The 288,358-nt window shown below is 38.2% G+C and overlaps 1 protein-coding gene and 2 pseudogenes across 1 annotated transcript in view; 1 reads left to right on the plus strand and 2 right to left on the minus strand.

Moving 5' to 3' along the window:
* The window catches only part of RXFP2 (relaxin family peptide receptor 2), a 62,239-nt gene extending 22,639 nt beyond the window's left edge, over positions 1–39,600 (minus strand). Inside the window, 10 exon segments of the mRNA XM_055145953.1 lie at positions 956–1,027; positions 4,368–4,439; positions 5,619–5,690; positions 8,697–8,768; positions 9,353–9,424; positions 17,179–17,250; positions 18,065–18,170; positions 20,914–20,991; positions 23,920–24,066; positions 39,475–39,600. Of these exon segments, the coding sequence (XP_055001928.1) occupies positions 956–1,027; positions 4,368–4,439; positions 5,619–5,690; positions 8,697–8,768; positions 9,353–9,424; positions 17,179–17,250; positions 18,065–18,170; positions 20,914–20,991; positions 23,920–24,066; positions 39,475–39,589 (878 nt within the window). The 5' untranslated portion in view covers positions 39,590–39,600.
* Positions 39,601–45,889: 6,289 nt separating this feature from the next.
* LOC101542121 (COP9 signalosome complex subunit 2-like) lies at positions 45,890–162,497 on the minus strand (annotated as a pseudogene).
* On the plus strand, positions 140,774–140,906 carry LOC129401074 (U1 spliceosomal RNA; annotated as a pseudogene).
* Positions 162,498–288,358: the final 125,861 nt, after the last annotated feature.

Below are 288,358 nucleotides of genomic sequence, written 5' to 3' on the forward strand. Positions count from 1 at the left end.
TAATAATTTTTAGTGACAGCTTTGAGAGGAAACGTGAAAGTTACATTTATTAGGAAAAGACATCCAGAAAGAGCAGAACTTATATCAATTCCATAGTAGTCTTTGAGATCATAAACACATTTTAAATTTGGTGGAAGGCAGTAGTTTTATGTTTCTTTTGTGTAGAACAGGAGTTCTACAAGAAAAAATGGCAAAAAAACCCCACCAATGCCTCTTAGAACTTTTAAAAAATGAGACAATGTATATGCAAGTGATCACAAAACTACATGGAGGTTAAAAAAAAAGTTGATACATTCTGTTTATTTTTCCTATGTCTTCTCTCATGGTACATTGGGGCTTAGAAGGTGGGGGAATAAATACTTTGCAAATCTGAAATGTATTTATAAATATGAAAAAGTAGCTAGGTTACTGAAAATGAGCATTTTCAGTAACCTAGCTTTTTCTTTGGTTCTGAAAAAAGAACCAATTTTTCTTTTTCAACCACTTAAAACTACTAAGTGTTTACTTCACATAAAAACTACAATGAAAACAACAGCAAAATTCTTGTGTTTTTAAAATTTGCCAGTAGAATTATGCCAATTAACCAATCCATTTGCCTTCCCACTCTTATCACTGATAGTAGTAATTAACTGTTGCGTAGCTGACCATGTCCACATACATGATCTCATTTTCTTATTGATCATGGGATTAAATGCAAATGCAGTTGAATAGATGCACAGAAATCATGCCTGCCCTCCAAAACAGGAGCAGCAGGAGATCAAAAAGTGGGCAGCCAGATGTAAGGGTTGGTCTGCCAGCAAAAATTAGTCAATCTCCGTGTGTATTTTTCTAGGACTGCCGTTTCAGACCAAACCTGCAAACAAAATACTCCTTTAAAATTTCTTGTCAGTGTTTCCTCTTGTCTTCCACATCAGTTGGTTTCACCCTCATTTACTAATGTTCATGATATACTTACAGCACTGTGAGTGAATTACACGACAGAAAGGTAGAATTTGTAAGATATTTTATGCTGTTGCCTTCCAAATCCCTAAAAGACATGAGGAAAAACATTTAAAAAAATTGTTCTAGCACAAAGCCTTGGGGTACTTTTTACTGAAGAACAATTCTGGACTTTTTAAAATTTTGATTTATTTTTACTTTATTTCAAATTTTATACTTCTCTCCCTATTACTAAAGGGTTGATATTGTTAACTATGCTTTTCTCTTTTTCAAATTAATGTTAAAACAATTAAATTGAGGGAAAAGGCAGTCCAATAGTTAGTATCTATCTGTGCTGGGTATTGTACTATTAATTATAATATTGCTACTATTAGTAGTTATTGTCATTTATTGGCCTTTTATAATATCAGCTGCCGTCTTAAATGTATGCAAGGTGGCATTATCACCCTTTACTTAAACATAGAGGTTCTGAGACTCTTGAAAATTTGTTTATCTTTTGACTACATAAGTGGTAGATTGATCTTCTAAACCAGAGCTGCCTGAATCTGAAATGTAGACATTCACCATGGCATATTTTGACATACTTCTTAAAGTCAGGTAGTTTGATCTGCATTTAAGTGAATGAAGAAGTCAGATTGAAGTTATCTTGCATGTACTGAATGGCAGAGTCAGAATTTGTATCTGGATCTGAGTGTTCTTTCTACCAGGCCTCAGTCCTGCTATTGAGAGTAACTGGCACTGGACCTCAGCATCACCTGGACAAGTATTAGGATGAAGATTCTTAGACTCTACCGAGAAGGAATCAGAAACTTTTGGACTGAGATCTTGTTTGTTATGCACATGGACGCTTTTAAATTACTGTTGGAGATTACATTCTGGCAGGTAATTTCTCACAGCAGTGACATCCTTTATACGGAGGGATCACCCTCAAGAACACTCTGACATTAATATTTCCAGCTGTGTCAACAATTGAGAAAGAGTGGATTTATTGCCAAGTTTCCTAAGTTCTCTTTGTAGTCAACTTCCTGTTATCTTTTCCATACATGACGATATCTGTTTGACTGCCTCTGAACTATTCTTGCATTCACATCACAATATCCCCTATTCCTCTGTCATTCCCTTTCAAATCCTTGTCAAAATCAATCTTGGAGGTGTTGTCAAAACATGCTATATTTTTACACTTACATTATTATGATTAAAAGTAAATACTATTCTCTTGAAAGTCCACTCAGTGTTGAATAGAATGATAAAAGTGTTTTTACATTTTGCAGATATAATTATTTGAAGCCATGAATACCAGGACTACTTAAAAGCAAAACCATCGGTCAGGGCAGGTGTTCTGCTTTTAATCTGGAACAAATTGGGTCTGAGTTCTCAGCTCTCTGTCCTCTTAATGATGTTTTCTCATTAGTGTGCAAGAAATCTTGCTAACTTTATGTTTACATTCCACCCCCTCCTCGTGTGTGTGTGTGTGTGTGTGTGTGTGTGTGTGTGTGTGTGTGTGTGTGTGTGTGTGTGTGTGTGTAGAGTGAAAAGAAGTACTTAAGGAACCTGACTGATTCTGGATCTCTTTCTGGTTGCTGATGCACATTTGGGGAGTACAGGCCAGGCCAATTCTTCTGCCATCTTTTCTCTTTCCTGTCTATCTTCCATTGTGTAGATGTACTTATTTAATGATTTTTCTTAGCTTTCTAATGGACTTGGACTGTTATTTATATTGTTACAATAATTAATTTTCTCTCCCTTCCCTTTCCCTGGGTTGCTGCTGTTGCAACAAGAGGCATGTGTTAACAAAGGTGGGAAACCTAATTGTGGTTCTTGTACACATTTTTGGTTGCGATGTTCACTGGGGCTTGCTCACTTGGTTGCAGGGCTTGTACTCTTTACTTGCAGTGCTTGCTGGGTGGAGCTGCAGTGCTCTACACACCCAGTTGTGGTGCTGGGGATCCCAAACAGCAGTGCTGCATCATGGGATCACACTCGGCAGGAAAGACGGTGGTGGGGATCAAACTAATGACCTCACATCTGCAAAACAGGTTTTCCACCATTTGAGCCATCCCCAAGAGCCCCACATCTATTTTCATTAACAGTGGCAAACTTAGATGAGACGTTTATTGCCTTAAGCCTTTTTGATAGTTGATATATCACTAATTTTTTAAGTCAGTAATAAGCACAAGGCCATATATTATAGTGTTGTAACAAATAATTCTGAAATTAGATCCTAAAGGACAAAAAAAAAACCTAGTCACTAATATTTGGTCACCTTACAGGAATTGAGTCTTGTAACTTGACAATGAGAAGCATTCTAGAGTTCAAGAGGAAGGTATAATCAGCATTTTCCTAGGGAAGGAAATTGCTGCTTGTTAAGATATTGCCTCTGTATGACAATGAGAAGATGAAGATGATAATAGTAGATGGTGTGATATAACCACAGAGTAACTTAAATGAATGTTTAGGATGGGAATTGATTAAAGGTTAACAAGAGAAAGAAATTTGGCATGCTTATTTAGTAATAGTCTGCTAAGCGTTTATTACTTATGCTGTATTTTTGCTAATACTGGGGTCTTATCAAACCCAAATAGTTTTCTATTTCCATGGAAAATACAGAATGGTAGGATTGGGTCAAACAAGTAAACCAAAGATGCTCTGGTAATAGTGACATGAAGCAGGGTTACAGATGAGAAAATGGATGGCATGGTAGAGGTGTGCTCATGCTGTGCCTGGGGCAGAGAAGTAGCAATCGAAACTGGTTGCTGTATCATGAATGGTTTCTTGAAGGTGATACTTAAGCTGAATTTTGAAGGAAATGTTAGAGTTAGTTAAAAGAATAAAGGAGCAAGGCTTTTTAAAATAAAATGACAGCATATGCCCAGAGAACTAACAGTGGTGCCTCTAGAATAGTAGGTGATATCAGATCTTGTGGGGCCCTGGAAGATCCAGAGAAGAGATAATAATCTCAGATGCAACTGGGTGGGAAGTAAGTAGTCTCAGGTATAACTTGAGGGTAAGAAGTTTTGGATATAATTGTGGGGGAAGTTTTGTTTGTTTGTTTAAAGAAGATAGATTTTTGGGTGAGAATGCTGAGTTTTTTTTTTTTTTAAAGAACACAGTAGACTAAATAAATTAAGGAACCAAATAATGAAGGCACTTGTGAATAAATGAGAAAAAAGAGCATAAAATGAGCGAAAAAAGAGAGTACATAGAAGAAGAAACATAAAAAGCTATCTCAGGTGCTGAAGGGAGGAATTTGAGTTTTACCTTCACAGCTGTGGGAATTCTCATACGATGCTTAACTTGGAAAGGAACACAATCAGATTTTGGTTTTGTAAAGATCATAGATAAACTTTAAAAAATGTAATCTTAAATTAATTTCATATTAATTTTCTTAAGGTGGATAAATTAAAAATTGATATTAAATGCATACTCACATCCAATTGAGTTGAGGCATTTGGGCACACATCTGATTGGGAAGGGATTCTAAGTAGTTATTAACCATAGACCTAATAGAAAGAGGATATTAATTAGAATTACATGCTATTTGGAGAACAGTATTTTTATTATTTCTATAAATTGGATAGTTGCATGCTAAAATTGCATAATGAAGAATATGAACATAACTATCTTTTAAATATAGTCTCTAAATATGTGTATGGCATGGATATAAACAAATGCTACAGAAACAATGAATGAATATGATATATAATCTTGGAATAAATATACAGCTTAGTTTCATGAGAGGAAATAAAGCATATATTTGGTAATAATTTTGACATTAAAGGTAATTTTCTTTGTAAACTTCACATTTTCAATAGCTTCTAATACTAAGTACTCAAAGTTTTTTTAAGGGAAACATTAATCATTTACAGTATTAATGGGGCACATTGAATTGAGTTAAATCTAAGAAGTGACAGTATGAGATCTGGGTACTGAAAACAACTCATAAGCATGTTTAATGCATGATTAATTTATGATGTTATAGTCACTTTTGGCAAATAGAAAAATAATGATGTTATATCATCAACTACTAAGAAACATAATAATCCCCTGCTGATAAATCATTTCAGTATATTAATAAACAGAGTAATGTAATTATGAAAATAGCTGCTGGTAAGACAAAGTTTTTGAAATTTTCAGTGACTCTTGCTGGAAAAATTTTTCCTTGTTAAAATGTAATTGGAACTGAACTCTTGAAGACAGATAACAGGTTTAAAAGTAGTTAGAGATAAAAATGAATACCATCTTTGGTCAACCACAATAAATAAAAACATGACTTAGGGCTAACAAGAATTAAAGGAAACCTAAAATAAATTAGCTGATGTACCATGAACCATGATCAGGAAGCATCGTCATTAATTCCAGTTAAAAGTATAGGAAAACTTTTGGCTTAGTAGAAATTATAGTAGATTTTTTAATTAGTAGTTTTTAAAAGAAATTTTAGTAGTTTGTTAGTTGCTAAATTATTTTAATTTTCTTTTCTGGGTTTCTGTGCCATATCCTGTCATGCTCAGGGCTTACTCCTGGCTTGATGGTCAGGCATTATTACTCTTGGTGGTACTAGGAATCAATCCAGTGTTGGCCCTATGTAAGACTTCTGTGTTTTATAAATTCCTTTCTTAAGCTAGAGTAAGATATCATTACATTTTGGAGATAGTTGCATTGAAAGGTATGTGAATACTTACAGAAAAAACAAAGACTTTAATCCAGTAAATAACTGCTGTGAAATTATGGTGATTGGGTTGTCATCTAGAATTCTGAGAAAAAAAAAATCACAAGTATTTCCAATGTTAGAAGATACTTGTGAAATAAAACTTGAGAAAAATATAAGGCCCATAATAATTCCCACCACATTCATGTATATCCATGCTACTCTCCTAACTGATATTCTCTCATTTGGCTATGAACTCTCTTCCCTGAGAGACCTTCCTCCACCCTGGGACTGAAGTCTCTTACCTTCAACCACCGTCTCAGATCATGTCAAGTCCCTATCCTGATTGTCTTTTCTTGTTGCATCTATCTCCCACTGGGCTGAAAAGCACAGTGTATTCTTCATCTCTGGATCCCTGGGTCCAGTACAAGTGTCTCTTATCTAGTGGGCAAATGTAAGCTCCACAAATGCTTTAACCTAGATGTTGACTGAGTGAAAAATGAATGAAAAGATTTCTTAGAAATTCACAAAGTGTTTCTTTGATCTCCCCATGTTTAGATGCTATATTCAATAAGATCTCTATATATAATCTCTTGAGGAGCTTTGCGGGTGAAAGGGTAAAAATATATATTTAAATTACTATGCATTTTTTACCCATGTGTGTGATATTTTCCTAGGAAAAAAGGCTCTGGGGAAGTATGCCTGCTTTTATCTTGTTGCCTTTAAAGCAGGGTACCATTTTCTTTTATTCTTAGAGTTGTGTGAAAGTGGGAATAGAAGAGAGAATTTACACTGAGCACCTAGTGAATGTCAGAAACTCTGCATGTGGTACTTTACGTAGGTGATGTGATTTAATTCTCATAGCACTCCTCTTAAGATATAATTGTGGTTATATATACAGGCAAAAAGATGCAGAAAAAGATGCTTATGAAAGTTTCCTGGATCATTAAGCATGAGGCAGTGACCTGTGCACTCTCTGGATGAATTTGAATTCTTGGCTTTTTCCACTTGACCAGAGAAAACTAAAGGAAATGGGTTAACTGGAGAGTCTCCTGCCTTCTATTTGTCCATTAAAAAATGAAATATTAAGAGATCATGATTGACTAGTTAATCATGATTGAATTTTGGACTTATAATGTTTCAACACCAATCCCACCATCAGTATCTACTTCCGTCCACCAAATGTTGCCAGGTTCCCTCCCACCCCCCACCTGCCTTTTTGACAGGAGAATTTTAATGAATCAATTTATATTTATTTATTTTGGATATTTGGGCCACACCCAGCAGTGCTTGGGGCTTACTCCTAGCTAGCTCTGAGTTCAGGGATCATTCCTGGAGTGGCTCTGGGCACCATATGGAATGTCAGGGATAGAATCTGGGTTGCCATGCACGGCAAGCACCAGTATACACTGTACTACCACTCTGGCCCAACAGGCATATTTTATAATTTGATATTGTGTTTGGATTTCATGCTTCCAGTATTGTTGACTCCTAGTGAGCCTTAGGCTTATACCACACCTCCCTGACCTCTACCCCTGTTACCTCCCATACATCTCATCTCTTACTCCCCTTAGTCTAGTTTCTCCCATGTCTTTCACACTTATATGATCTAGGGTCAAGGGTAATATGGATATCTCTCTTTTGATATCATGCAAGAACCTCTGATAAGAGAATTTTGGGGGTGAAGCTGGTTGTTGATCTCGCAAAATGATCAAAAACCAACACCAAATTTTCAGACCTTTCTCTTAAAATCTAAAAGTTCCCTGACTTGCTTACTTTCTAGGTCAGTGGTTTTTAACAGTGGTGAATTTCATCCCTCTCCCTTCAACCCTACCGAGTCACACCTGGAGGCATCTTGGGTTATTACATATTTGGGGGCAATTGCCATTGGCATCTGTTGGAGATAGAGATCACAGATCTAGGCTAAGCATCCTAAAATTCACAGGGCATTTGTGTTCCCATCACAGAATTATCTGCGCTAAAATGCCAATTGTGCTGAGATAGAGAAAGTCTAGTGTCTGTGAACATGAATGGATGTTAAGCCTTAGCAAGCTAAACACTGGTTTCAAAAAGATATCTGATCCCCGTCCGCTTGGGGTCCTGGCTGTCAGACCCACATTCTGCCCTCAGGTGCCATCTCAGTGCATCAACAGACTTGATTCAGAGACACAGCAGTGAATCCCAGAAAACAGCAGCTTGCTGGAGATCTCTCCAGAACCCATATCAAGCCAATTCCACCAGGGTAACTCAGATGGAGTGGATATGCCTTCTCCACCCACTCCAGATGAAACCCTGATGCCCACAAGCTTCCAGAAGCAAAACCCGGGTATGTGGGTTCCAGGACTAAGAATCCAAGGCCACATGGTACAGTGGAGATGGACCATCCCTCCCCGTGTCCCCACCTGTTTGGGGTCCTGGCTGTCATGCCCACCATCTGCCTCTGGACATCATCTCAGCACATCAATGGCCTTGATCCAGAGTCTCCCAAATCTTGGGTTTGGGAGACCCAAACCCAATCTCAATATGGGTTAGCTCCCTACAGAAATGTGTCTGGACTCCAGCCATTTACAATTTAGAATTCCAGAAGTGCACAGCCACAAAATAATAAACAATAGAAAATAAATTATCTAGCATCTGCCCCTGACATGCAGGCATGAATGGTGATTGGAAAATTCGAGCAAACCATAATGCCCAAAAGTAGAGAGAGAATATGGGGGAAATTGTCTGCCATAGAGGTAGGAGGAGGGTTAGGATGGAGGAGGGGGATATTGGGGGATACTGGTGGTGGAAAATGTGCACTGATGGAGGGATATTCTATCATTGTATGACTGAAACTCAAACATGAAAGCTTTGTAACTGTATCTCGCGGTGATTCAATAATAATAATGATCATAAAAAAGACATCTGAAACATTTGGCACAAATCATTTTTTCACACAAATACCATTTGACATGTCATTATTAGAGTTCATCAGATACAGTGCACCTATCATGTGTTACCCAGAAAAAAATAAGTAAAATAAACATGATATGTGGGTAGCTAGAAAACATGAAAACTAATGATTATCATTGACTATGATTCTTTGGGGGCCAAGAAATGTTAAAGTACTTACAGCCAAATTAAATGATGCAAGTCTTGGAATACACCAGGTGTGAGAGTTGTGATGCAGTTGTGGTTGAGATATCTGTTGATAGCATTGGTAAACTTATTAGACAAATTTAGTATTCAGAATTTATCACATGGAATATGAACTGATGGTCATTATTGAGAAATATGAACATAAATATTTGAAAATATTTTACTCATGAGAAGAGGAGGAGAAAAACTAAAGCACACCCAGACCGCAACATCAGAGTGTGAAATATCAAGACCAGAGACCAGATCCAAAATATATTAGGATGTTACTTTATTTTAGAGTACAGACATAAACAAAAATATTGACTATTTTTACATGTATCCCTATTGGCTACATACATCTCTAAATAGACTAATTTTTATTGAAGTATACAAGTACTTTAGCAAAGGTTAGAAAAATTGAAAAAAAATATGTAAAAGATCCAAACTAGAGAAGATAAAAATCAAGAAGAACTTTTACATCTCTCTTCTTGTAATGCAATGAATTTTTAAAACAATTTTCAGTGCAATAACTAAGTTCTTTGGTAAACTATTTAGCTACAACACATACAAGTATTTAAAAAACTACTATTGTACTTTTCAAATAGTTACTTGAAATTGTACAAATAATAAAATTATAAAGAAGTTACTCACAATATTTGCAGGTTGTGTAATCCAAAAAATGCTTTCCTGGATATGTGTCTAATACAATTATGTTGAAGAAATCTGATAGGAATAAGATAGAAGAGTCATATAATAAGAGTTCATGGTTTTCATTAGGTTACTGAATATGAGCTCCAATTTCTTCATGAAAAGAAGCTTGATAAGCTAGCTTATATATTCTCAAGTCCCTTTTTCTTATTGAGAGATAAAATCTGCCAGTGAGAGATGATGGTGAACCTAGCAAATGGACTCTGATCCCACAGCACCTACGCAATGACATTCTAATTTATCAACTCAACTGTGTGATGTGTTTGAGGAGGGATCTACTTTTGTTTCTGCAGACTTGGCACTATGGCTGCCTTCCTGTGCTAAAGGACAGGAGTTGTTCACCAGGCAAGACTCTCATCTCTCTTGCTGCTAAGTGTTCTTACTTGTTCAGCAAAGTTCCACCGTTCACTTATCATTTCTCTTTCTCCTATTCCCATAAAGAGGGAGAGGTCAGGTCTTATTGTTTTCTATTTCAAGGCGTAGAATGACCAGCATAAAGCAAGTTAATGAGTTGTTCCAGGTCACAAATGGCATCAGTGGCTGAACAGGGACTGAACAGCACTTTCAGCTCACAGGTTCATAATTTACTTAACTTTAAAATCAACTTAGCGGTAAAGCATTGATGAAATAAGACCACTGTTGGGAATATTAAAGTAAATAATTTCCATTCCTATACTAATTATCCAAAGGTTGGCTAGCCCTGAATTTATATGACTGAAAAAGCTTTAAGCAGGAAATAGCCTTACTAATAATAGTGATAATGACTTAGTCTGTTGAATGTTTTCCAAATCTCTTGTTTTGACTTGCTTTGGTTTCTAAAATATTATACAGTACTTTAATAGTCCTTATACTTCACTGCAAAACTATTGGTAGGACATATGCTTGTTTGGCATCTGTCATTCTCTGAATTTTATTATACCATAATTATTCCTTTGAGAGCTTCCCAGTCTTGGGGCATAAATGTGTTCCAAGATATTGACACCCCCAATCCTCAAAATTGGCAGGTCAGCTTCTAGTTAGCATAAAAGCCACTGTTTATCCAAAATACTAAACAAATATCTTAATTTTCTCAGTATAACACTACCTTTAAGAAGTTGGATGTTATCGAGAACATCTATGAGATAGTGAGATATAAAGCATCAATTTTAGTTCTACAGATGAAACTTGAAATCCAGTGACCTCATGCCTCCCTGCCCCACCCCCCGTCTGTGAAGAGATACCTGACATTGCAGCAAAAATTATTTCAGATAAAAACTCTCCTATCAATAGAATGAACTCATAGCAATCAATATTTGTTTTTAGCCTTTTTGGAGCCCTTAAAGTGGTGTTGAAAAGTAATTTGACTATTCTGTTACAATAGAATATGAAAATAGAAAAGAACATAATGCTATACCATAGGTATGTAACAGTTTTTCTCAAATATAAAATTTAACACTTAACCAGTGCTGTTTATACTTTATTCCAGGTAATCCAAAATTGAAATACACATTAAGGACAGGGTGATAGTACAGCAGGTAGGGCACTTGCCTTGCACATAGCCAGCCTGGTTTTGAAACCAGGCACCCTTGTGATTTCCCTGAGCACTTCCAGGAGTGACCCCTGAGGGCAGAGCTGGTGTGTCCCTGAGCACTATCTGGTGTGTTCTCATAATCAAATCAAAACAAAACAAAAAAGTGCGATGCACGGCACAATTGCCAACATGTTGTTACTTCTTAAAGAGGATTGGTACAACCATGAACTGTGAGTTAAAGTTCTGCTTAGAACTGCATAAGTCCTATAAATGTGTGCAACCTATCTACCTTTATTGGTGTGAGTTAAGACTCAAGATCCATAAATGACAAAAAGCCTCTAGCTTTCCAATTAATCATCTTGCTAGCGTTCCGTAGAAAACCAGAGTCTCAAACTCCTCATTTCAGACCTCAGCTGCTAAATTTTAACTTGCTTCTCCAGTATCCATTTCCTTGTTTGCAGAATAGTGGCATGAGAGGGGAATTTTGAAGCATGACAATTTGGCAAGTGGTGTCCTCTCTTTACTCAGGTTTAGGATGTAAGTTCATTTAATAGACTTCACTTTGAATGGCTCTTCTAAGAATAACTTACTGGTTCATGAATTCCTGCTGTTTTAGCTGTCAGGATTTTTCAAGCAGAAACACCAGGAATTTATGTACCTGAAACTAAATCAAATGAATGCTTTAATGACATGCATTTTATAGGCTATTTTTTAATGCAACATTTTGTATTCATGAGCCAAACCGACTTTTGAATTGCATTTTGTTGCCAATGATTGCGTTGAACAAGAATCCAGTTTTAAAAGGAATTCCTAATTTATATACGGATTCTGTTACATTGTGGAGGAGAATTGCTGTTGGTTTCCATGGTAGCAGTGATAAAGTGTTATAGTGAATCTCATAAATTTTATTTTATTTCTCTGAAAGGTCATTTTAAATTGCTTCCACATCCAAACTGTTAAGAATGTCTTGATATTTTAAAAATTAATACAATGAAAACACTTATCATTAAAACTAAAATAAAAGTATTCAGATTAGTCAAGTATTTGTTCTATTTATCAAATCAATTTTATTTTGATTTAGAAATTTCTTTTTCTGGATATCTAGGTGACCTCAACTCCACAGTCAATATTTAGAGCATCTCTAACCAGAGTAACTTTACTCACATGCTGAAATTCAGTGATCTTTTGGAAATGTTCCTATACAACCTAAAACTGCACATCAACTTTGTTAGCTTAATATAATCTTGTAGGATGACATAGCCTCAGGTAGTTTAGGCTTATTGGGTTACTCCCATCACAGTGCTCCCATTCCTCTGTGTTTGTAACTTCTTTCTTTGTGTTCTGTTGACTTGTAATATTGTTTTTCTCTTCTCCTTGAGTCCTTTGCATAGTTTATTCAGAGCCATGTCCTTTTGTATGGGCACAAGAAGACTGTAGCAAATGCTATGCTTTTGTAACCTGGCCAAAGTGCCTAATGCTTAACTATAAGTTAAGAGCTTGGTCATGGACAAATGCTGTTATGATCCAAAACGTAATAACTAGATTCGGACCCTGCTAGGTTTAGGAATGATTAATCTGGCCTGAGTGCTGCAGTCAGAGTCTGTGGCAAGATGTTCCCAGGAGAGCTGCCCTATAAGCCTCAATGTATCTCTTACCGTGTCCATACAAGAATAACTAGTATTAAGATGTTGATGGAATTTTTGGACTGAGGAAAGGAGAAAAACACCTTAAGAGGTATTTTGCCTGCTGGCAGTCAGGAAGGGCTTTGGAATACCCCTAGGTGGGGTTTCCTTTGAACCTGGTGGCCCTCAGGAAGGGCTTTCTTATGTTGATTTTGCTACCAGACTATGTAGCCTAGAGGGCGAGGTGGAGAGAGAGAAGTAGGGGCAGAATCCAGAGAGAGGAGGAGAATTCAGAGAGTAGGATGGAGGAATGAGGGGCTAGGAGAGACAGAAGGAGACGGGATTGAAGAGGAGCAGTGGGAGACTAGAATGGGGGGCTCAGAGAGACTGGAACAGGCACGTGGAGAGAATGGAATAAATGGCAACTGATCAATCAACCAGGTTGGCCCTCGTTTCCTCTTTCGTCTGCCCCATGGCCCCAGGCCGCTCCAGCTGGGTGAGCTGCCCAGGACCGACCCCTCGAACCCAAGAGGTTTTTTACATAATCTAAAGTATATATTTGTGTCTTCCTCCACCACTTCTCAAATAGAAGAAAACCAAGATCTTTTGGGTTTTTTTGTATTAACATTTTTCTGGGTTTTTTTTGTATTAACATTTAAAGGCTGCATGGTCATAATTTGGGCTGGAACGACAGCACAGCAGGTAGGGCCTTTGCCTTGCATGCAACTGACATGGGTTCAATTCCTCCGTCTCTCTCAGAGAGTCTAGCAAGCTACCGAGAGTATCCCGCCCACACGGCAGAGTCTGGCAAGCTACCCATGGCATATTCGATATACCAAAAGCAATAACAACAAGTCTCACAATAGAAACATTACTGGTGCCCGCTCTTGAGCAAATCGATGAGCAAGGGGATGACAGTGATACAGTGATGGTCATCACATAATGACCTCTGTATCATGTGGTATATTATGTCATGGAGTAGAAATTTAGACAACTACTCTGATCACCAACTTCTCTGTATCCTTTGAACGTTTCTGCTTATGTTTCTTTATTTTTCCTCCTAAAAATGTACCTCATCTTCTCTTTACCCCTTCCTGAATGTTAGTTCTTTATATTATTACTTAACAAGTTCTTTCTGATTTTTATCTAATTCTTACCATACATGTTTTGTCATATGCTACAATCGGGGGAGTTTGTGGTGGTGGTAGTACTAGATATTGTGAGAAGACCTAATGACCTACACAACTCAAGAGAGAGAATATAGTGACCAATGAGTGGTTTCTTTCAAATTCAAGGATGAATTTGAGAGGTTCACAAAAATTGAACTGTAACTGAAAGAATGACCCAAGTCATGTTAAAAGATCAGACAGGGACAATACTATCAAGAACTGGGATGAATTTTTACTTGTATTTGGGGAAAAAAATGTTGAGAAAATCCCCAAGTCTGCTGCTGGTGTTCTTTTATATTACTATAAAATAATGAAAAGAAATAATCACTCATTTTTCAGTCCCTACTGGGTCTTATGAGCCATAGAAAACAATATAAGAACTGATACAAATAGAAATTATATAAGATAGTAGCAGATAAAATTCCAGATGATAGAATATGTCAGTCCAAGTTAGTTAAGGTCTTATTGAATTTCTCCTAGAAATTCAGAAACATTAAAAATTAGAATGAATCAAAATCAATTACTAAATAATTTGAAGAAAGCTGCTGAAAAACTTAAGATGGCAAATATAGTTCTGATTTTTGAAAAATAGAAGATATAGATTCCCAAACTATACTTGAGAAATTTTGATGTTGGCATTGGGTGAGATCAAAGAGCATCAAAGAGCAGTATCACAAAATACTGCTCTGTCAGTTACTCAGAGAGAAAATAAACACTGCAGATTATAAAAAATAGGGCATAGAAAACCTAATTTTCTTCTTTCATAGAAAAATTGGAAAAAGACATGTAGTTGACATTGTTTATATGTTTACTTAACATGAACATGTGTTCCTACAGTGTTTCTATGGAAAAATACTGAATGAAATATATTGTCTGAAAGATGATGATAAAGGATTCTGGAAAGATCGTTTGACAATATCTTCTTCAATAATTTCCTCCATGATTGGAGGAAAGAGATTTACCTTATTTTCAGATAGTATAATATTTCAAGGAATGATAAACATTGGGTCACCCAACAGAATCTAGTAAAAATATCTGAATCCAGGATGAATCTGAGCAAGAATAAATTTGAATACCCACAACTTCTCAAATACTAAACATAAAAGTACAGGATATAGAATTCGGTCACTTAGTAGTAATGTATTTGCCACAGGGTTAGAGTTAGAGGTACTATTAGTAGGAGTTAAGTTTTGGAAGAAGGCATCAAAAGAGCAGATCTAGCTTTAATGCAATCAGAAATCAGAAAGAAAAGGTTTCTAATTTCATCTTGTTCTGCTCTGACCATGTAACAGTGTTTAACCTTCTACACAAGGAAATGTAGGTGAACATATGCAGGTTAATGTGACCAGAATGATGAATAGATTTGAAAAATGGACGTTTTGGGGAAAAATTTAAAATCCAGGTGCTTCAGAAAGAGACTTATGTTGCAGGAAAGATAGTAACAGCAAATTTTAAATATTGGAAGAGTTATGAGGAGACCAAATTGAATGTAATAATAAAGATCAAGTTCCCAGAATAGATTATCTGAGTAGTCTAATTCTACTTGTTAGATCCTCTAGCAATTCCTCACCTCCACAAAAACTGAGCTTCTTCAAATTAAGGTATCAAAGAAAAAGAACAGAATTCTACATGGAGGGTGGGAAGAGAGTTGTATATGGACATAAAATTCACATAGATGCTAAAATTAATTCTTTTACCTAAGGTTTTTAATTGTCAAATTAAAACTACTTTGGGAATCATAATCTATTGAAACTAAATCTAGTCCTTCCAGTAACTGGAAGTCTTATTGGCAAGTCACTTAATTGTTGCAGACTATCATTTCCTTGTGAGGTCATAATGCAAGACCTAACTAGAAATCCGTAAAATGTCTATGACTGTAGGTGATAGGATTTAAATAACTGTTCTGAAACTCGAATCATTTTCTTTCTGCTACTGCCATCTCATCTGTCCTCCCTTGAGCATTATTCAGGAAGTATATGGACAATATTGATTTATAGGAAGAAAGTTATAGTTCTAAGAATTTCCAATAGAATTAGAAGCTGTTTAGTTAGAATTTCCTTTAGAAGGAAGCTGGAGACTGAAGCTTCAATGTGACAATGACACTACGACATGTTTTAGGGTAGAGCAGTGATCCCAACTGCAGATAAAATTTAGTGGTTATTATTAATGGGCATGATTCCCAACCTTATTTATCTACACAAAGATTCAGCTACATTAATGGACTTCCTTTTGTGACTTTCTCTGTTCCATGAGGACATCTATATCTAAGTTCATGAACAGTGCAGAATTGTTGATGGCAATTCAGACCAAATGTAGTTTTTCAGTATCAGCAAAAGATAACATTATTATTACAATAACTGAATTGAAGCATTTTTACATTTCTAGAATCATTCTCTTTTGTGATATTCTTTTGAAGTATTCAAACAAAGGCTGATTATACTGTGAATGGGGTCTTATATAATAACCTTGATCAATTTTAAATTGTGTCATTTTCACCTTGGCTAGTATGGAAACTGATATCTCTATTATCACAGGGACTGGACTTAGAGAACTAATACAAGTAGTCATATTTATAATATTTATAAGATACTGACAATTTTCAATGTCTTTAAATAGAAGATAAGTCATTTTACTAATAGAATTCTACCTGTACCCTATGTAAGGTAATATATCAAATACTTTAGTGTGAATAACCTGGGAAGTTAATGTAAGTATCATAAGGTTGCTTGTTGATCAGGGAATCAAAGCAAAGGTAACTCCATATTGATATTAACAACATCAGAAAATAGCCCATGTAAGTTGTGGTGGAGATAGGCAATTCATCCCCGGCTCTTAATTGAGACTATGTAGGGGCTATATTTCCCCAGCCTGGTTTTCTTTCCTGGAGGATGCTAAAAGCAGCTTGACACTTGGTTTTGCACTATTATTTCTTATGCATATCTTATGTGTTAATACTTTATTTCCTCTGATACTATATATATATATTTCCTCACTATTATCAATAATCTTGCTAAGATTACATCTTTGACCCTATTACCTTCTGGAGCAGTGTTATCCTGGAATTACATGCTTTAAATCATGTATCATTCTTAGCTATTTAAATTCTTGTTAATGCCTGTCTTATCGATTTATCTTCTTGTCCATATCTTCCAAGTGAAAATATACATCCAGTACATCTGGATTTACAATGTCATGTTTCAAATGATTTTGAGTAAAAACATGGAACTATGTATTTTCTTACTGAGGTATATGAACTCAATCCAATTTAATTCTATAAACTGGTTCACACTCAGTTTAATTAGATACATTATGAAATGAAAAAAAAATTTCTCAGTGCTTGATTTTAATTTTAATTACATTGAAAAAAAATAATAAAATTAATCAACTTGTACTCATTTTTATAAAAACAGAAAGCTCTTAAAACACCTTAAGAATTTTCTGATAAAAACTCTATAAATAGCTACTTACAGCTTTTTAAGTTCTGCATACTTGATGAAAACTTTATCTGGAAGACTGTGAATTTTATTTTTCTTAAGAGACCTAAAATAACATGTAAAACATACTTTACTATAGATTTTATGATCCACCAAACTCTTACCCAGAATGTACACACTTAAAAGAGAATATTTGATGATTATTTATATAAATATGCTATGAAAATAACTGTAGAACTGAGAGCTTTCTCATATGAAAATGAAAATTGATAGAATAAAATTAAAATAGTTTGTAAGTATATGACAAATGTAGCCAGTTTGTATAATAGATTCGAATGTTGATGATGTCCACTGATTTAATATTAAAAAGTATCTCTGGATATCTAACAAAATACAACAAAAAGATAAAGCAACAAAAACTTAAGTAACTCATGCACACCCCAATTATAACAAGACTATAAATTTTTGACACTCAAAATATTTATGAAAACTACAGCAAAACTTTCATAATCATGGCACAGGGAGTTTCACAGATCATTTATACTTCGGTAGTCTTGGACAAATCATAATTCTGAAAGTGAGGCAGGGTAACTGAGTGTTATTCCTTTTTTATTTTAATTTTTAAAGATACAGTCAGGCATATTTGTATGAAGACAAAATCAGAAAGTAAATGAAGATGATACTGTTAGAGAACAGTCATTTGTGAGCTAAAGGATAATGTGGCTAATATCAGGTTGGAAATAAGTTTTTCACTAAGAGTAAGCATGCAGAATTCTCTGATGGCTGCTGGTTTTAAAGAAAGTTTATATTATTTTTCTAATATATAGGTAGCATAAAACAAAATAGATTAGATTAGATTGCATGGTTTTCATATGTGACTTTGGTCCTCATAATATCCTCATAATTTGAATTCTACTCACAGTAATGTCACATTCCTGGAAATCTTTGGCACAGATATTAAGCCAGCATTGACACATTCCAGTTCAGTCTCTTTGCAGTCACAGCATTGTGGATACTGACTTAGAACTAGGAGGGAAAAAGAATAATGATTTACTAGAAAAAAATCATTTTTTAAAAATTATGACTTTATATATAATTGTTAGAGACTTTTTTCGTTTCATTGAAAGTACAAATTTATTTCTTATTAGATAGTCTAATACAGGTCTATAATAAAAGCAAAAGAATTCTCTTCCAGTTGAATTTAGACTAATGCGGTATTCTTTTCCGTTCTAGATTCCAGTGGTTTTTCAGAGACACTTTAAAATGATAGAAACCACAGAAATATTTAAACAGTGTAAATTCATACAATGAAGTAATGCTAAGTTCTCTTCAATGAAAAATATTAGTATGATTGAGTAAATCTCTTAGAGGTATAGTTGGGTAAATTCAATTTAATTGAATCACACAAAGAGATTGCTCAATAAGTAGTTGTTGGTTAAAATTAAATCCCTTTAGTTTACCTTTTTGAACTTCTCAGAACTATGGGAAAAGTTAAATATAAGTCCAGCCATACTGACCATTAAACCTTTTTAAAATTAGCCAATTTAATGTCATCTTATGTTGGTTTTTGTTTTTTATAATTATGATGTGGAAGATAAAGTATATGGAGAACTATGAAACCGAGAAAATCAAAGATCTATCTTTCTGAAGTGTTAGGAAGAATGGGCTCGAGAATTGGCTCTGAGAGAATTTACTTTAAAAAAAATAACTTTTTAAAAATAATGTAGGAGTACTTTAAAAAGAATAACTTTTAAGGTAATGGTATCGAAGTTTATGGTAAAACCAGGCCAAGTTGGTTCATAAGCCAATTACTATGTGTGTGTGTGTGCATATGCGTGTGGGTGCGCGTGTGCGTGTGTGTGTGTGTGTGTGTGTATTGGGTGAGTGGTCTTTATGAAACATTTATTTTGCCTTTGTTAATCTTCATATTTTTGGATGGCGCTAAAAAATCAGAATTAAATTTTATATGGCTCATTATATATTTAAATATAAATAGATGGCCTTCATAATCCCTAACCCTTTTTTAGAGAAAATTTATCCAGATTTTATTTTTCAAATCAATTTCACTAAATTTTAGTAAATTCAGTAAGGTTTTTATTGAGAACACACTCAGTCCAAAAAATGTACTCAAGTATATAAAGTTTTGAAAAGTATTTGTGTTGTGTTGTGTTGTTGATAGGTCTGTACTAATTAGATCAATTTCTAAAGCTAACTTCAGAAGGTTTGTTTCAATGTTCATTGGCATTGAGAATAGTAGTTATGTTGAAAACCTCATTTACCATTAAAGGAATTCAATAGAGCCCAAACTGGGTCTGTTGCCTAAACCAGAAATGTGAGTATAATCCTTCACCCATAAGTCAATTATACCCCTCAGCTCTATAGATTTTTTTCAGAAATATTTCTTGCCTCTCTACCTCACTCTTCCCAAAGGTATTTTCTGGGTTCAAAGGATCAATCTGAAAAACATGAAAATTAGTCTTCCACCATTGTTTTCCCTTAATCTTGGCAATGTTAACATTTGGGTGGCTCATTCTCTGTCATGAGGGAAATATCATGTGTTGCAGGATATTCAACAGCACTCTTGACCTCTCTCCACTAATTGCAGTAGTCACACACCCCCCCACATACACGAGTCAGAAATGTCTCTAGACACTGCCTTCTATCCTTGGGGACAAAGTTGTTTCAGATTTAAGACTAGTGTACTCTTTCATTTACTGTACTTTGGATAGAAGAATCATTTTCACATTTACTTTTACCAGATAATTCTTTCTGTTCACAACTTCAGTGACGGTCTGTAGTGCATAGCAGAAATGCAAGGGTATAGCTCAATGGCAGAGCATCTGCGTACACCAGAGATGGCATGTGTGGAAATCATTGTGGTTCAGGAAGAAAAATGTTTTAATCTTTAAAATTTATTCTTAGTACTTAGTTTATCTACATATATTAAAATTTATTCTTAGCATCTATGATCTACATATATACTTATGTATACTGTATATAATAAGTGATAATTATGAACTGGTTTAATAAAGTATATAATCAGTATTATCAATATCAATAGGATCAATATGTAATTGATCCTATTGATATTGTATCAATAGTGTGTGTGTGTGTACTATACCTCTATGTAACATTCTCAGCAGTTAGTATCATAAAATGTAGATATTCTCAGAACCATTGTTAAAGGCACCATGAGGTATGTTCTGCTTTCCCCCCCTTATTGTTTTGTGATTCTTGCTTTCCTGCTTCTTCTATCACTTCTTACCCCCAAAGACTTCAAAGTTTAATCTCAGACTCATCTGTTTGTGAAACTTGAACCACCCCTGGCATTTTTTTTTCCAGTGGATTTCCACTGTCCCTTGTGTGAACATCATTTTTCAAGTGGATTTGTCTCTCTCGTACAATGTAAGGTACTTATGGTTGGTGTCGCATTTTAGTTACCATTGTACTCCCAATGCCTAACATAGAGGATGGAAAGCAGTTGGTAATTACTAACTTTATTGAAAATAAAAGGGAACAATACATCTGTTTGTCACTTTTACTCAATGTTAATATATTCTTACAATCATAGGTTAATATGTAAAATTAGCATGAATGGAGCATGTCATTTTCTTTTACCAGACCTGAGAACAGAGAGTAAACCAGTGACCACATTGAACTGAAATAGAAATTCCAAAATAAATTTATCACACTACCCGTATACATCCATGCACCACAAATCATGCTGCTCATGAAGCTGATACTGAATTTTTGAACCAATACCACTTACAGCACTCCTGTGTCAATGCCACATTATTAGCATTTCCATGGACTGTGCCAAATATAGTCGCCCATCCACTAGTGTCTCCTGTGAAATGGTGATGAATATGTGTCAGTTAGTCTATAAATAAAATATCAAATTACAAAATAAAAATATAAAAAATGATAATGAAATTATCAAAGTCAAAAATTTGTCTTAAAAGAATGATAGCATTGATGAGTAAGTGAAAAAAGCTTAAGCAAACATTTGAAGTTTCCTTCTTTATTGTAATTATGAATATTTTAAATGTATGGGAATAGATATTGCACATACATATATATCCATATATTCCAGAATAATTACTTAATTTGCTTGTTCTTATTTTTTTTTTCATGCCAGGAATCAAAGCCAAGGTCTTATATATAAGACTCTACCATTGAGTCACAGTCCCTCTGTATTGTCTGTTTCTGAGGCCAATGTTTTAGATGTAATACACTGATAGCAATTTTGAGGTAATTAGAGAAAATACATTTAGAATTTCATTTCCCATGCATAATGTAGCATATATACATATGTACTTACACATATGTATAATACACATATATACAAGTACATACATACTTGATGGATATAATGAGTCCTGGTAAAAATTTATGTTGCCTGATCTTCTTGATAAGCACAATGAAGATTTTTTCAGTAAAAGTCATCTAGTTCTATTAAAATAGTACTTTTGCAGATTGTCAGAGAGTATGAACTAATTTGTCATTTCCTTGTCTGGTGAAAAAAACTATATTCTTCTTTATAAGGAGGACTGGTTTTGAAGGATCATTACCTTAATATAGCTACTAAAATGATGAGACAATGTGATAATATTGATGTTCATACAATAGTATACTTAAATAGTTGCCCACCAGTCCCTTTGATCCCTACAACCCTTAATTTATTTTTTTTACTAATACCCTCAACGGTTTTTTAAATGATTTTAACTGATGCCTTTGAATGAACTATTTAGTGTGCATTTGAGCAGTCCCATGAAGTTCATAAATTCCTGTAATCTCCATTTTCATGCAGCGAAGATGAAAAGTCAAGAAAGTGAGTGACTTGTATCCAGAGAACTGCCCTGATTGCTGAACACTGACTAAATGCTTACCATGTACACAACGATTCTAAACTCTAGTAACACCAAGATATGAAGATACAAATTAGAACTCTTCTTAGATTCATGTCCAGTGAGAGAAGTACATTGAACAGGCAGGCAGTCCTTAGAGCAATCATACAGGTAGAGCTAGTGTGCTATAGCAACAGATGGAAAGAGTGCTTCTCCTAGACTAGTAGTAGGGCTGGGAGGGATAAGCGGGACAAGCATCGAAATCGAGGAAAGGACACCTGGATTACACCCCAATGGATAGACCTTAATTGATCTGGATTTTGCTTACCTCGTTACTTTCTATATCCATGTTTACTTTGTTCAAGCCTACTGGCGTGTCTGTTCCATAAACACATTGTCTGATGTCATAAAATCTTAGGGTCCTAGAAATCACTCCTTTCTTAGTCTAGAGCTCTGTTTCTCCAGAATAGTTTATCTCTCTGTCCCTCCCACTTCCTTCCTTCCTTCCTTCCTTCCTTCCTTCCTTCCTTCCTTCCTTCCTTCCTTCCTTCCTTCCTTCCTTCCTTCCTTCCTTCCTTCCTTCCTTCCTTCCTTCCTTCCTTCCTTCCTTCCTTCCTTCCTCCCTCCCTTCCTTTCTTCCTTCCCTCCTTCCTTCCTCCCTCCCTTCCTTTCTTCCTTCCCTCCTTCCCTCCTCTCTCCCTCCCTTTCTTCCTTCATCCTTCCCTCCTCCCTCCCTTCCTTTCTTCCTTCCCTCTTCCCTCCTCCCTCCCTCCTTCTCTCCTCCCTCCCACCTTCTCTTCCTCTCTCCGTCCTTTCCTCCCTTCCTTCCTTCCTTCCTTCCTTCCTTCCTTCCTTCCTTCCTTCCTTCCTTCCTTCCTTCCTTCCTTCCTTCCTTCCTTCCTTCCTTCCTTCCTTCCTTCCTTCCTTCCTTCCTTCCTTCCTTCCTTCTTCCTCCTTCTCATTTAGTTCTCAATTCATACACTATAATCTGAGAGGTCTGCTTATGTCTTTAAAGTAGTTCTTCCTCCAAGACAATTTTTCTATTGCATTATTCTGTTTTATGTGCTTCCTGGAACTTACTCCCTGAAGTTATTTAACTTTTAAGTGGAAAATGTGTTGTTCTTCCATAAGGGCAAGAACCTCGTTTTCTTTAAGAACACTGGTCTCAATTCAAAGAGCACCTGCACTCAGCAGATGAATGAACCCTCCAGGAAGCACCATTTCTACAGCTGAACCAAATTACCTAACCATACGGTGGTAGTCAGAGAAAGCCACTTAATATTAAAATATGGGTAGCCAAGTCAATTTAAAAGTGTAATCTCAATCTATAAAATATAATATTTCATAATACTGCATCTATTAAAGGTTTTGTACAGCATTTATACTGCATTTATTAAAGGTTTTGGCAGAGCCTGGCAAGCTACCTGTGGCATATTCAATATGCATAAAACAGTAACAACAAGTCTCACAATGAAAGTTGCTGGTGCCTGCTCGAGCAAATCGATGAACAACAGGACTACAGTGCTACAGTGCTACAGTTACCAAAGTAATTTTGATTATAATTTCTGGTATGCTTTATGTTTTAGCATTTATTTGTAGTACATTATCTTCTCCACTAGAATCTTAATTCAGTTCTTCACTATAAAATTGATCTCTTATATGCAAATTAGGCAAATGTACCCTTTTCCTTCTGGGAACCACTAATTGATCTTAGACTATAGAACTTTATTTTTGAATAATATGGTATTTTTGACTGTAAGTAATCTTTATCTATCAAAATTCAGGTAGTATCCAAAATGAATTGAGGAACATTTATTTATGCAAAAGGATTTCAGACAGAGAATCAAATCTTCTCTTCTAATAATTATACTTGTTATTCAATCTTCTTACAGGAGCCCATGGCCACTCAGGGTGGGGGGAGGACTCACCACAGTTTTCTTCATCAGCTCCGTTCCCACAGTCGTTCACGCCATCACAGTGAAAAGCACGTGGTAAGCATTTGGTAAGATTCCCACAGGGAAAGTATCCTTTCTGGCACAAAGATGTCATTGTACTGTCATCACTCAGCACAAAATCTATGTGAAAGACGGGATAAAATTTTTAGTTAAAAGTGTTGCTATGGCCACACTTTCAATATAATCCCATTTAATTATCACAAGAGCCCTATGAGTTGAGTTTGTCTGGTGTTATTCTGAAAACATCATTTTTTGAGCAATATTTTTAATTATAACATTTTTAACAATCACAATCATGCCTAACAACGGCTATAGCAAGAGTGGAATCAGGCTCATTTTTAATTCATCTCAGTATGGCAATTAAAAAGCATCAAGAAACAATGGTCTTCCTTTCATGCAAAACCAGACTTATCCATTTCTAGAAATAGAGAGTACCATTAGCTTACAGGAGCAACTACATGGATTTATTTACTTATTAATCCTCTATGAGAAGGATTTGAGATAATAGTAAAAATCTATAGAATGATTTATTATTAATCCTCTATGAGAAGGATTTGAGATAATAGTAAAAATCTATAGAACGGTTTATGTGTGAATCAGAGAGACATTCAGAAGTACATTTGCACAAGGAGATATAAAACTAAGACTAACACTCACTGAACTTTCTGTGTGCCAAGGTGTTTGTAATCTAGGTTAATTCTCAGTTAACCTAGAGTATAGGTAATATTATCCTTCATATTTCAGAGTTAGGGAAGGTAATAGTAATAAACCTACTGCAAAGGTATGCTGGAGAAACTGAATAATCTCTCTGACTGGGAGGAGTGCTCTTCCTAGCCATTGTATGTCACTGTCACTGTCACTGTCATCCCATTGCTCATGGATTTGTTTGAGCAGGCACCAGTAACGTCTCTCATTGACAGACTTATTGTTACTGTTTTTGGCATATCCAATATGCATGGGTAGCTTGCCAGGCTCTGCCATGCGGGCAGGATACTCTTGGTAGCTTGCCGGGCTCTCCGAGAGAGGGGCGGAGGAATCAAACACCTCTCGGCTGTGTGAAAGGTGAACGCCCAAATCAGAAGCTTAAGCTGCATTTCAAGAAGCTTAAGTCCTCAGGGCTGGAGCTATAGCACAGCGGGTAGGGCGTTTGCCTTGTACACAGCTGATCCAGGTTCGATTCCCAGCATCCCATATGGCCCCCTGAGCACCGCCAGGGGTAATTACTGAGTGCATGAGCTAGGAGTAACCCCTGTGCATCGCCAGGTGTGACCCAAGAAGAAGAAAAAATACCTAAGTCCTCTATCAGGATGAATGAAAAATAGCATTTTTTTTGTAAATGGAATATTAACATAAGAAATGAGTTGAAAAACTGATGGATTGAATGACAGTGTAGAAAGGAAATAGTTAATATTTATAAAATTGTGTATATAATGCCTTCCCAAAATTAGACTTAAAAGACATTCTTTCAGTATCAGCAGGTCCACCTCCATATTTCAGAGCCTCTGTTCCTCCATCCTTCCAGGTAATATTAACCTCCCAGTTAACATCCCAGGGCCATTTTGGAGCTTGAAGTGAATTCCTCTCTCTTCCAGTTTTGTCCTCAAAATCTCCTTAATTCTCCTCACTCTCACTAGATTATATATTTGTATCATTTATTTTGTGTAAATTTTAAAACATAGTAGTGTATTCATGTGATTAACTTTTTAAATTTCTATACCTGTGATAAAAGACACATGATTCTTGAAAATAAAAATGTTATAAATTTATTATGGGTTTACAGTTTTGTGATGTTTCATGATTTAGTTTTATGTCTATGTGTGTGTAGATGTCACCATCTCCACAGTAAAAGAAAATTTAAAATCTCTTTCATATTTTGGATATGAAGAAACAACAAGAAATAGTCAAAGTCATCAGAACTGGAGATATTTTATAGGTTGGAGTGGTAGCACAGTAGGTAGGGCATTTGCTTTGCATGTGGCCGACCCGGGTTCGATTCCTCCACCCCTCTTGGAGAGCCTGGCAAGCTACCGAGAGTATCCCGCCTGCATGGCAGAGCCTGGCAAGCTACCCGTGGCGTATTCAATATGCCAAAAACAGTAACAGCAAGTCTCACAGTGGAGACGTTACTGGTGCCCGCTCAAGCAAATTGATGAGCAACGGGATGACAGTGACAGTGACAGTGAGCCTAACTGGTCGGGGGGAGTATGGAGCTGGGGCCTTTGGGACATTGAAGAAAGGAAGTGGGCTTTCTAGTGATGGGCCTGCTGTTGGGATGCTTGAAAAGTATAATTATCAGTATTATAAATACCTATACCTCAACAAAAATGATAAAAAGAATTAAAAATAATAAAAGACATTCTTTCAATTTTGAAAGAGCAATTTTCAGGAAATAAATAAACATGTACTTAGTAAATAGTCTAGCAAAATTGAAGAATATATGTGTGTACGTGTTAATGAGTTAATGTGTTAATGAGTTCAAAATAAAACTTTACAGAAACAGATTTCAGGAGAATGTAACCAGATGCATCACTGCATTTCATCATGACTAGCTGAAGGGAAAGTGACTGTTGGTGACCTCTTCCTAGTACACCGCTGAAGGTTAGCATCATGGTAATGAATATTCTTGATTAGGTGTTATGATAATCTTATTTTATCAGAAGAATAGAGGACCAACTTTTTTTTATTTTTTATTTTTTTAATTTTTTAAAAAATTTTTTATTGTGGAAAGTTTCAAAGTTACAAAGTTTTCAGGTTTAAATCTCAGTTATACAATGCTCGAATGCCCATCCCTTCACCAGTGCTCATATTCCACCACCAAGAATCCCAGTATAGCTCCACCCCGCCCCCTCACACCCCAACCCCCCCACGCCCCTAGCCCCCCCACCCTAAGCCCCCCCTCCGCCTGTGTAACTAATAAATTTCACTTTACTTTCACTTTGATTGCATACAATATTTCAACAAAACTCACTATTATTGTTTGGAGAGTCTCTCCCCTAAAGTCAGACCTGCTGAAAAGGAAGCATTAGATAATTTGTTTTCCATTGCTGAGGATGAAGAAGTATGAGGTCGAGTGACCACACTTAGCAGCCTCTCAGTTTTGGGTTTCTGTAATTTAGTATTTTAGTAACTAAGTCCAGAGAGATATCTGCCAGAAGTTGCATCGTTGCCAACTTGTACTTCTCAGTTACATTATATTCCACATATGAGTGCAATCTTTCTATGTCTGTCTCTTTCTTTCTGACTCATTTCACTCAACATGATACTTTCCATGTTGATCCACTTATATGCAAATTTCATGACTTCATGTTTCCTGACAGCTACATAGTATTCCATTGTGTAAATATACCAGAGTTTCTTTAGCCAATCATCTGTTTTCGGGCACTCTGGTTTTTTCCATATTGTGGCTATTGTGAACAGAGCGGCAATGAACATGGAAATGCAGATGTCATCTCTACTATACCTTTTTGCCTCTCTGGGGTATATTCCCAGGAGTGGTATTGCTGGGTCAAATGGGAGTTCAATTTCTAACTTTTTGAGAATCGTCCATATTGTTTTCCAAAAGGGCTGAACCAGTCGGCATTCCCACCAGCAGTGAAGGAGAGTCCCTTTCTCCCCACATCCACGCCAACACTGGTTGCTTTTGTTTTTGGGGATGTGGGCCAGTCTCTGTGGTGTGAGATGATATCTCATTGTTGTTTTGATCTGCATCTCCCTGATGATTAGTGATGTAGAACATTTTCTCATGTGCCTCTTAGCCATTCGGATTTCTTCTTTGGAAAAGTTTCTGTTCATTTCGTCAGCCCATTTTTTGAGTGACACCACCTACTGTGTGTCAGAGGTTTAATTTTAGTTTAGTTTACATTTGTAAATTCGTTTATTATACTAATGATTTTATTTAATTTACACAATAACTATGGATTAGTATTATCATTTCTGTGTATCACTTGTCACCCCATTGATCTTCGATTTGCTCGAGTGGGCACCAGTAATGTCTCCATTTGTCCCCGTTGCGTGCTAGTGCAGCCCAATGATATCTGCTTGCTCCAGGCACAGGAAGAGCCTCAAATCGTTCATTCAGGGATTTGACGAAGAAATCTGACCATCTAGTTGGTGGGCAGCCATGAGGTCTTCTGATGTCCCATGGAATCCAGTCGTTAACAGCTCTAGTCCAGCGGTCATCTCTGAATCGCATTACGTGTCCGGCCCATCTGATTTTTGATGCCTTGGAAAACCAGACAGCATCCCTGATTTTTGACCGTCCACGGAGGTCAGAACTCTGGATACCTTCTCTCAATCGAGTGAGACGTGATACTTCTAGCATAGCTCTTTTGATTCCTCTTTGGGATACCCTAATAGTGTTCTCATCCTGTTTGCATAGGGCCCAGGTCTCTGAGGCATATGTTAGTTCAGGAAGAATGGTGGAATAAAAAAGATGTGCCTGGAGTTGGAGGTTCTTCGTTCTCTTAACCAGTTCTTCGATGCTCTTGAAGAATTCCACTTGAAGGCATTTCTGTGTGAATATGAGGAAATAAAAGCTGTTCTATTCTGGTTCTTGGGAAAATATCTTGGTAAGGCCTAGGATCTTGAGTTAAATTCAGCTTTGTAGTGTGGTGTTGCACCACCAGATTGGTTACCAGGATCTCTTAAAATATCTTGCTAATCCTTCCTCGTTTATTGTTTTTGTTTTGAGACCACGTCTAGCAGTGCTTAAGTATGTGGTTGGCTTGGAAGCTGGCCTCATATGCTGGGGGAAAAGATAGCTCAATAGAGAAGGGAATACCAAGTAAATGGTGTTTGGAGGACCCTCTTAGAATGGAAGGTGCGTGCCAAAAGTAGACTATAGACTGAACATGATGGCGACTCAATACTTGCATTGCAGACCACAATGACTCAGAGAGAGAGTAAATTTACTCAGAGAGAGAATAAAAGGGAATGCACCTGCCACAGAGCCTGGGGATGGGGGGGGTTGGAGGGAGGGGTAATAGGGAGGGGATGGGAGGGATACTGGGAGCATTGGTGGTGGAGAATGGGCACTGGTGGAGGGATGGGTACTCTATCATTGTATGACTAAAACGTAAGCACGAAAGTTTTTAAGTCTGTAACTGTACCTCATGGTGATTCATTAAAAAATAAAAAATTTTAAAAAAGAAAATATAGAAAATATCAATATAGACATTACTTTCCACAGACAGACTTAATGCCTTAAAAGACATTATTTAAATAAAATTTTGTAGGGCTTTGCTTATGCAGTTTCCCTATACAATACTGGGTGATCTATGATAGCACCATATTTCTCTGCTTCAGTTCCCTTATTTGCAAGATGAGGACTATAGAGCTGTTGACAGGAGTTAATAAAGTGTGCTTGGAACAGTTTAAAAAAAAAAAGGACTGTATGTCATCAAGCGAATCAAACTGGAGTTGGCTATGTGCAAAGCAAGTACCTTAACTATTCTGTTTCATCTCTCTGGCCCAACCCCCTCTTGTTTAACAAATAATGCCACTTGTTCAGGGAGGGGGTTTGAGTTTCAGGCACAGAAGCTATTCCTGAATTACAGTACATATGAAACTTTTATTTATATCATTGAAGAGGATTAGTAGGGTTTTGAATTATTTGATGAATAGTTTTGTGAATTACTCCTTTGGTCACGGTGACCCTGAAGACCCAACAGAGAAATGAAAGTCTGGCACCCTCTTGGGGGCAGCAGATGTAACAGTCCATTCTCTCCCCAGGACTTTTGTTGATGCATCTGCTGACATTATCTGAGGCAGGAAAGGAACTTTTGATTCTTTTCTACCCACTGAATCTTTTGCTTTTTGCAAAAGCCAAACATATTTTCCCTGTTATTGCTGTAGTAATAGATGAATGATTTACTCTCAATAACCAGGTCTAAGACCTGTCAGACCTGACCTATTTTAAAAGAATTGCTGTGTGACTCTGGGCTTGGCTTGCTAAACCTATTCACACAGGAAGAGGCATACTGAGTTATAGATTTTTAAATCTCTTAATCTTTTTCTTGTGATGATTTCCACAGATGGCAGATTTATAAAAATGACTAGTCCTCCTGTGTTTGGAGCACTAATGACTGTGAGTCCATATATTTTTGTGTAGTGGCTTTGGAATTTTTAAAGAGAGTGGTTTACATAAATAAGTTTTGTATCACAATTCAAAACACACACACACACACACATATACACACATTTGTTGAGATATCCTGATCCTTTACTATGTGATATGAGCTCTAATCTCTCTTATTTACTTGAAAAAGGATCACAAGCCACTATGTTGATCTACTTATGAGCCACTTAATGGGATATGACCCACTATTTAAAAATATTTATTATAATAAAATATCCTGGAAACCATCAAACCTAGAATATAATTTTCTTTTCCACTCACTAGATGTTTGACTTCAACTTACATAACTAGTTCCTTAAAGCTTTAAGGGTTTATATAAAAATTACTTGGTAAATTCTTTCTTCTGGATATGTTTTGGGAATGAGACAAGCTAATGCTAGTAAAGCACTGCATAGTTCTTGGCCTATAAAAAAATTTCCAATAATGTTGACATGTGGGCAATTTCAACAGATGAAAAGAAAATAGAGAATTTTCTTAGTGACCACCGAGACTCAGCTCCTAAAAATCGCTGGGTGAGGCCTCCAAGCTAATAATGTATAGGAATTTCTAGTCACTGAAGTTAGGCAAGAAAAGGAAATTGAAAAGATTTGGATTGGAAAAGAAGTCAACTTATTACTATTTGTAGTGATAATGATACACAGAGAAACATGATGATATATAGAGAAAACCTTCAAAACTCCACTGAAGCACTGTGAGAAATAATCCAACGTAGTAAAGCAGCAGGCCGTAAAATCAACGCAAAATCTATTGTATTCCTACATGCATACAACAATCTAGAAGAGAAAAAAATGAAAAGAAACAATGTTCCTATTTACAAATGTGTCCCCAAACATCATCTATTTAGACATTAGTTTATCAAAGGAGGTGAAAGATTTACACATTAAAAACTACAAGTCACTATTTACAGAAAGAGAGAGAATATAGAGAAATGGAAAACTATTTCATGTTTATGACTCAGAATAATTCACACCGCCAGTATGACCATTAAACCCAAAGCATATTCCTGACTCAATGCAATTCTTACAAAAATACCAGTGGCATCTTCAGGGATGAAGAATATATACTACAAGCTTTGTATTGATCTTTAAAATCCAAGAGGGGCTGGAGTGATAGTATAGCAGGTAAAGTGTTTGCTGTGTACACAGCTGACCTGGGTTCAATCCCCAGCAACGGATACAGTCTCCCAAGCACTGCCAGGATTAATTTCTGAGTGCAAAGCCAGGAGTAACCCCTGAGCATCACTGGGAGTGACCCAAAAAGCCAAACAAACAAACGAAAGAACTCCCCAAGAATAGTCAAAGCAATTTTGAGAAAAAAAGGAATGTGTTGTATTTCTTGACCTTAAACTATACTATAAAGTCATAGTAATCAAAGCTAACAGTATAGTGAGCCACAATACCTAAAATAAATTTCTAAAAACTATCAAATATCAACCCTCAGATGTATAGGCAGTTAAGTTATGACAAAGGAACTCAAAGCATTAAGTGGAGCAAACAAAATCAACTCAAGAAATTGTGCTGGGAAAACTTGTTAATCACAGATAAAATATATTTATATACACATATACATATATTTCTGTGTGTCTTTTGCCTCATACTATCCATAAAACCGAATTCAAAATGGATTTAAGACCTTGATGTTAGAATTGAATATATAAAATACCTCACTGGAAAAAGGCAGAACTCTCCATGAAATTCACTTCAGAGACAGAGTCACTGATTCAACTCCATTGGATAAGGGAAAACAAAAGTAAAAACAAAGAAATGGGACTACATCAAACAGTAAAGGTTCTACACTAAAACAAACAAAAACATTGCACACCACACAGTGACAAAAGGTTAATCTCTAACGCACTCACAGAACTAACAACCATAAAATGAAGAGCCCTATCAGAATAGGGGAAAAGTAGCTGACAAGACATTCAAAACATACAGAGACCAGTGAGATAGTACAGTGGGAGGGGATCAATCTGCTTTGCAAACTACCACCCAGATTCAATCCCTGGCACCACGTCGTAGTCACCCAGACCCTCCCAGGACTGATCCCTGAGTAAAGAGCTAGGAATAAGCCCTGAACATTGTCAGGTGTAGCTCCCAAACAAAGGAAATAATGAAGACATACAGATGGCTAACAGCTAAATAAGACTACCTTTCATCGCTTATCAGAAGCTTGCAAATCAAAATGCTTCACAGACCCATAAATAAATCTCTAAAGAGAGGAAATCCCCAGGCTTTCTCAGAGTTAGGATGGGATATATCCCATCTACCCCTCCCCATCTCCTGTACTTCCAGAAGTCTCAGCAGTCACATCCAAACCCCATCTTGCCACCCAGTTAAAAAAGCTACTCCAGCTTTACCTTCCCGATAAAATTACTAAACACCCTGAACAAACATGATGACCTCTTAGTACCTGTATTGCAAACAATAATGCACAAAGAGAGAGAAAGAGAAAGAAGAAAAGTGCTTGCCATAGAGGCATGTTGGTGGTGGGTGGGTGTTGGGGGATAGTGGGAGAGAAACAGGAGACATTGGTGGTGGGAAATGTATACAGGTGGAGGGATGGGTGTTGGTTCATTGTATGACTGAAACCCAGTAATGCTTTGTAATCATGAAACCGAACAGCTTATAACAGTCAGTCTCACAAATATTCAACAAAATTTTTCTTTAAAAAGAAAAAGAAAATTGAGTCTGGCAACATTACCAAAAATCTTTAAGGGGATTGACACTATTCTGTAACTCACCAGTATTTTCTCCTGTTTGTCACTTTTTTTTTTCTTTTTTGGGTCACACCGGGCGATGCACAGGGACCACTCCTGGCTCTGCACTCAGGAACCACTCCTGGTGGTGCTCAGGGGACCATATGGGATGCTGGGATTCAAACCTGGGTTGGCCGCATGCAAGGCAAACGCCCTACCCGCCATGCTATTGCTCCAGCCCCTCGTCACTTATTTTTAACTTTGTTCATGACAAGAACTACAGAGACTGAATATCAGGTACTTTAAAATGACAATACAAATTTAAGATTACTTTATTAAATCTAGGATATATACAAAATCCCAAAGCTTATAATGGTAAGAAAGAGAAAAAATAAAACTGTCCTTATTTACCATTAGCAATGATATGATAAAGTAATAAAATCTAAAATAAAATATTAATTTAGTGAGTGTAGCAGCACTTTCTAAAATTTATCTAAAATTTAGAAAATAAAGTACTCAAAATATAGCATTATCAATTTTCTTAACTTTTGTCAAGAAGGAAACTTATTTGAGTTTTAATCCTGCAATGACTGGAAAGATTCTATTTAAGCATTTATCAGATACCTGAAAATTGGAATAATTGACTTATTCCATCTGAAAGGGCAAGCAATGCTGCTTTCCTAGTTGGACTACTTTCAGGGTGACTCTATATAGCTGGGGAAAGATGGTTGATTATTAGATCATCTCTATATATCCAGGGACCAACTAGTAGTCCAACTAATATCTGTGGGTTTTATCCTTAGTGAAACATTAAAAAAAAATCCTAACTATTTCCAGGTGGATAGAAAAGAAAAAGAGAAAGAATGAGACAGAGAGTGGGAAAGAGGAGAGGGAACAGTAGAGGACCCTCAATTAGCACTCTTGCTTTGATACAGGTAAATAAATGATGCAGTGTCAATTGAGAGATGAAAGTTAAACAAAAAAGTGAATAATGAAAATCAGATGATGAATGAGAAAGAAAATCTTTCTCCAAATCATAAGAGGTATCCTAACCACTTACCATGGACTTGCTAATTAATTCTTATTTCTTTAGCCAAGAAATGAGAATTAGCAAGAGCTAAACTCGATATTGATTACACTTTTTGAGTTGTGCTATAAGTTGAGAGTTTATCTTAAGTTCCAGTGTAGGTTCAGCTATTTTATTAATAAATACTTAATTTGTCTTTACAATCCCTCAAATTAATTAATTAATTTGGTTTTGGGTCACAATGGTGTTCTGACTTACTCTTGCTCCAAACTCAGGGTTTACTCTTGGATGGGACTTGGATGGGGACCCATGTGGGAAGCTTAGGACACCATATGGTGTAGGCCAATGCCTTACCCATTATTCTACTTTTCTGGCCCCATTTCCAAATTTAGAAAACAAAGGCATTTCAAGTAAAATTTAGATGCTGAGAAATTAGCATCTTACAGCAGGGAAAGTCTGATTGTATTTTGAGAATGTGCAATATTGTTTTTTCCATTTATGGAACAGGTCTAGCAGATCCTCAGGGGTGCTTCTGAGAGGCGCTGAGTGCCTCATTCATGCATACAGCTACCAAAACAGTGGGGGCTGTAATCCTGAACCCATATATATTTTTTGCAATGTTGTGACTGAAGCTGAGAGTTCTTTGGTATGCTGGGGGTTAAAGACCTGTAAGAATCAGGGTGATGACTTAAAATAAAGTTCTGCTAACTCCAAGTCCTTGGAAATAGCTACGATTTTCAAAAAAGGAGGAGGAGAATTCTTTTCTGGGAAATTCCGTGATTGCTCTTTAGAAAACAGTTTATAATCTGTGGAACTAATATTCTTAAAGCATTAATGGAAGGAAAGCACAATAAACTAAAAATTGAAATTAATAAAATCAGAACAAATACATTGAAATATTTAAATGCTTAGAATAATAAGAGAATCATTGTAATCTTTTTAAAATTTAATAGATTGAATAAAAAGTAAAGAGTGGGTAAGTAGCTTGCCTTGCATTCTCTGGACCTATCCACGCACTGGACTTCTTACCTGGCACTGCATGTGGTTCCCCAAGTACTGGCAAGAGTCATCCCTGAGCACAGAATCAGGAATAAGGCCTGAACACAGCCAGGTGTAGCCCCCAATCCAATAAGTAAATAAATGCATATATACATAAACTGGGATGAGAGGAAGAGTTGCTTAAAATGATCTCTTCTCATCAAATCTCTTTCCCATTTTATTACATAAAAAGAAATTCCTTGAACAGACTAAACACTCATGTGTCACAAAAGAATTATGTGGCAAAGGATAATTGTCAATCTGAACAGAATGACAACTGCAACAAGACCATGATGCACACATCTGAAGCCCTTCTAGGAGATATGTTTCAAATTTTATATTTTTCTTTAATTTTACAAGTTAATACAATGCAGGAACTTAGATATATAAGATATATAGATATATACAGATATATAAGATATATAAATGTTATATAAGTCATATAACATTTTCTTATCAATTCTGGGGCAAAAATTCTATAACAAAATGTATTGGTATTTCTCTATATTTTCAGCACAAAGTCTGAAATGTTGAGTAGTTATATAAATAGAGATTCTAAAATGCCCCTGGTCTATTCTGACCAGGTTTTGTAGGTAAGGGTCCAATATTTCAGTTTGCAGAGTTTTATCAATTTCAGATTTGTAGACAAACCACTATGTACCTTAAAACAGCAATAACAACAACAAAAACCAAAAGAAAGCCAATGCTGAAGTTGCAGTATTTTTAAGAACTCCCTTACTTTTGTTTGTGTTCCTGTTCTAACAATATGAACAACAAAAGTGTTGACTGACTCCAGGCCAAGAGACCCTAGACCTGGGGCTAGAACCAAATGACAAAAAGTTTTAAAAGCCCCAGAGGGGAGACATATATACATATGAACATCTCAGAGAGAGGGCTGGGTAAGGCCTGCTGTTGGAGGTGAGGGAGACTGAAAAAGAATATCAGGCTAGAAATACCAGGAGGTAAAAATGGAAGGACACATAGTCATCACCATGGAGCACATACGGGAATTGGAGAGAAAGGGAGGTGGAGACGCTTGTAGCGTGAGCTGGAGAAGATCAACACCAAAATGCAAGAGTTCCTAAAGCAGACAGGAGAAGAAAGTTTCAGTGGTGGCAAAGCCGGGAAACAAGAGACAGCACAGAGATGCAGGAAAGGAAGAAAGAGGTGTCGTCGGGCAGGTCGTATGCAAAGGTGAGGATGGGATGAATAAAAGTGCTGGGAAGTGAGCAGAGTCAGAGGTTGCGGGGGCGGAGGACAGGGAAAGAAATAAATGGAAGACAGTGGAAAGCAGGAACAATAGGATAAAGGAACTAGAATTTTATAATCTTCTTGATCACATTATATGTATGTCTACATATATATATATTTCTTTTCCTTTTCTTGTTTTTACTTAGTGTAAGGTTAATTTTTCAGTGGTAATTTCCTTCTAAATATTTTTAAAACATTAATTCCATGCAGAAATCCCTACCGTTTGAGCTCTAGATGAATCATTTTATTTTGGCTTTGTGACACCATGAGATACATAAGACCACTGAAATTTATTTGAGATGCTTTCTCTTCTTTACATGCTGAATAGTTGCAAAAAGAGGCATGAGAAAATGATACTTGTTTTAGATTATTGTGCCTCTAAATGCTACTATTTCGCGTGTAAGACAACACCTATTCTGTAAAGGTAATTTTATAGGTTAAACAGCTTTTATTTTGCCTGATATAAAGGTATGTGTTCAACAAATAAGTAAAACCAGTCATTTTGGGGACTCAAATTAAAATATATAAAGTCCTAAAATCTCTGTGCAATCAACTATCATTATATACCATGTACTTAGGACTATTCTTAGTTAAGTAAATTTTATTAAAATTCATTTATTAAAGTGGCACATAAAATATGCCATCTAAAAAATTAGTTTAAGGCAGCATCCCAATTTTGTCTTGAAAAATTAGGCGTCAGCCAATTTTGCAATTTCAGGAGTCATTAAAGATTTTCTTTTTTACTATTACTTCTAGTCATGCCTATTTGCAAGAAGATGAACAAATGAATAGATGCATGTTGCACAATTAATTTCATCAGAATAGTTAGAATTATATATCACAAATGGTTTTAACTTCTGGGTTTTTGGTATTTCCCTTCCTTCCCTGCAGTAAACTACATTCAGTCCTGAAGCAGGTAAATTTCCTTTTCATTAGTGGCGCCGCTTCAGCCTCACAGTACGACTTGCTTGCAATATAATTGATTTCAGAGCTATCAGCAGCATGGCTATAATTGTGTGAAATTAAAATTTAGTTGGATTTTTTTCTTTTCAAGTCATAGCGACCAAATCGAAGTGATTTTCTTGGAAAGGATAAAACTCCAAGCTGAGGTTTGAATGTGCCCATTAGAGGGCAGTCAAATACTGCTCACTTCAAAAATGGCTCAAACTGCTCCCGAACGCGTTTTATGAAGATAAAAGCAGGTTGTTTAGAAAGTGCAATTGATGATTACTAAGTAGCACTCTATGTGCTTCATTTTCTTAATTTCTCACATTAAACCATGATTTTTATCAGTAAAGTTTTCCAGAAAAGTATTATTATTTATTTTTATTTTTTTGCAGGGAAGGGCAGTGGTTTGATATTAAGTAACGAGAATATTCAGTGAATAAGCTGATAAAAAATGCACCTAGAAAATGATGATAATAAGATATATTATCTTTACTTGTAAATTGTTGCTAGCTTAAGTAAGTCACTACATTCATTTATTGGGCATTTAAGGGTGATAATGTTCAAAAGAGAAAAGACAATCATTTAATTCCTTTCTTTTGTTTAGATTGGGTCTAGGATTCTATCACAAATATTTATTTAAATTTAAAAACATTATTTTATTCTTACATAACTCTTAGTTACTTTTTTGGTTTAGCCTAATCGCTTTAACCATTAGTGATTTTATTGTGAAGAAGAAAATTCACTATGTAGAAATGCTTGATTTTATAAGTTATTAAGCACTGATCAATATGATTAACATTAGAAAATAGATGACAATAAATACAAAGGTTTAAATTAACAATTAAAAGTAATGTAATGTAAAAAAATTTTCCAGAGAATTTAAATTCATCAATATTTATCAGGTGATATCATAGATCGGAAACATGGCATTTACTTAGAAATAAAAAGTAAACAGAAATTATCTTTAAAGATTTTTCCCCCCCTTTTCTTATAAGTTAAAGAAAACTATTGCTATTTGGTAAATCTTAAAATGTTTTTTTAGTAATAGATGTTTCTCATAAATCTGTTAGATGTATCAAAAGAAAATAATACGAGAGTTCAATCTATACCTATATGTATATAACTATAGTTATATCCCTGTACTTAAAATAATTTTTAAGGGAACAGATGATCTCTATGTAAAGTCTAGTATTTAAGAATTTACCCTAAAACTCTTTAATCTGGGAAATAGTATAACACAAATCACAAATGTGTAAAGGATGTGAACTTCTGAGAACAGACTTTCAGTTAAAGATATACACTGCTTTCTACATCTGCATTTCATGCAAAATAAAATAATATGCTGGTTTCTTAATCCTTAAATTTGCATGTAAGAGAAATTAAAACACAAAATGAAAATCATGCTATGTATTTCAATATTTTGAAATAACTTGAAAATAAGAGTTTTATTTAATTTTAGCAAATTTCGTTAAAATATAAACATTTTTTAAAACATTTTTATTTTTTATTTAAAAATATTTTAAAGTGATTTTACTTTCTAAAAGTTTTAAATATTGCTGAAAATTTTGCATTTCATTTTATAATTAAAGTATGTCCTTTGATTTTTCTAATACTATTTAATATTTTAAAAACTTAGTGATTTTTTAAAGAAAATAATTTATAATTCTAGCTTTTATTCTCACATTTATCAAAAGCCTTTAAAAGAACTATAAAGTTAGATACATTTTTGAATAATAATTAATACATTTAGTTTCTTGGGGGGTACAATGAATAGAGAGTTTTCAAGTATACAAGCTCAGAACAGCAAAAGTGTATTTCTCTCCTTTAGAGACAAGAGGAGACTAAATATTTTTCAGTTTTGAAATTGAAGTACCAGTACTTAAAACTGAACCACTTGGTTGAAATAAAACTGCTTAAAGATTAAAAGCAGGGAAGTATCTAAAAAAGTATGATTTTGTTAATTTTAACTGTTTTCTTTTTTAAAAGTCTGCATTTTCAGATTTGTCTGTGACTTTGCAGTTCTCAGCTTAACTCTGTTCTCAGTGAAATGTAGCAGCTAGCAATTACGCACACTTTATGAACGTATATCAACAGGTTGAAATTCCACAAGATAAAATTGAATTTATTGATGCTACATATTTTTTTAACAAGAATAACAATATTTCCCATTGCAATTGGTGTTTAGATAATATTTTAAAAGGATTCTTCAGCTATAATTTTAATAACATATATAAGGCAAGTTTCCATAAAATAATTTGTTGCATGTAGAAATTGCTAGGACAGGACTATAAGCAATTAGTGAAAATGACAATGATAGCTCAAAGCTGATGCAATGAGTCAAATGCTATGCTATTATAAATATAATAAAATAAATTAGAAATATTATATATATTTTTCATTGCATCCATTCTAGTGAGAAAGCAGCAGCCTTACCTTTGATATCTATCAGAACAATAAGATGAAGTAGAAGGAACATTGCGATCAGTCTGAGGCTGAATAGATGTTCAACACCAGAAAAATAACAATAGGTTTGCAGCGATTGAGTCATTAGACCTAACCCTTTACCACAGAAGTTCTGATATAGTAATTTTGGTGCCTCCCATGTGTCTGAGCATGCTCAGAGCTGGGTCTTCACTGGCATGAAGAGAGTCTTTTATCACTATAAGCTATTTTTTTTTTTTGGTTCTTTCTCTTTTGCGTTGTTTCATTTAAATCCACAGTTGTATTCTGGTCATTTATTGATTATAGTATATGCAGTGAGACTTTGGGTTATTAAGCAAAAACCATTTTTAATCACTTAAAAATTTCCTTTCAAAGTATGTGGTGCCATTTGCTTTAATTTAAGTCCAAGCACGTACAGAAGTCCTTAAACATGAATGGATATAGATTTACACTTAATAGATAATTAAACTGCTACAAGCATATTGTTTATGCAAGAGCAAATGACAGAAGCTACTTTTTATCAAATACATTGCTACTTCACTCAAAAGTACTTAATGTTTCAAACAACATAGTAATTAAAATATATGCCCTTGTGTTTATTTAGTTTATAATTAATTTTTTTCTATAATCATATTCCTTTTTACAAATGAGTAAGTTTGTTCTTTTTTTCAGTTCTGTGTTGCACACCTTTAGGAAAACACTAGTTGAAATTATATCTTACATCCAGAAGGTAGTTTCTAAAATAACACAGCTGATGTATGTTAAAATTTGGAAAGGGACTTTTGATTGTAGATTCTGTTGATTCCAAGGTAATCGTAACATTTTCTCAAAAAAGACATTCTAAAATTTTAATGTTATTGCATACATTCAACTAGTTCAGAAATGTCCATGAACCATATAAAATGGTTTGTAGTCCTGATTTGGACAGAGGATTTTGTAATTGAGTGTCACAGATTTTCTTCTATGTTGTTATCATGTCTTAAACACAAGGTTTCTTGTCACCACAAATCATATGGTTAAGAAATACTTTATTTTTTCTATTTTTTTTCATTCCAGACTTTGACAGAATAAGCCCTTACATAAGGTGGCATAAGAATAGTCTATTTATCAGGCAATGAAGTTGGTTCATTTCTCTTTTAATAAGTGAGATACATTTACTGAGACTCTTCCCGATGTATTTTAGATGTATTATCTTGTGATTTTTCAAAAAAACAGAGAGAGAACAACAAAGAAATAAAAGGTGAAAATAAATATTCTGAGACTTTTTGTTACATCTGAAGCACCTTTTTATTTTTTAATGGCCTTATTTCACTTCTTAAAAGCAAGGTTTATCAGTTACCTTGATTTCTCATATTTTGTAGTCTGCCAAGATGATGGATTCTAGTTTCTTGTTTGAAAACTTTGAATATTTTTGGTGCAATTAAATGCCATGAGTTGCCCACTGTAAGTCTATTAGAAATTTAAATACATAGCCTGTGGAAATTAAATCTGTGAGAAGTAGAAATGTCAAGATTTCAGGAACTTAGTTTAGACTTCTTTATGAAGATCAAATCTTATGAATGCATTTTAATTGCTAAAAATTTAATCAAAACAATATTCTGTTAGGCATTTCAGGGTTTATTTTCAAAATACCACAAAGTCAGAATCCAATAATTACAAATCAAGGCTGATAACATATTTTGTTTATTGGTGGCTTTTAAAAGCAAGAAAGCACTAGTATTGTGAATGTGTTTGATTCAATATATTTTAACTTTCATTTATCTAGTTTTAATAAATAGTATTTTGAACCGAAACTGAAATAGTTGAAATGTACATATGGATATAATAAGTGCTTAAATTAAGAATGCTAAATCTACTCTTTTTTGAGACATAGTTCTTAAGAAAGCTACAGAAAGTGTTTCACATAGAGTTGAAAGGAACATATTAAAAAGAGATTCATCGGAGCTGTAGTGATAGCACAGCTGGTAGAGCGTTTGCCTTGCACACGGTCGACCCGGGTTTGATTCCTAGTATCCCATATGGTCCCCTGAGTACCTCCAGGAGTAGTTCCTGAGTGCAGAGCCAGGAGTAACCCCTGAGCATCACCGGGTGTGACCCAAAAATCAAACAAACAAACAAAAAGAGATTCATCTCTGAACATTAACTTCAAATTTGCACAAGTATATTTTATTGATTCTTATCTAAATCAATTAATTTCTTTATCCCGGTCTCTGGGGCTGGAGCGATAGCACATAGAAGGCGTTTGCCTTCTATGTGGTTGATGCGGGTTCGATTCTTCCACCCCTCTCGGAGAGCCCGGCAAGCTACCGAGAGTATCTCACCCACACAGCAGAGCCTGGCAAACTACCCGTGGCATATTCAATATGCCAAAAACAGTAACAACAAGTTTCAAAAATGAAGATGTTAGTGGTGCCCGCTCGAGCAAATCAATGAGCAATGGGATGACAGTGATACAGTGACAGTGATACAGTGATCCGAGTCTCCGGTGAGGAGCTCTTTTGACAATAGCAGTATAAGAGCTCATGAAATATAATTAATTACTATATAACACAACTTGATATAATTCTGACTCATTCAAAGAAATATTGAGGCAGTAATATGTTAATCATTTAATTCCTTATCTTTGGGCATGGATAGGGATATTTTCTTCACTTGTACTATAACTTGTATTCATATATTAGAAACAAGTGTTGCATATTAGTTTCTGATATCTAGAAAGCAATTAATTTTAATATGGTTAGAAAATCCTGCTTTTAATACACTATCAGAACTGTGCAATTTGGAGTATATATTATAACCCACTATCTTGCCAAAATACCTTGTATTCAGTCAAGGTACTTATAAACACTACCTCTATGTCGAATACCTGAATATCTTGTAAATAGAGCTTACTCCTATAGGCTGTCTAGTCTTTTATTCACAAAACCTCAGCCATTCACTGTTGAATATTACTTTCTGTTCAAGGACAGTGACATGATTTTCAATATTCTTTAACAATAGATAAGAGTTTTCTTCCAACAAATAAATTATAGAATAACATGCATGATAATGCAAGCTCATAATAGCACAGCACCAATCACACTGTTCATCAGAATCATCTCCTTCCCACAAATAAAGTTATAATAAAACCTTAGTATTATAGCCATCCCAAGAATTTGTGATTATAATCATATTAGCCTTCTATGTGAGATTTTATCATTCACTCATTGTTCAGTAAGACTGGGGATTTGAATAATACTTTAGCAGTGGAAACAGATTAATTTGAATTGTTTAGGTGGAGCCAATTTAACCTAATCACCTGTCTCTTTAGTATAGTGCCAATCAAGTTAAACAAATCTGTCTTGACAGAGGGTTCGTTTTGAGCAAGAGAGTCTATGTTAAATATTCTAACTCAGATGTTCTGTGTTTGAAAAAATTTAAATGGTGCTTAATTTGTTTGGGAATTTGAACTTTGACCAGTTCAGCTATTAGGAGCAGCATTATAAACCCAGAATATAAAATACCATCAAAACCTTCACCACTGGCAATACACCAGATACTCTGAAAGACATTTAAACTTTAAAATAATAGTTCCTGTATAAAACAATATTTGAATCATTCCTAAACTGATTATTTGAAAAGAGGAAAATTAAGTATAAAGAGAAATCATAAGATATTACAAAAATACTGAAACAGTAATGAGGAATGATAAACAAATGTAAAAAAACAAGCTGCTCCTCTGAACAAATGTGAATTTTAGCCCTGCAACTTTTAGATGGTGCTTTGGATCAATGTAAAGGTCTTAGTGATCAATATATGCCTCCCCAGAAGGCTAAGTCAAGTGCTGTTGAAGGAACACTCTCTAGCACCATGTGAAGAAACACAAATCCTACAGACAGAATCCTAGTGTAAGTCTGGAGGTTTTGCCCAGATCAACATTAACTAAATATTGTCAAAGATAAATCGAATACATTTGTATAAATACAAACAGCAATAAAAGCTATAGATTTAGTACCATAAAATTAAAAATATTAAAATAATCCATCATGAACTATAAAATGTAAAATGTTTAAAGAACATGTGGCAATTCAAAATGAGTATCAAATAAAGATATTAAAAAACAAAGAATTTTTTTTAGAAATAAAATGATTTGTGGAACTTAAAAACACAATAGCGATGGCTAAAATAACTGTTAGAAGACAATTGAGAATCAAAGGTTGTAATAGAAATTAAGTGCAATTTAGTGGGAATTAAGTGGTAATTTGTACTACCCAGCAGGTAGTACAAATAAAAAGAGAATGGAAAAAAAATGACAGAAGTTAGGAGTTTTGATGGGAAGCATAAAAAGCTTCAACATATAGCTAAAGTCCACAAAAGACAGAACAATGAGAAATAAAGAGAAAGTATCTAGGAGTTAATAGCATATATTTTTCTGTAAAATTTGCAGACCTAGGGGCTGGAGCAATAGTACAGTAGGTAGGGCATTTGCCTTGCACATGGCTGATGTGTTCAATTCCCAGCATCCCATATGGTACCCTGAGCACTGCCTGGAGTTATTCCTGAGTGCATGAGCCAGAAATAAGCCCTGTGCATCACCTGGTATGTCCCAAAAACCAAAAAAAAAGATTGCAGACCTTAGAAAGATAAATTTCTAGTAGGTTGTGCAAATACAAATAAATACATAGCGGAGACTCCTTAAAACAAGGTATGACTCCAGAAAAAGGTTATCTTAATGTTCTGAGAGAAAATAACTGGCAATTAGAAGTTGTGTACTAGGAAAACTTGTTTAAGGAGCATAAGATAAAGTCAAGATCATGAGATATTAAAGGTGAAGCAAGAGCTAAAACAAATTGTGTACACACAAAGTTCAATGGCATTTCAAGGGAAACGACAGTCCATTTCTGTTGTGGGGACAATTTACTGAAACCTGTGTTTGGTCCATTTGGAAGAAGGGACTGAGAGATAAATTGTTCCAAGTCTTTTTGCAGAGGTATTAAAACATGTTCAGTTAAAGCTGGAGGGGGAAGGAAACTCGTATTACTGTTGAAACAGAGAATCAGCCCAGATCTAAAACAGCACATGCACTTAAAAAGCATATTAGATTTTGTAGAACACTAGATTATTGTTCCAATAAATCCACTCTATATAAGGATTATGCCCTTTTGCCACCGACTTGGCAGCATCTTATACAAACTGTGTGTTTTGTTACTTTTTATGTTTTGTCTTTGCTATAAGACTGGTCTAGACCAATTTATGTCACCAGATGTGGCAATTTGCAAACTTCTCGCTTTTAGTGTGCTTTTGGAGTGTGTTTGGCCCTTTGTGCTCCTCTGCTCCTTAGCCAGAATGAGGATGACAGAGGAGAAGCTGGAGTCTCAGCTCTAACTAAGCTCAGAAAACTCACAGACCCACGAGCAATGCACACACTTATGGTGGCAAGGCTGAATCTTACTTGATGCCAGTTTTAGTTGTAAAGGCAAAACTTGACATATGCAGGGTAAGACACTGGGATGTCCTCACTCCAGTCCTTAGTTTTTCCTGCACAAAAACTGAGATAATATGCCTAGAGGCACTTGTTTTTATAATGCACTCAAGTTTATGTTCTCAGGCAGTCATGATTAAAGACAGCTAAACTGAGATAAGATGAGCAAATTCACTTGTGAGCTTATTTGAGGAAAGGGCAGGCCATGCATGGCGAGTCGGAGAAACTGAGGCATAGGTATCCTTTAGTAGAAAGTGTGTGAGAGGTCAAGAACCTTCTCCTGCTATTCTCTTAACCTGGGGGAATGGGTGAGCACTCTGCATCAGGTTTAAGGAGGCTAGTTGCTAAAATAGAGAGGAAGAGGTTGGAGTGATAGTACGCAGACAGGGCATTTGGCTTGCACACAACCGACCCAGGTTTGATCTTCAACTTGCCAGAAGTAATTCCTGAGCACAGAGCCAGGAATTTCTGAGCACAGAGCCTGAGCATCACCAGATGTGATGGAAAAACTTTAAAAAATAAAATAAAAAGAGGGTGGGTACAGCAGGATATTTGAGAGGATTATCTTAAGCATATTCTGGACCCATTCTCCTGGAATTTTTCTCTGGGTCATTCTTCTAATCTCATTCTACTCATCTTGCTGAATCACTATGTACACTGAATACATTAATTAAAACATTTCATTTTTCTTTGCAACTATTTCCCCCTTAGGAATGTCATCAGAGTAATATACAGTATCAACTTTTTTAGTGTAGGTTATACAAAGAGTTACTTAGAGACATTGATTTCCTTTTATTGTAGACAAAATGCTGAAGATTTACTAGGTTCCTTTCTTTCTGTATAATTTGAACTCCAGGGCACACTTAGTAAACAGGTGCTGTTTGCTAGTGTGTATGTATCCTCTAGTTGTCTTCTGTTTATTTTTCCTGTTTCAAATAAGAACACTTAATTTTTTTCTTTTTCAGCATCCTGGTAATCAGCTTCCTTGGTCCGTTTACCTGGAGGCCAAGGGCATTGGCACAGATCATGTAGACTAGCAAAGACCTTGGAAATATTCTCCTCCTCTGTGATAACCTTGACTTTCTTCTTGTAGACAGCCTGGATGGGCAAGACATTTCCTACAGCTATGTGTCAGTTTCAGTTCTTAAGCCCAGCTCAATGTTGCCCTTCTTGGAGGTTGGGCTTTGAGAAGGACTTGGACCAGTACTCAATGAGCACCTCAACTGCTACATATTTGTCAGCATGGACTTAGTGTGAGTCAATGGTACACGAAGATGCCAAGCATGAGAGTCACCTCCTTTTGGATACTGGCCACCCGCATGGGCATCCATTTAGTGCTTCAGGTAACATAAAATTAATTAGAACAATCTTTGTTGACATTTCAATGTTTGTCTCTGGAATTGAATTTATCCTGAACATACCTTAAATTTCTACTACAACCATATCTGTTGCTGGGCAATGATCTTTGTTTTAAAATGAAAATCATCTTCATCTAAAAATGATTTTTGAATTCATTATGCTAGTTTTTAAAAACACAAACCTGACAGTCATTCCCTCTCACTCCTTCCCCCACCTTCTGATTTTGGCTACAGAAATTTTCTCTCCTATCCCCATGAGACCTGCCACCACTCGAGACAGTGCACAGACACTTTACCCCTTCTGGCCCCTGCTAGCCACTGCCCATCTCAGCTCTGCCTAGGGAGCTGGAATACTTTCCCCCATTTCAGCTCAGCCAAAAGGAACTTCCTTCCCTGTCTTCACTGAACAGGCCACCTTCGGAACCAAGCTGCCAACTAATATGGCCACAACTTTATTTTACCCGTCTTACACATCTAAAAACTGTAGGGAATTATAGGGTCTTAATTAAGAGCCAAAGTACTCCTATAAAATCCCCCTCAATGATTGCATTTCCTGACTTGAAGCTATACATTAAATTGAGTAATCAAAACAGGCATGATACTGGAATGAGAGACAGATAGACAAGTGAATTAGAATTCAATACTAATCATAAACCCTCAGATATACTGTCAGTTAATTTATGATAAATAAAAGAGCCAGATCCATGGAGTATAGATATTCTCTGTAACAAATAGTGTTGGAAAAACTGGATAGCTATGTGGAAAAAACAAACTGGGTTTGTATCTTGCTCCTTAAAAAAGTCAATTCACTGTGGATCAAAGACCTTGAGATTATACCATCACTGTATCACTGTTTCACTGTCATCCATTGTTCGTTGATTTGCTTGAGTGGGCACCAGTAATGTCTCCATTCATTCCAGCCCTGAGATTTTAGCAGCCTCTCCTAACTCATCTTTCCCAATGATTGGAGGCTCTTTAAGTGCCAAGGGAATGAGACCTGTTATTGTTACTGTATTTGGCATATCAAATACACCACAGGGAGCTTTCCAGGCTCTTCTGTGTGGGTGGAATACTTTTGGTAGCTTTATGGGTTCTCTGAGAGGGACAGAGAATGTATATCAGAGAATACAAACAAGTATGTCAAAACCAAACACATGTGTGCTGCTTTAGGTATATCAGTGGGCTAGACTATAAGAGGTCGTGTGGCCGAGAAGTGGCTGTGTCTTCTGGGAGCTTTGTTTTATGCAGTCTCTGGATCTTGGCCATTGATAGGATTATGTGGCACCAGGGGTAATTTTTGGGTGTGACTGCCAAACTACTGGAAAATTGGGGATCTGGGTGGAGGGGGCCCAGTCCTGATCCGAGCAGGCTTGGAGATCTCAGCTCCAGATTCCTCACACCTGGGTTCCTCTGCTGGCTCTTTCATGCATGAGGCTCGTCCGAGTGTTTGGAGAGTGACCTTGAGCATGGCTATTGCGGGGTTCTGGAGGTTTTCAGCTGCCAGGGCTCTGCTTGGGGTGGGGAGGGAAACTCAACCCGCCCCCCTCTGAGGGGTCCCAGTGAAGAAAGCCTGGTGCAGGTCGCTCTCTTCTGGTAGCTTTGTTTTATTATAGTCTTTGGATCTTGACCGTTGATGGGATTATGTGGCACCGGGAACACTATAAAAGATATAATATATTGAGAAAAATATATGCAGAACATGCTAGGATTTAGACTAAAGGTGTTTTCTTTTCTTTTCTTTTTTTTTTTTTTTGCTTTTTGCTTTTTGGGGTCACACCCGGCAATGCACAGGGGTTATTCCTGCCTCTGCACTCAGGAATTACTCCTGGCGGTGCTCAGGGGACCATGTGGGATGCTGGGATTCAAACCCGGGTTGACCGTGTACAAGGCAAATGCCCTACCCGCTGTGCTATTGCTCCAGTCCCTAAAGGTATTTTCAATGACATGATTTCATGACAAAGACAACAGGAACAAAAATAAATGGGACTGCATCAAACTATAAGCATGGGCAAAAATTTAAAAAAATTCTATGATTGGGACAAAATATTTGTAAGTAATATATAAAATGAAGAGTTAATATCCAAATTATAAAGACAAGTACAAAGAACAACATCAATAAACTCAATAACCACATTATAAAATGGGGAGAAGAAATAAGCAGACATTTCCCTGAAGAATACAGATAGATGGCCATTGGGCATAAGAAAAAGTATTCATCATCACTTATTATAATGGAAATCCAAATGAAGATCATGATATGTCACCTCACACTGCTAAGAATGTCATGTCAAGTGGGGTTGTGGAGAAAAAGAAACTCTCATGCATGACTGGTGGGAATGTTGTCTAGTTCAGCCCCTATCCAAAGCATTATGGATATTCCTCAGAAAATTAAGAGTAGGGATACTATATGGCCTGATGATCCCACTGTTAGGTATTATCCACAAGATGCAAACACATTCTTTGAAAAAATATATGTTGGGGGATAAGAGAGAATCTGGGATCACTGGTGGAGGAATGGGGACAAGGGTGAGGTTGAAGGTGGGAGCATCGCATGCCTGAAAGCCTATTGTAAATGATGATGTAAATCATGGTGTCTAAACAAAATAAAACAAGCCTGGCAAAACCTACAAGGCCTTTGCCCTTGTTCCTCCTAACAGATGTTATTCCCATCCTCATATCTGATTTATTCTGCTTGGGTAGGAGCACTGATCTCAGCACCGTTTTTTCTTTCTGTCACTGAAAACTATGACAGCTGCATGAAGTATACAGAAAATGGCCCTACAATTATGGTTTTATATGGGAGAATAAGCAGAAGCAAGACCCCCAAACCAATCAGTTGCTCTCTGAGTAATAGAATCAACAACCTCTTTTTCTACCTGGGCAACTGTGAAAACTCACGATAGACATTTTTGTAATTTGCTAAAGTATTCATTAAACAAAGTTTTACTGAATTTGAGATGAAGTTGAGGAATGAGGGAGTCTCGCAAGGAGAAAGGGTTTGAGTGATGTGGGGGTGTTGTGTGCGGATGTGGAAGCGTAGGGAGATAACCAAGGGACAATTGATAGCAGTGGGGGACATGAAAAGAGGAATTAAAGGAAAAAACCAGAAGTGTAAAGGTGCTTCCAAAAAATAGTAAAAATTTTAGAATGACATTGGATTAATAGTTGAGAAAATGAAGCTGATTGTGACCACATGAGTTTAGAGTAACACTAATCAGCCCACGATAAACTTGTTCTGGGGAAGATGGGGGAGGTAATCCTGAGTTTAGGGAGAAAAAGGCAGAGTTTCACTAAATTCAGTCAAATTTGATATAAAATAATGCACCAAATAGAAGTATTGTCACTTATAAATTAAAAAAAGAAACCCCTACAAAATAATTTCATGAAATGATGTGAAAAAATTCTTTTTCCTTGTCCCTTTCTGCTGCTATTGTGACAACCAAAGTTCACACACACCCCAGATTGTGGTGTTCACTGACTTACAGTGCTGAGTTATTCTTGCTCTGAGAGGGTCACATGCATGGCTATATGCACATGGAGCTCCAAGGTCACACATTCCAGTTACAGTGCTCAGATACCTCTGGCTATGGTGTTCCAGAGACTAAGGACTGTTGAAGTGTCAAAGGTTTCTAAACAGAAAAGTGGCCTGGACTCTGCTTAGTACTTTGGGGTAGCACCAGGGACAACTTTATGCTTGAAAGGTAGGACTTTAATTCTACTGAACCATCTACAAGCCTCATCAAACAATTTTTTTAAGGGATTTAAAAGCTACAATAAAAATAAAACCAGTCATTTATGTAAAGGCAAATATTAAAAGTCTTCAAAGTCTAAGATATTCAAAGATCCCTGGCAACATAATGGTAATATCAGACTGCTATCTAATGAGCATTCATTATGTAGCTAAGATATGCAGGTTCAATTTAGGTAAACCAAAGTTAGAGATAAGAAAAGAAAAATTACAATGCAATCGGTAGTAAGTGAGTATACAGACGGAATTACTTGAGCACACCCTCTCCCCCCACCCCCACACACGTATTCCAAGCACAATAATGTCAGATCAATGTTGTTAGAGTTCAGGGTTAATATCAAAGCTAAAAAATGATTGGGACTAAATGTTAAACTCTGCAAAAAATATTGAAAAGTTTCTATTTTCAAGGGATATGGTAGAGTTGCTAACTTTTAAAACAAGTTGGCTCAAATAGTTAGATGTTCCCAAGCACAGGGCCAGGGAAAAGCTAAAGTTCTCTATTAAATCACAAAGCTATTTTTGAGTTGAGCGCAGGTAAGGATGCCTTCTGTAGATTTTATTTTAGGAATCCCTTGAGTCCTCATGAAGGCCTAGGAAATCCAAATAAACTCACAAAGGCAGTGGAACTATATTACGTAAAGAAATTCTTTCCCTGGCTGCTGTCAGTAATGGTCTGAAGTTCCTTTCAGATGCCTCATTGCTCAGATTGCTGCCTGGAGTTTGTTTTCCTTCCTTTCCAAGCGCCACTGTAAAACTGCGGTTGTACCACTCTCAACCTCCAATCTGTTGATGGTGTTCACTTTGGCAACTAGAAAGATAGATAGTGACTGAAAAAAAAAATAGGTTGCAGAGAAAACAGTCTAACTGAATGTTCAAAAGACAGGGATTAATTTGTCAAAAACTAATTGCAAATATTTCTGAAGAAAGTTAGGCTTAAATAGTGAGAGGTTTCCAAATGTCAATGTCATACTAAGTAAACCCAGGGAAGAAAACGGGGGACTTTCAGGAGTTGATGTATTTTGTGTTTATTGCATGAAAGAAAAGTGTGAAAAAGCTTCTTTTGCATAATTATGTAAATAATAATTAATTTTCTTCACCTCACACATAGCTGTGCTATTTTTCTGTTGGAGACAATTAACAACCGGTTGCTCGGAAAGTCACAAAACCGTACCAGGAAAACTTATATTTAAGAATCATGGCGAAGAGGGGAGGCTAATACCCAGAAGCACTCAGGCATTACTCCGGGCTGTGCAAGATGGGGTTCAGGGGACCTCATTTGGTACCAGGGATGGGACCTGAGTCTACCACATGCAAAGAAGATATACTAATCTCTCCAATTAATTAAGGCATTTTAAAATCAGAACAATAATTCATGGCTCACCAAGGAACACGTTTTCCCAGGAATTATTTGAATGATTACTTTTAAGGAAGACAAAAGATTTCATTATGCTAACACTATAAGGTATTTACAGGATCTTCCCATTTAAAGAATATTTACCGAGGGATTTTCCTATAGCAGATTTTCTGTGATTTCCTTATATTCAGGCTCTTCAATTTTATCTTAGGTATTTTATTGTTGAAATAAATAATTCTAAGGCTCTTGAAATAATTTTAAAGAATTTTTCAAATTATGATTGTTATACCTTATCAACTATAATAATATATAAAGTCTCTAGTTAACATAACATGTCACTGTCACTGTCACTTTCATCCTGTTTCTTATCAATTTGCTCTAGCGGGCACCAGTAATGTCTCTATTATGAGACTTGTTGTTACTGTTTTTGGCATATCGAATACGCCATGGGTAGCTTGCCAGACTCTGACATGCGGGTGTGATACTCTCAGTAGCTTGCTGGGCTCTCCAAGAGGGGCGGAGGAATTGAACCTGGGTTGGCTACCGAGAGTGCCCGCATGGCAGAGCTTGGCAAACTACCCGTGGAAGATTTGATTTGCCAAAAACAGTAACAGCAAGTTTCACAAAGAAGACGTTACTGTGCCTGCTCAAGCAAATCAATGAACAACGGGACGACAGTGCCACAGTGCTACAGTGCTTTACATAACATGTATATTATAATTTTCAGTAGTATACTGAAAAATTAAAGCAACATAAGCAACTCTGTTTCTCATAAAAAAAGAGATAATTGACTTATTAGATATTCTCAGGTTAAATAATCTGAATTCCAAATACTGTCATTATTTCAACTACTCCTGTACAATATATTGTCTTTATAATAGAAAGGTACATTTAACTCACATTAATTATACCTAATATGCACAAAAATATATTGTGTAAAATGTTTTGGGAAACTATGTTGCTTCTTTAACAAAATAAAGATAGGGGCCAGAATGATAGCAGAGCAGGTAGGGATTTTGCTGTGCAAGCTGCTGATTTGGGTTCAATCCCAGCATCCTATATGTCCTCCAAGCACAGCCTGGAGTAATTCCCGAGTGCAGAGTTGGGAGTAACCCCTGAGCACCACTGAGTGTGGCCAGAAACCAAAAATACTTTATAAAAAGAAACTAAAGATTGAAAGTTTCATGTGATGCAGCAATCTTTCTTTTCAATATTTATACAGAGAATAAAAAAAACACCCACAAAAGTTAGAACCATCCAAATGTTTGCTGCAGCATCACCAAGAAAGCTAAAAATGGAAACAACTAAAGAGCCTATGGGCAAGTGGAGGAATTAAAGAAGATGGAGTACTTTTATAGGATGGAATACTAGTTAGCTATGAAAGGATGGAATTTTGTCATTTATAACAAACTATACAGAGTGACAAGGAGCTATGCAAAGTAATAGGTTGGAAGAAAAGGGAAGATTAGGTGATTTAACTTATATGTGCTATAAAAGGATATAAAATTGGTGAAAGATGAAACAAAATGAAAAGTAAAACAAGTGATCATTCACAATAAACCTTTACTTTAAGCAAAGGGAATAGAAAAATGAATAGTTGGTGGAGGAAATAAATCTAATATAGAAAAAATATATGATGTACAATAATGGATAGGTAGTTACAGACTAAAGTAAATTTATAGCTTATTTATTTTCCATATCAATTTGATACATTATAATTTTATAAATTGTGTCAATGTGTGTTTATATATATTTTATTTCTTACATTTAAATCTGAAAAATGGGAAAATAGGTGCATTTTAGGTTTATGGAACTGGAATGAAATCATGGGCAGCTTTGATTTTCTTGGCATGAAGCCTTTGGACTCCACGTGGCTATGGGTAAGAAGTTCTTTGTGGAGGGACAGCACCTGCTCCTGTCTGGAGTGGCCCAGCGAAAGTGGTCTATTGCAAAAGTCCAGAGGCATCTCTGCAGAGAGCTGCTCAGTTCCGAGATACATGTGTGCCTCTCTGGATCATGGCAATGTAGGGCTTAAGGAGCAGGTGGCAGTTTGTGGGCTGCATCTCAAAGTCCCATAGGGGTAGGGGGAAGGGGAAGGGCCAGCTCCTCCCCTATCCTCTGAAGGCCTGGTGTTTGCCACCACTATCGCGTACCCTAGGAATCCCATTGGCCACCATCTTCTAGAACTCAACAAAAGTTTCAGGTATGTGGTAGTTTCATGTGATGCAGCAATCTTTCTTTTCGATATTTATACAGAGAATACAAACAAAAAAAAAACAACAGGCAAACGCCAGGCCCTGCCAGGGGCAGGGGAGAGGAGCCGGCCCTTCTCTTTCCCCACTCCCCATGGGACTCTGAGATGACTCCCACAAACTGCCACCGGCTATTAAGCCCCTACATAGCTATGTTCCAGAGATACACACATGAATTTCGAAACCAAGCAGCTCACTGCAGAGATCTCTCCAGACCCTAATTATTAACATTTTAGAATTCCTATGATAAATGGAAAGGGGTAAGCAGGAAGAGACCGGAGCAATTTGGGAAAATATTCATTCCCATACCAAACACAAAAATAAATTCATGTGGATTAGAGATCCAAAGGCAAGGATGAAAGCATCAATAATTCCTCTTTCTCTGTGGTATAGGAACTTTCTAAATTAATCTAGATGCAAAAATAATAGAAGAAAAATAGCTGAAGTATTAAAGTGAGTAAATTGCCTTACACAGGAATATGAGTTACCTACTTCTGTGTAACAAATGATCAGAAATGTAGCAGTTGAAAGCCATTCATGAGAGAGAGAGAGAGAGAGAGAGAGAGACAGACAGACAGACAGACAGACAGACAGACAGACAGAGACAGAGACAGAGACAGAGACAGAGTAAGGAGAAAAACCCCTGACATAGAGGCAGGCTGGGAGGTGGGGTGGAGGTTGGAGGTGACGGAAGGGAACCTGGGGACACTGGTGCTGGAAAATGTACACTGGTGAAGGGATGGGTGTGCATTTCAGCCACATAGTTGGAATACTATGTGACTGAAATCTATCATAAAAAGCTTTGTAAGGGTCTATTTCATGGTGATTCAATACTTTTTTTTTAAAAAAAGTAAAGCCACTCATGTTTGTTACTTTAGTTTTTCTGTGGTTCAGGAGTCTGGACTAATTAAGTCTCAGTCCCTTGTAACCAGGATTTTACAATAGAAAATTTTGGGCAATTTACTTATTTGGAGGTCAGATGGGAAAGACTGTCCTAGCTCACTCAAGTTATTGGCGGTTTATTCTCTTACAGTGGTAGATGGAGGGCACTGCCGAAGGCTGCCTTCTGGTCTCAGAGTCCGTTTCCAGCTCTTGGAGGCTTCCTGCAGCTCGTGGTTATTGGGTTCCACAATCGGCCTCTTTATCAATCCAGCAAGAAAAATCTCTAGAGTATGTTTGCTAGCAAGGCAGAGTCTTATATAATGGCGAAAAAATTACGGGAGTGACATTCCATTACCTTTGCCATTATGTGTGTAAGAAGCAATTCACCGACCGGTACCACCTCCCATTCAAAAGCAGGGTATTTCCCAAGGACATGATCACAAATGTGGGAATGATACGAAGACCTCCTGTCACAATGGCAAACAGAAGCTCACTGCCATCAACCAAAGTGAGAACTTGAGAATTGGGTGAAGGTTGTTTGTAAGGAGAAAACATGTGACATTTTCCCTTCTCTGATTGTGGTGTTCATGTATTATACTGACTACTGGTGCTATTTCTCCACTGATACACAGACTGATGTGTTTGTCCTTCAGTCAAGTCATCTGCCCATAGTTATGTTTACCTTCTATGTCTCTATTAGAGAGAGAAACTGCTGCTCTGGCTTTTATGTATTCTTTACTAGAAAAATGGCATGAAAAAATTCAGTTGCAGAGTGCTTGCAGGCCCCTTCCCCTTTCTGGAATTCTCTATGAGTCAGCATGCTTGCTTTAATCCTTTAGATCAGTGCTTTCCTCTCTAACCCCACTACCCCTTTCTAGCTAGGGTTTTAAGACTGGCCAAGTGGAAGGGGTATATATTAGATTTAGACTTGCCTGTCGAGTCCCCAATTAATAGTGTCAAAGAAAATTTTATGTATTTTTCTTAAATAAAATAACACTGGAAAGATGATCTCCCAGTGCTGATCCTGTAGCTACACTACGTCAATAAGAATTTATGCTACAAAAGTGAATGAGAGGCCAGAGAGATAGTACAGTGGGTAAGGCCATTTGTCTTGCATGTGGCCAACAGGTGTTTGATCCCCAGCATACCATGTGGTTCCCCGAGCACTGCCAGGAGTAATTCCTGAGTGCAGATCCAGAAGTAATTCCTGAGCGTCACCAGGTGTGATCCACAAAGAAAACTACAACAATAAAAAAGTGAATGGGGGATGTAGTCTTTATTTCCAGGTGGCAATATTCAAGGTAAGAAGCAGGACTATTTGTGTTACTAAGAAAAGAGGAGAAAATAATGTGGCAATGGTCAATTTGCAATCTCTAGAAAACTCATCATTTGCTTGCACTACCTACAAAACCTTTTCAGGATTCTTTGGTTTGTTAGTTGTACAGACCATAGATAGTGGAGCACGGGAGGTACAGGTATGAAACCTAGGATTTAGGTCCTAGACTCTTGTGCAAGACTTGTTTTGTTACTGTATTCAGTACCAGAGATTGTGGTTTCACCATTTTATTCTGAATTCTATTTTCATCCTTATGTTGCTGTGTATTGAACCCAGGACCTCACACCTGGAAAGTGTGTGCTTCACCTCTGTGTCACATCTTCACCTATCACTAATTCTTGATACCTGGTTCTTACATATAGTATGTTGAGTTGCTTGAACAAATCTGCCACTTCCTCCCTCATGTCTATTGTATCAACAGGAACTGTTGTCTTCCAAATTAAGTAGAGTACTCCTAAGGAAGGGTTTGCTCTCTGTGAGGGGTATCCTGATCTCATAAAGATACTTTGTGATGTAAGGAGCTGGTGGTTTCCCCTAGGCCAGTATAGTTCCATCAGCCTGGACAAGGATGCTGCTGTGTGTGGTGACCAGTGTTCATCCTGACTCAGTCTTTTGCCCCTGATTCCTGTCTGCTATGGGAATATTTGAATTTCTTACCATGGTTGTGAGTACAAACAGCTTCTAGTGATGTGGCAATTTGGTAATTTGTTCCAGTTTTTCATGAATATTTTATATGATATTTTTTAGCATTGAGGTAAAACATAGTTTATAATTATGTTAATGTTGATTAGGTATACATTAACTTTTGGTGCAAAATGTTGCTGAACCCATCCAACACACCAAAATGCCCCAAAGACTCCACACTGTCCTTATGTCACTTCCTGAGTATTTTAAGAGAGGCTGGCAGAAGGGGGCTGGAGTGATAGCACAGCGGGTAGGGCATTTGCCTTACATGCGGCCGACCCGGGTTCGATTCCCAGCATCCCATAGGGTCCCCTGAGCACCACCAGGGGTAATTCCTGAGTGCAGAGCCAGGAATAACCCCTGTGCATCACCGGATATGACCCAAAAAGCAAAAAAAAAAAGAGGTTGGCAGGAGATAAATCAGGAGACCACTTGCTGAGTTCTGCTTTATGACAGAGGTCCCACATTACAAAATTTAGTAGAAACCTCTTTGTGCAAAAATCTTTCTGGGACTTCAAATTCTCGACATATGACAGAACCTTGAAATAATTACATTTCTAAAAATATTATCTACAAAATGAATTTCATTTGGAGCCAATAAGATCCATTGATTTTTCATTATAGCTTCAAAAAATATTTGGCTCTATGCTAATGAGAAAGCCACATTTCATAAATTTGCAAACCTTCAAAAGATGTCTCTAGACTCATGGTCTAGAGGCATGCCAGGCTCTCTCATCTGGGCCAATCCAGAGTAAGGCAGGTGAGTCCCTCTACCTGCTCCAACAGAGCCCCACAGCTGAAAATCTTCCAGAACGCAATCACTGCCATGCTCATTGCTGATTTCCATAGGCTTGGACAAACCTCATCCATGAGTGCATCTGCTGAAAACCTCAGGTATGCAAGGTTTTATGATTGAAATCTCCAGGCTCGCATGGAGTCGGGAATGAGCGACCTTCTCCCATCTCTATTCTTCTGGGAGCCTGGCAGTCACTCCATTAACTGCCTCTGGTGCCACATAAATTCATTAACAGTCACGATGCAGAGACATGCAAATAAATCTGAGAAGAGAGCAACACACATCAGAGATGCCTCCAGATCCCAAAGTTAAAAAAATTAACTTCAGCTTGTTTCATCCTATTCAAAATTTTAGAATTCTGGAACAACATCTCAAATTCTATACCACTGATGTCCCAAGACTAGAACACCATAGTTAAGGGGGTATAAAGTAGAAGGCAATCAGTCTTGATCAAAAATATATATGGAATGATAGCACAGCAGTAGGGTGGTTGCCTTTCACGTGGCCGACCTGGGTTCGATTGATTCCTCCGCCCCTCTCGGAGCGCCCAGCAAGCCACAGAGAGCATCTTGTCCGCATGGCAGAGCCTCGCAAGCTACCTGTGGTGTATTCTATACGCCAAAAACAGTAACAAGTCTCAAAATGGAGACGTTACTAGTGTCCGTTCGAGCAAATCTTTGAGCAATGTGATATATATAAATAAAAGCACACAAGGCTCAAGCTTTAACATGTTAGTAATCTCATACAAGGATTTAAGGGCTTAGGGTTAGATACAACAATCTTCACATATTTTCCTCTAAGAAAAACTTTTTTTGATCACTTTTACAAGATTATTTATAACAAGTAATACAAAATAAATTATTTAGTGTTAAATAATCCTGCTTTGGTGGTGAGAAGGTATAATGGTGGTGGGATTGGTGTTGGAATATTGACTGTAATAAATTAATGTGAACAACTTTAAAATAAACTTTAAAAAATTGCAAACCCTTTAAGATAATTTTCTTTTTGATTTGTGGGCCATCGCCAATGATGTTCAGGGTTTATTCCTGGCTCAGTACTTAGGGATCGTTCCTGGAAGAACTCGGGACCACACTGAGATTACAGGGGATTGAACCCAGGTACATCAGCTGTACAATCTACCTCTCCCCTCTAAAATAATTTCTATAAAGCTGCTTTGTAGATCTAGTAAAATAATTTTAGGAAATGCAATATGATCTAAGAAAATCTTTTTGAAACCTGCACTTAATATTTCTTATTTTAGCTTAAATATCTCATTGAGCTGACTAAACATAAGCACTGAATTAAAAGTTGAGATCTTATAAAGCTTTCCCCCATAAAGCAGAATATATTTAATATTTTTTTGCATTCTGAGTAAAGAGAGAAGGGAGATAAAGTTAATAGAGCTGTGGGGAAGGCAGATGGGAGGAGAGAGAGAGAGAGACAGACAGACAGACAGACAGACAGACAGAAAGAGACTGAGAATCTGATGTGAGTGAAAGAACTAAATCGTAAATAGTCCAGAAGTTCTGGTCATTGGATTAAATGAAAAACACCCCCTTTGCTTAAACAGAGAATCAGATAAGTGTGCAGGGTATGCCTTTTGCTAGCATATGTTGAACTAGTTCAGTAGTTTAAAAACCATTAATTTTAATTTTAGTAAACTTAATTTTTTGAAGTTATAAAAGGTATCAACTATACATTTCATTTACTTGGAGTACTTTTCTTTAAGATATAAATAGCCTGGCATATGGTAAAAATAGTAAACTTAGATTACGGCCATTTTTTCACTATATGAAACTCTGGACTCAGTACATGAACAAATAATGCAGATTATATGTTGGGAAAACATATTGGATTACTTTAGATCTGGCAAGTGTCCAACCCATGGGCCAAATTTGGTTCTCAACTCAAGTTCATCTGAATCTTGGCAATTATTTCCTACATGAGTGTAGGTCTGGCAAGAACTTCTGCAGCCTCAGTGTGATTTTATTGCAGGGATTATTCCATATTGGGAAGTCTGTGAAGGTTTAATGATGCTCTGTAGTGAACTATGAACTTCAGATTTTAACTCAGCAGAAGGCTGAAGAGGATCTGGTTCAGACGACACAGTCATAGAGAATAGCAGCCAGCCCTGGATTCCTCCAGCTTGAAACCATAGAGCTTCCCCCCCTCCTTTTTTCACCTTTCTTTTTCCTCTCACTCTTCCTTTGAGCACAGTCCAGATGTTGGAGACTCAATAAATATTCGCTGATGGAATAACTGGGTGATTTTTCTATCATCAGTCTTTCTCTTTATGTGCTTCTCTCCACCTCCCACAATCTTTCTCTTTTCTTGAATTTTCTTTATCTCTGGCTCTTCCCTCATTTAAATGAACACAACATGGAACTCAAATAGATTTAGATTCAAGTGGTTGTAATTCAATTAAATCGTTAAAATAATGTCTTTGCTCAAAGGAATTTTAGGATGCATGCAATCCATGAGTGCACCGATAAGCGTACTGCTTTCGAAATTCTCAGGAAGAGATTATACTCAGAATTGATTGATTTCTGCCTTTAAGATGAGAAACTTTGATAAAAATTGTTTTATTGCTTACAATTATTCAAGGAACTAAATAAAATTAGTACGAAAGCACCAAAAGGAATTTTTAGAAAGCAGCAAAGCTTTTGTTTTGCTTCTTTCCCCAATATTACTTTTTTCTGAAAGATCTACTTAATGTCCTAAGGGTAATTTTAGTTTTAACTTTTTAAAAAATAGGGACAGTCTAAGAAAATGGTATCCTGATTCTAAAAATAGCCAAATTACATGAATCAAGAAAGATACTTCCTAAGTGATATTGAATTATAATTAAGAAAAGAGCTTTGATATCCAAGCACTATCTTAGAATATTCCTCCTTTTCAGGTATCTTTGCTGAAAGACATTTCCTAAATTGAGATGGTCTATATGAACTGCAGAGTGGACAGGGAATCCCTTGAGATGTTACTGCAAATGGGGTGAGAGAAATGACTGCTGGAGCGAAAGTTAGGTATGGAGGGATCTCAAAGCAAATTATCAGTGTTGAGAAAAAGCTGAGCTGGGAAGGCAGATTTTGAGTTTTTAAGTTTTTGTGTTTGTCTATCCATAAGAAGAGGGAAACAGTGAGAATGAAGTAGTTCAGTCTCTAGATCAAGGAAGGATGAATTGGGACAGTGACAGGGCCAGGGCCAGGGCCACGGCAGATACAGAAGACTATCAGAAAACCCAGGACTTCTGAAGAACAGCGATGAGATGTTAAGATGCTTGGGAGCTACCTTCTTTCACCAAATGCTAGTGTAACTGATAAAATCCTGGACGGGTCACTTTTTTGAGGAATTCTAATTCTTTTGTGTAGAGATTTGTTTTAACAACCAGGTCTGAGAAAACAATTGACAACTAACTGCAATGAAGACTGTGGGAGAATGGCTGAAAAGCCTGCCATTAAACTTACTGAATTTAATAATTGATAATCTTATGCTTTCATTGCTTGTGTATAGCTTTTTTTCTTGTGCATAGCTTTTGCTAAAGTATTTTAACATATCTCTTGTAGTCCTCATAATAACTATGAAATAGTACCATCCACCCCTTTTGTTGTAGGTGATAAGCAAAGCCTGACAGAATTCAAAGGCCTTGTTCTAGATCAATTCAACATTGTTCCTGGATCTCAACTCTAATCCACTTGCTGCAATTTGGAGATTCACATTTAGATTTTTCTCCTTATTAACCTGTTTTATTGTTATAAATCTTCAAAGCTGGGCAAGCTACCTGTGGCATATTCGATATGCCAAAAACAATAACAAGTAGTCTGACAATAGAGATGTTACTGGTGCCTACTCAAGCAAATAGCTGAACAACAGGACGACAGTGCTACAGTGCAGTTGTTTTTATTTGGAGATTGCAACCTGGCAGTACTAAGGGCTTACTCTTAGTTCCGGTGGGCTTGGGGGATGGTATGGGGTACTAGAGACTGAACCCGATTTGGCTGCATACAAGAAAAAGACCCTATCTGCTGTACTACCATTCTATCTAAAGGAAATATTCATTTTTAGTTAATTAATATTTTGCTCTCATAAGTAGTGCCAGGGTCCTGAGGCCACTCCCACTTACTCTTGGAGGGCCCAAGGATGCTGTGCTAAGACATTGAAATGCTGAGGACCATTAGGGCCACCTTGTCATGTTTCCCCAAACATGACAGGGGATGTAGGGGATATTATGTGTTTTTCTTCACTTCCCATGGTCTTTTTCTTTTCCTGAATTTTCTTTATCTCTGGCTATTTGTTCATTTAAATGATCACAGCATAGAACTCAAATAGATTTAATTCATTTATTTTTAAAATTTATTTTAAATTTTATTGAATCACCATGAGATAGTTTCAAGCTTTCATGTTTGGGTTACAATCTCACAATGATCAAACACCCATCCCTCCACCAGTGCACATTCCCCACCACCAATATCCCGGATATACCCCCCTTTCCCACCCTCCCCCTGCCTCCATGGCAGACAATATTCCCCATACTCTTTCTCTACTTTTGGGCATTATAACTTGCAACAAAGACACTGAGAGGTCATCATGTTTGATCCATTATCTACTTTTGGCATGCATCTCCCATCCCAGCTGGTTACTCCAGCCATCATTTTATTAGTGATCCCTTTTCTATTCCATCTGCCTTCTCCCCTCTGCTCATGAAGCAGTCTTACAGCTATGGTTCAATCTCCCTGGCCCTTATGTCTACTGTCCTTGGGTGTCAGCCTCATGTGATGTTATTTTATACTCCACAAATGAGTGCAGTCTTTCTATGTCTGTTCCCTCTCTTTCTGACTCATTTCATTTAGCATGATACTCTCCACGTTTATCCATTTATAAGCAAATTTCATGACTTAATCTCAACTCAAATAGATTTAGATTCAATGTAGGGCTATACTTGGTGATGCTTGAGAAGTCATGTGGTTACAGGGCTCAAATCATTTAAAATATTTTTTTAAATTTTAAATTATTTTTTATTTACTGAATTTCTGTGATTTACAATTCTGTGGTTTCCCATGCACATAACTCCAACACTACATCCATCACTAGTGTACCCACCTCCATTCCTGAGCGACTCTAACACACTCCTCCCGTTTACTTTTAATGGGAAAGGACACGCAACTTCCATTTAGTCTGTAAGCCTTAAGAACAAACATCCAAAACTAAAGTTGTTCTTTTGTGACTGAATTAATCCAGTGCAATAAGGCCCTGGGAAATGGGCAATCCTGTTAAGACTTACAGAAGTTCAAAGGGAACCTAAATCTACCTTAATTATTTTTAGGGAGGGAAATGACTGCCAGAATTTTGACAAAAGATAGCCAGAGAGCTTCCTCCTCAGAGTGAAGTGTGTTTTGGAAACCAAGTGTCATTCTATTTCATTTGAGTAGGCCTCTTTATAATTGTAATTTACAAATCACTCTTCAAATATATATTCTCATGTAACCCACCCAGCATCCTTCAGTGTCAAAACAGATACTATTATCTTCTATACTCATTCTGGAAGAAAAAGTGTTGGCAGGCTCCTTGGGGCAAGAAGAGGTCACATATGTCTTCCTATGACCATCCAATCTGGAATTCTTAGGGAAAGAATCAGGGGGAAAGGAAATCTTAAGTGCATTGTGAAATTTCTTCCAATTAATTACTTCTCTTTCTCAGAATCTGTGTGTGTGATTATTGTGAGCAAAAAGGAATTCTTTGAAAATAAAGCATATAAATGGACAACAGGAAAGGGAGGAATTAGGAATTCTAAGTCCCACTTTGCAGATTAGTCCCAAGAAGAAGTGAACTGGTGACTGGAAAAAAAAAAAACGGAGGCAGGGTGAAATGACTGGAACAATCCTATGGAGATAATGATGAAGAAAATAATAGACCAGAGAGAGACTCAGGAAATAGGATGCAACATGGTTAGTAATGCTCTGATGAAATGCAGAGAAACATTAATAAGCCAGGAGAGCTAGTGGGCCACCAGCGAACTAGAGAGGTGAAGTCAAGAGACAACTCACCTCTGGAGTGAGTCCTGATCATAGAGATCTTATCACAGGTCTCAGAGTTACTGGTCGGGCTCAGAGCTTCCTAGAAATTGGGCAAAGCAGCACCTCTAACTTAGGGAAAAAAGAGATCACTATGGGCATAAGGGAAGATCCAGAACCCAGAACTAAGGGATGGAAAGAAATCTAGATCAGAGTGAGGGCAAAGAGAGGTTCTTATTCTGAAAGAAGGAAAAAAGTGACCCAATTTTGGTCAGTCTGATACCTGAAGACACAGCCATCAGGTTAGCAGCCAGGAGAATCTGGGAGTGCCAGCGAGATGTAAAAGCAAAGATGGAGGATCTCCTTAACATCCTAGCTCACCATTAACCACCCCCTTCCCACCAAAAAAAAAAAAAAAAACCAAACAAGGTTCCTTTCCTCAGGAAAATTTTTCATGAAACAAAAAAAGCTTAAGGACAATGGGGTAACCTCAAAGGAAAGTGGTAGTAAGTGCATAGTGGTAGTTGATGAGGAAAGAATAAGGGCATTTAATATTTCAAGGTTTTTTTGGGGGATCACACCCGACAATGCTCAGGGGTTACTCCTGGCTCTGCACTCAGAAATCACCCCTGCTGGTGCTCGGGGGACCATATGGGATGCTGGGAATCGAACCCAGGTCGGCCACATGCAAGGCAAATGCCCTACCTGCTGTGCTATCGCTCCAGCCCCATCATATTTCAAGTTTTAAAGCAAGTTAAAGAAAAATACCACCTGGGAGCTAGGTGCATTGTTTTCAGCAAGAATAGCAGCTCCTGAGAACAGCTGGCTGAGTCTAGACACAGCAGAAAAGAGATTGCATGATAGGAAGAAAAAGGACAACACATTTCACTTTCAGAAAAAATTCTTTGCACCCAGGTTTAGCCCAGGGCAAAATAGAAGAAAATATCCTCTCTATGAACTCCTTGTAGAATTGCATACTCTAGGTTTCAATCAGGACCAGGAAACAACGCAGTCTGTGACAAATGGGAAATCTGTTCGTCAGATATGCATGACAAAGTATCATAAGCTGGGTGACTTAAACATCAAATACTATTTTCTCCTAGTTCTGAACTTTAGAAGTCTGGCATCAAGGTATTCACTTACTTGGTTTCGTCCAAGACTTTGCTTCCTGGTTTGTGTATGGCCTTTTCTCCCTCTCTTGAGCTACACATACTCTCCTCATGAGTTGGGAAGACTTGTCATTGTTGTCTGTATCAAATTTCTTTTTATAAGGATACCACTGCATGGGAAAAGTGCATAGGTGAAGGGATGGGTGTCAGAACATTATAAGACTGAAATTGGATCATGAACAACCTTGTAAATGTGTATATCACTCTGATTCAATTGAAAAATGGAAAAGAGGATACCACAGTGGTCTAGAGCCAGTCCTAATGTAATCTATTTAACTTAATAATTTCTTTAACAACCTATTTCCAAATAGTCACCATTATCAGCTACCAAAGGATAGATTATGTTAAGTTTAGGGGACACAGTCAACCTAAATCAAAAGATACTTCTGCAAATGATACTAGGCCAAACCATTTATAAAATAAGAAACAAATTCGTATTGGTCTCTACCCCTAATTTCTAATAATGCTCAGTATTTTTTCCTGGGTACTTGACACATGCCTCCCTAAAATCTTTATAATTGCCTGAGTGATAGGAGTGTCTGAAGCAATCCTTATAATTTCACAGGTGATAAGAATGTACCTTCCCCAACCTTAAACTCTACTACAAAGCGGTTATAATTAAAACAGCATGGTACTGGAACAAAGGCAGAGCCACAGACCAATGGAACAGGGCTGAATGTCCTTACACACACACCCTCAAAAATATTATCACCTAATCTTTGATAAGGGAGCAAGAAATGTGAAGTGGAGCAAGGAAAGCCTCTTTAACAAATGGTGCTGGCTAACTGGACAGCTACATACAGAAAAAATGGGTTCAAACCTCTACCTAACACCATGCACAAAAGTCAGATCAAACTGGATTAAAGACCTCAAAATCAGACCAGAATCCATAAGGTACATGGAAGATAAGGTTGGCAAAACCCTCCATGGTACTGAAGCTAAAGGTATCTTCAAAGATGACACTCCACTGACCAACCAAGTGGAAACAGAGATAAACAAATTGGACTGGCTTAAACTAAGAGGCTTCTGCACCTCAAAAACACAGGGACCAAAATACAAAGACAATCTACAGAATGGGAAAGGATATTCACCCAATACCCATCTGAGAAGGGGTTGATATCAAGGGTATATAAGGCACTGATTGAAATCTACAAGAAGAAAACATCCAACCCCATCAGAAATGGGGTGATGCAATGAACAGAAACTTTCTCAAAGAAGAAATCCAAATGCCCAAAAGGCACATGAAAAACTTCTCTTCATCACTAATCATCAGGGAGGTACAGATCAAAACAACTATGAGATATCACCTCACACCACAGAGACTGGCCCACATCCAAAGGAACAAAAGCAACCAGTGTTGGTGTGGATGTGGGGAGGAAGGGTCTATCCTTCACTACTGGTGGGAATGCCGACTGATTCAGCCATTTTGGAAAACAATATGGACTATTCTAAAAAAATTAGAAATTGAACTCCCATTTGACCCAGCAATACCATTTCTGGGAATATATCTTGGAGATGCAAAAAAGTATAGTAGAAATGACATCTGCATCTGTATGTTCATTGCAGCACTGTTTACAATAGCCAGAATCTGGAAAAAACCCAAATGCCTCGAAACAGATGATTTTAGAAACTTTGGTACATCTATACAATGGAATACTATGCAGCTGTTAGAAAAGATGAAGTCATGAAATTCACATAGAGATGGATCAACATGGAATCATTTTAAGTGAAATGAGTCAGAAATAGGGGGACCGACATAGAAAAATTGCACTCATTTGTGGAATATAAGGTAACAGAATGGGAGACTAGCACCCAGGATTATTAAAGATAAGTACTGGGAGGATTGCTCCACAGCTTAGAAGCTGGTTTCACATACTGAGGGAAAAGGAGTTCAGTTAGAGAAGGGATCACCAAGTAAATGGTGCTAGGAGGATCCGCTTGGGATGAGAGACACATCCTGAAAACAGACGATAGACCGAACATGATGGCCACTCAATACCTCTATTGCAAACCACAACACCCAAAAGGAGAGAGAAAACAAAAGGGAGGTGGGGTCAGGGGGGGTACAGGGTGGGGATGGTGGGAGGGATGCTGGGACCGTTGGTGGTGGAAAATGGGCACTGGTGGAGGGATGGATACTTGACCATTGTATGACTGAAAAGTAAGCATGGAAGTTTGTAAGTCTGTAACTGTACCTCACGATGATTCACTAATTAAAAAAAAATTTTTTTTAAAATAATGTTTTGAACTGTAAACAGATAACTTTTTATAAGCTCTTGAGTAGGGGGTTATCACCAAAAAACACAAGTCATGAACAGACTTGAAATTTTTAGCCACATCATTCATTCTCTGATAAAGTGAGGACTATAAATGAAGCTAATAATTAAGTCCATACAATCGTATTTTCACAAATGTCCTTGGTGTGGGGTTCAGATTAGCTTCCAGATTGGTGATCATATCAGTATGCTGGGTAGAAAGGTACACCCTAGATCTGAAAAACGGAATCTGCTGTGTTTAGGGTTCTTCTAAACTCTGCCTTTTTGAATCTGATTGTTCATATATCTGTTAAAATGTTCTTGTACAGGCCGAGGAATAGCATAGGAACTAGGGGCATTTGCTTTGCAACACCAGTTCCATCTTCTCCACCAGATGACTTCACTGAGAATTGCCAGGAATAACCCTGGAGGCCCCTTATACTGGCGAGTGTGGCTCTGGTCATCTCCACACTACAGGGCCCAACTATTGCAACATATTTAGCCCTGACTTGAACCACTAGCTTGGTTGGCCGAGTTTGATAGTGGTCTCTGGACTCCCTAAACACTACTTAGAAAATTCCACTTCTTGAAAAGAATTCCCTTTGTAGGGTTGGGAGATATCTCACAGGACTGGAGTATATGTCTTACATGCTTAAGAGCTCAAACTTGATGCCTGGAACTGTATGCACCCCATCCCACCCCAGCACTGCTGTGTATGTCTTGGAGGGCTCTAGCACTTCAGGCCTAAACTGGACTGCATTGCAAGATTAGGGGATAAAATCTGTTAGCTGGCAATACCGCCTGGGTGCCTGAGCATTTCTGAAGGAGGCCCCCAAAACACCCCTTGTAATAATCTTGTGTAATCCTATCAATGGCCAACATCTAGAGACTTAAAAGCAAGCTCCCAGAAGAGAGTGATGCAGAGAGTCTCTTGCCCATGCGTCTGGCTGTCTTCCCGGGGGACCCTTAGAGGGGATGGGCTCCATCTTCCCTTCCCACCCTGAGCAGAGCTCCTGGCAGCCGAAGACCACCAGAACCTAGCCACAGCCATGCTCAAGGCCCCTCTCGACATGTTTGGACAAGCCTCACACATGAAGGTACTGGCAGAGGAACCCAGGTGTGTGTAATCCCATCAACAGCCAACATCCAGAGACTTAAAAGCAAGGTCCCAGAAGTGCGCGGCCGCACGATATCTTATAGCCTACTTTCCCTCTGGGAGAAACTGGCAAGCTACTGAGAGTTTCCTGCTCACATGGGGCAACCTTGCAAGCTTTGCATGGTGTATTCATATGCTAAATCCAGTAACAAGCTGGATCTCATTCCCCTGACCCCGAAAGAGCCTCCAATGCAGCATCATTGGGAAGGCCGAGTGGAGAGAGGCTTCTGAGATCTCAGGGATAGGACGAATGGAGAGGCTACTGAGCCTGCTCGATAAATTGACGATCAACAGGATTTCGTGATTCATGATTTGTGATTTTCCTGAGTTGTATGAGCTGCAGTCACAAGTTATTACGCCCAAGGAGAATCCTCTGGGACCTTCAATCTTTTTTAATTTTGTATTTATTGTATTAGAGCATTACAAAGCTGTTCATTATCGGATTTCAGTCATACATAACTCCAACAACCAGTGTACATTTCCCAGCACCAGTGTCCTCAGCTTTCCTCTCTTCATCCCCCACCTCCTACCCCTACCTGCCTCTTTGGCAGGCGCTTTTCTTCTTCCTCTCTCTCTCTCTGTCTCTCTTCACTCCCACTTCTGGGCATTGTGGTTTGCAATATTGATACTGAAAGGTTAACAAGATATCCCTTACTCACTTTTAACCCTAAGATCTCGTTCAATGTGATCATTCCCAGCTATTATGTGATAGTGGTCTCCTCTAGAGAGAACCTTCAATGTTAACCAAGTTGGACAGAAGTGGCAGGGAACCTGGAGGCTCACTAGTTGGGGTTGGCATCTGCAGTGGGACTGTCTTGTGCAATGGAGCTCTTAATGGATGTGCTCTGCCTGAACTCTGGGTTGTATTAGAAAACAAAATATAAGACAACCAGCTGGTGGTGTGGAATTGGTTAGTGTGAGAAAAAGTCCACACATCCGGTGTCAGGCATATTGTGAGAGGAAAGAAAACAGTTTGCTCTTCATAGATTCTTTTGTCCCTTTTTTGTTACGGAAATCAAGCAATTCATTATGAAGCAAAATCCCAAACTTGGTTTCAGGTTTTGAAACTGGCAGACTTGGGGCAGATATAAGTGTCTAAGCTACTAACCTTTCATGCACGTGATCTCAGCTCTATCTGGGTACTGCATAATATTCCTCAGCCACACCAGGAGTGATCCCTGACCACAGAGCTGAGAGTAAGCCCTGAGTGAAGTAGAGTGTGGTTCAAGTCCAAAACCAAGACCACAAAAAAAAACATGAGAGCCTTTTATTTGTAGCCCCATGGGTGGAAGAAAGCACTAAGGAAGCTTGCTAGGTGGTAAGTTCTGAGAAAACTTTACTAAATTAAATTTATTTTAATTTAAACAAATTTTTAATATTGAAACATGAATTTTTTAGCCCAAGTATTCTCATAGGCATTAACTTTTGTTCTCCAGTGAGAATAATAAGAATATCTTTCTTTAACATATATTTAGTAAGACAGAACTCATTGGATAATTTGTCTTGATAATTATTGCTTTTGCAAATTTAGAGGCTAAATAATTATAGGATTTTCAATTTCATTTCATCCTAACATGCATATAAATATATTCAATTAAATATAAAAGAGCACCATCAAAAGCTTCTTTCCACAAGTCAAGATGTTCCAAAGCTTAGTTATAAATTCTCAAAATTAAATCTATACATGATGGAATTTTCCTTTAATTTGTTTATTTCCTTCTTGACTTTAATAAGGGGATATCCAGGAAATTTATTGTTTACAATAAATGCAACTCACTAAAATTTTCAAGGCTAAAAATTTAGCTTTCTTTTGTTTCACCATTTGATTATAAAGAATTTCCAGTTAATTTAGCGGGTGCGGGGAGGGAGGGAATGCAGCCAAGATTTGGCAGACTTATTTACAAGTGACATTTCAGGACATTATAGGTCATTAAGGTAGTTTACAAAAATGGCTTTTCATAGTATTTTGTGTGTGTGTATGTGTGTGTGTGTGTGTGTATTTTGTTTGTCTGGGTGGGGTGCTGAATCCGGCAGTGCGCAGGACTGATTCCCATCTCTTTGCATAGGGATCACTCATGGAAAGCTAGAGGGACTATATAAGGGTGACAGGGATTGGATCTGGGTTGGCAGCATGCAACACAAGTGCCATAACTTATGTACTATCTCTCTGACCCCAGGTTTCAGTCTTAATCCATTTCCCCAAATCTAAATCATAATGGATAGTGATATTAGTTTGTGAGCGCTTCTAGTAAGCAAACCAAAAATCGAAAGACTAAAATCACTAATGATTGAGGAGTTTAAACTAATTTTTTATCATGATTCTGGAGATACAGAATTGTTTTGGTTTTGATTTGGAGTTATACCCAGAAGTTCTCAGGGCTTATTTCTTGTTCTGTCAACCCACTGTCCAATCTCTCCACTCCACTGAAGATTTGGATTTTTAAATTCAAGTTATCTATAGGTTATTGACTTTTCTCCTTGGTGTGTAGAGGGCTATCTTTACTGTGTCTTAACATGTTCTTTGTTATGTACATGCTATGTCAGAAATTTCCTCTTCTTCTAAGGGCCTCATTTAATGCCTCTTTAAAGACCTTATATCCAAATACACTTAGATTTTGAGTTACTGGGCGTTATGAATTTGGTGTGCCATGAGACACACAATTCACAACACATAATAGCAGTAGACAGATCCCAAAGCCACATGGTGTTTAGTCTGAGGCACTGGAATCACCACCAGTTTCTGCATTTTATTATCCAGGATATCACTTCCTCCTTGCACAGCCCCCTCATTCTTGGTGCATTTTGATGCCTCCAGAAAGTAAGGGAAGGTCAATGAGAATAGAGAAGAAGTAGAAGGAGCTAATCTGAGTTGAACTGAATATTAGGCTCTGGCATTCTCAATGGTGGATATTTAAAGCTGATTCTAAAAGGTAGAGGCTGTGATGAGGGAATGAAGCTCATTCTTTTGTGTGTGGGAGATTCTCTGTGACTTAGAGGTCCCCCAATGGCAATAGTTGGCTATCGTTGCAGTTAGCCTCTTCTAAGGCTCTCTGAGGGTTTCCACACCAGTTTCGGGGAAGTTCAGTTCTCCCACTCTCGATTGTTCTCTTGGGCAATATTTAAGACAGTTTTAGATTGGCAAGCTCCCTGGAGTGGTCCACGATAGTAACAGAATTCACAGACATCTGTGCTCTTTGCTCCTCTGGTTTTCAGGGGTTTTAAATTTAATTGGCTGAGAAGGCACTTGGAATCCTCGCTATTTCATCACTGAAGAAGCCGTTTTGAGTCCTAACACACAGAGATGTGTTGAAAGGCCAACTTCCAAGACATCAAATAGTGAACAGCATGAAATCCTCCAGCAGGACAAGCCTCCACAGAGAAGCCAAGAAGAAAATTCCCCAGAATCATGTGCTACATGTTGGCACCTATTTTCAGAGTAACTCTGCTTGCGGTCGGACTTCTATTATGGGATCAGTTAACAACCAGATATGGCTTCACACCACCAAAAACTTCAGGCAACCTTGTGGAAATGATTTGGGAAGCCCCTGACTCACACTCTGAATTCAGAGATTCAGTATAGAGAACACAGTAGACAGTTTGCCAACCCTTTTGCCCCATTTCCTCTGTCTTCACAGGTCCTTATTCAGGCTAAATCACCTCCACTCTTTAGTCACATAATCCAGACATGGGTACAGATTAACGTAGAGTAATGGAGAGTGCTATCTCTTCTGCTTTGCCAATTTTTTTTCCTTCTGATCTAACTGTAAATAGGCGAAATTGCTCCAACATTGGTTCCAGCACCATCATTATACTTTTAGTTAATATTATTGTTCTTTCTTTATAAAAGTGATGTTATTCTGGCAGTTTTTTTCCTGCTGCATTATATCCATTGATCCTCATGACGACTCCATGAAGCATATACTGTTATGAATAGTTAAGAAAGGACATTGGAGAAATGTTAAAAATCATGCTAAGAATACAAAAGGGTGTAAAAGTGCTCCCAATGAAAGTAGAAAAACAGTTAAATGTTTGAAAAGCATGATTCTGTTTTTAAATAAAATCATAATTTTGGGTTACTTTAGCTTTTCCCCACACTACCTCTGCTTCATTTATTTCATTAAATCCAGCTTGATGTCCCTGTCCTCTGTTGATCTTATTGCAATGGTTACTCATATTCTGGAAGTCCCTAATGCACACTTGATGGATTTTATGCAGGGCAAGATTCACTGTAATTCTCTTCATCTCCTATAATACCTTTAAATTCATTAAATAGTTACCCCACCAAAATGTCCCACAATGAGCTTAGATTATCATCTAAAAGCTTAGCCATTTGTTTTAAACTATCCCATAAATTGTAGACTTTGAAAGCTGCTCTTACATCCTGATCCATAGGTTGAATCAAGCTGCTTATGTTTGGAGGCTGAAAAGTGACAAAAACATTATGTTATGTCATCTAAATTAGGTGAATGGTGAATACACTTCTAGAGTTCCATCTAGGAGATCAGCTTTATTTCAGGGTTATTTGCTTGACATTATTCTTGGATGCTTGGTAGAAAGAAAAAGTAAACCATTCTTGGAACACTGTTCTGGTATTCTCCCTTTTAGATTTTTCCACCAAGTAATATGATAGTGAGAATTAATGCAACCTTTCATAGCTCCTGGTGTTTCAGATAATAAATAATAAATGGCATGAGCTTAAGATCAAAGCATTACCAACTGTAGGATAATCAGATAATCATAGGCAACTTTGAGTTCTGATGTTGGTTTGTATTGTTTCAGAAATGTAAGTTTGGGGCCAGAGTGGGTAGGGCACTTGTCTTGCATGTGGCTGGCCCACCTTCAATCCCCAGGATTATATATAGTTATTCAAGTATATGCTACTTAAAAATCAAGTAGTTGTAGGAGTTAACAGTATTAGCTTTGAGCACAAACTTTCATCTTTTTAGCATTACTGGGATTTGTTTTTACAGTTGATGGGAGAGCAAAATATATCACTTTCATCAAACTTTTTTAAACCTTCTGGACTTTGTCTAATATCATACGATTTATGTTTGACTTTATGGTATCTATATGTATATGTGTGTGTATGTATGTATGTGTGTGTCCCCATAGACATTAGGGTGTACCTTTAGCACTCATTGCAACACAGTTAAATCAAGAAATAAATGCTGCAATGTGGAAATTGTATAGAGCACGTTCATACAGAGTTCAAAATCAAAGAATTTTACAACATAGTACAAAAGCAAAGAATGTGTCAGACTCATTGAGTATTTTCATGTACTGTTGATTATTACTGTATATTTTTATGGTTATACTTTATAAATTTTTTTAAAAAATTATTAGTGAATAACCATGAGGTACAGTTACAAACTTATGAACTTTCATGTTTGCATTTGGTTTACATCCCTACACCAGTGCCCATTCTCCCAGTATCCCTCTAACCCCCAACCCCCACCGCCCCACCCTGCCTCTGTGGCAGGGCTTTCCCATTTGTTCTCTCTCCTGTTGGGTGTTGTAGTTTGCAATAGAGGTATTGAGTGGCCATCATGTTCGGTCTATAGTCTACTTTTGGTATGCAGCTTTCAACCTGAGTGGGTCCTCCCAAAATTCTCTACTAGGTGTTTCCTTCTCTATCTCTGCTGCTTTTTCCCCCAGCATGTGAGCAAGTTTCCAAGCTGTGGGGCAGACCTCCTGGTTCTTATCTCTACTACTCTTGGGTATTAGTGTCCCATTCTGCTACTTTATATTCCACATATGAGTGCGATCTTTCTGTGTCTGTCTCTTTCTTTCTGACTCATTTCACTCAACATGGTACTTTTCATGTTGATCCACTTACATGCAAATTTCATGACTTCATGTTTTCTGACAGCTATGTAGTATTCCATTGTGTAGATGTACCAGAGTTTCTTTAACCAGTCATCTGTTTTTGGGCACTCTGCTTTTTTCCAGATTGTGGCTACTGTAAACAGTGCTGCAATGAATATAGAAATGCAGATGTCATTTCTACTATACCTTTTTGCCTCTCCTGGATATATTCCCAGGGGTAGTATTGCTGGGTCAAATAGGAGCTCAATTTCTAATTTTTTGAGAATCATCCATATTGTTTTCCAAAAGGACTGAACCAGTTGGAATTCCCACCAGCAGTGAAGAAGAGTCCTTTTTCCCCACATCCAAGTCAACACCAGTTGCTTTTGTTTTTTTGGATGTGGGCCATTCTCTGTGTTGTGAGATGGTATTTCATTGTTTTGATCTGCATTCTCCCTGATAATTAGTGATGTAGAGCATTTTCTCATGTGTATCTCAGCCATTCAGATTTCTTCTTTGGGGAAGTTTCTGTTCATTTCAGTATACTTTGTAAATTTTTTTTACTAATTTTATTCATTCATTTTCCTACCTACTAATTTCAGTTCAGGATTGCTTGTGTCTAGTACTTATCCCTGCATCTAAGTGCACAAGACAGGAATTAATTCTGGACAGGACAGCACTCTCACACACAGTCTCTCTCTCTCTCTTTCACACACATACACAAACACACAGAAAGAGAGAGAGAGAGACACCACTCAGTTAATTGAACAGTTTAAAATACAAATGTACCTCACCTACTCACCTTTGAGATGTGGGAAGAAACTGAGTATCCAAAGGGACCCTGTATACACCTAGGAACAATGCACAATCCTCACATACCTCTACGAGGAATCAATTGTTTGTCTCATCAATCTTATAGTGATATAATGTTATTTGATGACCTGCTATGTATTTGTTTGTTGGCTCTCCTCTCTTGAAAAATGTAGGTATCACAAGGTCAAGGTCTGCATTTTTTCCATTACTTATGTCTAGTGCCTATAACATGTTAAGCTATAATAAAATATCATTGAATTATATGTACATAGACTGGGTAAATAAATTCCAGAATCAATGAATAAATCGGTACACAATTTAGAGAGCAGAGCTCACACACTAATGTTTGGGAGATATTTCTCTAGCATGAGAGCTTTGAAACTTTCTAGTGACTTTGAACTCCTGCCCCAAGTAGCCAACACATTTAGTGTTAACAACTGGGAGCAGATGTTCATAATACATCACACATCTCCTCCATGTTGAGAACTAATTATCTAAAAGAATCAGTAAGGTCTGCCAAGGTGACCTTAGTTATAAACTTGAAGAAAGGATTTTGGAAGATAGAACTAAGTCTAGAAACTAGGGCTAAGATGACTTTGCTGTTCCAGAGAGATTTTATAACTTCAATGCATTTTCTGTTTGGGAAAGATATATTCAACCACTTGCAGGAGATGGTCCATGTTTTTGTGCTTTAAATGAAATACATTATGATTATTTATATAAAAAACATTACAACTTTTAATCCTAAACATGGAAAAAGTCTGAATGGCTTAACAACATTGAAGTCTAATGATGAGACACAGGCAATGTGAAAAGGTATATGACTCATCATCACTTCTTATTTCCTTAGGGACAGAATTGTATATGCTTATAAACAGTGCTTCAAAACACTTCAAAAGTAGTTTCAAATTTTCTTGGTTTGAAGCAGTCATTACCTCAAGCCTAAGTAGATGTATATTTTACAGATTTAGCTTGTCCTTTCACTAATTTATTGATTAGATAAAAGTCAGGTACAATTATTTGGAGTCTTGAGCTCTTAAGGGTCTTAGGTTGATTGGAAGTTAGGAGGAAAGAAGATAACTGTTCAATTCCTTGAGATATTTGTAGTCAGAGATGAAGCTATGTATGTTGAAAGCTATACTGAAGCTATGTATACTGAAACTATGTATATTGCAGCGGTAAAGTAGAAAATAAAAGTTCTTTCAGAATTAGTTTATTTTACTTTATTTTATTTTGTACATATTATTAAAGTACAAGATATAAAATATAAATTATAGTTTAGATCACTTGTATCACTTGTGTCACTTGTAGTCCCATTGATCTTCGATTTGCTCAAGTGGGCGATATTAAGTCCCGCTGTTTGTTATATCTCAAGTGGGAGATATTAAGTCCCGCTATTTGTTACATAACTTTTCATTTTCCCCCTTGCCCCGCGCCACCGAGTTCACACCTGTTTAGTAATCGCCACGCTGTCTGACAAAGGGAAAAAAAAACCAAAGAGGATGGTTATTTCCCGTCATCAGCCGGCGTGGGGCTCTGGCTTAGTTGATAGTCTAGTAGAGTGTCTGCAAGCAGTTTCTGGAACCAAAGGTCTTACGCTGACATCGGCTCCGGCTCGAGATACCACCAGCGTCCCGCTGGTCCATGTACATAATTTTCCCCCTTATATCCCATTCCCATGCCACCAGGTCTGTTTGCTTAATGGACATCACACTATGTTTGACACCACGCCGCTTTTCTTCCCGAGAAAGAAGGATATTTCTTCTCAGCCGGCTTGGGGATATAGCTTAGTTCAGTCTAGAGAGATGGCTACCATTTTGATTGCCTTCAATATTTCAACAAAATACTTACTATTCTTGTTAGGATCTCCCACAAAAGTCCGACCCATTAAGAAGGAACCATTACATATTGCTGATACTAAGATGACATTAGGTCGTGCGGCCGCAGCCGTGGCCGCGCGGTTTTGGGTTTCTGTCTAAAGTCCAGGGAAAATTCTGTCTGAAATTCTATCACTACAGTCTTTTACCCTTTTATGATGCTCATAAGATGGGAAGACCTAGAGAAATACCGGGCCCCCCGCACAGGCGGAAGTGGGAAAGCTCCCTTGTCCTCCTCCGTCATACTGGGGCTGCGGGCGCGGAGAAGTGGGAAAGCCCACGTGGCTGCACTCTCTTTAAGTGTCCGATGTGGGCGGAGACCGGTACTTCCCCGCCCTCGATCTCCCGCCAGCCGCGCCGCGCATTTGGGTGCGTCTCTCCATTTTGTGCTCAGAGAAGTGGGGTGGAGGCTGTGCTGTGCTCAGGAGAAGTTGAAGGAGAGAGAGAGAGAGATTAAAAAAAAAGAGAAACACCGGGCCCCCGCACGGGGGACCTGGCGGAAACGCTCAAGTCACATACTGCAGGTTGCTGGCGGGCTGCTGGTGTCCAAAGCAGCTCCCTCCTCTTCCTCACTCATGCTGGGGCTGCGGGTGCGGAGAAGTGGGGGGCACGCCTTTCTTTACATCAATGATCACTTCCTTGTAGAATGGTGAGATCCTGGTGGTGAATCCACAATACAACTCGAGGAGGATTTTGATATACTGAGTTTGACTGCCCTGTTTGGCCAGGGCTTTGATGACCACCTCAGTCTCAACAGAATCGAAGGCCTTCTTTAAGTCGATGAACGTTAGACAGCGGCATCTTGAACTCTCTCGAAACTTCAATGAGTTTGGTCACTGTGTGGATATAGTCTATTGTGCTGAATCTCCTTCGGAACCCGGATTGCTCGCATGGTTGTCCTTCGACTAGTGTTCTGCCTATTCTATTCAGGATGACACGAGTGAACAACTTGTAGACGACAGACAGCAGGCAGATTGGGCGATAGTTGCCAATGTCATGGATGTCTCCTTTCTTGTACAACAGAACGGTCCTACTGGTTTTCCACTGGGACATGCATGGTGTTAGGTAGAGGTCTGAACTCATTCTTTTTTTGCATGTAGCTGTCCAATTAGCCAGCACCATTTGTTAAAGAGGCTTTCCTTGCTCCACTTCACATTTCTTGCTCCCTTATCAAAGATTAGATGATCATATTTTTGAGGGTGTGTGTGTAAGGACATTCAGCCCTGTTCCATTGATCTGTGGCTCTGCCTTTGTTCCAGTACCATGCTGTTTTAATTATTACCACTTTGTAGTAGAGTTTGAGGTTGGGGAAGGTATTGCCTTCATCTTCTTTTTACCAAGAATTGCTTTAGCTATTCGTGGGGGTTTGTTGTTCCATACAAATTTCAGGAGTGTTTGATCCATTTCTTTGAAAAATTTCATGGGTATCTTTATAGTGATTGGATTGAATCTGTTTAATCCTTTGGGAAGTATTGCCATTTTGACAATGTTAATTCTCCCAATCCATGAACAGGAAATATGTTTCTATTTCCTCGTGTCCTCTTTTATTTCGTGAAGTAGTGTTTTGTAGTTTTCTTTGTACCGGTCCTTTACCTCTTTAGTTAAGCTGATTCCAAGGTACTGAATTTTCCAGGGCATGATTGTGAATGGAATTGCTTTTTATATGTCACTTTCTTCTGTCTCATTATTTGCTTATAGGAAAGCCATGGACTTTTGGGTGTTGATTTTGTAGCCTTTGACTTTTCTGTACAAGTCTATTGTTTCTAGGAGTTTCTTGGTAAAGGCCTTAGGATTCTCTAAATATAGTATCATGTCATCTGATAATAGTGAGGATTTTATTTATTCCTTTCCTATTTGGATGCCCTTTATACCTTTTTCTTGTCTAACCGCTATTGAAAGTAATTCCAGTATTATAATGAACAGAAGTGGTGAGAGTGAGCATCCTTGTCTTACCCCTGATCATAGAAAGAAGGCTCTTAGTTTTTCCCCCATGGAGGATAATGCTTGCTGTAGGTTTGTTGTAGATGGCTCTGACTATATTGAGGAAAATTTCTTCAAAACCCATGTTGGAGAGAGTTTTTATCATAAACGGGTGCTGGATCTTGTCAAATGCTTTCTCTGCATCTATTGATATGATCATATGATTTTTATCTTTACTTTTGTTGATATGATGGATTATGTTGATTGATTTCCGAATGTTAAACCATCTTTGCATCCCCGGAATGAATCCCACTTGGTCATGGTGTATGATCTTTTTGATGAGTTGTTGGATTCTGTTTGCTAATATTTTGTTGAGGATCTTCCAATCCATGTTCATCAGGGATATTGGCCTGTAGTTTTCTCCTTTAGTGGTATCTGTTTCCTTTTGGTATTAGGGAGATATGTGCCTCGTAGAAACTGTTTGGAAGAGTTCCTGTTCTTCAGTTTACTGGAAAAGCCTTGAGAAGAACTGGCAAAAAAAAAAATCCTCTTTAAATGTTTGGAAGAATTGGCTAGTGGTTCCGTGTGGACCTGGGCTTTTGTTTTGGGGAAGACTTTTTATTACAGTTTCAATTTCCTTGATAGTAATAGGTCTATTCAGGTATTCAGAATCTTCTTGGTTCAGTCTTTGGAGATTATAGGAATCCAGGAATTTATCCATATCTTCTAGGTTCTCTTGTTTCGTGGCATACAAACTTTCAAAGTAGTCTCTGATTATCTTTTGAATTTCTTTGGTTTCTGTTGTGATGTCCCCTCTTTATTTCTGATTCAGTTAATTAGCGTTCTCTCTCCTCTTTATTTGTGAGTCTTGCTAGTGGTTTATCAATCTTGCTTATTTTCTCAAAGAATTAGCTCTTGGTTTCATTGATCTTTCAGATTGTTTTTTGGGTTTCCATGTAATTAATTTCTGCTCTAAGTTTTATTATTTCTTTCCTTCTGCCTGGTTTGGGCTCCTTTTGTTAGTCCTTTTCTAAGATCTTGAGCTGTGAAGTCTGGTTATTTATGTGGGCCCTTTCTTCCTTCCTGAGAAATGCTTGCAGAGCTAAAAATTTTCCCCTTAACACAGCTATAGCTGTGTCCCATAGGTTCTGGCAGCTCGTGTCTTCATTCTCATTTGTGTCCAGATATCTTTTGATTTTTTCCTTGATTTCCTTCCTGATCCACTCATTGTTCAACATTTAGTTGTTTAATTTCCAGGTGTTTGATTTGGTTCTCCACGTCTGTGTGTGATTAACTTCTATCTTCAGTGCATTGTTGTCTGAAAAGATAGTTGATACAATTTCTATCTTCCTGATTTTATTGAGGTATGTTTTGTGACCCAAAACATGGTCTATTTTGGAAAATGTTCCGTGTGCACTGGAAAAGAATGTGTATTCTTTTTTTGGGGGGAGGTATAGCCCTGTATAGATCTACTAGCCCTCTTTCTTCTATTTCTTCTTTCAAAACCAGTGTTTCCTTGTTGAGTTTTATTCTTGTTCTATCCAGAGGTGATAAGACTGTGTTGAACTCTCCAACTACTATTATGTTGCTAACAATGTCCTCCTTAAAATCTGTTAGCAGTTGTTTTAAGTATTCACCTGGTCCCTCATTGGGTGTGTATACATTTAGGAATGTCATTTCTTCCTTCTGTTCATATCCCTTGATTAATAAAAATGGCCTTTGCTGTCCCTTCTAATCTCTTTCAATTTGAAATCTATGTTTTCGGATACTAGTATAGCCAACCCAGCATTTTTGAGGGAGTTGTTTGCTTGCAGGATTGTTTTCTGTCCTTTGACTTTGAGTCTGTGTTTGTTCTGACTGTTCAAATGTGTTTCTTGTAGGCAGCAGAATATTGGGTCCAGTTTCTGAATCCATTTTGCCACTCTGTTTCTCTCATTTTTTTTGCTTTTTGGGTCACACCTAGCAATGTACCGGGATCACTCCTGGCTCTGCACTCAGGAATCAACCCTGGCGGTGCTCAGGGGACCATATGGAATGCTGGGATTTGAACCCAGGTCGCCACGTGCAAGGCAAACGTCCTAGCCGCTGTGCTATCACTCCAGCCCCCACTCTGTTTCTCTTAATTGGTGCATTTAGACCATTGACATTGAGAGAGATTATTGTCATGGGTTTTATGCCATCTTTCTGCAGGGGTTTGTTGTGCTTGTTAGGTTTTTTTTTTTTTTTGTCTTAAAGTAGCCCTTTTAGTCCTTCTTTTAAGTTTGGTTTTGGTTCTATGAAGTTCCTGAGCTGTTTTTTATCCATAAAATAGTATATATTCCTTTGAGTTTGAGTGAGAGTTTAGCCAGATAAAATGTTCTTGGTGAAGCGTTCATTTCATTGACTTTTATTTTTACTACATCCCACCATTGTCTTTGGGCATGGAGGGTTGTAAATTCACAAAGTAAACCTCTGGGACTGCAGCTGTGATGCACGTTGCGTTCCGTGGCCCAGAGCCACCTCCCCACTACCCCACCTCCCCAGTGTTCCCCAACAGAGAGATAGAGAGACGGGGAGATGGGGACCACAGCCTGATGGTGAAAATGGCCTGTTTATGCAGAGTTGCTAGTATATACTTATAGGACATCTGAAGGGGGTTGTGGTAAGTCCAGGTGTCATTTACATAGATGAAAATTTGGCAGAGGAAATTCTCTTGGGGAGATCAACGCAAGAAGACACTCAGTCTCCAAGGGACATCTAAATTGCTTTTATCTTTCCCTCTAGTTGCATAAGTTATCAGTACTTGCAGTTGTTTGGATAAACACAGTAAGAGACAAAGATCCCAACACTTAGTTCTCTGGATTGAGAGCAAGCAAGGCTCTTACTGTAAATCCCAGACTTAGTCCTCAGGCCAGTTCAGCTTGTCCTTCCCCATGGGGGTCCTGTCTCTTAAGTTGTAACAGTTTGCATCAAGACCATGCATTTATGCTTTCTAGAATGTCCCATTTTGATGCTGGGTAGCTTTGCCACTCACCCCGGGTCCATCCCAATCCCACAGCAGGACCACCCTTTGGGGTGTTAAGAGCTACAGAAACTGAAGCCTGAGTCAAGTAATTATGACCAAGTAATCATGACCAGGAGCAGATACATTTCAGAGTCAGCCAACTCCCCAATATTAAGAACATTAGTGGTCTTTCTGTGTTTAACCAAAGAACATTGCTCCATACTAAAATTTATAAAGGCTATAGGGGAAATAGAAAAGCAGGTACAAATATACAGCACTTCAAATACAAAGCAGTACAAATATAAGTTCAGAATTACCAGAAAGTTTTGGCTTACAAGTAATCAAGATTGACTTGGGGAACTGTGACAATGAGAGGTAAAATACAAGGGAAATGTTAAAGATAAATTTTAACTAAGTTAGGGATGCTAACAAGGGCATGTTAAACTTCTCAGGGAGGAAGAAAGGGGGAAATTCACTGATGAAGCCTAAAGCTCTTAGGATTAATATCCAACACAAGGGAAAGGTTGAAGATAGACTTTAACCAAATTTGGGATGCTAACAAGGGCATGGAAAACTTCTCTGGGAAGAGGAAAGAGGCACTTCACTGGTGAAGCCTAAAGCACTTAGGGTTGATATCCAACAGAGGGTTTCCTCTGATAGGTTTGCTGTAAATCTAAGGTGTGCTCCTTTGTATGTGATTTCCTTCTTTGACCTTGCAGCTTGCAGTGTTGTGTCTCTATCTGTGGCATCCATCATTCTGACTATGATATATCTTGAAGTCATTTTATTAGGGTCTCTTTTAGCTGGCACCCCTTAGGCTCCCAGGATCTGGATGTCTGCATTCTCCAGCTCTGAGAACTTTTCAGCAATGATTTCTTTAACTTTGGCTTTTTCATTGTCCTCTGTCCTTCTGGTACTCCGATGATTCTTATGTTGTTCCTCTTGGAATCATCCCCTAGGTCTCTGATTTGCCCTAAAGCTCTTTTGAGATCTTTCCCCATTGTTTGTTGCCTGGAAGCTTCCTGCAGCTCATCTTCAAGCTCACTGATTCTGTCTTTGGCTGCTACCATTCTACTGCTGAGGGCATCCACTGAGTTTTTTTAATTTTATCTACCAAATTTATTCGTGACACTTCTGTTTATAGCTTTTTAAAAAATTTCTGCTCTCATTTCTTCCTGTATTTTGTGGCTTTCCATTCCACTGTTTCTCTCATGTCCTCCTTTGATTTGCTGGATGTCTGTTCCACAGTTTCTTTGAGTTTGTTGAACATCCTCACATTTCATCTCTGAATTCTTTGTCTGAGAGATTATATTTGTGGGAATTTCCTAATGAGGCTTCAGGGCTATTTTCTTCATCTACTCCTTGTGTGTGTGTGTATGTGTGTGTTTGTGGGGGGAGTGATCTGTGCTATTTCTTCATATTGCTGTGGAAGTACGGAGGTGGGTTCCTTTAGTTCATTATCAGTGACCACCTCTCGCTGCAAGGGAGGATTCTAGATGGGCTTGGTTGATGGTGGTCTCTTTTCCCTTTAAGAATATTACCTCGAGCTGGAGCAATAGCACAGAGGGTAGGGCATTTGCCTTGCACGTGGCCGACCCAGGTTCGATTCCCAGCATCCCATATGGTCCCCTGAGCACCGCCAGGAGTAATTCCTGAGTGCAGAGCCAGGAGTAACCCCTGTGCATCGCCAGGTGTGACCCAAAAAGCAAAAAAAAAAAAAAAAAAAAAAAAAGAATATTACCTCTTTGGTGCTTCTCTATGCCTTATGTGAGGTCACTACTGTGGCTTCAGGAGATGTGTACTTTTTTATTGGGATTGTACAATTCTTTGTGTTCACTGTTATTTTGGTGTTTGGGTGGAGTATTTTGATTTGACTAGGCTAGTGGACTATTGGCTTAATGTGATTGGGATAGCCAGAATGTCCTTTTCAGAATTAAATATGGAGACTGAGCTGTGAGTCCAAAATGCTGGGAGAGGGAAAAATAACTGTGGCCTGATGAGCAGCCGCCACTGCAGAGGCCATGCCCTCCAGCCGTCTCACCTGTGCAAGGAGACACAGGTCGCTTCAGTGCCAGTACAGGGATTGGTGTTCACTTCTGGCATTCCTGGGGCATGCAGGGTTTCTTCCAGCCAGGTACTCCAGTGAGGCCTCAGCCAGGAAGGGGGCCTGGAGGTCTCAGGTCCCTCTTTCCCTCTTAAAAATGGTTGAATAATCGTCCCTAAAGGTACCCATTCTCTGAATCTGGAGTAATAGTACAACAGGTTAGGCTTTTGCATTTGAATCCAACTAACCAAAGAGCCAGGAGTAAGGTTTGAGGACCACTGGGTGTGGCTTCCAAAAACACAAATGCAAAAAAATACTCATGCTCTAACCTCAAAAGGTTTTGTGCATGCTGTTTTTATGTAAAGGAGACTTTGTAGTTCTGACTAAATTAGCGACCTTAAGGAGGGAAGATTTTTCTGGGAAATATTCGTAAGTCCAATATAATCATAAGATTCTGATAAGAGGGAAGAAGTGGGAAGCAGTATGGTAATAGTTATAAAAGAAGTTATACAAGACACTTCTGAGGTACAAAGGGTTCAATGAGTAAAGAAAACACTACAACAAAGCAAGATACATACAGTTTTAGATTTCCTAGTATACACACAGTTGTATTTGCATTATCCTGTGGTCTACTAATTGTCTACATAATCATTTTTAAGAAAGCCTAAATAAAAGTAATTTTAAAATGCTTCGTTGCATCTAAAATTTATATAGAATTTATATAGAACCAAAAGGCTCCCCTCAAATAGCCAAGTAATTCTGATAGGAAAGAAGAGAAATGGTGGTATCACCTTCCCTGACTTCAAATTATAATAAAAAGCAACTGGGGTTAAAACAGTGTGGTATTAGAAAAAAATCAGGGACATGGATCAACAGAATAAAACAGTGAGCCTAGACATAAATCCACACATGCAGGTACAGTAAATGAGACAAAATTATAAAGTAGAGAAAAAAATCCTCTTCAAAAAGTGGTATTAAGAAAACAGAAAAGAAATAAAATGATAGCTATCAATACCCCGCAAAGAAATGAACTCTGAAAAGAAATCTGGAGCCATAAAATACATTTATACAGAAAAAAAATGATACCCTAGAAGATACCAGAATCAGAAATGCATTTGGAGACACAGCTTCAGTAGCAAGGAAAACAAAAGTGAGAGTAATAAATGGAACTACATCAAATTAAAATGCTTTTATATAGTAAAAGAAACTATTACAACAGCAAAAGACAACTTGTAAGATATTTGCATATCTTATATCTGACACGTAGTTAAAACTATAATAAACAAAGAACTCACATAACTGTGTCTCCGTATCACTGTCATCCCATTGCTCATCGATTTGCTTGAGCGGGCACCAGTAACACTTCGATTGTGAGACTTATTGTTACTGTTTTTGGCATATTGAATATGCCCCGGGGAGCTTGCCAGGCTCTGCCATGTGGGTGGGATATTCTCGGTAGCTTGCTGGGTTCTCCGAGAGGGGCAGAGGAATCGAACCCAGGTCGGCCACGTGCAAGGCAGCTGCCCTGCCTGCTATGCTATTGCTCCAGCACCTTTCACATAACTAAACACACAACAAAAGTCAAGCAATCTATTATAAATTTGGAACATTTTCTGAATACTTATCCAGAGAAGATATAGATGGCCAACAAATAACTGGAAAAAAAGCCCAACTCTCACTTATACTTAGGCAAATGCAAATTAAAGTCACAATGAGACGGTGATAATAGGTATAATAAGAAACAGTGGAAACAATTAGTATTGAAGAGAATGTGGAGAAATGGTAACCCTGCTACACTATTGGTCCATTCTCTTTGAAACCTTATTTGATACTGATTTCTCTGTATCCATGAAAATTCTAGATGGCATCTTCTTCCAATGTATGATGATTTCATGTACACTAAAAACCTATTGCTGAGTCTAGCAATCTTCATCAATAATCTTAGAATACCGGGATAACTTGCCACAGCCAACATCAGCACCTGCTTATATTTTCATGATATGAAGATTTTATTTTACCCAAACCTTAGGAATCAAACAATGCTACTCTAAACTTTTCAGGACCCATCTTCTCAACCTGGATTACCAAGTAACTCCCAGCCTCCCCAGATGCTCTGTTCAAGCTCAGATGGGTGTTGTAGAACCATCTATTTCATGGAAATTCACAAACAACTTGAAGAATAGTGTGAATTTAAATAAAACAGGATAAATGCTTTGATTGTTTCAAGTATTATGAGAGAGTATTATGAGAGCACACTGTAGATTGGATGAGTTAAACAACAGAAGTTATTCCTTACAGTTTTGAATCTGGGAAGATCAAGATCAGGTTGCTAAGAGTTTAGCGTCTGGTGAATACCTGTGTTCTGATTTGAAGATGACCATCTTCTCTTGTATTCTCACTGGTGAAGACCCAGATATTTAGTTCATATCAATGAATGAAAATTTCTCAGAATCTGCAGTCATGACCCTTTAGGTGAGTCCTCATGATTACATTTTCTGACACTGGAGTGATGATAAAGGCTGCTTCCCTTGCCTGGACGATGGACATTTCCCTGACAAATACTCCATGTCATAGTGTCTAAATGTCTATTTGAAAGAAATGACAAAGATTTATAGGTAGATATGAGATGAACAAACAAAAGATCTCTGTTCTAGGATAAAATACTAAATTTTAAAAAGGTGATGATCTTATTTTCTTAGAGGGTTAACATAATTACCAAATAAACCTTCAGACTTTTGGAACTTTGTAAATGCATTGAGATTACTGGGGAAAAAATAGGGAAAATGCTTGAAAACATGAATTATAAAGTGAAAAAAGCATGTTTCAAAGTGCATTTCTTAAAGCTAATGATGATGATTATAGTCAACATTTACTGAGCACTTTTGATGTGTCAGGCATTTTGCTGTCTTTCTGCACACTATTTTATTTGATCTTCAAAACAATACTCTGAAATAGGCACTATTATCAACCATAATTTAGAGAAGAAATGACAGAATTAAAGTGGTTAAATAACTTGTTCCAGATCAAATATCTAATCAGTTGTGAAACTGAGGCCTTCCTATTTTCTTGGTTTATCTCTTCATTCCTTTACCATCAACATGAAATCCACAAAACATTGCTAAAGAAACAGGTAGACAGGGCAATGGAATGATTGGACTGAAAACTCAGAATACTTTGAATGTCTAGAAGTCATAAAATAAGACCCACTGAAAACTAAAAGTAGCTTCTACAATTTTCAGTTTATATTGTCACAAACATAATCAGGATGCACAAAAATGAAAGCTAAAGAAACAAATGTGAAAGGAAATTGCAGCAAATATAACAAAATACTGGAATGAGATTAAGATCTGAATTAGACCCTGCAGCTGCAAGAGAATAATTAAAAGCACAATTGAGTTGATACTAAAAAGAGGGTAGAAGAAATTGGAAGGCACTTGTTCACCAAAATGCAACTCAAGACAACAAAACCGCTTGGAAGATAAGGATTCATGTAAAACCCACAAAAGAAAATCAGTTCTTTGTAAAATATTGTCACAAAACTACACACACTTGTAAATAGTTCCAGTATTTGAATACTTTGTACATTGGTTTTTAATTTTCTTGTTTAGTGGTCTTTTCTTCAATGTTCCACTTTTAGCCTTTTTCCTTTACTTTTAACCAAAAAAATATTCATATCTATTATTTATGTGACAAAATGCTGTAAAGTCAATGTTTGTGGAAGAAGTACTGGACACAAAATGAGAGAACCCCTGAGTTGTCCACCAATATGTTGTGAGCTTGCTAGTTCAGACTGTGACAGTCTAAGGGCATACCCTGAGCCACTAGAGTTGGTGACATAGCTCAGGTGTACTATCGCATGGTTAGAGCATGCAAATCCCAAGTTCTATCCCCAGCACCATATGACCCCCTGAACATTGTTGGGTGTAGCCCCGGTGATCCTGGTGTTCTTTATACACTGCCAGACCTAAGCTCCAGTGAGTGTGACACTGATAAACAATCCCATTTGTAATTGCTTACCAAAAGGCAAAAACCTTGAAAGCAAACCAATCAAATGAGGTAAAAGATTTCTATTCTGAGAAGTATGAACATGTGAAACTTTGAAAGACAGACATCCATGCTCAAGTAATGGACGAATAAACTTTACTAAAGAAAAATATTCTATCGGTTCAACATAATCCTAAGTGAAATACCAATGACATTTCTCAAAAAGATAGAACAAGAAATGACAAAATTTGCACGGAATTACAAAGTATCCTGTGTAGGATAACATAGCCTCAGGTAGTTTAGAGTTTTTTTACAATCCTGGATAGTCAAAACAACTCAAGGAGAAGGGAAGCAAAATGGTGTCACCAAGTTCACTAACTTCAAAACATATTATAAAACAGTAGTAATTAAAATAGTATGTACTAGAACAAATACTAGAGCCAATGTTTGTGAAGAACAAAAACAGGCACATATACAAATGGAAGATACTAGAATGCCCAAAATAAGTCTACACATACATGGATATCTAATCTAGGCAGAGTCAAATTCTTACAATGAAGAAAGGAAATGGCATTGGAAAAAATGGACAGTCACATCCAAGGAAAGGAAAAAGTGACTCAGAAGCTAATGCCATACACAAAAATTAACTCAAAATGAATTAAAGACTTAGCACTAGACCCCAAACTATAGAAAACATACATGCAAACATGGATGATATGCAATAGCAGCCTTTCTCAACCTGACCCTGTATTCCAGGATATCCCAGTGGAGAAGCTATGGAACAAGGCTAGTAGGACACAGGAAGCACTGGAAGAAAATAAATTTCTTAGGAGGCCATTTAGAAAAAAAAGGTTAAGAAACACTGCTGTAGAGTGTTTCTTAATACATCTCAAGGTCAAAGATGTATTTGGAAACTCAAGTTCATTGACAAAGAACATAAATGTAAAAAAAATTAAGCTTAATTTTAAGAATTAAAAAGCTTCTACCTGGCGGGGGTGGGGAACTACCACAGAAACAAAAAGTCAACCTAGCAATTAGGAGAGGGTATTGCACTTCACACATCTGACAGGTGATTAATGATTAGACCCCAAAGTGTATGAATACAATGCAACAACATAAAAACAAAACAAAGAAAGCAACCCATTTAAAAAACTGACAATTGACCTAACTTGACACTTCTTTATATAATGGCCTATATACACATGGAAAAATAATGCTCGGACATAAGTTCTTATTATGGAAATTCAAACCAAAACTACCATGAAATGTTAATTCACATCTGTGAAAATGGCCTAGATAGCAACAACAAAAACTGGAAACAACAATGTCGGTGAGAATCTAAAGGAAAAGGAACCATAGTAATGTTGGTGGCAATGTAAATTTTCCTGGGTGAAAAAGGGTATGGATTGGCACCTCAGAGAGGGGCATGTGTGTCTCTCCACTTGCCCCACAGGAATCTCTGCAGCTGGAAACCTCCAGAACCCAATAGCTGCCATGCTCACGGCCAACCTTCACAGGTTCACCCCAAGCCTCCCATGCGTGAGTTTGAATCCACAAAAAACCAGGTATGCAGAACTTGTGATTGAAATCTCCAGGCTTCCAGAGTTGGGAATGGGCCCCTCTCCACCTCTCTCCCTGAGCTTCCACTTTCCTGGCAGTAATCCCCACAAACTGCCTCTGGGCGCCATTTGAGTGTATTACTGGTCATGATCCAGACCCACAAATGAATCTTGGAAGAGAGCAGCATGATGCAGAGATTCTTGCAGACCTCAAAATCACCATTCTGCTATTCTAGCACCCTATGAAAAAATCATAGAATTCCAGGAGCACACAGCAACTTCTGTGGCTGCACGACATTTTGAACAATTATGCCACTGACATACCAAGAATAGTACACCACATTTGATGGGATATAAGGTAGAAGAGAACCAAACTTGATAAATATATGTACATATATATGTGTGCATATGTGTATACATATGTACATCTATTAGCATATGGCTCAAAACTCTAAAAACATTCTAATGATCTCTAATTCAAGGGTTTCATGATGAAAAACAACATTTTCACACATTTTCCTTTAAGGAAAGCTTTTTGGATCATTTTTAGTTCATTATTCATAACAAACAATAAAAAATAAATTAGTTAGCATCTGCCTTTGGGGCAGGCTTGGGCAGTTGTGGGAAAATGAAATAAAGTGCTGGAAAGATGTAATGGTGATGGGATTGGTGTTGAAATAGTGAATGTAATCAATTACTGTGAACAACTCTTTAAAAATAAAAAAGGAAAAAAGAAAAAAGTGTTTGAAAAAAATAATAAAATGAGTAGAGTGGTATTGATGAGTCAAGAGAGATCAATGGCAAAAACAGGTATTTTAAGTGAAATTAGGAAAGAAGTGAAATAACATTCAAACTAGAAATCCTTACTCACATGAGGAATATGAATAATCAAAGGAAGTGGCAAATGATCGTTCTCCTGAGCACTGCCAAGTGTGTTCCTTGAGCACAGAGCCAAGAGCAAATCATGAGCACTGCTGGGTGTGGACCCAAAGTCAAGTCAAACAAAATTAAATAAAAAAAATAGGCCTTAAACTGTATCTCTAAAATACTGAAGATTAATGAGAACCAATTTTTAAAAGAGGGTTTGGGAACATAATCCAATTGTTGACATGTCTGCTGATGTGATGTCATGTGCATGATACTAGGCAAGCAAGAAACTTTGGCTCCAAGACCCCGTCCTTTAATTTCCTTAATGGTTTCTGTCCTTTTGTTTGTAGAAATGTGAGTAATTTCTCTGCTTAATACTATGTAGTCTAAGCATTATTTAATATTTTCTTCTCTTTTATAGTAAAGTCCCTAGAATTTCAAATTTGAGAGAGGATGTATTTGCTTTCAAAAAAGAATGTATCTTGGCAATTTCATTGGAATTTGTAAGAGAAGCAAGTCAGTGAGACCAAACAATCATCACAAATTTGTGATTTCCTATTTTAACTTAAGGAAATAATCACGATATTAAAATATTCACAAAAATTATTTTCTTAGGATCCAGTTCCACCATAAAATTAAAGGCCTATGAATATATACATAGTTATGTCTCTAGATATGTAATTACTAAAAATGTAATCCAATGTAAATTGGATCTACAAGGTGGGTCCAATTTGGAATGCCTTCAATGGTAAATGAAGGTGGAAACTATCAATTTTCCTGCTCATCACTAACATTTTCCTCTTAATTTGCAACTAAAATAGTACCTGCTACTTATTTTGATTTTTGCATCTTTTTTTTTAATAAGCCAATGTGTTACCTTCATATTAGATTCAGGGGTGTTAACATAATTTGGTTTGCTTTTCTCACCTTTTCCTATTATACTTGAATTAAAATAACTTCAATGAGATGATAAAGGCCCAGTGCCCACTACCATATGCCTAAGAAAGTGAGGGGGCTAATATATTCACCACTTTTAATCCAATTTTCAGGTTCAGTGAGAATTCCCTCTCTCCTTTTTCTTACTTCATTAGACATTCTTGTCCCTTTTCATTTCCTTCAAATCCTTCCCATGCAAAAGATAGAAAAGAGGCAAGGAACTTGTAACTAAAAACCCCCCACCTAACACTTATGTTGTAGACATTTATATTTGTGAAAGGGCATAAGCTTTCCTGATCCTAGAAATTTCCCAAGAATAAATTGCTCTCTTCCTTGAATCCCAGTCCCCTGCATTTTGCTGACCCCTGTCCTCTGAAGAATACAGCTTGTCAAAACCCTTCTTCCTTCCCTCCTAGGCTCCCCAAAGGCTTCTCAGAGGCCTGGAGTCTGTCTCAGCAGCATGGTGTCCTTCATTTACTTCCATTTTAGAATATAATTCTAAAATTATATTTTTTCATCCTGAAATTGTCCATCAGTGCTTAATAAAACACTTTGCTTGGGGCTGGATAAATAGAAAATGTATTAAGACACATGTCTTGCATGCAATTAGCCCTGGTTTGATCCCCAGCACCTTATAGGTAAGTGACCCTAAACATTTCCAGGAGCGATCCCTGAGCACAGAACAAAGAATAAGCCCTGAGCACTGCTGAGTGTGGCCCCAAACCAAAAACAAAACAAAAATATCCACTTTTCTTCCTGAAATATTATGCAATATTCTTAAATTTTTTTTTAAATCTTTAAATCTCTAGTTTTCCCTTTCCATGTCTTTAGTCATATTTACTCTTTTCTATGTTGTCTGTTCAGTTTCTTTGCTTGTCTATCTAAGGATGACTTGATGTTTCTCTCAGTAATGCTCTCTTTTTATTCACATCAAGATTCATGTTCAATGAAAAATCATCATTGGCTGGTGTCCTCTCCACAATTAGCATTCGATACTACTTTTTAGTTCTTGAGAAAATGTTTTTAGTATGACAAATTTTTCAAAATATCATTATATCTGTATACATTATATATGTGTATATATAAATGATATATATGTTCATATGTATATATACATAGAATATATATGTGTTTGTATGTATATATGTGTGCACACATGACATACATATCAAGGTGCAATGCAAACATTCAATTGTCATCTTACATATAATATCAGAATAATTTTCCCATAATTGTTTATTCATCTCCATTTACTTTTTTCTTATTTATCTTGGTAATAAATACCATGCATTTAACTCATAAAAATATCAACTACTGGGGCCAGATATGTAGTATAGGAGTTAAGGTGCCTGCTTTGCAGGGTCTGACCTCAAGATCCCTAACATCACTTGGTCCCCCGTGCACCATCACATTTGGCCTTAACATCATTTGGGAATCCCACATATTTCTTCCACATCACATGTAAATGCTACTAGACACAGTATATTTGCTTTCAATATTAGATGTTCAATCCTTCATTTAATTTAAGATCTTATCCTAAATTTAAAGCTAGATTTTAGACTATGAAATTTAAGTTCTTGTATTTTATATTATCTTTAAAAACCTCAGTAGCCTTGAGAACAATAATACAGGGGATAGGGTACTTGCTGTGGACATGACTGATCTGGGTTTGATCCCCAGCTCCATGTAAAGTCCCCTGAGCCCTGCGAGGATTGATCCCTGAGAGCAGAGCCAGAAGTAAGCCTGAGCACCACCAGATGTGACCCCCCCAAAACAATACAAAACAAAAAAGCAAAACAAAATCTCAGCAATTTCATAATTAGGTTTAATAATAAATTCCCAGAGGCCTGAGTGATAGTACAGCAGATAGCATGCTTTCCTTGATGACTGGAGTTTGATCCTGGCATCCCCTATTGTAGGATAACATAGCCACAAGGAGCTTAGGTTTATCCCAGTCACACCCATCAAGGTGCTCCCGAGTCACTCCTATTCCTTTGTCTATCTGTAACCACTTCTCTATGCTCTCTTCCCCAAATAGTTAATCAGCTTTTCCCCCTAATCAGACTGTTAATTTGAAAGGTCAGATCTTTCTAGGACACTGAACTTATATTGTAAGTTAATATTGCCCTTTTCCTCTCCTTGTGTCTTCTGAATAGTTTACTTTAAAGCATTGTCCCTTTTGTATAGACACAAGAAGACAATATTATGCTTTTGTAACTTGGGATTTAATTGCCTTCGAATATTATTCATTCTCAGGCATCTGCTTTCTTTGACTTAAGCCTCATTAAGCACCCTAAAAGCAGGGTCCCTCATCGGGGCCACGACAGACCCAGGGCAAGCGGTGAGTTATGTGCTACCCTGGCATCGAGATGGGCCTGGCCAAAGTGCCTAATTCTTAACTATAAGTTAAGAGCTTGATCATGGACAAATGCTGTCATGATACAAAAGTAATGATGAGGCTAGGATCCTGCTAGGGATAGGAAAGACTAATCTGACCTGAGCACTGTAGTCTGAGTCTATGGCAAGATGTTGCCAGGAGAGCTGCCCTACAAGCCTCAATGTATTTCTTATTGTGTCCATACAAAATGATTAATATTATGAATGTTTATATGTTTGCTGGACGAAGAGAGGAGAAACACACTCATGGGATTTGCCCTTGGATAGGTCATCCTGGTGAAAGAGAATCTGTCCTAGAAGCAGCATCTCCTGAGAGAAAGAACTTTAATCTTATTGATTGTGACCACACTTATGTGTGTCAACCCCCTCATGCTGGAGGGATTTAACTAGGCTGTAAGAGTGGGTTGGGGGGAGATTGAGAGCTGGGAGAGAGGCACAGAGAGAGACAGAGTGAATGGAATAAACGGCAACTGATCAATCAACCGGCTTGGTCCTCATTTTCCTCCTCCATCTGCCTGCCCGAGCGGCTCGGGACTGACCCCCCGAAACCAACTGGGAGAGCCGCTGGGGCTCTCCCCGGCTGTGCCCCCTGGCAGATGTTTTTTACATACTATGATCCCCCAAGGCTGCCAGGAGATATCTGTAAGCACAGACTCAGGAGTAAGGCCTGAGCACTGCTAGGTGTGGCCCCCAAGCCCAAAACCAAACAAAAATTTAACATGCCCAAAACTATTTCAGTATTTCTCAAGTCTTCTCAATGTACAGGTATATGGTGACCATTGAAAGAAAGTGGAAACACTCAATGAAAAAAAGAATAGATCCAAAATGATATCCTAAGGCAGATTGTAAAGGGTCAATGGGAAATAAAAATCAACAAAATAAAATAACTATAAATACTTAAATCCATCTTATAAATGTACAATCAAATAAAATTTAAGTAGAGGACTGTCATATCAAGAACTGAAAAGTAAAAGTAAAGAAATTCTGTAGTGTTGAGAAGGATTCATCTGTGTTATTGAAGAATAAGCAGCCATGTCCATATAAATGATGGTTTATAAATTCCTACATATTCTGGAGCTGTTACTTAATGCAGTCATGATATGTGTAGGCAGAAAGTTCACTGACTTTATGCTTTTTGAGCTACTAACCTGCAGAGAACTGCCCCAAATTCAACAAACTTCTTACTTATGAAACCTTTCAGCAACTTGCTTCAGCTGCTTTGTATGGAAATAAATCAGAGAAATTGAACAGGCCCTCAAAATATTCCCAGTAGCTTTGAAGTGCTGAAAAGGAAATGGAAAGGTCTTAAGAGCACAAATGGTATTTTCAAGTTTTCTTTTTTGTTTTTTAACTTTGGAGACCAAGATATTGAAAGTGAAGAGATGATTAATAAACTCGAAGTGGAAACTTCTTACATGGATATTGTCAGGGAACAGGATTTGGTTTTCCAAATTGCAGTTGAACTTATCAAACAGTGGGTCTCTCACAAAGGCCAAAATGCTTAGGGGTTAAATAACAGTTATCTTTCTCTACCTTAAATTTTATATGATAAGAACTTTTTTTTCCTTTAGTCAAAGTGATAAAAAGATTAAAATGGCTTTTGCAGTCCTTGCATTCTGAGGGCAGATTAGCCTGCAGGAAGAGAAACAGGGGTATGAGTAGCATTCTTACCTGGATAAATTCTTTGATTCAAAGCAAAACAAACTGTGTTGAGATCTCAATTACATATTATACTATCTCCCACATCCCCCATAGCCAAATTCTTTGCCAGGTTGATGAGTAGCTTTTTCAATTCCTAGTGTCTATGAGATATTCATATGCATGTATGCGTGCAAGCACGCGTGTGTATTTGTGTTTGTGTATTGGGTGTAACTAAGTGATATGAGCAGAAAGAACAGCACCATTTCATTTTTTGCAGGTTTTAATACCTAATTCAGCTTCTGTGCATGTTTCCAAAGGACAAGTTGAAAATAGGGGAACAATGGAAGTATTGTGCACTAAAGGCTTTTTTTAGGAATCTGATGATTTGGGTTCTAGTTCTTTCACTTCTTAAAAGCTCGGCTTGCCAATCAATTAACACTACACTCTGATTCTTTATTTTCAAATAAGAATAATACTACCCTGCTTTAATAATTATTGACTACATTTCAAAAATAGGACAAGTTCAAATTCTTTTGCTTTGTGTGTATTTTTTAGCCCAGCACACTAAGTAATGCTCAGAGATTACTCCTGGCTCTGCACTCAGGGATCATTCCTAGTGTGACTCAGGGGACCATATGAGGTGCCAGAGATTGAACCCATGTCAGCCACATGCAAGGCTAGCACCCTACTTGTTGTACTATCTCTCCAGCTCCCTCAAATTCCTGACTAGTAGCCAAAAGTATCTCCATAATCTGGTCTCAAATTAACTGCCCCTCAATTTTGTCTCTTCCTAATATATATATCTTATTTTCCAATCCAACCAAAAGTCTCACCTTTACATAGCAAGATGTGTTTCTTAATAATCGGGGTCTGCCAGATACCTCAGTTTAACTCCTACCTGTCAAACATTTTGTTGCCCTTAATATTCCTCTAAAATTTCCTCTGCTCTTCTCTGACTTCTCTGAGTTGTAGATAAAACAAGATCCTTTTTGAATACACAAGGAGACATTAATTTTCAGTTCCCTACAACTTATTACTGCTTTGTACAGTTTATGATTTAAGTTAGAAGTATACTAGAGGTAATATATAGGTGAATAGTTTATCTTTCTTTTTTACCATTTAGCATATAATTGTATGTAATAGCCTACCAATTAATACCTCTGCTTTGCTCTCTTCTGGGAGCTTGGTTTTATAGTCTCTGGATGTTGGCCATTGATTGGTCATTGATGGGATTACACGTTGGGAGGGCGGTATTTTCTGGGTCTGACTGACTAGCTACTGGAAAATGGGGGATCTGGGTGGAAGAGGCCCAGTCCTTATCCGAGCAGGTTTAGAGATCTCAGCCCTGGGTTCTGCACACCTGAGTTCCTCTGCTGGTTCCTTCATGTGTGAGGCTTGTCCAAACATGTGGAGAGGGGCCTTGAGCATGGTTGTGGCTGGGCTCTGGAGGTCTTCAGCTGCCGGGGCTCTGCTTGAGGTGGGGAGGGAAATTCAACCTGTCCCATTCTGAGAGGCCCTGGTGAAGACAACCAGATGCAAGGTCAAGAGACTGTGTCACTCTCTTCTGGGAGCTTGGTTTTATAGGCAGAGTCTCTTGCCCCCTTTCCTGACTGTTTTCACCGGGGCCCCTCACAGGGGGTGGGTTGAATTTCCCTCCCCTCCCCGAGCAGACCTCCGGAGCCCAGCCACAGCCATGCTCAAGGCCCCTCTCCACACATTCGAATAAGCCTCATGCATGAGGGAACCAGCAGAGGAACCCAGATGTGCGGGACCCATGGCTGAGATCTCCAAGCCTGCTCGGATTGGGACTGGGTCTCTTGCACCCAGATCCCCATTTTCCAGTAGCTAGGCAGTCACACTCAGAAACTGCCCCTGGCGCCATGCAGTCTCATCAATGGCCAACATCCAGAAACTATAAAACCAAGCTTCGCAGACATGCGGCATCTTATAGCCTAGTTCTCCCTCTCGGGGAAACTGACAAGCTACTGGGAGCTTCCTGCCCATACAGGGGAGCCTGGCAAGTTCCCTGTGGTGCATTTATATGCCATATACTGTAACAATGATGGTGTCATTCTCTTGACCCTGAAAGAGTCTCTAATGTGGCACTGTTGGGAAGAACAAGTAAAGAGAGGCTGCTAAAATCTCATGGCTAGGACGAATTAAGACATTACTGGGCCTGTTCGAGCAAATCGAGGATCAATGGGATGATAGTGATAGTGATAGTGATCAATTAATACCAAGTCAATTAAGCACTTTCTTTTTTACATTAAAAAGATTTAATTTGACAAACAGCCTTATAAAAGAGTTTATACGGATTGATTCAGCACAAATTGATGGGTCAATGTAATGGATGCATCCTCTTACTACATCATCAAACATTCAAGCTATGTACTTGAAGCTGGTTAATTCTAACTAGCTCAGAAGAAAACACAGAGACATGAAACATAGGAATACAAAAATGTTAAAATATGAGAAGCAAGGGAACTGGAGAGATAGTACAGTGGGTAGGGCACTTGCCTTGCATACTGGTTTTTATCCCTGGGTTTTATCCCTCACATCCCATTTGGGCCCCAGGCACTGGGAAGAGTAATTTGAGTGTAGTCAGGAGTAATGCATGAGCATCACTGAGTGTATGGCCCCCGACTAAATAAAATATAAAAGCAAGATGTTTAAACAACAACATGAAAATAATGGAAGTAGACAAAAAACATGTTTCAGGAGATGCAATTCTGGTTAAGAAGCTGAGGAGCATGCACTTTAACACAATGCCCCTGGGAATATTGGGCTAATTGTTTTGTAAAGTCATTTGCTTAATTAAATCAGAAGTCAAAAGTTTTCATATTGTTTCTGAGTAACTCATCTTACTAGAATGCTTCACAAGGCAGTAAATACACATGCAAATGTTGTCAGCACAACATAATTTATAAAAACAAAAAACTGATAATAATCAGAATGTTTCACGCTACAAGAAGAGAAAAGTCAATTATCAATATTTATGCAAATTTATGAGTGAAGAGGCTTGACTACATGTTGAGAAATCAAAGATTTATTAACTTAAATTAAACTTTGAAAAATCAGAAGGGGTTTGAAAAGCAAGAAAGAGAAAGGCATTTCAGGAAAAGGAATGACCAGCCTTGCCATAGGAGATGAGATATCATATTGACAAGTCTTTAGGAACTGTAGAGTGGTAGATGGGAGATGGGCCTCCTTTGAGTGAGATTCATTATGGGAAGGGTATTCAGATCTGTCTTAAGCTTTTTGTTTGTGATGACCTAATCGGGCAGTTAATAAATTCATCATGGGCATTATTGAATCAGAGTTTGGGGACAGGGTTGATAGATGCCAATGACAACAAAAAAGAATGACAAGATGTCATTTGATGACATAAATCTAAGATGACGTGATGTTGAACATCTGGATTATCAGAAACAGTTGGATCACCTAGATGTCAGCATCATCCAAATGAAATGTTAAACTGGTTGGAAAAACAGAAATGGTGTGGAAAGAGCACAAATAAAAACTAAAAAAGAAAAAAATCTTAAATTACTCAAGAACACTCAGTGTTAATCATGTTGCAATATATTTAATGCACACCCACTGGCAATAGCAAACATTTGGAAAACAACAACAAAAATTATTAAAACACTCTAGGGTTGGTAGCAAATGATAAAACATTCTAATAATTCATTTCCTTGACAGTTAAAAGACTTTCACTGCAGGCAGATTAAACAAAAAGGGTTTGCCTGAAGATCATAAAAAGAAAATTCTCAGCTACTAAGATAAACAAAATTGCCATTGAACTCACTTAACAAAAATAAAATTCAAATAAAACAAAAAGTTTTCTGTGAAACTATTGTGTCATTTCTTATAATGCTACAGAATGATATCCTGGAGACTGTGGGATTAAATTTTTTTACAGTGTCTTATAATGATTTAGCTTGATCTTTAATTATGTAAATTGGAGTTTACAGCAAGCATATGAAAGATATGGAAAAAAATAATACTTAATAATATATTTTGAACAGGTTTTTCCATTAACTGAAATGGGGAAATTAATAATAGATTCTGTTAAGTCTAAAAGTAAATGCATAATGTATAATTTGTATAAATGCAATCTCTTCTGTCATATATAAAAATATTTGTGTGATTTTGTTACATGTTTAAACTGACGCCATCTCTGAAGCCAGTCTAACCACTACCTTCATAAAACTACATAGGACTTTACCACGTTTCAAGGCTCCTACTCTTCTAAAATCTGATAGCATTCTCATTCAACAAAAATATTATCATTAACTTCTTTACCAACTACAAAGCAACATTGGAGCAGTAGGGAACAAAACATCAGTAATTAAGAAATAGCAAAAAAATTCTATGTACCAACTCAATATGTGCTTCATATGTAATAATTATTATTTCTCACAACATTACAAGGCAACTACCACTAATATACCCAGTTGAGAGATAGGAAAATAGAGCCACTCATTAGTTACTAATGGCCACAGGCCTGATGAGTAAAGTAATATACCAAAGTTGTCATTCTTTATTCTTATATTGTTAACCAGTTAGATCACTTAGTTGCTTTGTATCTCAATTTTATCTTATGGAAAAAAGCATATTATTCTACATTGCCCTAATTTATAACATTGATTTTAGGATAACATTGATTTGTTCTTTCTGCCTTGCCACAGAGAGCTTAGGTTTATTGGGTTACTCCAATCACAGTGCTCCAATTCCTCTGTGTTTATTTGTAACCTCTTTTTTTGTGCTCTGCTGACTTGTAATTATTGCTTTTCTCTCTCCTTAACTCTTTTGTATAGTTAATTCAAAGCAATGCCATTTTTGTATAGACACAGGAAGACAGTTAATGCTATCTTTTGTAACTTGGGGTTAATTGACCTCTGGGAATCTGTTCTCTCGACTTAAGCCTCAGTTGCCCTTACTTCCTAGTACCCCAAAAGCAGGGTCCCAATGAGGGACTGGATGGCCTCAGGACAGGCAGTGAGCTACCCTGACATCAAAATGGGCCTGGCCAAAGCGCCATAATACTTAACTATAAGTTAAGATCATGGTCATGGACAAATTCTGTCATGATCCAAAAAGTAGGGCCTGTAGCGATAGCACAGTGGGTAGGGCGTTTGCCTTGCATGCGGCTGACCCATGTTCGATTCCCAGCATTCCATATGGTCCCCTGAGCACCGCCAGGAGTAATTCCTGAGCACAGAGCCAGGAGTAACCCTTGAGCATTGCCAGGTGTGACCCAAAAAGCAAAAAAAAAGTAATTACTGAAGTAGGACCCTACTAGGGTTAGGAAAGATTAATCTGGCCTAAACACTGTAGTCTGAGATCTATAGCAAGATGGCCCCAGAAGAGTCAACCTACAAGCTCAATATATCTCTTACTGTGTCCTAACAAAATAGCTATTATTAAGAAGTAGAATTAAGATGTTAATTATGATGTTAATTTAACTATTGGACTAAGGAGAGGAGAAACACCCCTATGTGCTATCCCTGCCCTTGAGCCTGATCAGGAAGAGCTTTTGACATGTTGATTGTGGGCGGGGTGTGGGGCTACCCCCCGAAGGGGAGAGACTAGAGAGAGACCAGAGCAGCAAGATGGAGCACGGAGATGCTAGCAAGGGGGACAGAGGGAGAAGAATTTAGGGGAAGAATGCAGGAGCAGGCGCAGGGAGAGATGAAGAGATGAGAGATGAGGCTGCGAGAGGGAGTGTGGAGAGATGAGTGGGAGAGACAGGAGGAGATGGGAATGAGGCGCACTGTGAGACTAGGATGGGGAGCTTAAGGAGACTGTAACAGGCACGTGGGGAGAATGGAATAAATGGCAACTGATCATCAACTAACCAGCGTGTCTCTGGTTTCCTCCTTCATCTGCCCATGGCATCAGCTGTCCCAGGGTGGGGGAGGGAGGCAAGTGGCCCAAGTCCACCGAATGAAGGTGGCGGCGGGTGAGAAAGAGCCACGCAGGGTCTCCCTAGATGCCCCAGAGATTACACATATATAGAATCAAAAAAGGGAAAAAACAAAGAAGAAGAAAGGACTTAGAAGTACTTCAAAAAATTCAATCTGTTGTAGTACATAAAGTATTAGCTATTATGATTTTTAAAAACAATAAATTATGTCACATGGACAAACCCAGTTAACTCAAAACAACTCTTTATGACATCTTTCCTATGTGGAATATAAAGAAAGATAGCGAGGGAACAGCAAATGGAGAAAGGTAACAGAACTGGAAGATTGGTCTACAGAACTCAGTTACCTGGGAGGGGTCAAGAGGAAGGTGGGAGGGACGTGTCCCTGGGTCATCAGTGGAGGAAACAGACACTGGTGATGGATGTGATATTAGAATGATGTATGAATAAAACAATTCTGAAACTATTGTAAATCAAGGTTCATCAATAAAAATGGGGGGGGGGGATCTTGCCTGATTTATGATGCAAAAATAACACACAGAGAAGGGAGTCAAGCCCAGTTGTTAATCTCTAAGTCCTACAGCCTTATTTCTGGACTTGCCTTGTGGCTGGTAAATGGTTACTGAGTGGGGAGTCCATAGTGGGTGACACGGATGCTGCTGCTGAGGGTGAAGTCTTAGACTCTTGGTTCTGTTCCTGGCCTGTAATTGGCCCTGGCCTGGGCCCTTCAGCTGTCCATATTAGCTTAGTCTTCTATCCTGGAGATGCTAGGATTGAATACTTGGGTCTGGCTCTGTAGCTGGGGATTCAGTAAGCTCCTTGATTTACAAGATATCTGCAATGAGAACCTTGGCTCTCTTAAGCAGTCATACCCCACCACTCCATGAAGAAGTACTGAAGGGGCCTAGTTCCTATAATTATTGACTTTCTCTGTGTGACCATTTCCTATGACTAGAAAAAAACCTATTGCCTTACCACCTAGAAGCACAGCCTTTGGAATCTTCAACTTCTGCCACTTTGTTTTTATGAACGACCAACCTAGTCTATTTTTCCGAACAGAAGATAACATACGAGGAGCAAGCAATTTCACTTTTATGACAAGGTGAAAATTGAATAGAATGTTCAGAAAATATTAATTTTGTTTGCAGCAGCTGCTGTAAAGGTTGTGCTTACCTGGCACGACCAGGCTCCTCTCCTAAAGCTAAACTCAGCATCTCAACATCAAGCTGCCATAGTACTAGAATTTTGACCCGTGTCTGGGGGTATTTGTGCTTTATCTTGATTTATTTTGTGCATTCATTAACAAGGTCACCAGTGTCTACTTCTTTCTGCCCACCTTTGATAGTGGGCTTAACTTTCTTAGCCTATTATTTTCTCATCTTATCTGACAGCTTCAATAACAATAAAATATTCTTTAAACTAATTTTTAAATTAATTTACGTTATCATCATCACCATCATCACCATCATCATCATCATCATCATCATCCTGTTGATCATCAAATTTTTCAAGCAGTCTCAGTAACGTCTTCATTCATCCTAGTCCTGAGATTTTAGAAGCCTCTCTTTACTCGTCCTTCCCAATGGTGTCGCATTGGAGGTTCTTTCAGGGTCAGGGGAATGAGAGTCATCATTGTTACTGGTTTTGGGATATGAATACTCCATGGGAGTTTTCCAGGCTCTCCCATGTGAGCAGGAAATTCTTGGTAGCCCGCCAGGTTCTCAGAGAGGGAGAACTAGGCTATAAGATGTTGCTCGGCCGCTTTACAGCTTCTCGGTTCCAGGAGCTTGATCTTATGGATGTTGGCTGTTGGTGGGATTACATGGCTGGCGGAGTGGGAGGGCCGGGGCTCGGAGCTTCTGGGTGTGACCACCTAGCTCCTGGAAAATGGGGGTCTAGGCAGAAGGGGCCCAAATTAATTTACATGTTAGGAATGTATATTAATTAATTTACATGTTAGTGCCCGAATTAATTTATATGTTAGGAAAAACAGGGAATCTTTTAGTTCCCTGTAAACCTAACGTTCAGTGCAGTTTATTTCAGCAAGATGATATGTAACTGAAATTGCAATCAGGTACAAATCTAATAGGCAATCTTCTTTGGTTCTAATTTCAAAGAAAAATATGATTAAAACTTCTTCCCAGTATATTCAATTAACATTTTATGTTCACAAAAGGTCAAAAAGATTGCAGAGTGCACTCTGAAAATTCTGCATTATTAAAATACGAAATAACTGGGTGATTCAAGAAAGGATATTCTATTGATGTGAAGTGTTACATGTTAATGCATTTAGCACATTTAAGGACTCATGAAAATTTTAAAAACTCAAAAAGTATCATTGAACTCATATCACAAATGAGACACTTGACACCAGAAGAGATTCTACCATTGATCACATGCTGAAGAAGAGAATGAAAAAGCAAGACTCCCAAATCCATGCTTCCGCTTTCAATTAATGAACATGTTGCTTCCATCTGGGAACTTCAGCATGAAGAATACAGATTTATGAATTATATAATATATATTAATAATATATGTAATTCTATAATCACATGCAATTTGTATATATAGCAAGTATAATGTAATATACATTTTCACTGCTCGCACTCTCATGAATTTCTAGTTGTCTTGGGAGTTGCACAAAATATAAGGGATTTAAGAGATGCTTTGCATTTGGGAAGCCTGCATCAGGTCCCCAGTACCTTGGAGCTGTCTGCATATCACTGGAAATTACTCCTAAGCAAAGAATTTGAAGTAACCCCAACCACTGTCAGGTGTAGTCCAAATCCCATATACTCCCCAAGTAAAAGGATTTTGTTTTTTCAATGATCATAAAGCATTTTTAGAAAACGATAAGCAAGTAAATACCAGCATTAAAAACAGAAGTACTATTCCAGTAAGAACAGAGTTTATCTTACAAAAAAGATACTTAGAGATATTTACATAGTCTGCTATGTCTGTTTCAGATGTATATATAAAATAATACTTAGTATAAAATTTCTTTGTGTGAGATTCACAAATTTGGCACATCATATGAAAAAATTTTCATCTGTTAATACAGTTACTAGCAGTTCAATAAAAATACTAGATAGATGCACAATATAAAAATCTATTATCTTCAAAAATTTCCTATAAAATGTAAAATAAAAAATTATTACATTTATCAAAAGTTTTTACTTCCATCCTTTGATGAAAATGAAGAAAACATAAGAATTATATATTATATAATATATTATATATGAATATTATATACTGCACTGCAACACTGTCCTCCCATCATCGATTTGCTCAAGTGGGCACCATTAACGTCTCCATTGTGATACTTGTCGTTATTGTTTTTGTCAAGCTTGCCAGGCTCTGCCATGCGGGCAGGATACTCTTGGTAGCTTGCTGGGCTCTCTGAGAAGGATGCAGGAGTCAAACCCGGGTCGGCCATGTGCAAGGTAAATGCCCTACCCTCTGTGCTATCACTCCAGTCCTATTACATACTAATTTTATATATTAATGAACATTTTATAATATATATGTATTATATAATATAATATACTACAAGACAAGTGACAAGTGATACTAATATTATATGTTATAATGTATAATATAACATATTTACCTTATAAATTACCTTATATATTTACCTTATAAATATAAATTAGATATAAAATATGTTGTTGTTTCCTTCTTAGATCATCCATGACACTAGAAATTCTTTCCATGTAATTATTTTATTGCATTTAGTTTTGGGGGTCACACCCAGTTGTGCTCAGAGGTTACTCCCGACTCTGCACTTAGAGATCATTCCTGACAGAGTTCAGGGGACCATATGGGATGCCAAGGATAGAACCTGGTTGACCACATATATGGCAACCTATTGTACTATCTCTCTAGTTTCTCCATACAATTATTTAAGAAGAAACAAAGTGAAGAAAAGTTTTAACAAATGAAAAACACTGATATTAATCAAGGGATGTCTTTTAAAATATCAGATGGTAGTTTTTATCAGAAAAAGGAAAATAATATCTAAGTCATAAACTTCAGAAAGGAATGGATCATATTTGAATGAATGTATAAAGCTAAAGGGCTTTCTAGAGTAAAAGGAATCAGAATAAATTGTAAACACATACATACATACTATATATATATAATTTTGTGAATAGGATCAAGTAGGAATTTTATAAATAAAACAATCTCCTTAGACTTTTGAGAACTTTAATGCCCAGAAATCTTTCTAGTAAATTGTAGTAATTTTAAAGCAATTATTTTGTATCCCAATGTGCTATTTTTACTGCAAAACTCTTTTTTCTCAGGAAATTTCTAAATTACATGTACTCCACTCTTATACCAATAAGTTCTCTGTACATGCACCAAATCGTATATTTTTTTAAACAAACAAGGTCAGTACTGACACGATAAACACCGGGGCAGAGGAAGAGACTGTCAAAGGAGGCATTATGGAGGAGAATGAATTCAGAGCCACTTAAGAGTTTCATTCCCATAGCTGGATTGAGGATGGAAATCTTTAGTAAAGAGTTTCTGCCTAGTGGATCTAAACATGAAAGTTTTCTCTTCCTTAACCATCATTTCCATGCTCTTTGGAAGCATCTAGTATGGTTTCATAATGTATCTTGGGCAGATTCTATATATTTCTGACACTTTTAACTATAATATACCTTGGTTTAAAATGTAAAGTTTATACATTTATTCTGGATTTGAATTCAGTCTTAATATTTATTCTAATATTAATGTGATAATAATTAGAAATGTTTAAGAGTCTTCTGGTCTTCCTTCGAGACATAGGAAAATATTCCCTGTAGTCTTTGAAGCTTATAGAGTGGGTATATGACTTGGGTTTGACCAAAGAAATGTTAACAGATATGGCAATTATTGTACACAATAAGGGGGCTTAGGTGCTCAGGCAGAATTTACTGCTTTCCTTCACTGCCTATGGTGGTACAGAAAGCACATATTCTGATGAAATCACCTTTAGCACTACCCTTTAGAAGTAGTAGTACTCGGGAACAGAATTTCCCATTAACCCACCTTAAAACCAGAACATCAACGAGAATGAGACTTAGGGATTTTCTGAGACACCACAGTCAAATCTAGCCTACTCTGGTTCCTACATCCCAGCTCAGGGATGAGCGATGAATTTGTTTTCTTAGAACTGAAGAAAACTGTGGGGAGTTACATAATCTGCCTCTGCAGCATGAGTTCTCTTAGTTAGCTGTTTCTTTCTCGTTTAGAAGGAGTAAGGAGGGAAACACAGAGAAAGCCGAGAATGAGAACCTCTTTTATCACTGGCTGCATGTAGGTATTAAGAATAACTGCTGGACTTACTCAAAGGAAATCTTCTAATTTCTGATGTCAAGGCCTCTGTAGATGAAACACGGGGTATGAATGTCACTTTGGCTTTCTCTGCTGCTGAAGATCCCCTGGACAGAGACATTCAACTATCCTGCCTTAGAGAACAGCATTTCTCTCCTGGCATGATATACATCTTGGGTACTTCATACCATTCTGGCTCCCGAAGCTGAAGCTTCCAGCTCTTTTATGCGATCAAATGATATAAATAATTACACCAACATGCCTATTTTTGTTCTTTTCTTACCAGACACACTATGCCACTTCCCATTTTTGCTTACTAATGTCAGATCTACCAGCAAGCCTCCTGCTATTAGAATGATATATCTGAGAAACAAACATAATGTTTCATGTTTTTGCATTTTTATTGCAGAGAACACTCCAGTATTAACCAAGAACTTGCTCTCAGAAAGGCAGTAGGTATTCCTCAGGGATTCACATTGGTCTCTTGGATTCTCCTTCTTACCTTGATTTTGGGAGATTTAGCTAGAGAGAATAAATTTCCATGAATTCCTTGATTTTGGCTATAGAGAATAAATTCCCATGAATATCACAGTCTCCATATATCAGTGATGGTCCTATTTCTCCCCATCTGAAGACCTTTTCTCATTAGAGACCTGGGTGGAGAGTTGAAAGTTGGGAAGCACAGAAGTAGGTGATGACTATTTGTACTATGATCTGAAGTGTGGTATGTCTGATTTTTATTTTGAGGGGGCCCTTTATTTATTTATTTATCTATTTTTGTTTCAAACAATAAGCATTTATTTCTCAGAGTCTTGGAGCTACAAATCCCCAAATTGTTCCTTGGCTTTTAGGTGATGCCAAACCATGTGCTTTCATGAGTGTGTGTGTGTGTGTGTGTACATTTGTGTATACAATTCACTACATGAGGATCCAACTCTCATGAACTATACTAAACCTAATTCTTTGATAAAGATCCAACCTCTGTATAAAATCACTTTGTCCAAAATTCAACAAACGGATTTTGAAGGAACACATCTTCATTTCATAGCAGTCCATTTTTTTTTTTATTGGAGAGCAGAAGGTTTATTGGAAAGTAGAAGAGAAAGGAAAAGGAACTATGTGGTAAGAACTTGTATAGGGCTAAGTTAGCAGTTTGTTTTTGTGAATTCTCTAGAATTTATATGGCATAAACTCAGAGAGTTGAGTTTTCTTTATTGGAGATAGAAGTGCCTGACTTAAACTTTGATAATTATAAAGGTATTTATTTCAGATCATTTTGGAGGAGACAGGAGCACATCCAGTGATACTTGGGGATTACTCCTGGCTTTTCACTCAGGAATTACTTTTGTAATTTTTATTTACTTTTGTAGTGCTCGTTGGCCAGGGATTGAACACTGGTCGGCCATGTGACAGGGCACTTCCCTTTCACATGGCTGACTAGGTGAGTACCATGCAGTGGTATTATCACTCCAGCCCAAAAGGATATCATTTCAAAGAGAGCAATCAAAATTAAATTAAATACTGATAATCACAGAACTGGATAAAAAGTCAGGGGCAGAAAGATAGAATAGTGGGTAAACTATTTTCATTCCACATAGCTGATCTGAGTTCGATCCCATGGCATCCCATGTGGTCCCCCAGGACCACCAAAAACAACCCCTGAGTGTAGTGTCAGGAGTTAGTCCTAAGCACAGTTGGGTGTAGACAACAAACTTAAAAAAAAGAAAAAAGAAATAGAGCCAGCAATGACACCCTTCACCCTACTACTTTTAAGAATTCTTTGTTTTAGAGATCTCAGTACATTTTAATAATGGACCATTTGGGAAGATTGTTTTTGGTTTATCAATAAAGAATAAGCCCAGAAACCTACTAACCCAATAAAATCAGGACGCAGTCAGACTTTATACATTCTGCTTTACATGCCCAAGATGCCTTAGAAGGCTCCAGAATCCTTAGATAACCAAATGATAATTTCAAATTTTCCTGCTGGTTATCACCTATAACATCATTATAATGGAAACATAATAATTGGCCAACTATAACACTGGTTATTTGTAAACTGATATTAGTATAGAACAATATGACACCTCTGTGTCTTTGGTTAAATAGCCAAAGGTCCAGTAAGTACCATGGCAAAGTGGATTGATTGTTCAGATATGCTATTGATTGATTGTTCAGATATTCATTCAAATACATATTAAGATTAATTGTGCCTCTGGCATTTTATCTAGGAATGGCGGAGATATAAATATAAGAAACTCCAGGAGATAACAACCTCTGAAGGAGTGATTATTATACAGAGCTATTAAGTACCACATTACTGGTCTGAATTCTTTAGGAGGCTGTGGGAGAGACACCTAAACTGAGCTTGAGCTTTGAGGAAGGGCATAGCATGAACAGTAGCACAGGCGAGAAGACAGCAGGGGGCACCTAGGAGAGAGCTTAATTGTAGAGCACATGCCTCATGCTTAGTGTGTGCTTGGCCATGGGTGTAGGATAAAATTAGTTTATCCTTTCTGTGTTGCCACAGGGAGTTTAGGCTAGGAGTTTGGGTAACACCCATCACAGTGCTCCTGAGGCACTCCCATTCCTCTGTGTTTATCTGTAACCTCTTTCTTTGTGCTCTGCTTCCCCAACAGTCAATCACCTGTATTGCCTAATCAGACTCTGTTAACTTGTAAATATTGCTTTTCTCTTCTTCTTATGTCCTTTGCATAATTATTTCAGAGCAATGTCATTTTTGTATAGACACAGGAAGACAGTTAATGCTATGCTTTTGTAACTTGGGAAGTTAATTGACTCCAAATAATATTCACTCTCGGACATTTGTTCTCTCGACCCTCAGTTGCTCTTAGTTCCTAGTACCCCAAAAGCAGGGTCCTGACAAGAGACTGGATGGACCCAGGACAAGTTGTGAGCTATCCTGGTATCGAAATGGGCCAGGCCAAAGCGCCATAATACTTAACTATGGCAGACAATATTCCCCATACTCTGACAGGGGGAGGTTGGGAAAAGGGAGTATACCGGGGATATTGGTGGTGGGGAATGTGCACTGGTGGAGGGAATGAGTGTTTGCTCATTGTGTGATTGTAACCCAAACATGAAAGCTTGTAACTATCTCACAGTGATTCAATAAAATTTAAAAAAAAAAAACCCACACAACTACAAGTTAAGAGCATGGTTATGGACAAATTTTGTCATGATCCAAAAAGTAACAAATAGATTAGGACCCTGCTAAGGTTAGGAAAGATTAATCTGGCCTGAGCACTGTAACCTTAGATCTATAGCGAGATGCCCCCAGGAGAGCCATCCTATAAGTTTGATGTGTCTTTTACTGTGTCCATAAAAAATGACTTATATTATTAAGGAGTAGAATTAAGATGAATTTTTTAATGTCTATTGGACTAAGGAAAGGAGAAACACACACTAGGTGGTATTTCACCCTTCAACGGATCTCCTAGCTGCAGGAGATCAGAAAGGGCTTTCATATGTTGCGCTACCAGACCTTGGTGTTGTTGCTACCACCAAGGTTTGTAGGGTGTGAGAGACTAGAGAGACTAGGATGGCATGTTGAAAGGCAGAGAGACTAGCAAGGGGGGCAGAAAGAGAAGAATGAGGGGAAGAATGTAGTAGGAGAGAAGAGAGTAGAGGAACAGAATGTAGGAGCAGGGCCCTGGAGAGAGGAATTAAGGAGAATTGGGGGATCAGGGAAGGCCAAAGGGAATCCGGGAGAAGGAAAAGAGATTCAAGGAAGGAGAGTCAGAGGAGAAGGGAGACAAGATTGGAATGAATTGCAATTGATACCAATCAGCCTGGCCCCAATTTCCTCCTTCCACCCATGGCATTGGCCTCCCGAGTGGGGGAGCGGCCCAAGACCACTGAATGCAGGCAGCAAGAGAGAGCGTGGGCTTATTTGTTTCATGAATACACATCTATGTGTGTGTGTGTCCAGCTAGGATACACCAAGTCACCCCATGGTTCTCAAATACCACCTGTGTCCATTGAGCATCACTGGGACCAAGCAGCACCCATCCTGCCTGGGTCTGGTGTCCATGGAACATTTCTGAGAGTTGACCCTGTGAGTTACACTAGGGATGACCCTTTTAAAAAAACAAACAAATAAATGAAAAAAAACATGGAGAATTGGGCCTAGGAACGTGCCAGGGGAACTCAGTCTTTGGCCTGAGGGACTTTGCATATCCCTTAACAAGGTTGAATAGGCAGAGGACAAAGAAAAGTCCTTAAATCATTTAAAGCAGGAAACAACACAATCACTTTTATATCTTAGAAAGTAACCTGAGATTATTGTGAGGGGCATATTTGGGGGCGGTAGGGTGGGTGCAGAGCAAACTGCAAAAAGGAAAAGTGAATTGCAATGGTTTAGAAACGAAGGACAGCACCCTGAATTAAATGGCCTCTCAATTAAATAACTTTAATCAGAGAAGGCCAAGATTTTGTAACCAAGCAATAAGCCAATATTTGGAGACCCAGTAAAAGCACCATGCACATGTGAAGCTATTTATGTGCAAGCATGGCTGTAAATAATATTTCAAAAAAGCCAGGTGCTAATTTGATATTTTTCTTGTCAGGTTCTCAGGCAGGAATCTCAACACTGCCAGACCAGGGAGTTTCCCATCAGATAAGCAGAAAGAGGATTTCTGTTAGAATTTTAAAAACAGCTCATCAGTGCTTTACACATCATCAAACTAATGCTTGAGTATTAGCCTGATCCCAGGGCTCTGAGTAGTGAATGCTATCACCCTTGTTAGCAAATGCCATCTCTTTCCTGTGTTTGTCTCTGCTCTTGGTTCAATTCCTCAAAACCACTAGGTGACACTATGAATCATGGTCTTGGCATTCAGCAAAATTTCACAGGCTGGGAAAGGAACTCAACTTGATCTTCTCCCACACCAATCCCCATAACCCCCAAACTGTAATAAAAAGCCATTTGCTCCCCCACAGTCCCCCAATTCACTTATTTGCCACTGTGATAGAATAACTGGATTGAAGGGGGGGTGTGCAAAGGAAATTGGCAAATTAAAGGGTGAATTTCTTTGTAAAGAATTTATATTTGTGGGCTTGGAGATAGAGTACAGCAGTTAGGGTGTTTGCCCAGGTTGTATCCTCAGCACCCCAGATGATCCCCTGAGCCAGCTAAGAATGATTCCTGAATGTCTAGCCAGGAGTAACCCCTAAGCACTGCCAGGTATTCCCTCTGCCCGAACCCTTGCCTCCAAAGGGATATTTGTCTGGGAAATATTGATTTATTTTCTGATCATTCTACCTGGCATTTGCTACAGTTTATTGGAATAAGCATTATAAAGTGAATTTGTTATGTGCCTACGAATGCAGGTTGGGATTGGGAGGGAAACTGGGGATATTGACAGAGGGAAGGTCACACTAGTCGTGCTAGAACACAAAATACTTGAAACAGCAGTATACTGAACAACTGAAAATCATGATTTTTTAACAAAAATTAATTTTATAAAAGGAAATACACCAGCAACAATAAAACTGACTTACCACTTATCTAGAAAAGAACAGAACAAAAATCCAAAAATTCTTTTGCTACTGGGGCTGGTTGTCTTTAGGCTTGTTTTTTCCTGATTTTATAAGACAGTTTTACAATAGTGAGGGACTAACTTTGAATTCTTAACACTATATCAATATTTTATTTACTTAACTTTTCCTCACTTTCTGTAATTTTCCCAACTACTCTAATTTATTTCATAAGTATGCATTTTTCCATTAAAAAAATGGTGGAAAGCAGGTTGGACCAAACCTGGTTATTCTCAGAGCTTAAATGTCAGGACTCAGTTTAGGAAATGCCGGGGATCCCACCTGGATGGGCTGGGTGCTAAGCATGTGCTCTAACCCACTGCATCATCTCTCTGACCCCACATTTAAAATTTTTTATTAGTGAATCACCGTGAGGTACAATTACATACTTACAAACTTTCTTGCTTGCATTTCAATCATACAATCATTGAGTGCCCTTCCCTCCACCAGTGCCCATTTTCCACCACCAATGGTCCCAGCATCCCTCCCACCACCCCCACCCTGTCCTCCTCCCACCCTACCCTGCCTTTGTGGCAGGGCATTCCCTTTTGCCCTCTCTCTCCTTTTGGATGTTGTGGTTTGCAGTAAAGGTATTAAGTGGCCATCGTGTTCCATCTATGGTCTACTTTCAGCCAGCATATCCCATCCCACCTATATGCAAAAAATGACTTCAATTTTTCTAATGACTGCATAGTATTCCATTGTGTAGATGTACCAAAGTTTCTTTAACCAGTCATCTGTTCTCATGACCCCACATTTTAAATTCTATTCATGGAGGTATACTCTGAGATTGTGGTTGCAATTTTATTTCCATGGAACAGATATTTGTGTAGCTGGAGATATATTTCTGAACATAAGGGGCAGATATGTTTAATATTTTGGAAAGATCCCCCAAGCAGTGATCAGAGAGTTTGGGGAGCACTCTCAGAGACAAGAGTCTGGAGCACCTGTCATTGGAATAACTCTTCAATACTTGTTTGCTCAGGCCCTACAGCATGGAAACCACTTAAGACTGGAGATGATCAAGGATTTTTCAGCTGCTTTTTAAAGTTTTTAAATATTCTATCCAATAAAACAAACACCCTTCAATTTTTGAATTCACCTCTTCATTTACCTGTGTATACATTTTCCTTTTTAATGACTTTCAATGCTGATTTGTTTCCACTATAAACACAGATTTTACTTTTCCTATAAAGGTGCACCTTTCCTTGATGTAAAATCAGATAAACAACATCTGTAAGCTAGCTTTTAATTCAATTATTTGTATTTGGGACCCCGAGCAGCTGCCCCAAAACGGCTCCTCCGCTCCTGAATGCCCATGATCCCAGAGGCATCTCAGAACTCAGCAGATTCTGGCAGAGATGCTTCTGGACTGTGAACTAAGCTATGGCCCTATGCCGCCCCGGGAGGGGAAAGGTTTTTGTTTCTCTGCCTCTTCCCCTCAGCGGCAGCATGGCGACCGCCATCTTTCAGAGCCTATTGGACAGAGAGGTATGAGCTTGCAATGATGGGGCACGCGAGAAATCTTGGGATCGGGGGGTGGAACCGGCCTTGCTCCCCACCCAGATGAGACCCCAAGTGGTTGCCCAAGAATGGCTACCCTGCTCCTGAATGGCCATGATCCCAGAGGCACACAAATCAATCTTGAAACCCAGTGGCTTCTGGCAGAAATCCCTCTGGACTTAATTAGTAAAATACCAGAAATCCAAAATCATATGCTCTTCATTATCAGCAATAGAAAACAAATTATCAAATGATGCCTTTTCGGCAGGTCTGATTGTTGGGGGAAAATTCCAAATAATAATAATAATGGGTCTTCTGTCGAAAAATTTAATGTAATCAAAGTAAAGAGAGAGTAAAGTGGAAATAATCTGTCATACAGGCAGGGTTGGGGGTGGAATGGGGGGTATACTGGGGTTCTTGGTGGTGGAACATGTGACTGGTGAAGGGATGGGTGTTTGATCATTGACTGAGACTTAAACCTGAAAGCTTTGTGACTGTTCTCATGGTGATTAAATTAAATTAAAAAACAAGAAATATTGTATTTGGGGGGTCTGAGAGATGGAAGAGAAAATAGGGCATTTGTCTTGCACATGTCAAACCTGGATTTGATCCCTGGTACCCATATGGTCCTAAGTACAGCCTGGAGTGATCCCTGACCATAGAGCCAGCAATAAGCCCTGTGGACCACTGGTATGACAACCTCCCCAAATCTCCCCCCACCACTTACAGAAAAGAAAAGAAATCATAAAAAGAGAAACCATTGTATTATTTGCCTTGCTATGTTGAATACATATAGGTTTCTGACTTAACAAATAATAGAACTGGAATGATATCTTCCCACCTTGTTACAGTCAATTAAAAATAAGTGTGGATGAAGGGATAGTAGAGTGGTTTGGATAGGTGTGCCCCATCCAGGTTTGCTTCTGGCACCACTTGGTCCTGGAGCATCACCGGTATTTAACGAGTGGCCCTGGGAGTCCCTCACGCAAGATATGAGCAGCACAGAGCATCCTTGGGCCCTTATATTGAACCTCTGGACCAGTAGGCTGAGAATGGCCAGTGGCTGTCTCTGGCCTCCTGAGCTCCTTCTGGGAGTGCCTCCTGCATAAAAGAAATGTGAATGCCTGCCTGTGACCCAGCTACAGTTGAAATACAATGACCACTGCTTTCTAGTCACTTGAAGATAGATGCTCAATTACACTGGTCTCACAGCACTCAACACCAGCTTCCTGTGGGTCTATTTGTAGCTGTCATTGCAAGGAGCCTTAGCCACTAGAGAGGTTCTTTGCACCAGTAATAGTCACTGCAGTGCCCCTCCTCTTCCCAATCTAGCTGCAGGTCCTGCTTCTGGTTGGGCTTTCTGAATTTTGGAGCTTCTCACTCCCTTCAAAGCTATTTTCCCTCCATGAGAATACCTGCTTTCACAGCAACTTTTCTGCATTATTTAAAAAATGAAAGCTGGTTTTAAAAAAATTCTTCTGGCAGTGGTCTCAAAGAAGATTGAAAAAGATGAGTATTTTGAGAATTCAAAACATGTTGTATCATGTCCTAATTTTTGTTGTTTTGATCAAGACCATCCATGGTAACTCACAGTTCCAGAAGGCTGAATCTAAATGCTGGACAAGGGAGTTCCCTGGTGGACAGTTCCACAATGAAACTGATCACATCATATTCAATTGATTGTTTTGCCTGACCGATGTCGCTATTATCCCAAAATTCCAAATGAAATCAGACTACTGTCTCCTTCGTGCGAAATTCTACTTCATGGAGTGGGGAGAAAGGGTTTCAAAGTTTATGAAGAGAACTCCCAGAATGACCACCAGCTGGGAGCTCTTTGGCACTACTGCAGCAATGTGGAAAGATGCCATCGTTGACAACATCGATGAGGAATACGATCGACTGGTTCAGCACCTCCATGATTGTGCAAGGAATGCAGAGAGAGAGAAAGCCACAAAAAGTCGCCTGTCTTCGGAAACTCTCGAGCTCATTTGCCAATGTGGTCTGGTGTGAGCCTCAGGCAATCACAAGTTAATGTCTGAGCTTGCAAAGCTGTGCAGAGAAGCAATAAAGGAAGACCTCAAAGAGCAGCAGTGTTGGCCCATGTGGCAGAAGCCAGGAAAAGTATTTGCAACGACCACCTGAAGAACACTTGAAATCCTTCACCAACTACAAGACCAAGATGACTGCCCTCTGGCGTCCTGATGGATAAATCACATCTTCCAGAAGGGCAATTGAAAAGGTTATCCATGACTTCTACTTGGATCTCTTTGATAGCCACATCCACCTGCTCACATACCAAATTCCGCAGGATGGATATGTCTTTCCCAGCTCTCTCCCTTCCAAAATCCGACACACCATTTCATCAGTAAAGAAGTGTACAGCACCTGGTCCAGACAAGGTCCGACACGAACACCTGAAAAATCTGTTGCCAGTACTTGTCAATACACTGGCTTGGCTCTTCACATGCTACCTGTCTGAATGCAAGGTTCCGTCCCAACAGAAAACCAGCAGGATCGTCCTGTTGTACAAGAAGGGAGACGTTCACAACATCGGCAACTATCGCCCAATCTGCCTATTGTCCATCGTCTACAAGTTATTCACTCGAGTCATCTTGAATAGGATTGGCAGAACACTAGATGAAGGACAACTATGTGATCAAGCTGGGTTCTGAAAAGGATTTAGCACAATGGATCATATCCACATGGTGACCAAACTCATTGAGGTTTCTCGAGAGTTCAAGATGCTGCTTTGTCTAACATTCATTGATTTAAAGGAGGCCTTTGATTCTGTTGAGACTGAAGTGGTCGTTGAAGCCATAGCCAAACAGGGTGTTCAAACTCAATACATCAGGATCCTTCATGAGCTGTATTATGGACTCACCACCACGATCTCACCATACTACAAAGAAGTGATCATCGATGTAAAGAGAGGGGTTCGGCAGGGCAACACCATTTCACTGAAACTCTTCAGTGCCACCCTTGAGAACGTCATGTGATAACTGGAATGGGAGTGAAGATAGAGAGTCGGCAACTACACCACCTCCAATTCACTGATGACATCATTCTCATAACACCAAATATCAGCCAACGGCATGAATGCTGGCTGACTTCGACCGTGAGTGTGGAAAGGTTGGACAGCAGCTGAATCTCACAAAGACAATGTTCATGAGAAACAGATTAGTTTCTGATGTTCTATTGGACCTCAATGGAACTAACATCTCTGAATGCAGGGGTATTGAGAGGCCATCGTGTTCAATCTATAGTCTACTTTCGGCATGCATCTCCCATCCCGAGCGGATCCTCAAGCCACACTTTACTTGGACACTCAATACCCCTATTTCAGACCACAACACCCAAAAGGAGAAAGGGAACAAAAGGGAATGTCCTAAAACAGAGGTGCGGTGGGGTGGGAGGGATAGGATTGGGGGATGGGAAGGATACTGGGGTGGTGGAGAATGAGCACCTGTGGAGGGATGAGTTCTTGAGCATTGTATGACTGAAACAAAAGCACGAAAACATGTGAAAACATGTGAATCTGTAACTATCTCATTTGCCAAGGTGTTGAAAATCAGATGGGCCGGACATGTAATAAGATTCAGAGATGACCACTGGACTAGAGCTGTTACCGAGTGGATTCCACGGGACATCAAAAGACCGAGTGGCTGCCCACCTAAAAGATGGTCAGACTTCTTCGTCAAAACCCTAAACAAACGGTTTGAGGCTCTTTATGTTCCTGGAGCAAGCAGATGCCATTTGGGTACACTAGCGCATGACAGGTACGAATGGAGATGATACTGCCTGCTCAAGCAAATCGAAGATCAATGGGATGACAAGTGATACAAGTGATAGTTAATTTAAATTTTGTAGCAAAGCTATAAAAGCATATAACATCCTACATGGTTTGTGATACACACACACACACACACACACACACACACATACCTCTCAAGAAGCCCGGCAAGCTACTGAGAGTATCCCGCCCACACGGGCACAGCCTGGCAAGCTACCTGTACTGTATTCAATATGCAAAAAACAGTTAATGGTAGGTCTCATTCCCCTGACCCTGAAAGAGCCTCCAATCATCAGGAAAGATGAGTAAGGAGAGGCTGCTAAAATCTCAGGGCTTGGAGGAATAGAGACGCTACTGGTGCTCGCTCGAGTAAATTGACGAACAACGGGATGACAGTAACTACTTAAAAAAATTGTTTTTAACTGGGATTATCCATTGACTTCCTATTTTAATAGAACACGTGAATTCAGGTCTCATATGGATATGTTACAATTTTTCAGTGACTCATAATGCAGTGAAGAGTTATGGTGTCCTGTAATTTTGCACAGTACGGAAATTGGTGTCCAACTCAAGGTTGACCTGTGGCCAATTTTTCAAAGTTTTAAACTAGAAATAACTTGAGCAAATGCCTGTCTATTGATCAGCTTCCCAGTGAAGTGATCTGATGGGACATCCCAAATTGAATTCCAGATCTTATCTGCACAAATGGCTCTACAGTTTATTTAAGTTAATCACAAATACTCTGTTTCTGATTCTAAAACTTCTGCTCTCATATTTGATGGTTCTCTTGCCCACACTGAGAATTACTGTTGGTGTTAATATCTTGGAGAGCTAATACTCAGCATTTCTCAACATTTCCCTAATCTATTTTCACCCTTGTTTAAGCTCCCAGCAGTTTGCTTTGATTTGGGGCTTCTGTACTTCTCTTTGTTCTTCTAGCACCACTTTGACCCTTGCCACCTGCAATTGATTCTCAACACAGATGTCAGAACATTACTTTCAAAGCAGAACACAGAGCATGTTGGTCCTGCACAAAATCTTATAATTGTCCCTATCTTTCTTAAGTGAAATTCAAATTCAGGGACCACAAGATCAGAAACCTTTGGATATTTTTGTCTCCTGTCACTTTTCACTTTCCCTCTGTACTACAGTCTTCTTATCTTCCTGTTATTCCTGTTTTTATTTTAGATGATAAATCTATCTATTAAAATAAATAAAAGACAAAGGAAAGGAAACACATTCTTTGTCAATGAATTGAAAGGATTAACATTGTTAAAATGACCATCCTACCCAAAACTCTATACGATTCAATGTAGTTCCGGTCAAAATTACTATTTCACTTTTTAAGAATATAGACTGCTAACATTTATAAAACTCATAAAACTTTGGAGAACCAAAGGATCTTGGTAAAACCTGTTTATTTTAAAATTTTTCCTTTTTTAATTATTTTTTTTTATTAAATAACTATGAAATACACAGTTACAAAGTTGTTCGTGATTGGGTTTCAGTCATACAATGTTCTGACATTCATCCCTTCACCTGTGTACATTTCCCACCACTAATGTCTCTAGTTTCCCTCTGTCACCACTCACCCCAACCTGCCTCTATAGCAAGCACTTCTCTCCTTTATCTTTGTCTCTCTGTCTCTGTCTCTCTCTTTCTCTCTCACTTTTTGATACTCTTCCTGCTTTTCTTTAAACATACAAGGCATAACCCTACCTTGGGATTCCTATTCTGGTTTAACTCTCACCTGTCACAGTCAACTCCTTCATGTCTTTCAAACCTTTGCCTAAAGTCCCCTTTTCAGTTATTCTTTGTATATTGCATTGTTTTCTTGTCCTTTGGCACTTACCATTTTCCAGTTTACTAGAACATTTTCTCTACTCTAAATATTCCTTTACATCCTAGCTGTTTGTTTTGTTCAATGATGTATGAGTAGTCACTAGAGCATAGGCTGATGAATTAATAAATAAATAGGATATTTTCCTTCTTAAGTATCTGAGATAAGATTGAATAAATATTTACAGTGTTGTCGAACATTTATACATACTGTCTCATTTAATCTTATCTATAGTCCCATGAAATAATATTATCTGTATTTGCCAAACATATAGATTTATTTCAGCAATAATTTTTCCTAAACGTTCTTAAAGAAATGTTTTTGGGGGGCGGTCACAGCTGGCGATGCTCAGGGGTCAGTCCTGGTTCTGCACTCAGGAATTACTTCTAACAGTGCTTCGGAGACCATATGGGATGCTCAGGATCAAACTCAAGTAGGTTGCATGCAAGGCAAATGCTCTACCTGCTGTACTATTGCTCTGGCCCCTTCCTAAACATTTTTAATTAATTAGGGGATCTAATTTGAAGAGAAGAATTCAAAAACCTGTGTTCTCCCTATAATATTATGCTGACTCCAACTTTTATCTCCCTCCTCTTGACCACCACTGTATCTGGAACCTGGGCATGTTTCTAAATTGAATTTGATTCCTGACATGCATAAGGTCCACAGGCAGCACCAGGACTGATTATCAGTGCAGCAGGAATAAGCCTTGAGTATTGTTGGGTGTGATCCTGAAGGGGTAACAAAAACAAATAAGCAAACAAAAGAAACAATCTGACTCAACTCCCTATCCCCACCTAGGAAAGACACCTACTCATGATTCCTCTTCATCTATGATAATGGAAGAGCATCATCCTTGTCATCTCCTTATTCACAGTTTGAAAAGAAACAAGAAAGCCATCTACTGATTGTGACCAAGACTGAAACACCCCCAATTGCAACATTCTATGTGAACACTTCTGTCAACCTGCCCAAAAGTTCAAGCAAATAACTTAGGCTTGATCTTTTAAAAAATGTTTTTTGTCCTGTGACTAAGAGAACAATTTGCTTTGAGCTTAAATCATGATTCTTATTCTGAAAAACAAGAAAAAAGGAAACCTGTCTTGATTATATCACCATCTAACTATGATAACTAGTGAGTGCTCATCAAGACCATTTGTTTCTGGGTCTATAATCCTGAGAAATCACAATTTACCTTTGTTCCATTATGGATAAAGAAATCTCCATAAGAAAGAAAAATAATAAGATGCATATTTTTCAACACAAAGTCTAGATATAATAAGATGGAAAGATTTGAAAGTTACTAAGTAGCCAACTTACTCCAAAACGTCTCCATAGTCTTCATGACTTTCAACCATTAGATTTATTTATTTGGAATAATACTTCTAAGAGTTGCCACTAAAATAAAAATGCCTAAAAATGCCTTTGCTGAGTTATTATGGCAATGAACATAGATAGGTTTGTCAACTTTCTGAAAATGCTTGTGTGTATGTGTGTGTGTGTTATCTGTGAAGGAGTGAATGTAAAAACTCAGTCACTGTAGCACTGTAGCACTGTCATCCCATTATTCATCTATTTGCTCAAGCAGGCACAAGTAACAGCTCCATTGTGAGACTTGTTGTTACTGTTTTTGGCATATTGAATATGCCATGGGTAGCTTGCCAGGCTCTGCATGCGGGTGGGATACACTCGGTAGCTTTTCGGGTTCTCTGAGAGGGATGGAGAAATCGGACCCGGTTTGCTACATGCAAGACAAAGACCCTACTTGCTGTGCTATTGCTCCAGTCAAATACTCAGTCACTGTAAGGACAAAAATTTGAGACTTGGAAAAAGTCACTAATTAAACAAAATAGAGAGAGAAGCCTGTATTTTAGTCTCATTATAGAAGATAAAGCAGTAAGAAGGAAATACTTGTTATGGAAATATTTGTAATTTCTATGCTGAGAATTAGTTACTACTAACGTTAATTTGACTTGCAATCCAGAAATCCTAATTTCTTGGAAGTTTGAAATAGACCCCACATCCCTAAGATGAGATGTGACCAAACATTTGTGGCATCTGGTATTGTTTAAATCAGATGTTGACAAGACTATCTCAATATTTTACTTTCCACTGGAAAAATTTAAAATGATAACTTTATACATTATTTACCACATGTGCTTTTCAAGGGGATTCTATCTATTGTCATATAGTAAGCAGGCATTATTATTTTCCCCAATACTTGAAAATGGGCATAGAGGGATGAAATGCCTCTATGCAGCAGTATCTTTGCATTCAAAAACTAGTTAGATTGCCATTCTTTAAAAAATTTTTTCTATTTTTATACATTTTATTCTCATAAAGTAGTTCACAATAGTTCATTACAGATAATATTCAAACACCCACCCCACCAGTGAGCATCTTCCCACCACAATAAGAGGAAAATGTGTGAAAGTTGTTGTATTTCATTCTGGAGCCATTTAAACCCATATGTAAGAGAATGCAAGAAAGTATGTTAAAACCAAACAAATGTGTACTACTTTAGGTACATCAGTGGGCTAGAATTTAAGAGGTTGGCCACGTACTCCAGGATATACTGCCTTGCTCTCTTCTGGGAACTTTATTTTATAGTCTCTGGATCTTGGCCGTTGATGAGATTATGTGGAGCCAAGGGGCAGTTTGTGGGTGTGACTCTCAAGTGACTGGAAAATTGGGGAGCTGGGTGAAGGAGGCCCAGTCCTGATCTGAGAATGCTTGGCAATTTCAGCCATGGGTCCCACATACCTGGTTTTCTCTGCTGGTTCCTTCATGGGTGATAGATTGTCATTCTTGCATGATGGATGAGAAAGGGGGAAAGATAGTGGACTTCCTGGGATCTATTTTACTTGCGCTGTTAAAAAAAAACAGGATTTCTCATGAAAACTGACCATCTTTGTGAGAGATGAGACAAAAGACAGAATATCTATCACCTCATGAAGGGATATCACAGAATGAAAGCGGTAAGAGTCAGGAGGGCTGGGCACTGCCCCATCTACTTTAGAACAAATCATTTAATCTCTTTTGGGTTTGTTTAAATTATCTATTTTGAAATCTTTAAAACAATGTAACTTTCCCATCTCTGACGTCTTTTCAGATTCTAACTTCTGTGAGTCTTTGTTGATGATTCAATAAAATAAATGCAATTATCTTTTCTTCATGGTCTTGTCATGGGGGCTAAGTGTGTTAACTTTTGTCAAATACTTGCATCAAAACCCAGCACATGGGTGGGTCGATGTAGGATGACATTGCTTTGTCCTTTCCCCCCATGCCACAAGGAGCTTAGGTTCACTCCAGTCACACCCATCAAGGTGTTCCCGAGTCACTCCCATCCCTTTGTTTAGCTGTAATCACTTCTCTATGCTCTCTTCCCCCAAACAGTTAATCAGCTTTCAGCCTAATCTGTTAATTTGTAAGGTCAGAACTTCCTAGGACACTGAACTTTATATTATAAGCTAATATTGAATATTATAACACTGAATATTATAATATTGCCTTCTCCTCTCCTTATGCCTTTTGAATAATTTACTTTAAATGTCCTTTTTGTATAGACACAAGAAGACAATATTATGCTTTTGCAACTTGGGACTTAATTGGCTTTGAATATTATTCATTCCCAGGCATCTGCTTTCTCCACTTAAGCCTCAGTTGCCTTCAGTTCCTAGCACCCCAAAAGCAGGGCAAGCAGTGAGTTATGTGCTACCCTGGCATCGAGATGGGTCTAGCCAAAGTGCCTAATTCTTAACTATAAGTTAAGAGCTTGATTATAGACAAATGCTGTCATGATCCAAAAGTAATGACGAGACTAGGACCCTGCTAGGGATAGGAAAGACTAATCTGGCCTGAGCACTGTAGTCTGAGATCAAGATGGCCCCAGGAGAGCAATTGTATAAACTTTAATACATTTCTTATTGTGTCCATACAAAATGATTGACATTATGAATGCTTATATGTTTGTTGGATAAAAAGAGGAGAAACACACTCATGGGACTCCGCTCTTGGGTGGATCCTTCTGCTGAAAGAGAATCAGTCCTAGGAGAAGCATCCCCTGAGGGAAAGGAACCTTACCCCTATTGATTGTGACCACAGCTATGTGTACGCCCCAAACCCCTCATGCAAGGGGGATTTAACTAGGCTGTAAGAGTGGGTTAGAGGGCCAGATCCAGAAAGAGGTCCAGAACCTGGAGAGAAGCAGAGAGAGAGAATGAAATAAACTGATCGAGCAACCAGTTTGGCCTTCTTCCTTCTGTCGCCTGCCCTTGACCAACAGCCACACACAGCAGTTCCACAGCACTGAACACGGGCGGTGAGACAGAGCCTCTTGGAGAGCCCGCGAGTGCACACACCCATCGGCGTGCCTTAGTTTTTTACAGCTGGCATCCCTGGAGTGGGCACGACCTACCAACTAGGGTAAGAATAGCGTTTGGTGCACACCCACTCTAGAAAGTGAGTGGAAGAACAGGTTTTTTTTTTTGTGTGTGTGTGTGTGTGTGTGTGTGTGTGTGTGTGTGTGTGTGTGCTGGGAATTAGAATCCTAGCAGCAATCCCCCACTAAAATAAGGCAGATTCTGGGCCTTCCCAAGGTCTTTCATATTTTCTCGAGCCAGACTGAATGGGGCAAATCATTTATGGATTTGATTCAGTGTCTCTTCCGCAGAACAGGAGACCCGGAACTCTGCATTTCCAGAGACCAACTCCGGTCCTGTTTCAAGGTAGTTTATGCGGTTAACCCATGGTTCCCGAATGAAGGAACTCTAGAAATTCTTGCTATTATTGTTACTGTATAGTTTTCAAATCAACTTAATTTGAGGCATTTAAATCCTTTTGATGAAGCCCTTCATCAACACCTATTATAATCTCAAGATAAAAAGGCCAATGACAGGAATCATTGATGCAAGACAACCTGGAACTGAGGTGACTCTGACCTGAATTCAATAGTCTATTCTGGGTTTACAACAAAACCGTGTTGGGAATGCAACTTTTTTCAAGCATTTATTCAATTTGTGCAAAAATGACTAAAGCTATAAGAGTAAAACACAAAAAACCACTGGAATTTAAGCTCAGTAGTTATCATCCCTTTTCTGCGCCAAAGAGTTTCTTACATTGGCTTAAAATGAATAGTGGGGGAGACAGGTAGTACAAGGGTAAAGCCTCATTCAATCATTGTCACAGGATATATTTTCCCAAGAAATAGCAGGAGTGATCTCTGAGCACAGAGCTCTGAGCACAGTTGGTGTGGATCAAAAAATAATTAATTTATTAAAGGGCACATTTAATCCCACTATCTTGTTCTATATTGGCTAATAATATTTGAGAGCCTTACCTCTACCTAGAACCTTTTTTAAATGGAGATATCCATCTCACACCAGTGATAATGGCACATATCAAAAACAGTAAGAACAATCTATGCTGGTGAAAATGTGGGAAATAAGAGATTTTTCATTGACTATTAGTAAGAATATTGTCTGGTTCATCTCCTATGGAAAGTAGTAAGGATGGTCCTCAGTAAACTTAGAATTGAACTGCCTTATATCCCAACAATTCCACTTTGGACATCTGCCTCCAGGACTTAAAAACATTCATTCAAAAGGACATATGCACACCATTATTCTTTACTGAGCTTAGTATAATAGCTAAGATATGGGATCAACCTACATGTTCAACAACAGCTGAATGGATTAGGAAGATGTGGTATATATACACAATGAAATATGCAGCTGTAAGGAAAAATAAAATCTGACAATTTGCTGCAACTTTGTTGGAACTAAAAGTATCATGCTGAATGAAGGAAATAAAAAGAAGTAAGAACATAGGGGGGCTGGAGTGATAGCACAGCAGGTAGGGCATTTGCCTTGCACGCAGCCAACCCGGATTTGATTCCCAGCATCCCATATGGTCCCTTGAGCATGGCCAGGGCAAATTCCTGAGTGCAAAGCCAGGAGTGGCCCCTGAGCATCGCTGGGTGTGACCTAAAAAGAAAAAAAAAACAAAACCAACAAATAAATATAGGATAATCTCACTTAACTGTGATAGATAAAATAAGCGGATAAGAAAATGTAATTTAGAAAAGGGGGGGACACCTATATAATCCTTGACCCTGTGCTGGGAAGAGGGGATAGAGAAGGGAGGAGAATGATAGAGAAGAAAAGAAATCCAGGGTAGAAGAAAGATGAGAAAGGAAAGTAAGGGAAGGAACAACTGTCAGAGCTTTGGTTTTATTGGTTTTATTGGGTTTTATTAGGAGATTGGTATAGTTATAGATGGGTAACCGAAACAAAGACCTTTAAACAACTGAAAACATGAGATATAAACTACAACTACCAAACTTTGTAGTTGTCCCTGTCAAGGTGGCAGTTGAAGAGGGGCAGTTGCAGGAGTGGGAAATGGAATATGGGGACACTGGTGGAGGGAAGTTGACATTTGTAGGATTGGTGTTGCAATGGTATATGCCTGAAATTCAACTGTCAGTAACTTTATAAATCCCAGTTCTTTAATTAAATTAAAAATTATAAAATTATAATCATCTCACATTGCAGAGATGGCACACATCAAAAAGAACAAGAACAACCAGTGTTGGTATGTATGTGGGGAGAAAGAGACTTTCATTCACTACTGGTGGAAATATTAGCTGGTCCAACCTTTCTTGAAAATAATGTGAACAGGCCTATAAATTCTATGAACTGAGCTTCAATTTGATCCAAAGTTCCACAAAAATATGCTGGAATATCCTCCAGGGTCCAAAAACAAAATGAAGAAAAGACATTTGCTCCTCGACATTCCTTGTAGCCAACACCTGGAAACAACCAATGTCCAAGAATAGATGACTGGATGAAGAAACTATGGTGCATATACATATAGAATATTACTTGACCACAAGAAAAGATAAAGTCATGAAATTTGCTACTATATGGAGAGACCTGGAGAATATCATGCTGAATGAAGTTAGTCAGAGGAAGAGGGACTGACACAGAATGATCCCTCATATGTGGGATATGAAAAAACATAATGGGGGACTATGAATACCCAAATGCAATGAAAACAAAGAACATGCTATTAAAGTAGGAAACAAGCCACTAGAAGGAGCTGGGGGCTACAATAGGGAGGGAGAAACATTTGTGGTTGAGAGAAGAGTTCCTTAGGAAGGAGGAGGTGATGCTGAAAGGTGGCAAAGTGTTATGTATAAAACCCTATCAGCAATGGTACTATAAAAAACAGTGCAAAAACTTATAAATTAAAAAGTGCCCTTTTTTGCTTTTAATTTATTGAAAAAAATTTTATTGAATCACCGTTGGCTGCTGTTATAAAACTTTCATGTTTCAGTTTCAGTCATACAATCATCAAACATCCACCCCTCCACCAGTGTACATTTTTCACCACCAATGTCTCCAGTTTCCTCTTCCACCCCACTCCCCATGGAAGTAGACGAATGGGTGGGAGGCAAATGGGGGTTTGGGGGTACTGGAAAAGTGAACACTGGTGAAGGGATGGGTGTTGAGGCACTGTATGCCTAAAATCCAATCATGAATAACTTTGTATTTTCATGGTGACTAAATTTTTTAAAAAAATGCTTACTCACCCAGAGCTTCATAGAAGTAAATAGTATAGTCATTAAGCTCTAGTCTAGGTCTATTCCTTCTGTAATTCCTTACACTTTGAAAAGGCAACAATTGAACTAAAAATGCTACTGTGAGCAAATTCACATGATAACTGAAGAGGCATATTGAACTGTCAAATAATGGTTAAGCATATAGACTAGAAACAGATATTCTTCCTGTCATGTTCAAAACTTCCTCTGAAGTAATTGCTTGAGAGACCAGGAAGATGGTTCAAACAGTGGAGCACAAGTTTCATCTCTGACATTGCAACCTGCCCCCAGCACTGCCAATAGGTGGCTTCCACACTATGCGACCAACTAACACCAAATCACTGGGTTTAGGTCACTTATCCAAGGAGCTCTTGGTTCCCAGCATCACTGGAGCAACCCTGTAAAAAAATTACTTGTGATGATCTTCATAGTCTTTGGTCATTTTCAATTCTGATACACTAAGTATGTGTGTGTATAATATATGTACATATATATAAGAATTTTTTTGTTTGTTTTTGGTCAACACCAGGCCATGCTCAGTGGTTACTCCTGGCTCTGTGATCAGGTATTACAGCCGGAAGTGTTAAAGGGACTGTCTGGGGGGCCAGGGATTAAACCAGGGTAAGCAGTTGGCAGAGCAGCACCTTGCTTCCTGTGCTATCCATCCCAGAAATCATTTTTATATGTGCTTGTGTAGGGGATATCACATAGTACATATATATTTAAGGATGAGGTTCACACCTAGCAAGGGTCAGGAGTTACTTCTGACTCTGCATTCAGGAATCACTAGCGGCAGTGCTCAGGGGACTATATGGGCTGCAGAGGACTGACCGGGGGGTTAAGTGAGTGCAAGACAAACACCCTACTCACTATATGTTCACTCTAATGCCAACATATTTATTTTTATAATCTATATTTTTATTTAATGTGATACTTTGAACATTTTTTCAAGTAACCATACAGAATTATCTCACTGTACTTTGAGCTTTTTATTTTGTTATTATGTGGGGTGCTCCCCAGGGGTGCTCAGGAGGTTGAGGGACCACTCCTGATAATTCATGGGCTGGTGACTCAATTATAGGACCTACGGTGAGGTGCTGCTTGAGCCCAGAGTGCCAGAGACCACAAGGGACACAATGGCAGAACTCTGGGGCCTCCAGGGCTGTCGCACCTGGCAATGCTTAGAGGGCCAGGCAGTGCTGTAGATTGAACCTGGGTCAGGAACATGCCTTGTCTGCTCTCTAACTACTAATACTATATCATGGCCCTTCACTGTGCTTTTTTTTTTTTTTTTAGTGGGGGGCTGCTCAGGGCTTATTCTGTCTCTGAGTTTAAGGATTACTCCTGGTAAACTTGGAGGACATTGCATTGTGGAGTGCTGGGGATTGCAGCTGGGTCAGATGCATACAAGGAAAACACTCTCTCCACTGTGCTATCCCTCTGGCCCCTTCACTGTACTTTTAAAAAAGTAATAACTTATATTCCATAGTCTGATTGCTTAATAATTTAATTGGTGGCTATTGTTGTTTTCAATTTTCAATTATTGTTGTTTCCAATTTTAAAAGTTTTGTAAAATTGTTCCCAGGGAATATACATTTATGCCTCCTTGGTAACACAAAAATTTCTCTTAGATACCAGGAAGTGAATGTGCACTGTAGTATATATGTTGCAAATGACTGTGACTATGGGGGTGTCATGTTAACTTTAGGAGCAGAGATACTGAAAAGCATCTCTGAAAGTGGAGTAGGAGTAAAGTGGAAGGAAGATGCCAGAATTCATTATTTTTCCAGCTGGAAACAAATTTGACTAATCATCCAGCCCTTGAGTTTCTTCCAACTCTAGGATCCTAAGGTAAATCCATCTCTGATTGCTTAGGGAATGCTCCATGGCACTAACTTCCTATAATAAATAGTTGTAGAGTGATTAACAAGACTGTAGTCTCTTCCAGATTTAGGAAATTTAGATTGATAGCTCTGTGTCAATAGGTTTTTAGCAAATTCTGCTGTTTATGTATTCTGTTTATTGAACCATGGAGAAAATCAGAGTGCATTTAGTAAGAAGTTTTATTCCGTGTATTTGACAAGAGGAATCAGTAACATCCCAAGTTTCACAATTAATTTGCACATCAGTGTCTGGAAATAAGGGAATTAACTGAAAACTTGCTGATTCAGTAGGAAATACGGTTTGAGGAATAGGGCACAGATACTGAATTAGACAGATTCGATCCATTCTCAACGTCTCCACATATTGCTGTGAATTTACAAGTGGTTATTTAACTTTGCCCAAGAAATCTACATAACAGAACTATCAGGTGCTAACTTCATAAGTTTGGGTTATGCAATAAAAATCCCATAAAATACTAATCATTCCAGAGATTTTCTTGGGAAGAGAAATAAAAAGACAAATGTGAAAATATTTCAGCTGTCTCTTTATCACAAGGATTTTCTGATAATTGTATTGGTTTCAAGTAACACAGGACAGTCACCTCCTCTTTCTAAATCTGTTTTATCATTTGTAAAAAGTTAGACCAATAGTAGAATCTCCACTGCAGATAAAAGTTCTTTGATTTTTATACGAACCTATGCTATTTATTCATTTCATCATTCCAACCTGGTGTTTTGAAAAGTATTAAGGATTTGTTTATCATCCTAACCTGATGAGCTTTGAATAAAAAGTAATTTACTTTTAAGCAGTTTTATGATTTAAATATAAGTGGAAAACAATATAATTAATTTTTTTTTACTGGTACCAACTAGTATAAGTTGAAGATCTTCAGAACCCAGCCACAGCTCAAGGCCACTCTCCACACGTTCAAACAAGACTCACATATGAAGAGATTGGCAGAGGAAACCAGGTATACGGGACCTGGGGCTGAAATCTCTAAGCCTGTTCAGATTGGGACTGGACCTTCTCCACCCAGATCCCCCATTTTCCAGTAGCTTGGCAGCTACACCCACAAACTGCCCCTGACGCCATGTAATCCCACCAACAGCCAACATCAAGAGACTATGAGACCAAGACCCCGGAAGCAGACATCTAATAGCCTTGTTTTCCCTCTTGGAGAACCTGACAAGCTACCAAGAGTCTATTGCCCGCATGGGAGAGCCTTGCAAGCTCCTCATAGCATATTCATATCCAAAATACAGTAAAAGATATATACATACCTCTTGGAGAACCTGGCAAGCTACGGATAGTATCCCGCCCACACAGCAGAGCCTGGCAAGCTACCCATGGCATATTCGATATGCCAAAAACAGTAACCATAGGTCTCATTCCCCTGACCCTGAAAGAGCCTTCAATCGTTGGGAAATACAAGTAAGGAGAGGCTACTAAAATCTCAGGGCTGAGTGTAATGAGATGTTACCGGTACCCACTCGAGTAAATCGACGAACAATGGGATGACAGTGATACAGTGATACTAGTACCAACATTATATTTCAGCACTGCTATAAGCTGCTCACTATCAGAGTGTAAAGATGTCCCCACCATTATCCCAAGATCTCTAACTCTTAGCATCTTCTGATCACAGTTTCATGGACTTATCTCAGGGTTTGTTTGGGGAGGTATTACTTTGTTCTCACATATACCATATTCCATATGTGAGCAAATTCATCTTGTGTTTGTCTTTTTCTTTCTGACTCCCCTTAGCATGACACCCTCCAATTCAATTCATTGCAACTAACTGCAAAGTTTTATCTTTTCTCATAGCTAAGTAGTATTCTTTTTCATCAATTCACCTATTGTTGAATACATAGGTTGTTATCAAGTAAATAATTTTGCGATGAACCTGTATGTACAAATGTCCTTTCAGATGAATGTTTTTGTGTTCTTAGAGTTGCCTGGGAATAGAATTGCGAATCATATGGAAGCTCTGTATGTGAGTTGAGAGTCTCCAAACATATTCCAAAGATACTGAATCAGGCATCAGTCCAACTACTAGACAGTGAAAATTCCTTTGCTACTACATTCTCACCTACACTTATTGTTTCTGGACTTTTTAATAATCTATATTATTAAATAAATAAATATTAAAAAATTTTTAATTAAAAAATTATTAAATAAATCTATATTTAATAATCTATATTATTCTCTTTTGTGTAAGATGATATGTCACTGTTGTTTCAATTTGCCTTTCCTTTCACTTATTTACCTGCTGGTCATCTTTGTGTCTTTCTTGAGGAAGTACATGTTCATCTATTTTTCTAATATTTTTTTTGCTTTTTAGGTCACACGCTGCAATGCACAGGGGTCACTCCTGGCTCTGCACTCAGGTATTACCCCTGCACTCAGGTATTACTCAGGGGACCGTATGGGATGCTGGGAATCGAACCCGGGTCAGCTGCGTGCAAGGCAAACGCCCTACCCACTGTGATACCCACTGTGCTATCACTCCAGCCCCTATTTTCCTAATTTTTGATGGGTTGTTTTATTGCTGTTAAGTTTTAAGAATGCTTTGTATATCTTACATATTTGCCTTTTGTCTGAGGTTTGTCTAAATATGTTATTCCAAACTGTAGTTGTCCTTATATTTTAAAATTAATTCTTTTTAGTGGACTGGAGCGATAGCACAGCGGATAGGGTGTTTGCCTTGCACATGGCTGACCTGAGTTTGATTTCTTCGTCCGTCTCAGTGAGCCCAGCAAGCTTGAGAATTTGCCGCCCGCACGGCAGAGCCTGGCAAGCTACCCAAGGTGTATTAGATATGCCAAAAACAGTAACAACAAGTCTCACAACGGAGACATTTCTGGTGCCCGCTCGAGCAAATTGATGAACAATGGGACAACAGTGCTGCAGTCCTAATTCTTTTTACTGTCACAGGTTTTTAGTTTGACACAATCCAATATGTTTACTTTTGCCTAATAATTCTGTCAAGAACTTTCAGGTGAAAGCCTCCTGTGAGGCAAAAACTTAGACACTGGATATTTCTTTCAGCCATCCTGTTGTGGTTTAACTTCTGCTTTGAAGTTAATTGTAGAAAGAATATAGTAGGCTGATTATTTCAATATAACTCTAAGGTATGAAAAAATGCTGTAAATTCAGGTGGATAGTCAATAGAGACATAAAAAATGTGCTCAGCATCACTCATCATAAGGAAAATCCAAATTCAGATGACAATGTGATACCTGAGATGGTGAGACAGTGAGAAGGGCACATATCAAGAATAGGAACAATCTTTTTTGGCAGGGATGTGGTGAAAAAGGAACTCTCATCCATTGCTGGTGGTAATTTTGTTTGGTTCAATCTTTGGAAAACAGTATGGAGAGTCCTCAGTAAATTTAAAATTGAGCTGCATTATGACCCAGATATTCATTCCACTTTTCGACATCTATCCCCAGGATTTTAAAACATACATTCAAAAGGTTGTATACATACCATTATTCATTGCTGTGATTAGCACAATAAGTAAGACACAGAATCAATGTAGATGTCTAATAACAGGTAAACAGATTATGAAGATGTGGTATACATACACAACATAATACTATGTAACTACAAGGAATGATAAAACTATACAATTTGCTGCAATTTTGTTGAAACTTGAAGATATCATGTCAAGTGGAGGAAGTCAGAAGAAAGACAAACACAGGATGATCTCACTTATGTGTGATATATAGAATAACTGGATGAGAAAAGGTAAAGGAGAAGTAAAGAGTATCTGTATAATACTTGATCTTAGAGATTAGAAGAGGACAGAGAAGGAATGAAATCAAGGGGATAAGGAAGAAGATGAGAAGGGCAAGTAATGGGGAAAAGTCACCTGGGCTTTGTTTATGCTGGTGTTGTGGGAGAGTGGTATAAGCTATATATCCAAAGGACAGATTCAACACAACTGAAAACAACCACCAAACTTTGCAATGTGTCAAAGAGGCAGGCAGAGGATGGGGTGGGGTTGTGTGGGATGGAGCACGGGAACAGTGGTGGGAGTTGACACTTATGGTGGGATTGGTGTTTAATTATATGCCTAAAAGTCAACGACCAATAACTTTGTAAACTATGGTTCTTTAATTAAAAAAATATTTTTAAAAAACGTTGTCAACTCAACAATCTTCAATCAAATCTCCCTATTTCTCACTATTTTTGCAACTCATTTGAACTGACATCTGCTGACAACTAAGAATGATGGTGGTTCTGTACATAGCTGAATGATAGCTTTCACTGTTTTTGCAAGACATATAAAGGAACATTTTTCCATACTGATGAGGAAACTTAGAAAAACAAATTTATAAAACCCTACCTGGATCAGCCTGTGCTTCCTTATTTGCATATCATTTATTTCATACATCATTTCCTCCACAAAGCTATCATGTGTGTTTGTATGTGTGTAGGAAAGGGGAGGATAGAGGTTCTCTTTTTGTCACTTGTGCAATGAGAGTGAGGACCATAAGAGATTTGCTCTAATCAGAAATAAGCAACAATAAAAACTTGAGCTGCGAGTGCCTCCATTTATTTTAGGTGTCAAAAAAAGTTGATGGCAGAGAAAAGAGAAAAGAAGCAGTTTCCAGTTTCATACTATATTTATAAAATACTGTTAGTAGGCTTAACTTCCAGTTTTAATCATTATGACTATTTACCCATGTACTGACTGGAAGTGATACATGCCATAGCAGGGATTTGGCCAATGTGACGATCAAAGATTATGTCTGATTGGCTTTGCCCCTTGGAACATGTGGGCACATCCACAACAGTCAGACTGACCAGTTGTAGTCTCATAATCCCGCAATAACATCTGTTCCAGGGACTCATTTTTCTGATTAGTTGGAAGAATTATGAACAAGTTTTATAGAGAGCTACATGGTGAGCTATAAAGAGCAATATTTCTCAGTTTCATGTCAATAATATGTAATTTGAAGCATCTGTCGGATGCTTCAGCATGGGGAGGTCAGTCAGAGGTTTCATATAAACGAGTATAAGGGAGCCCAGTGTTTCGGTGGTCTTTACAACCCAGACTGAATCTGTTTAAGCGGTAACCCAAACATCATCAGTTGGCATAGTATGTATTTTATGTGAGGACATTTTCCTTGACTATTATTTTTTTGGGGGGAGAAGGGATAGTGTTGAGAATTAACACATGGCCTTATGAACTCAAGACACGAGCTTGATCAGCTACAATCATGGCTTCTTGTGCAAGGCAATGAGTGATCCCATTGTACAGGGCTCATTCCCAATGGTGCACAAGAGGTCATGAAATTTCTTTTTGGTCAAACAGTTTATTATTTCTGTCACCTGTTTGTGGATTAACTTTCCCCTGTAGAAATTGAATGAAAATAGCGCCAGTAACAAATGGAACTGAGTGTCAGTTTGTTATTAGCTGTTAATACCTTTCACCTCATTCACTGCATGCAGGAGGGCTCATTCTGAGTGGACAGCTAATGGAAGCAAGAAGACAAAAGAAACATTCCTATAGCCTGAAAGCCTGCTTGGGAGAACAGTCACTTGAGCTCTTGAATTCAGAGTATTTTAAGTTATTTTCTTAACAATGATTCACAAAATATTTAACTTAATATCCACCAGGAAATCTAAACTAACACTTTCCTCTTTGAAACTAAGACAATTAGGGGCCAGAGAGAACTCAAGGGACTGGAGCACATGCTGGATGGACATATAAGAGACTTGAGTTCAATTTTGAGCACTGTTGTGAATGACCTCTAAGCATTTATCCAAGAGTAGTACCAGAGATACTCCTAAATGTGACCCCTTAAACCAACAGCAACAAAATATGAGTATCAATATTATATTTAATTATTAATTAAGGCTTTTGACTAATAGCAATTATTCTAAAATTCATTACATCTTCTATCTTTAAAAATTGAGGAGAGAAATCTTCAGGCTCTTGCAGAGTTGAGAATGGGTGACCTTCTCCCATCTCCCTGTTTTTCTGGGAACCTGGCAGTCATGTCCAAGAACTACCTCTGGAATCATATAAGCTCATTAACGGCCATGATCCAGGGACTCACAAATAAATCTTGAAAGAGATCAACAAGGTTCAGAGATGCCTCCAGACCCCAAAGTCATCATCCAGTTTATGCTTACCTCCAGCTGCATCACCCTATTTAAAATTTTAGAATTCCTGGAGCAACATCCCATAGTCTATACCTCTGATGTACCAGGAATAGCACACCATATTGTGTGGGGTGTAAAGTAGATGGTAACTGATCTCAATCAAAAAGAAAAATATTGTGAAATATAAAGTAACAGAATGGGAGACTAACACCAGGAGGATTACTTCACAGCTTAGAAGCTGGCCTCACATGCTGGGGGAAAAGGTAGCTCAGATAGAGAAGGGACCACCAAGTAAAGGGTGCTAGGAGGGCCCACTTGGGATGGGAGATGTGTGCTGAAAGTAGACTATAGACGGAACATGATGACCACTTAATACCTCTATTGCAAACCACAACACCCAAAAGGAGAGAGAGAGAGAGCAAAAGGGAAATCCCTGCCATAGAGGTAGGGTGGGGTGGAGGGGACAGGGGGTGGTGGGAGGGATGCTGGGACCATTGGTGGTGGAAATGGGCACTGGTGGAAGGATGGGTACTCGATCATTGTATGACTGAAACACAAGCACGAAAGTTTGTAAGTCTGTAACTGTACCTCACTGTGATTCAATAATAAAAAATTTTTTAAAAAAGGAAAAGAAAAAATATTGACACACAAGGCTCAACCTGTAACAACATAGAAGTAATCTCTTATACAATGGCTTAATGACTCCAGGGTGAGATACAATAATCCTCACACACTTTCTCCTAAATAAATTTTTTTGATCATTTTTAGCAGGTTATTAATAACAAACAATAGAAAATAAATTATTTAGGCCCTGTTATTGGGGCAGGCTTGGGTGGTAGCTGGGAAAATTTGAAATAATGGTGGTGGGAAGGTGTAATGAAGATTGGTGTTTGAATATTGTAATAAAATGCTGTGAACAATTTAAAAAAAATTGAGATGAGGGGCTGGAGCAATAGTACAGCAGGTATGACATTTGCCTTGCACATGGCCAACCAGGGTTCAATTCCCAGCATCCCATATGGTCCCCTGAGCACTGCCAGGAGTAATTCCTGAGTGTAAATCTAGGAGTAACCTCTGTGCATCGCCGGGTGTGGCCCAAAAAGAAAAAGAAATTGAGATGAAATTTGTGTAATTCAGAATTAAACTTTTCTGTGATGCTTAGGGCTTATTCCTGACTCTGTGCTCAGTGATCACTCCCTGAGAACTCAGGAAACCATACTAAATTCCGGAAATCAAACCCAGGTCATGCAAGGCAAGTTTGCTACCTTACTATTTCTCTGGCCTCGAAAAATTAAGTAGTTTAATGAGAAAACATCAGTATCATTTAGTGTAGTCACAATATTGTACAGCTACCACCTCTATCCAGTTTTAAAACATCTTTTTATCATTACATACATAAACTTCACATTCATTAAGCATTCAGTCTACCATTCCCTTCCCAACTCCCTGGAACCTACCCATCTGCTTCTTGTCTTTATGAATTTACATATTCTAGATCTCATAAAGATGAGTTTATATAGTATGCGACCTTTTCATTCTGGCTCCTTGCACTTGGCATATGTTTTTGATGTTCATCCACATTGAAACATCTATCATTATTACATTTCTTTTTATAGTCGAGAAACAATCTGTCAGATGTATATAATACATACACTTATCATTGATTTAGAGGTGGACATTTGGGTTATTTTTGCCTCTTAAAAAAAAGGTTATTTTGGGGCTGGAGCAATAGCACAGCGGGTAGGGCGTTTGCCTTGCACACAGCCGACCCAAGTTCAAATCCCAGCATCCCATATGGTCCCCTGAGCACCGCCAGGGGTAATTCCTGAGTGAAGAGCCAGGAGTAACCCCTGTGCATCGCTGGGTGTGACCCAAAAAACAAAAAAAACAAAACAAAAAAAAGGTTATTTTTACCTCTAGGTGTTGAGGATAGAGCTACTGTGAACATTTTTATACAGTATCATTTTTGAGCACTGTTTTAATAAAAAAGTTAAACATTCTTTGTAACACCTATTATTTTCTTTTAATAATAGTTATAGTGAACAAGGATTCTAGAAATTCATTGCTACTAGACCTTGACCTATAGGAAACTGCAAAGGTAGTTTTGCAAACTTGAAATGAAAGTACACTAGATAGAACTTCATGCTGTATGAGAAAATAAAGATCTAGTAAAAAGTAAATATGCCACTAATTATAAAGAGTAGTACCATTGTTATAAAAATTTATACCTCTTATTCTTGTTTGCCACATGATTTAAGAAACTAAATGAAGAAAATAATTATTAATCATTTTAAACTTTGAATTATAATTGCATATTTTGTTTTCTATGTAATCAAAGAAAGACGTACAAAAATAATTGTATTTTTTTTGCTTTTGTTATAAAATATATCAAAAGAATTTATGGCAACAATAATTAAATTGATATGGAGAGAGAATCGGATAGGTTAAAAGTTTTTGTGTATTAACTATAAGGTGATATAAATGAAAATGAAAATTTAGGGTATTAAATGTTTTAAAATTTGGGATATTAAATGCAATTACCATTGTTGCTGCAGAAAAAGTGCTGTCAAATATTTAAGAAAAGTCAAAGGGAAGGGAATAAAATTATTTCCTTCAAAAATCAATTAAACATTAAAAATACAGTAATGCAAATAATTAAAAGGACAATCATCCAATAAGATACAGGGTAAACATGGTTTAAATCAAATTTAGCAGGTTTCTTAACCACTTCATTAAGTTTATTCAAATAATTTTTCTGTAATATGTATGAGTCTCATGGTAGCCACAAAGAATAAACCAGTTATATACAGATGAAAAACAGAAAGGTTTTGGTAGATGTCACCAAACTTTAAAGAAAAAAAAAATCAACTAAAGAAAACAATGAAATGCTAGTAGATAATTCTTACCTGTCAATAATTAATGAGACTGGTGTAAATTTTCCATTTGAAATACAGAAAGTAGATAAATGGATTAAAAAATAAATGATTGTAACAAGGGAGATTGATCAGTATTGTTGAAGATATGCCTTGTTTATGTGAAGCCCTGATTTCCATCTCCATCAGTGTACTTAACTTCCAAGAGCTGCTGGTGCAAGTTTAGTAATCCCCAAGAACCTCTTGGTGTGGCCTTACTGCTTTCTAGGACTTTCAGATTCAAGTGGGCAGCCTGAGTGCTAAACAGTCTGGTCTTGTATTCTGGGCCGAATATCACCAAAAGTGTTCCCAGGTCCTAGTGAACTACAGGGAAGATCACCCCCAAACTAAAATTCAGCAATATTCTTGCTAGAAAAAAACTGACTTTATTTTATTTTATTTTTTGAAGTAAATAGATTTTATTTAGAGGTTTCTGAGGGAAGGAGGAAGGGATAAGTAGGAGGAATAATAAGAATAACACGCTCAAGAGAGAACTCGGGCTTCTCCAAGGGTGGAGAGAGCTCTACACATATCCTAGCACTGGACACGAAAGCATGAAAGTACACATCTCAAGAGGGGAGATGCGGGTGACACATGTGCTCAGGCACCGCATGTGCTTGGCCACGTGGGCACAAGCAGCACATGGGCTCAGGTAGCATATGTGCCAAGAAACTGACTTTAAAATCTTCCAGACTGGAAGAAAACATTTGCTCAATACTCATCTGAAAAGTAGTATATATAAAGTACTTATAAATGTCAACAAAATACCAAAAAATCTCATCAAAAAATGGGAAGAGATAAACACTTCCTCAAATAAAATGTGTTCATGGCCAATATGTTTATGTGTATGAAAAGTGACCTTCATCATTTATTATCAGGCAAAAGCAAACCAAAGCAAATAAAATGTCACTTCATACCCATGGGACTGGCTCATATGAGGAAGAAAAAAACAACTAGTTCTGGTGCTGATGTGTGGAAAAATGAGCCCTAATCTACTCTTGGAGGGCCTGTCAATTTGCTTCAACTCTATGGAAAATATTATGGACAGTCAAAAAACTAAGAATTGAGCTTCCATAAGATGCAACAATTCTGCTTCTTAACATTGGTCCCAAAGGTTATGATTTGTAATTGTCAAGATATGGAAACCACCTATGCACAAAACCATTAGAAATTGTGAGATATATGTATATATACATACATACATATATATATGTGTATATATATATAAAGCCCAAACAGTTAAAGGAATTCATTATCTCCAAATTGGCTCTCCAATGAATAGTAAATAAATTTCTATAACAATAAGAGAATTCTCACTTGGAAATAATAAGAAATGAAAACATAAAATGTGGGAAAGTAGGAGAAAATTAATGGTGCTTTTTATTTCCAAGCTTATTGATATTATTGATATTTTTTCTTATTTTCTCAACTTAAATTTATAAAGTTTTAAATTTCAGATATTTTATTTCATGGTTCTAAAATTTAGATTTTTAAAAAGTAGATATTTTTATATACGTCTATTTTTATATGTAAATTTAAGTATTATTAAGAGGTAAAAAGAAGGGAAGAGACAAAAGCAACAGACAAGAGAGCAAACAAAGCAAATGAAATAAACCCTTGGCCACAACTGTACAGGAGGAAATATAGGAGGACTGAAGTGAAAGGGGGCCTAGTGGATTGTGATGGATGGATATTGGTACTTTGGTGGTGGATGCAGTGTGATAGCATATATTAAAGAGATTTGAATTGTGCCTCTAAACCATATAGAGTCTTGTTAACCTCAATAAAAATGAAAGAGGTTTTAAATTGCAGTATCTTGATACTAGACTCTTTTCCCCAGTAGATTCCAGGTGAAGTTTTACATTTCTCTGAGGATCATCCGTGCTCTCATTTTCATCACCTCTACTAACCGTTTGCATGCTGTGTGTCTTCATGCTTAATACCAGGTACTGGTGAAATGTTCCCTGGTCTAGAGAGAAACACATAAAGACAATGATAGTACATCAATTCAAAAAACTCTTCTTTTAAAACTGTCATTCTTTATTTCTTCTTGTTTGCCTCAAGATACCAACCTTTTTTTCTTTTATGATGTAACAGTTATAACAGATGGCAGAGTTTTTTAAATGTCATTATTTAAAAAATATATGCCTGGCAAGACTCTGACAATACCCCCTCATTTTTATCAAATAGTAAATTACTTTTATATGGGCAATAAATTAACATAGCTAACCAATTAAAAATGAAAAAAATAAAAAGTGAATGGACTTGCACTCCATCTACATCTGTCACTGATTTCTTAGAATTTTGGAGTTTAGTTACTAATATATGTATTTTTTTGCTTTTAATTTTTTTATTTCTTTCAAATTTATCTACACAAAAGATATAAGTGCTCTATTCGTTATTTGTTTCACGTAGGTATATTACTCTTGTTTTGTTTTATATATCATTAAGTAGAAACATTTTTCTATTTTTAATTCGAAGTTTTAACTTCTATAAAAAATACCAACATTATTTAATCACTTAACTCTCAAGAAAACATATCTGCAGGACAAATTCTTTGAAGTTGAATTACTGAGTACATGAAATTTAAGCAGTTTCGGTACTTTGATGATATTGCCAAATTTTCTCCATAAGGAAATATGATTGTTACACCAATTTTTATGCCCACCAGGGTATATGAAAATATCTATTTTTCCCTCAACCCCACAAACACTGAAATATTTAAATTATTATCATACTAATAGGAAAAATTGATTAACTATATAGTTTTAAATGTAAGCAATGCTTTTTTGAATATGGGGCCACATTTTTTAATATCTTTAAAAGCTATTTGTGTTTCATTTTCTGTTAATATACTTTATATGCTTTTCTCATTTTTCTCTTGGGTTTTATTCTTATTTTTTATGATATTCTAGTTATGAATCACTGTATCACTGTCATTGCATTGTTCATCAATTTCCTCAAGTGGGCTCCAGTAACATCTCCATTCGTCTCTGTTGAATGCTACTGTAGCCTGATAGCATATTAGGGGCACTTACAGGAGATTATTGCCTTATTTTTTATCTGTGGATATTTTTAATCTTGGATCTTCATCACCATCAGAGAATTTTATTTTATTTATATTATTTTGTTTTCATTTAGGAAGAGTCGGCCTTACTTGGTGTGCTCTAGGGTTATTATTGTCTCAGTATCATATTCGGGGGTTGTTCCTACTGCTACTTAGAGAACCATGAGACGCCCGGGATGGACACATTCCTTCTTCATGCTAACAACATGCTCTAGCCTTTTAACAATCTCCTGGGCACTATTTGTTTTATTTTTAAGAGAAATAATACATGAGGTAAGTTTCTCTCTTTGCATGTGGCTAACTATGGTCTGAGATCTTTCACTGCTGTGTGGTTCCCCAATCATGATGAAGGGTTATTTCTGAACATAGAGCTAGATATTGCCTCAGGTCACTGCTGGGTTGGGCAACCAAACTCTAAAACAACAAAAATGACCACCACCACCACCAACTACAAAACACTACAAAAAAAAAAAAGAATTTTATCTCATACTTACCTGGCAGGGGAGATACCATGATCACGAAGGTGGTTTTCCCAGGGCGAGTCTTATCCATTGCACTCCAGATGTGCTGACCCCTGCGACTTCCCCAAATGTGACTCCATGGCTTGGAAGCTGGCCTCACATTCTGGGAAAAAGGCAGCTCAGATAGAAAAGGGAACACCAAGTAAAATGTGGTTGGAGGCCACTCGGGAGAAGGGTCAAGCATGCTGAATGTAGACTAGAGACTGAACACAATGGCCACTCAACACCTTTATTGCAAACCATAACACCTAATTAGAGAGAGAGAACAAAAGGAAATACCCTGCCACAGTGGCGGGGGCGGGGGGTGGTTGGTGGGGAGATGGGATTGGGGAGGGTGGGAGGGATGCTGGGTTTATTGGTGGTAGAGAATGGGCACTGGTGAAGGGATGGGTTCTCGAACTTTGTATGAGGGAAACATGAGCACGAAAATGTATAAATCTGTAACTGTACCCTCACTGTGACTCACTAATAAATAAATTTTTTTAAAAAAAGAATTTTATCTTGTTTGCTAGTAAGATGGAAATCCCTGCCATTTGATTGATGTTCTTTCATTTTCCAAATTTTTCTGTATTCATCTTTCTTATTTTTACCCACTCAAACCCCTAAAAACTCCTTTGCATTTGTTGCTATTATCTTTATCTTGTCCTCATTTTATCAATGTATTTTATGTTATATGTACATATTTTAGAGTTTATTTAAAAGTCTTCCACTCTGTGGAGTCTGCTTGATTTATTTATTCTCATGTTGAACACTTAAAAATTTTCACTGTATCACTGTCATCCTGTTGCTCATTGATTTGCTCGAGCGGGCACCAGTAAAGTCTCCATTGTGAGACTTGTTGTTACTGTTTTTGGCATATGGGGTAGCTTGCCAGGCTCTGCCATGCGGGTGAGATACTCTTGGTAGCTTGCCAGGCTCTCCGAGAGGGGCGGAGGAATCAAACCCAGGTCGGCCACGTGCAAGGCAAACGCCCTACCCTCTGTGCTATTGCTCCAGCCCTTAAAAATTTTAATTTTAAAATTTTAATTAAAAAAATTCTTGTATCACCTTGATTTACCAAGCTGTTCATAATACAGTTGTTTCCAATATCTATCCCACCACCAGTGTAACTGACCCTCCAGCCACTAGTGTTTTCTGCCCACCACCCCAGCCTACTCCCTTGCAGGCACAAATAAATTTACTTCATATTGTTTATTACAACACCAGGGCAAATGGAAAAATCAAAACTTAGATCAATAAAACTTACGTTGTGAGAGTTGTTATATCTCACAGTGGTGTTACTAAATTCATTGAAGATTTACAGGGCTGGTTGGTGTCAGCTGAGCCTTTTGTGTTGTTGATTTTGCTCATTGAGCTTGATGGTCTTCTAAGCAGCTTTCCTATTTGATTTGCTATGATCCTACTGGGCTGAGAGTACCTTGGAATTTTCAGGGGTGCATGCTCTTATATGTGGCTAAGAGGTACAGGATCTATGGAACTGGAATGATTTGATGGCTTGGCAGCTTGATGAGGTTTAGTTGTGGAGCTGGGCTGTTTCTGTGTTGGAGAATGTCATGTACCAGCGGGTTTATGTGCTTTCAAGCATTAGGGCATTCCTCTGGAAATGCCTTCCCCATTCCCAAAAGGTCCCAGAGTTTTCAGCCGGATTGGTCTACCTAGGAAGGTTGGGCACTTGTCAGTCAACAAGATGAGGGGTTTGGGCAGGGGCTGCTGTGTTTTCTGGTTGTGGGAATGGGAAAGAATCTGCCCATCCCAATTCTGAAATTCAGAGTTTCCATCCTGTAGAGTCCTACCTGGGGAAATTCAGTTGCTCATCCTTATTATTGTTGCTTGTTTCAGTTCTTGTTTGGGGGCCACACTAAGCAATGCCCATGACTTACTCCTGGCTCAGCACTAAGGGATCTCTCCTGGAGGCTCAGGAGACCAAACATGGTGCTGGGGATAAAACCTGAGTCAGGCACCAGCAAGGCCAGCTCCCTCCCCACTGTACTATGTTCTATTTGAGATTAGTTGTGAAGCTGGGCCATTTCTATGTCTGACGGTGTTGGGTGTGGCTGTGGGCTGCGAATGTTCAGTTAGGAAGGGGGATCTGCCAGTCCCCTTTCCGAGAGAGAAAAACAGAGTTCTCAGGCTGGACTGACCGACTTGGGAAGGTTCGGGGACAGCATCATTCGTGTTGAACATGAATTCATATTCCAGTAATTTTTGTTGATGCATAGTTGAGTTCTTCCTTAGGAATACATGTTATGTATAACTCAGTCACCAGCATTAATCTTCTCTAACTCTCAGTGGAGTCTGTGTGGACTCTTTCTCAGATCTTTATTTCTATTATAGATTATTTATTTTTCATATACTCTGTCACTTGTGCCGCTTACAGTGCCACTTTTCTTTTGTACTCTTGGAATTTTTTTGGTTTCGTTTTTGCCACCGTTTCATTTGTTCTATTTGTTTCCTGAGCTCTGCTATTTATATTTCATCTTCCATTGTTTTTCTCTCTCTCCCTCTTGAATTTCTATGTTTCATCATTGTGGTTTTTATTCATTGAATTGACTGCTTTACTGGGTCCTTGAAATTCATAGTGAAATATTGTTATGATGTTTATTTCTCATGATATTTTAAAACTATACTTGGTGCAGAGTTTGTGGGTTTTTTCCTGTCATATTTTTATTTTATACTCTCTTTGATTCAATGCTTTGTCAGGGTCATTTTTAAATATATCTTAAACTGGAATTTGTGGTAGGTGGGTGTGTATGTGTGAGTATGTGCATTTGGGGGGCAGACTTTCATGCTTCACATATTGATAGCTTTCTTTTTCTGCTGTTTTATGCTGAAATGGTTGTCTCATATGAGTTTTATTTTTCATCTTTTATCTTTCCTTCTCTGAGCCAAATTGTGTCCAGAGAGACTTCTTTAAGCATTCCTGCTAACCCTAGTACTTACTCCATTAATAAAAAAGATCTATATTTGTTTGAACATTAGAGTGAGACCTCTTATCTTTAAGAAGTATGTTTTTCTTGGCTCTAGGACATCAAGCCATCTTTACGATCTTTTCTATGCTTACTTGATTTTGTCCAGCCTAATTTCATTTTGGAATCCCCACACATTTGAAGTGTCTAGGATAACTGTATCATAGTTTTACTAAAAACAGTTTATGGTTTTCCTCTTTCTCCATAATGACTTTCATCTGACTTCAAGGAGAAAAGGAGGAAAGATTGTCACTTATATAGCCATGTTCATACTGCAAGTTTATTCTCAATACTTAGAATATTTGCTTTAAGTATATAACTCTAAAACCCCCCAAATGGGATAATTAGTCTATAAATCAATCTCTGCATTACCTTGTTCTTGTTAGAACTATATAAATTTCTATAGTCAGGTTTTAATGATGCAATTTAGCATTGCTGTCATCTTTGACAAATGAAACTAACCCAATTTTATTTAATCAATTCATTGAGAAAGCACAAATATATTTTAAATATACACAAATAACATAACAGTGTTTTAACTTGTTATATGATCATCCAAATACAAAAAAACTAGTTTGATAAAGAACAAATCTGCACCTACTGAATTCTGGCTAAGTAGGATAATAAAGCAATGTTGTCAAATGTTAAGTGTTCTGTGAATTAAAAAGCTGCATATAATATAATATAATATATAAGAGAAACCCCAAGGCTAGATGAAATTAAATGCAGATTTTCTCTTTTACTTAGTGAATTTCTGCCACATGATTTCCATTGGTAGTACAAGTTTTAGACTCTTTTCCTAAACTAAATTAATTAACATTTCTGTATTTATAGGCATAAGTAGAACAAGCTCAACTTTGCCTTTACAACTTATCTTTTGTCAAATATATGTGTTAAATTGTCTTGGATAGAAGTTCTCTTTCTCTCTCACTTAATTGAAGCTTCATTACATAATATACATAATAACATACAGAATTAAGTGATACCTCATTGAAATTAAACATGTTCAACTTCTTTGTCCTGATTTTTGTCTAATCTCAGTCACCTCTTCAATCCTAATTCTTTCTTTCTGATAAAGACTAATTGTTATTGTTTTATTTAGTTCATTTATCTGTTTATAATTGAATAATGTTTTTTGTATATACATCACATCTTTATTTATTCTCCAGATGATGAATATCTAGATGTTTCCAGATCTTTTTTTTTTCTTTTTTTTTGCTTTTTGGGTCACACTCAGCTACTATACACAGGGGTTACTCCTGGCTCATGCACTCAGGAATTAATCCTGGGGGTGCTTGGGGGACCATATGGGATGCTAGGAATCAAACCCGGCTCGGTCACATGCAAGACAAACGCCCTACCCACTGTGCTATCACTCCAGCCCCATGTTTCCAGATCTTGACTATCATAAGTAAGGCTGAAATATATATCTTTCATTAGACCATTCAAAATCAATGTTTTCATAATTTTTGTAAATAAATACCTAGAAGAAAAATAGATAACACAGAATTTTTATTTTCTCTTTTCTGAGGGATCTTCATACCACTTTCCAGAATGATAACACCTAGATTATGTTCCTACCAGAGTTATATGTTTCCAGAAGGCTTTATTATTCTTTAATGATGAGATGTAATAACCATTTGAGTGGAATAAAAAGAAGTTGTTGGTCTCAGACCCAGACCGTCTCAGCCCCCCACCCCACCGCCCCCAGACTGCTGCCCTGGCTGTCAGCACACCTTTCCCCAGCACCGCAGCCATTTTCTCTTCTGGCCCAGGTGTGTGACGTCCCCCAAAAACTGCCCTTCCCGTGTCCCAGCCAGCGTCTCTGACACAGCTATAGTGCAGCAGGAGGCATGGCCTAATCTTCAGGAGGCCTGGCCTCTGCTGAAGTGGGCATGGCCTCTTTGGGGCTGCATTTATTTTCTTCAGACCCAGAAATCTGTTGTTATATCACAGTCTTTGTAACCTATGTCCGTGAATAACATCCTGTCACTATCACTGACATCCCATTGCTCATCGATTTGCTTGAGTGGGCACCAGCATCATCTCCATTGTGAGACTTCTTGTTACTGTCTTTGGCATATTGAATATGCCATGGGTAGCTTGCCAGGCTCTGCCCGTGGGGGCTATGTACTCTCCGTAGCTTGCCAGGCTCTCTGAGAGGGGAAGAGGAATCAAACCCGAATTGGCCGCAAGGCCAATGCTGTACCCACTGAGCTATCGCTTCAGTCCACATCCTAACTATCCAAAAACCAGTAGGACAAATAGGCCACTAGTGTATCCCAATTTCGCCAAAACACCAATGAATACAAGTAGCTGTGCAAGTGCAATGTAAAAGAGCACATTCTTTGAAAGCATCACTTGAGGCCTTCTGTAAGGATTAGAGGAACATCTGAGAGAAAGGACATGTTCAGGAAGGGGAAAATAAAAAGGCAACCACCATTGACTGAGCCCATCCAGAATTCTTTTTTGCAACAAGAGGGAACAGGGATAGTGAACTTGAAGGTCCCTCTTCCATACCACCACAACAACATGAAGAAACAGCACAAATCCCCACCACAAGGAGAGGATGAAGAAAGGAGTCCAGAAGCCTCAATACAATAGGCATTTCCTACAAACTTGAGCTCTCCGATAAAGAATTCAGAGATGAAATGCTGAAGATGTTCAATAAACTCAACGTAAAGATTGAACAGGTATCCATTAAATTAAAGGAGGACCTGAAAGAAACAATAGAATGGACAGCTGAGAAAATATGGAAAGAAATGAGAGCAGAAATAAAAAAGCTATAAAAAGAAATGTCACAAATGAAGGATATGGTAGATGAAATAAAAAACTCAGTGGGTACCCTCAAAAGTAGAATGGCTACAGCTGAAAACAGAATCAGTGAGTTTGAAGATAAGCTGCAGAAGCATACAGGCAACAACAAACAATGGGAAGAGACCTCAAAATAGCTCTAGGGTGACTCAGAGTCCTAGGGGATGATTTCAAGAGGAACGACATTAGAATCATTGGAGTATGAGAAGGACAGAGAAGCAACCCCAATGAAAAAGCCACATCAAAAAAATTATTGCTAAAAAGTTCCCAGAGCTGGAGAATGCAGGCATCCAGATTCAAGGAGCCCAGAGGATGCCAGCTAAAATAAACCCTAGTAAAAAAACTCTAAGGCATATCATAGAATGATGGACGTCATGGATAGATATACAATACTGCAAGCAACAAGGTCAAAGAAGGAAATCATATACAAAGGAGCACCCCTTAGATTCACGGCAGACTTATCAGAGGAAACCCTCCAAGCCCGAAGGCAGTGGTGGGATATAGTGATAACACTTAATGAAATGAGCACTTCACTAAGTGCTTCACTAAGAATACTTTATCTGGCTAAACTCTCATTCAAACTCAAGGAATGATACACTATTTTGTGGATAAACAACAGCTCAGGAACTTCATAGACTCAAAATCAAACCTAAAAGGATAAAAGGTACTAATGTAAAACAAGAAAACCCCCTACAAGCACAACAAATCCTTACAGAAAGATGGCACAAAATCCCATAACAATAATCTCTCTCGACATCAGTGGTCTAAGTTCACCAATTAAGAGACACAAGAGTGGCAAAATAGGTTCAGAGACTGAACCCAACATTCTGCTGCCTGCAAGAAACACATCTGAATAGCCAGAACGAACACAGACTCAAAGTCGAAGGATGGAAAACAATCCTGCAAGCAAACAACTCCCTCAAAAAAGCTGGGGTGGCCTTACTAGTATTGGACAACATATATTTCAGGTTGAAATTAGAAGGGATAGTAAAGGCCATTTTTTTATTAATCAAGGGATATGTACAGCAGGAAGAAATCACACTCCTAAATGTGTATGCACCTAATGAGGGACCAGCTAAATACCTACAGCAACTGCTAACAGACCGTAAGAAGGACATTTTGAGCAACACAATAGTAGTTGGAGATTTAAATACCGCCCTATCACCTCTAGATAGATCAAGAAGATTAAAACCCAGCAAGGAAATACTGGCTTTGAAGGAAGAAATAGAACAGAGAGGACTAATAGATTTATACAGGGCTTTATAACTCCCCATTAAAGAATACACATTCTTTTCCAGTGCACGTGAAACATTTTCCAGAATATACCATGTGCTGGGCCACACAACAGAATCAGGAAGATAGACATTGTATCAGCTATCTTTTCAGACTATGATGAACTGAAGATAGAAGTTAATCATGTACAAACGCAGAAAACCAAATCAAACACCTGGAAATTAAACAATACAATGTTTTTTTTTTTTTATAATGCCTACCTTTATTTTTTTTTTTAATTTTTATTAAATCACCATGTGGAAAGTTACAAAGTTCTCAGGTTTATATGTCAGTTATACAATATTCAAACACCCATCCCTTCACCAGTGCCCATATTCCACCACCAGAAACCCCAGTATACCCCCCGCCCCCACCCCCTACCCCCTACTGTATAATTAATGAATTTCACTTCATTTTTTCTTTACCTTGATTACATTCCATAATTCAACACAAAACTCACTATAGTTGACATAACTCTCTCTCTCTCTCTTTTTTTTTTCTCTTTTTCCTTTTCCCTTTTTTTTTTTTTTCTTTTTCCCCCTCATCCCCCTTCCTGCGCCTCATAGTATGGTGTACGCCACGCCACGTCGGCCAGCGTGGGGCTTTTGTTTAGTTCACAGTCCAGAGGTGGCTGCTACATTAAAAACCTTCAATATTTTCAACAAAAACTTACTGTTATTATTTGGAGTTTCCCCCCCAAGTCAGACCTGTTCAAATGGAACCAATTCACATTGCTGAACAATTATAAATGTTAAGTCGCGCGGACGTGGCAGCGTCCGCGCGGTTTTGGATTTCTGTATAAAGTCCAGGGAGAATTCTGCCAGAAATTACATAGCCCAGCTCACAGTCCCAGTGCATTGCTGTAAGAAGTCTCTGAATTCAAAGTCTTTAGGCGCAGAGGGTCCGATTCGCGCTCAGCGGCTCCGAGTTTATCTGGGCCGAGGGCGTGCCGGTTACGCCCCCTTCCCATGAGTTCCTGGGAGCCCCCAAAGTAAAATCCGAATACCTGTGGGTCTGGAATCAGAAGATGGCGCCTGCCACATGGTGCCGCCAGCCCGCCGCTTTCCATGCAGGAAGACAGGGTGGGGAGGGAAAAAAAAAATCCACCCCCAGCAGCACCGAGTTGTAGCCCAGTTTGGTGTCCCAATGCATTGCTCTCGGGTGCTGCGCTGGATGCCCGAATGTGTTACATCTTTGGAGTCAAAGTCTTTAAGCGCCGCAGAGGGTCCGATTCGCGCTCAGCGGCTCCGGGTTTATCTGGGCTTTTTTTTTTTTTATTAGTTTATTTTTAATTAGAGAGTCATCGTGAGGGTACAGTTACAGATCCATACATTTTTGTGCTCATGCTTCCCCCATACAAAGTTCAATAACCCATCCCTTCACCAGTGCCCATTCTCCACCACCCGTAAACCCAACATCCCTCCCCCCCTCCCCAGACCCATCTCCCCCCACCCCACCCTGCCACTATGGCAGGGAATTCCCTTTTGTTTTCTCTCTCTGATTAGGTGTTGTGGTTTGCAATAGAGGTGTTGAGTGGCCATTGTGTTCAGTCTCTAGTCTGTATTCCACCCGCTTCACCCTTCCCCCACATGACCTCCAACCACATTTTACTTGGTGGTCCCTTCCCTGAGTTACCCAGAATGAGAGACCAGCCTCCAAGCCATGGAAACATTCTCCTGGTACTTATTTCTACTATTCTTGGGCGTTAGTCTTATAGTCTATTATTCTATATTCCACAGATGAGTGCAATCTTTCTATGTCTGTCTCTCTCTTTCTGACTCATTTCACTTAGCATGATACTTTCCATGTTGATCCACTTATATGCAAACGTCATGACCTCATTTTTTCTAACAGCTGCATAGTATTCCATTGTATAGATGTACCAGAGTTTCTTCAACCAGTCATCTGTTCTAGGGCACTCGGGTTTTTTCCAGATTCTGGCTATTGTAAACAGTGCTGCGGTGAACATATAAGTGCATATGTCACTTCGGCTATACTTTTTGGCTTTTCTGGGATATATTCCCAGCAGTGGTATTGCTGGGTCAAATGGGAGCTCAACCTCTAGTTTTTTGAGAATCGTCCATACTGTTTTCCAAAAGGGCTGAACTAGCCGGCATTCCCACCAGCAGTGTAGAAGGGTCCCTTTCTCCCCACATCCTCTCCAACAGCGGTTGCTTTTGTTCTTTTGGATGTGTGCTAGTCTCTGTGGTGTGAGGTGGTATCTCATGGTTGTTTTGATCTGCATCTCTCTGACGACTAGTGATGTAGAGCACTTTTTCATGTGCCTTTTGGCCATTCGTATCTCTTCCTTGGTAAAGTTTCTGTTCATTTCTTCGCCCCATTTTTTGATGGGGTTGGATGTTTTCTTCTTGTAGAGTTCAACCAGTGCTTTATATACCCTTGATATCAACCCCTTATCTGATGGGTATTGTGTAAATATCCTTTCCCATTCTGTAGATAGTCTTTGTATTCTGGTCACTGTATCTTTTGCGGTGCAGAAGCTTTTTAGTTTAATGTAGTCCCATTTGTTGATCTCTGTTTTTACTAGATTGCTTAGTTCCATGTCATCTTTGAAGATACCTTTATCTTCAATATCCTGGAGAGTTTTGCCGACCTTGTCTTCAATGTACCTTATGGTTTGTGGTCTGATGTTGAGGTCTTTAATCCATTTTGATCTGACTTTTGTGCATGGTGTCAGGTCGAGTTCTAAGCCCATTTTTTTGCATGTGATTGTCCAGTTGTGCCAGCACCATTTGTTAAAGAGACTTTCCTTGCTCCACTTCACATCTCTTGCTCCTTTATCAAAGATTAGATGATCATACATTTGAGGTTGTGTGTGGGGATATTCCACCCTGTTCCATTGGTCTGCAGCTCTGCCTTTGTTCCAGTACCATGCTTAAACAATACAATGTTGAACAATGAGTGGGTCAGGAAGGAAGTCAAGGAAGAAATCAAAAGGTATCTGGAAACAAATGAAAATGAAGACACCAGCTACCAGAACCTGTGGGATGCAGCTAAAGCTGTGTTAAGGGGAAAATTTATAGCCCTGCAAGCAATTCTCAGGAAGGAAGAAAAGGCCCACATAAATAACTTGACTTCACAGCTCAAGACCTTAGAGAAGGACCAAAAAAAACGGAGCCCAAACCTGGCAGAAGAAAAGAGATAATAAAACATAGAGCAGAAATCAACGACATGGAAACCCAAAAGAAAATCCAAAAGATCAAGAAAACCAAGAGCTGGTTCTTCATAAAATAAACAAGATTGACAAACCACTAGCAAGGTTCACAAAGAGAGAGAAAGAATCCTAATAAACCAAATCAGAAATGAAAATGGGGATATCACAACAGAAACCAAAGAAATTCAAAAGATCATCAGAGACTACTTTGAAAATCTGTATGCCACGAAACAAGAGGACCTTGAAGAAATGAATAAATTCCTGGATTTTTATAATTTCCCAAGGCTGAATCAAGAAGACCTGGAATACCTTGAATAGCTAAAGCAACTCTTGGGAAAAAGAATATGGGAGGAATCACCCTCCCCAACCTCAATCTCTACTACAAAGTGGTAATAATCAAAATAGCATGGTACTGGAACAAACACAGAGCCTCAGACCAATGGAACAGAATGGAAAATCCCTACACACAACCCCAAATATATGATCATCTAATCTTCGATAAGGGAGCAAGAAATGTGAATTGAACCAAGGAAATCCTCTTCAACAAATGGTGCTTGGCAAAACTGGACAGATACATGCAAAAAAATGGGCTCAGATCTCTACCTAACACCAAGTACAAAAGTTAGGTCAAAGTGGATTAAAGAACTCAACATCAGACTAGAATCCATAAGGTATTTGGAAGAGAAGGTTGGCAAAACCCTCCACAACATTGAAGCTAAAGGTATTTTCAAAGATGACACGCCACTGGCCAAGCAAGTAAAAACAGATAAACAAGTGGGACTATCTTAAACTACGAAGCTTCTGCACCTCAAAAGAAACAGTCACCAAAATACAAAGACAGTCTACAGAATGGGAAAGGATATTCACCCAATATCTATCTGATAAGGGGTTGATATCAAGGATATACAAGGCACCGGTTGAACTCTACAAGAAGAAAACATCCAACCCCATCAAAATATGGGGGGTGGAAATGAACAGAAACTTTCTCAAAGAAGAAATTCAAATGGCTAAAAGACACATGAGAAAATGCTCTACATCACTAATCATCAGGGACATGGAGATTAAAACAACAATGATTTATCATTTCACACCACAGAGACTGGCCCACATCTAAAAGAATAAAAGCAACTGGTGTTGGCATAGATGTGGGGAGAAAGTGACTCTCCTTTACTGCTGGTGGGAATGCCTACAGGTTAAGCCTTTTTGGAAAATAATGTGGACAGTTCTCAAAAAATTAGAAACTGAGCTCCCATTTGACCCAGCAATACCACTCCTGGGAATATATCCCGGAGAGTCAAAAAAGTATAGTAGAAATGATATCTGCATTTGTATGTTCATTGCAGCACTGTTTACAATAGCCAAAATCTGGGAAAAAAATGAAGTGGCCAGAAACAGATGGCTGGTCAAAGAAACTTTGGTACATCCACAAAATGGAATACTATGCATCTGTTAGAAAAGATGAAGTCATGAAATTTGCATATAAATGAATCAACATGGAAAGTATATGTTAAGTGAAATGAGTCAGAAAGAGACAGACAGACATAGAAAGATCACACTCATCTGTGGAATATAAAATAACAGAGTGGGAGTCTAACACCCAAGAGTAGTAGAGACTAGGACCAGGAGGTCTGCCCCACAGCTTGGAAACTAGCCTCTTATGCTGGGGGAAAAGGCAGCTCAGATAAAAAAAGAGAACACCAAGTAGAGGATGTTGGGAGGACCTTTTCAGGTTGAAAGATGCAAGCTGAAAGTAGACTATAGACCGAACATGAAGGCCACTCAATACCTCTATTGCAAACTACAACACCCCAAAAGAGAGAGAACAAAAGGAAAGCCCTGCCACAGAGGCAGTGTGGGGTGGTGGGGGATGGGGTGGGGGTGGTGAAAGGAATACTGGGATCATTGGTGGAGGAGAATGGGAAGAATAGTGAAGGGATGGGTAAATGATCAGTGTATGAGTGAAATGCAAACACAAATGTTCATAAGTTTGTAACTGTACATCACAGTGATTCACTAATAAAAAAATTAAAAATAAATTTTTGCTCTTATTATGCAGTGATTACTTAAATTTGGTTTAACCGTTGAGTTTTTGATAATTTTGTAGGGATTGCACAGAAAAGATTTAATATATTAAAGGGTTCAAAAAACCCTTTACTCTGGAAATAATTTTATGCTTTTCTTTTCTTTGCACATTTACAGTAGCAGGATAGAAATGATAATACTGTTTCTCTTTCTCCTAATAATTTATACATTGCTGTGCTACTTCAAAATTGCTTAAATAACTTAATTTATATGAATAATCTAACCCCCCCAAATTAACCATCTATCCTCAAAGGACCCCTAGAAATACCTCATTGCAGGGCCGGAGTGCTAGGACAGGGAAAAAGGCGTTTGCCTTGCACATAACCCGGGTTCAATCCCCTGCATCCCATACGGACCCCCCAAGCACCACCAGGAGTAATTCCTGACTGCAAAGCCAGAAATAATCCCTGAACTTCACTGGATGTGACCCAAAAAAGAAAAAAAAAATACCTCATTGACTTAGAGAGAATCTGCCCCTTCCTCATACAGCAGCATGTCTCTAACTCTCTTTCATGATCTCACAAGTGATTTTCTCAATTTTTTTTTTTGAGGGGCAGGAGGGGCAGGAGGTTTAGACCACCTGGAGCAGTGCTCAGGACTTACTGCTGTTTCTAATCTCTAGAATCTCACCTGGAAGGTTCATGGTGCCATGTGGGATGCAAGAGATGGAACTTGTGTTAGCTGCCTGCAACCTGTATTACTATCGCTCCAGCCCCTTTAATGAATGTTTTAAAATTTGCTTTTTCTTTGGTAGGACATTTGCATTCCCAGTCAAAATAACAGTAATATAGTTAAACTTTTCTGAGAAGTCAGAGAAGTTCTGTTTTTGTTTATATTGAAAGAAGTCTTCAGTGAAAAAAACCCAAGCACAGTTTGAAACCTAAAGCGAGTTCTTTTAAAAGAAGATATCAAGCTATAAAAGTCTGCCAGTGAAAAAACCCACCCTTCAATCCCACGGCAACCTCCACAGCATAAGGGAGTCACATCATCTCCTTTGAAGGCTCTTGAAGGTGTTGGTTGTAAAATCTCTGGCTCTGTACTACAGATGTTAGTAAAAATTAGAAATTATTCTTAACCAAGACATTGTGCACTTAAAAATGTTTTTATTTCAGTAATCAGGTCCCGGCTTTAAATTAAAAAAGCCGGCTTCTTGTTCTATGTTTCCATGTGAGACAGTCACTAGAGAAGGTTCTAAGCAGTGGCTGGTATTACCTCTGAGTTATCATAAATGTTGCCAAACTGCGGTCAGTTAAAGACACATTGAAGTCAGTGATCATTGTTCTGGAGTCAAATGAGCTAAGCCAGCCTTTTCCATGGAAACTCCACAGCTTAAGGTCTTCAGTCAACTTTTGCACTTCTTGGGCTTCCGTTTATAGTGCGAGAATAAAGCAAAATAATTCATCTGAAGGTTGGGATACACCATCTGGATAAATTTCAAGGGCATTATATCACATTATTAAACATGGGTCACACACAATTGTCCTAATATATGTTATGAAACTGGTGAAAAGTTTTTAAATGAATTTCACACAAGAAAAATGAGAGATGTACTCACACAAGAATGGAGATCAAAGGGCACCAAGAGGGGAATATTCCCTGGAATATTCTTAGTTGGGAATATTCCCAACTAAGGAGAACAAACAAAAAAGGTGTGACCCCAAAACCAGAACAAAGAAACCAAAACTTTAGAAAGGCAACCTTTTGAAGTGAATTAGCAAGTCAAAGGCAAGATAGTAATGTGTATGTACTTATGGAATTATGAATCTTTTAATATCTACGAATTTATTTTTATCACAAAATATCATTTTATGTTTATTTTGGGAATGTGTTTGGAAGAAAAATAGCTTCTCCTATAATTTAGTATGTCAATTATTTAACAAAGAAGAATGAGAGATATTTTAGATGATAAACACACTCAGTAAAATTCAACAACGTTAATGAACGTTTTAGTAAACTAAAAACAGAAATAAAACTTTTCCCTCCAATTTCTGAGCTGTGCTTTTTTTTTTTTTCCTGTTTGATACATAAGTTGAAGAGGAAGGCAAGTTAAGAGTCAAGAACTGAAGGGCAGGTTAAGGGTTAACCGCTGAAGTTGCCCTTTGTAACTACTTGACTGCTTTGAAAGATGTCTTCAGGACCTTCCTCTGGGCAGGACTCTGTCACCAAATGGGCCAACAAACTGCCCTAGGAATTATAGGCAAACATTTGCAGGGAAATAGTTAACAGTCAACAAATGTTTAGATATGCAAATCAAGTGACCTATGTGTGATCCCCTTCGATATATAGATGTGATTCCCTTTGATATGTGAGATTTTCATTTGTCAACAAATGTTTAGATATGCAAATTAAGTGACCTATGTGATTCCCTTTGATATGTGAGATTTTCATTTCTCCCCCAAAAGGGTATAAAAACAGCTAGCTTTTTGAGTTTGGGGCCTTCAGTTATGCCACGCTATTGAGGCACAATTGAAGGTCCCAATATAGCTATATTGGCTTAAATAAACCCCATGCATTTGCAGAAAGAGTTGTCTTGGTTTTGTTCTTTTGTCTCTCCGAGCCTCCCCCGGGCAGAGATCTGCCGACCCTAACAAAGTGACAGCACGCCACTATATGGGGTTACATCCAAAGCTTTCCTGCACTGCTGGTAGGTACAGAGGTATACAAACACAGTTTAGCTTTAGTTTGACCCACTGTATTCTCTCCAGTGCCCAGGCCCTGGTTGTAAAATGTACATTTTACAAAATGCAGCAATTACTTTCATTTATATGTGAGAAAGGAAGTGCTCAAAGGGTATGCAGTTCAAGTAATTTGCAGGTTATTTGAGAGGATTTCTGCAGTGACACATGTAAATTTAATTTTAATTGTTTTTTGATTGAGTATCATAGTTTTCAAGTCTTGAATTCTGTCATTTTATAGTTGTGGGACTGTTGGGGCTGGACTGAGCTATCAGGGCGAGCCCATGTATACTGTACCAAACTACGGACAGGAACATTGGAACCCATGTAAATGGGCAAGATTTCTCGTGTGTCCTGACTGATTTGGATGAAGCCGAATATTTTCCCCCTTCAAGCTGCCTTCAGAAAAATAATTTCAGTATATTGAAAAGAACAGTTTTCCTTCTCTCACAGAAGCCTGGCTGGTGTTTGGCATGCAGATCTCAGGTGTTAGCCAGGCCTGAGCTTTGATATTGCAAAATGCAGGCTTTGGCCCAGCCTAGTCTTTGGGATGTAGATTTCAGGTGATGGCCCAGTTTGTATTTGAAGTGTAGATTTCAGGTGGCAGCCCAGCCTAGTCTTTGGGATGTAAATCCAGGTGCCTGTAGCCCAGAAAGGCTTCAGTTCTGGCTTTGTATCTTCTGCCCCCCCACCCCCACCCCAGGCTACAGGCCTACCCGGTACAAGGAAACAATATGTTTCGCTGTCTCAATGTTCTTTCTGTAATTTTCTTTCATGTCTTTGATGATATCACTGTATAGCGCATTTTGAGGTACGATAATCACTAAAAGGAGACTACAGGGCTCTCTACCTATGTCAAGAGTCAGAGAAAACTTGGTCCTCCATGAAACACATTTCTTTCTAGTTCCTTATCTCAGCGCCTCTGACCGCAGGAACGTTCATGCAACATGGGACTACTGCATCAATCCTTCCACCAGTGTTCCAATATTTTTTACCATTATCCCACAGTTCTTTTCTTCTTCCCACTACTAACAGTCCCTCTTAGCCTACTAGGTTCCCAGTCTTATTGATCATGTCTCAGGGTTTGTTTCTATTGAAAATTTTATAATTCCTTTCTTTGTTTACTTATGCTTTCCATATGAGTGGGATCATCTGGTATTTACCTTTTACTTTCCAATACACTTCACTTAGCAGGACACCACCAGTTCTATATAAGTAACAGCAAACTTTCATCTGTGCTGAATAATAATTCTATTGTGTATATATACCAAAATCTATTTATCCACTCATCTGTAGTTAGATCTTGGATTATTTTCAGTTATTGTATATTATAAACAATGCTTCAATAGACACGGTTATGTAAATGTCCAGTTGGATTAATGTTCATGTCCTTTTGGGGTAGATGTCCAGGAGCAGAATTGCTGGATCATAGGAAATTTCTATTCTTAATGTTTGAGAACTCTCCAAATTGATCTCAGAAAAATGAAAATCAAAATGACAATGAGATAGCACTCCACTCAGTAAAAATGGTATATATTAGAAATATTGAAAAAATAAGCACTGCAAGGACGTGGTTAAAAAGAAACTTTTATTCTCTGCAGACAAAACTGTTGGTTGCAGTGTTCAGATTCTGTTGGAGACTTCTTAAAATGTGTAAATTTAACCAACAATACCATGCTAGCATATTTAAAATCATGACAAAAATATGGTTCTGCTTGCGGCAGAGATGGCCAGGGACTTTGCAATAGGCCTTCTCCGCTGTGCCGCTCCAGATGGGGGCAGGTGCTGTCCCACTGCCTCCCCTCCAAGAGCCCCAGCGGTCACCATTTTCTAGAAGCCGGCAAGAAGCACCAGCTCCCAAGTGGCCACGATCCAGAGACACATACAGGAATTTTGGACACGAGCAACCTGTGGCAGCAATTTCTTTAGACCCTAATTATTAAAATCTTAGAATTCCTGAAGCGACATTATATTATATCCATAACAAGCAATACAAAACACATTGTTTAGCAATTGTATTTTTGGCAGATATAAGTGGAGGTAGGACTGGTCTCGAAAGTTCAAAGGTAATGAAAGAAAGGATACCTTGCAAATTGTCTGCCACACAAGCAGGGGAGGTATAGAAAAGAGGGGATTTGGGTGGTGGAAACTGTGCACTGGTGTTGGATAACCGTATGATCGAAGTGCAAACATGAAATTTTTGTTACTGTATCTCACTGTGAATTAATAAAAAATAAAAATTTAAAAATAAAAATAAAATTAAAAAATATGGTTCTGTTGATCACGATGGATTATTTTGATATGGTATGTTTAGTGTCAATAGAGCATAAAGCCTATGGTATTTTGATTTTCTTCTGGAAATTTTAGCTATCTTTCTAGAGAAATGCAGAAACAAAACTTAAACCATAAGAAAATGATGGTTGGAGGAATTGGTCAGGATGGGATATGTGTGCTGAAAGTAGGTAAAGGAACAAACATGATAACCTCTCAGTATTTGTATTGCAGACCATAATGCCCAAAAGTAGAGCGAGAGTATGGGGAATATTGTCTGCCATGGAGGCAGTGGGAGGGTGGGAAAGGTGGGGGGAGTTACTGGGGATATTGGTGTGGGGAATGTGCACTGGTGGAGGGATGGGTGTTTGATCATTGTGCGATTGCAATTCAAACATGTAAGCTTGTAACTACATCTCACGGTGATTCAATAAAATAAAACAAACAAAAAAAACTTAAACCATTTAATAATTAAAAAAGTACTTCTGTTGGCATTGTTAGTATAGGGATAAGCATAGGTACCTTACTTCTGCCATAATTCAAATTATTTTCAGCAACACAACTGACAGTAGTCTTGCCATTTCCAGTTCTTTTAAAGATTAAATCTCTGCATTGTTGCACTAAGTATATCTATAATACTCTGTTCTCTGCTGAGTCAGTTTACTTGTTACAGTTTATAAACTACTGCCTGATTTAAAGAATATAGCTCGTTGGTCTATTTACAGTGCAGTGTATCAGACATATTCTTTGTTTTGATGATTCAGTCAAAGAGTTGGTTGACTTGATTGTTTCAATTTGGTAATAAAAATAGTGTTAAACCTTCTGTGCTGTACCAGCACACTTCCTATCATCTCCATTACTGTTTAATCCATTAAAAATGAAGGAAATGTAAGCCACTGTGCAGGCTTCTATAATTTTATTCTTATAGGTGTTTTAATAATTCATGAAAGTTCCTCAGTTTGCGAATATGTTTCTCATATTAACAGAAACATAACAGAATATGTTTCTCATATTCTCACACTGAAAAATCTCATCCAGGAGGCTGCTGTGATTAGCTTTTAGAATTTTTAAAAATTCAGTGACATCGGTATTCTGATAAGGATTTCTAAAATTTGTCAATGGTAGTATTTCTGTATTTATTTTTGGTATAGCTTGACCCTCTATGAATCAAATTAAATTATTCCCAATTTCATTCATATATTTTCCAAATTAATACTAAGGCATATTAACTTCATATAGACTTTCACATCATTGTAATTTTTGAAATCTTCAAAAGAAGTGCATATCTTTTAAAATTTACCTTCAAATTATCATTAAACTTGAAATCTTAGGGAAAAAAATAGTGTGTATATTTTCAAATTCATCTTTTCTGCCTACCACATTCTTCCATCACTTTCATAGTTAGAGGATGAGAGACACTGTACTTTTTATGAAGTGACTATTCATAGAGTACCCTTAATATTTTGTTATTTTTCTGTGCTGTGTACATTTTAATTACCAGAGCATGCATTTCTAATAACTGTGTACCCTTTTCCAACTCATCTTTTCTCTCATCAGTCTGACATAAAACATTTACATTATGTTAATAAAATACAACATTAATATAATGTAAATATTTTAAATATTTTTATACTCCTCTTATTCTCAGTATAGTTTCCCAAACTTTGTGTTTGGCTTAAATCACAGTCTATCATTGTTAGTGTCTTTCAAATATTCCTGTGTTGTTTCGTAGAATTCCTGTAGTGAATTGATCTGTTAAGTGGAAATATTATCAAGAAGAGAATTATGGACTTTTTTCAGAAAAATTTTTTGTGACTGCACTCTGAATATAGGTCAATAGTTGTTTAGAACTGTTCTTCATTTCTGGAAAGATCATCAACTTGAAGTTAATAATTAATTTGTTTTAATGTATTAAATCCCCACTCTCCTTTTTCTTTACCTTCAAGCTCCAAAACCTTTTGGAAACTGCTTAATGCTGCTCTTGTGTCTTCTTTTAATACTTTGTAATTACGGTATCGATTTTCCAAATCCACATTTGGTCCAGAGCTGCTATTTTCAAAGTGTTCTGGGTCATAGTCCTCATATTTATCACACACAAACTCATCACAATGTCAGGCTTGCCAGGAGATAAAATTTAAAATCTGGTGTGTGTCCCCCCAACTAGTGCTATTGGCGATATTGCTCCAGCTGTAATTTAAAAAACACTTTTTCAATTGGTGATGGGTGTGGTGTTGGAATTATCGACATGTGAAACTATCCTTAACAATATTATAAATTCCTACACTTCAATCAATACAAAATTAATAAATAAAAACATTTTTATTCACAGAAGCAAATGAAAGACATTGGAGAGGGTAGGCTATCTGTCTAGAAAATCTATAATGATTTTAAAATAAATTATTTAATTTAAAACATTTTAGCAAGGTGTTCAGATGTGATATTAATATACAAAAATATATTTCAGTATTATAGACAGAAAATATTAGCTTTCAAAGAGCATTATTTAGGGGCTGGAGCAATAGCACAGTGGGTAGGGTATTTGCCTTGCACGCGGCTGACCCAGGTTCGATTTCCAGCATCCCATATGGTCCCCTGAGCACTGCTAGGGGTAATTCCTGAGTGCAGAGCCAGGAGTAATCCCCATGCATTTCCAGGTGTGACCCACAAAGCAAAAATAAATTTAAATCAAAAAGCATTATTTATTACTTCCCCAAATTTTAATCAAAAGAGAAATTCATAAAAAATATCTATAGCCACTATTTAGTTATTTATAGTGCTTTTCTGAGTGATATTAAAAAAGAACTACATAACAAAAAGAGATACTATGTTCATGTAGAAAGATTCCATACCAAAAAAATCAGTTTTCATTTCAATATAACCATTAATTAAAAATGGTTCCTTCAAATACTGAATAATTTTATTCATCTGCAGAATACAGAGGCAAATAAGGAAATAGACAGTACTGAACAATGACAAACCCATGGCTTTGAATTACAAAACCAATTAACAAATGGCAGGGAGGAATGGGGAGGATGAACATGGACAGGAGATAACAAAAGAACAGGGATGGGGGTTAGAAAAACTTTGGTGGTGGTCGGGTGCAGTAATATTGTACATTAATCCATAAGCTATAACATTATTGTCTCCATGTTACCTAAGCTGTGAAGTATATATGAAAATAGTAATGATTAAAGAGACTCCTAGAGTTTTTTAGGAATCGTGCAAGCTTATTTTAAATATGCATGAAAAGCTAAAGGCCAAGAATAGTTGAGATGTTCCCAAATAAATTGAAGGGATTTTGGCCACACAGAATCAAGATTTATGATAAAACATTAGTGCTAATGGCATTGTAAGAAAGTGAAGAGCTGATGAAGCAGATTATAGATGGTCAAAAGCAGATCCTTGCAGGCTTGGAGAGTTACATGACAAGGGTGGCAGGTAGTTGAGGGTCAGAGGGAGAGAGATAAGCTATTAGTGTGCAAGGACAAAGATAAAATAAGAACCGTATCTCAAATACTGGTCAAAAATCAATTTCAGTTCGATAATTTTTTTAATTTGAAAGCTAATTTTTTAAATTTAATTTTTTAATTATAAGCAAGTGCAAATTTATTTAAAATTTTTTTTAAGTCACCATAAGATACATGTAATAAAGCTGATCATGGGAGTGAAATGAGTCAGAAGAAGAGGGATAGACATAGAATGATTGTACGCATTTGTGGGATATGAAAGCTGGTTATATTTTATTTATTTATTTATTTTTAATTTTTATTTTTTTATTGAATCACCATGTGGAAAATTACAATGCTTTCAGGCTTAAGTCTCAGTTATACAATGCTGAAACAACCATCCCTTCACCAGTGCCCATATCCCACCACCAAAAAAATTAAAAAACACAGTACACCTCCCATCCCGCCCCCCTGTACCCCCCCACGCCTTGTAACTGATAAATTTCACTTAACTTTCTATTTACTTTGGTTACATTCAACATTTCAATACAAACCTCACTATTATTGCTAGGAGTACCCCACTAGAGTCAGACCTGTTGTGAAGAGATATGAGGTCGTGCGCAGTTTTGGATTTCTGTACTTTAGCAACTAAGTCCAGGGAGATTTCTACAAGGTACTGGATCATTGCAAGCTTGTAAATCCCATCTGTGGTCCTCATAATATGGCGGTCACCACGCCCTTCACCCCCGGCAAGGAAGAGGCAAGAGAGAAATACCTTTCCCCTCCTGGGTGGGCATGGGGCCGCGGCTTAGTTCTCAGTCTGGAGACATTCTGTGAGGAGCTGCCCATGCCGAAAAATTTAGCTGGCGTCTGGAGTCATGCTCGTGCAGCTGCGGTGAGGCCGCACACAGGTGTGGCCCCCGATCACATCGTGGCGGCAGGCGGGGCCGGTGCCACCCATGAAAGCTAGTTTTAATAATGTGTACATTTTGAGGAAAATATTGGCTCATTTTTATGACTTTGAGGATAAGAAAACTTTTCTTAAATGAGACATAAATGTACACAATATCAAGACTAATATATTTTACTGTATAAAAGTTAATTCTTGTTAATAAAATAATATTGCAAAGAGAAACTAAAAAAATGACAAAACATAAGTAGATCTTTTTAGCACACATGATACAAGGGATTATGTTGAGAATCTATGAACCTATAAAACTTTCACTGCAATAGTTTTGTTTTAGCAGAAAAGAGAGGGAAGAAATGAGAAGCAACCATGTACTCAGTGGAAAGTTTTTGGTTTTTGTTGTTTTTGCTTTTAGGGCCACACCTAGGAGTGCTCAGAGCTTGCTCTGCACTCAGGAATTAGTTCTGGCAGTGGTTGGGAGACCATATAGGATGCCGGGGATTGAACCTGGGTTGGTGACTTGTAAGGCAAACCTCCTGCCCACTGTATTGTCTTTCCAGCTCTGAGAAATTGAATAAATTTGGTTTCTACATATAATCGAGTACTAAACCATCCTGATGGTTAAATCCGTGTACATGGATAAATCTCAGAAACATGGCTTGAAGTAAGACTGTTTGTAGTCTTACCTAGGGATCAGATAATCTGAACTTTGTGCTCCCTTCTCAGTGCAATTAGACCCTCTAAGAGTTAGGAATAAAACTGTCGACAGGTTTGCCATTTGAACATCGTGGTGGATGCCCTCCCGTTCTTTCTGTTATGGTACAGTTGATCAGCAGGAACTGAGCACTAGGAATCAAGTCTCATGACTGCATCTTTTGCCTCATGGCCTACTAGAAAGCACATCTTTGAGATCCCGTATGTTCATTTAGTATAGGCTCTTTAACCGCAAATAGTTATTTCCCCCATCATATGCAATTTTTCATGAAAATTTCCTGATTATGTATAGCTTATTATATCATCGGAACCCCACTCTGCCTTTTCTCTTCCCTACTCTTCCCTCCAAAAATTTGCTTTATACTTTCTGCTGCTCAGGTGAGTTTCATGACTTTCAACTTGCTTTCTTATTCATATTTCTCTCTCTCTTTCTTTCTTTCTTTCTTTCTTTCTTTCTTTCTTTCTTTCTTTCTTTCTTTCTTTCTTTCTTTCTTTCTTTCTTTCTTTCTTTCTTTCTTTCTTTCTTTCTTTCCTTCTTTCCTTCTTTCCTTCTTTCTTTCCTTCTTTCTTTCTTTCTTTCTTTCTTTCTTTCTTTCTTTCTTTCTTTCTTTCTTTCTTTCTTTCTTTCTTTCTTTCTTTCTTTCTATTTTATCACCATGTGGAAAGTTACAAAGTTCTCAGGTTTATGTCTCAGTTATACCATATTCAAACACCATCGCTTCACCAGTGCCCATATTCCACCACCAAAATGCCCAGTATACCCCCCGCCCCCGCCCCCCACCCAACTGTATAACTGATGAATTTCACTTCATTTTCTCTTTACCTTGATTACGTTCCATATTTCAACACAAAACTCACTATTGTTGTGGGATTTATACCCCCCAACAAGATAGCCCTACTAAGGAAGCATTTGATAATTAGTTATTCATTAAAAGATTGTATGTTTTTAGGTTTTAGAAAAGGTTGCGCGGCCGCTAATGTGGCCACGCAGCTTGGATGTGTCCCAATCCCGAATCCCGGAGCCGTGTTAGTTGCTGCTCAGTGTCGCCAGGGTTCCATCTGGAGAAGGTGTGCAGGCTGACCTCCTCCGTCCGGCTCCTCGGTGTTGCTGGCCCCAATTTGGGTCTGGAGCATTTTCCGGGCCGCGTTGCTCACCAGAATGCCTGGCCGCTTCTCTGTTGAATGTGGCAAGATTGCACCGAGGGTGGGTCGAGGGCGTGACTTCCAGCAGCCGGGACCACTTGAAGGCTGGGCTGGCGCCGCCCCACTCCACATATATTTCTCTTTTTAAAAATCTTTTCTTTTAAAAAATTTTATTGGATCACCATGAGATGCCAAGAGAGTCTCTTGCCCACACGCCTGGCTGTCTTCCCCGGGGTCCCTCAGAGGGGATGGACTCCAGCTTCCCTCCCCACCCCAAGCAGAGCTCCCAGCAGCCGAAGACCACCAGAACCTAGCTACAGCCATGCTCGAGGCCCCTCTCCACACGTTTGGACAGGCCTCATGCATGAAGGTACCAGCAGAGGAACCCAGGTGTGTGTAATCCCATCAACAGCCAACATCCAGAGAGAGACTTAAAAGCAAGCTCTCAGAAGCATGTGGCTGCTTTGCAGCCACACGATATCTTGTAGCCTACTTCTCCCTCTGGGAGGAACTGGCAATCTTCTGAGAGTTTCCTACCCACATGGGACAGCCTTGTAAGCTTCCCATGGTGTATTCATATGCTAAATCCAGTAACAAGCTGGATTTCATTCCCCTGACCCTGAAAGAGCCCCAGTGCGACATCTTTGGGAGGGCCGAGTTGAGATAGACTTCTAAGATCTCAGGGAAAGAACGAAATGAGAGGTTACTGAGCCCACCCGAGAAATCGGTGATTAATGGGATTTCGTGATCGTGACGAAATGCAGGTACAAACTCTTATGATTATATTTCAGTCATACATTTGAGCACCCATCCCTCCGCCAGTGCATTTTCCACCACCATTGTTCCCAGTGTTCCTCCTGCCATCCCTACCCCCTCCTACCCCCTACCTTTGTGGCAAGTACTTTCCTCCTTTCTCGCTCTAATTTTGGGTGTTATGATTTTCAATACAGATACTAAGAGGTCATCATGCTTGGTGCTTAGTCTACTTTCAGCATATATCTCCCATCCCGAGCGATCCCTCCAATCATCATTTACTTAGTGGTCTCCTCTCCATCTCAACTACCTTTTCCCCAGCATGTGGGACCAGCTTCCAAACCATGGTGTGATCCTCCTGGCCCTCACCTCTACTGGCCTAAGGTGTTAGTCTCATATTATGCTACTTTATAGTCCACAATGAGTACAGTCATTCTATATCTGTTCCTCTCTTTCTGACTAATTTCCCTTAACATGATATTCTCCACGTCCATCCACTTACATGCAAATTTCATTATTTCATCTCTTTTAACAGCTGCATAGTATTCCACTGTGTAGTATACCAAAGTTTCTTTAACCAGTCATCTGTTCTTGGGCACTTGGGTTTTTTTCTCATTCATTGTTGGTGGGAATGCCGACTTGTCCAGACTTTTTGGAAAATAATATGGACATTCCTCCAAAAACTAGAAATTGAGCTCCCATATGACCCAGTAATACCACTCCTGGAAATATATCTTGGAGATGCAAAAAAAGAAACATTAGAAATGACATCTACATTTGTATGTTTATCACAGCACTGTTCACAATAGACATATCTATTCCTCTTTTCTATTCAGCAGTTCTATGCTTTTTGGTGCCAATATCAATAAAGAAAATTGAAAAGTATAAACATACATTAGTCTTTATCTGAGGCCCAAGGTACTAAAATTTCTGAGCACCACAAGGGGTCTTTCCTGAGCACAGATCTAGGAATAGCCCTTGAGCCCCACAGATTGTGGCCCCAAATAAAGATAGTAGTTTACAGAATATAAAAATGACACGTATATCATAGATTATGACAAAAATAATAGCAATGATAACTAGAAATAAATGTGGCGGTTACTCAGAAGCTCAGATGACAGTGGAATGTGTATATTTTTGAGTCACTTCTCAATTTAAAATGTTTTAAAATAATCCTCAACTTCTTTTTTTTTAAAATTTATTTATTTTTAATTAGAGAATCACCGTGAGGGTACAGTTACGGATTTATACACTTTTGTGCTTATACTTCCCTCATACAAAGTTCGGGAACCCATCCCTTCACCAGTGCCCATTCTCCACCACCCGTAAACCCAGCGTCCCTCCCACCCTCCCCAATCCCATCTCCCCCCCACCCCACCCTGCCACTGTGGCAGGGCATTCCCTTCTGTTCTCTCTCTCTAATTAGCTGTTGTGGTTTGCAATAAAGGTGTTGAGTGGCCACTGTGCTCAGTCTCTAGCCCTCATTCAGCCCGCAACTCCCTTCCCCCACATGGCCTTCGACTACAATGTAGATGTTGATCGCTTCTCTGAGTTGCCCTTTCCCCAGAACGTGAAGCCAGCCTCGAAGCCATGGAGTCAACCTCCTGGTTCTTATTTCTACAGTTCTTGGGTGTTAGTCTCCCACTCTGTTATTCTATATACCATAGATGAGTGCAATCTTTCTATGTCTGTCTCTCTCTTTCTGACTCATTTCACTCAGCATGAAACTTTTCATGCCCCTCCACTTAACTACAAAATTCTTGACCTCCTTTTTTCTAACAGCTGCATAGTATTCCATTGTATAGATGTACCAAGTTTCCTCAACCAGTCATCTGTTCTGGGGCATTCGGGTTTTTTCCAGATTCTGGCTATTGTAAACAGTGCTGCGATGAACATACATGTGCAGATGTTATTTCGATTGTACTTTTTTGCCTCTCTGGGATATATTCCCAGCAGTGGTATTGCTGGGTCAAATGGGAATTCAATATCTAATTTTTTGAGAATCGTCCAAATTGTTTTACAGAAGGGCTAAACCAGTCAGCATTCCCACCAGCAGTGAAGAAGGGTCCCTTTCTCCCCACATCCTCTCCAACAGCGGTTGCTTTTGTTCTTTTGGATGTGTGCTAGTCTCTGTGGTGTGAGGTGGTATCTCATGGTTGTTTTGATCTGCATCTCTCTGATGATTAGTGATGTAGAGCACTTTTTCATGTGCCTTTTGGCCATTCGTATTTCTTCCTTGGTAAAGTTTCTGTTCTATTTCTTCGCCCCATTTTTTGATGGGGTTGGATGTTTTCTTCTTGTAGAGTTCAACCAGTGCTTTATATACCATTGATATCAAACCCTTATCTGATGGGTATTGTGTAAATATCCTTTCCCATTCTGTGGATAGTCTTTGTATTCTGGTCACTGTGTCTTTTGCGGTGCAGAAGCTTTTTAGTTTAATGTAGTCCCATTTGTTGATCTCTGTTTTTACTAGATTGCTTAGTTCTGTATCACCTTTGAAGATACCTTTATCTTCAATATAGTGGAGGGTTTTTCCGACCTTGTCTTCAATGTACCTTATGGTTTGTGGTCTAATGTTGAGGTCTTTAATCCATTTTGATCTGACTTTTGTGCATGGTGTCAGGTCAAGGTCTAAACCCATTTTTTTGCATGTGGTTGTCCAGTTGTGCCAGCACCATTTGTTAAAGAGGCTTTCCTTGCTCCACTTCACATCTCTTGCTCCCTTATCAAAGATTAGATGATCATACATTTGGGGTTGTGTGTAGGGATATTCCACCCTGTTCCATTGGTCTACGGCTCTGCCTTTGTTCCAGTACCATGCTGTTTTAATTGTTACTGCTTTGTAGTAAAGTTTGAGGTTGGGGAGGGTGATGCCTCCCATCATCTTTTTCCCAAGAATTGTTTTAGCTATCCTTGGACGTTTGTTATTCCATATGAATTTTAGGATTGCTTGATCCATTTCTTTGAAGAATGTCATGGGTATACTTATAGGGATCGCATTGAATCTGTATAATGCTTTAGGGAGTATTGCCATTTTGACAATGTTTATTCTCCCTATCCATGAGCAGGGTATATGTTTCCATTTCCTCATGTCCTCTTTGATTTCATGGAGTAGCGTTTTGTAGTTTTCTTTGTAAAGGTCTTTTACTTCCTTGGTTAAGCTGATTCCGAGGTACTTGATTTTCTGGGGCACGATTGTGAATGGGATTGCTTTTTTCATGTCCCTTCTCTCTGCCTCATTGTTTGCATATATGAAGGCCATGGATTTTTGGGTATTGATTTTGTAGCCTGCAACTTTACTGTATAAGTCTATTGTTTCTAAGAGTTTCTTAGTAGAGGTTTTAGGCTTCTCTAGATATAGTATCATGTCGTCTGCAAATAGTGAGAGTTTGATTTCTTCCTTTCCTATCTGGATGCCCTTAATCTCTTTTTCTTGTCTAATAGCTATCGCAAGTACTTCCAGTACTATATTGAAGAGGAGTGGTGAGAGTGGGCATCCTTGTCTTGTGCCTGATCTCAGAGGAAAGGCCCTTAGTTTTTCCCCGTTGAGGATAATGCTTGCCGTAGGCTTGTGATAGATGGCTTCGACTATCTTGAGGAAAGTTCCTCCAAACCCCATTTTGGCGAGGGTTTTCATCATGAAAGGATGTTGGATCTTGTCAAATGCTTTCTCTGCATCTATTGATATGATCATATGGTTTTTATCTTTACTTTTGTTGATATGCTGGATTATGTTGATTGATTTCCGAATGTTAAACCATCCTTGCATTCCTGGGATGAATCCCACTTGGTTGTGATGTTTGATCTTTTTGATGAGTTGTTGGATCGTATTTGCTAGTATTTTGTTGAGAATTTTCGCATCGGTGTTCATCAGGGAAATTGGTCTGTAATTTTCTTTCTTAGTGGTGTCTTTGTTTGCTTTTGGTATTAGGGAGATATGTGCTTCATAGAAACTGTTTGGGAGAGTTCCTGTTTTTTCAATTTCCTGGAAAAGTTTGAGGAAAACAGGCAATAGGTCTTCTTTAAATGTTTGGAAGAATTCGCCAGTGAAACCATCTGGGCCTGGGCTTTTGTTTTTGGGGAGGTTTTTGATTACAGTTTCAATTTCCTTAACATGGATGGGTCTATTCAGGTATTCCAGGTCTTCTTTCTTCAGTGTTGGGAGATTGTAGGAATCAAGGAATCCATCCATTTCTTTTAGGTTCTCCTTTTTTGTGGCATAAAGACCTTCAAAGTAGTCTCTAATGATCTTTTGAATCTCACTGGTTTCTGTTATGATGTCCCCCTTTTCATTTCTGATTCGATTTATTAGAGTTTTCTCTTTCTTTCTTTGTGAGTCTTGCTAGCGGTTTATCAATCTTATTTATTTTCTCAAAGAACCAACTCTTTGTTTCATTGATCTTTCGGATTGTTTTTTTGGTTTCGATGTCATTAATTTCTGCTCTAATTTTTATTATTTCTTTCCTTCGGTCTGGTTTGGAGTCCTTTTTCTGGTCCTTTTCTAAGGTCTTGAGTTGTGAAGTCAAGCTATCTATGTGGGTCCTTTCTTCCTTCCTGAGGAATGCTTGGAGAGCTATAAATTTTCCCCTTAACACGGCTTTAGCTGCGTCCCATAGGTTTTGGTAGCTCGTGTCTTCATTCTCATTTGTTTCTAAGTATCTTTTGATTTCTTTCTTGATTTCCTTCCTGACCCACTCATTGTTCAACATTGAATTGTTTAATTTCCAGGTGTTTGATTTGATTTTCCGTATTTGTGAGTGGTTAGCTTCTATCTTCAGCGCATCGTGGTCTGAAAAGATGGTTGATACAATTTCTATTTTTCCGATTCTATTGAGGTATGTTCTGGGGCCCAGTACATGGTCTATTTTAGAAAATGTTCCATGTGCACTGGAAAAGAATGTGTATTCTTTCTTTTTGGGGTGTAAGGCCCTGTATAGGTCTATTAGGCCTCTCTCTTCAATTTCTTCTTTCAGAGTCAGTGTTTCCTTGTTGAGTTTTGTTCTTGTGGATCTATCTAGAGGCGATAAGGCCGTATTGAAGTCTCCGACTACAATTGTGCTGTTAGTGATGTCCTCTTTGAAGTCTGTTAGGAGTTGTTTTAAATATTTAACCGGTCTTTCGTTAGGAGCATATACGTTTAAGTGTGTGATTTCTTCCTGTTGTACATATCCCTTGATAAACAGAAAATGACCTTCGCTGTCCCTTTTGATCTTTTTCATCCTCAAATCTATGTTGTCGGATACCAGGATGGCCACTCCAGCTTTTTTAAGGGAGTTGTTTGCTTGCAGGATTGTTTTCCATCCTTTGACTTTGAGTCTATGTTTACTCTGTTTGTTCAGGTGTGTTTCTTGCAGGCAACAGAATGTTGGGTTTAATTTCCGGATCCATTTAGCCACTCTGTGTCTCTTGATAGGTGCATTTAAGCCATTGACATTGAGAGAGATTATTGTGATGTGGTTTTGTGTCTTCTTTCTGTGGGATTTGTTGTTCTAATGGGGCTCCTCCTTGTCTTACAGTAGACCTTTAGACCTTCTTTCAAGATTGGTTTTGAGTCTATGAAGTTCCTGAGCTGTTGTTTATCCGAGAAATAGTGTATGGTTCCTTCAAGTTTGAGTGAGAGTTTAGCCGGATAAAGTATTCTTGGTGAGGCATTCATTTCGTTGAGTTTTTTCACTATGTCCCACCATTGTCTTCGGGCTCGGAGGGTTTCTTCTGACAGATCGGCCGTAAATCTGAGGGGTGCTCCTTTGTATGTGATTTCCTTCCTTGACCTTGCTGCTTGCAGAATTGTGTCTCTATCCATGGTATCCGTCATTCTGACCATGATATGCCTTGGGGTCTTTTTATTCGGGTCTCTTTTTGCTGGTACTCTTCGGACTCCTTGTATCTGGATGCCTGCCTTCTCCAGCTCTGGGAATTTCTTAGCAATGATATCTTTGACTGTGTTTTTTTCATTGGGGTTGCTTCCCTGCGGTTCTGGTACTCCAATGATTCTTATGTTGTTCCTCTTGAAGTCATCCCCCAGGGCTCTGATTCGCTCTATAGCCATTTTGAGGTCTTTCGCCATTATTTGTTGCTGTCTGTAAGCTTTCTGCAGCTCATCCTCAAGCTCGCTGATTCTGTCTTCGGCTGTAGTCATTCTGCTGTTGAGGGCATCTAGTGAGATTTTTATTTCATCTACCGATTCCTTTATTTGTGAGACTTCCGTTCGAAGGTTTGAAATTTCTGCTCTCAGTTCTGCTCTCATTTCTTCCTGTATTTTCTTGGTAGACCGTTCCAGCGCTTCATTCATCTCCTCCCTTAATTTATTGGATGTCTGTTCCATATTTGCTTGGAGTAGGTCGACTCTCCTCCAGATTTCCTCTCTGAATTGTTTATCTGAGAGGTCGTAGATGTGAGAAGCCCCTGTTGAGGTTTCTGGTATCTTTTCTTCCCCCTCTCTTCGCGGAGGGGATTTTCGCTGCTTCTTCATATTGTCACGGAAGTATAGAGTTGGCACCTTGTAGTTATTTATTCCTCTTCCTTTTTGTGGGAAGAAGGGGCTCTGATTGTGCTAAACTTCCCTTATTCACTGATAGCTTTTATACTGTCAGCCTAAGCTAATGGCTATTTTGCGTAAGTGTTTGAGATCGCAAAAGTGAATTTTCAAAGGAATACACAGTACTGATTGAGCTGAGGTAGCAAAGAATAACTGCGGCCGCTTTAGCGTTGACCGCTCGGAAAGTAGGCCACGCCCACTTTGAGACCACGCCCACTAAGACACAGGCCACTCCCCCAGTGTCTTCCTGTTGATGGGGGGGACGGGAGGGCGTGGCTGAGGGATGGTCCTCGTACCTGAAGGACGTACGCAGTTACAAGCCGGTTTGGGAGACGAGGTGCGCAGGGCGGGCGGGGAGTGGCTTCAGAAACTCGGGGGACGCAGACGGCAGCGGGAAGTGGGGGAAAGGGAGGGCATTGCCGAGGGATGGTCCTCATACCTGAAGGACGTGCGCAGTTACAAGCCGGTTCGGGAGACGGGGTGCGCAGGGTGGGTGGGGAGTGGAATCCTCAACTTCTTTCAGTCTGTTCCAATTCCTCTTAAATAACCTGTTGTGACTGTAACTGAACACAATACTTAATTCAGAGTAGATTCTATCACAGATGTCCTCCAAAAGAGATCAAAAACATTTGTCTACTCCCGCTGAATAAAAGGTTTCTCTAAATATTGTTATCTAAGTCCTATTATTAGAGTTGTTACAGGACACTAATCGCTAAATGGCTAGTAAACTGGTTGTGTGGTAGACAGGAGAAAGGGTGGCAAGCAGCTCACAAAACATTATGCTTTCGGGGTGTGTGAAAAAAAGAGTAAAGTTAGCTAGCAAGTTGCTTGTGTCCAGACCTCGCAAATGGCACTTGAGTCTGGTTTTTGCTGTGTGAAAGTGCTATGACCCTCTGTGCCCTTCTCTAATTTCAGCCTCCTTTCCTTTCACGCACAAAGTAGAGGATTATGCATTAGTTTCCTTTATTTCACATTCTCTACTAACATCTCTGCATTGAGTTGCCTATGTTTGTTTTGTAAGTCTAACTTATAAAGACAGTCCTTGGGGTTTTGTTTTTTTGGAGGCTGCAAATCTAAAGGTGCTCAGGGCTTACTTCTGGCTCTGTGCTCAGGGATCACTCCTGGTGGTGCTGGGGGATCATATAGGTACTGGGGATCAAACCTGGGTCAGCCATGTACAAGGCAAGTGCTTTACCCACTGTACTATCTCTCTGTCCAATATAATCTTTGTTTTTATAGAATTTCCTAGATTTAAGTAGAAAAACAGGAATTTCCTAGGTTAAAGTAGAAAATAGCTTGGAAAATTTTTAAATATATACTTTCTCTCTCTCTCTGTCTCGCTCCCTCTCCCTCTCTCCTCTCTCCTCTCTTTCCACAATTCCTCCTGCACAGGCAGCTGAGTATCATATATTTCCCTTCATAAAACTGAAAATAAAATTCTCTTCTCCATCACATGTTCCAAAATTAAAGTAAAATTTTCGGCAAGGAGGAAGTGCAATGTAAAAGTGTAATGTCAAACGATACTATTCCAGTTACATAATCAAGATGACTGAGTCCAGTGATGCAATAATATAAGATATTTAATGATATTCCTTTATAAGTGCCGATGAATTTTGAAAATTCATGTATCAGAAAATTCTATTAAGTAATTAAATCAATGTTTCTCAAGTATGGTCTTGACAGGCTAGATCTGTGTCCTGAATAGTGTTCAGTGGAATCAGATTAAAGTGCAGATTCCCTACTGACTCAGAAACTCATTAGATAAGGTCCTAGAATTTGTATTTCAATAAGCTTACTAAGCAATTTTGAGACGCCCCCTCTAAGTGATTCTAAATTCTCTAATCATGAAGAGCTTTCACTTTTGCTAGCCTGGACAATGTCTCTAAGCAAAGATTTTAAAAGCAATTAGCAAAGATAAGCAATCATAGCATTCACTGAAATATTTAATCAATAGCAACCTAATATAATTAGAAACTATACAGGCTTCAATTTTAAATAATTTGACTTGTTCATCATAAAATTTACTAATTGTTTATATTACTATGGATTTGAATATTTTCTTTGTCCTGTGATTTGTGTTGTCTGATAACAGTTTGCCCTCAACTACCCTTGAAGCCGTTATCCTAGTACACTAGACAAAGTCAAAGGTTCAATAACAAGCCAGAATTTGGTACAAAGACTTAAATGTAACGTTTCTACCTCCACTTTTTTATTCTTTTATGTTTTCATTTGCTTTAATTAGCAAAGTATATTCATGTTTGGAGTTTATGAGTGTTTCTCTTGGTACTGAAACCTGAATCCTCTATTATCATTCCTCACTAATATACTCTTCTGGCACCACTCTTAGGAGAAAAATACTTATTTCCTTCGCTTGCTTATGGAAAACAAACCCAATATGGTAAGTTTTGCTGAGTCTCCTTTGTGAGACTTGTTACTGTTTTTGGCATATCGAATACGCCATGGATAGCTTGCCAGGTTCTGCCAAGTGGGCAGGATACTCTCAGTAGCTTGCTGGGCTTTCGGAGAGGGACAGAAATATATAAAGAATATAAATCTCAAGTTCACGTGGTTAGGTAATTTAATCATACTTGTTAGTGTCCTATTGCCTAAAACTATGTGCTGAGTTAATTTCATAGTAGATAACAGGGTGTTGAAACCCAAAGGCAGGATTCGTTGGGGGTGACTAAAGTAACTTTGTGCCATAGGGATAAAGAAAGATTGGTAGAAATGGCAACCTTAGGGCCCTCCAGCCCATGACAACACTTCGAGTATAGTTCTTAGAGTTTATTGTGCTTACAGTTGCTTCTCCCCTTCCTCATATGGATCAGGAAATGGTTGAATAAGAATAGTAGATTTATACTGCCTCAGAAACTCAAATATTACTGCTAAAATTGTTCAAATGGCAGTCTTCTGCTTTTCACTTTCTTCAAAGTATTTGTCTTGAATTTATTATTTAGCAATTTTATAAGAAATCAATGCAATTATTTACCAATTAGCAACATTTTCAAAAAAATCTTTCTTTTTTAAAAAATATCTTTCTTTAAAACTGATAAATATTATTTTATTTGAGATTTGAAATCCCATTGGCACAACTAGTGGCCAATCTAAAAGATGAAAGTGATGCCAGGCCAGTAAGTGATGCCAGGACAGCAGGAAAGAAAATAGTTATTGAATGAACTGTGCTATTTCTGAATCTATTTGGATGGGACTCATTTACTATCACAATGGTCACTTTTATGTTTGTGGCAATTGGTCCCCATGACTCATTGCAAATGTAATTCTCATAGGGTGATCAAATCCTTTCAGAATATATCAATTTCTCAGCATTGCAACAATACTTTAAAAGTACTCTCCTTTTTTTTTTTTTTTTTTTTTTGCTTTTTTTGGGTCACGCCTGGCGATGCACAGGGGTTACTCCTGGCTTTGCACTCAGGAATTACCCCTGGCGGTGCTCAGGGGACCATATGGGATGCTGGGATTCGAACCCGGGTCAGCCGGGTGCAAGGCAAATGCCCTACCCGCTGTGCTATTGCCCCAGCCCCAAAAGTACTCTCCTTTTATACTGAAAGATGATGCAGAAAGTGAGTCTTTTCTATGAGCATCTCCTTGCTTAGAAACCCCACTCCCTCATTTGCATAGAGGCTAATAGCTTCTTCATAGGTTTGTTGGGAGGATGGACTGAGATAATGAATGTAAAAGTGACTGAACAGTCACTCACTCAGTTTGTGAGCTATGATTCTTTTATGCTCTAAGACTATTTTCCAGATAGAATGTTGTTTTTTCCCGTGGTTACATATATCTTTAGACTAGTTCCAAAAAAAAAAAAAAAAAAAAGACCAGTTCCCCCATGAGCACAATAGCTAAACCAAAGCAGTGCCATTGTGCAGAAATGCACAGGTTAAAAGCTTGATCCTACTCAGTTCACATAACTCCTCCAGGAGTTCTTCTATATTGTATGTGAAAATAGAAACTTGGGCCTGTTTTCTCTTAGATTTTTCAAGTGTCCAAAACAGGCTATTAAAAGCTATTCATTCAGCATCCCCAGTAATTTCAACCACATTTTTCATTTTTGGGTCAAATGACTAAAACTCTTCCTACCTCTCTTTTTAAATTATCCATTTTATCCAGATCACAGCTTTTCTCTTTGAAAGGGACAGAGCTTTGTGCCTGATACATTATTCTGGAGACAAAATACAAGAATAAATGTCTTGTCTTACTGTGGATATTCTACTAGTCCATCTTTATTTCATTTCCTTTTATTCCCTCTAAATTTGTTCCATTTCCTTTTTGTGGTGCTTCTTACTGTCCAAGGAGACTTGATCTTTACAAGCTTAAACTAGTCATCTCAGTATTTTTCCACCCTCATTTTAAGGAAGGACTCCAGTTTTTTGTAGCTCTTGGAACTGATGGATACCACCATTTTGTATTTAGCCCTGATCTCCTCATGTAACAGTCTGTAAGCCTTCTGGAGTGGTTTAGCAATTGAACAAAATATTGCCACACACAAATGCTCACAATCACACCACTGAGAATACTCAGTGTATTTCTCACCTCTTGATGGCACCCAAAATGAAGTGATACCTTGTTCATATGCATCTGTGCTGGTTCACAAAAACTCAAAAATAAGCAAAGCCCTTTTACCTAAAGGTAAATTATACGTAACTCCCAACAGTTTTAGTCAGTCCAGTTTCCAGGGCTTATCTTACTAGTATGCACATGAAAAACACTAGCATTTCTGAGTTTGTAGGTGTATAATTCCACATTTCAGAGTCAAACATTCTCTAATGCTACCTGACTTGCTGTTGTAGAGAACCAACATTGGTGATAGTTAAGACCTGGAATCAAATACATGCCATCAGAGATTGCGGCATGAATTAGCACTCATTTCCAGTAAAAAAATTACATAATTTAACTACATGAGATTGTTGTTTCACATCATTGGATTGACAAGGAAGGTTTAAATTAAAAACTTGAACATATCACTTTTAATATATTTGTATGATAAATGAATTAATTCACATATAATACAGAATTAAATGAAAAGGACCAAAACGTGTAAACTAAAGGCCAAAACGTGTAAATATCTTGGCATGAATGAAAAAAGTAAAAACCAGAAGAGCTGTAAATACATCATGTTTCTGATTTTGTTCTCTAAGATAACCTGCTATCTGCCTTAGTAATATAAAAATGGCCATCAGAGAACCCAGAGCCTTAGATTCTAATTATTAGACCATCTGACTGTCACCATATTTAACTGTATCCACTAAAGAATCCTGAGTCAGTCTGAATTTTTAAATTTGCACATTAACATGAAAATAAGCAAAAGTCTACTTTACTCAGCTTCTATACTAATTATTCATCTTGCTCATGCTTAGATTATTTTCGCTTGCATTCTGAACTTGCCCTTGAATTTATCCATTGAGCTCTCCTGAGCTCCTCCCCCTAGAAGAGCTAATACCTTATGTTTCTCTTCACCATCTGTTTCTTTTTTGCAATGCTTTTTGAAGCTCAGCCTTTTGGAACAAGAGAATAACAAAGATGAAATTTATTGCCATCGATCATTTTTAGATAAAGCGAAATGTCTTCTAGCCACTCTGAATTGATTTTCTTTTCCCCCTTGAGAAAATAACAAAAAGGAGTTAGAAACCATGCAGGGGATTGAATCAATACAAAAGTAAGGAGAATTTCGTGGAAGTAATCGTGTGTAGAAAAGCAGAGAGCACACAGGACTAGTTAATAGAGGCAAGTTGCTTACTCAGCTTTATTAACAGCTCACTAGACAGGCCATAAAAACTCAGATTTTGCACCTTAATATTAGTTCCTGCTCCCTTGTGTGAAGAATTTACTGTCATTTGCTGTACCCTCCAACGATTCAGAGTCAGGGCCACTCACAATGACATTCAGAGCTGTCTATTGTGTGTCGCATCAATATTTGGAGTAATAAGCCCTGAAGTCAGAAAAGGGGGTAGTGAATATAAGAAGAGTTATAAAATAACACTATTTGAGTACCTTTGCTAATTTTCTCTTGATAATTAGAGATTGGTCATGCTTGCTTCCCCTCCTCTCTCTGACACCCAGTGGGATACTGGTTCCCTTAATATTCCTTTCTTGTATCTTTAATTGTTCTTAATTCAGTATAATTTATATAATAAGAATTTTTCACTTTCTCTGCTTCTGTGCATACAACTCAACTGCATTATTTCTATTTACAATGCAATGTCACCCTATTTCTAAAACCTTTTCATCAGTCCAAACAGAAATGTTGTACCCATCCAACATAATTCCCATCCCCTTACTTCAGACTCCAGTAACTGCTAACCTATCTTATAAATGTAACTTCTTAAAATATATTAATAAAATTACCTGTTAATCAAGTCAAAATCATAATATGTTTGTTTTTTGTGTGTTTTATTCCATTTTGCATTATGTTTTCAAGATTCATCATTATCATAGCATGTATCAGAAAATTATTTCTCTTTCTGACTGATTAATATTACACTATATTTACTATTGATCCTCACTCATAGATGCTGTGTTTGAATTTTCCCATTTGCTAAAAATTTATTTATAATCTCAAAATCAATACTTGTGGCTCTTTTGTGTACATAGTGGGCATGCACAGAATGGGGGGAAATTGATTTTTTTTATGCTTCTGTTTCTAGCTAAAGGTGAACAAACTGTAGCTATAAATAATGATGCACACATATGCATATAAGTCCTTCTTTTCAATTATGTAGAGCATGTTGTCAGTTGTTGAGTAAATCCACTAAAATTTCTGAGAACCTACAAAGATTTTCTATGGTGATTATACCATTTTACATTTCCATTAACAATATATAGAAGCTTCCTATTTCTCTACATCATTGTTAATATTTGTCTTACTTTTTTTATTCTTACAAACACTTTTGCGATGTCTGTAGTAAGTCTGCTGTGGCATTACATTGTTGTTATGGTTCAAATTTCCCTAACAAGCAGAAACTCAACAGTGTGCTACTGAATATATACCAGACTACTGAGGAATATGGCTCAATGATATTGTACACAAGGCCTTACACTACCCTGGCTCCAGTCTCTAGAACCCTTCCATGCCACTGTGTAATCCACTATGGGAATTCATCCCGAGGTCAGGATAACAGTTCCCTGGGTAAAAAAATTTAGCTTAGTTTAGACAATCAGGTCTGAAAGTGTACACTCAGGCATAAAAGGAATAAGATATTACCATACTTTAATGCTTTACTTTTTAAAAAAGTTTTTGAGCCATAACTGGCTTTGCCTAGGGATTGCTTCTGGCTCTGTGCTCAGCGATCACTCCTGATTATTCCCTCAAGGGAATGTAGCAGGGATGGAACCTGGTTGGCTGCATGCAAAGTAAACAGTAAACATTCTACCTACTGTACTACTATCACTGTGGCCCCCTATAATGCTATATAATTAAAGATGCAATTAGGACAGAGAAGGGACCACTATGACAATGATAGTTGGATAGATCATTCTAGACACAAACTGAGTGCTGAAACGAGGTAAAGTGATATGCATATACCCTTATAGTAACATTGCAAACCACAGTGCTTAAAAGGAAAGCCAGAGAGGGAGAGAGAGAAACAGAGAGAGAGAGAGGTTTGCTATAGAGGCAAATAGAAGGGGAAGCGGGAGTCTGGGGACATGTGTTGGTACTAGAAAATGTGCACTGGTGAAGGGAGGGGTGTTGGAACATTGTATAACTGAGACTCAATTGTGAACAACTTTGTAACTGTATATCTCACCAGTGATTCAATAAAAAATAAAATAAAATAAAGATGCTTGCTGATTGTTTATCACCTATGAACACAACTATGTAATTCTCCCAGTTTTTTTTGCTCTTAATGTCTTTGTTAGTTGATGTACCTATTAACTCTTAATGTAGCTGCTAACTGTCTTTAATATACCAGTTAACAAACAATGGATTGTGTGTCTGTATCTAGAGTGAGAAAGCAGAAATTGGATTCAATAAATGGCTGTCAGGCTAATATGCAACCTGCAAAACACCACAATGTCTTTCTGTCTCATTCTTTGCAACTGGACCTGCTGGAAAGAGGTCAAAGGTACCAATCTGATTGGCCTTGTTGTGGCAAATCACCATAATCTGCAGTACTAGCATGTTTCCCAGCACAGAAACAAATGCAATTCTCAACACCCCAGCAAAGTATGTGAGCCTCAACATCTAAACAAGTATACAACCTCTAATAACTCAACAAGAAGGCAACTTCTAGAGTGCAACAGCTATGACCCCAAAAATGCAGCTTATCAACATGGTAACAAATAAATAAGAGATTGTCGCTGAACTTTTCTGTAGAACTTTAAAATACACTGGAGTCAAAGCAATTCTAATATTGCTTTGCGTAAATCCTGTGTGCAGAGCCAGGAGTAAATCCTGACCGCAGTGGGATGTGGCCCCAAACAAAAATGAAAAGAAGATATAAAGAAGGGCCAAAGACACATTTAAAGAAAAAACTCAATCCTTATTAGGAAAACACAAATGAAAACCACAATTAAATATCAAGTCACACACGAAATAATGGCCTTACATAAAAATCTTGAAACAAAAAATGACAAGGATACAGAGAAAAAGAAATCTTGGTATACTGTTGATGGAAATCTCAATTGGTGCATGTCTATGACAAACACATACCTCCACATCTTGGAGATATATTAATAAGACAAAAATGAAAATACTAGGTTGTCTAGCAATCCTTACCCTAACCACTTATCTGAAAAATATGAACACAGTGCTTTGAAAATATATTTGCATTCCTTGTGGTCATGACTCCCCTTATTCACATAGTCAAAACATGGAATCAATTAAAATTTCCATTGGCAAATGACTGGATAAAGAAACTATGGTATTCCTCATGGCTGCTCTCCATAGTTTCAGATGAGCCTCATTCATGAGTGAATATGCAGAAAAATCCAGGAATGCAGGACTTTTGACTGAATATTCCAGGAGGGAATGGGTAACCTCTCCCCATATCCCACTATTTCTTATAGCTTGGCAGTCACACCCACAAACTGATGCTGGTGCCATGTAGTGGCCATTAATGACCATGATCCAAAGATTCAATATAAATCTCTTGGAAGAGAGCACAAAATGATACGCCGTAGCCATGCTGTCAGACTTTGTGCCAGGCTGTTTCAATAGGGCCAGCCTGAAGGGGGGCGGGTGAGGCTCTCCCTGCCCCAAGGGACCCAGCCCCAGTAGTCAAAAACCTCCAGAACTCAACTGCCACCAAGCTATGGCTTCTCTGCACATACTCAGATGAACCTCACCCAAGAGTGAATCTATTTCTGGGCATCTCATACTTTACACCACTGATATACCATGGAATTGCAATAAAAATAGACAAATTCAGAAACTGGATGAAATTAAAAATATGAAAATTAATCCTCAGATACTTTGTTCATTCATGACAGAACAGTGAAGAACATAAATTAAAGAAAGGACAGTGTCTTCAGAATAATGATGTTGTTCTGTGAAATATTGTTGGGGAAACTGGATAGTCACATAAAAAAGAGTAAAATTAGATCACTATTTCACATTGTGCCAAAAGTTAACTCAAAAGGATTAAAGACTTGGATGCTAAACTTGAGACCATAAAACATATTAAAGAAAAAAATAGGCAGAGTGCTCATATTTGACTTCAGTGGTATCTTTAGGGATTCAAGTCCAATGACAAGGGAAAAACAAAAATAAACAAATAAAGTATCTTCAACCTAAAAAATTTTTCAGAGTGAAAGTATCATTAAAAAAAATAAAAAATCCTACTGAAAGGGGTAAAATATTTATACACCATGCATCTGACAAAAGGCTAATATTCAAGAAATACAAAAACCTTATAAAACTCAACAACCTAAGTTTAATCTATCAGGGACTGAAGGTACAGCAGGTAAGGCGCTTGCCTTGCACATGGCTGACCCAGGTTCAATTCCCAGCATTCCTGAGCACCAACAGGAAAGATTTCTGATGTAGAGTCAGGAGTAACCCCTGAGCATTGCCAGATATTGCCTCCAAAACTGAAAAAGTAAAAATAATAAGAATAACCTATCAGAAATGGGGAAAACATTTGAATAGACATTTCTCCACAGAAGGCATACAGATAGCCAAGAGGCAAATGAAAGAGAGCTTGTTATCACCTATTATCATGAGCATGCAAATCAAAACTACAATGAGGTATTATTTTAGCATTTGTAATAACAGTCTTCTTAAATGGTTCTAAATCAACAAGAATTGGCAGGGAAGTGGAGAAAAGGGGACCCTCAAACATTGCTAAAAAATATAAGTGATTTCAGACTCCATGATCTATCAATCCCACTCCTAGGTAACCTATAAAATATAAAAATACAAATCCCAAAAGATATCTGCATAACTAGGTTCATTGCAACCTCAGTCTAGTGACCTTGATAAGTGTGCAGAGACAGATGAATGGGTAGAGAAGATATGGCACATATATGCACATGGAATATTGCTTTACTATATGAAAAGATAAAATATTGCCCCTTTTTTCGCAGTAACGTGGATAAAACTGAGAGTAGTAATGCCAAGCAAGATAAGTTGTAAGGAAAAAGACAAATACTGGATGATCTCAACCCATATGTGAGATATAAAGAAATGAAGCAAGGGAACAGACAAAGCCAAACATAATTACACTGTTATGCTCTGGCTACAGATCTGAGGTTGCCAAAAAGGGAGAGATAAGAGAGTTGAAAGGGTGCAGGAGATCCACTAAGATTGTGGTGAGCATGGTGAGGCAGCTGACATTTTGAAGAGATGGTATAAATCAGGTTGCCTCAACAACAAAATATTTATACTTGCCCTTCAGGGAATATGGCAAATGCTTTCTATTCATTCTGCATGTGGCACTCTACCTGGAATATCTGTACTCCTCTAGTCTTATATGATTAAAATTTAACATTCCTGGACTTTAGTGCTAGATGCCATGATGAACATAGCTGTGTTGTAGAATTTATCATTGAGGATGACTGGAGATGAACCCTACAGGGGATAGGGTAGGAATATTTGATCCCTGGCACCTCATATGTTCGCCCAAACCTTGCCAGTAGCGAACCCTGAACATAGAGCCAATAGTAAGCCCTGGACACAGCCAGGTATTTTGTATATATATATGGCTCCCATGTTCCATATGCATATGTGTATAAATATAACACTGAGGAGGAAATTCACTTAATAACTACTGTAGCACTGTAGCACTGTTGTCCCATTGTTAATCAATTTGCTCGAGCAGGCACCAGTAATAACTCCATTGTGAGACTTGTTGTTACTGTTTTTGGCATCTCGAATATGCCATGGGTAGCTTGCCAGCCTTTGCCGTGTGTGCAGGATACTCTCGGTAGCTTGCCGGGCTCTCCGAGAGGGACGGAAGAATCAATCCTGGGTTGGCCACATGCTAGGCAAACGCCCTACCCACTGTTCTATCTCTCCAGTCCAATAACTACTATATATAATAAAAATGAATTGATAAAAGAATAAGGCAGTGTTAAGGTCAGTGTAAGGGCAATTCATATGCCATCAAGGATGTTCAATAATGCAGGTCATTCTATACTTTGAATTTTTGCGGAGAGTTATTTTTAGGCCAGCATTGCTCAGTGTTTACTCCTGGCTTTGTGCTCAGAGATTAATCCTGACAGGGCTTGTGATGCCATATAGGATGTGGGGAATTGAACCAAGGTCAGCTGTATTCAAGGCAAGCGCCTAACCTTCTGTACTATTTTTACAGCTCTTTATAATTTGGATTTTGTACAGTTTGTTTTACTTATAGACTATATCAATGCAAACTGAATTAACCTTATCACGAATAGAATGGCCCGCTATCAAACCAAGTAACTTGGGACACAGAGCTCTTCTCTGTATATAATGATATAATAATACAAGTAGAAGAATGACTCCCATTCTCCTATGATTTATGACCAATTGCACGAATGAATGATACTTATAATAATAATGAAGGCGTGGAAGTCAGCTATGCAGGTGAATGGCCTAGAGAGACTAGTCAAGGATATAGTATTGCCTTAGAAGACTAAAGACAGAGTTAAAACATAGATTAAAGGATGAAGATAAAGATGTATCCTTCAATTTGATTGAAGGATATTCTCGATATAGAGACTCCTTTTATCTCTTAGGAACCTATTCATTTGGTGATGATAACTAGATTGTGCTGGTAGATTCTTTCTTCCTTACTTTTTTCAATCACTGCAAGGAACAGCTTTTGCAGAGAGGGAGTATTATGAGTTGCAGGATTGTTAGAGCAGATGAGATAGCCTATTGCTTTATCTCAGGTGTTGATAAACTCTTATTTGTACAAGATTAGATAAGCAAATATTTCAGGCCTTGTTAACCAAGAGACAAAATGAGTAGCATTTTATGGCAAACAAATTTCCACAATATTTTTATTGAAAAAATAAAAAATTCATAACAAAATTTACATACAAATGTACATCAGGTCTACTAATGAGAATAACATTATTCTGGGAGTATTATTGTGCTTAATAAGAAAACAAAGTTAGGGTTTCCTTTCATTAAATTGGTTGAAAATATTTTTCTGCAAAGTCCATTTTCAGTATGTGAAAACTAGGCTAGGAATTGCATATTGTAGATTGCCAATCCCTACAGATAAATGGAATAGTTCTGCCTGTTTCTTATTACTTGCTTTTTCTCTCTGTTCTGGCTGTTCCTACGCCTGCCAAAAAGGCAAGAGACAACTCAGAAAATAATGGTGGAACAGTTTGTTCCTGCCTTTTCTATACATCCCAAATCTCCTTGAAAAGACACCTATTCAAATACAGATATGCCTGCACTGTTCCATTGCCAGTCATTTAATGAGGTCTTTTCAGACTGAAGTATTTATTTATTTTATTTTTTTTTTAATTTTATTTATTTTTAATTAGAGAATCACCGTGAGGGTACAGTTACAGATTTATACACTTTTGTGCTTATACTTCCCTCATACAAAGTTCGGGAACCCATCCCTTCACCAGTGCCCATTCTCCACCACCCGTAAACCCAGCGTCCCTCCCACCCTCCCCAATCCCATCTCCCCCCCACCCCACCCTGCCACTGTGGCAAGGCATTCCCTTCTGTTCTCTCTCTCTAATTAGCTGTTGTGGTTTGCAATAAAGGTGTTGAGTGGCCGCTGTGCTCAGTCTCTAGCCCTCATTCAGCCCGCAACTCCCTTCCCCCACATGGCCTTCGACTACAATGTAGTTGGTGATCGCTTCTCTGAGTTGACCTTTCCCCGGAACGTGAGGCCAGCCTCGAAGCCATGGAGTCAACCTCCTGGTACTTATTTCTCCAGTTCTTGGGTGATAGTCTCCCACTCTGTTATTCTATATACCATAGATGAGTGCAATCTTTCTATGTCTGTCTCTCTCTTTCTGACTCATTTCACTCAGCATGAAACTTTTCATGCCCATCCACTTAACTACAAAATTCTTGACCTCCTTTTTTCTAACAGCTGCATAGTATTCCATTGTATAGATGTACCAAAGTTTCCTCAACCAGTCATCCGTTCTGGGGCATTCGGGTTTTTTCCAGATTCTGGCTATTGTAAACAGTGCTGCGATGAACATACATGTGCAGATGTTGTTTCGATTGTACCTTTTTGCCTCTCTGGGATATATTCCCAGCAGTGGTATTGCTGGGTCAAATGGGAATTCAATATCTAATTTTTTGAGAAGACTGAAGTATTTAAATTGCCACTCTGAAACCTTGTCAACCACCCCTGATTCATCTTTTTGTTAGCCAATCTATTCTTTTTTGCATAACCTGCATTAATTTTGTAAATTTTATATGATTTTGGTGCTTTTGTTATTGTTGTTGTTATTGTTTTGAGCTACACCTGGTGCTGCTCAGGGAGTATTCCTGACTCTGCACTCAGAAATCACTCCTGGTGGTACTTGGGGGATCATATGGGATGCCAGAGATAGAATCCTGTTGGCTGCACTGAAGACACGTGCTATACCCATTTTGCTATTTTTCTGGACTCACTATATGATTCTTTAATATGTTATTTTATTGTTCATTTCTGTCACCCCTTCCTAGAATATGAACTTCATGTGAACAATAATACTTGTCTATATTGTCCACAAATATTTTCCAAGTACCTAATATTATGTTTTACCATTAGTGAATACTCAATAAATATGTTAGATAAGTCATTATAAAACAAATTATTTCATCTCAAAAAATCTTCTGAAATTAGTACTATTAATATTTAAATTTTGCATGGAAGGAAACTTGGGTACATAAAAATTAAGTAATAATATTCCTAAGACTGTATAATTATTACTACTTTCACAACTCCTATTCCTTTTTTATTCCTATCAAACATAATTATTTACTATAAACTGCATAAATATTTTACTTAATTTTTAGGATAACTTATGAAACCAATGGGAAAGTTCAATTTGAACCCAGGCAATCTCATTCCTGAGTTTCTGATTTCAACATGTACTTACTGCATAAATTATATTGAAAAGTAAATTCATATACTTGATAGCTCAGCTGGTAGGACATTTGCCTTGCATGCAGGGGGCTCAGGTTCGATCCTCTGCCCCTCTTGGAGAGCCGGGCAAGCTACAGAGAGTATCTCTCCCACATGGCAGAGCCTGGCAAGCTACCCGTGGCATATTGTCTATGTCAAAAATAGTAACAAGTCTCACAATGGAGACGTTATTGGTGCCCGCTTGAGCAAATCAATGAGCAGTGGGATGACAATGACAGTGACAGAACATTTTATTATAAAAACAAGAAAAATTAATAAGAAGTTCTGAATAAATCAATAATAAAGTAAATGTAAAATAATTGTGCCACAATGGTGCGAAGATTTCTTTTTTTTTAACTTTTTATTAAATCACCATGTGGAAAGTTACAAAGTTCTCAGGTTTATGTCTCAGTTATACAATATTCAAACACCCATCCCTTCACCAGTGCCCATATTCCACCACCAAAAACCCCAGTATACCCCCCGCCCCCACCCCCTACCCCCTACTGTATAACTAATGAATTTCACTTCATTTTCTCTTTACTTTGATTAGCCCAGTTAGCAGTCCCAGTGCATTGCTATTAGATGCTGCACTGGATGCCCGAATGTGCTAGATCTCTGGAATCAAAGTCTTTAGGCGCAGAGGGTCCGTGCGAAGATTTCTTTGAAAAAAAAAAAGGCACAGATTTCTTTTAAATTGAAACAAGTATAAGTAAATAAGGCAAATGAGAAAAATCATAATGGAATTATAACTCAAATGTTGAGGAGGCAGAAATTTTTAACACATATGTAGGAATTAAACTGTGTCTTCTTCAAATGGGTATGTTGAAATTGAATGCTCCATATCTTGGAATATGAAGTTATTTGTATATGATTAGGTTTCTTAAAAGGGGGATATTGTAATGAAAAATATTCTAAAAGGGATGACTAAATAAAGACTCAAGGAGAAGAGGGCTATGAATAAGCCTAAAAGCAAAATGTGGAACCAAGACCTTTTCTACAGCCCTCAGAAAGAATTAATTCTGTTAACATCATCTGTCAACATCAATATTTGACTTACAGCCTCCCAAACTGTGGGACAATCTATTTCTGATATCACATAATGAAGCTTTTAGTACTTTATGCAAACTTTAGCAAGCTAATATAGCTCTTAAATCTGAATTTATTCACACTTAAAAATGAAGATATGGAAAAGTGGTCTAATAACTAACTTATAATATCTGATCATTGTGCTAGAACTGAGATATAGGATTCCATTTTTTAAAAACTAGGATTTTCTTTAATATCTCCCACATTATATTTTGATACAATTTAAATATGATGAATAATATCTCTTTCCAATAAAAATTCTGATGCTCATTTATTTGAAACGTTTTTAAGGTGTTATAATTGTTTCAATTCATACTTTAAATAGATTTTGAAGATGAGAAAAAAAGCACATTAAGGTCAAAGGAAACTTGATAGGAAAGAGTTGAATCACTGTAATGAAGAAACGGGAAGGACCTTATCTCCTCAGTGGGTAGAAACTTTTGGTTCAACTCAGTCTTTTGTAGCTATTACTTACTCTATCATTTGATTTTTCTGTTTCACTTCTATAACTCCAATACAGTGATCAATGCCTTTGTTATGACAGAAAGAATTCCTTGTTCTTAAGAATAAAAGTCAGATACCACACTAGAGATACATGAATTAATATGCTTCTGTTTGAGCATTCAATCCACCAACCCACAGTACACATCAATCCACTTTTCCTTTGAGTATTCTTCAAGGAAATAGGGTCACTTATCTGTGACTATCAGCATGCTGATCAAGCCAGTGGCCACACATACCAACAAAGGCATAGAAACTACAAAGAATTTAAAATTATTTATCTTTAAGTAAAGCATATTTTTACCTGTTAGCAGGTTGGTCCCAAAGTCAGGTAAGGGTTGGGACTGGAGTAGGTAGGGTAGGGCATTTGCCTTGCACGTGGCCGACCCGGGTTCAATTCCCAGCATCCCATATGGTCCCCTCAGCACTGCCAGGAGTAACTCCTGAGTGCATGAGCCAGGAGTAACCCCTGTGCAATGCTGGGTGTGACTCAAAAAGCAAAACCAACAACAACAACAACAAAAAACAAAAACAAAGTCACATAAGGGTCAAAGCTCAGAAATTATATATACTAAAGTTACTGAATTATGTCAGCAGATTCAGAGGCAGGTGTATGTGTCAGAAAGAAGTACAAGGCAAGATCAGACAGATATTTTAGACTGTCTGTATCCTTCCCAAGGTTGTACTGGCCTCCAGGTTTCATGAGCAAAATTGAAATTTAAGAATTCTGCTGCTCAGGGGCTGAGTGATAGCACAGCGAGGTAGGGTGTTTGTCTTGCACGCGGCCGACCCGGGTTTGATTCCCAACATCCCATGTGGTCCCCTAAGCACTACCAGGAGTAACTCCTGAGTGTAGAACCAGGAGTAATCCTTCAGCATCTCCAGGTGTGACCCAAAAAGAAAAAAAAAAAAGAATTCTGCTGCTTAGAGCAAGTAGAAGCAATTTTCCTATCTTGTATAGCAGGGGAAAAAAATCAAAACTACCTTAGAGTCTGGGGTCAGTAAGGCATGGGTCACATTCCAACTGGTCTTCTAGTAAATGTGCCCTTAAGAGAACTGATTAACCAAGATGCCCTTCACATAGTGAATCTGTACGTGTGAATAATATATCATATCAACCTCAGAGAGTTTTGTTCAATGTGCTATTTGTGAACCTGTGCAACTGACACACAATAAGCGTTCATCAGGATTAGAAAATGTAAACATGCTTCTGAAGTAGTTTGGGAAGCACAGTAGGAGCTGTGCTTTGTCTTTGTTGTCTTTGTATCACTATACAGACACACTCTGGTGAGATCAGGACCTGAGATGACGTAAAACGAGCATATTAAAGTAAGCCCTGAACTGAGCTCAACTGCCTCGTATAGCAGTGGGCTCAGATCATAATTGGTTCATACCAATTGACTCACCTTGGGAATAAGAGTGAATTTTTTTGCTTACTTCTGTCTCTGAACCACACTCTCACCTGCCCCAAGGGCCCCAGAATTAGGATACGATCAGAGGAGATGTTCTTGTATGCCTGAGGACCTAGATTTGTCTCTTTAGGGCAATGATATAGGTGCTCTTTTCAGATTCAGGGTTCAATCTATTTATCTTTCTTTTGCCTTGAAGGCCCTATAGATCCAAAGAAGATATAAACCATCTCACTGCCATTAATATGACTTGTGCCTACTTGCAATCTCCTTGTGTTTGAGAGTTCAATGTCTAAATATAAATATGCTTCTCTTCTGCAATATAAAAAATTAAAATGTCTAACAGTTTATCATCATAAAAGATAAAACTGCTTAAAGAGAATAAGTACCCTTGAAGAGGCAACTGTTTTGCTTTATGAGTATGTCGTTTGAGGAACAAAAATTGACATCTGGTCTCTGCAACCAGGAAAGGGGAAATGATTTTCTAAAGGCTTCTTGTAATTTCAAGTACTTCTCCCTCATTGGGTCTGACAAAATTCTATGCCCTTCAAAACATGACTAAATTGGGTTCCTTGGCTTGGCAGAAACATGAAGAATAGAAATCCAAATTGATGTGGCTTATAAATAAAGAGGTAGAAATTCTGGGCATATTCCTGTGATTACTGGCTCTGTTCCAAAGTAAGACACTCAAATAGGATAAACATTTGTGATTGGTGTTCCATGTAGACACATGTTCCAGAGACTCCTGGCAGGATTTGAACATGCAGTTTGTGTCATTCCTAACAACAATGATATGTCTGTTATATTAGGGTATACATATCATTGTCATTAGGAAAAGTGACTCAGTTAGAGCACAGCATATTATAGTTTGGATAAAAGTGACTAAAAGTTCCTTGAGAAAGACACTGGCTAGAAATTCATGGTCTTAGTCAGCAGAGATTATTATAATAAATACCGCAGATTGGGCAGTTTATTCAACAGACCATCATTTCTCATATTCTGAAGGTTGAAACATTCAACATCAGGATGCTTAAATTTTGGCTAGGGTTACCTACAGAGAGCTACCTTCTCTGTTTATTCCATGGTGGAAAGAGGAAATTCAAGTGTCTGTTGATCTTGAAAGGGCATTAATCTGTCATCTGGACCCTACCCTCACTATATAATCTAAACCTAACTGTTTTGCCAATAGGCTCATTCCTAATTTCTAATATTACATTGGTGGTTTGTGCTGAAAAATGAATTGGGAGGATTTTCAAACATTTAGTCCATAACATCAGCGACTCCAGAAAGCCTTGAGTAATAAAATGATTTACTGTAGGAATCTTCCTTAAGCTTTCCTCTTCTTGGACACAGAAATACTGAATATTATCAAGAGAACCCTTATTTGCTGCAAATTAAACTCCCTAGACTAGAATGACAAAATTAGCTAATGGCACCTTAAAAAATGTTCTAATTCAATAACAGAGTATGTTATTTAACTTTTTTTGTCAAAACTTTAGTAAAGATCCAGGAAGCATGTTTAAAAGGAGTTGAACGCAATGGGTGACATAATTACATTCCCAGAAGCTTCCAAGGACTGATTTTGAAGCAGGAAGTCAAATTTTACAAAATTCTATTTTAAAGAGTTGTCTATATTTAGCTGTGTACTCATTCACATTTGGTAAAAAGTCAAACCTACACAAGTGGAGGTCAGAGAAGAAGTGAAATTAACAGACAGTTGGGAAAAAAAGACATACATTCTAGTAAAAGCAAAATTTCATAAGAATGGAAAAAGTGATATTCCTGCTGGAATAGGGGATGCAATAGTAAAAATATGACACTTGAGGTGAAAGAGATAACGACCTATTTAAACCCTCTGTTCAGGTTCAGACCTCACAGGTAAAGAAAGAAATATACAACTGGAGCATGTTCACTGGATCATACCCAGGATGATGCAGAAATGCTAAGCTTTGCTGCACAGAGACAGTCTGACGAACCAGGGTGTATATGACCTGTTAGGGTGACTTGAGGTCATAGCTGCTTCTGTTAAATGTCACTGAGGAAAACAATAAAGCTAGTTCTGTTTGACATAATATATTAAAGCATCATTAAGACAACTGGCAAAAGTTACAATGAAATAGATTTTAATATATTATTAAATCTTTTCATTAGCTAACTATAAGCTAAAGCTTCTTGTAAATCTTTCTAACCACAATCTAGATAGTGGTTCTCTACAGCTCTCTGTAAACCTGTTATCCCAGGGCATACATGAGGCTTATATTCAACTGAGAGCAATAAGGAAGCCCAAAGTAACAATCAGTTAAATTGTACAGTTTTAAATCTCCTCACAGAATGCTCAAAATAAAACCCTCATCTTCAAGAGTCGAGACATGGGTTGGGTCTTCTGCTTTACTGTTCACCAATCTTTGGTGAATTGTCTTGTGCCTCAGAAACTGTGTCTGCTTTAACCAAAGTGAAAAGGTTTACCTCCTCCTCCTTTTCCAGTAGACTTTCCAGAACTTTTACACAACCCTTCTTCTCAGACTTAACTGGACAGAACTTAAATTCAAAGGAGACTGAGAAATATAGACTTTATGTGTGTAACTCAGTGCCAGATTACAAAAGGAATTCTCACTGAAGGGACGTAGTGTGGATGTTGCAAGATAAACAAACTCTCACACTTTCCTTAAGGCCACAGCCTCCACTTTTTCTCCTCTAATTCTAGTTCTTTCTCCACCACCACTCATGCAGTTTTATAGAGGGTATCATTCCTGGAAGACTTATTTTCCACTAGACTTATTGCCAGTTTGTCTTCTCTTTTATTTCTCTTTTTTTTTCTGCCAATTACAGTGAATGAATGAGTGCCTCATCCATCCTATTTACATTCTTATGAGCATTAATTGCCTTCACCACTAATCTTCCCAGCTGTTTCTGGTGAAAGTCTGTCTCTGGATTGAAAACACCTTTTCCATCTTTGTGTAAATGAATTGCCCAGAATTCACAGATGATTCCACTTACGCATCATTTCATTATATTACAGTTGCCTCCTTTGTCTGTGCATCTCCCTAGCTGATCTAAATCTTCATCCTTACTCTCAAGTATTGACTTCTCCAGTCTTAGAAAATGGTCTATTTTCTAGTAATAAAAGAGAGAAATTTGGCCATAAGTAATTATCATAACTGATATTTACTGAAAGTTCATTAAGTTCCTGCTAAATGCTTTTTCAATCAGGATTGTTATCCTCAAATTCAGTATTATGTTCCTGGAGTAAATATTGCTTATTTGTGGCATATCACTCTCGTATATTTTGTTGGACTGGATTACCAACATTTGGTCATACATTTTGCATCTGTATTTATGAGAAATATTAGTAGATCAGTAATAATAAAAATAATAAAGTCTTAGACTGTGGGCTATTTTTGACAATGCCAAAGTGTTCAAATGTGGCTACTTTTTAACTTTTAAATTATTCAAAGTTCACTTGAAGTAAAATAATCTACTGAGTTCTTTTTACATATAGCTCTTTAAGTTACCCATTATGTCAAATTTCAGCATATTGGTTTTTCTCTTGTTTTATAGCTCGCTTGCCTCTGGAATTTAGCCCAAAGAGAAAGGGCTCAAATCTGTGAATTTAGTACTTGCAGAGACTTTGAAAGTGCATAAGGAACAGCTTCCCAATGGGCCACTGGGGATAACTTCTAGAAAAACTCCTTTGCAAGAACATGACAGAGAGGATAATTGTGCTAGCATCACAAAGAAAGAGAGTCAGGTATGTAGTACCTGGTCTTAACACATCGATCAGAGATCAGGAAGAGACTTCTCTACTCTGCACTGCAACTACTTGTCTATGTCCACAAAACTGCTTCATGGATGCTGGGGTACTGCTGCAGGGAGCAAAACCAAAATGCAACCATGCTGCTCATTTTGGTGCACTAGCAGCTCATTTACAAAGTGGCTAAACAGACTTTGTGTCATTTCTCCATCTGTCTTCATTAGCATGATCCAATGTGTGTCTGGAACATAACTGAAAGGTAATTTTAAGCTCTGCGTACTAGAGAATGTTAGAATTCATACTGAATATAGATCCACAATATTAATGTACATGGGAATATTTCTACATGCTTGAGTGAAGAGCAACAGGATTTGACTTGTCTTTTAGAAAGACCAATTTGGTTTCTTTGGATAAAAGACCACAAGTAAGAAAAATAAAGTATGTGGGGTACTCAGTTGAAGGAATTACAACAGACAAGTTCCCAGGTGATGGACTTGAACCCAAGAGATGGGAGTAATAGGCAGAGAGAATAGATTTGAAGGTGTTTCAAAGGTAAAGTCAAACATATCTTCATGTATGTGCTATACGAAAAATGGTAAAAAGATAACAGATCTAAATTTTTTGGCATGAGCCATTGGAAGACTCTTCTTGAGATGGAGAAGATTGGAGAATCAGATTTAAGCCTGGAAAGTAGAAGATCCAAATAGAGTAGCTCTGAGCCACTTAGATGAGGAATAAGGCAGACTAACATCAGCACCACATAACTGACATTGAATGCATGAGACTCTAAACAATATAGAATATATTTTACCAAAAAAAGGCTTTTGAGGAGTGATCCTGTTCTTGCTCCAGTGCTTATCCTATTTGGCAATTAGAATAAGAAACAACAAAGGAGAGTGAGAAGGTTTGGCTAATACAATAGAACTGGGCATGAGAATGTCTTGTAAGCCAAGAAGAAAAGGCAAGTTAAGAGAAAGTGATAATGTGTTCCAGAAACTCAGGGTTGCATCTCCTGAGACATGAAGAATGATAAGTAGATTTGACAAAACTGAGGTCATGGATTTTGGTGGAATGATAAGGGAGCAAAATTTTGATAGTAATTTAGTCAAAAGAAAAAGCAAAGCAAATATAGACAAGATAGCTGAAGAAAACTTTACTGAAAAGGATAACTGAGAAATCATTTAAGAGGCTGATGAATGTTTGGGTCAAGGAATTTTTCTTTTCAGGTCAGACATTAGAGACCTAACATCATGCACAAAAGTCAGATCAAAATGGATTAAAGATCTCAACATCAGACCTGAATCCATAAGGTACATGTAAGAAAATAGGCAAAACCCTCCTTGAGGGGCTGGAGTGATAGCACAGGCAGGAGGGGTTTGCCTTGTTAATCTTTGCTTCTACTTGGTTAGCGGTATTTAATCTTTGAAGATACCTTGAGTTTTACTGTCATGTTTTTTTTTTCTTTTTGAATCATATCTGGCGATGCTCACAGCTTACTCCTGGCTCTGCTCTCAGGGATCACTCTGGCAGTTATGGGGGATTATATCGGATGCCGAGGATCAAACACCCCTATTGATTGTGATCACACCTATGTGTAAGCCTCAACCCCTCATGCTGGGGGGCATTTAACTAGGCTGGAAGAGTGGGTTGGGGGGTGAGATCCAGAAAGAGATGGAGAGCCGGGAGAGAAGCAGAGAGAGAGAATGAAATAAATGACAACTGATCTTTCTTTTTGGGGTGTAAGGCCCTGTATAGGTCTATTAGGCCTCTCTCTTCAATTTCTTCTTTCAGAGTCAGTGCTTCCTTGTTGAGTTTTGTTCTTGTTGATCTATCTAGAGGCGATAAGGCCATATTGAAGTCTCCGACTACTATTGTGCTGTTAGTGATGTCCTCTTTGAAGTCTGCTAGGAGTTGTTTTAAATATTTAGCTGGTCACTCATAAGGTGCATATATGTTTAAGAGTGTGATTTCTTCCTGTTGTACATATCCCTTGATAAACAGAAAATGACCTTCGCTGTCCCTTTTAATCTTTTTCAACCTGAAATCTATGTTGTCGGATATTAGGATGGCCACTCCAGTAAATCCGTAACTGTACCCTCATGGTGATTCATTAATTAAAAATAAATAAATTTATTATAAAAAAAATGACAACTGATCGAGCAACCAGTTTGGTCTTCTTCCTTCCTTTGCCTGCCCTTGACCAACAGCCACACACAGAGGCTCCGGAGCATCAAACGTGGGTGGTGAGACAGAGCCGCCCAGAGAGCCCGAGAGTGCACACGCCCTTCGGTGTGCATTAGTTTTTTACATATTAGTTTGTGCGAATGACTTTAGTGGCCATATAGAGTGGAATGCAGGTAATTACTTCAGAAGCCTACTCCTTGTTACATATTTGGACTATTTACTTTTGTTGCTACTCTGATGCTATGATAACCATCTCTCTGTCTTTTTAGTTTTGCCTATTTGTTCCACTTCTCATTACTGGTACAGAAATGAAAACATTTAAAAGTCTCATATAGATACATTGGCTTTCAAAAATCATATTCCAGGCTATTTTAAAAGTCTTTTTTCTTTCAAAGTGAATTTTGGACAGTTTCTCCAATCCCTATTTCTAGTTTGGTGACATGCTGATATATTGGCAAAATACCACAGGTTTAGAAAAATACCCAAAGTGGCCTCATATCATTTCAACAAGACTGCCTCACAGCAGTTGCCAAGGTTTCATTGTAAAAGACTATACATACATACATATAACTCACATATAGGTAATAATAAAATATTCTAGTGATGAGCTGAATTCTGCTAAAGGATAGCATCATTAAATGAGAAATTTTATATAGATCTTCCATTGTTACCTATAAAATTGATTGATGTTTTTTAACTTCCTTCATGAAATCTTTCTTCAAAGTGAGAGCGAAGTAATATGTAGGTGGTAAACATATACTTGGAGTCTGGAACAAAGGAAATAAGAAACAAATTATAAATTTTTAGCAGTGAGTTGCCAGAATCTTCAATTTTCTGCAAATGAAAAAGCAGTTTCTTTCTTGGAATGTGAGGCAGAATTAAAGAGAGGACAAGAGGATCTGGGGAAAGTGTGAGAGGATGGAGTCTCCAGGTTCCGTTTCTAGTTCTACCAACCAAGATGACTCTGGTGTTCCCAGTTCTGATAAGTTTGACCGGAGCCAGGCTGAGTACTGCAGAAAGTACTCAAAGGTCCCAAAATACTGCTCAGGACACCTCCAAATAGAGGGAAAGTTTTATTTTGGAGTTGTCCACTCCATCAATCTCACTTCTGCATTTGCTGAAAACCGAATAACTTTCATAACCCATCTTACTGCAAAAATTGACCTTAACTGACATGAAGCTATAGTTAATCTTTATTCATTACACTGTGTGTAAATATTAATTCACTTTATGTAGAAATATTAATGTATTGAATTATTGATGCAGTCTTAGAATACTGCTGAAAAAGTCTTAATAACAAAGCACTCATGACTCTAAGAAGAGAGATTATGAATCTGCGTTACTCAAGTTTAATATATTTCACAGCAGCATTAGCATTTTCTTTCTTTTTTTTTAACTTTTTATTAAATCACCATGTGGAAAGTTACAAAGTTTGCAGGTTTATATGTCAGTTATACAATATTCAAACACCCATCCCTTCACCAGTGCCCATATTCCACCACCAGAAACCCCAGTATACCCCCCGCCCCCACCCCCTACCCCCTACTGTATAACTAATGAATTTCACTTCATTTTTTCTATACCTTGATTACATTCCATAATTCAACACAAAACTCACTATAGTTGTTAGAGTGTCCAACCAAGAGAGACAGACCTACTACATTTGTTAATTAGTTTTTCATTGCTGGAAATGAAGAGATATGTAGCCCCACTGCTACAAGTACATAACTCTCTCCCTCTTCTCTTTTTTTTTCCCCCTTTTTTCCTTTTCCCTTTTTTTTTTTTCCTTTTTCCCCCTCATCCTCCTTCCAGCGCCTCATAGTACGGTGTACGCCACGCCGCGTCGGGCAGCATGGGGCTTTTGCTTAGTTCACAGTCCAGAGAGGTGGCTGCTACGTTAAAAACCTTCAATATTTCAACAAAAACTTACTGTTATTATTTGGAGTTTCCCCCCCAATTCAGACCTGTTCAAAAGGAACCGTTTCACATTGCTGACAATTTTAAATGTTAAGTCACGCGGACGCGGCAGCATCCGCGCGGTTTTGGATTTCTGTATAAAGTCCAGGGAAAATTCTGCCAGATGCTGGAACCCCAATTCCTAAAGCTGTCTCTGGTTCCTGCTCGTTCCACATCCACCGGCTCTGCAGAGGCATGGGCACCTGGGCCGAAAACCCGGCCGGCCGGAGCGGAGCACCGGTCCTGGCTGGGGGCTGGCCCTGTATCCCGCGGCTGTTTCAAGTTCAAAGCACACATTTTTTTTTTTTTCTCGTGCCAAAAGTTCATACCTTCTCAACGGACCCACAAAATGTCAGACACCACGCCTTCTCCCGGAGGGGAGAGAGACCAAGAAGGAAGGTTATTTCCTCAGTTAGCTGGCGTGGGGCAAAAGCTTAGTTCACAGTCTCCATACACGGGTGCAAGCACTTGCTGGAACCCCAATTCCTAAAGCTGTCTCTGGTTCCCGCTTGTTCCACATCCACCGGCTCTGCAGAGGCATGGGCACCCGGGCCGAAAACCCGGCCGGCCGGAGCGGAGCACTGGCCCCGGCTCGCATTAGCATTTTCTTATCTAAAAATAATTGGTGAGGCATTTAGAACTCCTTGATAATAAAGTTCTGAAGTAGAATCAAAATATACATTTGAGGTAAAAAACTGTATAATCCTACTTTTAGTCCTGTTGAACTAAATTTATTATGCCCAATCAAAAAAAGTAAAATGGTTTAATAAGTAAGCAATATTTCTACTTAAATTATTGCATTTTATTTATAATCCTTTATCGTTCTGAGCATCTTCCCTGCACACATATATATGTATATATATATACTTTATACTTTTTATTTGAGATTTAGTACTGATAATATATTTGATGATTTATCTAATTGATACTTATATTCATTTGATAATAAGCATGCTTCTCTAGCTAAATTTTTCCTGATCAACACTATGGACAAAGCATTGGCAGTATTAGATCCAACCATTAATAATTTTCATAAAATAATTTCTCTCTACTATTTTGGAAAGTATAATTTAAGTATATAATAAAGGCAGAAATTGATCAAAAATTGAATTTGAATGTTTATGACTTCTGTTAATTTACTTCAGAAAGACATCTTACAAATTAAAAACCTTTCTTTTTCTCAATAAGGAGGCACATTAGTAAATTCATCAAAAGTTTGTTTGCGGGGCTGGAGCAATAGCATAGTGAGTAGGACATTTGCCTTGCATGTGGCCAACCCGGATTTGATTCCCAGCATCCCATATGGTCCTCTGAGCACTGTCAGGAGTAATTCCTGAATGCAGACCCAGGAGTAACCCCATCCCAGAGCATCGCCGGGTGTGACCCAAAATGCAAAAAACAAAAACAAAAACAAAAGTTTGTTTGCTAATAATTTATATAAGATGTAAATATCTCTGGAAAAGTTCCTAGACATGAGAATAGTACTAGTTAAGTATTAGTAGAGTGTCTTCTTCCAGGGATTTAAATATCTATCCTCAACAGAGGTTCAGACTCCATCTAATGGAGGCTAAATATAAGGCAATTAAAATCCTCTTCCACTTTTTTATTCTGTATTTACAGGGAGTTTAGATTATGAATTTATCTGGTTAATTAATAAAGAATCATTCCAATATACATAGAAAGGTATTAACAATGGTGCAGATGCCTACTGAGGCACAGAAATCAGACAGTTGAGCTCTGAGTGGACACCAAGGATACATGAAAAAATTGGTGGAAAAATAAAAATTGTGCAATGGCCTTATGTTGTACAAAGTGCATGGCCAGCACACTCCAGACATCTGGCATTGTTTTCACTTGTTGAGATAAAATCATCTTAGGTTGTCATTGGCTCCATCAACCGTATTTTATTGATTTCTTAAATCTGGATACTGAAAGCGAAAGCTACTTTAGCTTATCATCTGAGGCTTTATAGTTGTTGACAGACATAAGAATGTTCTTTTAGGGTCACTGCTAGCTGTATCGTCACTAAGAAAACCACTCAATCCATCTCTTCACAGAAAACTCTGAATTGTGACATATGTTTATCACAAAAGATCATTGTTTTATTTCTTTGTTAAAAAGTAGTTTTTGTTTATTTTCTGTTTGTTTTTGTTTAGGAGCCACACCTGGGGATGCTCAGGGGTTATTCAACGCTGCACTCAGTATCCTGCCAGTGCTCAGAGGACCATAAGGGATGCCAGAGATTGAACCTTGGTTAGTCGCATGCATGGCAAATGACCTACCTGCTGTAGTATCATGCCAGCTCCTATAGTTTCATTTCAAGGCAAGTCAAAATATTTTTTTATACTTAAAAAGTAATTTATTGTTACAACGTATTGTTCTTCTGTGTGCTGTATCTTGTGCAAAAAATTTATATACACTCTCTAATTTGCACCATTATATAAAAATTATAAAATTGAAATATTATTCCTATTTTATTTTATTCAGCTTATTTATTTATTTATTTTTAATAGTTTATTTTTAATTAGTAAATCAACGTGGGGGTACAGTTACAGATATATACATTTTTGTGCTCATGTTTCCCCCATACAGAGTTCGATAACCCATCCCTTCACCAGTGCCCATTCCCCACCACCAGTAAACCCAGGGTCCCTCCCACCCTCCCCAGTCCCGTCTCCCCCACCCCAAACTGCCACTATGGCAGGGTATTCCCTTTAGTTCTCTCTCTCTGATTAGGTGTTGTGGTTTGTAATAAAGGTGTTGAGTGGCCATTGTGTTCAGTCTCTAGTCTACATTCGGCTCGCGTCACTCCTCCCCCCGCATGACCTCTGACCACATTTTACTTGGTGCTCCCTTCTCTGAGTTGCCCAGAATGAGAGACCAGCCTCCAAGCCATGGAGTCAACCTCCTAGTACTTATTTCTACTATTCCTGGGTATTAGACTCCTACTCTATTATTCTATATTCCACAGATGAGTGCAATCTTTCTATGTCTATCTCCCTCTTTCTGACTCATTTCACTTAGCATGATACTTTCCATGTTGATCCACTTATATGTAAACTTCATGACCTCATTTTTTCTAACAGCTGCATAGTATTCCACTGTATAGATGTACCAAACTTTCTTCAACCAGTCATCTGTCCTAGGGCACTCAGGTTTTTTTCCAGATTCTGGCTATTGTAAACAGTGCTGCGATGAACATGTAAGTGCAGATGTCACTTCGACTATACTTTTTGGCTTTTCTGGGATATATTCCCAGCAGTGGTATTGCTGGGTCAAATGGGAGCTCAACCTCTAGTTTTTTGAGAATCGTCCATATTGTTTTCCAAAAGGGCTGAACTAGCCAGCATTCCCACCAGCAGTGTAGAAGGGTCCCTTTCTCCCCACATCCTCTCCAACAGCGGTTGCTTTTGTTCTTTTGGATGTGTCCTAGTCTCTGTGGGGTGAGGTGGTATCTCATGGTCGTTTTGATCTGCATCTCTCTGATGATTAGTGATGCAGAGCACTTTTTCATATGCCTTTTGGCCATTCGTATCTCTTCCTTGGTAAAGTTTCTGTTCATTTCTTCGCCCCATTTTTTGATGGGGTTGGATGTTTTCTTCTTGTAGAGTTCAGCCAGTGCTTTATATACCATTGATATCAAACCCTTATCTGATGGGTATTGTGTAAATATCCTTTCCCATTCTGTAGATAGTCTTTGTATTTTGGTCACTGTATCTTTTGCGGTGCAGAAGCTTTTTAGTTTAATGTAGTCCCATTTGTTGATCTCTGTTTTTACTAGATTGCTTAGTTCCGTGTCACCTTTGAAGATACCTTTATCTTCAATATAGTGGAGGGTTTTTCCGACCTTGTCTTCAATGTACCTTATGGTTTGTGGTCTGATGTTGAGGTCTTTAATCCATTTTGATCTGACTTTTGTGCAGGGTGTCAGGTCGAGGTCTAAGCCCATTCTTTTACATGTGGTTGTCCAGTTGTGCCAGCACCATTTGTTAAAGAGGCTTTCCTTGCTCCACTTCACATCTCTTGCTCCCTTATCAAAGATTAGATGATCGTACATTTGAGGTTGTGTGTAGGGATATTCCACCAAGTTCCATTGTTCTTCAGCTCTGCCTTTGTTCCAGTACCATGCTGTTTTAATTGTTACCGCTTTGTAGTAGAGTTTAAGGTTGGGGAGGGTAATGCCTCCCATCATCTTTTTCCCAAGAATTGTTTTAGCTATCCATGGGCGTTTATTGTTCCATATAAATTTCAGGATTGCTTGATCCATTTCTTTGAAGAATGCCATGGCTATACTTATAGGGATTGCGTTAAATCTGTATAATGCTTTGGGGAGTATTGCCATTTTGACAATGTTTATTCTCCCTATCCATGAGCAGGGGATATGTTTCCATTTCCTCATGTCCTCTTTTATTTCTTGGAGTAGGGTTTTATAGTTTTCTTTGTAGAGGTCCTTTACTTCTTTAGTTAAGTTGATTCCAAGGTATTTGATTTTCTGGGGCATGATTGTGAACGGGATTGCTTTTTTCATGTCCCTTTCCTCTGTCTCATTGTTTGCATATAGCAAGGCTATGGATTTTTGGGTATTGATTTTATAGCCTGCGACTTTACTGTACAGGTCAATTGTTTCTAAGAGTTTCTTACTAGAGCTTTTAGGCTTCTCTAGGTATAGTATCATATCGTCTGCGAATAGTGAGAGCTTGATTTCTTCCTTTCCAATCTGAATCCCCTTAATATCTTTTTCTTGCCTGATGGCTATTGCTAATACTTCCAGTACTATATTAAGGAGAAGTGGTGAGAGTGGGCATCCTTGTCTTGTCCCCAATCTTAGAGGAAAGGCCTTTAGTTTTTCTCCATTGATGATAATGCTTGCCATAGGTTTGTGGTAGATGGCTTTGACTATCTTGAGAAAAGTTCCTCCAAAACCCATTTTGGTGAGAATTTTTATCATGAATGGGTGTTGGATCTTGTCAAATGCTTTCTCAGCATCTATTGATATGATCATATGGTTTTTATCTTTACTTTTGTTGATATGATGGATTATATTGATTTATTTCCGAATGTTAAACCATCCTTGCATCCCCGGGATGAATCCCACTTGGTCATGGTGTATGATCTTTTTGATGAGTTGTTGGATTCTATTTGCAAGTATTTTGTTGAGGATCTTTGCATCGGTGTTCATCAAGGATATTGGTCTATAGTTTTCTTTGTTAGTGGTGTCTTTGTTTGCTTTTGGTATTAGGGAGATAGATATGTGCCTCGTAGAAATTGTTTGGAAGGGTTCCTGTCTTTTCAATTTCCTGGAAAAGCTTGAGGAGAACTGGCAGCAAGTCTTCTTTAAATGTTTGGAAGAATTCGCCAGTGAATCCATCTGGACCTGGGCTTTTGTTTTTGGGGAGACTTTTGATTACGGTTTCAATTTCCTTGATATTTATGGGCCTATTCAGGTATTTCACGTCTTCTTGGTTCAGTCTTGGGAGATTGTAGGAGTCATGGAATACATCCATTTCTTTTAGGTTCTCTTGTTTCGTGGCATACAGACTTTCAAATAGTCTCTGATGATCCTTTGAATCTCCTTGGTTTCTGTTGTGATGTCCCCCTTTTCATTTCTGATTTGGTTTATTAGGGTTTTCTCTCTTTCTTTCTTTGTGAGTCTTGCTAGCAGTTTGTTTTTCAATCTTATTTATTTTCTCAAAGAACCAGCTCTTTGTTTCATTGATCTTTCGGATTGTTTTTCGGGTTTCCATATCATTAATTTCTGCTCTAAGTTTTATTATTTCTTTCCTTCGATCTGGTTTGGGTTCCTTTTGCTGGTCCTCTTCTAAGATCTTGAGCTGAGAAGTCAAGCACTCTGTATAGGCCCTTTCTTCTTTTCTGAGGAAGGCTTGCAGAGCTATAAATTTTCCCCTTAACACAGCTTTAGCTGCGTCCCATAGGTTCTGGTAGCTTGTGTCTTCATTCTCATTTGTTTCGAGGTATCTCTTGATTTCTTCCTTAATTTCCTTCGTGACCCACTCGTTGTTCAATAGTGAGTTGTTTAATTTCCAAGTGTTTGATTTGGTTCTTCGCGTCTGTGCGTGATTAACTTTGATCTTCAGTGCATCATGGTCTGAAAAGATAGTTGATACAATTTCTATCTTCCCGATACTATTAAGGTATAATTTGTGGCCCAGAACGTGGTCTATTTTGGAAAACGTTCCCTGTGCGCTGGAAAAGAATGTGTATTCTTTCTTGCAAGTCAAAATTTTTACATTTTTGTTAAAACTGTTTCAGAATTAACTTGTGCTCATGTGATAAAATCAAAGATAGTCTCATGTGTCTGGTTAAGGCAGACTAGAGAAGGGATTTGATGTTTACTTTCTTGCTTGCAATTGAGAAGTGGGAACAGATGTTCTTAGCATATTAGTTTGGGTTACAACTTTATTTCATGTGATCTAGTGGAAAGCTTCATTGGAATACTTGGAAGGTCAGGTGTCTGCAAATACACACATACACACACACATCAGAGCCAAAGAAACAAAGAACCATAAAATCTCTTAGGCAAGTATGTATACACATGATACACAATTTTATTTCTGATAGAAGATATCCAAATAGTAGAATGATACAACTTAAAATTTTTAATTATTTTTTTCAAACTTAGAAGTTTAAAATGAAATATTTTAAAAAGTTTTCTCCTACTGAGGTGGAAAGTCAAACTGGCTATGCTTTCATGGCACAGTGCAAAGTGGACCAGACAGTACTAGAGACTGAACATGGGCCCCCTACATGCAAAGAAAGCACTCCAGTGTGTTGAGATATCTCCCTGACCCAAAGATTGCCTTTTTAAAAATTAACTTGTTGAAATAAACATATTTCAATTTAATATCACTTAAAAATTATGACACCTATCTTTTATGTTCTCCTGCAATGACAGCTAACATGACTTAAATGAGATTCAAATTCATTTTTATTGCTATTAACTTGTAAACTCCTGAGTTAAATTAAATTAATGTAAAAATATTTCAATATTCTTACATATTAAACTATTGATTTTTAGAAGTAAGGAAAAAGGTTAAAAATTGATAGTCATGAATTAGTTGCTAAAATAATAACAGGAATTATACTACTATTTATTTCTGGTTGTATAATATAATTATTACCTTCAATTTTATTATTTTAATCTTCCTATTTATCTAGTATAAATAAAGTCCTTATAAACAGACCAAGGGAAAAGTTTTTCAGTTACTTGCATTTCCACTCCCATTGTACATTGGGAGAGATAAGAAGTATCTGGGTAACTGGTCATTCTCTGAACTATCCTGGGTCAAGATACGGAGATACCAGGGACTACGTGTTTTGCATGTATCTCACTTCTTTGAAGAGGCCCTTGATAATGTTGGATTATGAGTATCAAATATAAACTTAGATTGTGTGTCCAAAGGTTCATGTGTCCATTTCTTAAATATCTAGTTGGTATTATTCCTTTCATAGCACATAATTGCCCAGAAAAATGGTTAAAAATCTTTGCAGAAAGACTGGGGCAACTATAACCTATTGTGGTACTTCTAGGTCCTTTTGTTAGGTCTTCATACCTGGATCAGTTGGATTAGGTCTTCATGCCAGGATCAGTTCCAAGTCTCAGAAATTACTCAGGTCTGAAATTAGGAAATAGAATCAGAAACCTGTGCCCCCAAATAACCAAAGGAAAAAGAAGATGGGAGGCTTCTCTTTCCTCAGTTATACTATAAAGCAATAATAAATCAGTGTGGAATTAAGACAGACTCTTAGACCAAAAATATAGATTTGAGAGACCTTTAGTAGATCCTTAGATATGTGGACAGCTAATCTTTGACTGGAGCGATAGCACAGTGGATAGAGCGTTTGCCTTGCACATGGCTGACCCGGGTTTGATTCCTCTGTTCCTCTTAGAGAGCCTGGCAAGCTACTGAGAGTATCCTACCCTCACGGCAGAGCCTGGCAAGCTACCTGTGGTGTATCCAATATGCTAAAAACAGTAACAATTTAGCAACAACAACATAAAAGAAACCATCATTTTCATGGGGAGAAGAGATGAACAGGCACTTTTGTAATAAGACATACAGATGGCCAATAGGTATATGGGAAAATATTCTCAATCATTTATTGTCAGGGAAATGCAAAGTAAATCAATAAGATATCACCTTACACACCAGTAAGACTGACACACATCACAAAGAACAAAACTATGCAGTGTCAGCATAGATGTGGCAGAAAAGGCACCCTCATCCACTGATGGGATTGTCAACTGATATCACCTTTTTTGAAAAACAGTATTAATACTTCTCAGAAAGCTAGGAATTAAGCTTATATAGCACTGAAGCACTGTCATCCCATTATTCATCGATTTGCTCGAGTGGGCACCAGTAACATCTCCATTGTGAGACTTGTTGTTAATGGTTTTGGCATATCGGGTACACCACGGGTAGCTTGCCAGGCTCTGGTGTGCAGGTGGGATACTCTCGGTAGCTTGCCGAGCTCTCTGAGAGGGACAGAAGAATCGAACATGGGTCAGCTACATGCAAGGCAAACGACTTAGTAATTCTACTTCTCTGGGTATTTACCCTAGAATCCCCAAAACACTATTTCAAAAAATACCTGTGCTCCAATTTTCATTAGAGCACAATTTATAATAATCAAAATCTGGAAGCAACACAATTGTCTGAGAACTGGATAAAAAAACTGTGATAGGGGCTGGAGTGATAGCACAGCGGGTAGGGCGTTTGCCTTGCACGCGGCCAACCCAGGTTCGATTCCCAGAATCCCATATGGTCCCCTGAGCACCGCCAGGTGTGATTCCTGAGTGCAGAGCCAGGAGTAACCCCTGTGCATTGCCGGGTGTGACCCAAAAAGCCAAAAAAATAAACAAAAAAAACTGTGATATATGTATATACATACACACATACATATATATATATAAATATATATAAATGGACTATTGCTTAGATATTTAAAAAATAAAGTTGAAATCATGAAGTTTGCCACGACAAACACTTGTGGAACTTTGAAGCCAGGCCCTGAGGTCTGGGAAACATCGTTAGTTTAGCTTAGTTAGCTTAGACCTGCATTTTGGGGCCATCATTTCATTCTGTGGTTCTGTTTTTATAGAATTAATTTGCTAGGTCTACACATTAGATTACTTAAACCACTCAAATTTTGGAGCTCACAGTTTTGGAGACTAGATATTAGAAATAGAGATGTCAATAACACAATAGTTTTCTTACAAGGTAATGAGGAAGATTCCGTTACAGATTTCTTCTCAGGCCACCTTTGGTTTTCTTCAGTTCTCGTCATATGAGCTCAATTTCTGCCTTTATCTTTACATGATGCTCTCTGTGTCTGTCATTGTTCAATGCCCCTCTTTCTAAGGAACCAGTCATACTGATTAATGGTTCACCCTACTCCAGTATAATCTCACTTTAACAAATTCGATCTGCAATGATCCTATTTCTAAAAAGCATTATATTCTGAGGTACAAGGAGATTAGGATATAAATTGGGTTGGGAGACATTATTCAATTTATAACAGATGCTCATGGGAATCATCTAAAAAACCACTCAAATACTAGTGCTGAATCCCACTCCGGTCCCATTAAGCTGCCATCTCTGGGCAAGGCTTAGAGACTTAAAGACTCAATTGTGGCTCAAGAATGATGATTAAGCAATTGTGTCCACGCCGTGAATCCCTGGAGTTGGGGCAGTGAGCTCATTTCCCCTGAAACACATAAACTGCAAGGTTAAGAGGTGGAAGCCTAAATACAAAATGGAGAGGGATACCGTGCAGGTAACTCCTGCTCTTCATATTATGACTAGATTCCCCACATGCCTTAGGCATTTGAATGGTGGACCAAGGCATCTCATGCTTTCAGCAAATATGATATATTTAGACAAAGTGCCTATTTGAAAGTAAGGCAAATATGATGCATATTTATCCTAATACACCCCTCATCAGAGCTCTAACAAGAGAAATGACATGTGGAAATGAATCTGAAGGTAGTTAATTTGAGTTATGAGGCAAATGAGAAAAGTGAGAGTTCAGCTATAGAGAATTGAGTAGCTGAGTTGGGTATTTGTAAAGCACCACTGGCTTTTAAACAGCCACCAGTCCATGGGACACCATCAACTACTGAGTCTACAGGTGACACATTTCAATCCAGAATGTGAGGTTGAATCCTTACGGAATACTCATTTACTTGCAATTTCCCTTAAATTTGACAACATGGGTAAAGTATTCGACAAAATCAGAGAGAGGATAGAAATCAGAGGATGGGGTTTTTAGTTTCAGGCTTTAGAACATGATGTCAGATGTAGATCTCAGTGACTCAGATCCCAGTCTTGGCATTAGGCCTTTGTAACTACTGTTGCACTTGCCTTTTGAGAATAAAACAAGGTTAGGATAGAAAACATGTAAAACATTTTCTGAAGAATTAGGAGATTCTGATAATTATGTTCTAATTTTAAGAAATGGTGCATTCACTTCTTTTAGGTAAATAAATTGATATCTGTTCCTAACATGTGAAAACATGAAAAAATAAGAAAGTAAATATCACCTTTTCAGGACCAGGCCCCAGACCACTTCCATTTTACTCTCCAATAGTGGTTCTTTCTTGGACCAGACTGGGATTGGACTCCAAAATATTACTTTTTTTTTCTTTTTGGGTCACACCCAGCGATGCTCAGGGGTTACTCCTGGCTTTGCACTCAGGAATTACTCCTGGCAGTACTTGGGGGACCATATGGGATGCCGGGGATCGAACTTGGGTCGGCCGCATGCAAGGCAAACGCCCTACCTGCTGTGCTATCGCTCTGGCCCCCAAAATATTACTTTTGAGTGTTCTAAATAGTACTGGTAATTCCCCCATTCACCAGAGATAATCAAGGGTCCCTGAGAGTGACACAACTAGCTGGATAAATTTACTCTGATCTGGATAATGAGTAAGTGATTTTATAAAGTTAGTAGTAGTTAAAATCTAGGGAAGGGACTTTCTCCTCCAGAAGCTGCTTTTACTCTTAAAAATTAGAAGAAAATGCTACAGGTTTCAATTACAGTATAATCCAATATTTGTAGTCATATGTCCTATCTCCTCATGTCCGTGCTACTTGGTATGGTTCTCCCTATATGTAGACACTCTCTTCTCTTTCTTAGTGACTTTACTTCAGAATTTCTCCCTTACTTCTTTTTCCTCTCTGCTAGATCATTTTCATATATAAAATACAGTTAATTCACCCATCCTACAATGTAAAAACTCTTGATCAACATTTTTCATTAGACTGTGTCATTCCTCTGCTTTTCTATTAGGCATGGCAAGTTTTAAAACTTCTCTAAACTCATAGTCTCGTTCACCATCTCCCATTCCTTCTAGAATCCACTTTGATCAACTTAAATCTTAAACCTGATTTTACTTGACTTTTCAGCCAACTAACCCTCCAATTGAAATAACTTGCTTCCATGGCTTTCTTTCACTATTTTGGCTTGAGTCTTTGTCTCCTTGCTGCTTATTCCTCATCTACTTAAGTATGATCGTCATCATGATGATGACTTAAGTTTTTAATATTGGAGTGTGCTTACATTTCCCTCCCACCCTAACTTCCCAGTTACTTTTAACTTCAATACAATTCCAGTTAGTGCTATTCCATTTATTACAATTCTACTTAGGATTTAAATACTATTATATGCGGGAAGATTCTCAATTATATCATCGACCTCTCGCTCAACTTTGAATTCATATATCTGACTAATTACTTGACATATCCCTTAACATCTTAAACTATTCACCTCAAGAATTCATATTTCCTCTTTCTCCCCTATCATATGTTTGATTTTCCATCAGCTTTTGCCTCCATAAAAAACTATTCACTTCAGCCACCACTGGCTGGCACCAAATAATCTCGTCACCAGCTACCACCCATCCAAATCACATGTCCTTCTCTCCCAGAAGGGAGCATAACATGACTCTCACCATAACCATGGCACTGGACCCTGCGCCAGGCTGTTTCACTCTGGGGAACCCAGAGGAGACCAGGTGAGACCACTCCCCACCACAAGGGACCCTGTGCCAGCAGCCAAAAACCTCCAGATCCCAGCCGCCACAACCACACGCCCTACCCATACACCAATATTACCGAACCACATTTGATAACGATTCAACGTTGGAGGCAACCAATCTTAGAAGGAAATATACACTTTTTTTTTACAGATATATATACATATTCTTGTGTGCTTTATGTATACATGTATACATAAAGCACACAAGACTCAACCTTTAACAACATGTTAGTGGTCTCTTATAGAAGGACTTAATGGACCCTGGGTTAAATACAACAATCTTCTCACTCTTTCCTCTAAGGATATTTTTTTGTAGCATTTTCAGCGGTTTTTCATAACAAACAATATAAAATATATTATTTCGGTTCTGCTTTGGGGCAGAGATTGAAGTTTGGGATGGAACTATCCAAAATATGGATGTTTTTACAATGGTGGGAAGGTGTAATGGAGATGGGATTGGTGTTTGAATCACATGTATCACTGGTCATCTCGTTGATTTTCGATTTCCTTTAACGGGCGCCAGTAATGTCTCCATTCGTCCCTGTCTCATGCTAGTATAGCCCAATGATACATGCTCGCTCAAGGAACAGGAAGAGCCTCAAACCGTTCATTCAGAGTTTTGATGAAGAAGTCTGACCATCTCATAGGTGGGCGGCCACGTGGTCTTCTGACGTCCCATGGAATCCAGTCGGTAACAGCTCTAGTCCAGTGGTCATCTCTGAATCACATTACGTGTCCGGCCCATCTGATTTTTGATGCCTTGGCAAACAAGACAGCGTCCCTGATTCTTGATCATCAATGGAGATCATCAATGAACTCCAGATTCCTTCTCTCACTTGAGTGAAACGTGATACTCCAAGCATAGCTCTTTTGATTCCTCTTTGGGATACCCAAATAGCGTTCTCATCCTGTTTTTGTAGGGCCCCGGTCTCTGAGGCGTATGTAGGTACAGGAAGAACAGTGAAGTCAAAAAGATGTACCTGGAGCTGGAGGTTCTTTGTCCTCTTAACCACTTCTTCAACGCTCTTGAAGGCATTCCATGTTGCTCTCTTCCTCCTGCGAAGTTCTTGCACCAAGTTGTTCCTCATGTTGAATTCTCAACCCAGGTACACATAGCTGCTGCACTCAAAGATGTTCATTCCATTGAGAGCAAATGGAACGTCAGGGACTAGTTCGTTTTTCATGAACATTGTTTTGGTGAGATTCAGCTGCAGTCTGACTTTTCCACACTCACGGTCAAAGTCAGCCAGCATTTGTGCTGCTTGGCTAATGTTTGGTGTTATTAGAATAATATCATCAGCGAAGCGGAGGTGGTGTAGTTGCCAAGCGTCTATCTTCACTCCCATTCCTTCCCATTTCAGTCATTGTATGATGTTCTCGAGGGTGGCACTGAAGAGTTTCGGTGAAATGGTATCACCCTGCCGAACCCCTCTCTTTACGTCAATGATCACTTCCTTGTAGAAGGGTGAGATCCTGGTGGTGAATCCGTAATACAGCTCACAGAGGATCTTGATATACTGAGTTTGAATGCCCTGTTTGGCTAGGGCTTCAATGACCACTTCAGTCTCAACAGAATGAAAGGCCTTCTTTAAATCGATGAACATGAGTGGCATCTTGAACATTCGCGAAAGTTCAATGAGCTTGGTCACTCTGTGGATATGGTCGATCGTGCTGAATCCTTTTTGGAAGCCGGTTAGCTCGCATGGTTGTCCTTCGTCTAGTGTTCTGTCTATTCTATTCAGGATGACATAAGTGAACAACTTGTAGACGACAGACAACAGGCAGATTGGATGATAGTTGCCGATGTTGTGAATGTCTCCCTTCTTATACAACAGAACAGTCCTCCCGGTTTTCCATTGGGACGGAACCTTGCACATGGACAGGTAGCATGTGAAGAACCAAGCCAGTCTATTGATGAGTACTGGCAGCAGATTCTTCAGGTGTTCAGGTAAGACCTTTTCTGGACCAGGTGCTGTATGCGTCTTTACTGACAAAATGGCATGTCGGATTTTGGAAGGGAGGACATTGCGAACAACTTATCCATCCTGCGGAATTTGGTATGTGGGAAGATGGACGTGGCTGTCGAAGAGATCTGAGTAGAAGTCGTGAATAATCCTCTCCGTTGCCCTTCTGGAAGATGTGATAGATCCATCAGGACGTGGGAGGGGAGTCATCTTGGTCTTGTAGTTGGCAAAGGACAGGCGAGTGCTGTGAATATTTTTCCCGGCTTCTGCTGCATCTGCCAACACTGCTGCGCTTCTCTCTTTGAGGTCTTCCTTTATTGCTTCTTGCACAGCTTTGCGAGCTTGGACATTAGCTTGTGGTTAACTCAAGCACTCAGAAATCACTCCTGGTGGTGCTGGGATGCTAGGGATCAAACCTGGGTCGGCCATGTGCGAAGCAAACACCCTACCCACTGTGCTATCATTCCAGCCCCTTAACTGACAATTTCTTAATGAGGTATCCAGATTGAAAGTATGAAAGAAAAGTTAAGAAACAAAAAGGATTGAATATGAGTGACTGATGTCTAGTGGAAAACAGAGAAAACTAAGAAGGAATATTGCAAATTTTAAAAACATAAACTCCCCCAAGAGTATAACAAGACGAGTTTATCTCAAACAGTATACTGAAACACTTAGGGACAGACTGCCTAGAAGCGTAACAGAGAAACTTCTGTTATATAACATAACGAAGGTAAAGAAAAGATCTGAAAAAATCCAAGAGAAAAGAAACATGGTAAATGAATGTAAGGTTACCTTCTTTCCTTCCTTCCTTCCTTCCTTCCTTCCTTCCTTCCTTCCTTCCTTCCTTCCTTCCTTCCTTCCTTCCTTCCTTCCTTCCTTCCTCTCTGTCTTCCTTCCTTCCTTCCTTCCTTCCTTCCTTCCTTCCTTCCTTCCTTCCTTCCTTCCTTCCTTCCTTCCTTCCTTCCTCTCTGTCTTCCTTCCTTCCTTCCTTCCTTCCTTCCTTCCTTCCTTCCTTCCTTCCTTCCTTCCTTCCTTCCTTCCTTCCTTCCTTCCTTCCTGTCTTCCTTCCTTCCCTTCTTCCTGTCTTCCTTCCTTCCCTTCTTCCCCCTTTCACTCCTCTCTCCCTCTTTCCCTCTCTTTATCTATCTATTTTCCTCTATTTTTTTCCTCTCTTTCTCTCTTTCTTTCTTTCATATGATGTCAGGGATCAAATTGGGATTGGTAGTGTGCAAGGTAAGTGCCTTAACCTCCATATTATTTCTCTACTCCAAGGAGGGCACACTTCTAAAGAGCAGAAATGGAGATTAAATACAATGAAATAATTACAATGTTTTCAAAGATGATAACTCAACCTAAAGTCTAGACTTCATTGGATCTATTATTCAGGAATAAAAGTGAAATGAAATATTTATTAATTTAGAAAATGAGAACATCTACTACCAGGAGACTTCTTTCAGAAAAGATTTAAATTATTGATTTCAAACAAGAAGGAAACTGATTTTAGCAAGACTATTTGGAATGCATAAAATATTGATAATAAAATGGTAAATATGCAGGGCTGGAGCAATAGAAAAGTGGGTACAGAACTTGCCTTGAACACAGTTGACCTGTGTTTGATACCAGCACTCCATATCAGTCCCTGAGCCCACCAGGAGTGATCCCTGAGCTCAGAGCCAGGAGTAAGTCCTGAGCACTGCCAGTTGAGGCCCATAACCAAATAATAATAATAATTAATAAAATGAAAAATATATACAGAAATTCCAATGATTATTGCCTATATAATATTATAAGGATGATTGGCACCCATTAGAACTCAGTTCGCCACTTTAATATCACCACACTGTGCCACCACTGAAATCTCCAACTCCTCTCAGAACCCTGTCAGTCTCCACTTGGCCGCAGAGAGTCTCACCCAACCTATACATAACTCAGCATTTGTTTTAAAAAATCTCCATTTTTGACCTCCTGACCCAGTGTTCTTTCTTTGCATGGATCATGAATCCCGCCATGTCCACTAGATAGCCATCAAGCCACACGTGACGTCCATTGTCCTTCTCAACATGGGAGTCAATTCCCACCACTTGATTTCTCTGGGAGTCATGGACTCAGACTGGAGTGAGGAATTGCTCTTTGCAGAAAAAGAATGTCAGCCCAAGGCCTTACACAGGAATTCCAGGGTCCTTGTCTTTCTCACAAAAAAATAATTGCATTAGTCAGTGAGGAATGAAGTGAAAAACAGTTTTTATTTGGAGGGTTTTATTTTGGGCGGGAGAGGGTCACACCCGGCAATGCACAGGGGTTACTCCTGGCTCATGCACTCAGGAATTACTCCTGGTGGTGCTCGGGAGACCATCTGGGATGCTGGGAACCGAAACCTGGTTGACCGTATGTGCAAGGCAGATGCCCTACCTGCTGTGCAATTGCTCCAGCCCCTATTTGGAGGTCTTTGAGGAAAGGGAAAAAGGAGATAAAGGGAGAGAGTAATGTGCTCAAGAGAGAACACAGGCTTCTCCAAAGGTGGAGGAGCTCTAGTACACATCTCAAGAGGGGAGATGCAGGCAACACTCGTGCTTGGTCACATCATGTGCTTGGCCACATGGACACAAGCAGCACATTGGCCAGGCAGTCTATGTGCATTCTTTTTGTTCAGTTGGCTTTTATAGGTTTCTCAAACTTCCCAATGTGGGACTTTCTAGTTAGTAAAAGTCCGTTGCTAGGGTAGTTGCCAAAGTGGATAGAGTTAGGATTGGTTGATGATCTTATTTAAAATTTCTTTCTTTGACCTTTGTTCCTGCTGGAGGTTCTCTGGGTCCAGTCTTCTCCGGATCTTTTGGCACCAGGTGAAGTATTATCAAGACTTAATTCCTGTGTATAATTCCTGTATCTAGCAGGTGGTCTTTTTACAACCTTGAGGCTATTGATTTTACTACTTCCAAGGAATTTTATTGCCATGGGGAAATTTTATTTTATTTCTATCTACGCACCTTCATCAAGACCTCTGTCTTCTGTCTCACTGGAATATTGCTTTCTATTTAGGATTCATATCTGTTCTACCTTTTAGAGAGCACCCCATACCAAGAGCCAGTGAGACTGTTGAGCTCACCTTGTTTTACTCTTCATCAAAGATCCTAATGCTAGCCCTGTGCTGCCTGTTGTCTATGCTTGGAAATGGTTGCCTCATATCTATTGTACAGTTTTATGGTTGTTTACAGCAGAAGGGTAAGTTACTTGTTACTCCCTCATGGCTGGTACTAAATCTCTAATCATTAATTTTTTACCCTATAGCCTACTTTTATGGCAACAGAAGATAAATTACAGCATATAACGCTATCAATTTTCTTTACAGCACTGCTTTCATTGCATTCCCACAAGTTTTATGTAATGTTTTCAATGTAATTCAATTCTAGGTTTTTCTTCATCATTCAATGTGATTTCTTTTAGACTTACTTAAAATTGTACATTTTAAAACATATAACATATGCACAAATTTTCATAGCCAACTTATTCTTTAAAGCCTCAAACAGGAAACAACCAAAATTGTTATGAACAGAGGGCAAAGAAATTATATGTTAATATAATAAAATTCTATTTAGCAGCAAAAGTCTCAAAATTGTAATATAGGTAACAACATTGATGAAATGCAAAAACACTTTGCTGGGACTGGAGAAATAGTTCAAGTTTGGGCAGAAGTCTTGCATCAGGGAGCCTGGGATCAACTCTGGCAGGACATGATCCTCCAGTACTGCCAGTAAAAGACCTTCAGGTGACACATCAGGCATAGTCCCTGGTCTTCTCAAATTTGATTCCCCCTCTCTTCACCAAGCTTGATTCAAAGATTTTCTGAAATTAAACCTGATACTCAAGAGAAAATAGAAAAAGAGGACATTACCTTCTAGAAAAATACAAAATAAAGAAAATTAAGAAAGAGATGGGGGGCTGGGTATGTGGTTCAAATGGTATAGCACATGCCTTCCATGTGTAAGAATCCATCTGACAGCATATAGTGAATGTAAAGAATGGGCTTAATCCCTTGCTCTCTTGGGTACTATAATAACAGCAATGAGAGAGAGAGATTTTTTGAGTCATGGCAATATTTGGAATAAAAGTATACATGGACTTGGATCCATTTGTGAAGATGAAATAACCCTGGACACCATTAGCATAAGTGTTACTTTGTTAACTCTGATAGGAACCTGATCAGCACTGACTCTTCCTGGGCATTTGGGAAAGTACATTAAGTGCTCTCCTGCTCTCCCCCGTGTGAAGGATGAAGTCCAAGCTCCCCCCACACACCTCTATCCAAGACCCTTCAATTGTGAGAGTTTGTGACAGAGAACCATTCAAGCATTCCTTGAACCACACATTCCCCACTGCATCAAATAAAATTTCACCCTCCTTCAGTCCTACTCCAGAAAAATAGATGCACATATTGTTAGGGTCCGTGATCTGAGGAATGAGACAGAGTCAAAAATGCGAGCAAAGAAGTTTCTATATTCACGCGAAGCACAAGTGCTTGTCGACCAGGGTCCCTTGCACAGAGAGTGACCCCGTCTCCCTGCAAGCATCCCCTTTTATCTCTTTACTTGTTTTTGGACCTTCCTGCCTTGGAATGCCTACCTCTCAGGACTCTAGGGTTGTGATTTTTCTTGATTGGCTTATCCCTTCCTTGATGCCCTCACCTGCTAACTTGGATTATCCAATTTGACTTTCTTTCTTCTTTTTAGGCTATGGTCTGCCTCTTTTCCTTTTATGATCCTGCAACTTTACTTATTGTTCTGCTTTACCAGAACTTATGCCAGTGATTTTGTTAGCTAGGTTAAAGATAAGCCTGGATATTCTGTCCATTTTGCCTGCTTAGCATTAAATCATTACAATGTGGTACTGTGATAGTTAATATGCAGTCTCTAATGTTAGTTCTTGCAGCCTTTCAATATGATGTGAGAACGTGTGTTAATGGGCAACAGATGGGCAGAAGACACTAACAACTGGATTCCTCTTTTACTTTCAAGCATCTTTAAGGTATGTTTATCATACACCAGGAGCTAACGTTTCCTATGTCGGAGTACCTACAGCAATGACTTTAGACCTTGAGAATCTGCCTATAGAACTGAGTCTGCTCAACAGACAGTAGAGGAAAGGGAGGTGAAGGGACCCGAGAGACATTGAGGCTGCACTCTGATGGTGAGTATGATGGTGCCACTGTATCCTTAAAACATAACACTCTTGTAAACTTTGGTGCCTTAAATAAAGCAACCAAGTAATCTTACCACAGAACTAATACCTTAGGGGAAGTGAGAGACAGAAAATATAATTTTAAGATGTGTAGTTTCCAGTCTTTTTGATAGAAATGGATCACACTATTGTGAGATGGAATCTCAATTTGATTTGATTTGCACTGCAGGATACAAGTATCTGGTTTACCTGCTGGGTAGGAAGGGAGGCAAGTGGCAGTATGGGTCTGAGTTGGGAGTTTAGGTCAAAGTTGGTAAGTGAGCAGGAGCTAGCAGGCAGCTCTCTGAAGTCAGGCAGAGTAGGGGACCTTCATGTGACTTTGATGACTGTGACAATTTACCACACTAAAGCCAATCAGATTGGCATCTTCCATCTCTGTCCAGTGGGTGTGGATCACAGAGACTGAGACATACAGGCACACAAAGAGACAAACACACAAGGACTGTCTAAGCTTTAGTGTCACCTGGGTGGTCTAAGTGGATTCACGGGTTGCCCACTTATTCGATTTGATATTATTGTTCCACTGGTTCTCAACATTTGAGTTCTGTTTAACATGACAGAGACATCAAGGACAGTTAATAAGCACATCCAAAGTCAATGGGCATATTAAGAGAACAGACTAGGATATTTCATATAGCCAATCAGTAGGTAACCCTAAAGTAGAGTAAGGTTGTGACAATTTCCTAGTTTATTTTTTCACATTGCCCTCTATATCTACTAAGACACTAACCTGTTCTATTCTATCTTTTCCTGGGAGCAATTTTGCTGCCTCTGGACACATTTTTGCCTGCACTAGTCAATATTTCACTGTTTATATATTAAACCATTATATATTAAGCTGTTTTGCCCAGAGGACTATCCAGAACTTTGGCTTACTGTTAGGTAGATGATCATCCATAGATGGCTTCAACTTTTCTTATGGTTTCTACTTACCATGATAAAAACAATTTTTCTTTTCAGATCATTATATGGTGATCAGATGTCTCTTTTAGTCACAAGCCTTTCTGCAAATGGGGATCTTCGCCCACATAATCTGAACATAATTGAATTAAAGCTTCGATCTTAGTGCAGATTCTAGAATTCTAAATAATGTGACAGCAAAATAATTGGCATCTGCTCTTTAAACAGAGCAACTGTAAGCGCAGAAATATGGTTATCTCCTTAAGAAGAGAATCTGATTTTAGTGTAAAGCACTAGGTAAAGATTTCCTTAAATGCAAAAGTGTTGTGGTTTTGTGTTTCTGTGTTATAAATCCTTCTCTATGTTCTTTAGAAAATTGAATTTGAAGCCTAGTAACTTCATAGAAGCTCTCTGGTGAGATAACTAATCAGTTGAAGAAACATTTGCCAATCACTTGTGCTATATTTTAAGTGCTTGCTTTAATTAGACTTGTAAAGTCAAATAATTTTATGAGAAGATCTTATCTGAAAGCATAAGTATTTATATTATACAAAAAATTGTTTGGAGAGACATTTTAGATAATTACAAGGGAAAAAGCACATGAGATAACTTATTTGATGTTTGCATTGCTAAATTATACCAGACAGCTGATCTCAGAACAAACTTGCAATGTTTTAAAATTATTTCTTGACTGAAATGGATCATTTTCTATAACTTTCATTTAAAAAACACTGCAATCCCCATGATTTTAAATAGTAGCTTATTTATTTTATCCCTGTCTCTGTGGACTATAATGTGATTTAGTGGACTAAAAGTGATTATGACAGCTTGAAAATATAAAGCAAAATTCAGAAACATTGTTTATTCTTTGACACAACTATTTACCATTTAACATAAAAACAATTAACAGATTTTGATAGTGATATTAGTATGGAGAGATATAAAGCAATAGAAATAGTACAGCACGGTGGGCACTTGCCTTATACCTCATATGATCCCCTAAACACTGCAGGAGTAATCCCTGAGTAGAGAGCAAGAAGAAAGCCCTGAGCACTACCAGGTGTTCCTCCTCCACAAAAAAAGAGGGAAATGTATTGAAGAGGAAAATGTATAGAAGACATCTGAGACCCTTAACACCTCCATCTACTCCTTCCTCCAGTGTAAGCTGGCCTCCACTTCAAAAGCTTTATTTCTGCCCCAAGCAAAATCAATGTCATGAGATCAGGATAAAGTTTACATGCCACTCCCATGTTCATTAAGCTAGGCAAGGACTCTACAGAAAGAGAAAGAGAACATCGGAAACAAGATAACAACACCTAAATTCAGCATGTTTAGACAGAACTCCATCAACTTAACTCCCTGAAATGTTCTTCCATCAGTGTTTTTATTCATGAAATGTCACTATACCCCAGAGTTCCTTGAGATGGAACCTTAGATATCCCGCATCCCATCCTTTCCTTAATGTTCTTCAGTGCTCTTATGCAATAAGTTTCCAAGTGCCATTAATTCTAACTCTTGTGTATTTTGCAGTTCCACTTACAGTCGCACTACTTGAATTAAGATCATGATCATTTCTAAACAGACATCGTTTCTTTAGTCTTGCTTCTTTATTGTTTTTCTATAGGTTAGTCATTGTGGATTCAAAGATGATTCTCTAAACTTTAATAGACCATGAATTCAGAACAGTCAGTTATAATTTTAGACATGAGATCTTATAAAGAGGAAGAAGTAGTCTTGTGGGTATAAGTAGATGAAAGATTATTAATAATATATTGAAATTGTTGATCTAGGAAGAAATTAACAAATATTTACTTATCTGCTCCCATGAGAGCATGGTTGCTTCTCAAGTCAGTTAAGTGGGATCTAGTTCTAAAGATCACAACTAAACATCATCTGCTCCTGGAGAAACTTCTTATAAGTATTAATATTTCCAAGGTATAATTATGTAAATTCAAGTGTGTAATAGTCTGATAATTTACATCATAACATTTGTGAGGGAAGATTGTATTTTTCACTTATCAAAAGAGAAGAAGCAATTTCTCCTTAATTCGTTTCAATAAATGCAAAGTGAGTTTTTCTATTTTTGAGCTAAGACATTTTTGATTACCTAGTCAGTCTTACTGTGTATATGGACATCAGTAATAGAAAGGTAATGTCTGATTTTGACAGCTCTAATCCAGGCAAAATATGAAGTTTCATTACTTTCACAATAGATAGTTCTAAAGCATAAGACCAAATTCATGATAAAGTCAAAACTTCTTAACCTTGTTCAGGAAACTGCACATTTTTTCACTGTTTTGTATTTCCCCCAGGACATTTGATTTGCTTAAATCTTATATCATATTCCACTTTCTTCTCCTCCAGATCTTTGAGCAGCTTGTTACCTTGTGTTAAATAATTCTACTTCCCCTTTCTACCTCAAACATTCTCCCTTCTAAAGTTCTGAGTCTGGTTATCGCTGTCTCATCCTTCACATTTCACCCTTTTCAAAATGACAGATTTCTAGCTCCACCCAGCTAAGATAGAGTTTCTTCCATCTGTTTAACCAGAATATCACTCACTTGGTCAGCACTTGATCACACATTTTCCCATGTACTTTTCTATATACTGGAGAGTATAAATTCTAAGAACACAGGTCATGACTATCTTAATAAATAAAACAATGATAATAGCTGATATTACCAAGCATTTATATAATTTTGATTATTATGCTAAATACCTAGCACAGTGGGCAGGGTGTTTGCCTTGCATGTGGCTGACCCGGGTTCTATTCCTTCATCCCTCTTGAAGAGGCTGCCCAGCAAGCTACCAAGAGTATCTCGCTCGCACGGCAGAGCCTGGCAAGCTCCCCATGGTGTATTCAATATGCCAAAAACAGTAACAACAAGTCTCACAATGGAGATGTTACTGGTGCCCGCTCGATCAAATGGATGAACATCGGGACGACAGTGCTACCACATGTAGCCTATTTTATTTTTCACAACAGCTGCATGTATTAGCAATTAAATCTGAAGCTGACTAAGATAAATAGCACTGTAGCACTGTCCTGTTGTTCATCGATTTGCTCGAGTGGGCACCAGTAACATCTCCTTTGTGAGACTTGTTATTACTGTTTTTGGCATATCGAATATGCCATGGGTAGTTGCCAGCTCTGCCATGCAGGCGGGATATTCTCGGTACCCTTGCCAGGCTCTCTGAGAGGGATGGAGGAATCGAACCCGGGTTGGCAGCATGCAAGGCAAATGCCCTACTTGCTGTGCTATCACTCCTAAGATAAATCATCATCATCATGATCATGATCATCATCATCATCATCATCCCATTGATCGTCGATTTTCTCGAGCAGTCTCAGTAACATCTCCATTCTCCCTAGCCCTGAAATTTTAGAAGCCTCTCTTTACTCATCCTTCCCAATGGTGCCACATTGGAGGCTCTTTTAGGATCAGGGGAATGAGACCCATCATTGTTCGTGGTTTTGGTATATGAATACACCATGGGGAGCTTGCCAGGCTCTCCCATGCAGGCAGGAAACTCTTGGTAGCTTGCCAGGTTCTCCAAGAGGGAGAACTAGGCTATAAGATGTTGCGCAGCTGCTTGTGGCCACAAGCTTGCAGGAGCTTGGTTTTATAGTCTCTGGATGTTGACTGTTTATGGGATTACACAGGTGGTGCCGGGGGCAATTTGTGGGTGTGACCGCCTAGCTACTGAAAAATGTGGAATCTGGGTGGAAGAGGCCCAGTCCTGATCCAAGTAGGCTTGGAGATCTCAGCACGGGATTCCGCACACCTGGTTTCCTCTGCTGGTTGCTTCATGCATGAGGCTTTTCCCAATGTGTGGAGAGGAGCCTTAAGCATGGCTGTGGCTGGATTCTGGAGGTCTTTGGCTGCTGGGGCTCTGCTCAGGGCGGGAGGGAAACTTAATGCACTCCCTCTGAACTACGGTATTCCTCAGAAATGCAGACTGAATCTGCGTGGTGCAAGACTCTAGATGATACACACCAACCAGTTCCCACATAAACCATCTCACACCCTGGGGCAAGAGAGACAGTACAGTGTGTAGGGTGTTTGCCTTGCAAGAGGCCCCGCTGGTTTTCATCCCTCTCCACCCACTGGCACTCCGTATGATTCCCTGAGCACAGAGCCAGGAGTAAGTTTTGAGTATGGCCAGAAACAAAATAAAGTCTCAAACCCCATGGAAGGAGACATATTTCTTAAAGAAAATCTTCACAACTTTACTGAGACATAACCGACAAACAAAATTGTATATTAAAGTCCACAGTGCGATAATTTGCTAGAGATATGCATTGTAAAAGGATTTCCACTACTGAGTCATTTTTTTTTCTCTGCCGTCTATCCCTTTTATTGTTATGTTTTAGTTTGTTTGGTGAGAACACAAGTTCTATTCCCTGATCAAATTTCAATGACAGTGTGTTTTTATCAGTCAAGTTACAGCTTTATGCAGTGTCCTTAGACTTAGTCTTTATAACCAAAATTTTGTAATATTTTATCATCTCTCCAAATTTTCATCTCCTTTTTCTGGACCCTAGCAACCACAACTTTAGTCTTCCTCACTCTGAGTTCAACTGCATTTATTATTGTTATATTACTATATTATACATGTGAGACTGTGATACCATTTGTCTTTCTGTTTGATTTATTTTACTTGTCGTAATGCTCTCCAGACCAACCATGTTTTCATTCAAATAAGTAGTAGAATTTCCCACTCTTAAAGGCTTGTTCTCCAAGCCCATGCTCTTCTTTGAACACATACTTCCTCTCTTTCTCTGCCCTCATATCTTTCTAAATCTCATTAAAAACTATTTTGCTTCACACACAGAGAAAAGTAAATTAATTAAACAAAGGCTGAATGTTACTCCTCTGTGTGTATTACAACGCAATGTTTGTTCTAATGATCTTGACAAGTAAACAATTAAATTAAATTTAGAAAATGAAAAATACAAATTATTGTTTTATAGAAGAAGTGATTTGGTCTTTATTTAGAAGTCTGGTGAACATGTTCACATATGCAGTACAAAATATGCATACAAAATATATGCTTTCCAGCCTGCTTGCAGCTAAGAATACGGGGCTAGCCCCGTGTATTCAAGCCCAGTGTAGATTAGTATCTGACATCAGGTCACTAAATTAGCAACACAGCCAGGTCCTGAGACAACCACCTTTAAATCAAGTTCTGATTGATCTACTACCAGGGAGCTTAGCTTCACCATTTTCAGATACAGAGTATTGATTTGTTAACCAATACTTCAACAATTAATCAAGAAATAATTATTCAAGCCACTGAATTCCAAGAGTACTACCTAATTAACTAGAAACAAGAACTGCTCCATTGTTCTATTCTAATGTCAGAGCTATAAAATGCCTTGACAATTAACCTCTCTAATTTAGTTTGTCTTGGGTAGAGTCCAATATAGTTTCTCAGCAGTTTCTTCACTTTTTATCAAGGAATATATTTTTTTTCTTTTTTTGAGGATTGTGCTTAAGATATTTTTGTGTGTGTCAGTGATACTTAGAAATAGAACTCCAAGATAAATAATTAACGAGACAATAATTGATAATAATTAATGCTTAGTGATAATTAGGCATCACAAAATCTTAATTTTTTTAAATTTTAATTTCACTGGCTTTTCATTGGTTTGAAATAGTATGGAATTCGGGGGGGATATTTTTATACATGTATAATTGTCACCACCCTACCCACAAAATTCTGGATCCATCCCATCACTAAAAAAGTTCTCTTATTCCTCCAATCCACCCCTCCTTTCTCTCTGGCAATCACCATAATTTCACCCAAACTAGAAGTTGAACATAATGTATATTTAATTTTCTGTTCACTCAAATTTAAGTTAATTTCATGTTCTAACTATTGTGAATAGTGTACTATAAACATAGGTTTGCAAGTATCTCTTTGGATATTTTTATGTATATTGTACAAAATGAATCAGTGTTTTTATCATAGGATATTTTTATTTTTATTTTTCAAAGGAATCACTAGACCACTTTCCAGAGACTGCAACAATTCATATTCCCACTGGCCTTCTTTTTCTCCATATCCTCAATACCTGCTTCCATCTTTTGAATATAAATCATCTTCACCACAGTGTTATTTTTAATTTGCATTTCCCTAATAATAAGTAATATTGAGCATTTTAATAATGTGCCTGTGAGCCATATTTATGCTTTCTTTAGAGGTGTGTTTATTCCAGGCATTGCTCATTTTTAGGTGAATGGATGGTAGGGGTGCAGTGAGAGAGAATTGCTTGCTTATTTTGTTGTTGTTGTTCTTGGATTGTATGAGATTTTTTTTTCATAAAGGATGAGTTGTAGGACCACAATGTTTGTTCATAGGTCATGTGGGACCAGGGATCAAAGTGGGCCTCCCACATGCAAAAATATACACAGCACATTGAACTAGCTCTCTGGTCAAAGACTTAAGAAGAGCCATGATAGTAACATTGAATGCTAGAGAATCTCAACAGATCATAGAAAAACAAGTTGAGGGTACCAAGTAATAACTACTCAGACCAGACCAATAGTACAGTGGGTAAGGCATTTGTCTTGCACACGGCTGACCCAGGTTCAACCCCCACCATCTCATATGGTTCCCTGAACACCTCCAGGAGTAATTCCTAAATGTAAAGCCAAGAGTAGACCCTAAGCATTGCCAGGTATAGCCCCTCTCCCACGCCCTCAAAGGAACTATTTCTCAAGAGAAATACTTGAGCACAAGGATTTCTTCACTATTAAGTAGTGTTTAAGTGATGATTTTAGCTGCCATGAGATTAAGATTCCCTCAATGTCTTCATTCATTTGGGCTTCTATAACAAAATACCATTAACTGGCTGGCTTTTAAACAGCAGAAATTAATTTTTTTTACAGTTTTAGAGTTTGGGAAGTTCAAGGTGCTACAGATTTATTGTCCATTGAGCATCTGGGAAGGGCCTGCTTCTCTGGTTTAGAGATACACATTTTTCCTGTTTTCAGTAGCATACGTGGCAGGAGAATGCCTCTAAAGTCTGCTTAAGACAAGGATACTGAAGATGCTCAGATTATTTTCTCTAAGAGCCTCTTTAGCATATGAATTATTTTAAGGTGAGGTCAATTGAGGCCCTGAAGCTTTGGAAAAATTGACTACTTCCTGAACTATACAGATGAATGAAAATTAGAGGTATTTAGAATTAAGGTATTACCAGAAATAACTTTTATATCATAAAAATCTATCTCAGTGACAGGGGAGAACATCTAATTACAGATCACCCAATCTTCATCAGATGAGTCATTGAGTCACTGAGTCAGGTGAACTCATTTTCTTTCTGCTTGAAGTCTCAAGTCCCATCCCATTTTTTGGCTCAGGATTTATACTACTGTGACCCAAACTGGAATGAGAATTGTCATTTTCTAAGTAGATTCACTAAGCATGTGCAGAGAAATTGATCTTTTTGAGGTAGCAATATAGGGGTAGCAGGGAAAGAGGTAGAGTGAGATTAGAAAGAGACTAGAAAGAGAGTAGAGGGGCCGGATCGATAGCACAGCGGGTAGGGCGTTTGCCTTGCACGCGGCCGACCCGGGTTCGATCCCCGGCATCCCATATGGTCCCCCAAGCACCGCCAGGAGTAATTCCTGAGTGCAAAGCCAGGAGTAACCCCTGAGCATCGCTGGGTGTGACCCAAAAAGCAAAAAAAAAAAAATAATAAATAAATAAAAATAGAAAGAGAGTAGACCTGGCTATACAAAAGAGAATCTTCTCAAACAACCTATTCTTCCCCAGCATTATTTTAACATCTTGCATGTCTTAAAACAATGCAGAGTCTCACCCATCCTCCCTAGTAAAAAGAATCACTGTCACTGTCACTGTCATCCCGTTGCTCATCAATTTGCTCGAACAGGCACCAGTAATGTCTCCATTGTGAGACCTGTTGTTAATGTTTTTGGCATATCGAATACACCATGGGTAGCTTGCCAGGCTCTGCTGTGCAGGCGAGATACTCTTGGTAGTTGGCCGGGCTCTCTGAGAGGGACTGAGGAATTGAACCTAGGTCGGCCATATGCAAGGCAAACAAATGCCCTACCCGTGGTGCTATCGAATATAAAATGTTTTTCTCACCTATTCCGTTCTTACTTAAGAATACATACCCATTTTTCCACTTCCCTGACCTCTTCTAAATTTTTGTTGTCATGTTTTGAGGAATCTATACCCTGCAGAAGTCAGGGCTTACTCCTGGAGGTGCTCAGGGATTCAAACACAGTGCCTAGGATCAAATCCCAGTCAGTCGCAATCAAGGAAATCACCTTACTCTCTTTGCTATCCCTTGGGCCACTGTGTAATTCTGTCTTTTAAAATTTTATTTGAGGCACCATAATTTATAATACTGTTGATGATAGGGTTTCATGCAAACAATAGTCCAGCACCACATCATCCACCAAAGCTTCTGTCTGTAGCTCCAGTGCTTTCTCTCTGGGCTCCCTGCTCTTCTTTCTTCAAATAAAAGTGTCAGCGTGACTTGGTAAAGTGGGGGCGTGAGATGGTAACGTTTAAGAAAATAGTGCTTCCACCTTTCTGCTCAGCTCACTTTGACCACCCAGGAAAAGGCATAGCGTGGGTCAGGACTGGTAAAGTCAGCTATGAGCACCTATGTGAGTGAAACGCATCCTTTTATTCCACTAGCCCCACAAAGCTATGTCTGTAGTCATTTGATGGCACAAGGCAGAAGAAGCTGGTCCCCAGCACGTGAGTTCTCTGGGAATTGACTCAGGTTGGGAGGAGGAATTGCTTTTTAAAAGAAAACTTATTTATGCTGTTATTTTTTGCAAGGAATTGCTCTTTACTGGGAAAAGAAAGTCCTGGACACAAGCATTTCAAGCCCATCCCTCCCCTCACAGAAAAAGAACTGAGGAGGCATTCTCAAAAAAAACAGAGAATGGTTTTTGAAAGAGGATAATATACAATTTCTCCAAATTGTGTTGGCCTAAAGTTCTCTGCATACATAAAAATTAATCTGAGCTATGACTTAGTAGCCACGAGGCAAGATGTCCGAACACTAAGTGGGATAGGGGCAGACTGAGTCCCTGCCCTGCCAAAGGCTCAGCGCTTCAGCCACCCACATCCAGATCCTGCTGCCACCACCAGAGAATCAGCCCAGCTTCAGGACTGATCTGAGAGGCTGGAGAGATACCTGCAGCTAATCGTCCCAGCTCCAGTGCTCCTGAAGCAAACAGCCAAGCACCTCCAACCTTCACAGAGCTTGGACAGCTCAGGAGAAACAAGAAATTTAGATAGGAAAATTGTGCAGAAGCCCACTAAGCTCAGCGAGGAAAAACAATAACACAGAAGGCCAACTTGCACCTAGCAGCTCAGTAAATCCTCAGGCTACGACATTAGCAACTCCATTACAAAATATATGTGGTAACAAGCAATATATAGTAAATCAATTAGTGTCTGCTAAGAGAGCAGGCTTGGGGTTGGGGGAGGGTGGGAATCTAGGAACAGTGGTGGAGATGAGGACTGATGTTGGAATATTGAATACCTGAAATAACTGTATTGTGAACAACTTTATAAATCATGGTGTTTAAATCAAGTTAAAATTTTTTAAAAACTAATTTGGACAGAGTCATACTGAAAGGCGTGAGCTCTTGATAGCCCATTCATATTCTGATCATGTCATTTGGATTCTCCTGCAACTTATCTTTTTCTGAGGGCCCCACCCTCATTCTCTGAGTGTTGTTTCTGTTTCTCAAAAAAACTAAAATTTAGCATCTCAAAAAGATGTGGTCTTCATGCCTAAGGGTTACTTCAGGATGCAACAACTTAAATTTTATTATTTCCCAAAAGCTCATTATCTTGGGCCCCTATCTATCTGCTTGCAACAAAAATTTCTATTTTCAGTGTTGACTGTTACAAATCTAACGGATTCTGTTTCTCTTACCCAATCAGCCCAGGAATAACCTAGATAAGAAGGGGGAAATTTCCCCCTCTAATCCACCGGTACTCAACATTCTATTTGTTAAAGCTCAACCCTTATGATCTAATCACTTCTCAAAGGCCCCACCTCACCATCACTAATTGGAAACTAGGTTTAAATATATTCCTGAAGGACAAGGACATAGATACTCAGTCCATACCAATAAGTGGTTATAAGATCTGAAAGATGTTCAAGTGTAGTAACTCCAGTTGGTATTGCTGATAATTGTATTGAGCATAACACAGCATAAATAAATCTGACCATAAATGGGAAATATCTAGCTATCGCAAAGTATCAAAAGCATTATTGTGCATTAAGACCCAGAGGTTAAAACTTGCAGAGTGAAGACTCTCTTTTTAAACTGCCCCAGAGATGAAATTTAGAAGTCTACTTTGCCTTGTGATTGTATAACTCTATTAAATTTTTTTCTGTCCCCGTAAATAATTCTACTGCTGCATGTTATAAAAAGATAATTTTTTTTGCTTTTTATCAGTTTTCATATTGTTTAGGATACATGATTCAGGGATGGTTAATATTCCCTTTCCTGTAGATAAAGTATAGAAGGAAAATGATAGGGATGGCCCAATCAGTTACCCTGGGACCCCAAAATAAATAGGGGCTTCATTCTAATAGTGCCAATCACTTTTATTACAAGGCAAACAAAATAGAAACCACAAAATATTGGTTGATTTCAGATTACTTGTTTTATTGTACAGGTAGGAGAAATAAAATGATTAACTGGTGGGACTTCAGAAAGAACATTTTTCTAGGCATCACAAAATTTCTATCACAAAAATCAGCACCAAAACAATTTTATGAATTTTACATCAAATCCCGAGGATGAAAATGTTTAACATTCCATAATAAGTCATCAAATGAATACTTCTTTATGTAGATAATTTATTAACTCTACAAACCATTTGCTATAATTTTGAAACATTCAGCACAAAATTAAATACCATACAAATGTGAAATAATATATCCAAATATATCTACAGCAAACAGATTTTTAGATAGCAAATAAAGCAATGTGTTTTTAGAATCATTTTTTATCTATTTATCATCTCCAAGAAATTTTAGTGCTATATGCAGAAAAAGGGGGGGGCAAGATTATATAGAAGATTCTTTGAATGGGTTTACAAATGTAGCTTCTCTGTCTTTGAGACCTGAAGATTCCATTTGTTACTTGACAGGAAAGAGGGGTCAATATGTTCTCTAGAGGTTGTATTTCCTAATGAGGTTCCTCTTCCATGAAAGAAGATGAGCTGTATTAGTTACTAACGAGGGCTAAGGTAATTATCCCCTCCAGCCCATTTTTCCATGATAAAATGAATATACTAATAGCTATGCTGAATTTTAAGAGGGTCAAGTAAGATAGCATAGGTGAAAGTGTTATCAATCTATACTAGATGTGAAAAAGGACTAATGGTTAAAACAATGAACTATAGCCACCAGAAAAAATATGCATATTATAAAGACAGTATATTTGATCCAGTGAGAAATACTTTCTCCCTTGAGTTGAAAATGAAAGTTATTCTCCCCCAAATAAGAAATACACAAGAGAGGCTGGATCAATAGCATAGCAGGTAGGGCATTTGTCTTGCATGCAGCTAACCTGAGTTCGATTCCCAGCATCCCATATGACCCCCTGAGTACAGCCAGGGGTAATTCCTGAGTGCAGAGCCAGGAGTAACCCCATGAAGAAAAAAAATACACAAGAAAATGCCCTACAGTGGAAAAATTGTGAGTAGGTCACAAGACAGAAAGTAATAGAGACAATTAAATAAAAGGGTAAGTTGCATGCAGTCAGTTGCGGAAATTTTACACCTTCTATTAGATGAAAATTACCTCATTAGTGATAACATTTATCATTATCCAGAACTCCAGTTCTTCAAGTTTATTAAAACCTGACCATGTTGGTAGTGTTTTGTATGAGTCTGTGTGTGTGTGTGTGTGTGTGTGTGTGTGTGGTGGCAATGGTGGTAAGGTGGGCCATAGGAAAAGAAGTCTTTTCAGTTTCTAGAATATAGAAATTTGAATATAATTTTAAAGTAATATATATATCAATTTAATTACCAAGAAATAATGATAAGAAAATGCTGATATCAAAGAGTTACTATGAACTAATTTATCTATGGGTCTCAACACATTGAAACTGGAAGTCCAATGACGAATGAGTTCTGACTCCAGCATGGTTACTCCAAACCCAGTCACTAAAGGAAGCCAGGTGGAAATATCAAAGAAGTTTGCCTTCCAATAGGAGTATGGGAGGCAAAGGTCCACTCACAACAAATATGAACCCTACTTCCATACTGGATGTTAAGTGTGAAGTCTGAATTCACCATAACTGCATAACGGAGGGCAACCAAGTTAACAAGTGGGCATAAGAGTGACAAGTGAGCACAGGAGAAATAGTGCTTGCCTTGCAGGGTTTGATCCCTGGCACCACCAGTCCCGAAAAGAGTAATTCCTGAGCCCTGAGCACCATGAGATGTGACCCTAAAAAGAGAAAACACATGACAGGTGGAACCCATCATGCTTCCAGTGTGGGCAAACATGAACTAATCTGTAAGAAAGCAAACACAAGAGCACACAGATAGTTCTCCCAGAAAACTCACATAGGAGACTACAGTACCATGCAGAAGAAATAAAAATTTGAAGTGACATGAGGAAAGGCAATCAGAAGACTAGATACAGCCAGTAGATGTGCTTTACCAAGTAGTGAAGATAATAGAACTGTATCAAAGAAAAGTGAAAAGAGTCAGCCCAAATGTTTAAACAAATAAAGAACTGTAAGCATGAAAAAAGAAGTAAACTTTTGATAGAAACAAAATGGAGCGTTTGGAAATTAAATATGTGATTATAGAAATTCAACAGTTGAAACAACAAAAGAACAGATTCACAGAAAATTTGAAGTAGTCATTATGTAAAGAAGTAGAAAAATATGAATTAAAAGAAGCAGAATATGAACTAAAAGCAAAGAAAATAAAAATAAAGTGAAGATAAGACACATGGGGATAAAAATTAAATGCTCTAATATATGTCTTTAGGAGACTTGAAAGGAGAAATTACAAAGAATGGGTAAAGCTTTACTGATTCAATGAATCAGTAAAACTAAAATTTTTCTTATAGAAAAAATAGGGAATATGCAAAAGCATGTTATGTGGAATAAATACCAAAATTAAAAATAATATTATGGGTTTGGAGTGATAGTACAGCAGGTAGGGCCTTTGCCTTGCACGCGGCCAACCTGGGTTCAATCCCCGGCATCCCAAGCACTGCCAGGAGTGACTCCTGAGTGCAAAGGCAGGAGTAATCCCTGAGCATCATTGGGTGTGACCCAAAAAGCAAATTAATAACAATAATAATAATAGTAATATAGGCAAAGACAACATCTCTGATTCTACCATGGGAAAAAAAGACAGACTACCCTCCAAGAAAAGGCAATTGCTATTTCTAATAGCAGATCTCCTAAATATAGCAAATGGATATTTTTTAAAAATAGTACATTATTTCAAAATTCTGAGAATATCTGTCAACCAGAAATTCTACAAACAGGTATTTAACAGCAAAGATAAAATAAAATATTTTGAAATGTAAAATGATCAAGAATTTACTATGCACACCCACCAAGAATGATAAACATTTAGGTAGAAGAAAAATATTGTGAAGAAGAGTTTCATTAAAAAATTAATTCATTGATAATTCAAAGTGAGTAATCATTTGTTACTATTCTGACTCATTTTGAAAGCTAAAACTAAATACATAAAACAAAACCTAGAAGATGGAGAGGGGGAAGTCAGAGTTAAGCTCTTTTGGACCAAAGCTATGGTTCAGAGATAAAGCATACACCATGCATGGAGTATGATATTAGTAGTTGTATAGAGCAAATTTTACTACGCTAAAGTCTGTTCCTTCTTCCCCATTTTGAAGAAATAGTTGAGCTATTATAAAGTATGCTCAATCTTGTCAATAGTTTCTCTACATTTATTAATGCTATTACATGATTTTTATCTTTTGTTGATGCTATGTATGAAGTGTTTTGTTTGCATAGACTAAACCCTCCTTGGTTAAAACCATCCTTTTAACCATTCATTAAAAAATAGATGGGCACTGTTGAAGGGACGGTGTTCGAGCTTTGTAACTTTCTACATGGTGATTCAATAAAAGAATAAATTTAAAAAAATAAAAAACTTTAAAAAAATAGATGGGTATTCTGTTGACAAAACCTTGTTCTGACAATCACATTTCCCAGCTGTTCTCTCTCGTGTAGATGTCACTGCATTGAAGCCACTATATCTGAGGAGAAATGGCTACCCTTGTCTGATTCCAAGAATCCCCTACAGGGAGAAGTTATAAGGTGAACAAATCTAACTAAAGTAGTGGAACCTACAATATCATCATCACCTGGAACTTATTAGACAAGGAGTTTAAAGAGTACAGGCACATGTGTAAACCAACAAATACAAAACCCTTGCTAGCATCATTATTTCATTTTCTGGTAAAATTGAGAAGAAATGGCTTCTCAAATTATGTACATCATAGAGGAGAAGAAAAATGCAATGGCATCTTCATGAATGTGTTCGGCCTGTTCATTCTTCTATTTATTTTGTTTCTAAATAAACCCTATTTTCTCTTTAATAATCTCTTAGAGATTGACATTAAAAATGCAAAACCTCAGACCCCACCCCAAACCAGACATCTGTGTTATAACAACCCTCAGGTGACTGATTCTCACCCACATCTGAGAACCACTGGACTCTCAGTGCCAATTTTTGAATATTGGCTGTATCAGAATGAAGGAATCTCATTATTTTATGCAAAGCCCCATCCATACAGGGTAGTCTCTAATTGATGGCACCAATCCCATAGAAGAGGTGAAAATTTTAATAAACTTTTTCCAACAAACCATTATCAGTTGATTAAACTTGACAAGTAGAATGGTACCCATTTGCCACTTCATAAAGACTCCCTAGTCAAATTTTAGACAGGCCCATTTAAACTCTCATTTTAAATAAGTATTAACCTTAAGTTCTTTCCCTGAGTTCACTTTTAATAAAAATCTTATGTTGATTTACAAAGAGTACTCTCACCCCTCCATCTGTTACCTCTCTCACCTTTCTTAGCAAAATTTTCAGACAAACCTTTGATGTCTATGTCCTTCACCCGTCTCTTGCAAGACTTCACCTAGATGGTTACCAAGCATCCCCTTACTCATAATTTCCCCTTAGTTATTGTCTATCCATTATTTGCCTTCACTCTGCTCTTTGGCCATAAACCTACAGCTGTTTTGGTTTGATTTTGGTATTTTTTTGTTTTGGCTTCAGTTTAGTTTTATTGAAACTACTCCCTCTCCCAACTGCCTACCTCCATGCGAAATAAAATCTGTGATGACCACCTTTAACTAATATTCAACTTTGTTTCTCTTTGACATAACTTAGTCAGTGGGGAATAAAAATTCTGTTATCAAGCCAGACTGGGAAGTGACCTTGAAATTAAGAGAGGAAAGAAACTTAACTTCACTGAATTCTACCTTTCAATATATAATGAACCAAACCCCACATGCATGCATATTTTAAAATATCCATTTTAATCAGGTAAAAGATTAGAGTGTGCTTAAGACTCCAGAGAACCTATAAATAAATCAATAGCTTTATTACACTTGAGGAAGTCACTAACATCCTCTAATGTTCCACCCTAGACAATATCAGATTTTTAACAACATTAAATGCCTTATTTTTGTTTCCCCAGTAATTTCATAAATTTGAAGGGAAAAAAATTACTTTGAAATACATTACTGTGACCTACTTATTTCTCTGAGAATCTGACTGCTATCAAAGTGCAACCTGGATTAAGGGAAAACAATGAAATTCTTTAAATGATGAAAATTTCACTTGAAGAATATGAGAGAAAGAATAGGTGAATGAAAGTCTTTGCAAGGATTTCAAAAGCTGTAAGGATTTCATCAGCTCAAAGGCAAATGACATTTGATTTTGTGAAAAACAGAATGTGTTCCACTAGATTATAATTTGATTTCTATACTTCACATACTCTAATTTTCCTCTCGTAATAGTCATATGAATTCTAAAGAACAAAAAGGAAAACAATTCCCCCTTTCTAAATCCAAGATAAATAAGTGTGATTTTAGAGTGAATTTCAGACAATAGAGGGAATTTTGTCAATAGGTGCTTCTGTATTAGCCTTAGGTAAATAGAAATTGCTTTTGCTTTCTGAAAGTTGCAGAAAAATTAGGAGGATTCTCTGGTGAGCTATGAGAGACAATGTTTCTTGACAGATTTGTTTGAATTCTGACATTCTTGAGAATAATCCAGAGCAAGGGAAGAAAGCTTCACTCCTCATCTGCCCAAATAGATATTTCTGGGCAAGTGAGTAAAAGAAGTACAGAAAGACAATGGTAGGGCGTTATCCTGCCAGTTCTACAGCCAAAACCCACTTTCTGATTGGAGGAGGTGCTGAGAGTTCCTGCCCTAACAGGCCACATACTGGTAAAGCCACATACATGCAAATGCAGGACTCCCAGCTCAACCGTGGATTTTTCACAGTGTTTTACCAGCTCTATCTCTGCTTCCATCATCCAAAGCTATCATGGTGGTAATATCTGATGGCACTTAATGTCGTGAACCCATATCCAGGCACGGTGCAGGGCACACAATCAGAGGGTCACACATGATTTGTAACTAAATCATCCAATGACTCTCAGGCCTGACCTCCAGTTGCTCGGAACTCTAGTGTCCTCTAACTTTTGTCTACCCTGGAAATTTTCTATTCTGGATCTTATTTCCTCTGCCAGAGAGCAAAGAATAAGAAATTAGTGTCAGCAAAAAATTTCCTCCTTACCTAGTTTGCTACTCTTTTCAGATACTGAGAGGGCTTAATTCCACACAAACCTTCAAGAATAATTTCAAGAACTATTTTGAATCTGGAGGTACTGTTTGTGTGCTCGGAATATTAGGAAAGCTGAGAACAGCAGCTGCAGCCTTGGCAGAGACAAATCACATTGCCTCCACTGCCTTAAAAAAAAAAAATTGCTGGACCCTTGCTTTTCAGTAAACATACACTCAGGAACACCTAACAGCACCCTGATAAATGCATATACACCAAACCCACAACCAACATTCTAATTAACCCTTAGGCCTCTCCTTCTCCCCCCCCCCCCCCACTTTCCCATCCTATTTCTCTAAGATAACCACACTGGGTGATATCTGAAAGCTTGTTTGTGCATTTCTTTATTTTGTTTACTTTTTTTCTTTATATCCCAGATACAAGGGAAGTCAATCAGCATTTGTCTTTCTCCTTTTGATATCTTTTCCATTGCTTAATCACCTTATCCAGCTTAAAATTTTTCCAAATTCATGTTTTCATGGTCTTCAAATACATACCTAGAAGTATTCTAGCTGAATCATATGACAGTGATAGTGCTATTTCATATATATATGTATATATATATTTTAGGAACTTCCATACTGATGCTTTTTATAGAGAATATTCTTGATGCAAATTCAGATTGCTACCCAAAGCGGGGAAATATTTCTAGGAGTGCTGAGTTCTAAAAGCAACAGCTCTGTGACTATGCAATGGCTTGGTATGTCCACAGAGTGGCACTCATCAGGCAGATCCTTGAGTTTGTGGCTCTCTTCTTCATAAAACACATCCTTTAACTGCATCTCAGTACTTTGTATACCCAGATTCTAGCTGGAAGAGGGATGAAATTTACTGATTCTATGAAAAATATATTTGACAGGATTTTCAAAATATTCCTAATGTGTCTAATGTGTCTGAATATTGATGAAGCCAGGAAGAATACTATAATATTTCTTGTGTGAATTGTAGCTAAATAACTAGAAGCTGTCTTAGAAAAAAAAAATCAAGTACAAAATATATCAGACGTTCAGTTTGGACTGCAACTAAAAGGCATGTCACGGTGATATCAATAAATTACACACTGAGGGCAAAGCAACACACAGAGAAATGGTATTTCCTGCCCCTGAGGAACGGAGCTTTTTGATGATGATACAGATTTCGCAAGGAGACGACTTAGCTCCCACCATTTTAACTGTGTGGTATTGGCGCAAATAAAACCATGCAAATGAATTAACATTTTCAGAAACAAGTCACTGTGAAAAACAGGCTACCATCACATTTTCCTATTAATAATAAGAATTAGTACATTTTCATGGCAAAGTTCTCAGACCCTATTTTCCATTCTTAGTCTTATGTGTGAGCTAGCAAATGACAAGTCATCATAATGTAATGAACTTGGCTCATGGGAAGGAGGGCAAGAAAAGAATAAGAAAAACATTTATCAAACCATTTTTCTTATTTTTCTACAAATCTGAAAAATGGACTACACAAATAACAAATGTAATCAATTATCTCACTAAAAATTAATACAAAATTGGCTTTATAAAGGCTTATAAACTTATAACAGTTATATTACTATATCATTAGGAAAGAGATATTGTAGGCAAATATAAGTATCTTCTGAATAGTGTGATATTGAAATTATTTATTTGTTTGAATAGGAAAAACTACTTGTCTTTTGGGTGAAAAAAATCAAACATTCAATGCCCAAATAAAAATAAAAACTGAAAAAAACTAAAATTCTTAACTAAGAAATTAAAAGACTTCATAATAAAATATCTGGAACCAATGATAATTATAAGCATATTAAAATAAAAATTCTAGGAGACAAATGAAAAATGATGGAATACAAGTAAATAAGATTGCAGATGATAATGAGAACATAACCAGTAAAGAAATGATGATGAATTGTTAAGAACATATTCTGTCACTAAATTCTCCTTAACAAGACTGCCAGTTCATTTTAAGACAGAACAAAAATATAAGTAGTTATTATTGTAGTGGAGCTAGTAGCCTGACTTAAGACTTAACTGGAATGCTCTCCAAATTGCAGAATGCCTGGCCAGTATGGCAACTTGAAAAAGGCATACGATGTTTCCAGGCTCTACTGCAAGAACAGATGCCACAGGGACCAGGGAGATAATACAGCTCTGCCTTGCACATGCCAACCTGTGGCAAATCCTCTGCACCCTATACGGTTCCCCAGGCTCCACTAGGAGTGATCCCTGAGTTTAGAGTGAGAAGTAAACCCTAAGCACTTCCAGATGTGGCCCCCTCAAAAACAAAAATCAAAACAGATACTACAGGATAGTTATTCAAATACACTGATGTTTTATACTTTATAAAACTTTGGGGCTTATAATCTGTTTATAATAAAAACTAATAAGCAATAACTCTGGGAAGTAGGTAGTAGTATCTTTTTCCTTTTTACAGCTCTAGAAACTCAAGACGAAGAGCATTTAAGAGGACAAAGCATAGGCTTATTATCATTAGGTTGACTTGCTTCTTGTCACTGGAGAACGCGTTTAATATTGCAGGCACAAGGGCTTTGTAAATTAAAGAGTAAAGGGTAAATCTATAATTTAGTATAGACTAGTTGGATCTTAAAAGGAAGCAAATTTCTTTCCAGAGCAAAGCATCACAGAGTTACAGTGACAGATACTAGAAATAGGTAGTTCCTCACAAAAGCAAAAATTGAGCTGGCAAAGAAAGTTCCTTAAAGAAATTCTTCATGAGTTGTGGCAAATATTTGACTGTATTAGTACTTAAAGTCCTTATAAGATGGAGGACTTACTAAAGTAATGCTGTTTGTTATTCGCATAAGACCATAAGACCCCTAATGCTGCTTTTTTTCGCAGCTTTTTATTTAATCATACCATGGAGAATCTATTTTTTAAATGTCATTTATATAAACTATGACAGAAAACAATATTCATATAAAATATTTCTTCTGAGCTATAGCTATAAAATGTACTTGTTTATATTAGTCAAATAAATGATAAGTGAAAGTAAGACAAAGCAACTATTTGAACAGACAAATTAACAACGAAAGCCTTGCAAGTATTGTTCTTCTATAGGTATAAGAGCTTTTCCTATTGCTTATTTTTTAAATTATTTATCTGGGATGATTAAATGATATATTTTGATGGTGTTGGGCCTCATGAGCAAAGAAGAGCCTCATCACCTTTGAATAAAGTACTTAGCAAAGAGGAAGAATAGTGTCATATTTCCACTACAGCCCTGAGGAAAACATGAGAGGATCTGTCACTGACAAGTTTAGTGAAACAAGAGAACTTTCAAAGAGCAGACCAAAACCTCCAGACTTGGAAATGTTAATCGAACTTGGGGAGAGAGATACATCAATCATCATTGTCCTCCACCAGCCAGGCCCCTTAAAGCCAAAAAGGAAGGTGACCGTTTCTCTCAAGCTGGCTGGTTTGGGCTGGAGAAAGAGTTGTTGCAGGAAAGTGATTGAGAAGGTGTTACAGTATTAGAAGGAATCTGGAATGTGTGTTCCATGTGTAAGTTCACTTGACATGAAACCAAAGCAGATGAGCTGTCTCCAACTAGTGCCCATTAATTATGGTAGTATGGCTGCAAGAGACTTATGTTAGAATTGAGACTTAGTCTAAAATTTTTCTGACTGTGACTCCATGTGCTGAGCAAGCAGCAAAGTTCAAGGCATGCAGGAAGTGGATAGCTTGAAGCTTCATAGGCCAAGGGGAAATCTTCAAAGTCAACTGAGATGTTCATGAAAATAGCAAAAGCAATTAGTTCTATGGCCAAGATTGAGCTGTGAATAGAATGCTGACAGGACAGGACTGAGGACAAACATCTCCCCTTCTTTTAAGGGCATGAAACCAAATGGTTTCAATTTATCATCCTAATTTGGTAACTCAGTGGTAAATGTGCTAGCTACCACAGAATAAAGTCCTTTTCATAGGCCTAACATCCATTTAAGTTATTCAACTGTCAATAACGAAACCTGTCTTCTTTGGGGTGTGAGATGCAAGATTTATAAACATGATTCTTTTTTAATCTAGTTTCCTAGCTTTCTTTTGATTCCACTGATACACATACTTCTGAACTTTTAATCTCTTTATTGCATTTCCACCTGTGTGAAATAGCTAACTTCTTCCACAGGGCTGGATTCTATTAGAGATTACATACCAAGAAGTAGTCATTCTTCCTATTAGATGCTTAATTCTATTAATAGACTGAATTTCTTCGCATTCATTTTTTATGTCATGAAGATTTTAAAACCATAAAGAAAATAACATTAAAATCAAATTTAACAATCTGTTACTTAAGATTTTTTGAAAAACATGAACCATAAAAATTGATTCAAGTAGAAAACCAGACTAAACCATGAATACACAGGAATTTGAAAAAGTTATCAAAGCGAGTACAAGCAAAAGGCCCCAACCTCAAGGGGTTTCATGACTGAGTTCCCTTAAGCTGTCTAAGGATTGATGATTCTACTTAAACTATAAGTTGGAATAGAAAAAAAAGTTTTATAGAAATAGGAAAGTCTTTAAAGATATAGCTCAGATTTACTTATTACAATGCCCAAACAAATTTCAAATAAATAACTGGAAAAATTGAGTATATTTAAAACATTAGAGTATAGAGAGCAATCTGCGAGATTTTAATTTATTTAAAATGTCATATTTTAAAAGACTTTAGTCTCAGAATAAAAGAATGGATCAATAAAACTAATGAAATTAACATCACTTTGCTCAAATAATACAGAACATAGAAATCATCTCAATAGATAATGAAAAAGCATCCAGTTGTAGCCATTACAGATTTAAATACGTTCTGGGAGTGTTTAATTTTAATTTGGGCAAGGTATCTCTCTCCATTTTATATTAATGACTCCAAAATTAATGTTTGGGCGATGCTGATTAATTAGAAGTGTAACATTTGGGGGATGAGGAATTCAGAAGCTCAGTTGAATGACCCTGACTCAAGGCCTTTCATGAGGTTGCATTCAAGATATGGGCTAAGGCTAGAGTCATCTAAAGGCTAGAATGAGGCCAGGGTTCTGCTTTTGAGATGGTTCTCTTCACAGACCTAGCAGGTTAATGGTAACTGTTGACACGATAGGGCTGGTTGAATGCCCTCATCATATGGCAGTAGTTGTTACCCAGGAACAAATTACCAAGTAGAGAACTTTTTGTCTTATAAACAAATGTCATATTTAAATAGAAACACTAGAGAGATCCAGAGTGACACTTAGAGAGGTTAAGGCACTTGTACAACACATGATCAGGCCTTATTTGATCCTTGACACCACATGTGGTCCCCTGAGCACCTCCAAGTTTAGTTTAACGTGAAACAAAACCCCTGAAATGCCAGAATTCTGTAAACCAATGATAAGTAATGAATAAATAAAACCATCATTGATCAAACATCTAATTACACATTTAATTTGTGTCTATATTTATGTAATAGGGCATATATAACTTAACATATAGTTACATATAATCAATAGCATATGTACTCAATTTGACTCTTGAATATATATGGTGAAGTGAAAAAAATATGCCATTTACCTTGATACTAAAAATCACTAAGTTGTCTAAAATCTTCAGAGCAATAAACCCTTACACTTTACCAAGTGTTTTATATACCAGGTTTCAGGTATATAAATAAAAAACCCTGTAACTACAGAGGTATACTACACAGGATTCTCTGATGGACAGATAAAATAACAAAATAATTCATTGTTTATAAAAGGATATATAAGTTTTTATTGTAGTTTAAGTGACCATCCAAATAGGTTTTATAAAGAGTAGATTGTTTAAAGTTAAACTAGCTAAACAAACACATAAAATACTTAAAATAACTCCTGTTTTGAAAAGACAGAAGAACCTAGGGAAATCATTGTGCCAGACGCTAAACTACTTAGAATTCAATCGCCAAGCTGGATACTAATGTAAAATTAAAGAGCTAAATCAATGTTAAAAATAAATAGTGCAAGAATAGTCTAGCATATATAAGTTTAAAACAATTTGAAGCTTCACTGCAGCATAATATGATTAAGAATTTAAAATAACACCACAAATTGGATAAGAAAGAAAAGCTTGTTAAAAATGAGACTGAATTAATTGGTAAGAAATATGGGAAGAAATGAGTGAAACTCTCTGCTCTTAGAGCTTAATAAAACCAAATTTCAAAAGATACAATGTCCCCAGGTGCTAATCTACTTAAATTTATACCTGTTTTTTCAAAGAAATAGTAAAAAATACATACCATGTTTTCTGCATAGTTTCCAAAGCTTCTTATGAGGTTACTTTAAGTTTCATTGAGGTTTCAGGAAAACTCACCTTATGGGTGGAATCTGATCCCTGGAAATGAAACAAGTTAATCTCATCAGTTTCATTTTTGACTTAACTTTCGACTTTTGAAACCTTAGTGAAATTTTTCTTTATAACTCCCTCACCAATTTAAACTTCCTTATTATTTTATTCTAGCAAAAGTTTTCTTTGTTTTTAAAGCAAAAAGAGTAGCAGTTGGGGAAACACTCAATTTCAGCCTGATTTTGGTTGTTTTTTTTTCAGTATTAGGAAATATGTACTGCAAAATAACACGGTGTGTGTGCCTGATTATAGTCTAACCACGTGAAAATGAAAAATTAAGACTTGATTGTTTAAGAATTGTTATGATGAGGTACTGCTAAAGTTTTAATTTCCTTGATATATTTCTCTTATCCTACGTCACAAAAGAAGATCTAAGTAGATCAGGAAGACACATTTTTCAGTGAGAATCTCAAACAGAAACAAATTGATGGATAGATCTAACTTAAATGGATTATTCTACATTGTGACTTAGTGATGCTGAATAAAACTCACCATGGTTTCAAATGTCTGTGTAGCTTATCCAAACTCACTCCCACTCAGATCTTGACTCGCTTATACTACCTTATTTCATTTTGCTTCAGAATCACTTTGGGAATTAAAAAAATGTGTGTATATGTGTTATATATTATATAGTAGTCAGTACTCCATACCCATATGTAAGGGTAATAGGCTCCCTCTAGTGATTCTAATATGAACCAAGAATAAAAATCAGTATTTTATGCCATTTCTATTATAACTCCCTAGACTTGTTTTTCTCCAATTAAGTGCCCACAAGTATCTATCATTTTAGAAAAATAAAATGATATATTTGTAAAATATATTTTCTTTTACATGGTTTAAAAAATGTACCACTTCTGTATTATTTTCTTCTATATAATATGTCCACATTCATGAAATGTTGTGTTTCTTAGTGAGAAACAATTTCCAATGTTCACAATGATAACAAAGCTTAAGACCAAAATTCAAACAGATATAAAAGTGGAAAATGACCTCTTTAGTCCATAACTTATTTAGCACTAACATGCTAAGCATCACATTGGCAACTTATTAACACTCTCAAGATGTATCCACAAGTAGGTAGGAATTCTCTCTCCCCCATGATGCTCTAAAATGATTGACTTGAAGTGAAGGTGCAAAGTGCTATAGCAAAGTCTTAGTCTTGCACAAACCGACCTAGTGAGGAGATGATGATTGATCAAGCAGCCTTCTGTAGTTTAGTTTCATAACACTGAATAAAGTACCCTGCCAATGAAGAGTGCTCAAGAAAGTGCTAAAATGAAGTTTGGTGATATAAAAATTCATCAGATTCCTTTTGGCCAGGACATAAAACTACCCCCATTAACATTTAACCAAATTGACATTGGAGATAAGCAACCCTCCAATCCCTACAGTTCATGAGAAATGAGAGAGAAATTCTACTTATAATAAGTAAGCTATAATAGTTTGTAGCAATTAATAGCATCAGTGGAATTGTATTTATTAAATTTTCTTTATTCCAAACACCCCTATTGGATTCTCTGCTGCTTTGAGTAACTCATCTGGCATTAAATCTAAATTGAACTTTTAAAAACTGAAAAGAAAAACTAGCATCCTGTAGCTTAACTTTGCTAAACCTAAAAATCATAAGTCTCTAGATAACATATGCATGATATCATGTTACCTAAACTATAATAGCACTGTAGCACTGTTGTCCTGCTGTTCATTGATTTTACTTGAGCGGACACCAGTAACATCTCCATTGTGAAACTTATTGTTACTGTTTTTGGCATATTGAATACACCAGGGGGTATCTTGCCAGGCTCTGCCATGCAGGCGGGATACTCTTGGTAGCTTGCCAGCATCTCTGAGAGAGACGAAGAAATAGAACCCAGGTCGGCCACGTGCAAGGCAAATGCCCTACCCGCTGTGCTATTGCTCCAGCCTAAACGATAATAATAATAATATTTTTTATTTTTTTGCTTTTTAGGTCACACCCGGTGATGCACAAGGGTTACTCCTGGCTCTGCACTCAGGAATTACTCCTGGTGGTGCTCAGGGGACTATATGGGATGCTGGGATTTGAACCTGAGTTGGCTGCGTGCAAGGCAAACGCTCTACCCGCTGTGCTATCGCTCCAGCCCCAATAATAATAATTTTTAAATAATTTAAAAATATTTTTTTAAGTTTGAATTTTTTAAATATTAAAAAACATTTTTAATATTAAAAATTCTTTCATCAAATATTTGTAGTAGGAGACTTTGGTATTCTAGCTACATTTTCAAGTTTTTCTTTTTCCTGCCTATATCTTACAACTATTTGTATTCATAAAACAATTTTCTATCAATGTAAACCCTATTTACCTAGAAATAAGAAGTTGCTGTTTTTGCTAATCCCCTTTTAATTAAGGACTAAAACTATAGCTTGAATCAGAAGATAATAAAATGAGAAACCATAAAATGAAAAGTAGTCTTTTAGAAACTTAGTGCATGGAGAATAATGAGAAAATGTTTTATACCTTTTTTGTAAGTGACCCTAGAAACCCACTTTAAATCAACATGGTAAGTGCTTCCTTGAATTTCTGATTAATGTTGCACTTATCTCTAGAGACAAAGATACTAGTGATTAATAAAGTAGACAACAGAGTCATATTTTTTTTAAGTTGTGACATCTTAGCATTTTCAAATGCTGAAATTAATCTGAGGATTAATGATGAAGAAGCTTTGTGAGGCAGATTTAGATTTAACTTGCACATTTTGCAGAAAGGAATTAAAGAGAACTAATCCTCAAAATGGGGGAAAGGAGTCAGAGAAAGAGAGAACATAAATTCTCTGTGTTCTTAGCCTGTGGGAAGGCTCAACACCTGAATCTCCCAGTTGTGGATTCACTGGCTTATTGGAATTGCACAGATACAGCACTAGTGATGTCAAGCCACTTAGATAATACTAGAAAGGTTTATATTCATTCATCAAAAATCAATAATTATTGCAAGCCCATAAGAGCTGCAAAGATCTCTGCCACCTCAGAAGCACTTTTTATCTGGGCACCTAACATTACATACACATGTTCCCCTTCCCTTTTTTTTTGTTACCGTTAAATATAATATGCACTGTAGCACTGTCACTGTAGCACTGTCACTGTAGCACTGTCATTCCATTGTTCATCGATTTGCTCGAGTGGGCACCAGTAGCGTCTCCATTCTGAGACTTGTTGTTACTGGTCTTGGCATAGCGAATACACCACAGGTAGCTTGCCAGGCTCTGCCATTGGGGTGGAATACTCTAGGTAGCTTGCTGGATTTTCTGAAAGGGGCGGAGGAATCGAACCCGGGTTGGCCGGGTACAAGGCAAATGCCCTACCTGCTGTGCTATCGCTTCAGCCCAAATATAACATAGATTTAGAAAATCATATAAAGCAAGTGTACCACTCAGTGAATTTCTCTTAAGACTTCAGATGAGGGGGAAATAAGGAATCAAGTTGACTAAATGCAATGGGGAATCCAGGGCTTGATCTTAGAACAGAAAAAATTTTAATGGAAAATTTGATGGAATGTGAATAAAATCTGTGGTATTGTATTAAATACTGTTTCATTGATTTGGAGTTTTGAACAAATTCAAATGCAAAATGTTGACTTTTACAGAAGCACGTTTGAAGAAATATCTCAGCAATTTTTTTCTGTAAATCTAAAATTATCCCAAAAATAACCCAAAAAAAGCTTGAAAATTCCCCAGCTATCCTAAAATCCAGGGAATACTATAATTTTTCTCAAATGAACTGCCTTACATGTTCTATAGTATTTTGTCCCTATATATTTTTGTTTCATTTGATCATGTCTTTATGCAATGATGATTTTGTGATGTTTTATAAATATAAAATCAAAAGGCAATTTTAAAATAACAGGGGCTGGAGTGTTAGACAGAGGATAGGGTTTTTGCCTTATACTCACCTGGGTTTCATCGCTGGCATGCCATATCACTCCAGGAGTGATTGCTGAGTGCAGAACCAGGAATAACCCCAGAGCATCACTGGATATGGCCTAAAATTAAATTAAGTTAAACTAAAATAAGAGATAAAACCAAAACAGGGATCTCACTTGGGACATTACAAGCACATAAGATACTCTCATCTCATATACACAATGACAGTAGAAATCACAAAGGTAGAATAAAAACAGATTTTAATCTTCATCTTTCTTACATAAGAGCTATGATGCATGAGTTCTCTAGGAAATTGGTTGAATATCACAATCTTATAAGAATGCATTAGCATGAACACTACCAAAAATGGGACATAAATTTATTTAAAGCTGCTTCTATTATAAAGTTGGATGAAGACATCTCTTGAACTGAAGAAAATTTAAATTATGCTTTTAGTGCTGAATGGTAGTGATAGATAGGTATATGTTAAATGATGTATTTTTATCTGGGCAAATAATGCTTAAGAGATGAAAACATGGGGCAATCTTTAAACTTCTGCAGCTAAGTAGTAAGTCCTATAATCATGATGCAGTCACGTGGTGCTTTGCCTGGACTTGGGTCACTGTTTACACCCTGCCTCTCATTCCTCATTGCTGTGTCTGCTTGTCTGATTCAACATTCTGTGGTGCCCAGGATTTTCTGGTGCATTGTGGGGCTGATGACCCTCCCGCCGGCCAATGGATGAAGGAACAGGTCCACAGGCTGGTAACCGGTGGCACTTTATTCAAACCAATCAGCATTATTATGAGAAATTATGACAGCTTGGGGACCAGCAATTACATATAGGTGTGGTTGAACATTAACATAAACATGAACAGATGTAAAACCCCTCCTTTAGGGGCAATTCTTTTAGGAGATCCATCCAAGGACAGAATTCCACCTAGGGGCTTCAGTACTCTAGATTCCTTCTAGGAAGTCCACCCAAGGGTGACATATCATCTAGGGGCATATTTTTTTCTCCTTTCCTTTACTGGTAATCCATTTACATAATCATATTAAGTTTACTTCTTAATAATAGTTCTAGTCACTTTGCACACAGTAAGAGGTATAGGCTTTTATTTGTACCCTACATTAAGCTTAAAATGGTCTCTCTGGACTCCTGGTAAAGGGTGGCTTTTCTTCGGGACATCTATATCTCCCAGACTACAGACATCAGGCCAGGTTAGTCTTTCCTAACTCCTATAGGGACCTTACTCAGTTACTTCTTTTTGGGTCATATTAGTTTGTTCCATGACCATGCTCTTAACTTACTATACTTCTTTATGGATTGTAGGCTGTCCCATGTCAAATCCAGGGTAGCGTACAGTTTTGCCTTGGGTTTATCCAAGTCCCTCAGTGGGACCCACCTTTTGGGGTGTAAGGAACTAAGGTCAATCTAAGGGCAATTTAGGCTTTAGTAAAGTAAATATGATGAATGCCTAGGAGTAAATTTTCGTGTCAATTAACATCCATATTACAAAAGCATAGTATTAACTGTCTTCCTGTGTCTATACAAAAAGAACACTGTTTTAAAATAAACATATGAAAAGTGCATAATGGGAAGAGGAAAGCAATATTTCGCTAGCATATACAAAATACAGAGCCATCAGAAGGTTTGACTTTGTAAGTTACTGTGTCTGACTTGTGCCTAACTGATGGAGAGAAGAACACAAAGGAGAGCTTAAAGATAAACACAGAGGACTGGGAGTGCCTCAGTGGAATTGGGTGTACCCTCAGGAGCACTCTACTGAGTGTATCTCAATTAACCTAAGCTTTCTGCAAGAGGAGAAAGGTCAACCCAGTATTAAGCCTAAAATGCTTGGAACTATAATCCAACACCTGCTATTTGGCAAATGTTCTAACTTGCCAGTTGTTAAATTTCCTTCATGTGGCTCATAATGTACTGTCTCTGGTTTGGTCTTTCTTTTCTCTTATCTTCCTGCCCCCAAAGCAAGGCAGCAACTCAGGACTGCAGCACGAAATGCTGGAAAGTCAACACATTCAATCTTAAAATCATCTGGTATTCCCAATCTCTGCATCCATGATTTTATGCCTGTGTTGTTTCCAACACCTTGGAATCACTTTTCCAGTCCTCTATTCTCAGGCTACAGCCGAACTTTTGATGTTTGTATCTCAAGTGGTATTTCTAGTTTTCTATGAATTCTCATGGCCTTTTCAGGCTAAGCCTAAGCACCCAAATCCTTTTAATGTCTCATGTTACTAATTCATTTCTTTAAGTCTTTTGAGCACGACTTTCTGGAATGCCCTTGGGGTCATTCCCAGCATAGCAACAGTTTTAAAAGGGCGACGTAAAATACCTGTTGACTAATGACTGTCCTACTACTTTATCTACAAATCCTTTAGTCTATTTTTCCAGGCCAATTAATTTTGAGAACTTCATGTTCTGAAAAAAAGCTGCCATTTCTAACAAATTCTAAGTATTTTACTCTATAAAATCTTTCCTCAAAATAAGAGTTTAAATGTGTTTAGAAACAGAGCAGGTAGAGCGCTTGCCTTAGGAGGGACCACTTTGATCACCCCTTAGACCCAGCAGAAGTGATCCCTGAGTATGGAGCTAGGAGTAAACCATGAACACTGCAAGATGTGCTGCCCCCCACCCCCAATGTATTTAAATTCTAATATAGACATCCCACAACCCTGCAGCTTCACAAATCACTTTTCTTCTACATTTAAATTAAAATAGCTCAGCACCTACAACATAGATGGGAAACTGATTGTCAGCTCCCATGTCACTCTTAAGTTTACATTCTATTTTTACTTCTAATCTCTGTAGAATTTTTCCATTTCATTTGTATTTCTCTTTGTTATGACTGGCTTTTGCCTCTCTTTTTTTATCCTAATCTAATAAGTATAGTTCCTCCTTGCCGAGTTCCACTATTAATGCTTACACAATACAGTTTTGTGCAGAGACATTTCATCAAACATTTACAGAGGAAGACAAGAGTAAAATTAGAAAGCACAGAAGACAATTCTGGGTTGAACATTAGCCTTAGATTCTGCTAAGTATCTAAGCAATTCTTACCACCTCGCCATTTCTGCCTCCGGAGATTTCTTCTGGACTTATATTCCTCCTCTTTCTTCATTGCTCCACAAGTTTACTCTTTTTTCTCTTATTTTCTTCTTCACAGTCTGCTCTTAAAACCTCACAATTATACAGTCTTAATGTTTTCACACAGAACTTTTTCTAATCTGTTAGGACCTTTGCCCTCTTTCCTGCAAAAAAGTCATTAGGTGTTTAACACTATAGCTCATTAAAACAAATCATGCCACCAGCATAAAAATATTTTTAAATGCTAATATCATTAAATAAGCCATCATAACTCTAAGTGATATTCATGTAGATATTATATAATTTTGCAGATTCTACCATCTGTATTTTCTGTTATTTTAAGTGCCCAGACCTAATTGGAAGTTACTTATTTAGAATTAGATTAGAGTGGTGAGCCAAAATTTTGGCTGACAAAAATGCATGGCATTGCTGTTTAAACTTGAATTTCCTGCAAATAAACAGAGGGATGTTCTTTAACTTTCAAATACAGTAGACTGTCGTCCCTTGTTCATTGATTTGCTCTAGCGGGCACCAGTAATGTCTCCATTGTGAGACTGTTTGTTACTGTTTTTGGCATATCGAAGACAGCACAGGTAGCTTGCCAGGCTCTTCTGGGCTGGGGGATACTCTCAGTACCTTGCTGGGCTCTCCAAGAGGGTTGGAGGAATCAAACCCGGGTCGGCCGCATGCAAGGCAAACACCCTATCTGCTGTGCTATCACTCCAGTCCTCAATGAAATGAATGCAATGAAAACTTTTAAGGATTTACTGTGAGATGTCATCTGGGAAAAGTTCTTGGTAATAGGACTGGTTTCTAAGTCGTTAGAGAGGTGATTATTTCTTCAGTTTATAAACTGTTTCTTTAATTAGAAAGTTTGCAAGAATATCTTTGCTAGTTAGGTGGAGAATGAGGAAGGAAAACAGTCTTCAATATCATCAAAGGACATGATAAAATTCTTGAAGCTGTGACACTAAGCAAAATCTCTATCACCCTAAAATCAGAAAGAGCTGAGAGTAGAATTAGATGGTAGAAGCGCTTGAGAAAATTCCCAGGCATTAATTAATATTGGTCAAGTGTTCAGCAGAATATAAGTGAAATCAAGCTGCAGACATAAAGGTTTAGAGAGTAACACAAGAAACAAGGTCTCACCAATATTTAGAGTTCAGAGCCAGAGTAAGAATGCAGCATTTTATTATGTGTCTAAATTGGTAAAAGCTATAATAAATAAAGTTAACAAACCATTCAATGAAAAATCTACCTTGAAAAATAAACCTTCCAAACAACTTGGAAGGTCAGATTTTAATTTAATATTCTCAAATGCCTTTGATTTCTACCAACATATGGCAACATGAAGAAAACCTCCAGCCTCAGCACTTCCATGCTACCCTCTCTTCTCATTTCTACTTCTCAAATGTAATTGAAGACTTTTGCAAATGTACTTGAAGACATCTCTCGTGTTTAAATGCCAACCATATTGCTATCAATTGTTCCATAGCTGTTTGGACCTACAAATCTACACAAAGAAAACAACTGCTTTAAAAAGAGAGGTTCAATTGAGGCTGGATAAATAGAACAGTGGGTAGGTACTTGCTTTGCATGAGGCAGACTGGGGTTCAATCCAAGCTCTGCATATGCTCCATGAACCTTGCCAGGAGTGAACCCTTAGCGCAGAACCAGGAGTAAGTCCTGAACAGTGCTGGCCCAAAATGGAAGGAAGGAAGGAAGGAAGGAAGGAAGGAAGGAAGGAAGGAAGGAAGGAAGGAAGGAAGGAAGGAAGGAAGGAAGGAAGGAAGGAAGGAAGGGAGGGAGGGAGGGAGGGAGGGAGGGAGGGAGGGAGGGAGGGAAGAATGAAAATGCCCAATAATGAAGAACACACATTCAGACAGGGCTCTGAGGGGCTATGTACCTTTGTTCCAGAACAAACAATAGAAGGGGACTTGGGAGTTTAGTATGTTGCTTAAGTGGTAGAACCACATGACTCAGTATGTGAGAGGCCCTGAGTTTGATCCTAACTTCCTATACCCCACCCCAGCCCAAGCATTGCTAGGCCATCAGGGCGACCCAAAGCTCCCCAAACATGGCAAGTTCTGGCCCCTCTATTAAAAAAAAAGAGGAACTAAAGAGATAGTTCAAGTGGTTAATTGCATGCTTTGAAAATTGGAAATGGAAGAGAGGAGAAAGTAAAGGAGGAGGAGGAAGAGGAGGAGGAGAACAAGAACTAGAAGATCGTGTTTCCTTAACTCTGGCTACTTTTGCCATAGGACGGGAGACCGCAGCCTGAGGAAACCCAGAAGAGCATTCTAGCACCAGAAATGGGGTCTTAGCTGCTGAAATTAAAGACACGATTGACAATAATAATGCACACCAGGGACCAGAGGGATATACATTGGGTAGGGTGCTTGCCTTGCACATGGCCAGTCCAGGTTTGAACCCCAACACCCAGATGATTCCCTGAACTCTGCCAAAAATTATTGCTAAGTGCAAGCCAGAAGTAAATCCTGAGCACCACCGGAATGGCTTGCATTGTCACCTCCACCCTTATCCCTTACAAAAAAAAAAAAAAATGAATTCACACCAGCCAGAGAAACTAGGAAAACCTAGTTGAGTGAAAGGAACAGGGTGAAAAATCAAAGGCAGTAGTTCTAGGTAAATCAGGCAAAAGACACTTAACCAGGGTGACAACCTCGAATTGAGTATTTGCTTCAAAATATCTTTACTTGAACTACTTGTTTTTTCTTAGTATGGATATGGAGTTTCACAGCTTTTAAAGACCACTTCATAGCTGTAGGTGCCCTAGCGCTGTGTGCTCGCCCCCGGACCCCATCTCCAGCCAGTGACCAGTGGCCAAAAGGGGCGTGGCATCTTTGGTAGTGGGCGTGGTCATGCTTTAGTGGGCGTGGTCGCTGGGGGGAGGGGCGCTTATGCAGCCGCAGTTATTTTCCCCTATTCTAGTGTATTTGACAGACGTCACAATCCCCATTAACTAACTTTGTGGAGATCTCCCCAGCTACCTCAAACACAAAAGGCTAAATTAACCACTAGCCTACTCCAAGTGTACCAAAATATCAAAAACTCACGAAAAGAGATTAGCTCTAGTGAACTGGAAGTCCCACCTCCATACAACCGTGACAGCATGAAGAAACAGGGCAAATCCCCACAGCAAGGAGAGGACGAAGAAAAGAGTCCAGAAGCCTCAGCAGGGGTTTCCCACAAATGTGATCTCTCTGATAAAGAACACAGAGAAAAAATTCTGAGAATGTTCATCGAACTTAAAGAAACGGTGGAGCAGTCAGTGAAGAAATTACGGGAAGAAATGAGAGCAGAAATAGGAACGCTACATTCAGAAATGTCACGAATAAAAGACACTGTAGAGAAATAAAAAACACAGTTGGAGCCCTCAACAGTAGAATGGCTATAGCTGAAGAGAGAATTAGTGAGCTTGAAGATGAGCAACAGAAATCCCACAGGCTACAACAAACAATTGGAAAAGATCTTAAAATAGCTCTAGGGAAAATCAGAGACCTAGGGGATGATGCCAAGAGGAATAACATAAGAATCATTGGAGTTCCAGAAAGACAGGGAGGCAACCCTAACGAGAAAGCCACAGTTAAAGAAATCATTGCTGAAAAGTTCCCAGAGCTGGATAATGCAGATGTTCAGATTCTAGGAGCCAGAAGGGTGCCAGCTAGAAGGGACTCCAATAAAAAGACTCCAAGACATATCATAGATAGAATGATGGATGCCACGGATAGGGAAACAATACTGCAAGCAGCAAGGTCAAAAAAAGAAATCACATACAAAGGAGCACCCCTTAGATTCACAGCAGACTTATCAGAGGAAACCCTCCAAGCCACAAGCCACAATGGTGGGATACAGTGAAAAAATTCAATGAAATGAACACCTCACCACGAATACTTTATCCAGCTAAGTTCTCACTCAAAGTCGAAGGAACCATACACAATTTCATGTATAAACAACAACTAAGAAACTTCATAGACTCAAAACTAAGCTTAAAAGAAGGACTAAAGGTGTTCTGGTAAGACAAGGAAAAACCCTAAAAGAACAACAAACCCCACAGAAAGATGACACAAAATCCCATGACAATAATCTCTCTCAATGTCAATAACCTAAATGCACCAATTAAAAGACACAGAGTGGCAAAATGGATTAGGAAACAAAACCCAACATTCTGCTGCCTACAAGAAACACACCTGAACAGTCAGAGCAAACACAGACTCAAAGTCAAAGGATGGAAAACAATACTGCAAGCAAACAACTCCCTCAAAAAAGCTGGGGTTGCCATACTAGTATCTGACAACATAGATTTCAGGTTGAAAAAGATTAGAAGGGACAGAGAAGGTCACTTTATATTTATCAAGGGATATGTGCAACAGGAAGAAATCACACTCTTAAACATATATGCACCTAATGAGTGACAGGCTAAATACTTAAAACAAGTCCTAACAGACTTTAAATAGGACACTGCTAGCAGCACAATAGTAGTAGGAGACTTCAACACTGCTTTATCACCTCTGGGTAGATTGACAAGAATAAAACTCACCAAGGAATTACTGACACTGAAGGAAAAAACAGAAGAGAGAGGCCTAATAGACCTATACAGGGCTTTACACCCCCAAAAGAAAGAATACATATTCCTTTCCATTGCACATGGAACATTTTCCAAAATAGACCACGTACTGGGCCACAAAACATATCTCAATAGAATCGGAAAAGTAGAAATTGTATCAACTACCTTCTCAGACCACGATGCGCTGAAGATAGAAGCTAACCACCACAGACACAGAGAATCAAAGCAAACACCTGGAAATTAAACAGCTCAGTGTTGAACAGTGAGTGGGTCAGGAAGGAAATCAAGGAAGAAATAAAGAGATACCTTGAAACAAATGAAAATGATGACACAAGCTACCAAAACCTATGGGTAGCAGCTAAAGCTGTGTTAACGGGAAAATTTATAGTATAGCTCTGCAAGCATTCCTTAGGAAAGAAGAAAGGGCCTACACAGACAGCTTGACTTTACAGCTCAAGGCCTTAAAAAAGAACCAGAAAAAGGAACCCAAACCAGACCGAAGAAAGGAAATAATAAAAATTAGAGCAAAAATTAACAACATGGAAACCCAGAAAACAACCAAAAGTTCAGTGAAACCAAGAGCTGGTTCTTTGAGAAAATAAACAAGATTGATAAACCGCTAGCAAGACTCACAAAGAAAGAGAGAGAGAGAACCCTAATAAACCAAATCAGGAATGAAAAGGGGGACATCACAACAGAAACCAATGAAATTCAAAAGATCATCAGAGACTACTTTGAAAGTCTATATGCCACAAAACAAGAGAACCTAAAAGAAATGGATGAATTCCTTGACTCCTACAATTTCCGAAGACTGAACCAAGAAGACTTGGAATACTTGAATAGACCTATTAATATCAAGGAAATTGAAACTGTAATCAAAAGTCTCCCCAAAAACAAAAGCCCAGGTCCAGATAGATTCACTGGCGAATTCTTCCAAACATTTAAAGAAGACCTGTTGCTAGTTCTCCTCAAGCTTTTCCAGGAAATTGAAAAAACAGGAACTCTCCCAAATAATTTCTATGAAACACATATCTCCCTAATACCAAAAGCAAACAAAGACACCACTAAGAAAGAAAATTATAAACCAATATCCCTGACGAACACGGATGCGAAGATCCTCAACAAAATATTAGCAAATAGGATCCAACAACTCATCAAAAATATCATACACCATATACCATGACCAAGTGGGATTCATCCCAGGGATGCAAGGATGGTTTAACATTCAGAAATCAATCAACATAATCCATCACATAAATAAAAGTAAAGACAAAAGACATATAATCATATCAATTGATGCAGAGAAAGCATTTGACAAGATCCAACATTCGTTCATGATGAAAACCCTCACCAAAATGGGTTTTGGAGGAACTTTCCTCAAGATAGTCGAAGCCATCTACCACAAGCCTATGGCAAGCATTATCCTCAATGGGGAAAAACTAAGGGCCTTTCCTCTAAGATCAAGGACAAGACAAGGATGCCCACTCTCACCACTCCTGTTCAATATAGTACTGAAAGTACTTACGATAGTGATTAGGCAAGAAAAAGGTATTAAGGGCATTCAGGTAAGAAAGGAAGAAATCAAACTCTCACTATTTGCAGACGACATGATACTATATCTAGAGAAGCCTAAAGCCTCTACTAAGGAACTCTTAGAAACAATAGACTTGTACAGTAAAGTTGCAGGCTATAAAATCAATACCCAAAAATCCATGGCCATCCTATATGCAAACAATGAGGCAGAGGAAAGGGACATGAAAAAAGCAATTCCATTCACAATTTTGCCCCAGAAAATCAAGTACCTCAGAATCAGCTTAACTAAGAAAGTAAAAGACCTCTACAAAGAAAACTACAAGACACTACTCCATGAAATAAAAGAGGACGTGAGGAAATGGAAACATATCCCCTGCTCATGGTTAGAGAGAATCAACATCGTCAAAATGGCAATAGTCCCCAAAGCATTATACAGATTCAATATAATCCCTATAAAGATAAGCATAAAATTCTTCAAAGAATTGGATTTCAAGCAATCCTGAAATTCATATGGAACAACAAACGCCCACGGATGACTAAAACAATTCTTGGGAAAAAGATGATCAGAGGCATCACCCTCCCCAACCTTAAACTTTACTACAAAGCGGTGATAATCAAAACAGCATGGTACTGGAACAAAGACAGAGCCTCAGACCAATGGAACAGAGCGGAATATCCCTACACACAACCCCAAATGTATGATCATCTAATCTTTGATAATGGAGTAAGAAATGTGAAGTGGAGCAAGGAAAGCCTCTTTAACAAATGGTGCTGGCACAACTGGACAACCACGTGCAACAGAATGGGCTTGGACCTCGACCTGACACCATGCACAAAAATCAGATCAAAATGGATTAAAGACCTCAACATCAGACCACAATCCATAAGGTACATTGAAGACAAGGTCGGCAAAAACCTCCACGATATTGAAAATAAAGGTATCTTCAAAGATGACATGCAACTTGCCAACCAAGTGGAAACAGAGATCAACAAATGGGACTACGTTAAACTAAAAAGCTTCTGCACCGCAAAAGATACAGTGACCAGAATACAAAGACTATCCACAGAATGGGAAAGGATATTTACACAATACCCATCAGATAAGGGGTTAATATCAATGGTATATAAAGCACTGGTTGAACTCTACAAGAAGAGAACATCCAACCCCATCAAAAAATGGGGCGAAGAAATGAACAGAAACTTTACCAAGGAAGAAATACGAATGGCCAAAAGGCACATGAAAAAGTGCTCTACATCACTAATCATCAGAGAGATGCAGATCAAAACAACCATGAGATACCACCTCACACCACAGAGACTAGCACACATCCAAAAGAACAAAAGCAACCGCTGTTGGAGAGAATGTGGGGAGAAAGGGACCCTTCTACACTGCTGGTTGGAATGCCAACTGGTTCAGCCCTTTTGGAAAACAATATGGACGATTCTCAAAAAATTAGAAATTGAGCTCCCATTTGACCCAACAATACCACTGCTGGGAATATATCCCAGAGAAGCAAAAAAGTATAGTCGAAATGACATCTGCACTTATATGTTCATCGTAGCACTGTTTACAATAGCCAGAATCTGGAAAAAATCCGAGTGCCCTAGAACAGATGACTGGTTGAAGAAACTCTGGTACATCTATACAATGGAATACTATGCAGCTGTTAGAAAAAAGGAGGTCATGAATTTTGCATGTAAGAAAATCAGCATGGAAAGTATCATGCTAAGTGAAATGAGTCAGAAAGAGAGAGACAGACATAGAAAGATTGCACTCATCTGTCGAATATAAAATAACAGAGTAGGAGACTAATATCCAAGAATAGTAGAAATAAGCACCAGTAGGTTGGCTCCATGGCTTGGAAGCTGGTCTCACATGCTGGGGAAAAAGGCAGCTCAGAAGGAGAATTAAACACCGAGTAAAATGTCATTAGAGATCCCGCCTGGGAAGGGAGAATCGTGCTGAAAGTAGTCTAGAGAGTGAACACAATGGCCACTCAATACCCCTATTGCAAACCAGAACACCCAATTGGAGAGAGAGAACAAAAGGGAATGCCTTGTCACAGAGGCAGGGTGAGGTGGGGGGGAGATGGGATTGGGGGATGGAATGGATACTGGGCATATTGTTGGTGGAGAATCGGCACTGGTGGAGGGATGTGTTTGCGAACATTGTATGAGGGAAAAACAAGCTTGACAATGTGTGACTCTGTATCTGTACCCTCATGGTGATTCACTAATTAAAGAATAAAATAAATTTAAAAAATAAAATAAATAAAAACCACTTCATATCTTTTGTGTCCAATTCTGTTTCTTTCATGCAAGATCCTCACCAACCTCTGAACTCCAGGATCTTTTGTCAATGCCTTTCCTCAAAGGGTCGCCTTGAGGACATATTATGGCAAGAGGTGACCTACAGAGAGTTAAGGAATGGTTTAGAAGAAGATGTAGCAAAGCTGACAAAAAAAAAAAAGATTAGCAAAGCATCTCACATCTCTGGAGAATCTCTGAAGCCAATGGGAAGAAGAATTCATCATAAAGCACATCTTCCTGTAGTCATGCAGAACAGAGACCACAAATTGCTATGTTTTCTATCAAAAAGAAGGGTCCCCTTAAGCATCTTAAGGAAAAATAAAATCAAATGTTGGCAAACATTCTAGGCATATACATCGGTCTGCTCATTTTAGAAAACAGTTTGATATAACTAGTAAAGTGAAGTTTCTAGATTCTCTCTAATCCAACAGTTTCACTGTTTTATTTATTTTGGGAGCCACACATGGGTGTGCTCAGGGCTTACTCCTAGTTCTTCCAGGCTCAGGAATCATTCCTGGCATGATTTGTGGGACCCTATGGAGTGCTTGGGATCAAACGTGGGTCTGCAGCACATAACGCAAATACTCTACATGCTATTCTATCTCTTCGTCTCTTTTCACTGTTTAGTTTTTAATGGTGAAGTGCGGGGAGAGGACTTTCAAGTGGCACTCAGGAGTCCCAGGCACACACTCTGTGATTCTGGGTCACTGAGACTAGGAGCTCAATGTGAGGGTTCAAGAATGTGGTGCTAGAGCTGCCAGATCTGCACTGGAAGGGGCCAGGGGCAGCAGCATGCGAAGCAAACTCTTTAATTCTGTATCCTGAATTAATTATATTTAAAATCTTTTTATTGATAGTCTGGCCTAAGTAATTTAGTCTTTATAAGCCTTGGTTTCCTTTTCTGGTAAATAGGGGCTGGAGCAATAGCACAGTGGTAGGGCGTTTGCCTTTCATGCGGCCAACCCGGGTTCAATTCCTCCGCCCCTCTCAGAGAGCCCGGCAAGCTACTGAGAGTATCTCGCCTGCATAATATTACTAATATTATGTAATATTTCTAGTACATAATATTAGTACTAGAAATATTACATAATATTATGCACAGGGTAATTATGAAAGTTAATTATGTGAAACCATGCAGGTCACTGAATATTGATATTTACACAGCAGATAATTAATATCTGCTACATGTTTTCTAGATCATGCAATATGTGGAAGATTCCATTAGCCTTAAAGTTCAGAAATTGTCAATGCATAGGTATGTCAATAGACTGTTGGTTTGTAATTAATCTATTCATAACACTATTGAATAACTCACTCTAAAAAAAGAGAAAGGATTCCTTTAAGATATAATCAATGAGGAAAAAGCTTTGAGAGATAGTCAATGAGGAAACAGCTTTGAAATGTTCAGAGGAAAAGGTTACAGCATGTGGAAATGAATCTTGTTTATTGTTTATCTATTTCCCAGAAAAGAGAAAAACGAATAGGAGGCAAGGTGTCAGAGTGAGTGGCAGAGTTAATAAGAGGACTAACCATATATGCCTTTTGCTGACTTGTCTGAAATAAATTATTGCAAAAATAATACAGTGACCTTAGTGAGCTACTCCTGAGGCCTCAGTGCCACAAAACAGGCTCCAAAGGAAAGGAACAGTGACAGGAAAGCTTCCCTGTGTACCAGGTACCCATGGCATATTATACTGTAGGGCACACCAGAAATGAAAGTGGGCTGGGAATCGAGTTGTAAGTACTGAAAAGGGAGAAAGAGAATTATTGTTTGTGGTGGGAAAAAAATAACTGCCTTACTACCATCTGCAGTGAAGCGTTGAGAATAAGTCATTATTGAACTAATTAATCATCCACCAATGATTTTTGAAATGAGAGAATAAGAGCTATTTGGCAACCAATCTATCAAAATTTAATGGAGAAGTATATTTTTTGCAGGTTTGCGTCTAGGTAGTTAACTTGGATGGTTCTTCTGAGCCACTGAACTAGAACTCACTTCCATTCCAGCAAAAGAACAACCTACAGAGCAGCTATCCTCAAATTGGTGTTTGAACCAGCAGCAGCAGCAGCATTCCCTGGAAACTTGGTAGAAATGCAGTTTCAGATCCAGCCCCCAAACTACCGAATCGGAAATAATGCGCAGTGAGAGATGGAGTCCGGTGGGAGGGGCATCACTAGGCAAGCTCTCCATGAGATTTTAATGCATCTCCCCCAAGTTTGAGATTGCTGGGCTTAAAACCTATTTCAGGTTCTGTGAGTGAATCTCTGAGCAAGGTACTCAAACTTCTAAGTGCATTATCTTCATTTATAAAATGAGGTGCCTGTTGAATAGGATTGTTGTGAGGAAAAAAGTGAAAAAAATTCATCTGTGAGGAGGCTGGTGTGATAGCATCTTGGTCAACCTGGGTTTGACTCCTAGCACCCCAGATGGACCTTTAAGTTTCACCAGGAGTGATTCCGAGATGCAGAGCCAGAAGTAAGACCTGAGCTCTACAGGTGTAGAGCCCAAGAAACAAACAAACAAAAGCATGCATGTGCCTGAGAGACAATTTTTAATGTATGTTCATTATTATTATCACTTATAGATAATAAGAATACAGACTTCAATGATATAAATTTATCACCTCACAGTTGATAAAATGTTCACTCACCTTAAGCTTTGCTGTATCCTAATGGGAAGAGCACTAGAGCAAATAATCTTTTTTTAATACTATTTTTTATTTTATTGAATCACCATGAGATAGAGCATTCATGATTGGGTTTCAGTGATACTATATTCATGATGCTATTCATGATTGGGTTTCAGTGATACTATATTCCAATACTCTTCCCTCCACCAGTGTACTGTCCCATCGAAATGTCCCCAGTTTCCCTCCAATCCCCACAAATTACCCCCATACTTCAACCTGCCTCTATGGCAGGCATCTCTCTTTTATCCCTCTTTCTCTTTCTCTGTCTTATTTTAAGCATTATGGTTTGTAATACGGATGCTGAAAGGTTATCATGTATATCCCTTTATCTACTTTCAACATTCAGTTCTTGTCCAGAGTGATGTAGGGCAGATTATTTCTTTAAACTGGAACATTTTTTTTCCAAACTGGAACATTTAGACTCCATTGAACATAAGAACCTGTGATATTTGGAGCTAAAATTTCTGTTTTACTTTATGTAGTCTGCTATAGCATAGCGGGTAGGGGGTTTACCTTGCACACAGCCGACCTGGGTTCGATTTTTCTGCCCCTCTCGGACAGCCCGGCAAGCTACCGAGAGTATCTCGCCTGCACAGCAGAGCCTGGCAAGCTACCCATGGTGTACTCATTATGCCAAAAACAGTAACAACTAGTCTCATAATGGAGACGTTACTGGTGCCCGCATGAACAATGGGATAACAGTGATACAGTGACAGTGATATATTTATTATTTCTCTCTTCTTAAAAAAATCTACAGGGGCTGGAGCAATAGCACAGCGGGTAGGGTGTTTGCCTTGCATGTGGCTGACCCAGGTTCGATCCCCAGCATCCATGTGGTCCCCTGAGCACTGCCAGGAGTAATTTCTGAGTGCAGAGCCAGGAGTAACCCCTGTGCATTGCTGGGTGTGACCCAAAAAGCAAAAAAAAAAATCTACATTTTGTTTTATTAAAAAATTTCTCATTAGCTATTTTTCTCTCTACTAGTCTGGAAGATATAGTGTCTGTGGTTACTGTTAAAATTATAACCTGCCTATTTTGCTAATTAGTGTCTTTTAAGTTATTACATTTTCCAGAAAATATGAAGATTTGGGAATACTTTGTCTGCATTTTCCCCTTATCCTAGACTATATAGCTGATACCAATTATTCAATGTCACTTTTTATTAAGCCTATTTGTAAAGTACTCTTTATTAAGCCTATTTGTAAAGCACTCTGTCCTTGAGACATTTCTTGAAGGGGAGAGGTATTTCTCCTGCCACAAGAACAGAAGACTTGGTCGTGCAACCTGCTTTGACAAAGACAATGTGAGTAGGGATGTGTATCCTGTCCAAGCAGAAGCATCAAGAAGCTGGTCTACCTTTGATTCCCTGTCAGATGGTTCTTACAGCCTGAATCAGCATTCAACTGACCACACCTCTATGTGAAAAGAAACAATCTGTTCTTACAAACTACCTAGGCTTGACTGCTGTTTGTTACTAATGTATAACATAAACCAAAGTATAGCAAACTTTGTCTGCAAAGGGATAAAGAGTAAAATTTGAGGATTCCAGGTGGCATGCATATTCTACCATACATAATTCTTCAGATTGTGTGTATGTGTGTGCGTGTTTGCATCTTTTTTTCAAGTAAAAACAAAATCTTAGCTCAGGAGCCACACAAAAGCAGACTGTAGGTCTCATTGTAGTTTCCCAACCACTGTTGTGACTGATCGAAATACCCAAATAGCATCTTTATTTAGGGCTTTAAAGGTTGGAGTTGGGGGTGGGTCCAGTGCCTCCCAGTGGTCAACCTTTACCTGCGGGGGCGAGTGCATCAGCAGCCTGATGGTGCTTTCAGGCTTCCTGATACACCAAAATTGCCACTGTATCTCTGGCTGAGCCCCAACAACTTGGGACCAAGTTTCCCCAGAAATTAAGTGGCCAAAAGTTAGGTATGTGGGAGCCATGCCCACAAACCATCTCAGGCTCAGCTATGCAAGCTGATTTATCAGTCTTGCTTCAGAGACCCATGAATAAATCTCAAAAGAGATCAAAATCAGGCCATTTAAGTGCATTAATGGCCATGATTCAGAGACATGAATAAATCTCGGAAGAGAGAAACACACTGCAGAGATGCCTCCAGACCCTAAATATTTAAGAATTTTCTAATTCCAGGAGCATGGAGCAGCAAAAGTGGCCATGCAGCATCTCATACTATTCATAACAAGCAATACAAAATAAATTACATAGCATCTGACTATGGGGCAGGCTTGCATGGTGGTGGTAAAATTCTAAATAATGGTGGTGGGAAGTTGTAATGGTGGTGGGATTAGTGTTGAAATACTGAATGTAAACAATTATTATGAACAATGTTTTGAAAATAAAATTTAAAAATTAAAAAAAAATAAAGGTCAAGAGGAGTATGAGGCTTTATTTGGGTAAAGTTTTTTGTTTTGTTTTTTGGGGGCAACACCAAACAATGCTCAGAGCTTACTCCTAGCTCAGCACTAAGGGATCTCTACTCAGGAGTCTCAGTACATGTGGTATTGGGTCAGCCACATGCAAGGCAAGCACACTATCTTCTATACTCTTCCTCCAGCGCCTGGGTTAAAAGTGTTTAGATGGGTAAAAAGGGGAACTCAGGAATCCAAATGTGGTGCTGGTAATCAAACCTGGGTCAGTCACTTGCAAGGCAAGCACCCTACCCACTGTATCCCTTTGGCCACCTGGGCTAAAAGTGTTTAGACAGGGGGCCAGAGAGATAGTACAATGGATAGGGCACTTGCATTGCAGTGACTGACCCAGATTCAATCCGTCACTACATATGGTGAGCATAGATAGGGATCACTCTTGAGCACCACCAGGAGTGATTCCTAAGCACAGAACCAGGACTAAGTCTTGAGCACTGTCACGTGTGGCCCAAAAGTAAAAACAAAACAAAACTAATGGGGCTGGAGCTATAGCACAGCGGGTAGGGCATTTACCTTGCACTCGGCCGACCCTGGTTCAATTCCCAGCATCCCATATGGTACCCCAAGCACCATCAAGAGTGATTTCTGAGTGCAAAAGCCAGGAGTAACCCCTGTGCATTGCCAGGTATGACCCAAAAAGAAAAACAAAACAAAACAAATGTTTTTTATGTTGTAATTATAGTCATCAGGAAAATGAGCTATCACAAAGGCCACGTGTTTAGGATATGCCTCTCTCAACGTATATTAACTCTGTCACAACATGTTGTTTGCTCCTATTTTTCAACTTCCGGAGGCAAAGTTAAATTATTCATTTGAGATGTTTTTTTCCTTTTAAGGTAGAAATTTTTAGCTATACATTTCACTCAGAGGGCAGTTTCACTTCAAGTAAATTCTGATAAGTCTTGTTTCATTTTCATTGTATCAGAGTATGTTTTTTAAATTCTTCTTCATGACATTTTGGTTAAATCTGTACTTTACTTGTCCACATATTTGTAAATTTTAATGATATTTATTTCTGTCAGTTACTTCTACTTTATTTCATGATATTAAAAAATACCATTTATGATTTCAATCTGGTTAATATCATTGAGATTATTTTACAGTATAATGGATGTTCTTTATGGATATGGCCCATGTTCATTTGATCTTTCGGATTTTTTGGGAGGGAATCTAGTTCATTTATTTCTGCTCTAAGTTTTATTATTTCTTCCCTTCTGCTTGGTTTGGGATTTTTTTTGGTCATTTTCTAAGATCATAAGCTGTGAAGTCATTTGTGTTAGCCCTTTCTTCCTTCCTGATAAATGCTTGCAGAGCTATAAACTTTCCCCTTAACACTGCTGTAGCTGTGTTCCACAAGTTCTGGTATCTCATGTCCTCATTCTCATTTGTTTCCAGAAATATTTTGATGTCTTCCTTGATTTCCTCTCTAATCCACTGGTTGTTCAGCATTGAGCTGTTTAATTTCTAGGTGTTTAACTTGATTCTCCATTCATTTCTGTATGTGATTAACTTCTATCTTCAGTGAATCATGGTCTGAAAAGACAGTTGATACAATTTCTATCTTTTTGATTTTATGAGGTATGTTTTGTTGTCCAGCATGTGGTCTATCTTTGAAAATGTTTATGTACACTGGAGAAGATTGTGTATTAGGCATTTAGGGAATGAAAAGCCTTGTGTATATCTACTAGCCCTCTTTCTTCCATTTCTTCCTTCAGAGCCTATATTTCCTTGATGAGTTTTAGTCTTGTCAATCTATCAAGAGGTAACAAGGCAGTGTTGAAGTCTCCGACTACTATTGTGTTGCCACCAATGTCCTCCTTGAAGTTTATTGCTGTCCCCTCTTTGGGTGCATGTATATTTAGGAGTGTAATTTCTTCCTGATGTACATATCCCTTGATTATTAAAAAATGCCCTTCGCTGTGCCTTCTAATGTTTTTCAGCATGAAATCTATGTTGTCAGATACTACTATGGCCATCCTGGCTTTCTTGAGGGAGCTGTGTGCATGAAGGATTATTTTCCATCCTTTGACTTTGAGTCTGTTTGTTCCAACTATTCACATGTGTTTCTTATAATAAACAGAATATTGGATTCAGTTTTTTAATTCATTTTGACACTCTGTGTCTTTTAATTGGTGAATTTAGACCATTGACATTGAGAGAGATTATTGTCATGGGGTTTTGTGCCATCTTTCTGTAAAAGTTTGTTTGCAGGGTTTGTCTTGTCTTACAGTATCCCCTTCAGTGCTTCTTTTAAGGTTGGTTTTGAGTCTATGAAGTTCCTGAGTTGTTTTTTTATCTATGAAGTAGTGTATCGTTCCTTTGAGTCTGAGTGAGAGTCTAGCTGGACAAAGAATTCTTGGTGAGGCATTCATTTCACTGAGTTTTTTCATTATGTTCCACTGCTGTCTTTGGGCTTGGGTGGTGTCCTCTGATAAATCTGGTGGTAAATCTAAGAGATGGTCTTTTGTATGTGATTTCCTTCTTTGACATTGCTGCTTGCAGTATTGTCTTTATCTATGGTATTCATCATTCTAACTATGATATGTTCTGAAGTCTTTTTATTAGGGTCTCTTTTAGTTGCTACCCTTTGGACTTCTTGGATCTGGATGCCTGCATTCTCCAGCTCTGGGAACATTTCAGCAATGATATCTTTAACTGTTACTATCTCACTGGCGTTGCTCCCTGTCCTTCTATTATTCTGATGATTCTTATGTTGCTCCTCTTGAATTCATTCCATACGTCTTTTACTCACCCTTGTGCTATTTTGAGGTCTTCTTCCATCTTCTGTTGTTGCCTGTGTGTTTTCTGCAGCTCTTCTTCAAACTCACTGATTCTGCCTTCAGCTGTTGTCATTCTACTGTTGAGGGCATCCACTGAGTTATAATTTCATCTACTGAATTTTTTTATTAGTGACTTTGTTTGTAGCTGTGTAAAAACACAAAAAAGAAAAGGACCAACGAGGCTTAATCTCTCGCTGCCCAAGTTCGGTAGTCTCACTTGCTGCTTCCCCACCCCGGGGGAGGCTGATGGCGATGATGAGGCAGGCGAAGGAAGGAAGAAGGCCAAACTGGTTGCTTAATCAGTTTATTTTGTTCTGGATCTCTCTCTAGATCTTCCTATATCCCACTTTCTGTCCCACAGTCTCAGTTTATATAGCAAATTACATAGGGCGGTAGTACAAAGAAGGTTTAACATCAACAAATCAACAAAGAAGGGTAAGACCATTTCTTGAGGAGATTAACAAAATCTCATCTAAGGAAATCTCATCTAAGGAGATCCTCTCAAAGATGTGATTCCAAACAAGGGTGTGTCAGGGTGTGAGCTAGTAATCTACTTAAATAGTTATAGTAAATCTACTTCTAATATTTCTAGCAATGTCATTCTGTATGAGCACAGTAAGAGATATAACCTTAATGTTTGGTTCTTCCTGAGGACATTCACTATATAATTCAGACCGCAGTCCTCAGGCCAGGTTAACCTTCCTAACCCCAGCAGGATCCTAATCTTGTCATTACTTTTGGATCATGACAGCATTGTCCATGATCGTGCCCTCAACTTATAGTTGAGTATTGTGGCGCTTTGGCCTGCCCCATTTCGATGCCCGGGTAGCACATAACTCACCGCTTTCCCTGGATCCATCCTGTCCCTCATTGGGACCCTGTTTTTGGTGTGTTAGGAACTAAGGGTTACTGAATTAAGAAAGCAGATGCTCAGGAGTAAATATTATTGGAGTCAATCAACTCCCAAGTTATAAGCACAATATTACCTGTCTTCCTGTGTCCATACAGAAAGGACATTGCTTTAAGGTAAACTATGCAAAAGGCATAACTTACAATACAAGTTCAGAGTCCTTAGAAGGATCTGATCTTACAAGATAACAGAATCTGATTAGAGAAAGGGTGATTAACTGGTTGGGAAGGAGGGTGCAGAGAAGAGTTTACAGATAAACAAAGGAATGGGAGTGTCTCTGGAGTATCTAAACCTAAGCTCCCTGTGGCAAGGGAGGAAGGACAATCAATGTTATCCTAAAATATTTAGAGCTACACTCCAACAGTAGCTTTCTTATTTCTGCTCTCATTTCTTCCTATATTTTATTGACTGTGCCTTCCACTCTTTCTTTCATCTCCTCCTGTATTTTATTGGATATATATTCCACTGTTTCTTTGAGCTAATTGAACATCTGCACCATTTCATCTCTGAATTCTTTATTAGAGAGCTTGTGTAAGCGGGTATTTCCTTTTGAGGTTTCAGGGCTCTTTTCTTCCTCCACTCCTTGTGGTGGGGATCTGCGCTGTCTCCCCGTGATGTTGTAGTAGTATGGAGGTGGATCACTTTAATTCACTATCAGAGTCCTCCTCTCACTGTCAGGGAGGACTCTGGAGAAGCTCAGTCAATAGTGGTCTCCTCTTCCCCCTTCAAAGATACTACTTTCTTCTTTGGTTCTCCTGTGTGACTTGTGTGGGGCCTCTAGTGCAGCTTCAGAGGATGTGTTTTTTTTAGAGTAGGTTTGTGCAGATTCTTGTGTTCACCATTATTTTGGTGAGCTTTTGGAGTATTTTGATTGGAATAGGTTAGTGGACTATTTGCCTAACACGGCTGGGGTAGCCAGGCTGCCCTCATAAGAGTTAGGTAAAGAAGACTTTGATATGAGACCAATGCACTATGAAAGGGGAAGTTAACTGGAGGCTGACTGAGCTGCTGCAGCTCCAGAGGCCACAACCCCTGCCGCTGCTGTACTTGTGGGAAAGGGGCTCCATATTGGTGCAGGTCCTGGGTTACAGTTTTACTTTTGGTGCACTTATAAAATTGCAGGAGTCTCCTCTCTCCTAGGTGCTCATTTAAGTACCTTAAGCAGAAGAGGGGCCTTCGAATTCACTGTTGCTGCTCTCTCTCGGCATTCTGTCCCCATCCCATGTACACTTGAGAAGAACACATAGTTTTCTCTTGCTCAGTAAAGATGCATGTGTATGAGCATTGGCCAGGAGTCATCCCTGAGCACAGAACCAGGAGTAGGCCCTGAACTTTGCCAGGAGTGACTGTATATACCTGAAAAACAAACAAACAAAATACAACTCAACAAAATGGGGATTGTAGAAAATTACCTCAATATAATAAAGACCATATACAAAATTGTTAGAGCCAACATTACACCTAATGGGGGGAGAGTTAAAGCTTTCCTCTAAGACCAGGCATAAGACAAATATTTCTATTCCCATCATTGATTTAACTTAGTATTGTAAGTCTTAGTAAGAACAATAAGAGAGCAGGGAGGAATTGAATTCAATATGGTAACAAGTCAAACTATCACTACTGACAAATGGCATTATATTCTACATAATAAATCCTAATGACTCTATAAAAATCCTAGAAATAATAAATCTATATAGTAAAGTAGCAGGCTACAAAGCCAACACACAGAGATCTGTTATATTCTTTATGTAAATAATAATGTAGATGACAAATAAAATTTTTAAAAATCCCATTCATAATCTTGTCACAAAACTCAAGAATCTAGAGAACAACTTACAAAGAAAGTAAACACCTATTTAGTAAAAATTTAAACCACTACTAATAGAAATTAAGGAAGACACAGAAAAATGGAAGAATATTCCCTGTCCTTGGGTCAGAAGAATCACTATCATTAACATGACATTTATTCCAAAGCACTTTAGGTTTTTAGTATACTTCCCACCAAAATTTCCATGCAGTTCTTCAAGGACACAAAGCAAGCACTACTAAAATTGCTATGGAAACATAAAACTCCCAGAATAGTCAAAGAAGAATATGGAAGGCATTGCATTCCCTGACTTTCAAAGCTACAAAAAGCTCTAAAAACTTTTATACTACAAAGCTCTAAAAACCAAAAGTGTGTGGTATTGGAATAAATGCATACTCACAGATCAATGAACTAGAACTGAGAACTCGGTGATAAAGAGCTCAGATGTACAAACAGTCAACCTATAACAAAGGGACTAAATACATTAAGTGGAGCAAGAAAGTCTTCTCAACAGATGAAAATTGGGAAAACTGCATACAAAAGAAAAGAAAAGAAAAGAAAAGAAAGTAGATTTTTATCTCACATCACAAAGAATTAACAAGGTGGATTCAAAACCTCATATAAGACTTTTATCTATTAAATACATTAAGAAAACTTAGGGAGAAAACTCTCCAATAAGTTGGCAGCAAGATAACTTCACTGTCATACAAAAGACAAAACGAAAGCAGAAGTAAATAGGACTACATGAAATTATAAAATTTGTGTATAACAAAAGACTTTACAGAATGGAAGAAATACACATCATATATCAAAGAACTAATCTACAAGACAAATCAAACACTATTGCTCAATAAAAAAATAAACTATTTTTAAAAACACAGAAACTGAACAAAAGAACTGGAGGGTATAATGCAACTGATGTTAAGTCAGAAGGAAAAAGACAAAATGTGTTTCTCATAAACAGAATAAAAAGAAACAAAGTGAAGGATTGGACATACCCAGTGGAAACAAATTCCATGATATTGATATTGACAAAAGAGCAGAGTACTGAGGAGGTAAAGAGGGGATGGGTGAAGGTTTCCTGGAAAAATTGTGGAATATTACTGGAATTCCAGAGGTGGAAGTGGCTCTTGCAAGTATAAGAGTATAATATTAAAACTTGTAAATCATGTTATCTCAAAAAAAGAATTATTATGCATATGAAAAAGATTTAGAGAAGCAAGCCAAGAAACTTGAAGCAGTACCACCCTAATGTATATCCAATAAAACAAAAATATGACTCTGGTCCATTCTTTTGTATGGAGGATCTAAAATGCACAGGAGAAATATTAATGAGATTTATGAGGCCTTGAATTATTTGCTTATTATATAATAGAGCAAGGAGATACCCTCAAGTTTTAAGACACATTTATTATCTATGTTAAGGAAGTCATCTGGAGGTCTTTTCTGGTCATTGCAAGAAACTAGATGCCAATTTGAGCACAGAACACAATAGAAACAAACCCTTCTGACTTCAACCAGCAATCCATTGTAAAAATAGTTTGAGAGGGTAGGAATGGTGGAATGGTAAAAAGCTGACTGTAGAATTAAAACTGCTCCCAGAGATAATTATTGTAGCCACAGAAATTTATTCTTGACATATAAGCTCCTCTTTGTGATTACAGGAATTAAAAAGAATTACTATCAACATTTAGATTAGAACTTCAACAAAAACAACAAATAATTTTTAAGCAGATTTTTGTTTGGTTTTGAAGTTGGGAGGGGCAGATACCAACTGTGCTCAGGGCTCACTTCTGATACAGCATGGATGGGGAACCATATGGGTACAGGGGATAACACTCAGGTTGACACCATGCAAGGCAAGTTCCCTACTGTGTATTCAATATTATGTGGCATGAGCTTTCTGGCCATATGTGTTCAGTGGCCATGAGCCACTTCCCGACTCCAGCTTGCAGCCACAGCCAACAGACACATGAAGAGGGAACAGGGTCGCCAGGTTGGTTGGTGATCAGTTGCCATTTGTTCCATTCTTCTTCCTGCGTGCCTGCTCCAGTCTCACTGTGTGCCCCATTCCAGTCTCACACTGCCCCTCATTCCCATCTCATACATTACCCCCATGCTACTCTCCCCATGCCCAGTCACACAGAATTAGTCAGGAGCCCAACCTCCAAGGGTTGAGGGTAGCAACTATACCTAGGTGAGATAGCATAATAAGCATATGTAAAGCCCTTTCTTCCAGGGAAGTTCTTCTAAGACAAAGATCACCTCTTTATTTTTTATTTTTTCATTGAATCACCATGTGGAAAGTTACAAAGCTTTCAGGTTTAAGTCTCAGTTATACAATGCTCGAACACCCATCCCTTCACCAGTGCACATATTCCACCACCAAGAACCACAGTAAACCTCACCCCCACCCCCCCACTCCCCCAGCCCCCCACCCCGCCTATGTAGCTGGTAAATTTCACTTTACTTTCTCTTTACTTTGATTACATTCAAACAAAAAACTCACTATTATTGTTTGGAGTTCCCCCTGCCCCGCCAGAGTCAGACCTGCTGGAAAGTAAGCACTTGATAATTTGTTTTCCATTGCTGAGAATGAAGAGATATGAGGTTGTGTGACCACAATAATGGCCGCAAGGTTTTGGATTTCTTTATTTTAGTATTTTAGTAACTAAGTCCAGAGGAATTTCTGCCAGAAGTTGCATCATTGCTAGCTCATACCTCTCTGCTACTTTATATTCCACATATGAGTGCAATCTTTCTATGTCTGTCTCTTTCTTTCTGACTCATTTCACTCAACATGATACTGTGGATCCCATGTTGATCAACTTATATGCAAATTTCGTAACTTCATGTTTTCTGACAGCTGCATAGAATTCCATTGTGTAGATGTATCAAAGTTTCTTTAACCATTCATCTGTTTTTGGGCACTCCGGTTTTTTCCAGATTGTGGCTATTGTAAACAGTGCTGCAATGAACATAGAAATGCAAATGTCATTTCTACTATACCTTTTTGCCTCTCCAGTGTCAAAGATCTCCTCTTGCTAGGAGATCCACTCAAGGGTGGAATTTCATCTAAGGACATACTTCTCCTTTCTTTAGTCTGTAAATAATCATCTTAGATTTACTTCTTAATAATCTTTCTAGTCATTTTGTATGGACACAGTAAGCTTATAGGATGTTCTCCTGTGGACATCTCACTATAGATCCCAGACTACAGTCCTCAAGCCAGATTAGTCCTTCCTAATCCCTGCAGGGTCCTTGTCCAGTTACTTCTTTTTGGGTGATGCTCTTAACTTACAATAATACAAGTTTTATGGCACTTGGCTTGTTCCATTTTGATGCCAGGGTAGCTTATAGCTTGCCCTGGGTCCATCCAGTCCATTCATGGGGACCCTGCCTTTGGGGTGCTAGGAACTAAGGGCAACTAAAGCTTGAGTAAATATGGCAGGTGCTCAGAAATAAATATTATTCAGAGTCAATTAACTCCCAAGTTACAAAAGTAAGCACTAACTGTCTTCCTGTGTCTATACAAAAAGAACATTACTCTAAAGTAGCACTGTAGCACTGTCATCCCGTTCTTCATCGATTTGCTTGAGCGGGCGCCAGTAACACCTCCATTTGTCTCCGTCACGTGCTAGTGTAGCCCAATGGTGTCTGCTTGCTCCAGGAACACGAAGTGAGGCCCATTATTGTTACTGTTTTTGGCATATCAAATATACCATGGGTGGCTTGCCAGGCTTTGCTGTGCAGGTGGGATACTCGTGGTAGCTTGCCTGGCTCTCTGAGAGAGCCGGAGAAAACCTGTGTCACTCTCTTCCAGGAACTTTGTTTTATAGTCTCTGGATCTTGGCAGTTGATGAGATTACATGGCGCCGGGGGCAGTTTATGGGTGTGACTGTCAAGCTACTGGAAAACTGAGGATCTGGGTGGAGAAGGCCCAGTTCTGGACCAAGCAGACTTGGAGATCTCAGCCATGGGTCCTGCATATGGGTTCCTCTGCCAGTTCCTACATGTGTGAGGCTCTTCTGAGCTTGTGGAGAGTGGTCTTGAGCATGGCTGTGGTTGGGTTCTGGAGGTTTTTGGCTACGAGGGCTCTGCTTGGGGCAGGGAGGGAGACTCAACCCACCTCCCTCGCTTTTCAGTCTCTGGATGTTGGTCATTGATGGGATTACACACACCTGGGTTCTTCTGCCGGTACCTTCATGCGTGAGGCCTGTCCAAACATATGGAGAGGGGCCTCGAGCATGGCTGTAGCTAGGTTCCGGTGGTCTTCGGCTGGTGGGAGTTCTGCTCGGGGTGGGGAGGGAAGCTAGAGCCCATCCCCTCTGAGGGGCCCCGGGGAAGACAGCCAGGCATGAGAGCAAGAGACTCTCTGTTCAGGGATATAAGTGATTAACAGATAGAGGAAGCAGAGCACAGAGGAGAAGTTAAACACAGAGGAATGGGAGTTCCTCAAGAGCACTGTGATGGGTGTAACCCCAAAAACCTAATTCCCTGCCGCAAAGGAGAAAGGACAAACCAATGTTATCCTACACCCTGCCTACTGTATTATCTCTCCAGCTCCAGTAGAAATTTTTTTATAAAAATATAGTAGTTCTGTGCTGAGTTACTATTCATATTTGCATTTTTCTCCTCACCATTTCTTCCAGTAGATAAAAGCGCATTTTTTGAACATTGGTACTTCAAAGGGCATGTATGCAAACTTTTATTTTTTGTAAATGCTGTCAGATTTCGCCTGCTTTAGAACATACATGGAATTTCAAAAATAATGTGATCTTTTGGGATTCCTAGATCTGTTTTTCTGTGAGAAGAGCTACATTCACTGTTTCTTTGTGTTGGAAATCATAACTTCCACACAGCAGCACCTGGTTCTCTCTTCTTTTTGTAATCAAATTAATGGACAAATAGCAAGACTTTTTGTGTGTGTGTGTGTGTGTGTGTGTGTGTGTGTGTGTGTGTGTTTGGGGATTATGCCAGCTGTGCTCAGGGCTCACTCCTGGTAGGACATGGGAATATATGGAGCACCAGGGACCAAACTCGGGTTGGCCTCATGCAAGGCAAGTGCCCTATTTGTTGTACTACCTTTCCAGCCCTTAATAAGACTTGTTTCAACTCTGTTACTCCAAATCAGCTAATTTGCATTTGTGAGGTAAATCTTACAATTTTGTGCTTATATATGTTTCTTATAAGACAAAGTGAACTATTAGTTGTATCAGTTACCCTTAAAAATTAAAACTTAATTTATTTAAAGAAGCAATTACTAATAACAAGTAACATACTCTGCTGTCATGCTATTTGTTTTCTATATGCCTTACAGAGTTTTATTCTCACTTCCTGCATTACAGTCTTCTTTGATGCTGATCTTGTGAAGGAGTAGTTGTGAAATGTTTGAATTCCTTTCTCATTTCCTTTTGTAAATGTTCTATAGGCATTTTCTTTCTGGTTAGATAGGGGTTGTATTTAGCATGCTAAAATTAAAATTCTCATATTTAAACTTATACTAATAGAACTTCTACAGCAAACAAAATCTCTATTCCTAAAGTACCGTCTATTTCTTTTATTTTTCGCTGCCACTAAATTACATCTTTATTCTCTTAGACTTTGTTTAAATTTTATTTCCAGATTTTTTCTCTTTGTTCTTCCTCCATTAGTATTATTTTTATTTGTCTTATCTTCAAGTTCATGGATTCTTCTACTTTTCAAAACTGCTTTGCAATCCCCTACAATGATTTTTTTCCTCTTAGTAGTGTTTTTTGATGTCAGAGTTAATTTTTTGTCTTAAAGTTTTTTACTTAGAGATATTTTTTCCATCTTATTTATATATTGTTTCTTGACTTTCTCCACATTTTTCTTTAAGAAGTTGATGCTGGTGTTGCAATTTGTGTTAAGTAAGCAACATCCATGTATAAGCCACCAGTGGTATGTACCTTCATGCCTTTTTAGGAAAGCCACTGAAAAATATTTATTTAATCTATCTTCCTCAGATCTAACAGAGGAACTGTTAGAACTTGAAGTCTTTCTGCTTACTTAATTCTATTAAATAGTCCACATGTGGAGTTTTTTTCATGGTTTGTTGGTATGGTTTATTATTTTAGTTTCAGTGATACTCAGTATAGTGGTGAAGAGCTGCTCTTTCAGTTTTCAGTCTAGCAATGCAGTGACTTCTCAGATATAGCAGTTCTAGAGGCTACCAGAAACTTTTCAAACATGCTCTGGCCACAAGGCCACACTTGATGTTGCTCTCAGGAGAACATTCAATGCCAGGGATCAAACTCAGGAAATGAAATAACTCCAGAAATCAGATTCATCCTCTTTCCTGGCATTTTATTTATATTTGTCCTTTTTTTTTAATTCAACGCCCTTTGCAGCTTGACATGTAAATGTGACTCCTTCTTAGATATTTTCTAAAATTTCTCTAAGATATCCCTACAATTTCCTCATATTTAAGTCTTAATCTTTAATGACTGACTTCCAAAAAGGAAACATGAGAAAATTAAAGGGCATAGGAAGGTTGCCACCAGGAAGGTTACCTTTCAAGTAACTAAGACTTACTTGAAAATATTTGACCCAGAAAAGTCTAAGAAGGTGCATCATCATCATCATCATCATCATCATCATCATCATCATCATCATCATCATCATCATCATCATCATCATCCCGTTGATCCTCGAATTTCTCGAGCAGTCTCAGTAACGTCTCCATTTGTCCTAGATCTGAGATTTTAGAAGCCTCTCTTTACCCAGCCTTCCCAACGATGCTGCATTGGAGGCTTTTTCAGGGTCCAGTTGTTGAGACCCAGCTTGTTACTGGTTTTGGCATATTAATACACCATGGGACCTGCAAGGCTCTCCCAAGTAGGCAGGAAACTCCCAGTAGTTTGCCAGGTTCTCCCAGAGGAAAAGTAGGCTATAAAATATTGCATGGCCGCAAAGCAGCCGCGCGCTTCCAGGAGCTTGCTTTTAAGTCTCTGGATGCTGGCCTTGGATGGAATTACACGGCGCTGGGGGTAGTCCCTGGGTGTGATCGCCTAGTTACAAGACAATGGGAAATCTGGGCAGAGGAGGCCTAGTCCTGACCCAAGCAGGCTTGGAGGTCTCAGCCCCGGGTCCCACACACTTGGGTTCCTCTGCCAGTACCTTCATGCGTGAGGCTCGTTCGAATGTGTGGATAGGGACCTTGAGCATGGCTGTGGCTAGGTTCCGGAGGTCTTTGGCCACCAGACGCTCTGTTCGGGGCGGGGAGGGAAGCTGGAGCCCATCCCCTCCGAGGGGCCCCAGGGAAGACAGCCAGGCGTGTAGGCAAGAGACTCTCTCACCTTCTCTAAGAAGGTGCATAATATTCCTAAATATTTAGTAATCGCATAAAGGTGAGAGGAGATTTATACTCCTGCTTCAGAAAAAGTCACTGGTAATCAGAATACCTAAGAGATATTTCAGAACTCCCCCTCAATAGATTGATAGGATGAGAGACACACAAAAGTATAAACAGCTCACTGCAGAGATGCTTTCAGACTTTAAGCCAGGTCAATTTCACTAGGGTACCTCAGGTGGGAGCAAGCATTATCCTCCCACCTGCCCCCTAAGAATCCCGGCAGCCGCCAACTTCCAGAAGCCAATTAGAAGCACAGATATGAGGTTTCAGTGACCGAAAACTCCAGGTCTCAAAGGATAGGGGATGCAGCGGCTCTTCTCATCTCTATTCCTATAGGACTCTGGAGGTCATGCTCACAAACGGCTTCCGGCTGTTATTCAAGCTCATTAATGGCCATGATCCAGAGATACAAAAAAGAATCTTGGAACCAAGCAGCTCACTGCAGAGATTTCTCCAGACCCTAATTATCTAAAATTTTAGACTTGCAGGAGCATAATGCTATTCACAACAACAGGAGCCTAATGCTATTCATAATTTAATAAGAATTAAATTATCTAGCATCTTGCCTTTTTGGCAGGTTTTAGTGGTGGCGGGAAAATTCAAAATAATGGTGGTGGAAAGGTGTAATGGTGGTGGGACTGGTGTCGAAATATTGAATGTAATCCATTATTGTGAACAACTTATGAAAATAAATTTTAAAAAGAAAAAAAGAAAATATTTCACACACATAAAAGAATGATGATGAAACTGGAAACATTTCACAAGAGGCATTCAAATAAAGGTGAATGGAGAGTAATTTGTCAGGGACAATAAAGAACTATGTGCCTTTTGAAAATATTGAACTAGATAACCTCAGAAGTTTCTTCCAGTGATTATGATCCTATAACTTCAAGACATGATTATATGTTAATTTTGCTACTAGAAGAAATCACAGGTAATAAGAAATAATTCCTGACATTTACACAAAATTATTTCTAATTTTTTAAATATCACAGATGGATAACTTTCATCCTATCTATGCTAAAAAATATTGATCTCCTTTTACAGAGCAGACATATGCATCACTAATGAGACTTCATAATAAATAAGATCTGCACTTCCTGCAAGATCCCAGCAGGGTTGAGATTGTCAATGAGTGAAAATATTCTGATAGCAGAATTTTCAATTTGAAGTAAATTTTAATAATTTGTTGATTAGGACGAAATTGAATTATTTTTCCATGAATTACTGTATTCAGATGACTATACTTCCAGATAGAAATGTAGGAAACAACAGAAAGATACCAAAATTTTAGAAACTGAGTCTGCAAAAAGGGTAACAGCCTTTCCCCTTCCCCCTCTCCACTTCCTTTAGCCTCTCCTTCCCTCCCCTTCTCTTCCCGTATTTTCCCTTCTCTATTTAAAATATATGTATTAAAAATATTTTGTTTGTTTCTCTGAGTTACATCCAGTGATGTTAAGGGCTTACACCTGAATCTAAGCTTATAACCACTCCTGGAGGTAGTAGGGGGCCCATATGTGATGCCAGGGATAGAACCCAGATCAGCTACGTGCAACGCAAGTTCCCTACCCCCATACTATCTTTTCAGCTCAAACTGATAACAACTTGGTTTTTTGCAGCATATTCAGTAGCCTGCCTAGTACTAAACTGTGATGTATCTATAAATAAAATAAAGTAGACAAGATGAGGTAGAATTATAGGTCACTGGTTAGAATTTAATGAAAGAAATGTGGCTATCACCATAGATATGGCTTTCCTCAGTAATTCTGCTTATCGTACATTTGACTGAATAACACTAGAACAGGAAGACTTAATCCCTTTTTTCATGCAGTATTTTTCCATATAAAGATGTTTTTCCCGATTTGTGTAGACTTTCAGTTAAAAGTCTCCAAGGAAACCTAAATGTTTAAATGAATGATGTTGTGTTGTTTAAATATAGGTTTTCTAAGTGTTTAACCAAGATGTTGTGTTTTAATATTTGCTTTGTTCTTGCACCTGGAAGAATAAATTAGCTTTCCCCTATCTAGCAGGGAAAATGTTGTGCTGAAATAAAATGCAAATGCTGAGCTCTGAATTCATCAGTACATTTTGACCTCTTTATGTCTCTGTGAATACATATTTACTAATCTGTCAATTTCACAATCTTCAAAGCTGGGACTAAACTCTAACTTGGCTCTGAGCTGAGTCTTTATTTTTTTTTAGCTGATAGCTCTGTTTATAACAATCTATTTATACGTATTATTTATTGCAAACTTCTAACTCTTCCCCAAATACTCCCCATATTTAAACACAAGATGTGCCCAGACTACATGTTTTGGAATCCCTTGTTGCTATGTAGCAAATTAAAAAATTCTAAAGAGCTGATATTTCACTGGAGAATTTATGTTTTATTGAGATATAATTGACATTGATATAAACTCCAGCTATACAATATAATGACTCTGTCTATATATACACACATATATGTATATATAGTGAAACAATAATCACAATAAATCTAGTTACCATCTATCATGACACATAATTACAATTTGTCTTTGGATAAAAACTTTTAAAGTCAATTCTTTCAGTTGTTTTAAAAAATATCACAGTAATATTAGTTACAGAAACCATCATATATATTACATCTCCCCAGGTTATTTATTTTAAAAATGGAAATATGTGGGGGCTGGAGTGATAGCACAGCGGGTAGGGCATTTGCCTTGCACGCGGCGAACCCGGGTTCAAATCCCAGCATTCCATATGGTCCCCTGAGCACTGCCAAGGGTAATTCTTGAGTGCACAGCCAGGAGTAACCCCTGTGCATTGCCGGGTGTGACCCAAAAAGCAAAAAAAAAGTGGAAATGTGTGACTACCAACTCTCCTCACCTGTTTCACTCCACTCTCCCATCCTTTGTTTCTTGCACCCCATTAATCTGTTCTCTGTAGTTATGAGTTGTAATTTTTTCAGAATCATTTTTTTCAGATGTCATGAAGATGTCTTTCTCAGTCTGACTTATTTCACTTGGTCTAGTTAGTCTAATGTCAATCCATGCCTCTGCAAAAGGCATTGTTTTTCTTTTGCATGGCTTAGTAATATTTCACTGTGTATAAAATCTGTATACATGGTATATTCTTTCTCCATTCATCCATAAACAGACACTGTGAGTGCTATTGTTTATTGTGCCACAATGAACACGAGGGTGCATATTATACCTTTTCAGATAAGTCCTCTCCTGTAGAACTGAAAATTCATCAGGTAATTCTGTCTTTAGCTTTTTGGGAAATCTTCATTCCTCCACCTTTTTCCATAATAGCTGCACCACCTTATAATCTCACATGAGTGCCCTTTTCCCCCAAGTCTTGTCAACACTTTAATCTTTTTCATTATGGCCATTTAAAGGCATCTGGAGAAATATTATGTCTTAGTTTTGACTATCACTTCCTTGATGATTAGTGCCTTTTCATATTCCTATTGGTCATTTTTATTTCTTATCTGGATAAGAATGTATATTCAGATCTTCCACTTATCTTTCTAAGTTAGATTGTTTTTTTGCTATTGAATTACATATGTTTCTGATATTTTCTTGGATATCAACTCTTCTTCAGAAATGGAACTTATAAACAAATATTTTCCCAGCTCATAGGCTGGATTTTCACTTTGTTTGTAAGTTGATGAGTCTTTTAAATTTTTTAAAATTTTATATATATTGACTGACTTATTATTTAAGCAGTATTTTTAAATCACCAATAATTGTGTATAAAGAGTAGACAGGACTTGATAGAGTGCATATTTGTATCCGTTTACTGACAAGTCTGAGAATATTATGCAAATTTTAACTAGTATCGTAACACTGTCCAGTTTGCCTAAAGAATAAATTGTAGAATATGAAGGGAAATTACACATGACTTTTTTCTGTTTCTCTCTTTTTTTCTTAAATTAAGTGCTCTCCACATTCCCAAGGCTGAGACATGAACTAGGCAGTGGCCCAATTCCTCCGGGCTGATGAGATCAGCAACCTTAGGGGCAGTAAAGCAGAAGCTATACCTAGGGTTCCTGAAGAATCACCCCATAGAGGGATCCTTGATGGACACTCATCCTTTCACGTTTGACATTTACACTTCATTTCTCTCCAACAGCAGAGAAGCAGGTTCTGCCTTCTGCATGATGGTTAGTGACTGCCAGCAAAAGGTGTAAAAATTGTTCTCTTGTTCATCTAGCTCAGCTCTTCACTTGTGAATCAAATGACCACCTGAGTGCAATCATTTTCTCAATATTCATACATCTGTTATCAGGACTAGTTGTGAGAAGGATTTGAAATGTTACATATGAAACCAGTCCTCATTTATTAGACTACTTACTAAACTTAAAACCTTGGGGACTTGGCTAACTGGCTCCTACAGTGATTTAACCCTAAATACATTCTCACAGAAACTATAATCACAAGTTTCAACAGTATTCACAAAGAGTAAGGTGGGGTTAAAGCGTTAGTAACTGATCAACAAGAAAAGAGTATCTTATCTGACATATTACCATATCTAATGAATTATGATAAACATTTAAATATATTTATAATAATATATGTTACTATTCATAAATTCTCTGTAGTTAGGGACCAGAGAGCTAGCACAGCAGGTAGGGTTCTTGCCTTGCACATAGTCAAACTGGGTTTGATTCCTAGAACCCCACATGGTCCTCCGAGCCTACCAGAAGTGAATCCCAGAGCACAAAGTCAAATATACATCCTGAACACAGCTGTATGTAGCCCCAAAACATAACAAAACAAAATAAAATTGCCTGCAATTAATTATCTTCTTACTACTTATTCCAGGGGACTTTACTCCTGGCAGCTTTTTAAACAGTAATCAATTTTGACATGAAATTATTTATAATTGTACCCTGAGAATTTAAAATATTCAGTTTAAATCGTCCATGTTCTTTTCCTTCACTGTTTTAACTCAATTTTGTTTTTTTTTAAATTTTTCTATAAATTATTTTTATTGAGGTATCATAGTCTACAATAGTACTGAGGGAATTGCTTTATAGTTGCAGTGCTGTTATACTCATCCTCCACAGTGTCCCTCCACCCTTCTCCCCTCCCATCCCATCGTACCCAGCACTGTTGATCTTGTTTCATTGTTTGTTTCCATTGGGGATTGTCTAATCCCTTTCTTGGTTTCTTTATACACTACATATGAAAAAAATCATGTGATATTTATCTTTTACTTTTGAACTCACTTCAGTTAGCATGACACCCTTCAATTCCATCTGCAAAATTTCACTTTTTCTCACAGCTGAGTAGTACTTCTTCATGTATACAGACCAATTTCTTTCTTTCCTTCCTTCCTTTCCTTCCTTCCTTCCTTCCTTCCTTCCTTCCTTCCTTCCTTCCTTCCTTTCTTTCTTTCTTTCTTTCTTTCTTTCTTTCTTTCTTTCTTTCTTTCTTTCTTTCTTTCTTTCTTTCTTTCTTTCTTCCTTTCTTTCTTTCCTCCCATCCTCCCTCCTTCCTTTCTTCCTTCCTTTCTTTTTTTTTTAAGTAAACAGATTTTATTTAGAGGTTTTTTGAGGGGAGGAGGACGGGATAAGAGAGAGGGAAATGTAAGAGTAACGCGCTCGAGAGAGAACGTGGGCTTCTCCAAGGGTGGAGAGAGCTCTATACACATCTAGACACAAAAGCATGAGAGTACACATCTCAAGAAGGGAGATGCGGGCAACACATGTGCTCGGCCACATGGGCGCAAGCAGCACAAGGGCTCAGGCAGCATATGCATGCACTTCCTTTGTTCAAGGTGTCTTTTATAGGGTTTCTTCAACCTGCCACCACGTGGGGCTTCTTTCCAGGTAAAAGTTTGTTGCTAAGGAGGTTACCAGGGAGGTTGGGAGTGGTGATGGCCTTCTTTGGGGAACTTCCTGGGGAGGGGTCCATTATCCTCAGGGTTTGCTGATGGTTTCCTCTGGTCTTTTTTTTTCTTTTTTTAAAAATTAATTTATTTTTTAATTAGTGAATCACAGTGAGGGTACAGTTACAGATTTATACATTTTTGTGCTCATGTTTCCCTCATACAAAGTTCGAGAACCCATCCCTTCACCAGTGCCCATTCTCTACCACAAATAAACCCAGCATCCCTCCCACTCCCCCAATCCCATCTCCCCCCACCCCACCCTGCCACTGTGGCAGGGTATTCCCTTTGTTCTCTCTCTCTAATTAGGTGTTGTGGTTTGCAACCAAGTAAAATGTGGTTGGAGGCCACTCGGGGGAAGGGTGATGCTTGCTGAATGTAGACTAGAGACCGAATACAATGGCCACTCTTCCTTCCTTTCTTTCGTGGCATGCAGGGGTTGAGAGGGCCACGCCAGCAATGCTCAAAGGCTAGTCCTGGTTCCACACCCAGGAATTACTCCTGGTAGTGCTTGAGGGAACCACATGAGATAGCTGGGATTGATCTCTGGTAAGCCATGTGCAAGACAAGCGCCCTACCCACTATACTATCTTTCCAGATCCTTCTTTTAAAAAAATTTTTTTTTATTTGTGAATCACCATGAGGTACAGTTACAGACTTACAAACTTCCATGCTTACATTTCTGTCATACAATGGTCAAGTATCCATCCCTCCACTAGTGCCCATTTTCTACTATTAATGGTCTCGGCAACCCTCCCACCATCCCCACCTCGTTCCCCTCCCCTCATCCCTCCTCTGTGACAGGGCATTCCCTTTTGCTCTCTCTCTTTTCGGTGTTGTGGTTTGCAATAGAGGTATTAAGTAGCCATCATGTTTGGTCTATAGTCTGCTTTCAGGGTGCGTCTCCCATCTCGAGCATATCCTCTTAGCACCATTTACTTGGTGATCCCTTCTCTAACTGAACTGCCTTTTCCCCCAGTATGTGAGGCCAGCTTCTAAGCTGTGGAGTAATCCTCCCAGTACTTACCTTTACTAATCTTGGGTGTTAGTCTCCCATTCTTTACTTTATATTCCACAAATGAGTGCAATTTTTCTATGTTGGTCCCTCTCTTTCTGACTCATTTCACTTAACATGATACTTTCCATATTGACCTATTTATATGCGAATTTCATGACTTCATCTTTTCTAACAGCTGCATAGTATTCCATTGCGTAGATGTACCAGAGTTTCTTTAGCCAGTCATCTGTTCTCGGGCACTCCAGCTCCTTCTTGATCCACTAATCTTATTGTGTTTAAGTTTGTGCAAATTTTACAGATTCTTTGTCCTAACAAATTATTTCTGTTCTTATATTAATATTTTATTTCCTGGTGTGTGTGTGACACGTGCACACACAGAATGAGCGAGTCAGAGAGAGAGCGCGCGAGGGAGAGAGAGAGAGAACAAGTGAGAGTACAACAGGCTGGAGCACATGCTTTGCATGCAGGAAACCTGTGTTCAGTCCTGGCACTTTATGATTCCCAAGTCTCAAATGAAGCAGAATTCTCCAAGAAACAGAGGTACCAGGGCTTTCTTAAGAAGGAACTTTATTAAAAGTTTCAACATGGACTTGGTGGATTCTTGTCCAGAGTCTGGGTCCCAAGAACAGAAAGGGACTTTCTTATATAACTTCAGCAAGCAGAGTAACAGAAGCAGGAAGCAGCTTGATTTTATATAAGGGCATTCCTTTTCTGCTGGTGGGCTGATTCGACCATCATCTGGGAGACTAAGAAGCATCTGACTCTTGGAAAAGCCACTCATTCTCCTTTTCATCGCTGTGCCTCACTTCTTTTTACGATCCATACTTCTAGGATTCTTGCCACCCAAGCAGAGAGGAAATCAGTAGCAGCTGCTAAGCACTGCCAGCTGTGACCCAAAAATCTTAAAAAATAAAAATTACACACTTTCTTTCTTACCTGTGGAGATGACTACAAAAATCACCATTGAAAGATTTGTGTCTCTGTATCTACTAGGCATGGATGGTTACTTTGAATTACTGAGATACACCAAATCAGTTTCATTGAATGGGACCTGAGAGATAACTTACTAGGCTGGAGCACATCACAGCATGCAGGAAGCACATATTCTGATTAAACTAGAAAAGTAAAGCAAGTTTTTGTTTTTGTTTAAAAAAAAACAAAAATAAACAAACAAGACCAAAACGATTCCTTTCATCACGAAGGAAGCTTATGCTAAAATTAACACACCCAATTGAATGGCAAATCTATATTTACACACCATTTATCAGATAAAGAGTTGATGTTCGAGATCTATAAAGGTGCACAAAGTTCAACACCAACAAACCAATAACCCTGTCAAAATGCAGGGAGAGGAAATGAATAGACAGTTCCCCAAAGAGAACATACAGATAGCCACTAAACAAATTAAAGCGTTCACTAGAATTTATCATGGAAATGCTAATCAAAACAACAACAAGATATCATGTAACACCACTGAAAATAGCAAATAACAAAGACTGGAAATAAACAGAGTTGACAAAGATGTAGTTAAAAAAAGAATACTCATTCACTATTTGTGGTGATGTTGTGTGCTTCAGTCCCTATAGAAAACAGTAAAGGGATGTCTCAAAAAAATAAGAATAGAACTTTCAAATGATCCCATAATTCTATTTCTTGGTATCTATTTCTAGAATACAAAGACAATAATTTGAGAAGACGTATGTATATCTATGTTCATTGCAGCACCAAGTATAACCAGGCTATGTAAACAACCCAAATGTTCAATAACAGATAAGTGATTGAAGAAGTTATGTTATATGCAATGCTGGAGCATTATATATAACTATAAGAATATAAGAAACCTTGAATTTTGCTTTAACCTACATGGAAATAGGGAGGCACCAGGTAAAGTCAGAAAGAAAAAAAAAGTCAGAGGGAGAATAACAGCTAGCAGATGGTCTCATTCATCTGTGGTATGTGGAGAGAATTTAAAAAAGAAATAGACTATTAAATTTTGGCAAATCTTTGTCTTTGATTGCAGAACTGAGATTAACAAACAGCGGTGGAGGGGGAAGAAGAAAGGAAGGGGTGGATTAGAAGTGAAATAAATGAAGGATCTGGAGCACTTTGGTGGAGGTGCACTATTTAAGTTAACTATATCAATACCATAAAAGTTAACACTACTATAACCCCCTTACCTAAACTACAACAATAGTACATAAAATAAGTTTTAAAAGAAAAATTTGATTTAAAAAATAATATTTGACTCCTACTTATTTTTCCTCTTATCACCAAGATTTTTGGTGATTTATATGCCATTTCTGAGCACAAAAAGTCAGGTTGCTAAAGTCTATAAATAGCCACTTTAATAGCCTCATTGCCTAAAAGTAAGAATTTGTGTGAGTCATATTCAAGACTGCCAATGGAAAACGGATGGTCTTGGGTTTGAAAATAGAAAAACAACCACTATACATTATCCATGAATGCCTCACCAGCTCAAACTCAGCATGTTTCAAAAATGTCTCATTATCTCTCCCACCAGTAACAGCCAAGATAAGGCTATTTTTGTCTCCCAATCTTGCACTTGTAAATTTAAAATCAGCCTTGTCTCCGTCTTCTCTGGGAATGCGAGGTACAGTCAGTCAGTAGCCAAACAGAATTGCATCAAGCCCTTAGACTCCTGTTATATACACTTCTTCCTTTCCTCCTTTTCAGTTTTATTGCCCAACTCCCATTCTGTCTTGATAACTATAGTCAACCCCTTCGATTCTTATCTTGGCTCCCTGCTTCTAGTCTTTTTGCTTTCTAATAACATTTAGTATTATCAAGATTGTTTTTCTATATTTCTGATATCCTTAAGAATTTTGCTAAGAGGAAATCTTTACCAAGATTCAATACTAAATTGAGATTCCATTATCCCATGATAAACACGCATCCTTCTTTATTTCCACAAATCTCTCACTCTGCTTTCCTTATTCCTCTCTTTTACCCGGGACTTTACTCCAATAGCTTTCATATGATACTTTTGGCTAAGAAATAGGTTTTCCTAATTAGAAGGATCTTTGAATTTAATTTAAACTGAGATTGATTTCTTCATGAAATGCTTATGGCATGAACCTATTAAAAAGTTCTTATTATAAAGAAGAAATTTAGGTTGGTTGTTCTTAATCATATCATATGCTAAATTGAATTTAGAAGAATTTCTCAGTTTTTCTGCTCCCAAACCCATCAAGATAATGCCATTTCTATCGCTCAAACATTCATATTGAAAATTAATACTAAGATTTTTCTTACTATTTTCTGTATTTTAGCAAGTTCTTATACTGGAGACTCTTACTTAGCATTTTATCTTACTACATTATTACCTGCACTGTAGCACTTTTGTCCTGTTATTCATCAATTTGCTCAATCGGGCACCAGTACTGTCTCCATTGTGAGACTTGTTGCTACTGTGTTTGACATATCAAATACGACAGGTAGCTTGCCAGGCTCTGCTGTGAGGGCGAGATATTCTCAATAGCTTGCTGGGCATTCTGAGAGGGGCGGAGGAATCAAACCCGGGTCGGTCACGTGCAAGGCAAGTGCCCTACCCACTGTGCTATAACTCCAGGCCTCATTATTACCTATTTTCCTTAAATGTTTTGTAAAAAGATATTACTAAAAGAGATTTTGGAATTCCAAATGTCTTTAGACAATCTTTTTGCTTAGTTCCGGAATTGTTATTTTTTTAAATAAATAAATTAATAAATAAATAACACTTATAAATGTTTAGATGTTGAGCAATGACAGTAAGCAGGAAGGTCCCTGTTCAGCCACAGGCAACCAAACGGGTGCCTAGGAGAAAGAAGTCCCTGGGCATTCTAGAAGATAGCTGGGTGTGAGACTCAGAACTGTACCTCATAATCTGTGCCAACACAGCATCCCATCCCCCACAGGTACATCAGTGGCAGGAGGTGTGGCCTCTGGGGCTGAGCCCGCTCACTCAATCACCAGTTAATTTTCTCTTTCACAGCATCAGACCCATATCTTAGTCTCCTCTACTGAAGTCATAGGAGGGCAGCCTGGAGATCACCATCGACCGAGTTTGTCCAGAGTCCTCCCTGGCAGTGAAAGACGGACACTGATAGTGAATTGGAGGGATCCACCTCCATACTACAACATCATGGGGAAACAGTGCAGATACCCACCATGAGGAGTGGAAGAAGAAAAGAACCCTGAAGCCTCAAAAGGAAATACCCACATACATAAGCTCTCTAATAAAGAATTCAGAGATGAACCCATAACCATGCCACTGGACTCCACGCCAGGCAGTTTCACTCGCGGTGCCTGGGGGGGGGGGGTCGGGTGAGAGTCTTCCCTGCTCCCAAGGGACACAGCTCCGGCAGCCAAACACCTCCAGAACCCAATCACCACCACACTAAAGGCCACACCCGCTCAGGCTAAGCCTCAGGCATGAGTGAAGTCCTACAGAACCCGGGTAATGCAGAACTTTGTGACTTTGGACTCTGGGCTCAACAGGACCAGGAGCAAAGATCCTCTGCCTGCTTCCCCCAGTCTCTGGTGACCCAGGGTTTATGCCCATAAGCCACCTCCTGCCGGCGCCAGATAATTTCATCATCGGCCACTGTCCAGATCACAAGGCTGCTTCTCCCAAAAGGGAGCATAACGTGAAGCCCCCATGTCACCAGACTCCACACCAGTCTGTCTCACATGGAGCACCCCAAAGGGGGCTAGGTGAGAGTCCTCCCCACCCCAATGGACCCAGCTCCAGCAGCCGAACATCTCCAGAACCCAACCACCACCACGCTCAAGGCAGCTCCCGAGACACTAGGGCCAAGCCTCACATATGTGTGGCCAAACCACACATCATAAGACACTCCCTACCCATTCTCCATAAGTACCACACCACATTTGATGGGGCTTAGATAGCAGGCAACAAATCATAGAGGGAAATATATATATATGCTTATATACATATTTTCAGATATATATATATATACCAAAGCTCACATCACCCAACCTTTAACAACATGTTAGTGATATCCTATAGAATGTTTTAATGGCTCCTGCCAAAATAGAATAATCTTCACACTGTTTCCTATATGAATACTTTTTTGTAAGCATGTTCAGCAGTTCTTCATAACAGACAATATGTAACATATTATTTTTGGTTATTTGGGACAGGGATTGGAGCTTGGGATGGAAACATCTCGAATTTGGTGGCGGGAAGGTGTAATAGTGGCGGAATTGGTGTTTGAACATTAAATGTAATCAAATATTGTGAACTAACTTATAAAATAAAAAATGTTAAAAGGAATTCAGAGATGAAATGGTGCAAATGTTCAATGAGCTCAAAGAAACAGTGGTATGGACATCCAATAAAATGCAGGAGGAACTGAAAAAAAGAGTGGAAGGCACAGCCAATAAAATACAGGAAGAAATGAGAGCAGAAATAAGAAAGCTACAAACAGAAGTGTCATTAATAAAAAATTCAGTGGATAAAATTAAAAACTCATTGGGTGCCCTCAACAGAAGAATGACAACAGCTGAAGACAGAATCAGTGAGTTTGAAGAAGAGCTGCAGAAAGCAGACAGGCAACAACAGAAGATGGAAGAAGACCTCAAAATAGCACAAGGGTGACTAAGACACATATGGGATGAATTCAAAAGGAGCAACAAAAGAATCATCAGAGTAACAGAAGGACAGGGAGGCAATGCCAATGAGATAGTAACAGTTAAGGATATCATTGCTGAAAAGTTCACAGAGCTGGAGAATGCAGGCATCCAGATCCAAGAAGTCCAAAGGGTAGCAGCTAAAAGAGACCCTAATAAAAAGACTTCAAGACATATAGTCAGAACAATGAATACCATAGATAGAGACATAATACTGCAAGTAGCAATGTCTAAGAAAAAAAATCACATCCAAAGTACCATCCCTTAGATTTACCACAGACTTATCAGACAAAACCATCTGAGTCCAAAGACTGGTGGAACATAGTGAAAAAACTCAATGAAATGAATGATTCACCAAGAATACTTTGTCCAGTTAGACTCTCACTTAGACTTGAAGGAATGATACACTACTTCATGGATAAAAAACAGCTCAGGAACTTCATAGACTCAAAACTAACCTTAAAAGAAAGACTGAAGGGGCTACTGTAAGACAAGACAAACCCCCACAAACAAAGCAAACTTCTACATAAAGATGGCAAAAACCCTGTGCAAATAATCTCTCCAATGTCAATGGCCTAAGTACACCAATTAAGAGAGAGAGTGACCATTTGTGGTGTATAAAGTAACATCACATGAGGCTGACACCCAAAGACAGTAGATACAAGGGCCAGGAGGATTGCTCCATAGCTAAAAGACTGCTTCATGAGTGGAGGGGAGAAGGCAGATGGAATAGAGAAGGGATCACTAAGAAAATGATGGCTGGAGAAACCAGTTAGGATGGGAGACGCATGCCAAAAGTAGATAATGGACCAAACATGATGACCTCTCAGTGTCTGTGTTGCAAGTCATAATGCCCAAACATAAAGAGAGATTATGGAGAATACTGTCTGCCATAGAGGCAGGGGGAGAGTGGGAAAGGGGGGTTATACACGGGATATTGGTGGTGGGGAATGTGCACTGGTGGAGGGATGGGTGTTTGATCATTGTGAGATTGTAACCCAAACATGAAAGCTTGTAACTATCTCATGGTGATTCAATAAAATTTAAAAAATTAAAAAAAAGAAACAGTGGCAAAATGGATTTAAAATATGAATCCAAGACCCACAAATTAATCTCAAAAGAAAACAGCACGCTACAGAGATGCTTCTCACCTTTCACTGTGCTGATTTAAACTGGGCATTTTGGAGGGGGACAGGTGTGTTCCTCCAGCTGCCCCAAATAAACCCCAGTAGCCACAAACCTCCAGAACTCAATTGCCACCACACTCATGACTGGTACTCCCAGGCTCGCCTGGAGTCCCCCCACACTCAAGAATGAATCCGCTGAAAAACCCAGGTGTGCGGGCCTTGTGACTGAAAGCTCCAGTTCTCTGGATTCGGAAATGGCCTCCTCCCCGCATCTCCCAGCCCTTCCGGTTTCCTGACAGTCACGCCCACAAACTGCCTCTGGGTGTCATTTAAGCACATTAAAGCCCAGGATCTTTGCATGCTGGGAGAAAAGGCAGCTCAGATAGAGAAGGGACCACCAAGTAAAGGGTGCTAGGAAGGTCCGTTCAGGATGGGAGATGCAGGCTAAAAATAGACTATAGACCAAACATGATGGCCACTTAATATCTCTACTGCAAACCACAACACCCAAAAGGAGAGAGAGAGCAAAAGGGAATGCTCTGCCATAGAAGTGGAGTGGGGTGGAGGGGATAGGGTCAGGGTGGTGGGAGGGATGCTGGGCCAATGGTGGTGGAAAATGAGCACTAGTGGGGAGATGGGTACTCGACCATTGTATGACTGAAACACAAGCACAAAAGTTTGTAAGTCTGTAACTGTACCTCACAGTGATTCACTAATAAAAAATTTAAAAGAAAAAAAATAAGGCCAGGATCCAGAGACCCACAAATAAATCTTGGAAGAGAGCAACATGTTGCAAAGATGCCTCAGGACCTTAAATATTTAAAATTTTAGAATTCTAGAAGCACATGGCTGCAACATCTCATACTATTCA

This window comes from Sorex araneus, chromosome 1 (assembly GCF_027595985.1).
Source record: "Sorex araneus isolate mSorAra2 chromosome 1, mSorAra2.pri, whole genome shotgun sequence".
Lineage (NCBI taxonomy): Eukaryota > Metazoa > Chordata > Mammalia > Eulipotyphla > Soricidae > Sorex > Sorex araneus.